The 288358-nt window shown below is 41.5% G+C and overlaps 1 protein-coding gene across 2 annotated transcripts; it reads right to left on the bottom strand.

Moving 5' to 3' along the window:
- Positions 1 to 59925: 59925 nt before the first annotated feature.
- On the bottom strand, positions 59926 to 232086 carry KCTD8 (potassium channel tetramerization domain containing 8). Of its 2 annotated transcripts, XM_048848436.2 has the most exons (3): positions 230910 to 232086; positions 220485 to 220585; positions 60893 to 61229 (listed from the first exon to the last, which is right to left on the bottom strand). In XM_048848436.2, the coding sequence occupies exons 1-3, from the start codon at positions 231778 to 231780 to the stop codon at positions 61029 to 61031; spliced, it is 1173 nt and encodes a 390-aa protein (XP_048704393.2). In that variant the 5' UTR covers positions 231781 to 232086; the 3' UTR covers positions 60893 to 61028. The 2 variants fall into 2 exon arrangements, with proteins under 2 accessions (XP_048704392.2, XP_048704393.2); XM_048848435.2 differs by lacking the exon at positions 220485 to 220585 and having other exon boundaries at positions 59926 to 61229.
- Positions 232087 to 288358: the final 56272 nt, after the last annotated feature.

Raw genomic sequence — 288358 nt, 5'->3', positions numbered from 1 at the left:
CTGTCCAAGACAAAGGTAGACCATGTGTCACAGCTGAGTGCAACTGCATCTGTATCTTCCCCTCTATGGTGCACCAAGGGCACCCACTCTCAGACTTCCAGATCCCTAGCCGTCCCCTCTCTTGGGCAGAGGCACACATCTCTTTCCCTCCTCGCTAGGATTTTCCCAGGCTGCACAGATCCTGCCTACATGATTTGCCCAGCAGGTCAGACAGCCCAAGTGGGCCTGTTTGGTCTTCCCCTCAGAGGCTGTGTCAAATATAAAGGGAAGGGTAACCACCTTTCTGTATACAGTGCTATAAAATCTCTCCTGGCCAGAGGCAAAACCCTTTCACCTGTAAAGGGTTAAGAAGCTAAGGTAACCCTGCTGGCACCTGACCCAAAATGGCCAATGAGGGGACAAGATTCTTTCAAATCTGGAGGGGGCAGGGAACAAAGGGTTTGGTCAGTCTGTGTGATGCTTTTGCCGGGAACAGATCAGGAATGCAAGCTTTACAACTCCTGTAACATTAGGAAGTAATCTAGCTAGAAAATGCATTAGATTTTCTTTTGTTTAATGGCTTGTCAAATAAGCTGTGCTGGAGGAAATGTATATTCCTGTTTTTGTGTCTTTTTGTAATGCAAGGTTTTGCCTAGAGGGATTCTCTAGGTTTTGAATCGGATTACCCTGTAAGGTATTTACCATCCTGATTTTACAGAGGTGATTCTTTTACTTTTTCTTTAATTAAAATTCTTCTTTTAAGAACCTGATTGCTTTTTCATTGTTCTTAAGATCCAAGGGTTTGGGTCTGTGTTCACCTGTACAATTTGATGAGGATTCTTATCAAGCGTTCCCCTGGAAAGGGGGGTGTAGGGCTTGGGGGGATATTTTGGGGGAAAAACATCTCCAAGTGGGCTCTTTCCCTGTTCTTTGTTTATAAAAGACTTGGTGGTGACGGCAGCACAGGGTTCAAGGACAAGGCAGAGTTTGTACGCTGGGGAAGTTTTTAAGCTATGCTGGTAAGAATAAGCTTGGGGGGGGTCTTTCATGCAGGTCCCCACATCTGTACCTTAGAGTTCAGAGTGGGAAAGGAACCTTGACAGGCTATAAACAGCTTAATTGCCCATAAGTACAAATTAATACATAGCTCGTTCTAAGCAAGCACATTTATTCTTCGGGTGAAATCAGTACAGGGAAAAACATTAAGAACAATAAAAAATAACTTTCACCCCAACTCCAACAAGGGCTCTGGCAAGTCAGTCCTTCATTCCCCACCAAGGGCTTTTGCCTGTGGTTACAAATTTGTAACTGCTTTGGCTCAGAAGAAGCACCTTCATGAGTAGGTCACATCCTTCCAGTCTTTCCCAAGGAGGATTGAGGCCTTCCTTGGATAGAAAGTCCTGTCCATTTTCTGGATCAGAAGGAAAGCCTTGAGTTAGTTTAAACTGAGGCTATTTATCCAGAAGTCCTTTCTATGTCTGTTGGTACTTAGAGAATCTAGTATATGCAAGTATCTCCATGGGGTGATACCTCCCGGGAGATATTAAAATCTGAATGAATTTGCCTAGTCACTTCCCTCCTACCTCCCCCATTCTTAGTTCCTGGAAGGCTGTGATCCCCCTCCCCCATGGAATTACATACAATCCTTGGCCCATGAGATACATGGGATACAAAATTAATACAGTGATTAGATACATGAGATTAATACAGTGATTAGATACATGAGATTAATACAGTGATTAGATACATGAGATACAAAATTAATACAGTGAGATCTGCCAAAGATATTGCAGGAAATTGCCATATCTATCACTCCATGATTGGCTGGGAAGTATGTGTCACTCTTTGGACACCCCTAGCTTGCTTTCACTCTTGCCAAGGGAGAGAGCAGAGTGTGACAAGGCAGTGAGAGATTATATTTCATTATCACCATAATGGTTTAATCCCCACTATGTTCTATAATACTTTTCCATAAGGGAAGGGACTAGACATATAAAGTAATTTCTACTCAACATGCATAAGGATTACAGAATCTGAGTAAGGACTTCCAGATCTGATCAATAGAAATTAGACATGGAAAAGACTTTAGGTCATTTTATCCAACCCTGTGCAAATGCAGGTTTGGTCCCTATATTCTTCCCTCCTTCATCAAATCTTGTTTTAAATGGCTCAGCAATAGGGCTCCCACTACTTCACTTGGGAACCTACACTCCTATGTACGGTTAGGGATGTTTTCCTCTTACATTTCTCTTTGCTTGGTTTCAATACCAATGGCAATTACTGAATTATTCCACTACAATATATACGTAGTCATTTGTAACTCATTTCCATTCCCATTAACAAGCTTTTTGATACCCTTAAATACTAGGGAAGAAAAATACTTGCAGCTATTAATAAATGCAGCATTCGGTGACATTATAACCCTGTCTGATCAGAGCCTTTTACTAGATATTGGATTGCTTGTTGGAAGTCAATTTTACAACAAACACACACCGGCATGACATAAATCTCAGTGTTTTAGTTTTCAGATATAATTATTTACCATATTATTCCTCAGGGTGAAAAACAATGTGTGCAAATGAATTTAGATACACAGCCACTGATTTTCCAGTGGTGATATAATTAAGACTATAAAACATTGCCTATAGCAAACAGCTATTATGGGAGTCCCTTACATGTACTTATATGCATAGCAACCACATTTGGTCGGTCTTGATTTGCTGTAACAATTTGTCTGTCTTTCTGTCAAAGTAGGCAAAGTCTTCAGTATCCAAGGAAGTTTATAAGAGATTGAAAAAGCAAAATAATTATACCACTCTGCATTTTTGCATCTGAGGGGAAAAAAATAACTATTGCTGAATCAAAATAAATCAAGCTTTTTACTGAAGATGACGTATACAAGCATTCTTGTTAAGGATATTTCTTGTAGAAAGTACCATCCACCTCATAAGACCAAAGTATGGAATTTTAACATTATGTGTCTCAGTTCTATTTTTCCAAAGTTAATCAGCCATGCACTGACTACAATTGTTCTCAAATAACTATCATTCCAAAAATCCAACAACAATAGGTTTAGGACAGTACTAAGTATGATGAGCAATGCAATAGCTTCCTTGATGCAAAAGAAAGTTCCATTAGATTGCCCATCTTTACTGCTACCAAAAGAATTTGCTAAATGCCCCAGTTATGAGCACCATTCAATTTTATTCTTCTTATTCCCTGAGGAAACAATGGATATATTACTGTGGGTCTAGGTGAGCTTTTCTAGCACTAGGTTGGAAGAAGAGGTTTCCTCAATAATATAAGCACAAGAGAATGGTGTGGGGGTACATTGAAATATAAATTACTTCACTAGAAATAATTTTAGATATTTTAAAATACACCTTAGAATCTACGAGTAGGAATTTAAGATACTTTATAAAATACTACTTTAAACATTGAGCACTGTACAAATATTAATTAAATCTCACCCCCCCTTAAGATGTAGAGAAGTATTTTAATACCTATTTGAGGCCAGATTTTACTCTGTTTATGCATCTAAATCTCCCATTAACTTCACTGCGTGCCTCACTTGAGGCAGAGAAACAGGCTCTGTTTGAAGCAGGGGTGGTGAGCTGATTTGCACATAGTCGCTTAAGGACAAGTCCCTCCTCAACTACACCTGTGAAATGCCTATTCACCAGGGAATTGTAGTTCAAGTCCCGTATGCTCCCACTCATCTATGGGCTGAGTGGCCTGGCTGTGTTATATATCTCATGATGCACCATTGCCAGGAATGGCTATGATGGTCACACTCCCCTCACGAGGGGGTGGGGGTGGGGTGTGCGCTTCATGGGAAATGTAGTCTAGCCACAGAGCTAGCCCATAAAAGAGAATGGGAGACACCTGAACTACAATTCCCATGAGGGACTGTAGAACCATTTTGAATAAAAAAATACTGGGTTTTTTTGGTTGAAAATATTTCAGTTTTTGATATTTCACTCGAAAATTTAAATTTTCTGGAGGGGTGGGGTGGGGGGGAACCATTTTCCAACCATCTCTACCATTGACTTTATATGAGTTATCAGCACATGAATGAGGAAAAAAATAAATACAACCTGTGACACGGCTTCCCATATTTTTCATAGTAATATTGTGATTGCATTATGATTATGACAATCAATGTATTTCGTGCATGATAGGTCATGTGAGGTATCATTGGAAAGGTTGATGGCTTTTCTGAATAGGATTATCCTATTTGTATGCATGTCATTTTGTTATCTAAAGTTGGGAATATTGATTCTACATCTGTACTACAAAAGTGTTTACACCTGGGGAACGCCCACAAGACAAAAATGCAATTAGTCTGGCTGCTAGCTGGGAACAAGTCAATGGACCATTAGGGAGAACAGGTCTTTGAAGAAGCTAATCTCCCACCTTCCTGAGAAGCTTTCCTGGGATGCTACAAAGAGCCTCTGACTCATGGCTGCTTTGATACTGCAGGATAATGTGATAAAGTCACTTCGTAATTGACTCCATGATAGAATACCAGTATTTTTCACTGGGGGGGGGGGTAACCACACTGGGGAAAAAAAATGGATTCCCACCATATGTAAAACCTATTTAAGGCAGGGGGGTGACATAAAGAGAGGTCATTCTTCACTGAATCCCTGCCCAGGATGACTGCTGGAAACATTTAAGAAACAAAGACAGGGGGGGCAAAAGAGCTGAGCCGAGGCTGGAAAGGCGTCCGGCCTGTGAAAGAAATACCGGGAGTTTTAAGCTGCAAGCAAGAGCAGCTTGCCTTCAAGAACCATTGCAATCTGCCTGAAACAATTAGGGTGAGAAATTGCTACTTGTAACCAGTTTCTTTAGTATCTTATGCTTGGTTTGTGTGTTTGTTTCATTTGATAGGTAATCTGCTTTGATCTGTTTCCTAGCCCTTATAATCACTTAAAATCTAAGTTTTTTTTTTGTTCTCTAAAACCAGTTTGTGGAATTCATAACTGGGGGTGGGGGCAAAAGCTATGCATATCTTCCTCCACAGTGAGTGAGGGGGAGAATTTCATGAGCTTACACTGCATAGTTCTCCGTGCTGCACAAGATGATGCAATTGGGGGTTTACACTTCAGAGGAGATATGCACTAGAATGCTGGGCAATTCCCTAGCTGAAGTCTTCCCATGCAGTGCTGATTTCAGTGTCTGTCTTTCTGCAGCTGGGTGTGTCCCTACCTGTGTGTGTGTGCTGGAGGCTTGAGGGCCTGGCTCAGCAGGACAGCGTAAGGGAGCCCAGGCTGGTGGAACAGGCAGGCTCAGTGGTACCCCAATACATCAGGTGGTATCCCAGGGGGAAACCCACCATATAACTATCAGTAAGATCTTTGGGCTTTGGCCTCACAGGAGTTTTGCTTGAGTAAGGGTTTAATAACAAATGTTTAAGGGCTTCTGGGTTTGGGCCTAGGACTGCATTTATTAAATGATCTGGAAGTGTATCCAATAGAAACACCATACTACACATTACAAAAGACAAATATTTTGTTCTTTTACTAGGGATGTCAACAACCTTAAAGCTATTTTTGGTGACCATTTAAAAGCTTACGGCTCAATCCCAAGAAAGAGCAGCTGTCCAAGTTTGCCCCCATTATTATACTGCTTTGTATTTTGCCACCCACTATAACTGTTTGCCATGCTGTATAATGTGACCATTTTATACTCACTAAAATAAGTATGAGAGCACCTATTTGAATTGGAAACATGCAGAATGTTTCTGATAAAATCCGATTTCATTATTTTAATTGGAATGAAACACAGGAACAATCTTTCCTCCATTATAATTTTTTTAAGTATGGATTTTTTAAAGGACAGTTAGAATGTTCAGTTCTCTGGACCAGATCCTTAGCTGCTGAAAATCAGAGTAGCTCCATTGAAGTCAATGGCAATTAGCATTAATGGTTGATGGCTTTTCTATTCTAATGAACGCACCTGAGTTTTTACATTGCGTTTGCTTCACATTATCTCACTGTAGCGGGCAGCACTTTTGAGACAACAGTAGACTGCAGTGTTCCTTGGCTTTAAGTCTCTCTGTTACTAGACTTCTTTGATAAAATTCTACTGCACTCTAGTTCTTGTACACACTAAAGTTCATTATAATCTTTACCACCTTCTTTAAACTGCATCTCTGTTTATGCAGAATGCATGGCCACCACAGTAGGGCTAAGTCTACACTGCATGCTTCTTTTGGTGGCATGCAGAGTAACCCCCCCCCCCCCCCCATCATGAGTTTAAGTAGCAGTGTAGTCAGTGAGGTATGGCTCAGGTGAGTAGACTACAGACACAGCTGAAGTGTGAGAGTATGTACCTTACACTGCTCTCCATTCACCCATCTGCACTGCTATTTTTAGTTGTACAGTGCCCTGCTGCCAGAACCTTTCCCAGTGCAGGGAAAGGCTCTGGCAGGGGAGAGGCAGTGGGGAAAGGCTCCAGCAGGGGAGCGGAGTCATTAACTGACATGAGTGGATGCAGCTTGCTTTTCACTGTGGCATGTAGCTACACATATTGTACACACTGCTGAAAGTGGTGTTCAGGTAGATGTAGTTCTCTGAACAAAATATAGGTTTTTCTCCTCGAGGCTACAAGCCAGTTACCAGCTAAAGCATGTTTGTTGTGCCCTTGTTTTGCATTCGTTTTAGATGCTTGGATTGCTGCTCAAATTAAAACTTGCCAATGTTTTAAATCTTAGATTAGATCCACATCACATCTGCCAAATAATCAGAGCCACTCTCAGAGCCAGTGCCATGACCACCACAAATCTGGAATGTGTCAATAAAAACACAAATTAATTGGAGGCCCTTCGGAGTGTTTTAACTTTAATGCAATCTCATTACCTACATCACTGTTGTTCCCTGCCAAAACAAACTGTTTTTGGAGGCTTTCCTAAAAAGAGAGTCTGTTTTCTTGTGGTCTGACTCCTGATTTTCTTTCCTTAAAAAGCTTCAATTACTCATCCTCAGTTTTCCCTCAAAACCAATTTTAGGACAATCTCAACTAGAACAGTGAAAACACAGATTTTCAAATATATCTGTGAATAAACATCTCATTCATTTTGCAGCTCTTTCTGGGATCACAAAATTAATTACAACATTCCCCTACACATTATGAAACCCTGTCTGTGAATACCCAAATGACCTCCAGGTATTTATGAAAATGTTTCTGAATCCTGAAAGTCTCACAAATCTGAACTGGAAATCCATTGGCTACTGACATTTTTAATTGGAGATAGAAAATGATGAATAATCTGAAACTAAACCATATGATTTGGGTGATCATTTAAATTTGGATACCTGGGAGTAATCCACAGAACACCATTCTTTTGTTTGAGATAGTCATTAAATATTTTCAAATACCAGATATATTTGCAAATATGATAACACATTGTAAATGATTCTCAAAACCAAAAAGTCTTCAGTTTTTCAGAACTGTGTGTTCTTCTATTTAGGGTGACTAGACAGCAAGTGTGGAAAAACTGGGAAGCGGGTAATAGGAGCCTATATAAGAAAAAGACCCAAAAATCAGGACTGTCCCTATAAAAATCGGGACATCTGGTCACCCTAGTTCTATTACTACTATTGGACCACAACTAGTATTATGAGCCAATATCCAAATAGTGGAAATATTTATATGGAGCATATCTAAATGTAAGGACAACCTGACTAAACTAGTCCTCAAATTTACTAGACCCATTTATAACACCCTGTGCCTTTAACATGTCAAAAAACAAACTATTACTCAGTTCATTCTCAATAACCTAACCAGTTAGTACGATGTGTTCTCAAGCTCTTTCTATTCACTTATCAAGTGGCACGCTCTTCATTGTCAGAAAATAGCGGAATGTTTTACAGCTATCAGCAGATAATGTCATCTGGGTAGGGAGGATTATTTAGAACACTGCTCTTTGTTGAATGCTGCAACTCTTTTTCCAGTGTATTGTTCCAACAGCCATAGAGCCTCTAATTGCAAAGACTTGCTTTTATTAAAAACAACCTGGTTAAGAAACCTATTATCTATTGTTTCTATGAGGATTTTAAACAATTCCAAAAAATGCAAAAATCTGATAAAACATAAGAACTAATGCGAAAGGATTTTAGAATTAGCAATGAGCATCAAGGCTTAATAACTTTATCCAAGGGCAATAATACATCTGTCTATGATAGTGTTCAAGATAGAAGTGACTGAACTAGCAAGATGTACAGTTGGCTAAGGATTGCCAACAGGAAATAGTTTTCCACAAGAGGTGCAATCATTGACTTGTATACTTGATGGGTCATATCTCTTTTCAGTATGAATGCTCACAGTGAAGAATCCCTAGTATATCCTGACCAAATCTATCAGGAATTTGGATATGTTGGTATATCCTCAGATGACAACACTTGCCTTTAATATTTTTTTAAATGAAAATAAAGCATTGTTTAATTGTTATTAAGAATACGCATAAGTTAAAAAAGGCAAGTGTATTTTTTGAAACACGTAAAACTAGCCTTATTGATCTTAGGGACCCCCAATGTTTCATAGCAGGGAGTAACTATATTTAACTTGCTGATTATGTATATGTTGAAAATTATTAAAAACAACATTAAGAGGGAAAAAGTCATTAGATTGTATTAATTAGCCAATATGGTATTAAGTTACAAATCCCTTTGTGTAAAAAAGGGGGTTAAGAGAATAGGATTAAAATATATGGCCTCAATTTTGTGGCTGTCCAGACTAGCCTCAGCAAGCAAACTCAAATAAAGGTCAGTGATCAGAACTGAGACAAAAAAAGACTGGAGTCTAACCTAGTCTTGTATGATTTCTAGTGAAAATAAAAAAAACAAACTATGGTGAGTGGAGGTAAATTTTTTATGAGTGCCTATATGATTTAGAAGCCTCATTATCAATCAACAGGAGCCCTTCCACCAACTTTAATGGGGATCAGTCCTTAAGAAAAGGAGGAATAATTATACAAAGTAACTTCTCCCTTCTGAGTCTCCTAGGGCATTCTGATGTTCCTGGTCTGTCTTTTAGATTGGAACCTGTCTGGGGAAAGGACTGTTTTGATAGTCATTTTCTGTACAACACTGAGCCGTGATTGTACTAATACAGAAAGTGACTTGAATGTATTATTTCTAAATTTGATCATAGCTACCTAGGTAGTTACCCTGAGCATTTGGACTGAGACAACATTTCAGAACCATAATTCTGCAACAGCATTTTTCTACCCTGTTAAAATGAGATCCTGTCATGGTGATGAATATAACTTTTAGGAGGAGTCAAAACCAGCAAAGGAGATAAATGTAATCCACAACTCAGGCTGAACTGAAGGACTAATGTAATTTGAATAAGTACTGATTTATTCCCATGAGAACTTTAGACTAACATGTTCTGAATTCTAACAGTGAGAAGAGACTTTCCAAATACAAAAAATTACCAGTAAAATCAAGATATTGGTTTTTATTATGAAACTATGCAAGCTGCAAATCTGTGTAAACAACTTTTAATGATCCATTACTTTTTGTATTTCCTACTGCATTTTTTAAAACCAGGCTTCCAGTTTTTGTTCCCTGCAAATACATCCCACCCAAAGGAAAGCTGCATTTATATAAACGCTAAGAAAACTTAATGGACCCTACATATATAATAATTTAACACTGGGGAACCTCTGGATTTCATTTTTATTCCAATCTTTTTCACTTGTTTAGCAAGACAATTTACTGCTATGTAATGGATTTAAGGCCCTGTGAATCACTCCACATAGTCCACCTGTTACAGTCACATGCCACTCCAATGGAGTCAATGTATATGTGCATGTATGTAGGTGTCCACCCATATAGAGTCACTTTCAGGACTGGGTCTGAGGCTGTATGTTTTCTATGCTCTTCTTCGTGTACAAGCAGTACTCTAATCATAGTTAAAAAACTATAGCTCAATAAGCAGTCAAAATAATTGTAAGGGTATTATGCAAGTCCTTGCCTTCCAATTGCCTACTAATAGCTCTCATCCAATCAGAGCACAGATCTGCATGCTGTACAGTTAAGAGATAAGGGCATAGTAATTATGCAGATCAGATCCTATAAGCCCCCTATAGCTCATGTAAAACCAGAGAGTTGTTGGCCAGAAATCATGTAATGTTCCTGAACTCTGAATAGCTGAGACAATTCCATTCAGTATAAGCTCAAGAAAAGTAACAGACAGCTTTATGGCATTTAACAAGCAAAAACCCCTGAACAAAATGTTTTTATGGGTTATGTTACAGTAAAGCGTTGCTAGTTGTGTAGAAAATGCTACTTTTACATGACAGTTCTAAGCCTAGTTCTAAACTTATGCTAGCTTTGGTTCAACTTGCCAGGGCATGATAGAGTTTTTTGTCTTCCTATTACAACCTCACCCTTATTTTTAGAATCCTCTCTAATTTATTTTATAGCGTTTATCAATGTGTACAATGAAAGCATAAAGTGATCAGTATGTGAAAGTGAGGTTCACAGTGTTAATGAATGAACAAATTACAACAAGGATGAAGAATTCATTTTAGGACCAGCTGCAGATAAATTGCCACTTCATTTCAGGTATGAAATAGAATGGAATGATGCACAGGACTGGACAACATACCAATAACCAAGGCTTTGGAGCTGTACTCCAGCTCCAGGCAAAAACCTGCAGCTCCACTGCTCTAGAGCTGCTCCGCGCTCCAGGCTCCACTTCAAAGCCCTGCCAATATCATAATAAAAAGGTGCTGAATACAATACCACCTTTCTGGTCTAACTAGCATAAAATCAGCCTGTTTAAAAAGGAATCTCAAATTGTAGAAACTCAAAATTATCCAATCAAGAGGTACAGTTTTTAAATTGGTGAATCTACTATAGTACTAACATGATTTATGAAAAAGGTGATGTATTTGGGTGCAAAAGGCTAGTTCAAGCAGTCAGTGGGTCTACTCGCAAGCATTAAAATTAAACATGTGTAGGCATGTCTTTACAAGATTAGACCCTGATTTTGCAAGAGACACTCATAGTAGCAAGGCTGCTTCATATGGAGCACCCAATCATGGCCAGAGGTCACTCTACAGCACCCTGTCTCTCCCCCCACTCTCAGCCCCATAAGAACTGCACACAGGCTTTTTTCTGTGTTAACACCACTCCTACCTGGGGCTGGTTTAACAGAAGAAACAGTTCAAAACTATCTTCAGGGTCTCAAAATACAAGGGCTGAGCATCTTCTATCACAAACAGAGGTAGTCTTCTGTCCTATTCTGTTCTCACAGCCAGTCCTCCCAGCTGGAGCTCAGCCTCCAGACCCAAACCCAGTCAGGATTTCCCACAGGAGCCTCCTCTCACTGGGCTCTGGTCTCCAAACTCCCCTGATAACAGGATCTTCTCTGCAGGCACCTTACTCACTTTCTACAATTTCCTGAGTTTCCCCCTCTCTTTATAGGAAGTCACCTGATCCAAACCAGGTGTTCTTTAATAAACAGGGTTGACTAACCCCAGGACCTCCAGCCTTAAAGAGGCCAGCCACCCCGTTACACATGTATTTTACGAAGAAAGGCAAAGTTTGTATTTCTGCCATTTTAACATGTCCTAGCATTTAAAGTTAATATGACAAATTCTTTAAATGGACAAAATTATTCATGGTATAGCATTGAAGTTGAAATGTGATTCAGATATTATTTCAGATAGAAGAAAAACAAATCATACCATATTTTTACATTTTCAGTAGGGGCACACAGATCTCATGACTTCCTGAATGCCCTTTCCAGCAGCTGCTCATGTAACATGTTTAACATCAATAAAGGTGACAAGCTCAAGACTAAGGTTATGTAAATCTGGATTGTGCAAGGCCTTTGGTGAGGGAAAAACACACTTATATTAATTTTATAAGGATGGAGCTTGGCAAATGGTGAAAAACTTTTGTTTCAAATATTTGTTCACAATTTAACATTTGTTTCTGCCATGTTTGTCCCTCTTTTGCATTCATATTCCATGAATGTTCAAGAAATTGAGCCCAAGCATCTGGAGGAAGAAATTGGAAAGTAAACTGAATTTTAAGTTCAAGTATTTATGCTCGAAGAGCTTTTGCACTAAGGTACTGATCCTGCAATGAGCTCTAGACAGATGGACCCCTGTGTGTGCTAAGAACTCATTGCCAGATGGTGCCTTTCGGTCAGATTCAATGCCTTTTTAAATAGATAGGAATCTTTCTGTTCACGTCAGTGATATTGGATGAGGCCCTTCTGCAGTCAGGGAACAGAAACATGTAAGATATATGGCCACACAGCTTAAATTTCATATATTTGTGATCAATTCATATAGTAAATAATTCCAAAAGTTGTTCACCTAATACATTGAATGAAACCATAATCCATTCATGGTTATTCCACAGGGAGGGGAAAAGGCTACATTTATCAGATAAATCATGTGTTGGGAATTATTCACGTAGCTCCACATAGGTCTGATCCTACATTCCTTGAGCATCTAATATTTCCTTTCTAATATTTCTTTTACTTAACCATCTCCTCATGGATTCTTATACCCATCTCCACCATCCTCCAACTATTCCTTCCCAGCTCAGTATCTCCTTCAATCCCATATTGCCTGCTCCTTTCAGCTGCTTGCACCGACAGGTACCTGGCTTTCCTGCTGTCTCTGCTTTCCTGCTGCTCTCCTTCTGTCAGCGTAGGCTGCGTCTACACAGGGGGGCTATACTGGCATAGCTATGCCAACAGAGGCTCTGTAGCATAGACAGAGTCTCATACTTTCCCACTCCTGCTAATTCCCCCCACCCTCTATTCTTCCTTCTTTGAAGTACATACTAATGCAGATTAAATTAAATAAACCTTAATTTTAAGTTGAAGTAATGCTGTTAAAAGAATTTTACTTCCTAGCTTTTAGTGTAACTAAAGAAAGAAAAGTTTGGTTCCTTGACAATAGAAGACTGCTACTGTGTGCCATATTAGCAGGTCTAGTAAATTTGGAGATTAACTGTTGAGATAAGTAATAGGTAGGTCCAATTTTTTTTTTTTTAATAGCCCTATGATTAGTTCTATCAATGCTGGAAGCACTATATGTATGTTTTTGCTAATAATGTTTGGTCAGTTACATGTTTAGTTATAGTGTAATTATTTAAAAAAACACATTTTAAAGACAAACAAAGGACTGTACATTTATTTAAAAAGCAATCAGTTTTCATTGCCTAAAAATAGTAATGCAGAGAGACTTGTTTACCTATGTTGTACAACACTTTGCATCTTAAAAGAAAGTAATCCTCAATGTACTGTAGTTTCTTGTTTGAAAGTGCAACTAAGTGCACAATTAAATCATACAGAAAATATGTTAAACCCTAATGCTGATTTGTATGGCTTGTGAAATAATGAACATGCTCTGTTCACAGCCTTGGCCATTATAATGTTATTACACAGTCATTAAATTGAAGCTGTTATTCCACTGCTAAAACAACTGATCAATATCCATTACCATTCACTGATGGTTGGAGCCAAAATGAGATTATATACTAAACGAGCCACAGACAAAGTAATGATCCCTCCACTTTGATATATGTAAAGGCATTCCCTAAAGCGGATAATTTCCTTAAGAGAGAGTATAAATTATCTATCATGTACCCTAGCTAGGTGAATAAAAATGTGCTTTCATTATCTAGTATCTTATATAGCATTGTGTATTCTGATGTAAAAGCTAGCATACAACATCTTGAGTAAAAATAAATAAGTTACAGAACCCCTACTTCATTGGTGATATTTCTGGAGTTAACAGACTGGTTTATTTATGTTCCACAGTTATGAGTGCTTTGTTCATACTGGGTCAGCTGCAGGCAAGCTGCAATCTGCTAGAGGCCAATGTGTCTTTTGGTGAGATAGGCTTAGAGATTGGCCCCCAAAAAAGAAGCTCTGAGCAGCTCATGTTCAAGTCTCTTTCACAGGACCAGATCTTTAGAGAGTCATAGAAATGTAGGGTTGGAAGGGAAGTCAGGAGGTCACTTAGTCCATCACCCTCCCTGTGCTGAGGCAGCATTAAGCATACCTAGACCACCCTGACAGGTGTTTCTGAAAAACCTGCAAGCACAACTTCCTTTTGTAACCTGTTCCAGGGCTTACCTATCCCTATAGTTAGAAACTTTTTCCTAATATCTAAACTAAATCTCCCTTTGCTGCAAACTAAGCTGATTACACTTTGTTGTATCCTTGCTGGTCATGGAGAACAATTGATCACTGTCCTCTTTATAAGAATCTTTTACATCTTGATATCATGTCCCTCCCTGAGATTTCTCTTCTCTAGATTAAACATGCCCAATTCTTTCAACCTTTCTTCACAGGTCATACTTTCTAAACCTCTTATTTTGATTGATTTCCTCTGGACTTTCTCCAGTTTTTCAGCATCCTTCCTTAATTTGTGGCACCAAGAACTGAACACAGGACTCTAACGGAGGCCTCACTCAAACCAAGTAGGGCAGAAGAATTGCTTCCTGTGTCCTACATGACAATCTTGTTAATACACCCAAGAACAGCATTTCTCTTTTTCACACAGTGACTCATATTTGATTTGTTACACACTTATAAATGCCAGATACTTTCCTTCAGTATTGCTGTGTAGCCAGTTATTTCCCATTTTGTAGTTGTGCATTTGATTTTTCCTTCCCAAGTATAGCATTTCGCACTTGTCTTTTACTCAGTGTCTTGTTGATTTCACACCAGTTTCAGTTTATCAAGATAATTTGAATTTTAATGCTCCAATGTGCTTGCAACCTGGGCCATTGTGGTGTTCTCCACAAATTTTATAAGCATATTGTATACGCTTTCATCCAATTAATAATTAATGCACTCCAATATATTACAACTGCAACACATTGTTGACTCTCATTCAATTTGTCATCCACTATCATCTCCAGATCCTTTTCAGCAATACCACCACCTAGCTTGTTATTCCCCATTTTGTAGGTGTGCATGTGATTTTTTTTTTCCTTCTTAAGTTTTTAGTATTTTGCACTCGTCTTTTCCCCCTTGTTGATTTCAGACCAGTTCTCCAACTTATCAAGATAGCTTTGAATTCTAATCCTGTCCTCCAAAGTCCTAGCAACCCCTCCAGCTTGGTGTCAGCTGCAAATTTTATAAGCACACTCTCCACTCCATTATCCAAGTCATTAATGAAAATATTGACTAATACCAAGACCAGGACAGACCTATGTGGAACCCCTGACATTGAACCATTGAGAATTACTTTGAGTACTGTCTTTCAACCACTTTTGCATCCACTGGTTTGCTTATGAAAAATCGCATGTGGGACTGTGTCAAAAGACTTACTAAAAATCAAGATACATCACATCTACACCATTGCTCCATCCACTAGGCCAGTAACCTTGTCAATGGAGGAGATTATTTCATTTGGCATATTTTGTTCTTGACAAATCGATGATAGCTATTACTTATCACCCTATTATTCTCTAGGTGATTACAAATTGTCTAATTTGTTCCAGTATCTTTCCAGGTATCAAAATTAGGCTGACTGGTCTAATTCCCTGGGTCCTCTTTGTTCCCCTTTTAACGATAGGGGCTAAGTTTGCCCTTCTCCTATCCTCTGGGACCTTACCTATTTTCTAGGAGTTCTCAAAAGATAATTACTAATGGTTCTGAGATTGCTTCAGCTAACTCCTTAAGTATGCTAGGGTGTATTTCATCAGAATACACCTAAATATTCTTTAACCTGTTTTTCCCTTTTTTCGGCTTGTGTACCTCCCCCGGTTAATATTAATTGAACCTAGCTCCATTACAAGTCAATATGACCACAACAGAAAGTTTGGTTTGAATCCTTGTATGTGGAACACATTAGCTAACTAAGGAATTCAGCAGAAAAAAATATTGACTATAGAATTCAATCTGAGTTAATATTAAAAATAAGAAAATAGCAAATATTATAAACTAAGAACTTCTGTGCAATTTATACAAAGTATACTTCATTTCTTAACCAGGAATTTGACATAGTTTTGACAGCCCAAAGGCATATGTAGGGTAAAAATAAATCCATATAGTTATGAAAAGACCACTAGAGTTTCTTCAGTAACATTATATTCAGCTACTTCTAGTGTAAAGTACATATCCCAGTATGACAGCATTGACAGCAGAACGGTCAGAAGATTTAGTGGGATAGTATGATTTTCTCGCTCTCCCTGATCAAACTGAGAGCCGAGTTGTCTTAGCAAATCTGTAAAGCGGTTTTGAATGTTGACAGAAGAAGGGCATGCGAGGAGGGGCCCGGCTCATGAAAGTTATTTTATCTTTTGGAAATTAAAATGCTTGATGAGGCTAGTTTTGCATTCAGTAACATTGTTGTTTGTAGGGTGTCCTTTGGTCTTAGTTTTGTTTGTTATAAGGCCATATGAATATACTAATTGCATCTTAGCTACAGAGATCTAATACTTGGAGGCAGTAGCAAAACTAGACATTGCTATTTATAGCTACTGCTTTAATCAATAATGCATTACAGATGCATTGCTTATGGTATGTCAATACAAACACACACATTGGATAACTTTCTACTGTACACACACAGTGGTTACTCACTTTCAAGTGCCTAGAACTATCCCCTGGGAAGAGAAGCCATTGAAAAATCTTGCTATTTAATTGAATCCACATTAGAACAACTTATAGCAGCTACTGACATTCAACAAGTAAACAAGTTCTGAATGGTAGAAAGGAAATGAGAGACTTTTTATACAGATCATAAGAATAATTTAACCAAAACATTAAGGAAGTTGAAATATAGGTCTAACTTTTGCCATCATTTAATTTTTTGCATTCCTGTTGACTTTGACTGGGTGTGTGTGTGTGCAACTGAGATCAGATTTTGACCCTTTTAAAAAAAAAGGGGGGGGGGGAGGGGTAAAACTGAGTTTTCTAGAGATACTAGATCTTATTCTCTATTAAGAGTTTTCCCAGGGATAGGGTAGATTCTCCAACACTTGGAGTATTTATATCAACATTAGAAGTCTTTGTAAAAGACATGTTCAACTGTAAATTATTGGACTTGATGTAGGAATCACTTGATGAAATCCTGGGGCTTTTATTATGCTGGAAGACAGACTTGATATCCATATTCTGGCTTTGAAATCTATGAATAGCTCCCTTGTAGTATCATATACACATTAAGCAACAGCATCTTGTAACCTTTTGTACTAGAGCTCTCAGGGGGGGTCGTGGGTAGTGCATCCAGTATCACCTGTCAGTGGGAGGGCCTTTCAGCCCAGTTCCTCATCCAAGGAGGAGTTTAGCTTCACCTCGGGTTTGCACTCGCCAGTCTCACTCCCACTCTGATAAGAAATGTGGCTGATGCCCCTCCTGCAGCAGGGGCAGTTGGTAGGGGAGCACCAGCCCTCCCGCTCTACCAGGCTCCAACTCAAGGTCCTATGAGAGTCAACAGCATCCAGCACCCCAGAGTACCCTGGGAACTTCCCTCCCTGAGTCACTTACTACCATCTGTCTCTCCCCACAGCTCCAAGTCCAATATAAGGTAACAAAGAAGAAAGAAAAGACAAGTAAACCTTCCACCCCAACTGGGCTCAGTGTGCAGTCCTATTCCCCACAGGGAAAGGGCTTCAGCACCCTTGTTAAGGAGCCCTCAGGATCAGAAGCACTGACTTTCCAAAGTGTCAGGGAGTACTCGACCCCCAGCTCAGCCCCAGACCCCATCTCCCCTCCCCACCTTCCCCCAAGGCCCCACCCTACACCACCTCTTCCCACCCCCACCCCAACTCTTCCCACTCAGTTCCACCCACTTTCCCAAGCGCACCTCATCCTTGCTCCTTCCCCCTCTGCCCCAGAGCCTCCTGAATGCTGCAAAACAGCTGATCATAGCAGACAGGAGGCACAAGGAGGTAGTGGGAAGCACTGGTTTTGGGGGCCTGCTGGTGGGCAAGAGGCACTGGGGGTAGAGGTGGTTCTGATAGGGGGGTTGTCGATAGATGCTCAGCATCTATCATTTTTTCCCTGTGGGTGCTACAGCACCAAAGCACCCACAGAGTTGGCATCTATGCTCAGGATAGGTCTGTCTTCCTCCCCAGTTCCCCCTTCTGAGCTGAGTACTCCCTTTTAAGCTTCCTCTCCAGTTGGAGCATGCTCTGAAGGGAAGGAGCTACCTGGGCTGATTGTCCTTTATCCCTTTAAGGCTTGGTACATCCCATCACAACTTTCATTATTTTAATGTAATTTCACTACAGAGATACACAAGGTGGGTGAGAATAGGTTATTGGACCAAATTCTGTTGGCGAGAGACAAGCTTTTGAGTTTACACTGAACTCCTCTTCAGGTCTGTTCCACCTTGTATTAGCATAAGTAGTTACATATTTCAAGGGACCATTCAGGTGAAATTACTGGTTAACACCTCCCTAGTCAGAAGGGAAAAAGATGACATGCATCCCTCAGGCTTGTTGCTGTTTTCCTTTCTTCACCACTTATGACTGTAGAGGTGTTAACTAGCCACTTCACTTTGAATGGTCCCTTGAAATGTGTTTTGCTAAACAATCTGTATTTAGCTGTGACATTCTAAGACATTTTCCAGAGGTGAAGAACTCTGTATATGCTCAAAAGCTGGTCTCTCTCACCAACAGAACTTGGTCCAATGACAGATATTACCTCACCCATCTTGTCTCTAATATCCTGTGATCAACGCCACTACAATAACACTGCATTAAAAACAACAAGTACCTGGGCTATTGTTTTCTTCCATTCAAAGGCTTCCCAAAGCTGCTCCATTACTATATGTTTACATGACAGGTTTCAGAGTAACAGCCGTGTTAGTCTGTATTCACAAAAAGAAAAGGAGTACTTGTGGCACCTTAGAGACTAACCAATTTATTTGAGCATGAGCTTTCGTGAGCTACAGCTCACTTCATCGGATGCATACCGTGGAAACTGCAGCAGACTTTTATATACACACAGAGAATATGAAACAATACCTCCTCCCACCCCACTGTCCTGCTGGTAATAGCTTATCTAAAGTGATCATCAGGTTGGGCCATTTCCAGCACAAATCCAGGTTCTCTCACCCTCCACCCCCCCACACAAATTCACTCTCCTGCTGGTGATAGCACATTGTGTAAAGAGTTGTCACTTTGGATGGGCATGATAATCAAGTTGGGCCATTTCCTGCACAAATCCAGGTTCTCTCACCCCCTCACAAAAACCACACACACAAACTCACTCTCCTGCTGGTAATAGCTCATCCAAACTGACCAATCTCCAAGTTTAAATTGAAGTTAAACCAGAACATCTGGGGGGGGGGGGGGGTTAGGAAAAAACAAGGGGAAATAGGCTACCTTGCATAATGACTTAGCCACTCCCAGTCTCTATTTAAGACTAAATTAATAGTATCCAACTGGTTTATGAATGTTATAATTCTTGACATCTGATTTGTGTCCATTTATTCTTCTACGTAGAGACTGTCCAGTTTGACCAATGTAAATGGCAGAGGGGCATTGCTGGCACATGATGGCATATATCACATTGGTGGATGTGCAGGTGAACAAGCCTCTGATAGTGTGGCTGATGTTATTAGGCCCTGTGATGGTGTCCCCTGAATAGATATGTGGGAATTATAACATTCATAAACCAGTCGGAGAACACTTCAATCTCTCTGGTCACGCAATCACAGACATGAAGGTCGCTATCTTACAACAAAAAAACTTCAAATCCAGACTCCAGCAAGAAACTGCTGAATTGGAATTCATTTGTAAATTGGATACTATTAATTTAGGCTTAAATAGAGACTGGGAGTGGCTAAGTCATTATGCAAGGTAGCCTATTTCCCCTTGTTTTTTCCTAACCCCCCCCCCCCCCAGATGTTCTGGTTTAACTTCAATTTAAACTTGGAGAGTGGTCAGTTTGGATGAGCTATTACCAGCAGGAGAGTGAGTTTGTGTGTGTGGTTTTTGTGAGGGGGTGAGAGAACCTGGATTTGTGCAGGAAATGGCCCAACTTGATTATCATGCACATTGTGTAAAGAGTTGTCACTTTGGATGGGCTATCACCAGCAGGAGAGTGAATTTGTGTGGGGGGGTGGAGGGTGAGAGAACCTGGATTTGTGCTGGAAATGGCCCAACCTGATGATCACTTTAGATAAGCTATTACCAGCAGGACAGTGGGGTGGGAGGAGGTATTGTTTCATATTCTCTGTGTGTATATAAAAGTCTGCTGCAGTTTCCACGGTATGCATCCGATGAAGTGAGCTGTAGCTCACGAAAGCTCATGCTCAAATAAATTGGTTAGTCTCTAAGGTGCCACAAGTACTCCTTTTCGTTTTATATGTTTACATGTTACAGACAATGTTCTGCTCTGATTTTTACTCTCCAAGGTGATTTTTCCTATTTAATTCATATAAGATGCAAAAGCTATACTGTCTATTTTATACTATCCCATTGACTTCCAGCGCCTTAATGTTACTTCCAGCCACCCCGTTCAAGTGTGATATTATCTTTTTTACCCAAACACACACCAATTAAATGACAAATGATTCTGATACCTGAATGGTTTCAGAGGAACAGCCCTGTTAGTCTGTATTCGCAAAAAGAAAAGGAGTACTTGTGGCACCTTAGAGACTAACCAATTTATTTGAGCATAAGCCACTGTATTTTCCACTGAAAAGTGAGCTCACAAAAGCTTATGTTCAAATAAATGTTAGTCTCTAAGGTGCCACAAGTCCTCCTTTTCTTTTTGAGAATACAGACTAACACGGCTGCTACTCTGAAACCTGTCAAGATCTATTGAAATAAAAATTTAGAAGTATTTTTTTCTACACTATTTTGACTAAAAAATTTGATTCTTAATTGCTTTCCACACCTGTTACAAACAATGTAATGTATATTGATTGGCTACTGATTGCAGCTCCATCAGGTCAATATTTTAATGTTAGGGTGGGCTGTAATTCTCTGAACAAATAAGTGCGTTTCTCCTAGTTTTTGGTCCTGCTGTCTTCACAAAATTGTCCATTATTTATACTGTAGTTTCCTGTTATATACATACAGTATGTTGAATCTCTACAGCACTTTAGTTTATAAGGGGAAAAAACAGATGCTATATCATTTCATCTGGGTCTTCTTGCCTTCTGAACACATCATTGATGTGTGTAGTGTTGTCTGTGGGATATCACCAAGTGATTGATGGTATTTTTTCCTATTAAGTACTGTGTTCTAAGTGCTTAGAATGAGATTAGTTCTTCTAATGAGTTTACTGGAGTATGAACATCAACGTGGAGGGTACTTATTTATACAGATTTTAGTTACAAGGATCCAATCCTGCTCCTGTTAAAGTCAATGACAAAACTCCCATTGACGTCAATAGGAGAAAATTTAGACTGAAAAGAAATACTGGACAAAGGAACATATGGCATGAAGATTGAATGGATCAGATACTTATCTCACAGCAGCTTTATACTGGTATAACTGACATTAATGGAGTTACTCCTGATTTAAACTATCACAATAAGATCTGCCATCTTTAGACTAAATTAAAGGTTCACAAGGCACACATGATCCTGATCCTGCAATTCTTATTCATCCAGATAGGCCTACTAACTTCAGGGGGATTACCTCTTTGAGTTAATGGATTGAGGATCAGACCCTTAACAGTACCTTTTTACTGTTATTCTTTGTCATTGGCTTAATTATAGTTGAAGATCATGTTATTTATGAATATAGATACAGATTCTCCACATTTGGGAAACTGGACATTCATTTCTTTGGCCCTAAATAAAAGGGTGTTGTAGAGTGCTGAGTAAATCCTAGAGGCTATAAGTACCCAGAACATCCATTAAAGTCAGCACCTTGAAAGACTAAGCCCTGTATAAATTTTATAGTAATTAATAACCTGAGAAATAAAGTCACTTAATTTAGAAGCCACATTTTCAATTCAATTACTTCTCTGCCACATCTTGTTCCATTTACTTTCCTCAGCATCCTGCATAACAAAGGTACAGCTTCTATACTAAATAGTACAGTATATTGGATTGTTTTGTTATTTGTTTACATGAAACTTGGTAAGAAGAAAGATGAGCACTCCATAATCTATGTTTACTCAGGGAATGTTTAATTACAAAGAGTGAGACTGAATGCAGGTTACATTGAACAAGTGGAATTACGTTAAACCCTATGGACGTCTGTCCATGTGGCTCAGTGGTTCCAACCTAATTCCTTATGTTCCATTCCACTGACGTCCCCTCAGAAACAGTCTCTCCAGGGAACATGGGCCCTCTGACTCCAGTTCCACTGATCATGATGTGCCTCCCTATTTTACAAACACTAACATTAAAAACAAATAATTGGCACTGAGAGCTCCACCTAGTGTCTCTTTGGCCAGAGGTTGCTACCACCATAGCTAAATTGGAGTCTAATATTTACCACAGCCTCAGCTGGTTACATAGTTTAAGACAGTTTGGTCTCCTCAACAGGTGAGCACACCAGGAGGAAGTGACTTCTGTCTCCCTGTTTCTTGTTTCCAAGTCTAGCAAGCTAGCTCTCTGAGGAATCTCCTCCCTCCCTGTGAGATTGCCCCCTGGATGATTCTCTGTCTCTCCATTCTATGTTGATCTCTGTAGGCTCTGTCTGAGTGTTGTCAGCTGGCTCATAAGTGTCTCCTATTCCTTCAGATCACTTGTTCAGTTACCTCATATGATTTAGATGGCACTGCACCCCTCAGGGCTACTTTAATCCACTTCTTCGGGTCTCTGACTGGATTCTCACAGAATTAACTGTCTCCAATGCCAATATGTTCTTGGCTGACTGTTAAACTCTAGTGCCTGCTGTCTCTCTCATTTAGCTATTTCCTCAGTGCAATCCCCACATTCTTCTGGCTGCAACAGGTCTCCCCTCATCGGTGCCAAGGGTTTGGTCTTTTGCCCCATAAGTGCCTGGACTGGCATGCAACCTGTGACAGTGTATTCGTGTGTGCCAAAAATTCTAACAAGGTGGCTAAACCAGAAGAATCAGCCTACTGCAATAGTCCCATTGTCATTAACTACAGTATCCAGAATACCATATCATGAAATGGGTCTTTGGTTTTACCAACCACCAACTTGTTTCATGTATCAAGCAGATTATCAACCTCTCAAAATTTTGAATAGTAGTCTACTGTAATCAAATTTCACTGATGGTAAATAGTTTGCTCCCACTGTTTCACATGGTTGAGTGGGAAGCTCATGTGGTAACAGTTTCTTTCTGCTGGTGGTTACCACATGACTAGCATGAGTCACACCCTTATATCAAGGAGCAGAGTTGTGTGTTCATAACCGGCCAATAAACACTCTTAAACCTGTCTCAAACAGCTGTCAGTGCCCAGGTGTGAGGCATGTATTTTTTGCATGATATCCTTATGTAATGAGGTGGGACAACAACATTGTCCTCAAAATATGATTTCACCCTGCACATTCAACTCATCTTTAATTTGAAAATATAGTTCTGCTCCTAGCAGTATTTGGCTTCTTGTCACCCTGCTATTATCACTCTCTTCACTGCCTGTAATTGGATGTCTTTTTCCATAGCCACTTTGATTTTCCATTAGCTTCACTGTGGAATGTGGGAAGATAGTGCAGCAAATTAAGAGATTCAATGTCCTGATCCCCTTCCCCCAACTTGCTGATGCTGGGTAGATATGCCCTGCTCAGGGTGTCGGCTAGCACCGATAATCGTCATGGACAATATCTGATCTCTACCTGGTAGCTCTGGAGGTGCATCAACACGTGCTGCAAAACGCCTTCATATGAATAGGCCATTCCACAAGCTAGAACACCAGTTCCTCGGACCAGTCCAGATTTGTCAGCAAATCAACCCTGTCACTTTCAGATTGCAGCTCCCTCAATCCCTAGAGAGCATCCTATTTTCCATGCATCTCTCCTGAAGCCTTATACAGAAGACCCCTTTCCTGATGTAATCAATTACTTCATTCCATCATTCATTTATTGAGTGATGTTATGATTTATGACATGAGATGTTAATCAATCTATTCAATATAGAGTGATTATATAAATTGTAGGATTACAGCAGTATAGGATTGATCAGTAGTCAGAAGGGATAAGTAAGTAGGGCTGATAAGGAAAGAGGCTTGACCCTTTCAAGCACATGTAAATATGACTATACCTAATACCCTGTGCATTATAGAAGAGTGTGCTTGGATTGGGAAAAGTAACCAAACTTTAGGGAAATCCCAGCAGGAGCTCTCTCTATTAATGATCGGGGCACGCACAGGGATTTAAGTGTGACTACTTTCTGAGAGGCACTTTAAACATGAGCCTCCCCACTGCCATCCAGTGCCCCTGGGCCCCACTACCGCCTCCATCCACCAGGCCCCTGCTGCCTCCCTGGTCTTCCCATCCATTCCCACAGTGCCCCGAGGCTCCCCAGCCTCTGCTCCCCATTGTCATGAGCTCTTTTCTGTGCACCCCAGGTGGGCTCCAAACACTCAGTGGAGGCTGTGGGTGAGGAAAGGATGGCACTCAGCCAGCTTCCCTGTGCCACCTCTGACAGAGCTGTGCTGCCAGCCTGGCTTCCCTGCTTCTGGTGCCATCTAGTGGGGCTCAAGAGGAGCACTAGCTGCAGTGCCTTTCCCGGACATGTCCCTTCAGCTATGCTCAGCCTGACTCCCACCCTGACAGAAAGTGTATGCCCCAGTCCCCTATGTTATATATAAAAAATAATTGACCATACAACTTCCCTTTTTGCTTTTTTCACTGAAGCTATAGAAATCTGACACCGCACCCTGATGAGATCCCTGGCTTTTAGGACTGAATTCCCCAAAAGGAACCTGGGGTGCTTACTGTCCACCAGCACAAACTTCAGTCAGTACCATCTGTTTTTTGGGTTAGTTACCATGAGGCCACATTTTCCTATGGCCTATTTTACACTTATTGTACATTATTAGACTGTGCCTGCTGTTTGTAATGGATGTGTCTGAGTCCAATTCACCCCAAAGAATCACACTGCAGGAGGCCCTGCTATCCACACGATGTTTCCCTATTGACATTTTGTCAATACCAACCTCTGTGCATGCAACATGTTGTTTTGCCATCCTGACAGCCTGAACTTATGTTCTCAGACTCAACAAGAGAGTAATGATATCACCAGTCTGATGTGCCATCTCCCCTCCTGTACTAATCTGACTGAATATTTTAGAGATTTTTTTCCTCTGCTCTTGTACACCCCGCTACAGTAGTTCAGCTTGCCCCATTCCTCCCAATGCTGTCCTGGTGAGGGGCTCTTTTCCTTTACTTGCTCATGCAGTCTTCTACAGAAAAAAAAAAAAGTATGGAACCCTGGATACCTATTCTCCTTTGCTGTTGTCTCACTGCATGTAATTCTTATAGCATTGTGCATCCTAGAGTTTTCATCCTTTTGCTATAGGCTTCTGCAGCCAGTCTATGTATGAATCTAATGTGAAATTGCCCTCCTCAAGCAACTGCTTCTGCAGGTGGTTCTCTCAAGTGCCACATGAATCATAGAATATCAGGGTTGGAAGGGACCCCAGAAGGTCATCTAGTCCAACCCCCTGCTCAAAGCAGGACCAATTCCCAGTTAAATCATCCCAGCCAGGCCTTTGTCAAGCCTGACCTTAAAAACCTCTAAGGAAGGAGATTCTACCACCTCCCTAGGTAACGCATTCCAGTGTTTCACCACCCTCTTAGTGAAAAAGTTTTTCCTAATATCCAATCTAAACCTCCCCCACTGCAACTTGAGACCATTACTCCTCGTTCTGTCATCTGCTACCATTGAGAACAGTCTAGAGCCATCCTCTTTGGAACCCCCTTTCAGGTAGTTGAAAGCAGCTATCAAATCCCCCCTCATTCTTCTCTTCTGCAGGCTAAACAATCCCAGCTCCCTCAGCCTCTCCTCATAACTCATGTGTTCCAGTCCCCTAATCATTTTTGTTGCCCTTCGCTGGACTCTCTCCAATTTATCCACATCCTTCTTGAAGTGTGGGGCCCAAAACTGGACACAGTACTCCAGATGAGGCCTCACCAATGTCGAATAGAGGGGAACGATCACGTCCCTCGATCTGCTCGCTATGCCCCTACTTATACATCCCAAAATGCCATTGGCCTTCTTGGCAACAAGGGCACACTGCTGACTCATATCCAGCTTCTCGTCCACTGTCACCCCTAGGTCCTTTTCCGCAGAACTGCTGCCTAGCCATTCGGTCCCTAGTCTGTAGCTGTGCATTGGGTTCTTCTGTCCTAAGTGCAGGACCCTGCACTTATCCTTATTGAACCTCATCAGATTTCTTTTGGCCCAATCCTCCAATTTGTCTAGGTCTTTCTGTATCCTATCCCTCCCCTCCAGTGTATCTACCACTCCTCCCAGTTTAGTATCATCCGCAAATTTGCTGAGAGTGCAATCCACACCATCCTCCAGATCATTTATGAAGATATTGAACAAAACCGGCCCCAGGACCAACCCTTGGGGTACTCCACTTGATACCGGCTGCCAACTAGATATGGAGCCATTGATAACTACCCGTTGAGCCCGACAATCTAGCCAGCTTTCTACCCATGCAATTTTGTGGTCTTGACAGGATAGCATGTAGCAACCAGTGTGCATAAATCAGTAACAGGAGTCTATCCTCTGTTCTTTGGATTAGTCTTTAACAAAAAAGAGTGTCATACCACAATTTTGTTCCACTTTGGGGAGCAATAGTTCCCCAGGCCTCCCAGGGTGGCTGTGAGGCAGTGGTGAACTTCAGGCTGTTGTAGACTTCTCTGCCTTTTCCTCCGAGATAAAATAGGAGTTTACTTTCCTGCTGTTGTAATCCTTCTGTGTGGCCACGCATCTATATGCGCTCCCAGACCTGGCACATCTGTAGACTTATAGGTTTTCAGACACTTCTAAAGGTCTATGGGAACATTGCCACCTGATTGGCTGCCCTTTCCCAACAAGCAGGGGAATGGGGAAAAGCAACCAACCAATGTCTGGTCTCAGTCTGTGTAGCACGTAAAACTCCTGACGACCCCCACCCCCCAGTTATAAGTAGCTGCTCCCTGCCCCTTAGCTTAGCAGAGAAGGTAAGGCATCTCTCTTCCCCCTGGAAATCTCTGCGTCTTGTCAGTGAGGTCCAAGTTAGGGGCTGTAGCTCCCAGAATCCCCAACCTTCCTAATGTAGGTGGCTACTGCCCCTTACGTGCCTCTGTTCCATATGCACCCCCTTTTTCTCCATGCCATTCCCTTATATATCCCTACCTAATTTGCTGTCCCCATCCCCCATAAGCTTCCCCATCCCTCATCATACTATAACCCTCTGGTTCCCCCCATGGGCTGGCCCTTCCACCAATGTGCTGCCTCTGTCTTCCATGAGATGATGTTCCCCCTTTCCACAAGTATCTTTTTACTCCTCCAGCTGGTTTCCAGCTCCTTCCACACCTATCTTCCAGTTTCTAGAGCTGAAGCTCCTAAGGGAGACTATGACAAGAAGTGTGCAAAAGAAATAAGTCTATCCATAGACTCTTGGGTCTAAAGAGACCCCATCCTTCTATCTAAGGTACTTATATGGCCCCCATTTCCACAGTAAAGATTGTGAGGTGCTCTGATAATGCATTTATCCTCACCTGTGGGGTATGGAAGTATTATCCCCATTTTACAGATAGAGAACTGAGGCACATAGAAGCTGACTTACCCAAGGTCACACTGGAAGTTCACGGCAGAGAAGTCCCAGGCTAACACCCTAACCATGTAACAGTCTTTTTTCCTTAGGTTTGTGTCTGTTTGGGAGGTATTACAAAACCAAGGACTCAAAGCCAAGTATTCCAACTGAGTCAAATGACTGCATATGATGGGGTATCCACCCCACACAGGACTGGAGGTGGCTAAGGTGGCCAAGTAGGCCTATTAACGCCACAGGCTTCACCTGGAGGAAGAGCCAGGGAGCAGGGAATTGATTGCAAGCAGACTTAGCTGGGAAGGAAGAAGTGGGGCCTATACAGCCAGGAAGCTTGCAACTAAGACGGCAGCAGTCACTCTGGGACTGACAGGGAATTGAAGGACTTTGCTCCAGAAGGGGAAACTGAGTGACCTAGCCGGAAGGCTGAGTCACAAAGAGGATGCCGTGGTTCCTGGGACAAGAGAGGAGTTGCAGACCAGAGTGAGAGATGGGGCTGACAGCATGTGACCCCAGGAAGGGGCATTGACCTCAAAGAGCTAGTCCCCAGAGTGACCAGGAGGAGGCACCACACAAGCAGTGAGTGGAGCACCCTATGACACTGCAGTACTGCAAATTCAACTGTAATAAAATACAAAACATCTTCCCTTCCCTCCTTTTACCCAATTCCTTGTAAAGCCACCACAAGTGCCAGAAATTAAAGTAAAATGAAACCACTAACATTCCCTGTCATATAGTAGCTGCCACCTGCCTTTATTTCCCCTTCAGCAAGACCCCTTTAAAATCTCACCTCATTTCCAGTTCAAAATCCTTTAAGTCACTCTGCCAGCCTGGCAAGAGTTTGTCAAAAACTGACCTCTAACATACCAAAACAAATGAAGTTTTTCCACCAGTTCCGTGTCCACACAAGATATACGTACACAGTGTCTTAAACCCAGAGACTCACTGCCACAGGTTATGTCAACACTGCAATTAAAACACTGCAGCTAAGCAGTGTCAGCTGATGCAGGGCTTGGACTAGAAAGCCATTTAACTGTGGTATAGACATTCAGGCTCAGGCTCTGGCACTCTCAGGGGGGGTCCCCAGAACTTGGGCTCCAGTCCAAACTGGAATGTCTACACAGCAATTAAACAACCCCTCAGCCCCAGCCTCATGAGCCTGAGTCAGCTGACACAGGCCAGCTGCAGGTTTTTCATTGCAGTGCAGACATACCATTAATGCCCCATTGTACGGACTCAGGCTCACAGGGCTTATGCTACAGTGCTCAGAACAGCAGTGTAGACATTCAGGCTTGAGCTGGAGCTTAGGCTCTGAAGCCTGCGAGGAAAGGAGTGGGTTTCAGAGCCCAGGCTACATCATCTAGACTGCTGTTTTAACTCCACATAGCACAAGCCCTTGTCTGTAGACCCAGCCTCTGAGACTCACTGCTGCAGGCTTTAAAACACAGTGTAGACATACTCACAGTCTCCTGTTTCCTGGGCCTCAATAGGTTACCACCAGACCTCCTCTAGCAATCCCAACTACTTTTCTTGAGAACACCCCTCTCTACAGCTTCCTGCTTCCTGTTATAGCAGAATCACCTGATTCCCGTCAGCTAGGGCTCATCTTATAATCAGGGCTGGCTTAACCCCAGCCTGTTCAGTCCAAGCCCAAGGCACCCTATTACAGTCCCAATCCCCATTAAAAAGGGGCAGGGGGAGAAAAAAAATAATCACCATCAGACAATTAAGTAATAGCTATAGAAACCTAAAAGAAGTAGGTTCCAGGCAGCAGCAGCAGGGGTTGGTGTTCTTCGCTGCTGTCACCCAGAAGCAATAGGCAGCCCCGGTAGCAGATGTTTCTTTAAAGTGCCAGTTTCCCCCATGAGTTAATGTTACCTTTTTCTCTCTCTCCCTGGGGTCTAGATGAAAAGACATTAGGTGAGAGTTTGTGATAACCAGTTTGGTAAGTGATATAAAGAAAATGTCCTCCAGATTCCTAGCTGTGAAAACATTAAAACTAAAAGTGTTGAATCTAAAAGCTTATTAGAAGAAAGAAAGAAAGAAAGAAAATGTTTAAACAGCAGCTTCATAAGCTGCACCAACTACATCAGGAATACTGAAAATGCACCATGCCACTTTTGTCCCTTGAATCTTTCTAGAGCCGATGGATTTTTAACCTTCGCTCCTGATCCATTGTGCACAAAACTGATAAAAGTAAATCTACTAGCACAAGCCTGTAAAGGCAGTCTACTTTATTGGCATGGTAATGGCCCCAATTCACATTAGATTACCGCTGCTGTAATGTCAGAGCTATTCAAAAAAATCAGTGGTACTCCCAGTAGCAGTGTATGTCTCTGCTTGCAAACGCACGGCTGCTAGTCTTTAAAGAAAATGTGTTGTAAAACTGCTGATGAAGGCATGTTCTTTTGATGATTCACCTCTTGAGTCCTAGACTCTTTGATTTGTCCACTTCATTAAAAAATGGAAGACTAAAGCTGTCTAGGAGCACACATTGTTATATTCACAAACCTAATTATGAAAAAAGTATTTACTAGGGAGATTTGTCACTCAGGTCACACTGGAGCAGATTTAGACCCTGTAATGTAAAAGGGGCAGATTTGGTCTCTGGTAGCCCTCCACTGACTGTATGAACAAAAGGTTGCATGTAACTCTTTGATCTTTCAAAGCCTGCCTGGGAGCAGCTTGGTCCCAGATGACTCTCACCTCCTCCTCCTCCTCTTCCATCCCCACAGCAGTACCCCCCACAAATGGATCCCCCCCTACTCTTTCACTAATGGCGGGGGGTGTATAAGAACAAGGTTTCTAGGAGCCATCAGGGAGAAGAGTCACTTGCCATCAGGAGGCAGAAGGACAGAAAAGGGTACAACCTTTAGAAGGGGAGGGAGCAGAAGACCCCAATATCAAATAGGGAAACTTTCAGCAAAGTAGAAAATACGAATGACTGATACATTTTGGTCACCATAGAAAATGATTGATACATTTAGAGAATCGGCCACTGTTGAAAATGAAAAAATATATGTACAAAGAAAAATATTGTATATATTTTCTCCTGTCCCCTTTTATTACTTCCTGGCTTCCTTAGATACCTCGATACTACAGGGACTGAGACTTTGGAAATATCTAAGACAGAGATTAGATAGTAATTGGCACAGAAACTTGTTCTCCTGGAACCCCATGTGGCTATCCACACGGAGTCATAGGTACCTCCAGTGGCCCTCAAAACACAATGGCCACCAGACTCTCCATGGGAGTAGTTCCATAGCAACCCTGGAGCTTTAACTGGGCTCTTGCTCTTCGACTTCTTCTCATCATTATTTTGTAGGGGAAACAATGTCATCCTGAGCTGCTGCTGCTGCTGCCACGGTGACATCCCATTTCACTTCCTGACAGAAAGGTTCAAAAGACGCCTTTACTGAGGACCAAAGTGTCTTCTGTTGTTCTCTGGGCACCAGTGTTGGCACCATACTTTGGTGCTATTACCTTTTCAGTTACATCCATAGAATCCTAGGATTAAAAGGAGGAAATTGTATCTGTTCCCTGCTCCTACTTCTATGTGTATATATTTAAAGCAACTTCTCCCTTAGGTTCAGATCAGGATAGTGAGGAGTCCTGCGTGATTTGTCCAGGACCTTATGGCTATACATGAGGATCCGGCCTCCTCTCCCTCATCCTCTGAACTGCTACTTTTGAGACAAAAGGAAAGATCATGCTTTGTCTCTCACTTGGACACGGCACAAAGGCCAGCATTTGGTTCTGCCTCGGACTGTGTGAGCCAGTTTCCAGGGAGTCAGCCCATGCATCATACTTATCATACAGTATCATTTGTATATAGTATCCTATGCCTATGCTGGAGGTGCTTCTGATTCAAATACATGTGCATGTCTGATCTAACAAGGGTGGTGAGTTAATGTCCTCTATGTACATACAAGCGCAAGTATATACAATATATACCAGATAACTGGTCTTTTATGCTGGTTGTGGTTATATGCAGCTGTGACAAATCACTCCCCATCTGGGAGGCTGGTAGTAATAGCTATTCTGGGTTCTTGAGCGTTGAGTGTAGACCTGGTTGGTTGCCCTGCCCTTTGAATATCTTTGGGCCCTAGAAGCTGTTATTTTTTAGTGCATCTCTTCATGTCTCAGCAACATTTCCTCAGGTCAGCTGCTAACCTATTGTTTCCTCCAACTGCATCAATTTTCTTGGCCTTGCTGTTCCAGATGGTCTCTTTTTTGCAAGTGTTTTTTTATATATTTTTGCCTGCTTCTTCAAACACTGTGATTAAACATTTGTTACTAGTATATTGAGTTCTGCACCAGTAAAGCTAGGCTTTCTTTTTCCTGTAGACATATCTGATGGAAATGAGGACCCAACAGTCAGGATATATTCAACACATTGTGCAAGTAGCTTCAGATCCTTATGGTGATGTGACTTAGAAATGTGGGGCAATTGGCCTTGCAGGTATTATTTCCACCTATATCAACTGAAAATATGGCTATGATTTGTACCTGCCTAGGAACTATGGGGAAAATGTTGCCACTTTTATGTATAGTGTTTGTGTACAGGTTGGTCAGAACGAGAAAGTATTCTGCTTATTTGGAATGTAAACACCTTTTTGGCATGCTTTAATGTAAAAGTAAATGCAAAGAACATCCTACCTTTTAAAGGCTCATATACGAAAAGTTTTTCTTCAAGCAAACTTCAAACTCACCACAAATTATATGGTGTAGTTTTGCCATCAGCTACCTCCAAAGCTAAGGTCTAAAGTGTAGCTCACTTCAGCCAGGGCTCCGAAGAGGAAGAAGTAAAGCTCCCTGGGTTCTTCTCTAAAGTGGAAGCATTTTTAGTAGTCTCACAGCCAGACTCAATTTACTTCTCTGATTCTCATTTCCAGACTCAACCCCCCAAATCTTCCCCCTACACTAGTTCTCAGAGTAATGTGCACTGCACTCACATTTTGCCAAGTATGCCTGCATTTTATTACATGTCTTGTGAAACTTTTTCAGAATACTTTTGCCTGCTCTTTTTGCTATGAAAATTGATAGCACTATACCACGTGCACTGTTTCCCTGTAATGCGCCCCTGTTTACACTGTAGTGATGCATGTTTGGAAAAAAACAAAACTCCAGTTTTAACTCAACAAAGACCTTCCATTTGCCTCCACTGTCAAAAACCTGCTCATCATCCTGTTAGGCTTTGAGCTGTCCTTTTCTTCCCATGTCTCCATTGTTTGCCATTCTTCCTATTACCAGCTCTCTTCATCTGACCTATTCTGAAATCCATATTCAGCCCTTCATTTCTTCTCTTCTTAACTATTGCTACTCTCTCAACTATGGCTTCCCAAAATCTCAAAATCTGTTTTTTTTTTGTCTCTCGCATGAACAGAAAGCATATGTGCTTCTTATACACACAATAAAGCATGACCACATCACCTCCTTCTCAGATACCTCTACTGGCTTTCATTCATTTTAAGAAAAAATGCAAAAATTGTGTTCCTCTTTTTAAAAAAAAAAAAAAAATCTCTCCAGAGTCTATTTTACAGACAACGGGGCTCTTCTTGTTGTCTGGATGAACTGTATATAACGCACTTAGGGGGTGCATATGAACACAAGCAAAAGTGGCATAAAGCTCATCTTTGCCTTTCTCTAATCCTGGGGTTTCTGTATGTAAGCCTGGTACCCCAGAGTAATTTAGAGCAGCCTGTGAGCTGCTTTAACCTACCCCAGCAACTAATGGCCCTCCAGGGGCTGAAATTCCAGTGAGGGGTAAGCACAACATAGAAGTATTCCAGCCATACTCCCTTTTCTCCAGCTAGCCCCCCTATCCCAGCAATAGGAGAGACAAGCAACATTTAGAGACCCCTATGCTGGCTACAATAGGATACACCTTTATGACCCAAGTACCTCTTGATGTTAGCTGGAGGAGGGCACAGGGGGCATGTGGGTAGCGTGGTTTGAGAGACTTCTCCAGACAGGAGGTGGAAGTTACTTGTCTCCCTAACTGACCCTTTTATGTCTTACAATACAAGTTTATTAGCATATAGAGTCAAATACTAATGAAGAGCCTGTAGGGAATGAGAAGGAAAATTAACAGGAAGAGGTAAACAGTGGGGAGGGAGAGGGAACCATGTTTTACAGGTGGAGATCAAAGGTCTGAGCTGATGTGTATGGGGGTGCATGAAGACACCCTGGCATCTTTCACCTAAGGGAGAAAAGTTACCAGCAGGCTTGATCTCATGAAAGGAGGATCTCACCCATATGCTGTGAGAAGGACTTTGGGGTAGGCAGCACATTATTAGAGAGGAGGGCATCATGTTAGTTAAGTTTAAGCTCTAGAATGTGTATTATTTTATCTTACGTGTAATTCTTTGTTCCCAGTATTTCTGTTTTCTGTCATTTCAATCTCTGTTCTTTGTTAAATAAACTGACATTTCTTTATAGAGAAAGCAGATACAAGTGCTGCGGGTTAAGGGGAGCTGAGTTCTAGGGTATAACTGGTAAACTGTGGTGGACTGTTTCTTTGGGAACCGTGGGTCTGATAATTCTATGAGTGTCCAGTGGATAAGGGGCTGAGCACTTCAAGGAGATAATTGTGGGTCAGAGTATATCTATCACTTAGCAGAAGGGGGGCAGCCGCGCCTGTGTGGCCGAGACGGGAGTGCTTATGTTGTCTGTGGCACAAGTGTCAGGGAGCTGACTCCTGGCAGGCCCAGACAAGGCTCCCTCACACACAGGTGGAAGTGAGGTGCCTCACAAAACTGGGTACCATAGAATATCAGGGTTGGAAGGAACCTCAGAAGGTCATCTAGTCCAACCCCCTGCTCAAAGCAGGACCAATCCCCAATTAAATCATCCCAGCCAGAGCTTTGTCAACCCTCAGGGAGCATCACACCCTGGCAACGGGTTTATCCTGCCATGGCCAGATATACCAGCTCTATGTCCAGAATATACTGATATATTATAGGCAGAGCTGTAGATCTCAAATCACTATACAAAGGAGGTAAGCATTATTATCTGCCCCCTTCCTCCCTCCCCCCCCCACATACATCCTGTGTATTGAATGAGACAGACATGCTGTGGGAAAATAGTCTGTGATCATGTAATTAAAGACTGTAACATACAAAGGGAATGAATTAAACAGGCAATTTTAATTCAGGCATTTCCTAACTCTTGAGTGCTTGTCTTTGCAACCCTAATAATGTTCTTTTAATGTCGTGTGTGTGTGTGCACGCATTTATGTATGTAATATTATATAGGCTACGCTTTTCTCATGTGTCCTCTTTAACAAGTGGGTTTTTCAGAGGTTTCGGAGTGGAACTTTAAACTGTTATTTTTATTTTACATTATTTATTTACAATATGTTTGCTTTTACTAAAGGTTATACCCTAAGGTGTCAAGTGAATAGATTGCAGTGGGACAACTATATTTAACACACACCACCAGCTTTTAAGGTTTTAGAGTCTTCTTCCAATATTGCATTTGTATCCCTTATTTACCTTCATTCTGCAAGGAAAGTCTTGTTATACTGTATCACAGTACTTTGCTATATTATGTCATATGACTCACAATTACTCTATACTAAGAAAATATATGATCAAAAATTGCAGAGAAAGTTTTTTCCAAGAGAATTCTCTATTATTTTATAACAATAGTGAAAATGTGTACATGGTAGAATAAGTGTGATAAATGAAGGAGATTCAGATTTAAGATTGCCAGTCAATGGTTACTTCACCCTCTGTGGACACTGCAGAGCTGTCAGCTATACATAATGGTAGATAAAATAAAAGCCTCAATATCTAGGTACAATAATGTTACACCTTATTACACGTGATTTAACAGTGGTATTTAAAAAGGGGCAGCCATGAATTTGAGATGGCATTATTTTTGTGGTTCCAAATCTGAATGGATGGACTTTATTTCTGCTAATGACAATCATGGAACTGAAACTTTGTTAATTCTTGCTTGCTCTTATTACACTCACACAGAATTTACTTTGCCAGGATGCACACGATATGTTAGACTCAATCCTTCAAACACTTAAGCATGTGCAGAATTTCATTTAACGGGACTATTCATGTGAGTAAAGTTACACACGAGCCTAAGTGTTTGTAGGATTAAGAGCTGGTCCTATAAATCTACCAGACACTGACATTTTCCTGAATAAACACAGTTGCAATGTGATTTTGTTTCTGCAAGATACAGGGAGTTTGAACAGAAGTTGAAGTCAGTGAAAAAAACCAAAGAAGCAAAACTCAATGAATGGGCTATCATGGCATTGTTGGGACATGTATGGTGGAACAAGAAAGTAGACTGAAAAGAAGTAATAAGTAAGTAAGAAAAGTAATAAGAGCAGAAGATAACCATCTATCGAGCACCTCAATCTAGTTGCTCTAACACCAGGTATTCTTGAGCTTGAGAAGTGGGCAACTGAGAATAGATTGAGGACAGACAACAGTCCAGTCAAGACCAAGAGAAAAACATTGAACGGAAGACAGAAGCAAAAAGAAGAGGAAACAACGCCAATATGTGACTATCTGGGACATATATAGGCCAGGAAAAGAGAGCGTGATAGTATGCTGCCACCCAGTAGTGGCTACGGTATGTCTTGTTTAATCAGTGACTAAGGGAGAGACAGGCAAACAGCCTATAAATATTTTAAGCATACAAGTAACATAGAGGGGAATCATTGCGTGAGGGACACCGGAGTAAATGGAGGAGCAACAGGTTGACAGTAGGGAGGGAGAAATTTAGACTGAATATCAGGAGAAATCTAATAATGAGAAAGAAAGAGCTTGGGAACAGAGAGGAAGGATGGTGTTATGGTTAAGGCCCTGGAGTGGGACTCAGGAGATATGGGTTCAGTTTAAAACTAAATTCCTTGGACTTCTTTATGTATATGAAAGTAGAAAATGATACCAGTCAAAGTTTAGGAGAAAACTGTTAATGTTCAGGACAAAGTGTACAAGATTAGCTATTTGACTCTCATTAACACTAATTAGAGTCTGACAGTTATGGCCCCTTGTTGTACTGAACAGTTCCCCATTTTGCACTGTACAATTTCAGTTTAGTTAAAGGTGAGTGCTGTGCAGGTAAAAAAACTGAAACCAGCTAAAAACCTCTTATGTTAACTGGAAAAATCTAAAGCTTTCTAAATGGACTGTTCTAAATAAAACTAAAAATAAATAATCTTTCTGCCCCCTAAGACTTCTAAGTTTCACCCTAAAACAAAGTTATAAATCCCTCATTTTTCATCCAGTAATGGCCACCAAAGCTCATCTGGAAGTCATGCTGCAGTAATTCAATATTTGTTTGGGGGGAGGAAATTTTTACATAGGACACTTTTTCAGTCTAAAAAAATACTCCTAACGAACTCTCGGCCATGTGTAAACAGGAAGGATCTTATTTTAATGTGTTAGTTTGGCACTTTAGGAAAAAATAAAAAGATCACCCAGGGGCCAAGAAGGTCTGTAAAAGCCCTTGGGTTTTAAATGCTCAGTGATGCAATCAGAACGATTTTCTGACATCCTAAGCAAATGATTTAGTGGGTTTCTAGGGGCTGCTAGGGCCTGCTGCCTTCCTTTGTCTCTTTCTGCTGTTCCCTCTCATTGGCCACGCTGACTTTTATATTATTTCATCTTATTTTGTCTCTGTCTTTTAATAAATGTGATTTTTGCCTTGTGTCACCAATATCTTGTAGTATGTTTTGCTTTGTCTCAGCAATCAAGGAGAAAATTTGTTGTACTTTTTACAAATGATTGCTTCTTGGTGCAGCTACTCCTGGAACACACAAAAGGAGAGGCAATTCTTGATGTAATCCTAAATAGCTCACAGGATCTAATCCAAGAGGTGAATATTGCTGAACCACTCAATAATAGTAACCATAATGTAATTACACTTAACACCCTTGGGCAGTGGGGGGAATACCAAAGAAGCCCATCATAGTAGCATTTAACTTTAAAAAGGGGAAGTACACAAAAATAAGGAAGCCAGTTAAACAGAAATTAAAAGGAACAGTCACAAGAGTGAAATGCCTTCAAGATGCATGAAAACTATTTTTAACAATATACCATAATAGAGGCTCAAATTAAGTGTATACCCCAAATAAAAAAATAAGTAAGAGGACAAAAAAAATGCCACCAGGGATAAGCAACAGAGTAAAAGAGGCAGTTAGAGGCAAAAAGGCATCCTTTAAAAAACTGGAAGTCAAATCCTACTGAGGAAAATAGAAGCATAAACTCTGGCAAGTCAAGTATAAACATATAAGTAGGCAGGCCAAATAAGAATTTGAAGAGCAACTACATAAAGACACAAAAACTAACAGCAAAAACATGTTTAAGTACATCAGAAGCAGGAAGCCTGTCAAACAATCTGTGAGACCACTGGACGATAAAGGTGGTAATGGACCTCACAAGGAAGACAAGACCAGTGTGGAGAAGGTAAATTAATTCTTTGCATCGGTCTTCATTGCAGAGGATGTGAGGGAGATTCCAACACCTGAGCCATTCTATTTGGATGACAAATCTGAAGAATTGTCCCAAATTGAGGTTTCAGTAGAGGAGGTGTTGGAACAAATTGATAAATTAAATACAGAGTGACCTAGCTGGAGGGCTGAGTCATGAAGAGCATCTGGCGGTTCCTGAGGTTGAGAGAGGGGCCGCAGACTGGACGGAGAGTCAGAGCAGTGGTGTGCAAACCACAGACGGGGGCGGGGAGACATTGGCCTCGAGCTAATCCCCAAAGTGAGCAGCAGGAGGCGCCAGCCCAGTGATGAGAGGTGCACTCCGTGACGGTATGGCACAGTTTCCATATAAGGAGATAATAAAAAGACTGGGATCGTTCAGCTTGGAAAAGAGACGACTAAAGGGGGAAATGATAGAAGTCTATAAAATCATGAATGATGTGGAGAAAGGAACACACAAGTGTTATTTACCCCTTCACCTAACACAAGAACCAGGGGTCAATGAAATTAATAGGCAGCAGGTTTAACATAAACCTAAGGAAGTGCTTCTTCACACAATGCACAGTTAACCTGTGGAACTCATTGCCAAGTATAACTGGGTTCAAAAAATAATTAGATAAGTTCATGGAGGATAGGCCCATCAATGGCTATTAGGTGTGCTCTGGGTGTCCCTAAACCTGTGACTCACAGATGTTGGGGCTGGATGACAGGGGATGGATCACTTGATAATTGCCCTGTTCTGTTCATTCCCTCAGAAGCATCTGGCATTGGCCACTATCAGAAGACGGGAGACTGGGCTAAACAGACCATTGGTCTGACCCACATGGCCATTCTTATGTTTTTAAACATTTGTAATTAAGGAAACCACAAGTACTCAAATATAAATAGTTTTAAATCTGGTACACCCTGGAAATAACTATCTACAGGGCAGATATTCTCCAGCTACAGTGTAAGATAGGACATTCAAAGTTCAGACTTTCTTATATCACAGCAGATGAGGTATTATCAATAATATTTGATGGATCCAACTGACAAAATCCATTAATAAATCTTTCTCTGTACACCCAAAGGTAACAATACATTCTGATCAGCTGCATCTTATGAAATAAGTTCTGAAATTGCAAAAACAGAATTGAGAGCCGAATTTGGGGGGAAGGGCAGAGTTTCAGGAACGTTACATCAATCTCATAGTCTCTTTGACTGGGCAGGAACAAACTATTTGAGCTTCAGGTGCTCTAGAGTCTAAGACATTGGTCAGAATGCAATTGGTCAAGACATTGCTCAAGAGCAATTTTTAGTGACCTGTAATTCGAAGAGATTTTGACCGTTTCATCCCCAAATTTTACAAAAAAAATGCACCTTTGTCTTCAGAGAAAACTTAGCAAGTTTCAGTCCAATCCATTCTTTTCTATCCAAAGCTATAGGTGGGTGGGTGGGGAAAAACAGGGCTAATGCAACCGTAGTTGCAGTCTTATTTATGGAGACATACCTTTGTCTCCATAAGTAATCAATGAAGAAATTACACACATTTGTACCAATATTCTCCACAACTGTGTTTTCTGATTCAAATGTAAACCCTGCAGAGAACAGTGGAGCATAGATATTGCCACACCAGACCAGACCACTAGTCCATGTCCTCCAGTACTGTAAAAAAGAAATTAACAGACAAAGGATGTAACTTTAAATTAAGGTTGCTTGTTAACATTAACAGCGATGTCTTTGTATTTTAACTACTCCAGGAATAGTCATCATTGTTTGTCCAATGCTATTGCTGAATAAAAGGAATCAACAAAGTCCCAGCAGAATCCTACAGTACAGAAAACAAATTTGCAAAGAGACTGCCCCATTAATCAGATTGATTCTAAGACATTAATGAGTTTTAATTACAAAACAGGGATGGTATCCCTAGCCTCTGTTTGCAAGAAGCTGGGAATGGGTGACAGGGGATGGATCACTTGATGGTTACCTGTTTTTTTCATTCCCTCTGAAGCATCGGGCATTGGCCACTGTCAGAATACAAGATACTGGGCTAGATGTACCCTTGGTCCAACCCAGTATGGCCGTTTTTATGTTCTAAAAGTAAATAGTGACGTTTAAAATATCCATTCACCAGCTTAATAATAATAAATAATAATAAAAAATCTTGTGTTCCTCTGGAGCACTCTTTGCTGAGTTTTCACACATGGATTTTTTCTAATATGTCCCCATAGCCTATCTGAAATATAATTGTTCCTGTGGAACAATAACTTAGTCTTTACTAAGATAAATGGTTTGTGTTTCTTCAATATTCGTACCATTTTCATTTTGCATTCTGCTGATTTTAACACAGCACAAGCTAGACAATACTTTACTGAAAAGCAAATTGTTATTTCAATCAGAAAGCTTCTTTTCCCTAGACAAAATAGAGTTAATGATTTGATTGAAATAGGCAGTTTTCCTTTCTCAAACAGTTCATCATTGTATGAAATTGCAGGAAATGCTGACTTCACAGTAGTTTTCCATGCTACCTTACGAGGAACCTTTCCAGGAATTAATGACATGTGCCTTAGATTTGTCAATGGCAAAAATTGCTAGTAAGAACATTTTTGCATTTAAACATTTTGGGGAAAATAAAACTCTGAAAAATGTATTTTTCTTAAAAAAAAAAAAATCCTGGGCTTTCTCTACGCGCCATAATTCTTAGTTTAAAGTAAAAGTTACAGTTAAAGCAGTACAACCTCTGTAGTGTGGACACGGTTATTCCAGTTTACCAATATAGTTATTCCTGTACAGGACAGGAAATAAGTTATACCAGTATAAGACACCTTTGTACTAGTATAACTATGTCCACACTACGGCTTTTACCACTATAATGATTTCAATTTTTTTTTTAAATCACCCCCTTCACTGATATAGTTATCCCAATACAAAATCTGTGTGTTGACTAGGTCTTAGAAGCAGTCTTGGATGGAACACCTGGATCAGAGTCTGCAACACTAAACACAATAAAAGATTTGACATTTACTTAAATAATACATACCTAGCTCTTATGGGCACTTTTCATCTGGACTTCTCAAAGCAGGTCTGTATCATTATCCCTTTTCTACATGTAACCCTTCTGCCTGTCAGAGTTGGCAGCAACAAGGGCAGGGTTCAGTATCTAGAGGTTCCATTCCAATAACACAATGCAAAACCGGCTCGAGCCCCCACCCAGTGACCTGGGACAAATATATACCACCCCCGCTGGGTGCCTCCAAGAAGCAATACTTCCCCTCTCGCAAGCACAGAGTCTGAGTGTAGCAAAAAGCCTTTTAATAACAGAGAGAAACAATGTGGCATTATGTTGGGGAAACACCACCAACAGGATTCATAACACAACCCATGAGCAAAAACCCACCCCAAGCAAATTGGGGCATGTCCTTTCCCTTTGGTTCTTGAGTCCAGCAACCCCAAATCATCCAAAGTCCCAAAAGTCCAATGACCCAAAAGTCTCTGTCCCTGGTCAGGGCAGCCCCAGAGTTCGAAAGTTTATCTGCACAGCTTTACCTCCCAACCTGGGTGGAGATGGGGGGGAGTGGGGAGGAGAGAGAGGTAAGGGGCACCTTACATAATCTGAAGCTGACCGCCCTGCAGCTCCATAGGGCTTTGCTCCACTCTGCTCCACCAGCCGCCCCACGAACTGCTTGGCTCAGCTCTGCTCCGCTCCGCGGCCCACAAGCAGCTCCCGCCGTCCCATGAACTGCTCCACCAGCCGGTCCACAAGGCGCAACCAGCCATCCCACAAACTGCTCCACAATATATCTTCAGGCTCCCCCACTACTTAACACAACACTCAGTGATTTCAGCCCTTAATCAGTTCAGCTCTTTTGTGAATTCAGCTTGTAGTAGGGGAGCCTCAGTGCTGGTGCACCATTAGCCCCAAGTGAGCTCAGCACCCTGTAACTAGACTCCTAACAGAATCAAAATTAGCTCTGATATTCCACAGTGGAGAGAGGAGGAAGTGCAATTAGCATGTAAGGCCCTCACCAGGGGGCCCATGCCACCAAGTATTAATACCTGTTCCCAGCCTTTCTCCATTCACAGAGTTTTGGAACCCATGACCCTTGCCGAGCGAGTGCTACTTAGTTGATGGCGAGTCCCTCCATCATAACAAAAGGCCAAGTACAGTTCCAAGCACAGTTCCCATAATCAGGGAATTTATTCTTCCTGCCCCAATAACAGAGACACTGGGGATCCCACAGCAGCCAAAGTGACCATTTGGGCAGCTATGGCCTCATTCTAGGTGGGGTGGGTGTGCCTGTGCAAATGAGATCGGCCCCTGAAGTCCTTTTCCACAACTTGCCACACCTCAGCACCAGGTGTCAGAGTGGAGCACATCCTGACTCTGCTTACATTCAGATGGGGAAACTGAGGCACAGGGCAGTGAAGTGTCTTGCCCAAGGTCACCCAGCAGGCCAGAGGCGGAGATGGGAATAGGACTGAGGTCTTCTGAGGCCTGGTCTACACTAGGGCAGGGATCGATCTAAGTTACGCAACTTCAGCTACGTGAATAACATAGCTGAAGTTGACATACTTAGACCTACTCACCATGGTGTCTTCACTCCTGTGAGTCGACTGCTGCCACTCCCCCGTCGACTCTGCCTGCGCCTCTCGTGGCGGTGGAGTACAAGCGTCGACGGGAGAGCGCTCGGGGGTCGATTTATCCCATCTAGACTAGATGTGATCAATCGACCCCCACTGGATTGATCACCACCCGCCCATCCAGCAGGTAGTACAGACATACCCTGAGTGTTCTATATAGGTTCTTATACCATTTCATCACCATAGTACCTGATCACCATCCAGTAGAGCATTAAACGGTATGACTACACACTGGTCACATTTTGTTCGTTCTTTCACTCACTAGGCCACACTGACTCCACTGGAGTCAGCACTGTAGCCTAGAGCACGGGACTGGGTTCTATTCCCAACTCTGCCACCAGCCTGCTGGGTGACCTTCAGCAAGTCCCTTTGCCACTCTGTGCCTCAGTTTCCCCATTTGTAAAATGGAGATGTTGATACCTACCTCCGCTGTAAACTGTTTTGAGATCTATTGTTAAAAGGTAAGAGATAGGTATCACTATTATTATTAAATGGGGGCTGGTTTGGATATCCGTGGAGCACCTACAAATCATGCTGGGGCTAATAGCAATTATGAGTGTTGAGCAGGAGCCATGTCAGTATATGGCCTTTAGTCTACATAAAGATAATTTTTGGAAGAGAAGGATTTCTTCCACTTCATGGTGGATATGGAATCTTTAAAAACACACTCAGATTAAGAAATAGCTATTAACAAAGAAATTACCCTTTTTCCAGCCCCCTGGTTGTTATAATTAGTTCAGGAATAAAGGGCCAGATCCTGTGAAGCACATTTATATGAGCAGTCCCATCAAGCTAGAGTTTCTACTGGATACAATTGTAAGATTGGGCGCTAAAGCCCAGATCCTCAAAGGTGCCTAACTCCCACTGAAATCAATTGGGAGGCTCTGGACCGAAACTTCTAAGCATAAAGGGTTTAGTCCTGCAATAGCCTTTGATTCTCCACTGCTTTGTGTAATCACTTACATCTGTGCAAAAGAGTGCAAAGCAGGTGTAAAACTCTGCCATTTTCATTTGGTAGCATTGTAGGCCCGCTTTTCACACACACACACACACACACACACACACATATGACTCCAAAAAGTGCAAGACAATGAAGTCTCAGGGCCTAAGCTCCCACTAAGCGACCGCGCAGCAGCCTATGAAGCACCACGTAAGCGCTCAGGGCTGCAGCGGGGAGAGGTGCCCCTCCCCCAGCCCCAACCCGTCCCTGCGCGGCCGGTACCAGGTTTATAATGGTGCCAGGCCCCTGCTCAGCAGAGGCCCCGCTGATCCAGCTCAGGGCTCTACTTCACTTGTGCTGTGGCCCAATGGCCACAGTGCTGGCTCCTTTCCTCTCCTCTATGGCCCCTCCCCCACGCTCCTCTAGACCCACAGGTCCAGGGCTTCTCCTCTCTCTTGCCCTGCCCACTCGCTCCTCACAGCCGGCCGGCTAGGGCTCCTCTCTCCACCACCTTAGAGAAAATGGAGAACATATTGCAGACCTTACAAATAATTGAAAGTTAATGTAATAAAAGGGTTAAGAAGTAGCTTATTGATATTGCCGACTTACAGAAATGTGCAGGCAGAGATCTAGTTTTCTGTAATAATAAATCTGAAGGGATTGCTGCAGGTTTTAATGTCAACAAAAATGCATAAAATTATGCATAGATTGAAAAAAGCGTGGTCTTTTTCATCTAAAATTACAAAGAAGAAAGTTGACAAGGAATGTGATATGGGAGGGGGAAAGTTATTGACTGTGAGATGGCGATCACAGAAGGAGACAGATAAAAGAAAAATTAAATGGAGAATTTTCCCTGATAGATTGAGCAGTCATCTGTATTTTACATATGTATAAATAAATATGTGTGTGAAATGAAGTGGTAATCTGATTTGCACATCTCTATTCAAGTAATACACTATCTTTTGTTTTCAAAATGGATTAGGTCTAGTATATATTTCAAAGATTAAATTAATCACAATTTAGCCAATGAGTAATGGAAATTATAAACAGGTGGGAAAATGGATGCTTAGAATCGCTGAATAAAGTAGTTAGAAAAAATAAAAACATTCAAATAAAAACTTCCTTAAAGGGCTAGAATGTGAAGGACCCATGGTGCGCATTTGGTAGTACAGGTCTGTTGTACCAGTTGATATGAGAATTAAACAGAAGGAAACTTTAAGACATGGCAATCAGTATGAGATGAGATTGTGGAGGACAATGGGTTACCAAGTTTTATTACAGTGCCATGAAGGCAACTGGTAACTGAAATCAGACTGAATAAGAAAGTGTAACAACACAGAGTTTAAGAGCTTTGCAAATGAGGACTCCTCCGGTGTGTTTGCATTGCAAAGGGAGTAACCAACCCTACAAAGTCTCCAGACATTCCAGTGGTGTCTATGCAATCAGTGAAGGAAAAATGAGCAGCGCAATAAGTACCGGGGAGAATATGATAATAACTATAGGTGCCACAAGTGGCATTGACAGATCTGTTTATGGGATCAATAACATATTTGTATCCAGACAATTCCCAAGCCACTACTTTCTGCCCTCCATGAAAGAAAACATCTGCTGCAGGGACTTTGCATTCAGAGTATGTTCAATCTTTTATGCACAATTTGGTCTTCTATGCATATGACGAGACATTTATAGTGGCGCCTCACATAAACCGTGCCTCCCTCGTGAAATCTTGCAGTGGAGTCAGATATTGGAAGCTAGTAGCCATTACAATGGTAATTTGAGCTGGGACACAATAATGGCATCACATTATGAACCAATAATGGGATACTAATGTTTGTAGTACACTCTTGCAGTGCATAGTAATGAGGAGAAATGCACGTTTAAAATTAATCCTTAATTATTTGGATGATTTTCTGATTGCTAAGCTCCGAAACATTTAAACTTGCCAAAAATGTCGGCAGTCATTCAGGGCTTTGGGAGTCTCATTACCAAAGGATAAAAATATTCTCCTAGCAAACAACGTTTTAGGGGGTATTAGCTTTAGTTTGTATTGAATCAAACCACCTAAGCCACTGAGAGTCTTTGGATTTGCATACAGATTTAGTCCTGTAGAGCAAGTGATCTTCTGTCATTCAGCAGTACCCACACAGGAATGAACACATGCCATCTTTTCATCAGAATGAGGAGGCAACATTACAGGGAAAGTGGCATTTTAGGTATAGTCAGCTTCTCTAAACAAAACAAATCAAATGAAACAGCCAGTTAGCTAATGCCAATGATTTCACTATACATCATCAACTGTGTTTACAAAAGGTTTTGTATCTTACTTACCAGGGCTTATCATTTGTTACAAGTTTGCTTGAAAGCAAGTAGACTCAGCAGGGCAGTAATAAAGTCAGCTTGTAATACTGCACTTAGGGAAGCTCCACATATCTGAGAATGGCAGCAACTAAGAATGATGTGAAGGCTGCCTTTTCATCTCTTGGAGGGGCTGAACACCTTGTGTTGCCTATTTGGAGAGTGGGGCATGAACAAACAAGCAGGAATATGGTATGATTATGCCTGCCACAGTACCATACATTGACCCAAATTCTACTTTGTTACAGCAGTGACTTCAGTGGAATTAATCAGAATTTGTACTAGTGTGTCTGAGAGAGAAGAATTTGGCTCAGTGAAAGTTTAAGTTCAGACTTTTTTACTTTTTTTTTTTAGTTTTGATTTAAGAAACGTGTTTGATTTAGCAAAGCTTTTAAGAACAGTGTATAAGAACTCCAAAAATCCTCTGGGTATGGTTATCCCAAGCAAAAGGCCTGTGCAATTTTCTCTCATTTCAGGGATGGGGTAAGATTTAAAGGAAATGTAATAAATACTCAGAAGATGCATTAGAATGTGCAGAGAACATCACAGCTACTGTATATAGATGGTATATTCATCAGCCTATTTGGCAAGTCTCTGCCTACCTGGAAAAGCTGATAGACATTAAGCTGGGGATTCAAGTCAAAGGAATTCTAGAAAGCTGAGTGAGACAGGAAAAGAAAGTAGCAGAAAGGAAACAGTCTATCATGCATTAACCATTAAAGGCTATTTTATGTGCTGTTCATTAGGAGGCCGCCCTTGAACTGAACAGAAACAGGTCCAAGATAGTGATCTTTACAGGCAATGATTTTTAATGTATAAAAGAATGTGTATTTTCTCAGATTAGTAAATTGGCACCCTCCCGGGTGACGTGAATTGTTATTCCCAATGAAATGTTGTTTACAGTGGGTGAGTGTCTGCTCACAGTTTAGGTTAACAAATGAGTTTTTAAAGGTCTGGTGGTGGTTTAGATCATGTAACTGAGGTCAATTAAGTAAATTTCGAGAAATTTGGTCACATTTAGGTAAATAAAAATAGTCCAAAACTTAATTAAAAGTTTACATTTCACACTTTTGTGCAGAATTACAGCTGAAACTAATTGTGTGTATGAAAAGCAATCTTCTTTCTCTACCCCCACCCACCTGTGGCTATATTACTATCATATATTATTTGTAACAGTGTAGACCCTAGGAACTCCAGTGATGCAAATGCAGTGCCACTGATTCTCATTTACAATAAAGCTTCTTTATGCCAATCGGCTGGTAAAAATGATTCAATATAGATTTCAGTTACATTTACACCCCCTTTAAGTCCCTGTTACTCTCCTCATGTGGCGTCAAGTAGCCTTGATGTAAATGAAAATCCAGCCCAATGTCTGATTGGGGGAAGATCTGAGAATAATGAATAAAGAGGGGAACTGGAAATGTTTAACTAATTGTAATAATATGATAACTTAACTTATTTAGGCCTCCAGTGCATTTATATCATGGGTTATTTATAGTGATATTATTTATATTATTACAATAGGAAGAGACGTTTTCTCTGTGTGCTGGTAGGCACATATCCAATAACATCACATAGGCTGGTTATTCGGGTTTACAAAGTTTTCTCCCACCTCATGCTCCCTTTCCTCCCCATCTCCCACCCGCATCAATTGGTTTATAAAGTAGGGTTTAGTCATTGTGTTAAAGCAAATAATCTTTCCCCAGAAAATTGAACATTTGCTGCAGCAGCTTAACAAAGCACCTTCAGCTCGTCTCTGCTGAGTCTGTAACAGGAGCTATTTTTGAGGTGATTGCAGCCATGCTGGAGGATAGCAGTTTCAGGCTTGTCTTTTTATCAGTTCAAGTGCATAACTTGACACATGAATCTTCTGAGGTACAGATCCATCATGGCCTCTGAAGTCTAGCTGGGCCCCACAGCTATTCTTGGGAGGGGTGGGGGCAGGGACACATTCAGCATTCATGTGGCCACCACATCCTGCATCTTACCTTGTAGCACTGCAGGTAGAGTCTATGAAACTGCCTCCACTGCTTTATATGGCATGGTATGGCAGGTGATGCTGCTGGGTGAGGGGCTTTGCCACTGCTGACATACCAAAAGATTGTGTAGGATCTTGCCCACTGAACGTCAGCTAGGCGATATGGAATAAGCTGGGAGCCCACAGCCTGCAGAGATAGCTGCTAGCTCAGAAACAGAACTGTCAGCTGGGGGAGATAGGACCAAAGGGGTTGAGGATCTCTCAATCCCAGGGCAATCAGAGGGTAGAAGTAGCAGAGCTCCATCCCTTAGGACACCTTCAAATCCTCAAAGCCACAGAGCCGTATCTGTCCTCTATTCTTGCTTTTCTTCCCCAGGGAATCTCTACAATGATGACCAAATCTTCAGGCCTGTGATAGCCTCATCAACACCTCTGCAGAGAAGAGAGAGGAGGAGAATATATATAGGGCCAGTGATCCATGTGTGTTTTATGGGCAATGGGCATTTGTGTGAGATCCCCTGCCCATTTTAGCAGCTCCATGGGTCACGACCACAGAATAACTCAGATCTGTCTGCTAGTACTCAGGCTTGATCAGGCCAGCATGGAGTCCTTCAATACATCCTTCACTCCAGCACAGTAAAAGGCCGGAATATGACTCCTATAAAGTAACAGAATCATGAGCAATAAGCACTGTGGTTTATAAAGTACAGATCGTGCTAGACAAACGTGATTGTTTCATTTGGTAGTATTACAAAATTAGAGGATGAAGGGAATGTGAGAACATACCTGTAATTTATTTGTTTTTTAGTAAAGCATTTAGTGCTGTGCTTTAGGAAATTTTTACTTGTAAAACTAATCCAAATCGGCTTGGATTACATGGAGTGGAAAGTGGCGGGAGAGTTAATGGCTAAAGACACATGGCAATGTGTGGAGATGAGGGGAGGAGCTTAATGGGTACTGGAAAGAAGCAAGAGAGTTTCAAAGGGAGAAAGAGAAGTTGGAGACCAACTCTTACTAAAAGTCAATGGAGTTGGGCACCTATCACCCCTTTGTGCCTTTGAAAATCTCTCTTGTGGGTTATATTCACCATCATTACAAATTAGCTGGAAGTTGAAATAAGCAACATGTTAATGAAATTCAATAACAGAAAGAGATCTAGAGATATTAGAAACATGGACAGAATACAACAAAACCTGATTGAACTTGGGATAATGCAATCTGGTGGGAAGTAATCCAAAACATATGCCGTATATTTCCAATGGGAAGGAGAAATTGGGAAGCAATGATACTGAAAAAGACCCATAGGGTCAATTCAGGCAACAAATATGAATTTGTAATACCTGGTGGCAGTAAATGAAAAAGACAACACAACGTTGGATTTCAGATGCAGAGACATCATTTCATAGAGTAGAGAGATAATAGTCTCTCTCTCTATTGCTCTTGTCTGACCTGGAAAGCTGTGTTCATATGTCAGTACCTAATTACTAAAAAGGTATTGATTAACTAGAAGGAGTTCAGAGAAGAGCAACAAAAATTATTAGGAGCTCTGAAAGACTGACTTACCTGTAGGTTCAGCTGCAATACTTGCTATGGAATTCTATGCTTTTACACGCACTTAGGATCTCAGGGCTAGATTCACAGAGGAACTTAGGTGTGGCATGCTGAGCATCCATGTGCCTAATTTTTAGGTGCCTTGAAATTACTGGGATTCATAAAGCTTGAGTTAGGCACTTGGGCTTCCTGTACAATGAATGGGGAGAGAGATGCCTCAGAATGGCATTCACAGAAGCCAGCACATTAAACAATTCCCCCCGGGAGGTGCCAAGGAGAGGGTTGTGTCCTAAACCGCACCTCTCTCAGGGAGTTCAGCACTTGCCTGATGCACATTCTCCTCCTCCTCTTCCTCATCCACAAAATCCTCCTCCCTGTTGCGTGAGGCTGCCACCTTGCAAGTGTTCATGGACAGTGGTGGGGTAGTGGTAGGGTCCCCCCATAGAATGGCATGCAGCTGATTATAGAAGCGGCATGTCTGGGGCTCTGACCTGGAGCGACCATTTGCCTCCTTTGTCTTTTGGTTGGCCTGCCTGAGCGCCTTAATTTTCATGTGGCACTGCTGTGTGTCCCTGGTGTAGCCTCTGTCCACCATGCCCTGTGCAATTTTGGCATATATATCAGCATTTCTTTTGCTGGATTGGAGTTCTGTCTGCACAGCCTCTTCTCCCCATACAGCAATCAGATCCCGTGTCTTTCATGCTGGAGCTGGTTTGCGATTCTGGGGGGCCAGCATGGTCACCTCTTCTGCTGAGCTTGCCACGCTGACCAAACAGGAAATGAAATTCAAAAGTTCCTAGAGCTTTTTCTGTGTACCTGGCTAGTGCATCGGAGTTCAAAGTGCTGTCCAGAGCGGTCACATTGTAGCACTCTGGGATAGCTCCTGGAGGCCAATACCATCAAATTTCACAGTGCTGCGTCTACAGTACCCCAAATTCGACCCAGGAAGGTCAATTTTAGCGCTACTCCCCTTGTTGGGGAGGAGTACAGCAGTCGATTTTAAGAGCCCTTTAGGTCGATGGAACGGGGTTGGTTGTTTAGACGCATTCCTTATAAAATCGACCTAACATGGCTAAATTTGACCTAACCTCATAGTGTAGACCAGGCCTCAGTCTCTCCTCTTAAAATTGTTCCACTGTGGGTAAATAATTTTAAAAGGCCATTGGAAGAGGGGAGCTGGACCACAGAGTCAGTCTCATGCTTGCTTGCTCGCTCTCTGTGGCCCAATAACTCTTTCATTATCTATTTACAGTAGAACAGCTTCAACAGGAGAGACTGAGGGAGGCCCACATCAGAATATCTTATAGCCCTGGGGCTGGGGCGTGCACCTGAAAGGTGGCAAGATCCCTGTTCAGATGCTGTCTTCCCTCAGTTGGAGGGAGATCTGAAGTGGGGGTCTCCCACATCCCAGTTGAGTACCCTAACCACTGGGGCTTTTCCACCCCCTCTGAGCTTGCCTATTCGTTGGGCCACACAGGCAAGTTAGGCAGAGGAATGCCTGTTTTCCCATGATTCGTGTATTGCTTTGGATCAGGGGTAACCTTCGGCACGTGGCCCATCAGGGTAAACCCGCGCCTCTTGTCACAGCTCCCATTGCCGGGAACGGCAAGCCACAGACACTGAGAACGGCGGTGGGCCGTGCCAGCGGACGGTCAACATAAACAAAATGTCTCGCAGCCCGCCAGCGGATTACCCTGATGGGACGCGTGCTGAAGGTTACCGACCCCTGCTCTGGAGCTTAGGCACCTAGAAGCCTAGAGGGGAGTAGCAGTGCATGTGCCCAAAGGCAGAAACATAGGCCTTTGGGAGGTTTTATGGCAGCAATTTAGACGATAAGCAAGTTTTGGTGCCTACAGGATTTGGCGATAGCTCTGCTGAAGTTTTGTGAATCCTATTGGGGACTGATTCTGGGATTTAGGCACCTAAAGTGGCAGTTAGGCACCTAAGTTCTTTTGTGAATCTAGCCCTATGTCTTTAAAGTTAAACTTTCAGCATGGGATTTTCAGAAGAGCCAGTATTGTCCTAACTCTACTGCCATTGGAGTTTTACCATTGAGATCTGTGGTGACAGAGTTAGCCCAATACTGAGGCCCAGATCCTCGAAGGTATTTGTGTGCCTAACTGCCATTGATATCAATGGGAGTTAGGAGCCCAGGTGCCTGTGAGGACCTGGACTTGACTGATTTTGGAAATCCCACTCGCATTTTGTAAAAATAAACTTACATTTCTCCTTACAAAGAACAAATAGACACCAGAGGGCAATTTGTCCCTCTGATTCAAGATGTACTATCAAATCAAAGCTAATCATTGGGGAAGGTGTGCTGGGGTATATTTCTAGACATAGTCAAGTGTAGTAAATGGAGATAGTGTCATAGCAGAGAATATTAAGGGAAGGATTATTGCATAGAAGAGGAAATAGTTAACAATAATAAAACAAAGAAGATAATCTTATGAGAGGTTTCAGAGGAACAGCCGTGTTAGTCTGTATTCGCAAAAAGAAAAGGAGTACTTGTGGCACCTTAGAGACTAACCAATTTATTTGAGCATGAGCTTTCGTGAGCCACAGCTCACTTCATCAGATGTTTACCGTGGAAACTGCAGCAGACTTTATATACACACAGAAATCATGAAACAATACCTCCTCCCACCCCACTGTCCTGCTGGTAATAGCTTATCTATCTTATCAGTGGGGTGGGAGGAGGTATTGTTTCATGATTTCTGTGTGTATATAAAGTCTGCTGCAGTTTCCACGGTAAACATCTGATGAAGTGAGCTGTGGCTCACGAAAGTTCATGCTCAAATAAATTGGTTAGTCTCTAAGGTGCCACAAGTACTCCTTTTCTTTTTGCGAATCTTATGAGAGTATCACAAATATAGGTAGAATAGGGTTAAATAAACCCTCATCTGCTTTTTGAATTTCAAACCATTTCTTAATTTTAACAGCAAGCATTATTCATGTGTGGAAGTGTTTGTCTTGGCTACAGAAAGTCCAGAGTTCTCTCCCCATTTTGAGGTACAGCCTCAATTGGTCCTTGGGAGAGAAGAAAATATTCACTTTCCAGACAATTATTTATGTAAATTCAGAGTGATCAGCATTCACAGAATAGAAGTGATGCTGGCTTTCTTTCTAAGGACTCTTCAAGAGAATGTGGCTTTGGCAGTCCATGTTGATATGCTTCCCTAGTGTTGTAAAGGCCTATGAAGGGGGAAACTCTTTTCCCATGATACTTGGACTTGGTCCTGTAAGATGCTGAGCATTGATGTAGAAACAGAACTATCAGCTGGGGAAGAGGCTCAGATTTTCCCCACTGAGGATAATCAGAGGGCTGAGGGAACAGAGTTCAGCCATGTTAAGACTCCTCCAAATCTTTGATGTCACAAAGGGTCATTTTCCCTCCTATCTTCTTTCTGCTCTTCCCTGCAGCAGCTGCCCAGGGATTACTGTAGCCTCAGGGCTACAATGGCTTCACCAATACAGTAGCCTTAGCTAGAAATTTAAGTGGGACTATTAATGTGCTTTAAATCAAGCTTATACTTCAATGCTTTGCTAAGTCGGGGCTAGATTGCTCAATGCCTACAGTACTGAGCCCATAGGGATGAACTAGGAGTTACTATTTGTGTGAAATGTAATGTTTTTACATCAGACATGAACATGAAATCACATGAGAATGTAGTTTGAGCTTCAAAAGCAGTTCAGATAGAGTTGGAGAAAATGGGAATATTTGGAGGGTCCCAGTTCTGAAGCGATCATACACTGTCATATACAAATCTAGCTAAATACACGAGAAAGGTGAAATGCTCCATTATATGCTGCCTTTAGATAAGGTTCACATAAAGTACATATAGCTTTACATTATACAAGTACAATATAGCTTTACATTGTCTGAGAAGACCCTATGATACATAGCACTGAAGAATTTAGGCAAGACAAACCTATTTAAGGGTCATATGTGCTCACAGCTCCCCCTGACCACACTGCAATTTGAAAACAACACACAGCCCTAAGAGTTTAAACTTTTGACATTTTATGAATTGATTATATAACATTAATGAATTACATGCCTGTTAAACAACTAGTAAATAAAAGCAACACTAGTTTAAGGATTATATGTTGTTTCAGAAGGTAGATAGACCATTTATTTCCTATCAGTGCTGCCACCTCCGTTTATATTAATTTAATATACTCCTTTGACTAGCACTAATCTATTCTGGTGTGACTTCTTGCTAAGTACTAGGTTATTAAATAATTATTTAACTTCATCTAATATTGTACATACAACGTTATACATATAACATTCCCTCCTAGCCTGTTTACATTCCTTTAATTTACAGACAAAACTGCTCTAGAAATGGTTTAAAGACAAATATGAGGAAATACTGTAGTTTAAAAACACCATAGACCACATCCTATAGTACGTATCTAGCCCTTTCTAAGGCAAAATCCTCATTTAATGCAATATGAATGGTTCCTGAGTAAAGACTAGATAAGAACTTCAGGATTTGATCTCCTGTGAATAGCTTGAAGCCTGTAAGAGATCAGGTGAAGCTGTCAAATAATTTGCATGGTGTCATGGAATTATAATAATTAGAAAATATTCTATTTGTAGCTCATATTTTAGTTATTAAATATATTTTCTGTATTTCTCTCTCTCACTCTACATTACTAACCATATGTACATGAATATATTACAATTATTCTCTTAAGAACTCATTGCTCCTTCTCACGCCGAGCTTGGAGCATAATCCTCTCTTTGGGCCATATGCTCCTCTTTGTGCAATGCAGTGGAGGGGAGTCAAACTCCAGTAAGTTGGTGGGGAGGGACCACATGCCCAGGGGGGTAGGTGGCTACAGTGTTGCATTCCCCCACCTCTCATTGCTACCGTTCGTGCCGTCTACCATAGAGCTTAGCTGAAGGGAGGCTTGGCCAGGGACAGGAGGAGTGTCACGGGAATAGCTGGTCAGCAAAATATAATTTCTTTTAATTTAATCTTAAATTACAATGTATTTGTATTTCCCTTCTGCTGCTTGTATATGCTGTGGTGAGTGCAGGGTGGGGATTAGATGTGGTACAAGTCAGTGCAGTTGATGGGAATGGATGCTAGGAGAGTGGCTGAGCAAGGTTCTAGCCAAATGGAAGTCTAGAGAACTACAAGGTGGTCCCCTGTGAATCATCCACAGTTTTTACTGGCAATTCCTCCTCCTGTATCAGTGGGCCTCTCCTGTGGGCCCTGTTTCTGAGAAGGAATGCTGTGATGAAACAGCAGGGAACCAGGGTCAGTAGATCCAGAAATTTGAATACACAAAAGGCGGGATTTCACCCATTGTCACATCAGAATTGATTTCAGTGGAAATAGTTATGATACAACAAATGAAAGATTATGGGCCTGTCATAAATATAAAGGGAAGGGTAAACCCCTTAAAAATCCCTCCTGGCCAGAGGAAAAATCCTCTCACCTGTAAAGGGTTAAGAAGCTAAAGGTAACCTCGCTGGCACCTGACCAAAATGACCAATGAGGAGACAAGATACTTTCAAAAGCTGGGAGGAGGGAGGAAAAACAAAGGGTCTGTGTCTGTCGGTAGGCTGCTTTTGCCGGGGATAGAACAGGAATGGAGTCTTAGAACTTTTAGTAAGTAATCTAGCTAGGTATGTGTTAGATTATGAATTCTTTAAATGGCTGAGAAAAGAACTGTGCTGAATAGAATGACTATTTCTGTCTGTGTGTCTTTTTTGTAACTTAAGGTTTTGCCTAGAGGGATTCTCTATGTTTTGAATCTAATTACCCTGTAAGGTATCTACCATCCTGATTTTACAGAGGTGATTCCTTTACTTCTATTTACTACTATTTCTATTAAAAGTCTTCTTGTAAAAAAACTGAACGCTTTTTCATTGTTCTCAGATCCAAGGGTTTGGGTCTGTGGTCACCTATGGAAATTGGTGAGAATTTTTACCAAACCTTTCCCAGGAAGGGTGCAAGGGTTGGGAGGATTTTGGGGGGAAAGACATGTCCAAACTACGTTTCCCAGTAAACCCAGTTAGAGTTTGTTGGTGTCAGTGGATATTCCAAGGACAAAGGATAAAATTAATTTGTACCTTGGGGAAGTTTTAACCTAAGCTGGTAAAAGTAAGCTTAGGAGGTTTTCATGCAGGTCCCCACATCTGTACCCTAGAGTTCAGAGTGGGGGAGGAACCTTGACAGGGCCCCATTGAGATGTGATGGCAAAGGGTAGTGCAAGTCTAATGAGGTATGTGTAAGTTATACCTCAGAAGTAAATGAAAACTACAATGTTCTATGGTGTACAATTGCGCATATAGGGGGTTTGATTGCAATCTGATATCTGAACAGTAAACTGGCTGTGCATATCCTAGTGATGCCAGCAAAATACCAATAGGAAGATGTGTTGATAGCAGACCTAAGGTTGCTAGAGTAAGTTGCTCATTTGTCTTTGAAAAGTGCCTTTATGGTTCACTGCATTGGCTGATTGGACCATGCTGAATGTACTTGCTGCCTATTATATTCTTGGACTCTCATTATGCTGTCACACCTGACTTTACACTTTGCCTTGTCTCTTTCACCAGCTCTGATTGTGTTCAGTCTGGCAACATCCCAAACATGCCCCCTTTCCTTCTACCCGCCCCCTCGCAGCCTCTCCACCATTATTTATTGCTGCAATACTTTTTACACTCTGAATTTAACCTCAGGTACAGAGCAGAAGCTCTTAAGTAAAAGACTGATCATAAGAATGTCCTTAGTAACTATGAAAAAGAGAGGATAGGTGGGTGGAGAAAATAGTATATAGGAACAAAATTGCTTTTAGATAGAAGTTTACAAAGTTTTTCCAAGTCAGATCTTGAGAGAGTGAAAATATTTGATGGCCTGTACTATATAAGCTGATTTAGTACATAAACACTGTCTTTATAGGGAACCAAACCAGTGCTGTGATCCTGCAAAGTGCTGAGAATCTCTTCAGAATTTCTGAGTGCCTCCTAAGAAGTGAGTTGAATGCACTCAGCATCTCTCAGAATTTACTCAGCATTGTCTCCAGGTTATCAAATATGTTCCAGTTGTGTTTTCCAGCTTTTGTAGGAGATTGTGTGTGTGTGTGTGTGTGTAAAGTGTACAAAATTTCATACATTAAAAGATCAGAAGGGACAGCTGTGATCCTCTAGTTTGGTCCATCAATGGCTATTAGCCCGGATAGGAAGGGATGATGTCCCTAGAGTCTGTTTATCAATTAATGTGGTGTCCCATCTCCAGCATAATATATCTAGCCAATTGTGTACCAAGAGAAAAAAATTCTTCCTGACCCCTGCAGATGATAGTCTGAAACCCTGAAGCATGAGATTTGATTTTAGTCATTGTCTTAATGCAGAGCTACAAGCATTATGAATATGTTGAGGGCAATGCAGGCAATGCCATTGTCCCCATGGCCATTCGTGGAAGGGGATGAACAGGAGGACTCATAAATTCACAGATTCCAAGGCTAGAAGGGACCAACCAGCCCAATTCCCCACCCACGTAGATAGGTCATATAATTTTGCTCAGTAAACTGCACAAAAGCGTATATTTTAGAAAGATTTTGCCTTTAAAACGCCAAGTGATGGTGAGTCCACCACCTCCTCTGGCAAGCCGTTCCAATGTTTGTTTACCCTAACTGCTAGGAAATTGTGACTTATTTCAACGTTGAATTTGTCCCCCTTCCAGCATTGGATCTTGTTATGCTTTTTGTCAGCAAGTCTGAAAAGCCACCCACTATATTTTCCATGTGTAAGTATCTACATACACAGTGATCAAATCACATCTCAACAGTCTCTTCAATAAATTGAGCTCCTTAATCCTCACATTTTAAAGCTTGTTCTCCAGCTCCTGGCCTGAATCATTTTTGTGGCCCATCCTTTGAACTCTCCCCAGTATTACAACACCCCTCTTGAAGTGTAGACAGAAGAACTGGACACAGTGTTCTAGCAGCTGTCTTACCAGTGCTGTTTACAGAGGCAAGATAATGTCCCTACTTCTACTTGATATTTCCCTTTTTATACATCCAAGGATCTCATTAGCCCTTTTAGCCACAGCATTGCACTGAAATCTCATGTTGAGGCGATTATTTATGATGACCCTGAAGTCCTTCTCTGAATTAATGCTTTCCAATAGAGTCTCCCATCCGATAGGAATAACCTGCATTCTTGGTTCCCAGATGTATTAACCCACATTTGGCTCAATTAAAATGTATCTTTCTGGTTTCTGACCATTTAACCAGGTAATTCAGATCACTCTGTAACAGCAGTTTATCCTCCTAATTATTTACTACCCCCACCAATCTTTGTGTCATCAGCAAACTGTACCAGCTAAGATTTTAAATCATTGTCTAGACTGTTGATAAAAATATTAAATAGAATTGGACTGACATCTGCTCCCTGTGGGACTCTGTTAGAATTTAGAATACCATTTAAAATACCCATTATCCATGACAATATCTATTACAATACCAAATAAACTGAATATAAATCACCAATTATTATAATTTAAAATTTATTAAATCCTAATTTTAATATAAAATAAAGCAAAAAGAATACATAAAATCAAAAATAAATAATGAAATAAAAATTAAAAAGTTGAAATCAAAATCAAACATTTTGATTGACCCAAAACAACTTTATTTAATTTGATTTTGTGGAAAATTTGAACATTTTATCTTTCGTTCCAATTCAGTACAATTGTTTTTTAAAATGTCAGTTTCCCGTTGAACAGAAATTCCAAGTTTTGACCCGCTTTATTTGCGGAAGTCAAGGATTCCTCACAATGAATGCCTCACTCATTGAACACCGGGTACTCTAGTTCAAGCACTTCGACTGATCTAACTGTGGCAGTATGGCACAGAAAAAGATGGTCTCTCCGGACAACAGATCTCATAGCATTTGGGGACAGAATTTCGAAAAAGAAATTCAAAGAGTCCATACCTGGGGCCAGACTTTCACAAGAATTCGCTCCTATTTAGGCACCAAAATAAGAAGCCAGATTTTCAGAAGGGCTCAGCACACCGGATGAGTTCTTTTGAAAGTCTGGCCATAAGTTTCACTACTTGAGCTATTCAGAGCTGAAGTACTTTTGAAAATTTGGCTCCAGTTATGTGCACTGAGCACCTGAAAATCAGAATGTGGGGACTTTTTTGAAAACATTGTTCTTATATTTTTTTTGATGGGGTGCTCTTGGTATTTTTGTTGTTTTTTTTAATTTTTTTTATATATATGTTGCTATGTATTAATGTTAGAGAAGGCAGGGTCAAAGAAATGCATCTTGCACTTGGAGCAGAAAGCGAGGAGGCTTGTGATGGGTCTTAGTTCCTGGGGGAGTTCATTTCACAGTCCCGGATCAGACCCCAAGAAATCTCTGTCTCTTGCACAGAGCTTTACCGTATCGGAGAGAGTTCCATTGTGCCAGAGGAGTGTACTTGTTGATCATGATCTTCATCCTGGAGCTCTGGATGGGCTTTTAGACATTCTGGTTCCAGGTCATGGAGCACATTAAAGATCATAACTAAGACCTTTAACTTGATAGTTACTAGGTTTACATAGTGATTATGCCTTCTGAAGGAATGAAATGGCTGAGCTGCTATCAAGAATATGCAATTTTTCATAAAAAATGACCTATATCAGAGGACTTATAGGCTGCAAAGGTGATGGGGATGATCCTGATGTTTACAACCCCTATTTACTAAATCTAGCTGAAATGATAATTAAGAACAGAATTATGTCTTCTTACATTGCTGTAAGAACATCTATATATCTTCATAACTATAACTATATATGTATGATTATAATAATAGTAGTAATAATTTTTAAAGATTATGCACACATTTGCCAATTCTTTAGTAGCTTTCCTCCAAGCTCCAGCAACACTTGTATTGATTCAAAACATGTTTGTTTTAACTAGAGACTTTGTGTTATATTGAAAAAGATATTGATTTTCATATCTGGTTTATGAATTCAGTTTTTGTCTACTCTAGAGCTGAATATTCATACTAACCTCATCATTTGTAAGTGTAGTACACCCTATTATTGACATTTTGCAATCAAATATTTTAAGAGGAGTTGTCCAATAGCTGTCAGAACTGTTTTCTGTTTGGTCAGTTAAAATATTACATTAGTGCACTCCCGGTTGAGATCTTTAGCATAGCTGGTTGTGTGCTTTAAAATCAGTACCGTGGGTCTCTTGATCTTACTGAGTCTCTGTTAAAAACTCCAATTAAACTCTAGCACCCAAACATTTACTCACCGGCTGTTGAAACATATTTTCTTTGTTTTTGTTTTTTTCAATAACAGAGTAGAAGTGTTATGGAAACACTGCACAAATTGTAACAATTAGCCTTAGATCTAGTCAAAGAAGACAACGATAGCCGAGAAAATCTACCAGATGGTTCTTTTTAATAAATACATTAATGTCTTTTTTATTTTTCTCCAATGTTGTTGGCTAACATGATAACAGAAACTTTCAGACCATCAAACCAGTTTTCACAATCTGCTGTTAAGCTTGCATTTCACAGAAATAGTTCTGACAAGCACTAATAGATGAATGTTGGTGCAATAATGAAACAGTATAAGGCATATTTACACCATCCTTACATACAGAACACTGTACACACAAAAAAATCACAGATCTGGAACAAAGCAAATTCAATCCCCAAGACATTTTACGCTTATAGGCTTGGCATTAAACAAATATTTACCCAAGCAACAGACAAACCTCTTGTTCTTGTGTGATTTATTTGTAACATTGTGCTCATGCAAAATAGATATTTGCTTTATTGCATTAACATTGAAAGAGTATTGGGATTCGGTTCTGTAACCAGTTCCATCAAATTTAAAACCCTGTTTCTCTCCATCCATAGCAAGGTTGAGCCATTTTTACTGATGTCATAAAGTGAGCAGTGATCTGATGATTGGGTTTTTTATCTAATGAGTTACAAAATGACAATGAATCCCAGATGATTATAGTGTGAAAACCAACTTTCTTGATCATGCACATTTTGTTTTACTAATATAAAATGGCTTAGACCAGATTCATCTTGTATTTCTTTAATTTTTTTTAAGAAACCATGTACTATCCAACATCCACTGTTCACAGAAAGAAATAAGCAGCGGGAATCACTCTGACTGCAGAGTGGACCATAAAGAGGACAGCAGTAGGATAGTGGCAACTTTAATAAACAGCAAATGCACCAGAGATACTTCATGAGAGAGGCAATTAACTATAACCCATATTTTTGTAAGAGTTCAGACTGCCATGGCCGTTTGCGCTCTGGAAAGTAATCTGGAATATGGATTTTTTTAAAATCTTGAATACATTTTTTCATTTCTTCTTCAACACTCAGCTTCTCACATACCTTCTTTTTAGAAAGATTTGTTTCTCTAGACTTGCTAATGAGAGTTTGAAAGAGTTCACTGTTCCTGCGTTTGTCTGGTGGTGGCATCCACTGCACTGGGGCCTTCTTTGATGGACGATCCAAAGTTAGAGTATTTGGCTGGTGTGCTGTTGGCTGTTGGGTGCTGGCAGCATTTTCTTGAGGAGTGCTAGCCTCTGAATGGCTGTCACAACTAGAAGTGGACAACTCATTGCAGGAAGTCCCACTTTCGCTTCCTTTGTCTGTGACTTTGTCATGCTTCCTTTCTTCGTGTTCTTGTTTGGGAGACACTGTTCTCTGAGGTGGTCCTAAAAAAAGGGGGAAAAAATTGTAAACATTAACTAGACAGCAGCTTAAACAGAATATTGGCCTCTGTTTCTACAGTTTTTAACACTATTTTGTGATGCACTTTTGTAAGCTATAGGTCAAATTCTTAGCTGGCATAAAATGGTGTGGCTTCATTTTATTTGCTTGCACTATATCATGTTATCCCAGCTGAGAGTCTGGACCTAGCTTTCTGTTCAATAGGAAGTTAACACAATAGTCTCCCTACTGAAATATATTTCTATGTCAAGAATAAATTCTTCTCCTGGATTCTTCTGAAGGCAATGAAATGTGCATAAATCCCTCCAGGCATGTTTAAATGAGCTATTTTGCCATTATACTCCAAATAGCTTATTATGGAAAACTAGATGGTTGGAGTATTAGGAGAATAATGCCATACAATTTGCAAAACTTGTCCTTTGCTTAAGTAAAAAAGGTCCTAGGGTTCCGGTTATGTTTTAGGAAACTCTGGGTTATTTTGTTCTAACAAATATCCACTAGTCATGTATTCTGTAGATTGCACCATTGCTCTGAAGCACCAGACTCAAAGTAATACTATTCTATAGGCAGCATCATATGTGCTACTAATGGAGAGTCTCGGGGCCTGATTCTTATCACACACGTGTTTAGTATTAGTGCATGTGAGGTCTACCACATCTACAACATCTCCCTTGGGTTGTTTACCAGAGAGGCAGAAGGGAAGTTTTGTAGGTCACAAGACTTCATAGTAGAGTTGGGTGAACATATTTTTTTGCATGGATATTTGCTCAGATTTAAAAAAAAATTGAATTTGCTTTGCTTGTGTTCTTGCCCCCCTTTTGTGTTTGCTTTCCATGTATATTCTATCAAACAAATGTACTGACAGAAATGATTGATAAAACTATCTGTTTCAAGGCAATATTACAAAATATTCATGGAAAATGAACACTGGATTCCTAAATGCAATTACTTGTCCTGAAAACCTGATTCTAAGAGCTACACTCATCCAAACTGGAAACAGAAACAATCCCTTGGGCCCTATATGTTCAACCATAACTAACCAACACAGCTCAAATATGGAATTTCAGATAATGAATATTTCAATGAATTATCCACAATCTATAGACCAAGAATTATTAGCTGAAAATATTCTCTAAATAATTCTGAAAAAACAGCTGCTCACGGAAAATTCACAAACAGAAAAAACCAAACTATCTGAACAGGTTATGGAAGATTCTCTCAAGCTCTGTTTCCTACAATTAAAAAAAAAAAAAAAGTCAAGTTGGAAACACGAGAAGAATTGTGATATTACCACTTATTCATATTTTACTTTTCAGGACAGACATTTATTTCTTTTAAATATTCATAGATCAGACTCAAAAGTAGGGTGAGCATATTCAAATCCAATATTTGGCTGCTTCCTCTCCAGATGCACTGGAGTTGGCTTGGAGATTCTCTCTGTTTAGTGTATACCCTCTCTGAGCTTCTATAATTTAGCCTATTACATTTATTTCAAATGCTGCTTTTACTGTGTCTACAGTAGTGAAACTGGTAATGATCTTTCTCCTCCACTCACAGTTCTTTTATTCATACAGTATATCTCCGTTTTTTTTCTGTTTGTTTATAAATAGATTTGCTTTTACAGGAGATTGTTATACTGCAGAGTTCTCATAAAAGTTGCAAGCATATGCATAGATCATTAAGACACTCCAGGTTATCTATTTTTATGAGCTATTAAAAGGGTGTTAGGAGCAGAAGAATCTTATTACCTCCACAGTACAGAAGTTACAGCTGAATATGACACACATGGAAAAATATACAGATGGAAATAAATATCATGATAATTTGAAAATAAAAAATATTCAACACATCACATGTGTCCTAGATACAGTAATGGAAAACCTATCAGGAAACAAATAATTCTGTTAAATACACAGATTAGACAAAGTGTTAGCTAGTAGAGCTGGTCGGACAACAATGATTTTTCCAGGTTTCAGAGTAACAGCCGTGTTAGTCTGTATTCGCAAAAAGAAAAGGAGTACTTGTGGCACCTTAGAGACTAACCAATTTATTTGAGCATGAGCTTTCGTGAGCTACAGCTCACTTCAGCTCATGAAAGCTTATGCTCAAATAAATTGGTTAGTCTCTAAGGTGCCACAAGTCCTCCTTTTCTTTTAATGATTTTTCCAGCACTTTTTTTTTTTTGACAAAAAATGAAACACTTCTAATAAATACTTGGCATTTTTGTCAAAAAAAACAAAAACAAAAACAAATATCAAACTCTGATATGTTTTTTAACCAAAAAACATGTTGGTTAAAACTGGAAGAAAGCTGAGTTTTGATTTTTTCAATGATAACCTGAATGTTTTCAATGAAAATGTTTTTGTGGAAAATTGTTTTGTCAAAAAGCCATTTTTCATCAAAAAAAAGTTTTGACAACAGCTGAGGATCTGCTCCCAAAAGTTCATCAATTTTTTAAAGAAATTTATGTGCTGAAAGTGTTAGGGTGAAAACCTAGCCCCATTGAAGTCAATGGCAAAACACCAATTGACTTGAATGGGGCCAGGGTTTCACCCTGGTCTTTCTATAGTGGAAACATTATATGGCTCTAAATCTAATTTATACTAAGACTCCTTTACACTATTCTGAGACAAAAGGGATCTTAAAGTGGGTATGAATGTTATTAGGGCCCTTTCACTCTGTCAGGGCAATGTAAAGGAGCCTTAGCATAAAGGAAAATCGGGACCATAAATCATTACCCTTCTGGTAATTCAAAAATGTGAAACAGATTTTGCATTTTTAAAAATAATCTTTGGGTGAAACCATGTTAAAAACATTCAGCCCAAAAGGAAAATCTCTGAGAAAGTTTGAATATGTGAAAAGAGGGGGTTATAGAAAAAGCCCAACTGTGACCTTCGTGTTTGCTCTGAGTCAAAAGCTGTAATAGTAAAGTGCTTAAGGAATCATTGTAGAGAAACTAAAGGAAATGGTGAGAATCAGAAATATCATGAGGATTATGAAAATGGTCAAAGGCAAAATATGTCCCTTGATTTATTCCATTAGGTTTTATTATATTCAAATGATAAAAGGACAAAATGATTTTTCCATAATAATTATAGTTCTATATTACTGTACTCAGCGCAGGGGAGAGGGATCTCACTTGCCTAACATCAACGAAACCTTTGGTAGTGGTAGTCAGCTCTTCTTATTATGTGCAGAAGTGTTCAGATGTTCAGGAATGTTTATTTGTTGCTTGTACATATGGACAGTTCAAAACGAGGAGTATGTATGTGATTGCATACTTGATGAAGCCTTTTATTTTAATTTCTTTACCTGCCTTGGTATGATAAAAAGACTCACAATGTTGCTGCAGTGGGCACAATTCCTTCAGGTGAAATTACCCTTTAATAGTGTTAAGCTCAATGGTCTGTGAATGGTTATGTGGTATTTGAAGTGAATGAATCAATTTATCTTTAAGATTAGGACCACATGCCTGTGAACGATAAGTGCTTTGTATCAAAAGAAATTTAAAAGAAAAACTTGTGTCATATTTACTCCATCTGGTGTTAACCTGGAATCAAGGCAGTCTTTACAATATCTTTTACCTAAACATCTTTTTTAAAAGGTAAGATGACATGGGTGATAAGGACTCCTTGAGGAAAGTCATCTGGGTGGAGATGTTCATTCATTCATTTCCAATTACCGCCATGTACCTCTTGATTTATACATAGTAATCCTGTCTAGATATATAAAGAGGGGAATTTATTTGGTATGAGATAGGACATATAATGAACACCATTATCCAATCTAATCTTTTCTTCAGGATATCACACATGCATATTTTTTTGGATGTATTGCTTTTCCAAGAGTGTTTTTTATTAGATATAGCATTACCTACAGGGGAAAACACTGAGTGAAACTGTTTTACTGGCAAGTCACCATCTTCCAGGGAAATCAACAAGTAGTCCAAAAACTGTCTAGTTTTTATGTCTTCGTAATATGTCTGTAACTTTTTAAAAAAAATATTATGCCTATTGTGAAAAATGCCATTTCCTGGCAAGTAGGTTACACAAGGCAAGCATAAAAATAAGGGAAAATTGCAGCACTGCACATCCAACCAAAGAGAAAGGAAATACATTGAAGATAATTTACTGGGAAGATGCAGACAGCCAAAACATTGACATGGTATCTCCTCCCAAAGTGGTTTCCTACACACCCCAGAGGGTTGGGAGAATACTATGTTGGAAGATACAAGAAGAAAGGAAATGAGAGTGGGAAAAATGTAAAAATAAACCCACTTAATATAGAAACATTGAAAGACAAGTCAGGAAGAATCAGCATCCACCAATGTCTATCTACTACAAGCACAAGAAGTGCATTGAATTCAGCACACTTGGATCCTAATTGACAACCCTAGTTTAGTGCTGTAGAGCAGTGTTTCCCAATGTGTGCGTCACAACCCCTGGGGGGCTCAAAAAAGGCAAGTCGTGGAGGGTAAGGTTCTGAGACATTAAACATTTTATTACAAACTAAGCAAAGAAAACCTTGCTCCCCTACTCTCTGCATGCCCTTACTCTTGAAGGTTAAGTATTCCCTGTCTAATTCTCAAAACACCTATACAATAAATTAGATACGCTTATTGTCATCATAGACACAAATTTTATTCTTAGTTTTCTAGTAAACAGAAAGCGGTTGCAAAATTTTTGACTTCGAGAAAGAAGTCACCAACCTGAAAAAGACAGAGGACAGCAGCATCTCTCCCCAGACCCTTAGGAGAAATTCTTTTCCCATATCAAATTTGATGATAAGGTTAATCATGTATATGCAAGTAGAGCTGGTTGGGAATTTTCGATTAAATGTGTTTTCATCAGAGAATGCTGGTCTGTCAAAACTGAAACTTTCACAGAAACATTTCTGGTTCCACAAAAATTCCATCCAGAAAGTTTCCCAGGTCCAGGATAGAATAAGGAGACCCACGCCATCATAGCTCTTGCTGAACTGGAGCAGTGACTTGAACCTGGATGTTCCATGTCCAAGTGAGCTTGATAACCACTATGCTATAAAGTCAGTCTCTCTTTCTCTGAACCAATGAATATTTCATTATTTATCCAAAGTGAGATAGCTTCAACGAGAGAGATTGAGAGAAAGATGTGGGAGGCCCAGATTCAAGTCCCTGCTCTGAATCACCACCAAGGTGAATGCCCTAAACACAAGGCTATTGGCTATTCTGGAATGGGTCTCTCTCTTTCTCACTCTCACACATCTGTTTTTTTCCCACAAAAAATGTCAAAAGGTCTTGTTTCCATTCTGCTTCGTAACAAAAACAAATTCCCAAACCTCAACAATGGCTGTGGAACAGAATTCTCATTTTCCAGCCAACCCTACATGGAAACAAGAATCACCACAGTCAAGGATCTAATCACATTTACACCCCAAGTTACTTCTGATTTCAGTGGGAGCTTCCAGTTACTCAGCACATGTGAAAATCAATCCACTTACGAAGATGCTTAAATATGAATTTAAGACATCCATGTCTGAGAATCTTGGTCCTAATATTTTGTTTTAAGAAATCTTTATTCAGAACTTGTATTAATTTTTTTCCTGCTTTATTGTTAAAGGTCCTATTGTAATTTGTTCTGACAGTATAATCACCACTCTACAGTACACAAAAATCAACACCGTCCTTATTGTACCCTTTTCCCTATTTTTTTTAAATATAATTTCAAACAATTTTTATTTGTTAATTTTTTTCAGTTCCCATGCTGTTTTCTCACATTTTTCTTTGTTAGCTATTATTTTACAAGCCCTAGAAAAAATGCCTAATCTTCACCGCCCACTCTTCCATTTTTCATAATTTTCTTTCCTACAAACATGTGTAACAAAATTATGTTAATAAGAATTTGCATCATATGTCAAAACTTGCTAACAGAGACTTGGCAGCACACCAAGCATGGGCTCTGGTATTAGAAAATGGCTCACATTAGAGAAATCATGCCCTAGATAACGCTGATCTTGGCAGTCTGTATATAGTGTTACATTGTACTAATGACAGTATTGTGGGCAATATGGAAAATGCAAAACAATGGGAAATGCACTCTTGAATCAAATTCCTGCAGTACATTCAGTTATTGAGAACTAATATAGAATTAAATCAACTGGAAGAAATAGAGGCCACAGTGAATTATCTTCAGGATTCAAGAACTAGTAAGAGGGCTATAATTCACAAAATACCCATCTTAGATTTGTGTAGTTCTGTACCCGGAATACAGGTCCCCTGGATATTGGCAATTTGTCAATCTGCAAGGATCCTGTCATAGGGTCAGAAATTTCTGCTGAGAGCTTTTAGTGTTTTACTAACTACTGAATGGGGACAGTCAAGTGCTGCGATTCTTTAGAACTTCCATGTCACTAGCTTGAAATACAATTCAAACCAATTATTTCAACACTGGTGGTGCTATCCATTTCTTGTTTTATCATTAAGGTCTTATATATAAAAAATAAAGAAACAGAATATGAAACCAATGGGGCATTACATCCTAAAATACATAAACATGTGCCAATAACAACATGTGCCAATAACTATAGGTCCAAATTGCTAGATCTGTTTTATAGATTGTTCAGCACACATCCACTCTGGGTAAACAATTTCTTTCTCTTGATTAATTTTGTAAAAACAAAACCAAAAAAAACCCACCCAATTTTTATGATGTACATTTTGAATAAAAAAGGATTATGTTAAAATATGTAAAGTTACTGCCTTTAAATGACAGAGAACAATTACTGCAAGCAGAAAGGATGTATTGTACATACAGTCAGTGTGCAAATAGTATTCTATCCTCAGATAAAAAAGCACATGTGTTAAGTTCCAAAATGTGTCAATCTAATGTATACACAACCCCAAAAGACTAAGGCCTGATTCACTATTGTGCTGTTCCAGTTTTACACCTCTATATCTCCTTTGAAATCAGTGGAGTTACACAGGCACTAACCTGCAGTAACACAGTGACAAATCAGGCCTGAAATATTTAACAGAAAGACACACACGTTTGCAGAAGAAGGGAAGAAGCTGAAAGATTTGCAGTAACATAGAATTAACAGAATGTAAGGAAAAGGGATTATGGATCACCATTAAAAGTCAATAGTCATCGAGCTACTCCACAACGATATTTGAGATATCACAATATTTCCTTGTAGTTATATATACTTGTTACATGGTACCTGAAGGTGACCCAGGCACACAGGTCCAGTACAAGGCCTCTGCACCAAATAAATCCCACTTAAGGAATAAAAATAGGGCCTAGATGGGACTTATTATTATTATTTGTATTTCCATAGTGCCTAGGATCCCTAGTCTTTGACCAAGACCCCATTGTGCTAGGTGCTGTACAAACACAGAACAAAAAGATGTTCCCTGCCCCAAAGAGTGTATAAACTAAGTATAAGACAGAAACCATAGATGGATTCAGATCAATAGATGGAAGAGTACAAGGAAACAAGGAGACAATACTGATCAGCATGGTACGCAGTGACATCAGCATACCAGGGGCCGAATCGTTGTCAGTTTTTTTGCAGGCATCACAACAGAAACTGAGAGTTTGAAGGAGGATAATGAGGTAGTTTTGCAGATGTTTACAAGAAACTCTTCCCACCTGTGAAGGGCAGCATGGGAGAAAGTATAAATGCGCTTACTGGAAAATCTAACAAATGAGCGCTGGAGAAAGGTATCATGGGCCAATCAGAGGCAGGAGTTGAGTTGATATATCTATAGCAAATGAGAGATGATATGTAGGGTGGCAATAGGCTATGAAAGGCCTTGAAAGTGAAGACAAGTAGCTTGTGTTTGATGTGATAGAAAAGGGGGAGCCAGAGGAAGGATGCAGGAAGTGAAACCAGATATTATAGGGATAACAGAAACATGGTGGAATAGTAGTCATGACTGGACTACAGGTATTGAAGGGTATGTGCTGTTTAGGAAAGACCGAAATAAAGGCAAAGGTGGTGGAGTAGCACTGTATATCAATGATGAGATAGAATGTAAAGAAATAAGAAGCGATGAAATGGATATGACTGAGTCCGTCTGGGCAAAAATTACATTGGGGAAGAAAACTATTAGAGCCTCCCCTGGGATAGTGCTTGGGGTGTGCTATAGACCGCCAGGATCTAATTTGGATACGGATAGAGCCCTTTTTAATGTTTTTAATAAAGTAAATACTAATGGAAACTGTGTGATCATGGGAGACTTTAACTTCCCAGATATAGCCTGGAAGATGAGTGCTAGTAATAATAATAGGGCTCAGATTTTCCTAGATGCGATAGCTGATGGATTCCTTCAGCAAGTAGTTGCTGAACCGACTAGAGGGTATGACATTTTAGATTTGGTTTTGGTGAGTAGTGAGGACCTCATAGAAGAAATGGTTGTAGGGGATAATCTTGGCTCAAGTGATCATGAGCTAATTCAGTTCAAACTGAACGGAAAGATTAATAAAAATAAATCTACAGCTAGGGTTTTTGATTTCAAAAGGGCTGACTTTCAAAAATTAAGGAAATTAGTTAGGGAAGTGGATTGGACTGAAGAATTTATGGATCTAAAGGTAGAGGAGGCCTGGGATTATTTTAAATCAAAGCTGCAGAAGCTATCGGAAGCCTGCATCCCAAGTAAGGGGAAAAAATTCATAGGCAGGAATTGTAGACCAAGCTGGATGAGAGGTGATTAAGAAAAAGCAGAAAGCATATAGGGAGTGGAAGAAGGGAGGGTTCAGCAAGGAAAGCTACCTTATTGAGGTCAGAACATGTAGGGATAAAGTGAGACAGGCTAAAAGTCAAGTAGAGTTGGACCTTGCAAAGGGAATTAAAACCAATAGTAAAAGGTTCTATAGTCATATAAATAAGAAGAAAACAAAGAAAGAAGAAGTGGGACCGCTAAACACTGAGGATGGAGTGGAGGTCAAGTATAATCTAGGCATGGCCCAATATCTAAACAAATACTTTGCCTCAGTCTTTAATAAGACTAAAGAGGATCTTACGGATAATGGTAGCATGACAAATGGGAATGAGGATATGGAGGTAGACATTACCATATTTGAGGTAGAAGTGAAACTCAAACAGCTTAATGGGACTAAATCGGGGGGCCCAGATAATCTTCATCCAAGAATATTAAAGGAATTGGCACCCGAAATTGCAAGCCTATTAGCAAGAATTTTTAATGAATCTGTAAACTCAGGGGTTGTACCGTATGATTGGAGAATTGCTAACATAATTCCTATTTTTAAGAAAGGGAAAAAAAGTGATCAGGGTAATTATAGGCCTGTTAGTTTGACATCTGTAGTATGCAAGGTCTTGGAAAAAATTTTGAAGGAGAAGGTAGTTAAGGACATTGAAGTCAATGGTAAATGGGACAAAATACAACATGGTTTTACAAAAGGTAGATCGTGCCAAACCAACCTGATCTTCTTCTTTGAGAAAGTAACAGATTTTTTAGACAAAGGAAACACAGTGGATCTAATTTACCTAGATTTTAGTAAGGCATTTGATATCGTGCCACATGGGGAATTAGTAGTTAAATTGTATAAGATGGGGATCAATAGGAAAATTGAAAGGTGGATAAGGAATTGGTTAAAGGTGAGTCTACAACGGGTCCTACTGAAAGGTGAACTGTCAGGCTGGAGGGAGGTTACCAGTGGAGTTCCACAAGGATCGGTTTTGGGACCAATCTTATTTAATCTTTTTATTACTGACCTTGGCACAAAAAGTGGAAATGTGCTAATAAAGTTTGCGGATGATACAAAGCTGGGAGGTATTGCCAATTTAGAGAAGGACAGAGATACCCTACAGGAGGATCTGGATGACCTTGTAAACTGGAGTAATAGTAATAGAATGAAATTTAATAGTGAGAAGTGTAAGGTCATGCATTTAGGGATTAATAACAAGAATTTTAGTTATAAGCTAGGGACGCATCAATTAGAAGTAACGGAGGAGGAAAAGGACCTTGGAGTATTGGTTGATCATAGGATGACTATGAGCCGCCAATGTGATATGGCTGTGAAAAAAGGTAATGCGGTCTTGGGATGCATCAGGAGAGGTATTTCCAGTAGGGATAAGGAGGTTTTAGTACAGTTATACCAGGCACTGGTGAGACCTCACCTGGAATACTGTGTGCAGTTCTGGTCTCCCATGTTTAAGAAGGATGAATGAAAATTGGAACAGGTACAGAGAAGGGCTACTAGGATGATCCGAGGAATGGAAAACTTGTCTTATGAAAGGAGACTCAAGGAGCTTGGCTTGTTTAGCCTAACTAAAAGAAGGTTGAGGGGGGATATGATTGCTCTCTATAAATATATCAGAGGGATAAATACCAGAGAGGGAGAGGAATTATGTAAGCTCAGTACCAATGTGGACACAAGAACAAATGGATATAAACTAGGAAATTTAGACTTGAAATTAGACGAAGGTTTTTAACCATCAGAGGAGTGAAGTTTTGGAATAACCTTCCAAGGGAAGCAGTGGGGGCAAAAGATCTATCTGGCTTTAAGATTAAACTCGATAAGTTTATGGAGGAGATGGTATGATGGGATAACATGGTTTTGGTAATTAAATATTCATAGTAAATAGGCCCAATGGCCTGTGATGGGCTATTAGATGGGGTGAGATCCGAGTTACCCAGGAAAGAATTTTCTGTAGTATCTGGCTGATGAATCTTGCCCATATGCTCAGGGTTTAGCTGATCGCCATATTTGGGATCAGGAAGGAATTTTCCTCCAGGGCAGATTGGAAGAGGCTCTGGAGGTTTTTCGCCTTCCTCTGTAGCATGGGGCACGGGTCACTTGCTGGAGGATTCTCTGCTCCTTGAGGTCTTTAAACTACGATTTGAGGACTTCAATAGCACAGATATAGGTGTGAGGGTTTTTTTTTGTAAGAATGGTGGGTGAGATTCTGTGGCCTGCGTTGTGCAGGAGGTCAGACTAGATGATCATAATGGTCCCTTCTGACCTAAATATCTATGAATCTATGCAAAGAGTTGGGTGACATGGTAAAAATGATGGGCTAGGTTAGAGAATGCAGTAGTATTCTGAATGGACATGAGTGTAGCATGTTACAGTAATCCAGATGTGAGTTGAGAGCCTCAACAAGAGTAGTAGCTATGTGGATGGATAGGAAAGGCTGTATCTTCAATGTTATGCATACAGAATCACCATGATTTAGATTAAAGCCTCAATGTGAGGGCCTAGACAGAGATCCAAGTCAAAGATGATGCCCAGGTAATGGCCCTGAGTGACAGGCAAGATGATGTTATTCTCCACAGTGATCAAGAATGGAAGTAGAATGGAGGGCTTAGAGTGGGAGTGGGGAGAAGAAGAGCTTTGTTGTAGTCATGTTGAATATGAGCTGATAGCTAGACATCCACAAGGAGATGTCAGATAGAGGCTGAGATTTTAGTTTTGACAAAAGGAGACAGGTCTGGAGAAGTGAGGTAGATCTGTGAGTCACCAGCATAGAAGTGGTAAGTTGAATTTGTATTTGGGGATGAGATTACCTGGAGATAAGGTGTCAAGTGAGAAGAGAAAGGGATCAAGAAAATATCCCACAGAGAACTAGTCGGGGATGAGGAGGTTCCTTCAAAGGACACGCTGAAGGAGTGATTAAAGAGGTAGGAGAAGAACCTGGAGAAGACAGAGTCATGGGAGCCAAGGAAGGACAAGATTTTAATACTAACATGGTCAACAGCATCATAGGTGTCTGATAGGTCATGGAGAATGAGGATGGAGCACTTCTTCTGAACTTTAGCGAGGAAGAGGTCATTAGAGACTTTGATGAGAATGGTTTCAGTGCAGTGCAAGGGGCAGAAGCTGGACTGGAGAGGGTCTAGGATGGCACTGGAGGAGAGGACCTCAACAGTGATTAGAAACAATGCGTTCAATGAGCTTAGAAGAGGTGGGGTGACAGTTGGAGAGACAAGTGGCATCAAGGTTGGTTTTCTTTAAGACAGGAGAGACTAAAGTATGCTTGTATTCTAAGGGACTAGCAGGCTTCACTTGGGGCCAGCAGGCCTAGTGGTTACGCTGCATTGAAACAGTCTCTCCAAACCTTGAGATGACTCTGCTGGGCAGTCCAAGGGCGTGGCTGCCAAGCCACAGTTTGTTGCCTCTCCCAGTCCTCCAGGATCTCTCAGGAAGCCAGGGAAGAGGGAAGGATGCAGGACCCAGGCTCTCCCTCTCCACCAGGTCCCAGCCCAGGGCCCAAGAGGAGAGACGTGAGGGGTGGCTCAGTCCCTTCTGGCTGCCACTCCAGATCAGCCTGCCTTGGGCCATTTCCTACTTTCCCTGTTTCCCTTCAATTTGGGGTATGGCCCCAGCCTTCTGTTTCCACAGTCTCGGTAGTTCAGTGCATCAGCTTGGGAGAGGAGGTTTGCTTCCTAGCTCACCCTCTTAGCCAAGGGGGAAGAGGGATCCCTTTCAAGCCTTACTCACAGTCCCAGTCCTTCCCTTCTAGATTGCTCTGCCTCAGTGGCTGCAGCCTGTCTTTCTTCTTGCAGCCAGTGTCTCCTTCATGCTCCCCCCATGTCGCACTACGAGAGCTCCCTTTTAAGCATGTCCTTCGGGGGATCATGCCCCATAGCTTCTTCACCCAATACCATTCTACCACTCTTTTCACCTGAGTGTAGGGTCTGTAAACCCCATCACAGAAGGGAAAGGGGCAGGGGGCAGGAACAAAGAGAGAGAGATTAAAGAGAAGAGTATGGTAGGGGATGAGAATAGTTGCTAGGGCAATCAGGAGATGGGATAGGATGCTGTCATTGGGCAAGTGGAGGGGTTACAAGACAGCAGATGAGAAACTTCTACGTCTGTGACAGAGGAGGAAAAGGAAAGGACTTAAGTGGTGCATTCTGTTTTTTATTTATAATTTTTTATTAATGTTTCCAAATACAACAAATTTACCAAAATACTGGTCCCTTATAATACACAAAGTAAAGAAGGTTAGGATAAGGGAGGGGAGGGGAAGCAACATAGCTATCTTCAGGGTCTGTGTTAATCATAAACCTTTAAAAAGTCATCCCAAATTGACCTGAATTTTCCACCAGTCATTTGTTAGTTGCGAGATCAGCCATATCCCCGAGCCAGGTTTCAATATTTAGTGGGGACTGACTTTTCCATTTTCGCAGGATTAATTTTTTAGTAACCAAACCTGCATGTTGGAACCACACTGCCTTGTTACCAGGAAATACCCAGGTATTGGGAATATACCCAAGAATGAAACTTAAGGGGGAAAGCTCCAGCTTGGCATCCAAATATCAAATTGGTCCTTTGACCCAGTTAAGTGGTGCCTTCTGCACGGGGGTGAGTTTCACCCTCAGATATCACTGTCTAGAAACTATGGGTAAATACTAATCCTTTAATGGTGTACAGTCATGGGGCCAGATGTTCTACTTTGTCAATTTAATTCTCAAAGAGCCAGAATTCATTATTCTCCTATTTTAAAACTTTTAGTAATCCAATTCGGGAGCAGAGGCAATACATGTGATTTAATTGTCCAATGACATACGACAAAAAGTTAAAGTTGAATAATTTGCACACAACTGTGGCTGAAATTATGTTAATCTAAACTATGTGGTGAATACTTGTGACAAAAATAGAAATCACGATCAGCTCTGGTAAAAATTATTATAAACCATGGTATTTTTGTTAAAACAAAACAGATTGTTTTCTAAAGCAAATAGCCATATGTGACAAAGTCAGGCCGGATGGCTGCAAGAGGGTATGGGAAGGCAGATATGTTAGCCCTAGAATGTTAAAGGCCCTCTTCCCTATAAGCTGAGAAGGGGTTACCTCAGGTCAATTAGGAACTGGATCCAGTTAAGGGCTGCCTGAGACCTTTTAAAACCAGGAGTAAGAGAGAGACAAGCTAATGGCAGCAGGGAAGTAAGCTTCTCCAGGAAGGGAGGCTGCTTCCCGCATAGGGGAAGTAGACAAGCCTGAGTGCCTGCTAGGTGGAAGGTCTGACACTCCCAGGCAGGGTACAGGGAGACACCCAGCCCCAGCGAGGAGGCAGGAGAAGGTATCACCCTTTGTTCTTGTCTTTATGGGACTATTGCCCTTTTGTCTGGTGGATAATCACCCTGTAGGCCTACCCAGGAATTATGGCCAAAGGAGAACAGAAGGGAGGAGGACAAATGCTGCCAGAGTGGTGTGGGGCTGATCTACCCAAGGCCCACCATCGCCAGGGGAAGTGCTTGGTCCGGCAAGACGAAAGAGGTGCCTTGCCACACATGGTACAATTTGTATGAATTTATTTTTAATCCTTCCTGAAGAATCATTTTTAAAACCTAAAAGAAAAAGAAAAATTCTGGATGGGATTCTTGCAAACTGAATGTAAAGAACTACCAGATCAGAGTGGTAGTATTTTTAAAGAAAGTTGAATCTTTCACATATTCAAATGACCCCAGGCACTGGGGCTTTAAGAGAAACACCAAATATTGTAAAAGTCACAACAAACTGTTGTGTTGACAATACTGAGATAAAGGCCAATGGTATCTATATAATTTAGCTATACAAAAAGTAGGAATAAAGTAAACAAAAAATTCTACAAGAAAGTAGAATGTGAAAATTGCAGAGAAGTGTTCCATATTTATTTATAAAATTTTGCATTAGTTCTACAAACTGGAGAAACACCTAGTTCTGAGGACTATTTCAATGGGGCAAAGCATGGCATAGAGTAGATATTATTCTTTTCATTATAAGATTCCATTAGTGTTGAACAACAATATTGAAGAATTACGGAGAAGAGGAAACAACCCTGAAAAAAAGATCAGTTTGGAAACAGAAAAGATACTGTTTAAGAAAAACGTTTACATTAAAATCTCATATCTGCTAAATAAACTGCAACAATTTTCTCTCACCATAGTTAACCTCCCTCCCAGTGAAAACAGATTTGCAGGTTATTGCTATAATTCTAATAGTTCCATCTGAATTTGTCCAAAGGCACAGTCAGTAATTGTTTATACTACAGTTTCATTAAGTCAGAACTAATTTACTTTGTCTAATTTTCTTTCCCCACTTGGACCGCCATAAAGGAGGATTGGCCAGCAGGTGAAACAATTACTTGGGAATACTGACACGGAGAAAAACGCAATGCTGCAATAGAACCACTCAATGCATATTCGGAAGTAGCCATTTACATTGTATACAAGCTCATTCACTACTCTACTCACTTCACCAGTTAGGATTTTCATTCCATTTCAACAGTGATAGGTTTCTTAAGCTGTAGTTGTGTAACAGGATAAAAAGAATACAAAATATAAACAAAAACAATAGAGAAGTTTGATTTGGTATTAAAACAGATGTTTCGTCTCTCTTGTAATAGTCATACACTTTGCAACATTTACTATTTTGAAATCTCATCCATAACCCAAGAAGTGGTAGTGTTTTTTTTCTACAGTAACACAAGGAGGGCTAGTTTTAAATACCTTCCATTATTTTTAACCTTCCATCTAACTAGAGCACACAAGCCGAAGCCTGCTCCTAGCTGCAGCAGGCAGTTTTCCGTCAAGCCACACTCAACACCCTTACATAACAAACGCAGCTTCTCCATGCATAGACAGGGCTATATCATGGGTGTAGAAGCTGCATCCCCACCAGCAGATGTGCGTAGGTACAAACAATGATACACAACAGTATTATGCAGAGTGCTGAGGTAGGTAGAAATGGATGGGTGGAATCCCTAGGTAGCGATGTTAGGTGGATGCACTGAGGAATGGCCCCTACACTTCATTTTCGGAGGTCCAGTGTGTGTTCCCTCCAGTGGCTATCCCTGGATCCACTTGCTGATTTGAAAGAATGGGTGAAACCGCAAACCTTAAGAATTTGTCTAGATCCTCAGTCACTTACACAAGCACAGATTTCTGGCTGTACTCTATGCAGTGGTATAGAAAGGAGAGGGGTATCCACATGCCCTCTCTTGCTCTCCTTTGCCCACCCATTCAGAGGAACCCCTGTAGAATCATTGCATCTGACGCTCCTCAAACTTACATTTGATGTAGATCAGGAGTAACTCTACTGAACTTAATGGACTTATTAGAGTTGCCACCTCTGAGGCACAGAAAAACCAGCCAGTCTGTGAATGGGGCCAGGTCCCTGGGCTGGGGAGAACCATTGGGAGGAGCTCAGATCTTTGAAAATTATATAGATTTGGAGGGATTTAGGGATGGGCTAGGGACTCACTTCCCCATTAGCTGGTGTCTGTCCCAGCACACTGCATGCATGCAGAGTGGGACCGGGTGCTGGTCAGAAGGCCACGGCATGCTCCCAGCCATGATGTGCAGCTGGTAGATAAGATTGCTGTATAAAAATGCAGTACATTATTTCTTCTGACCGGCAACTGTCATGGCACTAAAAAAAAAATCAGCCAGGCTGCTCAAAAACTGGTCAGCAGATATCATGTAACAAAACTGTTTGGGTCTGACCAGCTGAGAAAAGTAAGGATAGTCAGAACAGAGACTAAAATTCTGTCAATCAGATGTAACAGAAAGGATTAATGATGATTAATATATCAGAATCCTTGTTTCTAATAGTTCCCTTCCATTTGAGTTGGACTCTGCAGACATTATTTTCACAACTCCTTTCATTTGGTTTTCTTTAGCCTTAAAGTAAGTGTAGTGGCCTCCCCCTGAGCCTTATGGGGAGGGGTGACCCCACTCCCCTTGGTGGACAGAGCCGAACCAGCTATGGCCCCCCCAAACACTGGAAGCAGAGAGGCAAGACAGGAAGTTTAAAAGCCGGGCCCTACAGCTAAGTTGTGTGAGAGCCAGGGAAGGGCGCAGACATCCCTCGCCCACTGCCAAGCTCTGCGCCAGAGACCAAGCTCCACACCGCCAAAGACCCAGAGGAGATGTCAGAACTGCCGTCTGACCAATACTCAGAGGAGCTACTGGGACTGCCGCTGGCCATGTACCCTGGGGAGATGGAGGAACCCCAGGAGACAGAGGTATAGTCAGAAGGGGTAGTAGGAAGTAGCCCAGGGACACCAGACATTAGTCCGGTTGGATCCCCGCTGACCCAGTGATGGAACCTTCTGCCACTGACAGGGCCCTGGGCTGGGACCTGGTGGAGTAGGGTGGGCCCGAGTTCCCCTATCCCCTGCTGTCACCTCTAGTCCCCGGGTTGGCAGCCTACCCACCTTAGGCTGGATGGCTTGCATTTGCTTATTGCTCTGCCCTGCCCAAAGGGCCAGAACCCTTAGGCCTTGTCTACACTACAGAGTTTTGTCAACAAAAGTCAGCTTTAAACCACCTCAACGAGAGGCATACAGCTTTTTGCTGCAAAGTTACATTGACAAAGTGTCCATATAGACACTGCATTTGGTTATGTCACTGTAAATGGCCTCCAGGAGATGCCCCACAGTGACCAGCCTCACCGCTTTGCTTAGCGGTCAGAACTCCACTGCCCTACACCCAGGTACACAGGCTTCTGGCCCTCCCTCTTCAAAGGCCTGGGAGTTTTTAAAATTCCACTTCCTGTTTGCTCAGCATGGACAGCTCACATTTCATCTTCCCAGCTGGTCTTGGCGACTCCACATAGCAAACACTCTCCCACTTGGAGCACACCTGAGCTGTTGGATCTGCTGGCACTGTGGGGAGAGGAGGCTGTGCAGTCCCAGCTCCACTCCAGCCGCAAGAACTTCGATACCTATGGTCAGATTTCTTGTGGCATGTTGGATAAGGGCTATGAATGAAACACATCTCAGTACCATGAGAAGATAAAGGAGCTGAAGCAGGCATATCAGAAGGCAAGGGAGTCAGCTCATCACTTTGATGCTGCGCCGAAGACCTTTTGCTTCCATAAGGAGCTGGATGCCATCCCCGGTGGCGACCCTATCTCCACCATCAAGAGTACCATGGACACTTTGGTGGGGCTGGAGACAGCGGACGGCAGACTCAACCCCGAGGATGAAATCATGGATGAGGAAGTCGAGTCAGAGGACAATGGGATCTTTTTGAGTGGATGCTGCTTGGTTATACAAGGTAGAGCTGTCCTTTGGTTTGTATATTCTAGAAAAGGGTGAAGGGATAGAAATGTACAAGTCTAGCTATGTTTGTGTGTGCTTCACATTCTCCTGTGCAGCTAAGCAGTGTGATGGAACAGTGTGTTAATGCACAATGAGATTTTACGGGAATCTTCTAGAGAGATCTCTATGCAACTTTCCTGGAGGTACTCATCAATCCTGTGCTGAAGGTTCCTTGGCAGAGCTGGTTTGTTCCCTCCCCTGTTGTAGAAACTTTCCAATGCCAATTGACAATCACTTGTGCAGGGACCAAAGCAGCACACAAGGGACTGGGTCTGAAGCCTCACACATGCAGGAGATGCACTTTTGCATCCTTGCTTACCCTCAGGAGTGAGATATTGGCTTCAATGACCCTGTCGTGGAAAATGGTGGCAGAATTTACAATATTGTCCCTACTCGCCTGCAGTCACCCCCTTAAAAAAACACCAAGACCCTTTTCCCCATCTTGAGCACCCTCCCATCCTCCCGGGCCGAACTCACCATGTTTAGGGCATTTGCCGAGCTGTGTGCTTGCCAAGGGACAGTGAGAAACTGATTTGTATTTTAAAAAGAGTGCATTTTATTATAATTATTTGATGCTGTGCATGCACTAATAATCATGCTTCTGTTTATTGTTTCTTTTGCTTCTGCAGATACGGCCTTCAGGGGAACCCCATACACACTGGCCGAGCACCTCCACCAGATAAGGAAGCAACCAAGAAAGAGCCAGGAAGACATGATTCAAGAGGTGCTCCAATGATCAGAGGCCAAAAACCAGAATGCAGGGCATGAGCAAAGACTTTAAAAGAAAATTATAAAATAAACAGGCAGGACAGAAAGGAGAGCCAGGAAGGAATCTTAAGGAGCCTGGAGCAGATGGAGGAGCAAATGGAAATGTTGAAGTTCCTAAGCATGCTGCAGGCAGAATTAACGTGTGCTCAGCCCCCTACCTGCAGCTTATACAGAACTGCTTTCTATGCCCTCCCCAAACTCCTCCCACACATTCCTTGCAATTTCCCAGTCAGTGTTGGTACCCTGTTCACTCCACCTCTCTGGACAGTTTTCAAAAAGATAGCTGGACTTACACACAGATATAAGAGCCTACACTGCCCTTCATTGTTATCCTCCTTTTCCAACAAGCTTTTTGTGTGTTTTCTTAATTGGTATTTAATAAAAACATAATCTCTAAAAGATAACCAATCTTGATTGGTCTCCTACACACAGTGGTTGCTGCTAGAATTAATACACAGTGGCAGTTTGATCATTTGCTGAATACAAATCATGGTCAAGAAGCAATCATCAAAATTTTCATGCAAGACAGCAAGTTAACAAAGCATGACAAAATGCTGTATAAAAAGACACATTAGTGGAACTCATTGCCAAAATGGTACCTTAAAGCCTCCCTGATTCAAATAGTGTCCGCATTGTGCCCCTCCAGTTCCCCTGGTATCTGGTTGCTCAAAATCAGCTGCCAGTCGATTTGCCTCCACGCCAAGAGAAACTTTTCATCGTTAGACTCACAAATATTATGAAGTGCACGGCAGGCTGCTATGACCATGGAAATATTTTCCTCATTTAGGTCTAACCTGTCATAAAGGCAGTGCCAACATGCTTTTAATCTGCCAAAGGCACATTCTATGGTCATTCTGCACCTGCTCAGTCTTTTGGTGAAGCGTTCCTTACTGCTGTCCACATTTCCTGTGTAAGGCTTCATGAGCTGTGGGAGTAAGGGGTACACTGGGCCTCCCAAGATCACTATGGGCAGTTCAACATCCCCCATTGGAATCTTCTGGTCTGGAAAGAAAGTCCCTGCTTGCAGCTTTCTGTACAGGTACGCGTCTTCAGGAGCACTGGCGTCATGCACTTTCTTGGACCACCCCATGCTGATGTCAGTAAAATGGTCACAGTGATCCACAAGCGCCTGCAATACTATTGAGAAGTACCCCTTTCTATTGATGTACTGTGGAGCCAAAATAGGGATATGCGTGCCATCTATCACCCCACCACAGTTAGTGAATCGCATTGCCACAAAGCCATCCACTATTTCATGCACATTGTCAAGAGTCACAGTCCTTCATATCAGGATGCGATTAATGGCCCTTCACACTTGCATTAACATAGCCCCAGTGGTGGACTTCCCGACTCCAAACTGATTTGTGACTGATTGGTAGCAGTCTGGAGTTGCCAGCTTCCACACAGTGATTGCCACATGATTCTCCACCAAGAGGGCAGCTCTCATTTTGGTGTCCTTGCACCACAGTACTGGGGTGAGGTGGGTTTCCCAGGAAGGTGGGTTTCTGCATCTGAAAGTTCAGCAGCACTGCTCATCATCCCAAACCAGCATAATGATGTGATCCCACCACTCAGTGCTTGTTTTCCAAGCCCAAAAGTGACGGTCCACCATTTGCAGTTGCTCCATGAATGCCAAAAGTAATCTGGTGTTTTTTCTTTCCATGGCACGGAGCAGGACAGGTGCCTCTGATTCCTGTTCAGATTGGGTGCTCACGACATACTGCATGACCAGACACAATGTTGTTCATAACACTGACCACAGCAGTAGAGAGCAGTGTAGCATCCATCCATTCAGACAGAGATGGCGGGTGCACAGTAAACAGGGGCCATTGAAAAATGCCCTGAAACACAGCGAGAAGTCCATGGAATAATGCGATGGAAAAAACTCCATCATGGGATGTTGAGCCCGTACCCACGATGCACTGTGATCCATTCCGCTTTCCCACAACTCCTAGTTGCAGAAGATGGGGAATAGCACACTGCTCTCTCTGTCGCTGCTAGAGCACCAACTGCAGATGTGCTCTGCTGACTGAAGGAATGTTGTGTGAACATGCTCAAGCGATGCAATTATATCGTTTTTTTATCATCAGCGTAACTTGAGTCAACAAAACTCTGTAGTATAGACAAGGTGTTTGACTGCTTGTTGCTCTGCCCCACCCAGAGAGTGAGAGCCCCTGACTGTGTGTGCTGTCTGCTCCAGCCTGAAGGCTGCAACCAAAGACTGCTCATTGCTCTGCTTCACCCCGTGGGTCAGGGCCCTTAGACTGGCAGTTGCTATCTACCAAAGCTGGAAGGCTTTGGGCTAAAGACTGTTCTGCCCTGACTTGAGGGTCAGGCCTATAGACTGTGAATAGCTGCCTGCCTCAGTCAGGAGGCCAAGCCAAAGAATGTGTGCTGCTCTGCCCTGACCAGAGGGACAGAGCCCTAGTCTGCTAACTGACACCCCTCCCCCTCCGTTACCGTGTGACACAGTGAGACAAAATGGCCTTGGAGCCTGACAGGGAGGAACACCCACAGAAGCACTATAGTGAGCTTAAACAAAACTGGAAAAAAAGAGAAGAAAAATGTGCGGATATGGAGTCTGACGTTTGTTGCATGAGATGCTATATCTAATGCCCTGTTAAGAGTTAGCTTTCTGTGGTGTTCTTAAATATGCATGCACAGCAGGGCTCCGGAGCTGCTTGTGCTCCAAACAAGGTCAGAGATGAGAGATGAGTTTTTGGCAGGATTTCGATTACAAAATGAAAGCTTTAGGATTTCCCTTCAAAGAGCAGATGCCCATAGGTGAAAATCACATCTGATTTGGAAGATGATGTATTTCTATTCATGCTTTGTCTTTGTTTCTCTAGGGACTTCCTCCTGACTCATGCACACTCTCCCCATTGATTGTGAGCACTATGGATTACAAGATGCATATTGTGATAATAATGCGTGGCAAGGAACCCAATTTACCCTTTGCCCTTCAGTTCCACCTTCACCATGTCACCCAGCTTTTATTTAGAAAACAAGCAAAACTACACGGTGAACAGCAGCCGGGGTGGAATTCTTAGTTATGAAACCATTTAAAAGCCAAACATCATTGGCTTTTCCTCACATGCAAAACTTTTCACAATAATACCAGTAGTGTCTTTGAAATCCTTTTCACCTTCTGTCATTGTTATGCTGATTTTCTAGTTGCTCCTCCAACTGTAGTCAGAAACTGGGAAAAACAGTACAGTGGACATCACTGTTACATCAGTTTGCTATAAATTTATCACTTTGTTTATACAAAAATGTGGTATAGTAAAACTGGTATTTAAAACTCTGGATTATGAAACATTTTAGCACATATTTTATGACATGTGTGAAGGTAATCCTGATTACCATAATCTTAAATGCTCCTTCACTTTATTTCTGATTTGAGCTTGGAGTTCCATTATGATATCCTGCATAGACTTGCCCTATCTTACTGGCACAACAGAACGTATAGCTCCACTGTTCTTTAGGTAGTATCTGAAATACCTGTCTAAAGCTTTTGAATGTTTTTGTGTAAGAATAGGAAAGTGAGAGGGACAAAGTATGAATAATTTTACACATAAAAGGAGAAAAGAACAATCGTGTTCATCGAAAGTGCAAATACAAACCAGTGATTCACATCTGAAAGACTTTTTACATCTCTACTTACTGCATTATGTGATACAATATAGGCTAATGACAGGGAAAATGTTACTTTCCCACAGCAGGTGGAGGTGTAATTATCTGACAATCATCATGTATGTTGCTACTGTTATTGTAGTACTGAGTAATGAGCATCTCAATTCTGGAACATTTTTATGGATAAATTTTAGATATATTGAGTCAGATTCTGACCTGTCTTACATTGACCTGAATCTAGATTAACCCTAGCAAAGATAACGGAGTGATTCATGACCTCAGAGAGCTTGGTTCTGTGCATGTATGTGATTTTTAAAATGAGTTTGTTTTTTTCTTCCCTTCCTTATGATTCTTATGGTGATTATTTTCAAAGCTTTTGCTCTGATCCTTATTCACCCCCTATCTATGGAGCTGCAGTTGCTATCCCTACTGAATCAGGTATTTCTGATATTCAATCTCAGTCCATTACCCAAAATGTCCACTTTAACCTTTCTTAGTAAATTAGGTTCCTACCCACGTCTCCTCTCCCTGCGCTGAATCACCTCACTGTACTCAACTGCCTCCTTTTCCTACATATTACTTTCAACAGCCAAACTCCTTTCCATACAGATCAGCTCAAGTCCAGATGCCACATAGTCTGTTGAAGCATCTACCACTTCTACCTCAAAGGTAAGGAAAGGGTTCTGGGGGAGGTAATGATGCTACCCCACATGATGCTGCTGGGTGGGAACGCAGATGCACCAGATTTATCTAGTCAAGGTTGTTATAACACAATTTTTTTCATTTGTAAGAAATACAGGAGTTTAAGCAGGGTACTGTAAGTCTGAGCACTCTCAATCAGCTCTGCATTGTTACTACCTATGCTATCTGGATGAGTACATTCTTTGTCATTTAATCAAGGATTGATTATAGATTTTAGATGACAATTTCCTAACTCAAAAAGTGTTGCACTCAACCTGGGAGAATTCTTTATTAGACTTTCTACTAACAGATAAAGAGGAACTGATCACAGAACCAAAAAATAGTGGTAGCTTAGGTACAAGTGATCATGACTTGATCACATTTATACTGTGCAAGCAGAATAAAGCTCAGACCAGTAATACATATTTCTGGTGCTTTCATGGGGCCAATTTCACAAAGCTGAAAACAATTATGAGCCAAATCAGGGAGGAAGAATGCAATCAGAAAAATGTGAATGATAAATGGGAATCATTTGAGAACATGTTACTAGATGCCTGAAAAAACATAATCGAGGAAGAAGGCTCTATTGTTAAAAAAGTTGACCTGGTTTAAAGGGGAAGTGAAAGCAGCTATATATATATATAAACATGGAAGAAAGGGGAAGTTGATAGTAATGAATATAAATCAGAATTTAAGATTTGTAGAAAACTATCAGGAAGCAAAGGGACACAAGGATAAATCTATGTCCAACAGAGTTAAGGACAATAAAACCGTATTTAAAAATATTTTAGGAAACTAAAGAATCCTGACAATGGTATTAGTCCATTACTAGATGGAAATGGTAGAATTATAAATAATGAAGAAAAGGCAGATGTGTTCAATAAATGTTTCTGTGCTGTATTTGGGGGAAAAAACAGATGATATAGTCTCATCAGATGGTGGTGGTAAGTCTTTCATTAAACTAGTATCTCTAGAGAATGTTAAACAGAAACCACTAAAATTAAACATTTTTAAATCAGCAGGTCCAGATAACTTGCATTCAAGAGTTTTAGAAGAGCTGGCTGAAAGCTCCCTGGAAAGCTAAAGTTGATTTTCAATACATCTTGGAGCACTGGGAAAGTTCCAGAAGGCGAATGTTGTGCCAATTTTTAAAAAGGGAAAACTGGATGACCTGGGTAATTATATGCCTGTCCGCCTGACATCAATCCCAGGTAAAATAATGGTGTGACTGATATAGGGCTCAATTAATAAAGAATTAAAGGAGCATAACTTAATTAATACAAATCAACATGGCTTTATGGAAAATAGATCCTGTGAAACTAACTTGATATCTTATTTTTGATGAGATTCCAAGTTTGGTTGATAAAGGTAATCTCATTGATATAATATATGTAGATTTTTATAAGGCGTTTGACTTGATACCACACAGCATTTTGACTAAAACACTAGAGCGATATAAAATTAATATGGCACGTATCAAATGGATTAAAAAAATGGCCCAACTGATAGGTGTCAAAATTTCATTATAAATGGGGAATCATCGAGTGGGTGTGTTTCCAGTGGGGCCACAGGGATCAGTTCTTGCCCTTATGTTATTTAGCATTATTAGGAATGACCTGGAAGAAAACATAAAATCATCACAGATAAAGTTTCAGATGACACAAAAATTGAGAGAGCAGTAAATAATGAAGAGCACAGGTTACTGATTCAAAGTGATCTGGATTGCTTGGTAAACTGGGTGCAAGCAAACAATATGTATTTTAATATGGCTAAATGTAAATGTATACATCTAGGAACAAATAATGTAGGCTATACTTACAGAATTGGGGACTCTGTCCTAGGCAGTACTGACTCTGAAAAACATTTGGGGGTCATGGTGGATAATCAACTGAACATGAACTCTCAAAGTGATGCTGTGGCCAAAAGAACTAATGCAATCCCGGGATACATAAACAGGGAAATCTTGAGAAGGAGCAGAGAGGTTATTTTACTTCTGTATTTGGCACTAGTCTGACCCCTTCTAGAATACTATGCCCAGTTCGGGTGCCCACAATTCAAGAAGGAGGTTGATAAATTGGAGAGGGATCAGAGAAGAGCTACGAGAATGAGTTAAGGATTAGAAAACATTCTTTATATTGATAGATTCAAGGAGTTCTATCTATGTAGCTTAACAAAGAGAAGGTGACTTGATTACAGTATAAGTATCTACATGGTGAACAAATATTTGATAATGGGCACATCAATCTAGCAGAGAAAGGTATAACATGGATCATGGCTGGAAATTAAAGCTAAATAAATTCAGACCAGAAATAAGGCATAATTTTTTAATGGTGAGAGTAATTAACTAGTGGAATAAGTTACTGAGGGTCATGGTGGATTCTCCATCACTGACCATTTTAAAATCAAGATTGGATGTTTTTCTAAAAGATCTGCTCTAGGAATTATTTTGGGGAAGTTCTATGGCCTGTGTTTTACAGAAGGTCAGACTAGATGATCACAATGGTCCCTTCTGACCTTGGAAACTATGAATATATACAATCTTTATAGCCACTACTTGTAAAAGAGAGATTCAGAACAGGGAAATGTCACTTATCAGAGACACAGATACCCTTCTATGATGTGAAAGAACAGACTACTTCCAATCTCAGTCCATCAGGCAAATGGTAGTCTTAAAGTGTGTTGCAGAACACATATCCAGGTAATGTCAGTTTCTTTTGTAAGAATTAAAATTCCTAATGGCCTGATTGTCAGAGCACTTGCAGATCCCATCGACTGGGCTGGGCATCAAAGGTGCTCTGCATCAGAATACAGTTACCTTCAAATACTTGGGAATTATTGCCCAATCTCTAACCCTTCTAATTTAGGGAAGGTTGGTGAAAAGGTTGTGGTGGAGCAACTTTGGTCTCAGTTAAACGTCCTCAGTTTTCCTTGATCACATTCAGTCTGGCTTTATATCTGGAAATGCTGTGAATACTGAAATAGTTTACTGGTTGATCTCCTTGCGATAGACAACAGTTAGTTGTATATGCAGTTTCCTTCTGTTCAGTATCAGCAACTTTTCATATGTTGACCACAAGATTTTGTTGAGGTACATATGGACCCAGGCTGGTGAGTGATTCTGATCACCTCTGACTGGAAGATCCCTCAGATGTTTTTCATAATCAGTCACCTGCCTCAAGGGAACTTTCATATGGGGTAATCAACACAAAGTTTCATCTACCCCAGGGGTTCCCAAACTTGCTTCCTGGCTTGTTCAGAGTAAGCCCCTGGTGGGCTGCGAGACGCTTTGTTTACCCGAGCATCCGTAGGTACGGCTGCTCGCAGTTCCCAGTGGCCACGGTTCACCGTTCCCAGCCAATAGGAGCTGCAGGAAGCAGTGGCCCGGCCCACACCACTTCCCGCAGCTCCCATTGGCCGCGAATGGCAAATCATGGCCACTGGGAGCTGCGAGCAGCCGTACCTGTGGAACCTTGGGTAAACAAAGCATCTTGCAGCCTGCAAGGGGCTTACCTTGAACAAGCTGTGAACCAAGTTTGGGAACCCCTGATCTACCCGCACACACACAAACTTGTTAAACATGTATATGTTTGACACAATCATGCCAGACAGCTGTGGGTGGGGTCACCAGACTGCAAACACCACACAACTCTGTCTCCTTTCTCCCAATCCAAACGATGCATTGTTCTTGAGTTCCCAGTGTTTGGCTGAGCCTAGAGACTAGAATAGAACAAAGTGGCTGAAAGTTCTTCCAGATAAAATGAAGGTAAATGTCAATGGGATTCAAGAAGGATTTGGAAGTGGGCACAGCAGACTGGAAGAGTGTCTGACAGGGAGCCAGTAATAACTCCTGAATCCTCTGCACCAGGCCTTGTGAAGGTTACAGTAGCCTACTACAATTTCCACCAGTTGTCTATGGACACTCTATGTAGGTTGGGGATGCCTCTCTGCAAGGAAATACTAAGCAGGGAGTTTCCACTACTTTTATGTGACATGAGAAGTCCAGGGAATGGAACATGGCAGAAAATCTGCCCCAGAAGATACAACAGTTTTGGTTTCTGTCCTATTCTTGAGGGAGTTTGTCCATTGTTCATTCAAGCAGCTCACAATCTGAGGATGATGCTTTATATATGATCTCATCTGATATCAAGCAGGCATGCATCAGTAGCCAAAAGTACCTCTTCTGTTTGCATCTGGCTAGGCATTTGCAGCTGTTATTTCAGATCTGAACCTCATCACAGTTATTTATGCTCTGGCCCATATTGCTGCTGAAGGCCACTCAAGACTTAAGCTAGCACAGCATATGGGTGCCTACCTTCTTAATGTTGTTAGCCACAGAAAGCATGTTATACTTGTGGTTTCCTATTTGCTTCAGGCTGAATTCAAGGAGATCACTTTGTTCTTTAAATCCATATATGGCTTCAGTCTTGGCTATTTGAGAATCTGGATTTCTCCCACTCTGTCCTACCACAACAGCAGAAATCAGATAGAATGTTTGAGTTAGCATTCCCTGAGCTAAATATCAAAAACCCAGTGGTTGGGCCACCTCAGTGGATAGTCTGGGATTCACTCCTTCTACTGGACCAACAGAAAGTTAAAATTGGTGTCCATTAGGACAACCGGAAGACTTCTCTTCCTATAGGTTATTGCCTAGGGGTTTTGTTTTTTTTGAAGCAGAAAAAAATGTTATTTGTGTAACACTTACAAAGAATCACCAAAGAAGATAAAGCAAAACTATGCAACAAAACAAGAGCAAACAGAAGGTATAACACAGCAGCCTTCAGGAGGGAGAAGTGTTCAGGCTAGCCTGGGCCCAGACACTCGTGGTCTTCCACCCTCCTGAGTTACCTGGTGGCCTAGAGCGGGGGGGCTTCCTCGACACTCGTGGTCTTCCACCCCCTCGAGTTACCTAGTGCCATGCCCAGTGTCACCGATTATTCCTCTCCTGAGAGTGCCCGACAAGATGGGCACTGCTACGGGATGGGCGGTTTGGGGGGGGGGGTTACACCCACGTGTTATAGGACCCCTCCTAGGTGACAATGATGATGGTATCCACAGCGGCAACGGCTGGGGCTGGGGTCTCTCGCTCTTCCCCTCAATCAAAGGGTCAGACGGAGGGAACCGGACGGGGTCACCGAGCAGAGAACCTCGGCCAGCGCCCACTGCTCCTCGAAGGTGTCAAGGGAGTCAGTGGACGCCGCCCAGAGGAACTCTGCCTGAATACGTGAATGTACTGAGGATCGGAAAACGGCCCTACAATCGCAGGATGCTTCATTAGCCAACCTCCCCTCTCTGGTTTTATAAATGGCTGTTTTAGCTAGGGCTAGGAGGAGGTTAACCAGGAGATCTCGCGATTTTGTGGGGCCACGGATGGGGAGTGTGTAGATAAAAAGGTGAGGGGAAAAGTGTAGTCAAAAGCATAATAAAATATTCGTGAGAAGCTGGAAAAGGGGCTGCAATCTGGCACACTCTAAATATACATGCGCCAGGGTTTCCCTCACGTTGCAAAAAGGGCAAGTATCCGGGATGGGGGTAAACCGTGTCAAAAACACGCCCGTGCTCAGAGCTCCGTGAAGGAGCCGCCAACTAATGTCCCCGACGGGCCTCGGGACCAAGGTGGAATACAGGCTGGCCCACCGAGGTTGCTCACCCTCCAAAGGTGGCAGGAGGTCCCGCCACTTTGTATTGGGGTGGGACACCAGGGTGTGGGCATGAAGGGTGTGAAGCATGAGTGTGTATAAATATTTCCATGGCGCGATTTGGAAGCTGACCGGCTGCAGTTCATGCAGCTGGCTTGCAGTGAAAGGGTGAGGGTTTTTTTGGGATCTACGGGGTAGGGGCCCAATTGAAAGGTCCGGCGGGCCTGGGGTAGAGGGTGGGCGGGATGCGCCCTCGCGCAGGGCTCGATTAAGATAAACCTGAGCAGCGGGCGTCAAGGCGGCCTTCACCTCCTGAAGTACGCGCCGGGGGGTACGAGGTCTGGAGAGCCCCATGCGCCAGGTGAGCGTCAGGGGATCCAGCCAGTCTCCCCAGTCGTAGTCCAGGAGGTCTCCGATTCTCGTGACTTCCACCAGGACCAAACTCTGGCGCACCGAGCGGGACTCCGCCACCTGCACACGGAGCTGGGGGTTGTGTAGCAGGGGCTCCGTGAGGAGATCTGCTCCCACGGTGGCCGCCACGGACTTGGTCGTTGAGAACAGTTTCCAGGTCCGGAGCAGGTCCTGGTAGAAGACCGGCAGCCCGGAGAGGTCTCGCGGAAAACCTCTCGGACCGAGATAAAAGAGCTGCCGGTCGTATCGGAGCCCTTGGAAGTGGCGCAGGAAGGCGTGCGCCAATATGCTCCACGTCGAACTACCTGCACTATAAAGGAGCCTCTGCAGGGCCTGGAGGCGGAAGACACGGACCTGAGTGTGCAGACACTTCAGGCCCTGCCCTCCTTCCTTCAGGGGTAGATGAAGAACCCCAACAGGGGCCCAGTGCATTCCTGACCAAAAGAACTCTAGAATCGATGTCCGGAGGTTGGTCAGGAAACCCGGGGCCGGGACCAGGATGTTGAGCCGGTACCAGAGCGTGGACAGGACTAGTTGGTTAAGCACCAGTGCTCTCCCTCGGAGGGAGAGACATCGGAGTAGCCTCGTCCATTTCCGGAGCTGCTCTATCACCCCGCCCTCTAAATTTTGCCAGTTCTCTGGCGGGGAAGGGTGCGTGGCAGAAAGGTAAACGCCTAGGTAGAGCAGTGGACCCGCACTCCAACGGATGGTCTGAAGCGCGGGTGGGAGGGAGCTCACCTGCCGCCAGTCCCCCACCGCCAAGCCAGAGCTCTTGACCCAGTTGACTCAGGCGGAGGAGGCTGCCGAATAGATGGCCTGGCAAGCCTCCACCCGCGCCAAGTCGCCCGGATCCTGGACCACGAGGAGCACGTCATCGGCGTATGCCGACAGGACCAGCCGCAGCTCCGGCTTCTGCAGCACCAACCCTGTCAACCTTCTGCGGAAGAGACAGAGGAAAGGCTCGATCACCAGAGCATACAGCTGGCCCGAAAGGGGGCACCCCTGCCGTACTCCTCGCCCGAAGCTGACCGGCTCGGTCAGGGTCCAGTTGAGCCTAACCAAACACTCTGCGGAGGTGTACAGCACTCGGAGAAAACTCACAAACTGAGGTCCGAATCCAAACGCCTGCAGAGTGCTCAGGAGGTACTCATGGGCTACTCTATCGAACGCCTTCTCCTGATCGAGAGACAGGAGGGCGAACGACAGACTGTCTCTACGCCCGAGTTCCAAAAGGTCTCGGACTAGAAATAGGTTGTCGAAAATGCTGCGACCCGGGACAGTATAGGTCTGGTCTGGGTGGATCACGTCTGCCATCACGGACCCTAGCCGCAGCGAGATTGCTTTCGCTACAATTTTGTAGTCCGTGCTAAGGAGTGAGACGGGACGCCAGTTTTGTAAATCGCGGAGGTCCCCCTTTTTCGGCAACAAGGCGAGCACTGCTCGCCTGCACGAAAGAGGGAGGACCCCGCCCTGCAAAGACTCAGCCCAGACAGTGGCTAGGTTTGGCCAAGATTGTCCCAGAACGTGCGGTAGAACTCCACGGTCAGCCCGTCCATGCCCGGAGATTTATTGGTGGGCATGCGACGGAGGGCTTCCGAGAACTCAGCCAGGGTGAGAGGCAGCTCTAGCCGGTCTCGGTCGCCCAAGCTGACCGTGGGGAGTTCCTCCCAGAGCACCCTGCAAGCGCCAGGATCGGTCGGAACCAGGGAGAAAAGGCTTATGTAGAAGTCACGGGCCCTCCCACACATCTCCACCGGATCCGTGAGGGGGGCGCCGTCTTCTGCTAGAAGGCAGGTGACGTGTTTCTTGGCCCCCCTTGTTTTCTCCGGGGTGTAGAAGAAACGGGAGCCGCGATCCATCTCCCGAAGGAGGCGAATGCGGGATCGAACAAAGGCACTTCGGGCCCGATGGTCCTCGAGGACCCGGAGCTCTTCCCGCTTCTCCCGGCATGCTCCGCAGAGGAACGGGTCCTCGGGGCTGGCGGCCAGACGTCTCTCCATCTCTAAGACCTCCCGTTCCAACTGCTCTATTGCTGCATTTCTCCGTTATCTGGTGCCCCGGGTGTAGTCACGGCAGAAGAGCTTGGCGCGCACCTTCCCTAGATCCCACCATCGCCGTGCTGAGGGGAAGGCACGCCGTTGCTCTTGCCAGGCCAGTCAAAACTCCCGGAAGGATGTCACAAAGCCCTCGTCCTCCAACAGGCTGTTGTTAAAGTGCCAATAGGCCGGCCCCGGCCTCTCTGCACGGAGGGAGGCTGTTAGGGTGGCTAGATGATGGTCGGAAAATGGGGCTGGCCGAATGTTGGAGGAGTGGGCCTGTGAAAGATGGAAACGGGATAAATAAATACGGTCCAAACGAGAGTGGTGTGACCGATGGGCCTCCACCCGAACAAAGGTGAACGTGGAAGTGTCATCTGGGTGGTGGTCACACCAGACGTCTACTAGGGAGTGATATTCAACTATTTCTCGGAGAATGTTCGCAGCGGCCGGGCTCAGCTCGGCCCCTGAGCAGTCCCATTCCTCGAGGATGGTGTTAAAGTTCCCTCCCAGGACTAGGCACTCGTGAAAATCTAGGGTGCCGAGGAAGTCGGACACCCGCTGATAGAATTGTGGCCGTTTCGGGCTCGTAGTCGGGGCATAGATATTAACAAAGTTGACCACGAGCCCCTCCATACGGACTCGGAGATGCAGCAGGTGGCCCGGCACGGCCTATTGCCTAGGGTTAGAAGCTAGGGATATGTCTACACTTCAGTAAAACATCCACAGCTGGCCTGGGTCACAGCCCCACAGCCTGAATCCCGCAAGCCCAAGTCAGCTAACCTGGGCCAGCTGCGGCTGTGCCCTGGGCTTTTTATGTTATGCAGACATACCTCAGGAGGTACAGCATCTTGAACTGATCTATTGTTTTTATTTGAGCATTTAGAAAGTTAAATTGCATTCCTGTCCCAAGAGAATTCCTGTCATTGGGCTTATTTTATAGAGAAATAAAGATCAACTGACAAATATTCATGATGTTTGTGATTCTAGATCTAAGAAGTGATAACAGATACTGAATGGTGGTCCACAACAGTAAACTAACCCCCTCAGTGAGAAGTATGCCTTTTCAGGATTAACACTGTATGAATGTAACACAGATCCAGGTATGAAGCTGTCCTTTTCTATTTTTAAAAACCAACAAGAAAATGTCACAAAGTAGAGAAATCTGTTTCTCAGTAGGAACTGTACAAAAAACAATGGCAACATTTGGGGGGAAGGGGCGTAAACTGGTGAGTAGCTGCAGTTAAAAAATAAAAGATATGACCGAATTTCTAAACTCTTATTTATTTCCCCCTGTTATAAATATAAAGGGAAGGGTAAACCCCTTTAAAATCCCTCCTGGCCAGAGGAAAAATCCTCTCACCTGTAAAGGATTAAGAAGTTAAAGGTAACCTCGCTGGCACCTGACCAAAATGACCAATGAGGAGACAAGATACTTTCAAAAGCTGGGAGGAGGGAGAGAAACAAAGGGTCTGGGGCTGTCTGTATGCTGCTTTTGCCGGGGACAGAACAGGAATGGAGTCTTAGAACTTTTAGTAAGTAATCTAGCTAGGTATGTGTTAGATTATGATTTCTTTAAATGGCTGAGAAAAGAACTGTGCTGAATAGAATGACTATCCCTGTCTGTGTGTCTTTTTTGTAACTTAAGGTTTTGCCTAGAGGGATTCTCTATGTTTTGAATCTAATTACCCTGTAAGGTATCTACCATCCTGATTTTACAGAGGTGATTCCTTTACTTCTATTAAAAGTCTTCTTGTAAGAAAACTGAATGCTTTTTCATTGTTCTAAGATCCAAGGGTTTGGGTCTGTGGTCACCTATGGAAATTGGTGAGGATTTTTACCAAACCTTCCCCAGGAAGTGGGGTGCAAGGGTTGGGAGGATTTGGGGGGGGAAAGACATGTCCAAACTACGTTTCCCAGTAAACCCAGTTAAAGTTTGGTGGTGGCAGTGGAAATTCCAAGGGCAAAGTGTAAAATTAATTTGTACCTTGGGGAAGTTTTAACCTAAGCTGGTAAAAGTAAGCTTAGGAGGTTTTCATGCAGGTCCCCACACCTGTACCCTAGAGTTCAGAGTGGGGGAGGAACCTTGACACCCCCTTATCTTTAAAATTATAGTGTTCTTTGGAAGATATTTTTTAAACTTTGATCCTAAAATTAATCTGCTATTAACTTGATATGGCTTGATTCAAACAAGTATTTCATAATGCTACCCCTATATTCCATCATTTTATAAGGCTCTCACAGTACCTGTCTTGCACTGGGAATTAGGATAAATAATAATGCCTTATTTTCATACAGATTTTCATCTAGAGAGATTCTAAAGAGCTTTAAGAATTATATGTGTAGAGGAATAAACTTCACCACTGAAATGCAGCCATCTTTTGAGAGGGGGGTTGTATCATCCTGACTTATTTTTCAAGTCTCACAATAGTGCTCACATATTCTGATGATCATAGAATCATAGAATATTAGGGTTGGAAGAGACCTCAGGAGGTCATCTAGTCCAATCCCCTGCTCAAAGCAGGACCAACACCCACTAAATCATGATGGTGCAGTATAAACACGGAGATAGATTACAATAAGAGGCTGTCAGCCAGGAGGACAACTGGAGCAGAGAATGCTGAACAATATTGGTGAAGCACATGATGGCAAATTCTCAGTCTTATGAACAGTGCTGTGGATCTTTCAGGTAATGACCACACAAGGGAAACAGGAGTTGTACCTCAGCTTTTGCAATATCATCTAAAAGAGATAAAACAATCTAAGACGCATTTATTCACCTAAATTTAACTCAGATAAACTAGGACTTTAAGAGAATTAGTCAGAAAGCAGTTCCAGGTAGTGTAGGCATTCATGCATACTGCTAAGACCACTAAACCATATCCTCAGGCATACCTCTCCCTATTCATAAATCAATGTCACTCTTGACTCAAACACTTTCAAATACTTCTTCTTATCATAGATCACTTGTGTACATGTGTGTTACTGTGAGATGGTACTCTCTTCTCATGGATGGATAGTGCTCCAGATCTATTTGATATCTGGCCCGAACAACTGATCAAGCCCAGTAGTGAAAACAAAATAATTCTGTGGTCCAGTTCCTTTGCTAGTTCCCCAGGAAAGCTCATCAACCATTCTCATCCTGATTTAGAAGAAATTATAGTGCTGTAAAAACAAAGAGCAGATATGTTTGTGTCCAATATTCAACTGCAGGTGTCTGCCCCTCCTCAAAAATACAATGTCTACCAAAATCTGGCCTGTCTACTGTGGTAACAGGAGAAATCAGGAATGAACATTAACTACTCACTTCTATTCTTTCTGTCCATCATGTGCGGATTTTTTTTAACCACTCTATGAAGAGGGAAAGAGGTCAAATTGTGATTTTAGTTTTGCCTCATCTAAGTACTGCAGTACTAAAGAGCTGTGCAAAATAGTGGATGGTTTGCATGTAACAGGCAGATTACCAAAAAGCCATTAAGAAGCAGGCAGCTAAAAAATAAACCATGATAAAATATGAACGAGGAGGGGAAAGGAATGCGTCCTTCTACTGAGCTTATTTGGTACTTCTAATAGGAAAGGAAAAGATGTAGTTAAGCGTACCATATTGCAGGTGAATTTCACTACTTTCATATGATGGAGTCATTTTTTTCTTTGCCTGTTGGGATAACTGAGCTGGAGAGAAGGCAATCCCATACAAAACAATTGCTGGACACTACAAACTTTCCTTGATTCTGTGGATTAGTTATTGAATATTATATGTTATACTCCTGATCACTTTGAAACAGACTTGGCAAAGGCAACCTAGTCCATCTGGTCATAGTGACAGCATATCCAGCTTTCAGTAAAACCTTGTCATAATAATAGATGCATGTGTGCTCTTCCTATCATTGATTTCATATCACTTCAGGTCACTTTTAAAGGCTACCAGTCTCAGCATAGTCCATATTATGGTTCCTCCCCATACAGGCCCCTCAAATTGAGTAACATATATCAGCTAGTGGAGAGTGATGCAGATGTTGCCATCTCTGCTACTGTTGTTCCTATATCTAATATAATTGTGACACAAGCTGTTAATCCATTGTGATAATAACAATGTGTTATGATACTGAGTGACTTTTTCTATCATTTCAGAACCAACTCCTCACCACCATAATCTGTGTATTGCTAGCTAGACAGCAATACGAAATTAAATATCTGTATTTCAGAGTAGTTAGTAAAAACAAGTTATTTAATGTGAATTCATAAATTATTGTGGAGCCATTAGTTTTTTTAGTTTCTGTGTAGTTAGAATTAGTAAGTAACTTGTATGTCTCTCCCTTGCATCTGCATGATATGCCATGTTTCTCCAAGACATCTGTATGGCATGCCATCTACACAATTTGGGGGTCAATTAATTGGAAAGACAGTCTACCATATGTCCTACTCAGGGCAGTGTTTTAAAGCCCTTACCTCCCCACAAAGGCTTCAGAAGCAACAGATGAGTCAGGGGGAAGCCTTAGTACCTACTCGAACCAAAATGCTCTTCTCAGTAACTTGGACCGTAGAGGGTATCCCCCAGTACCACCATGCAAATCCTAACCAACTTATAACACCAGAATTACAGAATGAAGCTCTAAAATTCCCCATGCTCCTCCTTGAATCTCTTTGCTTGTATGTTGAACTCTTTCTCCTACCAATCATATGTCTTGGTCTTTTTAGATTGCAAACTCTCCAGAGCAGGGACAATGCATCCTATGAGTTTGTACAGTGCCAAGCACAATGGAGCTGTGATTCTGAATGGAACCTTTGGACACCAATGCAATAGCAATGAAGTAGAATTGTAATGAAGTAGAAATGTAACGAATAATCTTCCCTCTTACTGGTTCATAAACGTTTGTTTTTGTTCCTTCATCGGAGAATACTGAATCAGAAAGCTGTGACATTTAGCTCAATTATTTAGGCCATTCATTTGTATTCCATAACTTTTGTGGAGAACTGACATTTGCGATAATCCTCTAGCCCATGAATAATGTTCTTGGTTTGCAAATCTACTGACATGTAGGAAATATTTCAATCTCATCCCAGTTTCTCTCTAATGTTCAGGCTTCTGGCTTCCTATAATTTCATCAATAATGTTTACTGAAAATTGATTCAGAGTAACAGAAGAGATAGATGAGCCTCACACTTCACCAGTTAACAGCACCTAGTCATTAACAAAACAATCTATGTACTTGGCAGATACTATATCTTGGGTAAAAGTGACTATGAAGATCACTTATAATGACTTATGGACATTAGGGCTCTACACATTAGTTAGTCCCTGCTATAAGCAAATGCAACTCCATCAATATCAGCAGAGTAGCACTTGCTTACCTTGGGGATGAATTCGGCTCTACATTCCATTTTCAAATTCCTATGCAACATGATCCCAGTTCCCCTACTTGACACCTATCTTCCCCACCTCCATTTCAGTGTTGATTTTTTCACCCCACAATTTACATAAATAGTCCTGTAAAACACCATGCATACTTTTGGCACTGTAGAAATTATGGGCCAGATACTAGCTTGTGGCTAAACTGCACAGAGACCGAGTCAGGGTGTGTGTGCAAAATTGGCTTAAGCTCACTTTTGCTCTACCCTGATCTTGGTGCAGCACTGTGCAGGCCAGACCCTCTGTGTTGTATTTGAACAGGCGGAGAGCTGCTCTCCTACCTCGTGTTGCAATAGTCCTGTCTGAAAGCACAGAAAAGGGCAGGCACAGCACAAAGGGGTCTAGTCACACCCCTTTTCCTCCAGTTTATCCCTTCTGACCAACAGCAGGGAGGGTGATGGATATTAAATATATCTACACCTGCTCTGTGCCTCCTGAGGATCACTGCATTGCGGTGATCTCGCCAGAGTATGCTAACCTGTCTTTAAAGGCAGATTATGTGCACAGCAGCGATACCACCTCGAGAATCTGTCTCATAGACAAAATTACACTTATAATTTGAAGAAACCGTACAAGAGGGCAGGAGTGGTGGAGTGGAACTCACTGCAGCGTGACCAAAGCCAAGCTGCCATGGATTAAAGTAGAGCAAAGCTTTAGAATTCATGTGATTCAGGCTGAAAAGTGGGCTGCAGTATGAAAAACAATTCCCAGGTTTAAAGCAGATGTAGCATACAATAGTTTAGTTCACGAAGAAGGACATATTTTTGGAAAAAGACAGACTAAAAAGGTAGAGCTACAGGATAGAAGACAGAAATATAGGATGATTTTTATTTTCTAGTTACGTAAGTACAGATTTTAATGACTCATAAACTTATCTTTTGACCCATAAAGCTCCTATCTTCCCTTCCCCCCCAAACAAACAAACAACCCTTCCCTTGCCCCCACCCTGCCAAAAAAACCCCAACCTTGATTTAAAAAAAACAGTCAAAAGATAAAGGAAGAAGCATTTCCTAATCCTATAAGGTAAAGTGATAAAAAGCAAGCTAACAGGATAATGAGATAAGGAAAACAGCCTAATTGGTGATAAAATGTCAATATTCCAATAACTGTGTACCAGCAGTCCATTAGATTTAATTAGGCTCTCTCTCAGCAAGCAATAAGTCACATGAAAGACAAATTTCAAGGAAAATCAGCTGACTGCTGTGAAACACTCATGGGTTGGCTTACCAAAGCTAAAGAAAAGTCTTTGGGTAAATTAAGGAATGCCATACACCTGTTCAACAATTTGGGGTTTGGAAAAAGACCAGTGTCTCATATTACAAGACCATTAGGAGATTACATACGAAAATCTACAGGTGGTACTGATTTAGTGGGTTTTTAAAATATTATCATCTCACTTCTTACTGGCATCACTGAAGAGGTATTTTTAAGAGGGACCTGAATCCAGAAGATTGGTGCACTTGATAAGGATGACATCTGTGCTTAGGCCTCAATCTTGCAACTGCTAGCATCTGGGTGGGCTGCTGCATCCATATAGAACTCCACTGATTTCAACAGGGCTCCATGCGAGCACAGTGTTCTGCCCACATGCTATCAGTTGCAGCATTGGAGTAACTAGTTCATTCTCCATGCATTTCCCCCACACTGGAGTATATAAAGATATGAATGGGAAGTCAGAAGATGGGGTGGGGATGATGAGACGAGACACACAACAAAAGAAAATCCAGGGTGGAAATGTGAGCAAAGAATAAAAATGGAGTTTTGAATTAAATCTATGTTGGAAATGTGACTAGAAATTAAATATAGACATGTATGTGGACTAAAGTTTTGCTAGCAGAGTTAAGCAAGATCATGTGATTTTTTTTAACACAGCTGCTTTCAGGCTGATTGAAAAAATGTCAGACAAATATGATGTCAAGTTTAAAGTCTTTAACAGATGAAGCAAATGGACTGAAGCAAAAGGAAAAAGTTTGTCTCAGTGGGAACCACAGCATCATACGAGCCATAGGTGCACAGTATATGTTCTTATCAAGTCTAAATTACAAACAAAAATTGCAATATTTAAGACAGGTTTTATGTAAAATGATTCTCAGTGGTTTTCTATTTATAAAACAATTTTATGAAATTGTGATAAGACATGAGCTGTTTGGGAGGGCCACTTTCCTTCCCTGATATTCACACAAGTATTGATGGCCCTGCTCTGGTCATAAGCAAGCAATAATTCTTCCTCTCTTCCTCATAAAGCATTCATGCACTTGTTTGGATGTGGTTTTTGGTTTCATACTGTATGTTAGACATTTTGCAGAAACAGTACAAAGGGAAAAACCTTCCTTTCTCTTTAACTGCCTTGTACAGCTGCATTTTCTATGGAATCTCTGGAAACTTGAGCATAAATGCAGTCCAATGGACTAAGTCTGCCTTCATGTTAGAGCTTGGAAAATACTGGGGAAACATTTCCACAAATACCTATTGGAAATTTTAAATTAATTCATTCTGTCTTTTTTACCCCTTTGTGTTCTCTTTATATTCATATTCTAGCAAATGGCTTTAATGATAGAAATGTTAGCTGAAACAGTGACTTCACGTGAATTGGAGAATAGTGGCAGAAAGTGAATTTTCCATTTGTAATCTAATCTACCTGACACTTCCAGCACTGTATTTTCATAAGTATTTAAACATTGAAATAATAATCTTTCTCTCCTCCTTTCTTTCAGCCTGTAAGAAAAATACCTTGATTAGTTTAAAGGTTCTTTTTTTTTTTAATGCTGTGTGTAAAACTGATTGAGAAGCTAATAAAAAAGTCTGAGGTTTGTATTTAACTTTATTACTATCAAAACTATCTTCATCTTTTACAGCATTGGGGTCTATAGTCCTGAGAAAGTTCGGTCTCCTCCCTCTTTTGGGCAACAGTGTCATTGTTCCAGTGTAACAGAGCTCTTGGAAAAGGTCAAGGTTACAGAGGAAGAGGGCATCTCTCACGCTGAATCACATGGAGGACTTTGCATATCAGGACAGGTACCTTCAGCAGGACTGTGTCTTCAACAGAGAGACTGTGTTGAGAGCAGAGCACTGTGCTGATATTTTCATGGAGACCTGTGCTGCTAAGCAGACATGGAATACTGGGTTTGGTAACAGCTGGAGGTCTTTCGGGGTATGTGGCTTCATTTCTAAAAAAGATCAGTTGCAATCATCAAAATATTGAGGTCACAAATACCTGGATTACCCTGACCAGGTCTGAGTCCAATAGCATGAGTGACACCTTCTGTCTAGTCACAGATTGAAGTGGGCATTTTTAATTACATGGATATTTGGGGATCCAGCAACAACACTGAGGCGTCCAAGTCTACTCTTATTAGACTTAACTATATGAGAGTAAATACTGTTGCAGTTGTTATAGAAAGGTAGATAGGTAGGTAGAAAAATGGTGGCTGAGGATGGAGAATGGACATTTCTGAGGAGACATGCACGCACATAAGTGTCATCTTCAGCATGGCAATGAAGCATTTTTTTCTTAGATTCAGGACCAGAAGGGACCACTGAGATCATCTCATCTGACCTCCTGTATAAGATAGGCCATAGCATTGCCCCAAAACAATCCCTACAGCAGATCTTTTCGGAAAACATCCAATCTTGATTTAAAAATTGTCACTGATTGTAAACTGTTCCAGTGGTTAATTACCCATACTGTCAAAAATAGATGCCTCATTTCCAGTCTGAATTTTTCTCACTTGAATTTCCAGCCACTGGATCATGTTATACCTTTCTCAACTAGACTGAAGAGCCCATTATTAAATATTCATTCCCCAGGTAGATATAGTGATGCTTCTGGGTTCAACCCAGACCAGTAAGGGATTGTGCAACTCTGGGTGCCTTCGCTGCTATGGCTCATAGCCCCGACACCAACAGCCAGCACACAAGCATGCAGGTCACACCCTGGCTTCCACCGCCCACTTACTTTTTGCAGAGTGACACAAACACCCTCCCAGTCCTGAATTTCCCCAAAACCATCTATGTGACAATCTGCTGGGGTTCCCAGAATTCTGAGTGAATGTGTTACCCATCTCAGCCTCAACAAGTGAGAGTTTTGCTACTGCTAAGCTGTATGGCAACTCCCTGACATATGAGCTTGTCTGCTCTGTCAGTCCAAACACTGCCTGGCAGGTAAACAGTGAACCCCAACTCCTGAGTTCCCTGGAAATGTCTCCCTGAAGTATCCTGCCCCTTCCTGGAACACTCACAACAGTTATTAAATTTGTTGTTCCTTTAAAGAGACAATATACTGCATCTCATTAGTTTAGCTGGGGGTTGACAAACACTTTTATTTCAATTAAAGAACTGAATTGGTTCACAGTAAAACAAGTTTATTAGACAAAAAGTCACAGGTTTAAATGATACCAAGTATAAGGAGTAAAGACAGAAAGGGTTACAAACAAAAATAAAAACGCACTTCCAAGACTAAAAAAAGGAACTTCCACAAGTTACAATTTTTACATAAGCAGGTTTTTCACCTTTGTTCAGTTCCCAGAGCTTTCAACCCCCTTGGTTGATGGACTCAAAGTTCTGTGATTTCAAAAACGCTGGGCCTTAATCCCCCAAGGGATGGGCAATTATGGGGTCATCTCCCCTTTATTTCTATAGTCCAGTAAACCCTTGAAATGTATTATTTGAAAAGTCAGCCAGACAAGATCCTCTCTCCTGCTGGAGTGTAGATGCCATGCTGTCTTCTCAAAGCATGGCCTCTCATTGACCCTGCTTCAAGAGGTAGGAATACTTCCTGAAAGTGAGAAAGTGCAGTCTCCATCCCCATGATGACTACCATGTAAATGGGGCTTCCATTGTTTTGATTCCACACTGCCTAATTTGTATTAGAGACAGGTAGATAGCTGCCTTCCCTCCTGTCTGGGAGAAAGCCTGTTTCTCCCTACATTTGGTCACAGACTTTAAAGCATAACATCAGTGAGAATCCATAATTCCTCATATAGTATTAATGCCTACATTTCTCAGTGCTAGTAATCACCATTGTGTCACAGGTTTTCAGAAAAGACCTTACTCAATACATTTTTATAACATAGTAATATCATATACAGTCAGTTGATTAAATTGTTTATCATTTGAAGGTCAGACCCCCGGTCTTTACAGTTAAGAGGCTATTTTCCGCACCACCACCACTAGTTTCATGGCTTTGTTTACTTTTTTGTAAATGAACCTTAATTGTCTCTGCCTGAACAGCAGGCTGGTCAAAAAAGTCAATACACATGCCTTGTCTAAGGCAGATTGTGATCATGGACTACTTGCCAAACTTTTTAAAAACATAATTCTAGCATATATTTAACTCTTTGTACACATCCCATACATGCATCACTCAAGAATATTAATGAATTAATCAATGATTTATTAGTTTTCCAATGATACATGCCACCTTTTGGGTATATATCATGACAACGGTGTGTTATGTGCAATAAATATCTCAGCCCTCACAAGAGTTGCTGACACAGAGTAGTAAACAACAAATAGGCCTCTGTCACTACTAATAAATTGTAATTAAGTCACCCCTTAACCTTTTGTTTGCTAAGCTAAACTTGGAAGTGTTTTTTTAGTCATCTTTTTAAGGCATGTTTTCTTATCCTTTCATCATTCCCCTGGCTCTTTTCCAAACCCCCCTCAGTTTATCAACATCCTTAAATTGTGGGCACCAGAACTGGACACATTATTGCAGCAGGGATCCATCTAGTGGCCAAAGACAGAAGTAAAATAACCGCTCTACTCCTACTTGAGATTCCCTTGTTTATGCATCCCAGGATTGCATTAGCTCTTTTAGCCACAGGGTCACACGGGGAGCTTATGTTCGGCTGATTATCCACCACAACCCCCAAATCTTTTTCAGAGTTACTACTTCCCAGGACAGAGTCCTCTCTTCTGCAAGTATGGTCTATATTCTTTGTTCCTAGATGCATACATTTACATTTATCTGTATTAAAACACACTATGTGTTTGCACCCAGGTTACCAAACAATTCAGATTGCTCTTAATCAGAGACCTGTCCTCTATTATTTATCACTCCCCCAATTTTTATGTCATCTGCAAACTTTATCAGTGATGACACCAGCATCACTTCAGTCTTTCCTGGGTTCATCTTTTGGACATCTGCTCTTCATTCAAGTGACAAAGAAAAAGTTGCTTATAATGACCCTCTGGCTTCAGTTTGAGAGGAATGATCTAAGTATTTCCAGGATATTTCTGTTAATTCCTGCAGCCTCTTGAAAAAAGGACATGAGTATTTGATGTTTAACATTATCAAATGCTGAAGAGAGGAGTATGGACTTGCATCCCTAGTCTACAGACAGGAAGTCATCAAACAGAGCAACAAATACTGTCTCTGTTCTATCCTCTGGCATGAGATCTGACCGAGAGGAATCCAGGTTACTGGCAGCTGACAGGGAGTGCTGGAGACTAGTTTTTGGTACATTTTCAATTGGCCTGCTTAGGGAAAAAAAAAAAAAGAGGTTATATACTGAGCAGCAATTTGCTGAACCTCTAATGCAGTGTTTCCCAAACTTGGGATGCCACTTCCCACAGCCCCCAGTGGGAGCCACGATCGGCCGAACCTGCGGATGTGGCAGGTAAACAAACCGGCCCGGCCCGCCAGGGGCTTTCCCTGCACAAGCGGAGTCCCAAGTTTGGGAAATACTGCTCGAGTGTAAAGTGATGTTTTGTTTTGTTTTTTAGTACTCAGAGTAATTCCACATTTTAGGATTAGTGGTCGATTCCCCTCTATGACCACCTGTCAATAGGAGGTTCCAGGTGCTCTATATTCTCTTTTTCAATGGAGGAAGGACAGGATCAGAGTTGCAGAAAGTAGCCTTGATTGACATTTTTACTTCCATGATTACTTCCTGTGCGAATGAGCTGAACAATTTTTAGGAGGATGGGTTTCTAGCCTCTCTCTCCGCTTGTTTGTCTTGGTGACCAGGAGACCCTTTCAGATGTGGGTGATCTTTGTGAAATAAGATAATTCTTCACAGTGATAGGTGATGAATTCTGGGGTCAGCTGGTGGCAGTCTGGGTTACAAAGAGCAATTTACATGACTATTACTATTAGAAGCCTGATTGTAAGAATTATGGCCATTTGATGTGGCTGATGTGTCCAATCAATGCAGTTCACATTTTGAATTATAAATATCAACATGTGAAAAGAATAACTTTTATGGAAATACTGACCTATAAAATAATTTAAATTTTGTTGGAGGTAGATTTCATCTTGATAAACTTTAAAGTAACTTTTCTCTCTCAAGATGAAGATTTCAGAAGATAAACAATTTGACCTATACCTTCGCTCCAGAATAGGACGGAAGAAGAGGGAAGAATAAGAAACTGAGGACGTTAAACAGATTATAAATTTGAATGTATTTTAAATATTGCTGAATGATGAATACTGAGTGACTGATTATTATCCAATTAGTTATTTTATAGGATTTTTTAATATTGAACTTTCCATAAACTGGTGAAACTGACATTTTAAGATCTTTCGTCTACATAAAACCATGCTAGCTTCCTCAAAAGTGGTCAAATGGTCCCACAGATTTTTGATTTTTTTATTGGCAGGGAGGAGGAGGTTAGACATGTCAGTCTGAGGCATGCAAAACACTGACTATTTTTTAAATTGCTTATTTAAGTGGACTTTTCCAAGTTGACTCTAGTGAATTATGACCTAACTCAAACCAAACTGAACCAAGTTGTGTGGCACCAAGTTAGGCCTTGCACTCAATTTCTCCAAAGACCATGGAGAGAAGCACTGCAAGGCAGAGTAGGCAGAGTCTGCAAATTATAAAAACCAGAGGTAAGGCCAAGAAGCCTCGCCTTTTGGGTCAATATGCCACCCAAGGGAAGACTAACTTTCCAGAATGTTCAAAACCAGGCATCTTGGGAACAGAAAGTCATAACATCAACAACCAGACCACTCCAACCTCTCCCTAAACCCAAAGGAGGCCATCTAGCAAGAAGTGCTGGCATCTTCTGCTTTCTAGACTCCAGTTCTAGCTCTTACTCTACAAGAGTCCAGAAGACAGAGAGCTGAAATGTTCATGAACTCCCTCTTTTTTATTTTTGGCTTTTGTTTTTATTAACTGGGAGATAGTCCAGCCTTTTTATTTTTAGGGTATATACGAGAAAGTATGGCTATATGCATGCATGAATATTAGCACACCAATAAAGTCCACACAGGGAAGGTGCTGAAAATGTTCCCCAAGTTTAAACAATCCCAAATACTGTCTCAGATTATTCAAAGTGTGTCCTATGTTTTAAAGGCCTGAGAGACATGAGATTGTCATATGTAATCTCTGGTAAATCAGCATTATTAAACTTCCCTGGTAGCAGAGGAAGGGGGAAGGAAAGATTTGGCTAGCACATAAAATTTATACTTGGCTCTGAGGTTGTGGTTTAGACGTTAGATAGTTTGGTTTCAGTTTTAAGATACTTAAACATTCTAATTAGAATTAGAATTTAATTGACTTTGATAAAATTATTTAGTAGTGAATCTATAATCAACTCTTTAGTTTAGACTGCTTCTTAGAATTTATATAAGGACTGATTGTTTTGGGTATTAATTTGAGGATTTAACTAATTTTAGCATTGAACTCCAATCCAACACAAAAACTAACTTGTTGATTTGCCCTTGGTTTGATAGTTGGAGTGCTTTATGCTTAGTTTAGTTTTATATTATATGATATTATTATGATTTTATATTATTAGCTTAGTTTTAGAAATATGTTTTCTTAGCTTTTTTTTGTTTTTTGCTGTTTTGTTTTGTTTGTGGCTTAATAAAATTTATAAGATATTTAGCTCATGTTTCATTCAAGCAACATTGGTCCAGGACCTTTGAGGGCCTGGGATGGATAACAGCCCGTCAACCTAAAAGCCTGACCAGCTTCCCCTAATTTGTCTTTGTTCTGACAAAAATTGTGCAGTGAATTGTTCACAAACAAATTAGAGACCAAGAATTATTGGCAAATAATTTTCATACAATGAATAAATTAGATGAATTGTTGATGTTTGTGGACAATTCTGAAAGAAAAAGCATCATTAAATAAATAAATCTTTACAAATTATTTACCCAACTCTACCTTAGGACTGCAGTCAAGTTCAGTGAGAACTGCACATATATATCTAACAGATTTTGGCATTTAGATTCTGTTTCAAGCAGTTTGTGTAGAACAATAATTGAAAAGTAGCAGCACCATTAAATCTAACCAATATGTGACAGAGTAACCCATCTGAGAAAACACTTTGCTGATAGTTACTGAAAGTTGCTATTTGTATATCTCTGATGTACATTTTAAAAACCACACAAACTACCCAAAATTTAAACAGTTTGCTGAAACAGAGAGCATACTGATTTCAAGCAGTTAATAACATTTACTGCCCAGCTCATCTGCACTGAGCAGAGGTAATTCTCAAGCCCTTTGCCCATCAGCATCTCTAATCTAAACAGTGCATGGTAGAAAAGGGCTGAGTATATATGGGAAATGGTGTGACTGTGCACATGTGCTTAATTGTGATCCAGAGCTGCTTAGCTATGCATGACCCTCTTCACGAAGGTTTACACTCTTGCTTCTAGGTTGCAGTAAGTTAGTGGCCCCACTGAAATGCTCTGATTGGGTTTCCCTGCATTACTCTCTCTGTTATCTAATTTAGGGCATGGGCACTTTAAAAAGGCTTTTTTAATGGGTTACTAAATAATTTATGTACCTCAAAGACTTAGCAAATTTACATATGGTGATTGCATTAATTGAAAACACCACTACTCCCTTGCTAATTCACATCTATCACCTTTCACTTCCTTAACCTTTTCCTTTTATTCCATTTTAGGTAAAGATAATCAAATGCTTTAGTATTTATAAAACTACCAATTATTACAGCAATTAAAAAACCAGGAGAAAAAAATTAATGAAAAATGTAGTCATTTTTAGTCCAAAATTTTAATCATTCTTGATTGGCCCTAATAAATCAGTTTTGATTGGCCCTACCAATTATATACAAAATTAAATTCGTAAGAACAGTGCATACATGCTTATGGCCCCTATCACTTATTATGACCACATTTAGTGTTATTTACTTGAAACCATAAGATGTATGTCTCACTGACTACCCCAACAGCAGAAATTTGGGGCCCAAAACAGTGTCCAGAATACCTCTGTATCTGAGGCATTAATGTAGTTTCCCCTTCTGCTATGTGTGGTATTTACTTACTATATAATTGCGTTACAATTTTTGTACTTTAAGCAAAACAGTATTTTACTTTCTAACAGAAAATGTGGATAATAAACATCTGTTTAGAAAAGGGATAATGGACTGATGCTGAACTTAGTGTCTGCTTCAAGTATTTTGAATTTCAAACATCACTTCATTTTGTTAATTCATCTACAGTTCCTCCATATAACATAAATGAGTATTCTAATAAAAATAAATTCAACATCTATAAATATTCAAAAGGAAAATATAATTCATTCATTTGTTCTACCTAATCAGTATCCACATTAAGATAAATTCTGTGATGAAAAAACAGCTATTACCAATGCAAAGCTTAAAGTTAGTATTCATGACTGAGAATTATGTTTTTCTGTAGATATGTCTGCAACCATTTTATTTTGCTAATCCTTCATGAAAGGAGTTGAAGAATTCTGAAGATTTTCACTTTAAAGGCTTAATGAATTTTGCTTGAATAAAAAATTGTAGGGTCCATGAAGCTGTAACAAGTTTTGTAGGTTGGAGGCAATGAAGCACACCATAGTCTATAGTTATAAAACCACATCTTCTAAATCATTAGTCTGTACAGAGAAATACTGTGAATTCCTAGAAGTTTACTTTTTACACTTTGCTTTGGAAATCCTTTGTATCATAAAACTGTATGTTAACTAGGGAAGGCATATGGCATTACCATCTGATGATCATGTTTACACTGGAGGATATGAAAAATTATGGACTGGTGAAAAACATTAGGTTTAGTACCAATGTGACAATGTATCCAACCGGTGCACTAACAGTACTGCTCTACGGTCTGTGTTAAATGAAACAGGCATCAGAAGGCTTGAGACAGTAGAAATGAGGATTCTTCAGAAGATGGCAGCCATAAAGTGAAATGATTTGAAGATAAATTAAGAAGGGAGGGGGAGAGTAGATTGTGAAATGAGGGTATGGGATTGGCTTCAATCATAAATATACCAATTGTGGGGACACTGCAGTAGACAGACTGATGATAGTATGCCAAAGAAAATAATGAAAACGCAACCAAGGTCATTCAGACCTAGAGGCCAACTGTCCACTAGATGGTGAGACGTCATATGCAGGAACGTGACCAGGCTGGGCTTAATGGAGGAACAAGCTCTGGACAGACATGAATGGCGATGCTGGCTCCCTATGTCTGAAAAGATGCTTGGGATGAGAAGAAGAAATATGATAATTAATTCAACCTTTATATAAAAGCTGTGAAAGAGGATGGATTTGTCACATCCTTTAAATAAATATGAAAACATTTCAGAGCCTTCACGGCCTAAATTCTGCAAAGAATGTTACCGTTGTTACCTCTTATTGCATGGGGAAATAATCAAAGGACACTCTGCAATGGAAAATATTTAGAAAGTCCCCTTCCTAGAAGGTGTAAAGGTGAATACAGGGCATATTCTATCTACAGAACACAGCCATATAGCTTAGCTGTTGGATTCTGGATGACTCATAGAACTAGAATACTGAGCCTTTCACTTCAAGGTTCCAAGTTCAAATTTTATTAGGATCAACTAGAGCAAAGCAAACACACAGTGACAAATTTCTTTTTTCCTGTTAACAAATTAGCTGCAGGCAGACTGAATTATGACTTTTACTCACCAGTAACTCAATTTTTAATTTAGTATAATTCCTTTTTTTTTTTTTTTTGGTGAATAAATTTCAGCCTCTGACTTGCTTCTAAATTGTTGCCTGCTTATTTGATATTTGGGCTACATCGTCTGTTGACTAAGCTAGATTGTATTGTTTGTGTTTCCTATGTGGATATCCTAACTTTTCTAATCTACTTCCTCTATGAAAAATTTGTTTTTTTGTTTCAAAAGAAATATATTTGTAATTACAAATTTGTTACAAGGTGAACATTTGTACAATCAAAATTTGTTTGTACTAATGTACACAAAAATGAGTAGTGAGTGGGTGCTGATTACAAGCTTTTTTCAATGTTAAATCTTAGAGCTAATAGTGTTTTGGGTGAAGAGCAACCAACAGTATTTTTAAAAACACTGTCCTATTCCTGCCCTTCAAAGTTTTGAGCCAAGTCAAAACCTACCTATGTTACAAAATGTCCCCATTTAGTGAACAAGTTTTAAAAGGTACTTACTTTATTCAAAACTTTAGTGAACAAGTATCAGTAATATAACAATGAGAACACTATGGCATTTACAGAAAAATAATTACAACCACTTTCATATAAAATGGATATTGGGACAGATTCTTCCACCATTACTTATGTTCAGTAGTACCATACTCCATATATCACTACCAGCAAAGTAAGGATGGCAGAATCTGGTCCTAAGTGAAATTTGTATATTGGTTTTAATCACACCTATGAGTAAACCTCCTCAAGAGGCACAAGGAAATGACTGATACTGGAAACCTATACAAATAACTAGAGTGGCTTATATTACTGAATTTTATATTAAGTGAGTTAAGGCTTGGTGTTGAAGTTTTACCCTTTATTGCTTGTTATCAGTGAAGTGTGCACATCTATAGTTTCTGTACTTATCCCTGTTATACTGAGAAATAACAAATCAAACAGAAAATATTGGAGTTACATGACAAAATTGTAGAGGCTTAAATGCCACCATTTCCAGCAAGCAGACAATCCCTTTCAAAAGACATTATTTTTAATACTACAGGACACATTTTAAAGAGCCTCTTTTTCAGAAACCCACAAGTTCCTACATACAGCTTTTTTAGAAGTACTTTTAAACACTCTAGTTGAGCTAGGACAAAGCAACCTCCCTGTGATCAGTCAATATAATCAAACATTTTATGAAGGAACTTGATTTGATTGAAGTTGAGACATTTATACGACAGATATATTTATTTTTCTTCTTTACATACAATGTTAACTATAAGAATTACAATTATTATTTATGGTAAAAAATGATCAGACACTTGGTAGATAGCTGTGAAATAATCATGCCAGACTTGATGCCCTCTTCAGTTTCTTCTCCTACTTCCATGCCTCTTCCCAGATTACCCCTACACATGGAGCAAACCTACCAGCCCAAGTTCACCATCCCAACTCTGTCTCTTAATTCTGAGCCCTCCTGAAAATTCAGTTTTGCCATTAACCATGCTTTAGGGAGCAAGTTAATTCACATTAAAATTGTAACTAAATAAATTTATAAGAATCATCAAGATTGATGTTATTTACCAAAATTAAGAAACCATGTTATCCCATTGTCCTTCACCATTATGTTGAAAGAATTGTTAGTGTATTGGTTTGGAGTTCTCACCAGGGCTTTGGAGCGGAGCCAGGAGCTGGAGCCTGGAGAAGTGGAGCTGCAGGTTTTTGCCTGGAGCTGGAGCGGAGCCGGAGCACAGCTCCAAAGCCCTGGTTCTCACAGAACTTTGTGAAATAATGACCAGAGAAAAGCAATGAAAATTCCTAGTAGATGAATTTTATACCATTCTTATAGAGTGACCTATTTTTATAAACCTATTTTTGCAACTGCTTAAGGCTGGTTTTGTGCATAGGTCTGATTATAACCAAAACCACAAGAACGGAGTATTCAGGGGAACATAGTTCATCTTGCAGGTCCAAAGTAAAACTTGATCATAAAGGTGGTATTAACTTCTGATTGTTTAAAACTCTTGTTTTGAACCTATGCTAAGCTCTATAGGTCAAGATGTTTTGATTCTTTGTAAAATTAGGCATAATAGAGATGTGCCACTGAAAACAAGATGTTATGATGTGAGTGCAGGCATAATGGAATACGACATTTAAAAGTATCAGGAAGTTGAGGTTGGTAACACCACATCCCAATGACAATGCCAGTCTCCTGTATGTTTCTTTTCTTGTCAGTGCCTGTGCTTAATCCTTCTGGCCAAGAATTTGATAAATTGGCAGCTGTCCATTCAATAGGTTACCTGGAAGGAAACTTTTATAAAGAAAGCCTGGAGATATTGGAGCTTTTGGTATATCATGATGAATCCAGGGTTTGGAGAGCCCCTCATATGCTCTGCTGCTCCATAAAAAGGGTTTTGTACATATGCCAGTGTTATGTGTGACAGAACAACTCTAGTCTTTAGATATGCTGGACTGGAAAAAGAATCTGAGACCAGTGAGCTAGCTGCTATTGTGTCTTGGCCAGTATAGTTCACCAAGTGGGTAAGCTGACTGTAAGAGTGGCCTATAACATGAAGGGACAGCACTGTGTGGTAACTAACCATAAATACTATCAATATGGCTTTCCAATGTGACTTGTTACTGACGTCTGTTTGGACCCCCTAGAAAAAACCATCATAGGGCACAATGTTATTATTCCTGTCACACTTTGGGGGGAATAAACCACATTGATGGTATTCCAAAAGAAATGGATCTTGACCAATAAATACCCCTGTTCAAGAGCCACATAAATATTTTAACTCTGTCTTAAAAAGTCATTAACTAAAAAAAAATACTTATATCATCCAAATCAGTAACAGCATGGCCTAGTTCAAAGAACAACTGGATGACCTAATTCACAATAATTCTGAAGTATCAATAACTCAAATATGGTTAGAAATTGGATTTAAGGTTTTTCTTGTACTAAAGATATTAGTTATATGAATTTGTTTTGTTGCTTACAATTTGTAACAACTGAAACCCTTGTCCTCCCCAGCCCATTTTGTTAACTTAACTTATTCTGTCATGTGTGTACTTTTAATAAAATATTAGAAACTAAAATTAGATTGTAATCTTTTAAGAGCAGGGACAGCATCTTTAATAGTACTGTAAATAGCTTAGCACGCTTTTGGGTGACATAAAAATGAAGAGCAACAACAACAATATGCACATCCAAGCACACTCTAGTGACTTGTGTACCACTGAAAGTGACTCAGAGGAAGAACGGGATGTAGTATTACTTTAGCAAAGTCTTCTGAGTCTACCAAAAGTCTATCTGAACGCAGATTGCACTTCATGGTGAAGTCAGAACTGAGTCAGAGTCCTCATCTCTCCTATAATGAGAGATGCTAAAAGGGGAATAAATTGCCTCAGGACAAGGGGCTGTGTCCACAGATGTACTGAGCCTAAACTAACGGGACTTCAGAAGAAAAGTGGCATATTTCTGCTCCCCCAATCTTGAGGCCACTGGTGGACAAAATGGAGCATGGAGTAATTTAAAGGAGCCTGTAAATTATGCCAGTTGCAGTGAAGGATTGGATACACTGCTATATTCTGCAGAGGCTAGCATAAAGCCAGCTATGGTGGTTTTACACCAGCTGAGGTTCTCTCCATGCTGAGGGAACCCCCATCAGCCTCTTAGGGCTGATTTATGGTTCCTTTTTTTGTACCACTCTGGCAGTAGAAAGGGATGTTAGTTGGGGATAAGGATTTATCTGTCCCTTTATCTCCAGATTTAAATATAGTCTTTTTTTTTTTAAACACACAAGTCAGATGACATAAGTCAGTGCACAAACAAACAAACAAACAAAAAACACAATAAAAAGCTGAGCCAAATAAGATGATAAAATATGCACCAAGTCCAACCCTCACTGCGGAGGTCTATTCTCCCTTCCAAAATCAAGGCAGCACAACCAGAACATTAGAAAGCGTAACTACTTTTAGAAAGAAACAATTTTCCAGAAAACCCTCAAAGCCTTTGAGCTCCATCTCTGTGATTTGGCTTTTACTTTGGCTCAATGATTTGAACTATATTCCTCTAGATTGCCTTTGTGGGACTTCACTCCCGCTAATCACATGGAAGCTGACTCTTTAAATTTAGCCTAGCAGGGCACCAACCTTGACGAGAACAGAAGCTGCAACTGAAGAAAAATCCCCACAGACACACAAGTCTTCCAAATAGGCAAGAATAATGAAACGCATATAAATAACAAATATTCAATATCATTTAAAGATAGAAGATTTTTTAAAAACATGAATAAATAAAAGGTTTTTACTGAAGAATTTGCCCCATTTCTTCCAAAGTAGCAACCATGTGGTTTTACCTGATGAAAGAAGCAAATTCATGAAAGAGTTGCTGGATTTGTCAGGGAAATAACTTACATTTATGTCATGAATAAGTAACATTCTCACTTCCTTCACAGAGCAACTGAGAGACTCAAGTCCCCCTATTTCACCCTATAAAAATCAGCATTTCTCCTTCCAGGTATCTGTACTGTATTATTTGAGTCTAACAGAGATACAGGAGAATTGCAGAAAACAACCTTGCTGAAAATATTTGAACTCAAAGCTTACCTGGTTACCAAAGTCCCAGAGACTTTGAAATCTCTTCAGTGACATAGGCAATATTTTAATCAACTTCCTCTCAAAATCAGCAAGTCTAACCATGCAAGATTGCAATACTTGAATATAAAAATGCAGTTTCTGCTGGCATGAGAAGAGTGTATTTTTAGCATAGCAGATCAAGAGGAAAAATCAAGTTGGATTATGGAAACAGCTGCCACAGAGAGAACCAAACAGGCTGACTCTACAGTTTAAATATCGGGGGGGGGGGGGGGGAAGATACAGTTTACCAAGAAATCTATAAACACCCTTAAAGAAACAAAATTATTTCTAGATACACTCTGTCTTTCTCCACTGGAACCAGATGACAAATCAGTTTTAGAATCCTAATTACAAGAGGAGAGACACAAGTCTAGATGTCCAATGAAAAATCAGTAGAGCAACAGGGCCAGATGGCCTCAAATAGGAGCTCTATCATGCAGTGCAGGATCTCGTAATCCCCAAAATGAAAAAAATTCCGTTACGGTCTAAAAGGATTTGGCCTTGAGGGTGATATTCTTTAAATCTGATAACTATTTAAGATGTTTCTCATGATACCATCCTTCAGTCCTCTTAAACTTGGGCTTGTAAGGTATTTGTACAGATTTCTGCTCCACAATGGGAGAATATTTTACATTACTGTAAACTACTTCACCCAGGTGAGGATTAATAATACTTCACTGTTTTTTTTTAAAAAAGGATCTGGTAGGCTGGGTTAGAATTACAATTCCTTTTTAGTCAAAATTCACTATAACACTTATTCTCAACCTTTTCCATACAGTGACCCCATATTACAAGAGCAAAATGTTTCAGGACCCACCACCTCCCTGATCTAGGTATAAAGAGGGGGAAGGTTGTTGCCATTCCCTGATGTTTGGTTTGAGAACCTGTGTGCTACCTGGTATAGGTGATGGAAATAGGACAGTGGGTTCAGTCTGTGCAGCACCACCCAAAGATAGGTTAGGACTCGATGCATCATGGGTCCTATCCCACTTAGTGAGAAAAGGATTTTTTTTAATAAAACAAAATCCTGTAGGTCCTGGGACTCAGGGGTGAAAGATAAGGGAAATTACAGAAAAAGTCTCATCTCCTCCACTTCCCTCTGCTGCCATCCCACCCCAGCTCTGCCCTTGTCCTGCCTCCAGCATAACCCTACTGCAGCTCTTCTCCTCTTCCCTCAGCACATTTTGAAGGGAACCGTACCTTTACTAGGAAATAAGGGCTGTCCAGACAGGTGGGATAAAGGGGGAAGCAAAACCACCACCCTCAGTAAATCGCCACTCCCAGCACTAGAAAATGGGGCATGTTTTTCCCAAAAAGCAAATTTCAAAAATATCTGGGTTTTTTTTTCAAAATTTCAGTTTTTTATCAAAATTTTCTCCACTTCAACGCCTACTGTCCCTATCACAACTTCCACCCAAAAGCAGGTATGCATTCTTCCTATGACCACAATAATATGCAGTTGCAAAAGATCTGGACAAACCTAGATGAAAAACTAGGGTGTATTTTTAGTCTTATATGAAAAAAGACTGAAAATCACTGATATAGACTAAGTCTATGACCCAATGGAATTTTGGCATGGGGTGGAATGAGCATTCTGTCTGAAGGCCGATTTCTAGATCGTAAAGATTTGTGTGCTAGTTGGGTGCAATCACTAAAAATCAAACCCTTGGTTATAAATAATAAATAATAATAATAATAATAATAAAAAAGATGGATTCAACTTCGTCCACACAGGTTTTCCAAAAGAGCTCAGGACCAGATTTGCAAGTGCTCAGCACTGGAACTGAGACCAGATTTTCAAGAGAGCTCAGCTCTGATTTAGGCACCTAAATACCAGTCAGATTTTCAGAACTGCTTAGTACCCAGTGTAATAGATTCTTTTGAAAATCAAGTTAAGGACTACACAAGGTTGTCTCTTCTCTCATTTGCCATTCCTTGGCAATTATTACCAGGTTATCACATCATCTTTCTCTTAGGGTACCTCTACACTGCAGCTGGGAGCATGCTTTCCAGCATGGGTAGACAGACACGCACTAGCTCTGCCTGAGCTAGTGCACTAGAAATAACACTGTAGCCAAGAGTAGCACAGGAAGCCGCTTGGACTAGCCTCCTGAGTACAAACCTGCCTGGACCCACTGAGTGCACACTCAGGCAGCTAGCTCGAGCTGTCACCCATGCTCTCCTCCCACCACTTACACTGCTATTTTTAGTACGCTAGTTCAAACACAGCTAGCATGTATCAGTTAGGGTGATGACCTTTTCAAAATGCAAAAATGGAACACATGCAGGATCTCCACACTTTCCATGGCCCCGCCTTCTGCTCCTCCTCTTTCCTTGAGGCCCCACCCCCGGTCAGGCCAGAAGCCAGAACTGGACAGTGGTAAGAGCTGCCCAGGGAGCCCAGGATCCTGTGGGGAGTCCTGGATCATCCATCTGCCTTGGGTGCGGTGCCAGGGTGCCAAAGCTCTGCCCCCAGCCTGTGTCTCCACCCCTCGGGGCATGCCACCCAGGGCAGGTGGAGGGATTGGGGCTCCCCACAGCTCTGGCTTCTGGCCTGGCCAGGGGCACGGCCTCATGGCGGGGGGAGGTGGGGGGGTGTTTAGGCCCACCTCAGCCCTGCCAGGAAGAGGCTGCTGCCGGTCCAGGACAAATGCTGTCTCGGAGTCATTCAGCTCAGGACAGGAACTTGAGAAGTACATTTCAGGACTGTCCTGCCCAATTAGGAATGGGTGACCATGCTATTGTCTGTCTACCTGAGCTTGGAAGTAGGCTCCCAGCAGCAGTGTAGACATACTCTCAGTGACAATAATGCCTTTTGTATATAAGGAATCTCCACTTCATTCTACCAGTAAAAAAGAAAGTCATGTTGGAATTCAAGTCCCTGTCAGGGCATACATTTGATGGTGATTAGGGAATTCTTCTAGCCTTTAATTTAAGAAGTACTGTACCTGACAAATGAAAGGAGTTAAAGCACTACTTAACAGAGTTTCCACCTGGTGGCTCCTAGGCCATGAGTTTCTCTTTAAATTTCTTACAACAAACAGCCTCTGCACAAAGAATAAATGGACACAAATCAGACATCAAGAATTATAACATTCAAAAACCAGTAGGAAAGCACTTCAATCTCCATGGACACTCAATAACAGACTTAAAAGTGGCAATTCTTCAATAAAAAAACTTCAAAAACAGACTCCAATGAGAAACTGCAGGACTGGAATTAATTTGCAAACTGGACACCATCAAATTAGGCCTGAATAAAGACTGGGAGTGGATGGGTCACTACAAAAACTAATTTCCCCCTACTGTTACTCATACTTTCTTGTCAGCTGTTTGAAATGGGCCACCCTGATTGCCACAACAAATGTGATTTTTCCTCCTGTTGATAATAGCCCACTTTCACTTTAATTAAATTGTCTCGGGAGAACTGACCCCCCACTTGGTAAGGCAACTCCCATCTTTTCATGTACTGTGCCTACTGTATTTTCCACTCCATGCATTAGATGAAGTGAGTTTTAGCCCATGAAAGCTTATGCCCAAATAAATTTGTTAGTCTCTAAGGTGCCACAAGTACTCCTTGTTGTTTTTTAATCCAGATAGGAAGATGATCACTTCAGAATATCACCTAAAACCCTGAACTGATTCTATGAACTCAATTATAGAACAATACAAAAGTGCTAGCAGACACTTTCAGGTGGCATGCTGTTCCCTGGAGGGAACCGTTTGGAAGTGACACCTCCTGGGCAATTGTCTGAGAAGACAGAAGGCTGGAGAAGCCACAATAAAGCTGGAGTTTTTAAATTATCCTCGTATCAGATGGCAGATGATCCAGACACAACAAAGGATAAAACACAGTGGCAGCAGTAATCGAATCCTAGGCTGAAGAAGAGACCATGCAGAGCTGCACTGCACAGAGCAGAATACTTCTGGATGTACACAGTTTGTTTTACAAGACAAGGCTGGTAATAGAAAATGGAGGGCCTGACGGCTCCAGGGACATTGAACCTGCAAGCTAAGAATTTAGTTCAGGCATGGGAGAATTGGAAAGAGGAATTTAACCTCTATATAAATATTGCTATGGCAGATGAAGAGGATACTGTGTAAATAAATCTGGTTTTTACCTGACTTGAGAAAGGGGGAGAGAGATAAGTAAGACTCTGGGCATGGAAATCCCAAGCTCAATGCACCTTAGAAGCAATAATGGGCTGTTATGATACTCACTGTAAACCCAGGAAGAATAAACTGTGGAAGATATAATTTCTTTGTTCAGGATCAAGCAGCTGGGGAGGGCACAGATAAGTACAGCACTGAGTTACAAATGCTAGCAGCCAGCTGCAATTTTGGAGATATTAAAGATTCATTAATAAGAGACAGAAGAGTGTGTGGGATACACAACTCACAATATGAGAGTGGTTGCTGAGCGAAGCTAACTTAACTTTGTGGAAAAGCTTGGCGATATCTAGCGCTGCAGAACTATCCGAAGAGAGGATCAGAACCCTGGAAGGGCAGCCAGCATTAACTGTCCATGCAATACATAAAAAAGAGTAATCAAAACCAGATACAACATCAGTAAATTACAACAGTATAGATACATGCAAATACTGTGGGAGAAAACATTTAAGACAAAGAAAAGTGTCTAGCTTATGAGGAAAAAATACTGTATCTGTGATACATGTAATCATTTTGCAGCCAAGTATTTGTCCAGAGAGAAGAAAAACAAATCCAAGGCGCATACAAAGTAACTGAAGAGAAGAACAGTGAGTATAAGGGCAGTATGTAGGTGACTGAACAGTTGGTAAGCATAGTGCAAGAATACCCTCGGAAGCATCAAAAACAGTTGTATGCAGTAGGAAGAAAGTGATATGATTTCAATTAAACCGTGACATAAATTGTAGCATTATCCCAAACAGTCTGGTGAACCAGACGTATGGTTGGAAGAGACTAACCAGCTGTTAATGTACAACCATATATCCTTAAGTCTGTGGGGAAATACAAAATTAAATTAAGAAAACCAATCAGCACAGAGCTATGGCCCATGTGACATCCTCAGGGCTATACAGCTACAACTGGATGTGGCCCACAATGGTAAAGAGGTTAAGAACCACTGAGATGGCAGTACCTCTTCTGGGCAGCAAGACTGCCCAGACAATGAACCTGATAAAAGTATAGTTCCAGAACATAATGAAAGTAGATAGTGCGGTGGCTGAAGATACCTGGGATGGTATCACCTGGGACTAGGAGGTGAAGCAGAGAGAGTACAGAAATGGATTTCAGGAAGATGGACAGCTAGATGGTGTTTATAAAATAGAGATTAACACTGTGTGAAGCCAGTTAAACTGCCAGAAAGAAAAGTACCCATTGCATTACGGCAGCCAGTGCAAAACCCTACAGAATCATGGAATGATACAGCCTGTAGAGAATAGCACAGATTGGATAAGCAGTCTTGTGGTGATAAGAAAGCCATCAGGAAAAATGAGACTATGCAGGGACGCACCAACACCTAGAATGGAGTACCCACAGGGACACTCATCTCAAAGAACATCAGTTACTGCACAGGGTGAGTAACCTCCTCTTCTTCTTCGAGAGCTGTCCCCGTGGGTGCTCCACTCTAGGTTACTTAAAAGCAGTGTATCTCAAGGAGGTAGGGACTTCGGATTGGGTAGAAATGCAGTAGATAAAACAGCTCTGCCTAATCGTGTATCCGAGAGGGGGCCCTGAGTAAGGGCATAGTGCTTAACAAAAGTGTGTTCAGACCAAGTGGCTGATTTACAGATGTCAGTCAGGGGAACTTTGCGTAGAAAACCCACGGAGGTAGCCATCAATCTAGTGGAGTGGGTTCTGATGTCTGCTGGAGCTGTAATTTTCCGTATCTGATAATAGAATCAGATACAGTCAGAAATCCATTTTGAAAGTCTCTGGGTAGAAACAGGTGTCCCTCTGGAACGCTCTGCAATGGAGACAAAGAGTCTAGAAGAATTTCTAAAGGGCTTGGTTCTATCCAAATAGAAGGAGAAAGCCCTGCGTACTTCTAGAGTATGCATTGTGGATTCCAACGAGTTTGCATGTGGTTTAGGAAAGAAGGTCGGCAGGTGTATTGGTTCATTGATGTGGAATGACTAATGGACCTTTGGAAGAAATTTGGGGTGTAATCGAAGGGTAACTTTGTCCTTAAAAAATAGGGTATACAGTGGGTCTGCCATGAGAGCTGCTATTTCTCCTACCCATCTGGCAGAAGTGATTGCCACTAGGAATGCTGTTTTCATAGAAAGGTGGCTAGGGGTTTGAATGGTTGTTGAGGTAAGCAAGATAACACTAAGCGAAGGTCGCATAGAGGGGTAGGAGGTCTAACGTCTGGGTATAGGGATTGAAGTCCTTTGAGAAAACGTTTAGTGATCAGATGAGCAAACACAGAGGTACCATCAATTTTATCGTGGAAGGTTGTAATAGCAGCTAGGTGGACTTTGATGGAGCTAAAAGAAAGGCCAGATGGTTTGAGGTCCAACAGGTAGTCGAGTATAAGAGGAAGAGGTGCAGAATAGGATGAAGTTGTTTAGTTGAGCACCAGTGCGAAAATCGCTTCCACTTCTGGAGATAGGTGGTGTGAGTAGATTGTGTTCTGCTATGTAGGAGCACTCTTTGGACTTCGTTAGAGCATGCTAGTTCGTTTTGGGAGAACCATGTAGAAACCAAGTTTTGAGGTGAAGCATGGACAGGTTGGGATGGAGAAATCAGCCGTGTTGCTGCAATAGGAGGTTCGGAATGAGAGGCAACGAGACTGGTGGTCGAGTTGACATCCTGGTGAGGAATGGAAACCACGGTTGTCTGGGCCATGCTGGGGCAATCAGGATCACTTTGGCACGATCTGTTCATATTTTTGTCAGAACTCTGTGGAGAATCAGGATTGGGGGAAAAGCATAGAGTAAGTTCCGGTGCCACGGAATCATAAATGCATCTCCCAGGGAGTGTTTGCCCAGTCCTGTTTTTTGTGTTTTTCACAGTTACAAAGAGGTCTATGGTTGGGTAGCCCCAAAAGCGGAGTATGTTGGTGATGATCGTTTCATTTATCTCCCATTTGTGGTCCCAAGGAAAGCGTCTGCTTAATTCGTCCGCTGTGGTATTCATAGCCCCAGGAAGGTAGGCAGCTGTTATCCGGATGTTGTTCGCAAGGCACCAGTTCCAGAGTTTCATAGCTTCTGTGCAAAGCGAATGAGAGTGAGCTCCTCCCTGCCTGTTTACATAAAACATGCAGGTGATGTTGTCTGTCATTATCCGTACACATTGGTTCCGGATTAACGGGAGGAAGTGACGGCAGGCATTGCTTATAGCTCGAAGTTCCAGGACATTTATGTGCAGGGGAGGTTTCAGATGGACACCATAGCCCCTGAGTTGTGTGATGTAACACATGAGCACCCCACCCTGTGAGGGATGCATCGGTAGTCATTATGATGGATGGAGCTTCCTGGAGAAAGGGGACTCCAGAGCAGAGGTTGAGTGGAACTGTCCACCATAGGAGACAGTCTTTGACTCAGGGGTCAAAAGTATGGATAGGAGTTTGTTTAGGGCATGCACATTGGGTCTGTAAACCGTGGCCAACCAAGCTTGGAAGCACCTCATGTAGAGTCGTGCATTTTGGACCACAAAAGTGCACGAGGCCATGTGACCTAGTAGTTGTAAACAGTCTCGAGCGGTAACTTGAGGACTGTTGTGAAGTTTTCTTGCCAGCTGCTTTATGGTGTTGAAGAGATCGGACGGGAGAGATGCTATTCCCATCCGGAAATCGAGGTGTGCTCCGATGAACTCCAGGTGCTGGATAGGAATTAATGTGGATTTGTCATTGTTTATTTGTAGTCCAAGGGATAGGAAACAATCGACGGTGAGTTGCGTGAATCGAAGCGCTGCGTTGAGGCTTTGAGGAGGCAGTTGTCTAGGTAAGGAAATATTATGACTCCTTGCTTCCTGAGGTGGGCAGTAACTACAGCCAGGAGCTTGGAAAAAACACGGGGGGCCGTGGATAGGCTGAAGGGTAGTACCCTGTATTGAAAATGTGTCGAGCCGAGGGTGAAACAAAGGAAGCGCCTTTGTTTGTGGGCTGGACGTATTGTCACATGAAAATAGGCGTCCTGTAGGTCGAGGGCGGAAAAACAATCGCCCTGCTCCAGCGCTGGGATTATGGTGGCGAGGGTCACCATTTTGAACTTTTGTTTCTTGATAAAGTTGTTGAGCCACCTGAGGTCGAGGATCGGTCGCCATCCCCTGGTTTTCTGTTAAGAAATAATGGGAGTAAAACCCCTTCCCTCTGTGTCATTCAGGCACAAGCTCCACTGCTCCCAATAGAAGGAGATGTTGTACTTCTTGCAGGAGCAGTTGCTCATGAGAGGGGTCCCTGAAGAGGTACGGGGAGGGTGGGTGGGTAGGAGGCAAGGATAGAAAGGGGATCCAATAGCCAAGTGTGACGACCTCTAAAACCCACTTGTCGGTGGTAATGTTCGGCCATTGGTGGAAGAATGGTCATAGGCGGTGTCCAAAAGTAGGGACAGGGGGTGTAAGCGCTGAAGTGGGAACATTGTTTTCTAAACCCTCGACGAAGGCTTCAAATCTGCTTGTTAGTTGGAGGGGGTTGAGACACTGATGCAGAATTGGGGCGGCGACGCTGGTATCTGGGTCTCTGGCATTGTTGCTGTTGTTGGTCGTGTGATCTGTGGAAGTGCTGGGTATATGTGGGGTAGTGTGGATGGTGGTAGGGTTGGTATCTATATTGTTGCCTTCTGGTCATAGGGGTTTGTATTCCTAAGGACCAGAGAGTTGCCCTTGAATCCTTCATAGAGTGAAGGACGTCGTTCATTGTAGAAGCAAAGAGTTTGTCGCCGTTGAATGGAAGGTCTTCAATAGTAGTCTGGACCTCTTGAGGAAATGAAGAGAGCCATGACCCTTGGCGCATGACTACTGCTGTAGCGGTGGATCTTGCTGCAGTATTGGCCGCATCGAGGGCCGCTTGAAGAGCGATACGTGATATGATTTGTCCCTCAGAGACTAAAGCAGTGAATTGTTGTTTCTTTGCTTCTGGAATGTCCTCAATAAAGTCCATGAATTTGTTGTGATTTTTGTGATCATATTTTGCCAGAACGGCTGTATAATTGGCAATTCGAAATTGTAGGGTGGAAGATGTGTATACTTTACATCCAAGCAGATCTAAATGCTTACTGTCTTTATCGGCTGGGGTGGAGTGGGGATACTGGTGCTTGTTCTTTTGGTTGACTGCGTCAACTACCAGTGAATTAGGTGCTGGATGAGTGAAAAGAAATTCAGAGCCCTTGTAAGGGATGAAGTACTTGCGGTCCACTCGTTTGCAGGTAGGTAACCTTGCAGCAAGAGTCTGCCAGATGGCTTTGGCATGTTCCAGAAGGGCTGGATTGATCGGCAATGCAATCCTGAAAGAAGAAGAAGGTGGCTGCAGGATGTCCGTTAACTCATGCTGCTGTTCAGGAACCTCCTCCAGATTAATTCTTAATTCACTGGCTACTCTTTTGAAAAGGTCTTGAAATTTTGAAAAGTCATCTGAAGATGACGGGGGAGGAGGAAGCAGGGCTTCGTCAGGCGTAACAACTGGGTCTACTGGGATAGAAACAGGTCCGTGCCTGATTCTGCACTTGTAATGGTGCTGTCTGGTGACTGGCATTAGTGGCAGGTTCGTAAGCTTCTGGTGCTGGGCCGGTGTTGGGCCTGGTTGAGGTGGCATAGCGAGTGTGGTCTCGAGGATAGGATGCCCACGGGGCCCAATATTGGCACTGTGGTGGGAAGGGCATAGGTGGTGCCTTCCACGGGTTTACACACCACGGGGCAGGATCCTGAGAGTAGGACGAGCTGATGTTTCTATGACCTCTATTAATTGGGGTCTGAGGATGTGAGATTTCATATGGTGAAAAATCCTCCTGGAGACCAGCTTCCTCCTCACTGGAGGAAGGCTGTTTGGACGCTGGCTGAGCATTTGGCGAGAAGTAGGCATTCAGTAAGGGTGACTGCAGAATGGGTGACACAAGCAGGTCACTTGACTGCGGAAATTGGAGTGCTGAAGCTCCTCTGTGTGGTGAGGGCTGTGCGAGAGGAATCTGCTGCAACGAAAAGTTTCTCTGCACCGGTGTCTTTAAAGTCGTTTGGCTGCCGGCCAGCTCAGCGGGTGTCGGTGCAGGGAGAGTGGTGACAGCCTGTGCGGGGTCAGGCACGTCCGCATGTGTCGGCACCGCTTCCACCATGGTGCTGAGAGGTGCCATCTGAAAGGCAGGCAACTGGAAGCCTGAAGCCTCGGCACCAGAGCTTTGCGCTCCTGCCGCAGCCGAAGGAGCCCAACGCATCAAAACTGCTCAGCCGAGAGCGTGCTGGGAGGGAGGCGGTAGACCTGCCGGGAGAAGCCTTCTCCCACGAAGTTCGCTTTGCGGGTGACAGAAGGTGATTTTTTTTTTGAAGTTTTCTTCATCTTGTTAGAGGCAGGGGGGCTGTGGTGTGGAGCAGAGCCGGATTCAGCACCTGGGTCTGAAGCTGACCCGAAGGATTTCTGCAACAGGAGCAGCTTTAGCCTCAACTCCCTGTCCTTTCATGCCCTAGACTTAAGTATGCTGCAGTGGGCATATTTTTGGGGGATGTGGGATTCCCCCAAACATTTTATGCATTTTGAATGGCCATCAGACAGAGGGATGGCATCCTTACAATTAGAGCAGCGCTTAAAGCCTGGGGAGCCAGGCCTGTCAGAAGTGGCTGCGCTGACAGGAACTAAGAGAATTTTTTTTTAAGCGAAATTAACACACTACTGATAACACTAATAACTAACACTACAAACTAACTATCTAAAAAGGTAAGAGTAATAAGGGAGAAAAAGTATTCTCACGAGTCTGCTGAGCTCCGTCTCAGGCCGGGGACGAGAGAGAAGGAACTGAGGGGACCAGTCGCGCATGCGTACTATTAAGGTACACTCAGAGCATGGGGGGCAAGCTCTGCGCATGCGTGACCGGTACGAGTACTGCCGTAAAAATCTCCAAGCGAAGGCGCAGGGACGCACCAACACCTAGAGTGGAGCACCGCGGGGGACAGCTCTCAAAGAAGAACTAAACATTGATCCAGTTGTAGAACCAAGATTTGACTGAGTGTGTTTCGGAACGATCCCTGCTGAGTCGGTCATGCATACCCATCTCCCACCTCCATCCCCACGGACAGGGCCCTGGTCCCCCTACTCCTTTGGGTGGAAGCCCACTCCCCTCCGGCCATTAGGCCATGCTGCCCTGCCTACAAGGGTAGTCCTACTGACTCTGGCCACACTGCCCTGCAGCAAAGGGTAGTCCTGTTGACTCTGACTTTTGAGCCATGCTGCTCCGGGAAAAAGGGCTGCTGTGGTGGCTCGGGAGATTGGGCCACTAGGGCCGCCTATGCTCTACTCTAATTTCCCCACAACCCAATACCTCCTGATGGGGAGTACCCACCACGAAACAGGTGGAAATGAATGCCTGGTTTTGAGGTAGGTTAGACTGAGCGGACTCAAACCTTTTAGCAAAAAGGATCAGATTTTACATTTGATTACTGGACCTCTAGGCTAAAAAGTCTTTGACCTTATTTTGTAAGGAACATTCAGGATGTTCTGACTTGGGTCCTGTCAGCATTAGAGATTAAGCTGAACTTAGTTCAATTACTGTCTTGTTTTGTGCTTGCTCACACTAAAAAATGTAGAATTTGTTTTACCTGAGAGTCCACCAGGTAGGACTCAATAGGGTAAGTGCTACATGAAGAAGCAACAGAAATATTTATGATTTAAAGAATAACAGATTTTAAGTATAAGAAATACAAGATATGTGCAAATGCCATGAGGGAAGTGTAATGGATTGCTAGAAAACTAACACAGCTGGAGAGAATTTAAATCCTTCTCAGTTAGCTGTAAGAGAAAGGGCAACAGAGGTGAAAGTGATAAAGATGGATGTAAAGACTAGTTCAGTGATTGCCTAGCACTGCCCATGCTATACAAATAATAAATAACTGATAATATTTTAAAGTTTTCTTGTCACTTAAAGCTTATTTGCAGCAGAAATCATTTAAATTGAAATTATTGCATAGAATGTACCCTGTATTCACACCCTACATATTAATGTAATAATCTTTGTACAAAAGTATGCCTTGTAAGGCATCATTTGGAAAAAACTCATAATTGGTCAGGGTCAGTATTATCCTGATAACATATGTATGGCAACATTGTATGCAAAGTTATAAAATTCCCCTGGATGATGTTATTAATACATGTTCCAAACCCCACAAACAGAAGTTGGCAAACAGGTCTGTCCTAAACAAAGGAACGTGTTCTCTGCTTAATTTGCATTTAAGCAGTAAACAGAGTCATCAAGCAGGAAAGGAAACAAAGAAAGCTCAAAATGGTAAGAAAAAAACAGCAGCGGACATCCTTCCACATAGACTCTTTGTCTCCTAGTGCCCAGCTGAAAATATTTTTCGAGAGACTGAAACAATAAAAAGGAGAGACAAAAACCCCAAGGCATCCCTCTCCCTCTCCCTGCCCATCGCATTCACTACACCTGAAGTGACAAAGGAAACATTCATGGGACTCTAGGAGAGGGATCCTGACCTACTGAGTTTGGTCAGGTTTCAGAGTAACAGCCGTGTTAGTCTGTATTCGCAAAAAGAAAAGGAGTACTTGTGGCACCTTAGAGACTAACCAATTTATTTGAGCATGAGCTTTCGTGAGCTACAGCTCACTTCATCGGATGCATACCGTGGAAACTGCAGCAGACTTTATATACACACAGAGAATATGAAACAATACCTCCTCCCACCCCACTGTCCTGCTGGTAATAGCTTATCTAAAGTGATCATCAGGTTGGGCCATTTCCAGCACAAATCCAGGTTTTCTCACCCTCCACCCCCCCACACAAATTCACTCTCCTGCTGGTGATAGCCCATCCAAAGTGACAACTCTTTACACAATGTGCATGATAATCAAGTTGGGCCATTTCCTGCACAAATCCAGGTTCTCTCACCCCCTCAGAGAACCTGGATTTGTTTAAGTTAAAGTTTGTATAGTTTAAGTTAAAGTTTTATCTTTATTTTTCTTATATAAATTTCTGACTTTTATGTATCATTATTTGTACTCATTTAAAGTCTATTTGTAGTTAATAAACTTGTTTTATCTAATCCAGTGTGTTTAAACTGAAATGTCTGGGTAACTCAATTTGGGGTGACAAGTTGTGTGCATAATTATTCTCTTAAAGAAATAATGGATTTAATATAATCCATACTGTCCAGGAGAGGGCTGTGCTGTACACAACATACATTTCTGGGGGGGGGGAGGGGGAATCTAAGACTGGGGATGTGTTTGGGGAACCCTGCAGTATAATCAAGGCAGGTGAGAGCCAGAGTGTAACCCAAGTGTGGCTGGCAGGCTGACAGTTACACAAAGACACTCAGGGTGTGGTTTGCATACTGGAAGGCTGTTTGGGAGCGGCTCAGGTGGGAACTACTTCAGCAAGGCATTATAGGGTACCCAAAGTTGCAGGGCAGGGATGACACAGCTGTTCATTAGTCTGGATTGTACCCTGGTATGTCAAAATTATAGAAATTTCCTTCTCTCTCAATTTATCAGTAGTCTTTGCAACTTTTGGATGGGAGTAAAAATGAAAAATACACAAAAACCCTACTGCCAAACTAAAGTCACCAATCACTTCTCAGCTGATGTCCCAAGCAAGTTGCAGATGCTTTTTCAGTAGTGTACTGCAAGAGCTGGAAGAGAAAAACAGGAGGCCAAAGGTACCCTCCTTTGTTCATTTTTAAATTAGCAAATAGTTTTACGAGAAGAAGTTAGTTGCCTCTTTAAGAATTCATGATGAGTGAAATTTAAGTATTTCTTAAATTGACACTGCAAACTTGTTATTAGATTGGCTTTAACAAACTTTCAATTTGTCAAGGGAAAAACGACGACAGTTAGGAAAAGAACTTACAAGTAGTGGTAGATCAAGCTCTGGTATTGTTCTACTAACAACAGTAGTATCTTAACATGGGAAGGATTTGGGGCGGTAGGTATCATAGGCACAGGAAATTAACATGAGTCAATGCAGGGTCTGTTCAAAGCAGTGGTCCTCTCAGCATTACCTTGAATGCTCAACTGGCTGCCTCCTCCTCCCCTGCCTCCACCCACCACACCTCCTTCTGGTGGGAGGCTGCTATGATCCTTCCATCCTGACCACCACATCTCCCGATTCCCTCTGGCTGTGAGAAGTAGCAGTGGCTAAGGGCTCTCTACACTTCCTCTGTAGCCAATAGTATGCTGTCAGTCAGAGAAAGGGAGATCCAGGCCCCTCTGTTCTCCATGACTGCTGATGGGGGATAAATGAGAGAAGGGATCTGTTCATCTTCTCTTGTCCTCCCCTATTTCTCCACAGCCACCATTCCCGCCTCTTTGTAAGGGGAGGAAGGAGTGAAAATCATAGTACTGCCTCACCCACCCAGATCTGAGGAAAGACAAGCAAAGATCCCAGCCATGCCCACCATCTATTCCACGATCGGCGGGGGGTGGGGGGGGGGGGAAAGGGGGATTGAAGATTACTGATTTAGAGAGACTCCAAAAGGAGTTCACTTGGACCCCTATAAACCAGTGACCCGCCACAAAGTTTGAGGAATTGGAAGCCAGAAGGTTTGGTGTAGTTTCCCATGGAGGCAAGCCAGGCATTTGGAACCTGGGCTGAGCTCTCCCACAGCAGAAAGTCCGGTGTATTGGAATTCATTATGGCTTCTCCTTTCTGCACGACACCATAAATATTAAACTATTATGCAAATTATGGTATTGGGTCATTAGCATAAAATATCCAATTTTCAGGGCCTGTACTCTTAAGTATTATGTAAAGTCTCAACCAGCCTCGGAACTTCTCTGTTGTATTCCTGTCTTGCCCTTTAAGAAAGGCTCTCTCAATTCTCCCTGTAATAGCTGCTGTCACTGCAGCAGATTACAAGATAAAAGATGAGAGAAGTAAAGTGTTGTGTTCCGCATGGAATTTTCCTAAGTTGAATTTTTCTGAATCAGAACCCCCCTCTTTACCAGTCAACAGATTTAAGCTGGCTTTCAAAGCTTGATCTGTTGTCATGAGACCCCTCATTACTTGATATTTAAAGCTTGATTAACACTATTTGAAATGAGAACTAAAAACAAGAGCACTATTTCTAGACTGGCTATTGAACTGTACTCTGTGCAAAGGCTGAATGCACCACATATTTGTAATTTGCAGCATTTTCAAAATCCATTCCTGAAAACTAGTGTGCAGTTGGTATCTCAGAGCGTTTCAGCTGCCCACTGGAAGCACAGAGTACTTTGAAAGTCAAAATGCACAATCTTTTGGCAGTGTTTTTATATTACATTTCATAGGATGTTTGTAGCAAGTATCTGACAACATTAACTTATTTAAATGTATTTTCAAATAAGCTGAAGTCATTTTAAATAATAGCTGAAATGCTGTCATTATGCTGTCAAGCTCCATGTAATTCTTCATTAAAAATAAGCAGTAATCTTTTGGCATTCTCCATTCTATATTCAATACCATCATAGCTCACAGGTCTAGGATCACAGTACTACCCAATGTGCTCCTTACCCTGCTTCTCGATGATGGGTCTGCTAGAGGGACAACTCTTTTAGGAGCTTCAATGCTGCAGCAAGTTAGCCTCACAGCACTTCTGCTAGTAGGCAGGCTGAGAGTTTGATTCCCCTCCTCTGATAAGCCCCATTTTTGTTTCCCTCCACACATCAAACAGTTTGGGTGAGACAGTAAGCCTGTGCTGAGGAAGAGAAATGCCCATTCCTCAAGAGAAGAGAAAAACTGTGGAAGGCAGGGCAGTATCTCTTACCTTCTTTTGCGATGCAGATGCATGCAGGACATGGCGAGGCAGATTGAGGGAGTAGTTCCCCAAACCTAGGCGAAAGTTTGAATGTTACAGAAAGGAGTGTGAAGAACGGGGAAACTTCAGATTTATTTTTATGAAGAATAGATGACTCAGTTTTCCCCCTTGCATTGTATTGTAACCCACTAGGGTGCAGGGTTTAGCCTTGTCCTCTTCTGATGGGGAGATGTGAAAGCTATGAAATTTTGGAAGCATGAAAACTTGAAACTATTATACAGAGATGTGTTAGATTCTGTGAGCACATGGACTACTGCTTCATTACTGTAGCTAGTCCTGTAACCCGTAACGGGAAGGGACAATACTTGATTTAGTCCTAAGTGGTGCACAGGATCTTGTCCAAGTGGTGAAGATAGCTGAACCACTTGGTAACAGCGACCATACTGTAATCACATTTAACATCCTTGTAGGGGGGGGAATATCAAAGAAACCCACCACATTTAACTTCATTTAACGTCAAAAGGGGAATACAAAAATGAGAAAGCTAGTTAAACAGATATTAAAAGGAACAGTCACAAGAGTGAAATGCCTGCAAGCAGCATGAAAACTTTTAAAGAACACCATAAGACAGGCTCAAAAGAAATGTATACACAAATAATAATTAAAAAAAAGCACCACCAGTGAGAGGACCAAGAAATGTCATCATGACTAAACAACTGAGTAAAAGAGGTGGTTTGAAGCAAAAAGGCATCCTTTAAAAACTGGAAGTCAAATCCTTCTGAGGAAAACAGAAAGGAACATAAACTCTGCAAATCAAGTGTAAAAGTATAATTAGGCTAAAAAAGAATTAGAAGAGCAACTAACAAAAGACAAAAACTAACAGCAAAATAATTTTAAAATACATAGGAAGCAGGAAGCCCGCCAAACAAAAGTGGGGCCATAGGATGATGGAGGTACTAAAGGAGCACTAAAAGAAGAGAAAGCCATTGACGAAAAGCTAAATGAATTCTTTGCATTGATCTTCTCGGCTGAGACTGTGAGGGAGATTCCATACCTGAGCCATTTTTTTTAGGTGACAAATCTGAGGAACTATCCCAGATTGAGGTGTCATTAGAGAAGATTTTGGAACAAATGAATAAATTAAACAGTAATAAGTTACCTGGACCAGATGGTATTCACCCAAGAGTTATGAAGGAACTTAAATATGAAACTGCAGAGCTACTAACTGTGGTATGTAACTTAGTACTTAAATCAGTCACTGTATCAGGTGACTGGTGGATAGTTAATGTAATGCTGATTTTTAAAAAGGCTTCTGAGATCCTGGCAATTATAGGCCTATAAGCCTAACTTCAGTACCAGGCAAATTGGTTGAAATAATAGTAAAGAATAGAATTATCAGACACATAGATGAACACAATATGTTGGGGAAGAGTCAAGCTGACTTTTGTAAAGGGAAATCATAGAATATCAGGGTTGGAAGGGACCTCAGGAGGTCATCTAGTCCAACCCCCTGCTCGAAGCAGGACCAATCCCCAATTAAAATCCTGCCTCATTAATCTATTAGAATTCTTTTGGGGGATGACCAAGCATGTGGACAAGGATGATTCAGTTCAAACAGCATATTTGGACTTTCAGAAAGCTTTTGACAAGGTTCCTCACCAAGGGCTCTTCAGCAAAGTACACAGTCATGGAATAGGAAGGAAGGTCCTCTCATGGATCATTAACTGGTTAAAAGATAGGAAACAAAGGATAGGAATAAATGATCAGTGTTCACAATGGAAAGATGTAAATAGTGGAGTCCCCCAAAGATCTGTGCTGGGACAAGTTATGTTCAACATATTGATAAATGGTCTGGAAAAAGGAGTAAACAGTGAAGTGGCAAAGTTTGCAGACAATACTAAATTACTCAAGAGAGCTAACACCAGAGCGGACTGTGAAGAATTACAATGGGATCTCACAAAACTGGGTGACTGGGCAACAAAATGGCAGATGAAATTCAATGTTGATAAGTGCAAAGTAATGCACATTGTAAAAAATAATCCCCACTATGCATACAACTTGATGGAGTTTACATTATTTATTACCACGCAAGAAGGAGATCTTGGAGTCACCATGGCTAGTTCCCTAAAAATATCCACTCAACGTGCAGCTGCAGTCAAAAGAGCTAACAAAATATTAAGAACCATTACAAAAAGGATAGAGCATAAAACAGAAAATAGCATAATGCCATTATATAAATCCATGGTATTCTCATCCCTTGTATACTGCATGCAATTCTGGTCACCTCATTGCAAAAAAGATATATTAGAATTGGAAACAGTACAGAGAAAGGCAACAAAAATAATTAGGGGTATGAAACAGCTTACATATGAGGAGAGATTACAAAGACTGAGACTGTTCAGTTTAGAAAAGAGACAACTAAGGGGATATATGATAGAAGGTTATAAAATCATGGAAGGTATGGATAAAGTGAATACAGAAATGTTTTTTGCTCCTTCACGTAATACAAGAACCCGGGGTCACCCAATGAAATTAACAGGCAACAGGTTTAAAACAAACATAATGAAGTACTTCTTCATACAAAGCACAGTCAACCGTGGAACTTGCTGCCAGCGGATGCTGTGAAATCCAAAAGTATAACTGAGTTAAAAAAAGACTTAAGTAAGTTCATGGAGGATAGGTCCATCAATGGCTGTTAGCCAAGATGGTAAGGGACAAAACCCCTTGCTCTGGGTGTCCCTAACCTCTGACTACCAGAAGCTGTGAGTAGACAACAGGGGATGGATCACTTGAAAAGTGCCCTGTTCTATTCATTTCCTCTGAAGTATGCTGGGAGGGTTTGATGGACTGTCAGAACCTACCAGGGTCTCCATGTGAAAGATGGGTGACACCTTACGTACACTGTTTATTATTTTATTATGTTTTCTTTGTATTGATTCTGTCGTAAATAAATACACTGTGCTTTATGAATGTTGGCTGGTCACTGGCATACCTGGTCATAGTCCCTGGGAAATTACAGAACAGCAGGCACAGGACTAAAGTCAGACCTACTGGGATAAGCACAGTGAACTTCAAGGGGCCTGCAACTCTAAATCTCTGGTCTGAAGGGAGAGAAAGATAGGCTCCTGCCCACAGAGAGGTGATGGCTAGAGGCCTGAGACCTAAAGAGGTGCCCTGGAGGAGACCACGGAGGGAGCAGAGGAATTGAACCTGATTCTTTCACATCCCAGGAAATTTTCTATTCCCATATTGATGTCTCTTTCACAGCTATGCTTGGTATAACAGCTTTGATTAAACATTTTACACAATTGTAAGCTTCCCGAAGGGAATGGAATTGTCAGGTGTTTCAGTCATATTCCAGATGGCAAGAAATTAATAACTACTAGACTAAAAGCTATAAGGTGGATTTAGACTCTGGTCATGTCTATCAGATCAGACCCTGAAGACATGATAGGTGGAGAAACGCCTATCTTCCCCCTGGTTTGTGGGCCACACTGGGGCACAGGTGGGAGATAGGCACACAGAGTGAGGCAGCAGGCAGAAACTTAGGTGTCTAGGGAAATTTTACAGCAAAAATTTATGTACCAAATGACAGTAGGCACCTACAGCATTAGATGGCAGCCAAGCAGGAGGCTTGTGCATCGCAGTGGTTCCTAAAACTGGACCTTCGTCACCTAAATTTGGGTTTTGGTGCCTAAGTACCTTTGTGGTTCTGGGCCAAAAAGCTGCACTAGGACATAGGTCATACGGTAGCTACAATCTCAGAGACAGCAGAGATGACCCCAAAGACAACTGCAACGTAGAGACAGACCATTGGCACACCAGGACATATGGAGCCTCAGCCATCAGTTGGCCTGCCATGGGAGAGTCAGAAGAAGTGAGGTCTTTGAGCAATGCAGAGGAACAACAGGCCTCCATCCAGCAAAATGAAGGCCACAAAAAGGTGGAAGCAAATCCCACACCAATAACGATGACACGAAGAGGGAAATTGGTTTGAAGACCCGAACACTTGATGGACTATGAGGCCTAACAGGCTGCAATGGGCTGGCAATAAAGGCCATGCCCCTACAATGAGCTACCTGCTAATAACCTCTGGCCCCTACAAGTCAGTAAACAATTGCACAAAAGACACAATAACAACATTTGTCAGAAGGAAATATGTTTGCATGGAACATGGAACGAGCAGCCTAGATTGCAGGAGGGAAGAGTTTGGAGAAGACGTGCAAATGGATAAAATGCGAGCTGAGATGCTGCAACTCTGTACATAGTTCTCTTAATAAAAAGCCTGTTAGTTTCACAAGTTTGGAGTCCTGTCATGTTATTACTAAGCATACAGTACATGAAATATGAACCAATATTTATATAAATTAAATGTACACTAGATGATTAATATAAGAATGAAAGGATCTGAATACATATAAAGAAATTAAATTTCCATGCAACCTTCATGGAACAAAGTAATAAATCAGCAGACATAAGGAAATCACTGAATATCAGAACATAACTCTGCTGTGAATATTAGTGGCCATCTGAAGCTATCTGAAGAACATGAATTTGTTGAATAATTATTTTAATGATCTTCTGCTAAAATGAAGTAAACCTTAGAATGTTCCCAAAAGTATCTTTTCTAAACCTGAAAACAGTAAAGTGAATGTAAAGCTATTTTAATTTTCTATTCCTGTATTGATGTCTCTTTCACACCTATGCTTGGTATAACAACTTTTGATTAAACATTTTATGTAATTGTAGGTTTCCTGGAGGGAATGGAATTGTCAGGTGTTTCAGTCATATTCCAGATGGCAAGAAATTTGTTCAATCACACACTACTGTACCCACTGGCCTGCATGCTACTGAGGTACTATGGAATTCATTTGTAATTCCAGGAACCTTATAGTAGCACTTTCAAGAAGTTTAAAAATACACATTTCTACTTTTAATATAAAGCAGTTTAGATATTTTTAAACAGTTCCCGGGCATTTTTTGCATTTCTTTAAAGCTGTGACTGCATGCGTTAACGTCTATAGGCACTATACTAATGCATTTATTCAGCTGGCAAAATGATAATCTTTCAGTATGAACCAGGAAGGAAAAGAGATAAAAGTGAAGCTTGCAGAAAGGTGATTCACGGGGAAAGCATAGAGAGGAGGCAGTCTGTTCTCCTCCTTTCCCTATCAAGATTTAGAGTGTTTGGAAGCTATCCCCCTAGACACCATCTTACTACTAAATAATGTGTCACCTTATACTGTGCTCTTGTCTTCAAACTGTAATGTTCTGAAAACACTGAAGTGAGTGCTATTTGGTTTGCTGCAAAGTTCTTCCACTGATACTACTTTCCTTTCCAGCCTACGAGAGACCAAGAATACATTTTTCAAAAGAGTCTAAGTCCTACTTTTAAAAGTGACAATTGCATTCATTGACTTGCGATGAGACTTAGGCCCCTAAATCACATAGGTGCTTTTGAAAATTTTATCCCAGCACTTCAGTGGAATGCAATTTTTCCTTCAATTGGAATTTCAGGTCTGCTTTTCCATGTGGTTTCAGGATAGAGGATAAGATCCATCTAGCTACAATGACTACGGAAACTGTGTCCTTGCTTAAGTTCCAAAAATTGGATAAACATTGAAACTGAGACCTGTTTTGTTCTGTGGCACTTCGCTTTTAGTGCACAGTTTACACTGAATGGCAGAGTTCTTGGAGGAGGAAGTGATCTAGCATAACTGTTTCTAAAGGAGCAATGAACATTGTCATCATGAGCAAAATGTTCTTGTGATGGAGGCTCAGGTCTTGATTGGACTCCTTTTCAAGTCAATGGAAACACTCCCATGGACTTGAATGGTGCAGGTATAAGTGGTGAATAAGCATTACACTTCAGCCCCCTTCTCGGATTGGCACACACCCATCCATTAATGACTTGGGGAAAATATATAGCTAAAAATGGATTGTGAAGAGGCAGGAAACAACTGAGACCCGCTGGAAGGATAAGGAAGAGACAGAACACCAAAATTACTACTTCCACCTTTAAAGCTTCCACCTTTAAGACTTGACATCAGAGATGATAAACTGTATATAGTGGCAAGTTCACAGAATGATTATTTTGAATTTAAGTGACAACAGACACCCTCCAACACCACCTCTAGTTCTTCTTGCAGAATTCTGTTTATCATCAGGGAAAAAAAACACAGCCCTCATGTTCCACTGCAAGGAAACCATCAGCAGTGGCATCTAGTCAGTTGTGTCTTTGTAACTAGTAAATTGCCTGGTATTCAGCTGATTTAAATCTGTGAATTTCCTTTAACATTAGCTATTTAGATTTTTTGTAAAAACGAAACACTGCAACAAAATAGCATCAGAAATTACTGTTTCCTTCATAAATAAAAGGGCAGATATGTATTTGAATGGTCACCCCTATGGGCATGCTGCAAGGTTCTGTGCTTAGTGTTAGCTCAGAGCGTTAGCCTGTGCTGAGGGGGTTAGTTTTGCCATTGAATCCAATGGGAGCAAGTTGAGTCATGGATCTCACATACAAGGCTGAAACTAGAGGTGGCTGAACTAATCATTACAGAGTATATTTACTACAAATGCCTACTAAGTCAATGGAAAGAAATGTTTGCGAGTTGATTGCACACTATGGAGTTAGGGACATAAAAACACCTAGACTAATGGATGGATAGGATAATACTGTGTGTAGATAGATATGCTATAAGGATGTCATTTAGCTGACATGTACTTCATAGGAGATATGTACCTCATGCTAACCCATTAATATTCACTTGATTATAGTATATGTTTGATTCACAGAGGGAGTATTACTTATGACACTTCAAATATTTCTCTATATTTTAAAAGGTATTTGTGACAGGCTTTTTAAACGTGACACCTTTTCAAATCAGTTCAGAAAAAATGAACTTTCCTGAATTGAATTGAGCTTATCACTATGCTGTTGAAAAAAAAATAGCACAAAGTCTTACTGGCAATAGCAACCTGCAGACAGTATATAACAGCCATCTGATTATGGAAGAGAAACCTTTTATTTAAAGTTTTAAAATATAATTCTTGTTTAATTTTCAATACCCACAGAAGACGCTGGGTAGGTTCTGTGTTCTCAGCCTGCCAGAGTCCTTTCTGTTTAACTTTAAAACACGTTCCCACCTCTGAAGCAGTGAAGGTAACTATTACCTTCAGTGAGGTGAAATGGAAAGTCAGGGGCAGGTTAACCACATGAAGACTTCTGTAGATAAGAATGTTTGGCATGAAGAATTCTTTAAAAACTAGGTACTATGTGGGCTCAAGACTGACTGACTCACTTCGTAGTCAATTTAAGCAATCAGAAAATTTGGGGAGGAGAGGGGGGGAATTATACAGCCAAACCATTGCTTCCAGCTCTTTCACTTTTAAAGCAGCCTGATGTTTGATATTGCTTATTGCTATTAGTTGCTTCAAACCACCTGAAAGAAATAGCTTGCTGTAAATTTGCCTTTTTTATTTTGAACCAGTTATGGGTCACATTGTGGCTGGCTTCTGGCAGGTATACAGGGCTGGGAGAGGTTGCAGCTACTGATCTTTATCCTCTTTTGTTCATCCAAATAGGAAGTATTGCAGTTCCCATGCTCCCTGGAGTGAACATAAGAACGGCCATACTCAGTCGGAGCAAAGGTCCATCTAGCCCAGTATCCTGTCTTCCGACAGTGGCCAGTGCCAGGTGCCCCAGAGGGAATGAACAGAACAGGTAATTATCAAGTGATCCATTCCCTGTTGCTCATTCCCAGCTTCTGGCAAACAGAGGCTAGGGACACCACCCCTGCCCATCCTGGCTAATAGCCCTTGATAGACATATCTTCCATGAATTTATCTAGTTCTTTTTTGAACCCTGTTATAGTCTTGGCCTTCACAACATCTTCACAACATCACAGGTTGACTGTGCGTTGTGTGAAGAAGTACTTCCTTTTGTTTGTTTTACACCTGCTTCTAACTAATTTCATTTGGTGACCCCTAGTTCTTGTGTTATGAGAAGGAATAAATAACCCTTCCTTATTTACTTTCTCCACACCACTCATGATTTTATAGACCTCTATCATATCTCTTCCCCTCCCCCAGTCATCTCTTCTCCAAGCTGAGAAGTCCCAGTCTTATTAATCTCTCCTCATACGGAAGCCATTCCATATCCCTAATAATTTTTGTTGCCCTTTTCTGAACCTTTTCCAATATATCTTTTTTGAGATGTGACGACCACATCTGCATGCAGTATTCAAGATGTGGGCATACCATGGATTTATATAGAGGCAATATGATCTTTTCTGTCTTATTATCTATCCCTTTCCTAATGATTTCCAACATTCTGTTTGCTGTTTTGACTGTTGCTGCACATTGAGTTGATGTTTTCAGAGAACTATCCACAATGACTCCAAGATCTTTCTTGAGTGGTAACAGCTAATTTAGATCCCATCATTTCATATATATATAGTTGGGATTATGTTTTCCAATGTGCATTACTTTGAATTTATCAACATGGAATTTCATCTGCCATTTTGTTGCCTAGTCACCTAGTTTTGAGAGATCCTTTTGTAGCTCTTTGCAGTCTGCCTGGGACGTAACTATCTGGAGGAGTTTTGTATCATCTGCAAATTTTGTTTCCTCACTGTTTACCCCTTTTTCCAGATCATGTATGAATATGTTGAATAGGACTGGTCCCAGTACAGACCCCTGTGGGGACACCACTATTTACCTCTCCCCATTCTGAAAACTGACCATTTATTCCTACCCTTTGTTTCCTATCTTTTAACCAGTTACCAATCCATAAGAGGACCTTCCCAGTTATCCCATGACAGCTTACTTTGCTTAACAGCCTTTGGTGAGGGACCTTGTCAAAGGCTTTCTGAAAATCTAAATACACAATATCCACTGGATCCCCCTTGTCCACATTCTTGTTGACCCCCTCGAAGAATTCTAGTAGATTCGTGATGCATGATTTCCCTTTACAAAAAACATGTTGACTCTTCCCCAACAAATTATGTTCGACTAGGTGTCTGACAATTTTGTTCTTCACTATAGTTTCAACCAGTTTGCCCGATACTGAAGTCGGACTTACCAGGCTGTAATTGCTGGGATCATCTCAGGAGCCCTTTTTAAAAACTGGCGTCACATTAGCAATCCTCCAGTCATTTGGTACAGACGCTGATTTAAATGATAGGTTACAGACTACAGTTAGTAGTTCTGCAGTTTCACATGTGAATTCCTTCAGAACTCGTGGGTGAATACCATCTGGTCCTGGTGACTTATTACTCCTTTAGTTTATCAATTTGTTCGGAAACCTCCTCTACTGACACCTCAATGACAGTTCCTCAGATCTGTCACCTAAAAAGAATGGCTCAGGTTTGGGAATCTCCCTCATATCCTCAACCGTGAAGACCAATGCAAAGAATTCATTTAGTTTCTCCACAATAGCCTTATTGTCCGAGTGCTCCTTTAGCACCTTGATCATCCAGTGGCCCCACTGGTTGTTTAGCAGGCTTCCTGCTTCTGATGTACTTAAAAAAAAATTTGCTATTAATTTTTGAGTCTTTGGCTAGCTGTTCTTCAAATTCTTTTTTGGCCTTCCTAATTGTATTTTTACACTTCATTTGCCAGAGTTTACGCTCCTTTCTATTTTTCTCGCTACGATTTAACTTCCACCTTTTAAAGGATGCTTTTTTGCCTCTCATTGCTTCTTTTACTTTGTTGTTTCGCCACTGTGGCACTTTTTTGGTAGCAGGGACTGCTCCCACTGTGTAAAGAGGCAGAGAGCAGACAGGAGGAGGTGGGACCATGGTCTGACCTCCCACAACTAAAGCTAACCCGCAGATGCTGAGGGAAGTATTCTACACCAGTGTTTCTCTATCTTTTGATACCAGGGACCAGCTTCCTACCTTCCTAAACTGTGTCAAGGAGATCTCAGGGACCCCGGTATATGAGAAACACTGTTCTAGACCCTTTTAAGGAGAGTAGCAGCAGACACAGTATTGGTACAGAGCCCCAAGAAGCAGTGCAGATGACAGATAAGACATGGGTTTTATTAAAGATGTAAAAGAGGAAAGGGATTGGAAAGACAAGGTGGGTGAGGTAATATCTGTGACATTCTATACCTTGGGGGAGCATCCTGGAACCCCCATATTCCTCATGTTTATATAATCACGATCTTACCTATAAAGCATGCCTTGTAAGGTATCGGGGAAAGGTTATGATCTGCTGAAAGTCATTTCTCTATCCACTGTGACAAAGTTCCTCCTCTACCTTGGTGGGTCCTGTGCTTATTGGCGGATTTGCTCACCTGAGAGATTCACGGCAGTCCTCAGTTTGGCCACTTTCTTGGCTTAAATCTGCTGTTTTACTCAGATAACCTCATCACTGGCCAGCATGGGGAAAAGGAAGGAGAACAATCTCCACAGTCTCTGCTGATCCACCATGTGGGTCACGGAACAGCCCAGAGACCTTCCCTTCTGGCGGAATCCATAGTCCAGGTCAACTCCTCCTGTGTCTGATCAGGAGTTGGGACGTTTGGGGGGAACCCGGACCTGCCCTCTACTCCGGGTTCCAGCCCAGGGCCCCGTGGACTGTAGCTGTCTAGAGTGCCTCCTGGAACAGCTGCGCGACAGCTACAACTCCCTGGGCTCCTTCCCCATGGCTTCCTCCGAACACCTTCTTTATCCTCACCACAGGACCTTTCTCCTGGTGTCTGATAATACTTGTACTTCTCAGTCCTCCAGCAGTACACCTTCTCGCTCTCAGCTCCTAGTGCCTCTTGCTCCCAGCTCCTCACATTCACACCACCAACTGAAGTGAGGTCCTTTTTAAACTCAGGTGCCCTGATTAGCCAGCTTGTCCTACTTGATTCTGGCAGTTTCTTCTTAATTGGCTCCAGGTATCCTACTTAGCCTGCCTGCCTGCCTTAACTGATTCCGGCAAGTTCCTGCTTGTTCTGGAACTGGCCCTGTTACCTTACCCAGGGAAAAGGGATCTACTTAATCTGGGACTAATATATCTGCCTTCTAACACTCTCCTGTAGCCATCTGGGCTGACCCTGTCTCAACACATATGTATATCATTAATGCATATGAAATTATGAGAATTGTATTGTATGGTTGTCACTAAACATGCTGTAATTTGGGGAATCAGCCAGATATTAGATCCCCAGAGGCAACAGCAAGGAAAGTAACTAACACCTGAGCGGGGTGTCAAACAACCCATCAACAGCCATTGTCCAGCAAGGGAGGCCACACCAAGGGAATTGCTCAACCTTCCTGGAGACTCAGCAATGACCCCCAGACATGCCTGGACTTGTGCTCCCCAAGCACATGGACTGAAGATACAAAACCAAACACAGGGGGCCCATGCTCAGCCTATCTCCTTCACCCACTTATGCTGCAAGCAACAAGGACCTCTGAAGACTCCAACCAAGGGAACTGGCCCAGATTTCAAGGGTGAAATCTGTATAAGGACTGAAATATCCAGTGGGGCAAGAAAAACTTCTTAATGTTGCCCAGTCTAATAGGGATGAGAGTTTAGACTGCATATATTTTATTTCTGTTGGAACTAACTTTGACTTTGTGCCTATCACTTAAAATCTATCTTTTGTAGTCAATACATTTGTTTTACTGTTTATCTTTACCAGTGAGTTTGTATGAAATGTGTGTGGCAAATCTGCTCAGGTTTTGCAAAGGCTGGTGTACATCCACTTTCCACTGATGAAGTTGTGAACCAATTAATAAATCTGCATTGTTTGTCTTGAGCAGTGCAAGATGGTATATCCCTGAGGTACAGTGCTGGAGCTGGGGGGATTGGGTTGGTGCCTTTCCCTGTGTGATTCATGAGTGGCTCTGGGAGCATTCATGCAATCTAGCTGGGTGTAGGGCTCCAGATGCAGTTGTGCTGAGTGATAACAATGCCTGGAGGGGTTTGCTGCTGGTCACTAGCAAGGCATTACGAGAGAGAGCCCAGGCTGGAGAGAGTTCAGGGGCGCACAGCAGTCCCACAGCCCCAGGCTGCAGCCCAGGGATCTTGTCACAATATATTTTATTGGACCAACTTTCATTGGTGAGAAAGACAAGCTTTCAAGTGTTCACAGAGCTCTTCTTCAAGTCTGTGAATCTAGGCGTTAGTATGGCACTAAAGCATACAACTCCATCCCTGACTTAAGATGACATGAATGGGAAAACATCTAAGAGAGAAAAAAAAACAATGCATTATTGAGGAAGAAGTCCGAGCATCTGATTCAGTGCTGTGTGGTTCCAGGTTTACAACAGTGTAACTCTTGATTTCAATGGAGTAAATTAGTAGTGCATCAGGTCCCAACAATTGACTCATCTTTTATCAACCTGTCAAGAATAGCAGAGTCCTTTTACTTTTGTATTATTTCAACAGGTGGTCTCATTCCTTAATTCAAGTGTACATAATAAACCTGATACACAGGGAAGTATGCTGCCTTAACAGTATCCAAGACATTATTAAGAGTGAGTTTGCCTTCAAATTTTGTTTGTATTGACTTTCCCCTAGAGTGCCTGTTAAGTCTGAGTTGCCCTTAATGGTGTGTGAAGAATGATGATTGTGCTGCTAATGGGCACTTGTTGCTATTAGCGTGCTTCATCGTGACTGAGTCCATTTATAAAAGTACATTTTATATTTCAACTTTTGTCCTTAAATGTCCAGCACTCATACTTGCCTCCCCACGCCCGGTATAGCTTATATGGAGTATTCCTTATTCCATTCCAGTAAGGACCAATCATTAAATGGGCACTATCCAGCTGTTTCCTTGTCTAGGAATAGCCATGTCTGTTCCTCTCCTCCCCTGCCCCACCCCCTCACTATAGCTACTGAGCACCTCCCCAATTAATGGCAATGTCAGAGCAGGTTCTCAAAATCAGTGACTAAGGCTATCAGGTACTAAGTCCCCACAAAGCAGTTCTGGGACTTCAACTGCCCTGGAGTGATATTTTCTATTATTTTTCTTACCTATTCCCTGTTTTCCTTTCTATAGAGTAATCACACACACAATCAATCATCCTGCACCCAGGTTGTTAATAGGCAAATACTAACAAAGCCCAATATGGCATCCCATAGACAGGATCAAGGCCTTCCCCTAATAGGCCAGGAACACTCTTTCCAAAAATGTTCCTAACCTCCACATGCCATAAGGCAGAGCAACAGCCACAAAGCTTCTCACAAACTTGGATATGCAATATTTATTACAGTACACTCCAGGGCTCATGAGCCTGTGACTTTCAAAATGTTAATTTAAGCAATTTTATAGCACTGTTAACTATATGTAATTCCTTCATGCCCCACAACTTCCCCTTCTCCAGAAAACTGATATTGCCAGTAAGCCAAGTAATAAAAGCATATTATTAAATGGTTTAATTATATTTTAGGAAAAAAGAACATTTGCATGATTACATAGGAATAGAATATGACACAAACTTTAAAAATATGAAATTCTCTGTTGGGATATACTCACACATACTGTGTACCAGAGAGCACAGTGCAGTTTAGAAGGGGTATGTGCAAATGCATCCTTTCCTGTCTCTAGATGCTGGGTAACTAGGCTGCTCTAATTTTCACCAGCTAACAGCTATAAAGGGGCTAATACTGCAACTGGAGACTAGTGGTATGTAGGGAAGCCCTGATGCACCTCCTTTGCCAACAGCACAGAGGTGGAAAACGTTAAAGCCAATACTCCAGCTCTCCATCACTAGATAATCCATCCACTCAGAAACAATTCTCCTGTGGCCACTACACCAGCTTTATGTCCAAAATCTGCCATCAACACAGTGAAAAGAAGCTACAGTGAACCTGGGCTCTAGGCCATGTTGTACTGGGCACTGTACAAATACACCAAGAGACTTGGTCCTTGCTCTCATGAGTTTACAATCTAGGGAAAGAATCAATTTATAGATTATTACATTAAATATAACATGCTTTATAAAGGTAAGGCCAGATTCTGATTTCACTTGCAATGGTGTAAATCCAGCATAACTCATTAAATTCCATCAACCCACAGATTTTTCCATTGAAGTACAGATTATTGTTTGGATAACAAAGTCTTTTTATACTGCATTATACAAAAGTCAACAGTACTGACGTTTCAGTCAAGTTTCTTATGCACCCATTTACTTTCCCACTCTACTTCCAGAATGGGTTTTCACAGAGCATAGTCATTCATGCATGTGCACAAGTCATCAATAAATCAACATTACGCCAACTGGTTTGCAGCCTTTGAGACTCCACAACGTTAGTGGATGCCCAAATATCCTCAGTAGCAAAAAATAACCATTTCCATCTGGCTTGGAGATTGTGTTTCATTCTATCAGACAAAGACTTGACTATAGTGATAATATACGTATGTGACCTCCATGACTAGTTATTGCCAAACATATCTAGGAACAGAGCCATACAGTGTTCTAAAATGTAGTGACCCATCTGCTTGGTAATGCACGCCACAGAGAGGACATTACTCTGATGCACTCACTCCCCACTGAATAGAGGCCAGTTCAAGTTTTGTCCTGATATTCAAAGATGTCCATGAGATTGGTCCCACTTAACCAGAAATTCACTTCTGTCTCCCACTATTTCTCCCAACAGCTGTGTGGACCAAAACAAAAGGAACTCACTACCAAAAGGGAGATGCATGCAGAACTCTTTGGCTTGGCTTTGTCTCAATAAACTCTTCTCACACAAACACATACATACAAATAAATCTATCTTTTTCAAACTCTATAAACTAATAAAGCTATTACCATACATTCTGGAGAAGGAGATAGACAAAGGCAGATTTTCATAGTTATTTCTATTTTAAAATAATTTGCAGCTGAATTCTCAGCCGCACTGAGCTCACCTTTCTGTCATCTGAGGAATCCCTGGCCAGAGGAATCTTCAGTTGACTATATAGAGCATTTTGCAAAGTTGTAGGGGCCTAGAATCTCACCCTTTACAAGTGGGGCCTTATGCAAGGGGTACCTACATAGGTAGCCAGATAGCTTGGTTGCTCATGATACTGTTGTTAGTACATCTCTAGATCATGTAATCATAACAAACCTGTACTAGCAAAGATATTCGTTCAAGACTTTAACCAAGAATTTATAGTTTGATGTGTGTGTCATTTCAACTAGATTGACTTTGGCAGGGCTATTCCTGTGCTTGCTATGTTATATACAAGTAGAAAACAAATATTTCAAAGAAAAATTACGGACTTCTGTAAAAGGAGCTATTATTGTTTCCCCTTCTTCCGACACCAGTGTCACCCCTGCAACTGAGCAGTTGCAGGATTCCAGGGCCTTGCTGGGTGACTTCCTGTGGAGGACAAACCCATGATATGGAGTCTGGGTAAGCTGTAACCACAGCTTGTTTTATTTATACATATATGTCAGTCCTGAAATGAGATAGTCAAACGGCATGCAGAGAAATCCCTTCAGGAATTTCAGTCCAGCACTAATACATGGGGCCCACAGAGTAACTTTTCCACAAAAATTAACACTAATCGGAGACCAAGCTGGTGAGCAAACTCTCACCTCACCTTCTACCCAGAACCTGGCATAACCTAAGCAAGCGGCATGTCTTATCAACAGCTAAGTCTTACATGCTGAAAAAAGAAACTTAGAAGACTACGTGTGTCAGCTGGTGATGCCTGATATAACATTATACTGTGTTTCACCATCGGCAATAAGCCTATTGTTGAATTCCTGATATAAGCTGTTTTACTGATTGTCATAAGTCACAACTATCATACTGTATTTATGCTTATTACACTTACTGTTATTAACACTGTTTTGTATGGATGTTACCTTTTGCTACATATTTGCTCGAGAATGAAAAATCTCTCTAAAGTAATAATAATACTAGCACACATCATATTTTTGTTGTCTAATTTGTTAATACTTTAATCTAGAACAGATCTCAAAAAGGACTAGTATATATGGATTCCAAGTAAAATCAGCACATGCCCAGGTATACTTAATCCTGCCTGCCTCAGCATAGGGAGATGTATTAGATGAATTCTTGAATTCCCTCCAGCCCTACATTTCTATTCCTGACTTATGACTGTTTTCATTCTTTTGAATGACTAGAAGACAACTCTTAGGTATTTGCGTACATACCTCCCATTGATTTCAATAGGAGTTAGGAGCATAAATATCTTTACAAATCTGGCCCTAAGTCTCTATTTCATCTGCCTATTGTTCATTTCTGATATGCTCCAGATATCTCTAAAGTTGTTAGAAACAAACTTTCCGAAGAATGACATTTACACCATTTTCAGGGAAGATTTATTCTTCTAATATGCTATAACAGAGATTTGGGGTCATATCCAGTCAGGAGCTCAAGGCTTTTGGTGAGGATCTGAACTCCTTCAATTCCCTGGGAAAACAGTATGAGTTGTAATTACTCAGGACCTTGCAGAATCTGACTCTTGATTCTCAGAGTCAAAACAAAAATATTATTTATTAAATTAAGCAGTAAAAGTTACAGGTCATGAATTTCCTTATCTTAACTGCCAGCTGGTGAAACCAGTCTCTTGTTGCGTAGCTCAACCCTGCACAAGTTATATTTGCTGTTCTCCACAACCAAGAACTTTTAGGAGATTGAAGCTCAAGTGAGGAAGTTCTGATGACAAAAGCAAAATGGACACATTTTACACACTGAGAAGTAAAAGGTATACATAAATCCAATTGATATTTAATTTGATTCAAGATCTTTTTGCAGCCATTATATCAATAAATGCCTCCAATATTTTAAAACAAAAAATAGTTTAATTTGTTTGTTGGTAATGTAAAATACACAAATCTCACCCTCACAAGCCTCTCTATTTCAGGTAAAACATGGGGCTTTCATCACTGTGCCTTCCATCTTTGCCAGTCTCCTATTGCAGTCTTAGCTTCTTCCTAGGTCATTTGATAGCTTTCAATTCTGCTTCTGTTGTGCGTTTCCATGTTATCCTTGGTCTATCTCATTGCCTTTTGTCATGGGGTGCCAATCCAGCGCCTGTCTTATTATATTATTCAGATTTTTCCTCCAGGTATGACCTAGCCATCTCCATTTTCGTTCCATAATTTCCTGTCCTGTTGGTTTCTGTTTCAAACGATCTCCATGCCTACACACAATTAGTAGGATTGAAAATCAACACACAACAACAAACACCAGTAACAATTTCTGGCACTGACATAGAAGAGGTCTGATATTTCACATATCAGCATTGTAAGTGCAGGAGGTGGAACAGACAAAGACATTAAAGCCAGAACAATGAAAGTCAGACAAGCCTTTGTAACTCTACAGTCAATCGGGAGAAACAGAAACCTCACCCTCCAAATTAAACTTTGAATATTTAACATCATTGTAAAGTTAGTCTTACTATATGAGCTGCAACCTTGAGACTTAAGACCTTATTATCTAAATTCTAAGTGTTCATAAACTGCTGCCTTAAACAAATACTCAGTATAAGACAGCCAGAAAAAAAAATCACAAAGGAAGAACTCTTGAGAGGAAAATACACAAGTATATGTAAATCTATGACATATGTACTGTAGTATAAGTTTCCACAATCAATATCCTTACATATTGTTTTTTCATCCCATTACAGAAAGGGGTATTCTTGCATTAATATAAGATCATTATTTTTAAGGATGTATTCACCTGTTAAATACCTGGGGTGAGATCTTGGCCCAAATGAAATCAATAAGGAGTTTTGTCTTTGATGTCAATGGGACCAAAATCCCAAGTATCTTCAAATGTACAGGACCAAATTCAGCTACGGCATGGGTGGGCATAATACCATGAAAGTAAATGGAGATGTGCACATTTAAACCAGGGCTGAGTTTGGCCAACATTATTCCAATATGAAATTGCAAGAATATGGATTTCTTATCACATGAATACACACTATAATGGCTCAGCAATTACTATGCATTACATTTCATTTTACCGTGGTATTTCTGAAATGTCTTATTACAAATATAGGAAACATTATGGGAAAAACATATACCACAACAACAGCAGGAGTGGATCAAGACAGGATTCATAAATGCTTAGATCTGGGAGGGAGGGAGGGGACACTGTATGTGACCTCACTACAAACACTGCCTCCAATATTAAATATTTGTGGGAAACAGGGAGAGGACATCTCTATTGTACAAATCTGAAGGGGAGTGGATGAGCAAAGTTTGATGTTCTTGTCTGTTTTCATGTGTTTTTCTACAGTCACGAGGCTGGGTTCTGACAATGTAGGCACGCACAATGGAATTCTGTGAAAGTGAATTCTTTTATCAAATTCTTTTGCTAATGAAGTTTAGATCTATTTATTACTATATGCAGTGAGATTCCATTTTCGTGGGGTTTTTTTTTGCAACAATGATGCAGTTTTTCTTGCACTTTTTGCAATGGTGTGAAAAAATGTGTTCAATGTCTTCAGTTCTTTAATATTTTGCCCTCCATTTTGAGGCATATTATGCTAGTAGAATTATTGAAAAGCCATTTCTTAAGTTTTAGACTTTCTTTTACAGACTTATCCACCCTATCTCTGCGTGCACCCAGTTCTGCTACAGTATGCACCTAAAACTTCTTGTCCAGTTAAAATCATAGTGTTTCAAAAACCAAATTAATGTGGTTGCTATTGAAAGAAGCTTCAGGTAAGTTATAACTACAAATTTGCACAGTAGGTTTGCTGCTCCTGCTCGGGGCAAGCTGCTTGCAATCTGCTATACCAGTGTTCTATATAAATGAAGTACCAGGATCAAACAAAAAAAAGATAAATAGGGAAACATACCAAAAACAGAAGCCTGTGGCTAAATTCTGCCTTCTGTTACGCCCATGCAAGCCCACTGAAGTCACTCAATGGAGAGTTGGTCCCTTGGAGACAAGATTTCTAGTGGGTGTGTAACGTAATTGATGTTACTCACAGCTCCTCACACCACGAAAAAGCTGAAAGCCACACACTTGAGCATTCAGGGAAGTTAATTACCTGAAATTTCTTTTAGGAAACAATGACCATTCATCTGATTGTTAACCTTTCCTGATTATTTAACTCATAACTTCCCATTTCTGCAGAAAGAGACAGATTTCAGTGCTATGCTGCCACTGTGAGCAGACAGTTTTAATAACATTTGCCTCTATTGTTAGCTCTTATTGTCTTAGGGCTTATCTACACCTCATTCCAAAACAATTAATGCACTTGCAAAGCAGAGTGATTATTCCCAAATGAAGTCCTTTTTATTCTGGAATAGTATATCCATGCAAGGAACTATTCTGGTGAATTTCCCTGGGTAGACAGGCCCTTATTCAATGTATGCTGTTTTAGGCTCTGCCCAGTAACATTTCAGGATCAGGGTCTTAATTACCAGCTCCTGATAATATAAATATTGTTAAACCACTATTGCCAACTCCAAGCTTTCAAAGTAATAAGTTAGGGCTCAAAAAGATCACAAGATTGGCTGATAAATAATGATTTTTTTAAAATGGGGGTTCATTTTATTTGTCCTCTAGTTTCTAATGCTTTCAGGTGCACTTGATACATGATTTCAAGATTTTCTCCACAACCACAAGGTCAAGAAATTTACTTTAAAAAAAATAAAAGCTCACATTCTCAGGTAATCAGATGAATCTGTGAGCTGGGGCTTTAAATCAAATGAACACTCACCTAATAGCATGAGATTCATGACAAAATAGTCAGAGTTGGCAAACTACTCTACTAAATCATCCGACATAATCACCCAACAGCATTTTACACGACAGGTCAGTATCAATATCCTCATTTTACAGATGGGAAACTGAGGCCAATTTGACTAAAGTCACTCAGCAAACCAGTGGTGGAGCCAGGAATTGAACCCAGACTTCCTGAATCCCTTTCCAGTGTCCTAGCCTCTAAGCCAGTGGTTCTCAAAGCCGGTCCACCGCTTGTCCAGGGAAAGCCCCTGGCGCGCCGGACCGGTTTGTTTACCTGCCGCGTCCGCAGGTTCGGTCGATCGCGGCTCTCACTGTCCGCAGTTCACTGCCCCAGGCCAATGGGGGCTGCGGGAAGGGCAGACAGCACATCCCTTGGCCCGTGCCGCTTCCCGCAGCCCCCATTGGCCTGGAGCGGCGAACTGTGGATAGTTGGGGCCGCGATCAGCCAAACCTGCGGATGCGGCAGGTGAACAAACCAGTCCGGCCCGGCAGGGGCTTTACCTGAACAAGCGGTGGACTGGCTTTGCAAACCACTGCTCTAAGCCACACTGTCTCCAAAAAGAAGTCTCTCACAGTCACCGATTTAACAACTTGTCTATAATAACTCCTCCAGCTTTGTACAAAGCTTTTTATTGCATGCAATATCTTGCAATGTTTATTTTAAATTTTATGCACAGAATTAAAAAATTAACATAATTCTGTTACATGAAACCATAGTTTACTAATCACTACTTGCTGTGCACTGAAGTCTTTCGGATCAGCTGCAAGCAGCAAATGCACATGACAGAGGAGTGCTTAGCATGGGGCGGGGAAGGAATGGGGAAAACAAGGGTGGGTAGGGAGCTGTCAGCTTGTGATAGCACCCTGATTCTCTTGGTCCTGCATAGCTCCAGTCCTAATCTCAGCCATGTCATACGTTGAAGTAACCAAAAAGGTCTCCAAGGAACTATCCATTAGCTGAGAATTGGCAGAGCACATCACTGCTCCAGCCATGCCCCCTCTATCCATGATGCTGTCCTTGCACCATGGCCAGGACAAGGAGGTGTATAAGAGCCAGCTGTATCAGCTTTATGCACTGACAGGTCCCTACACTGAGGGAATTTAGGTATTCATTTTACCTTCTACAGCAAAAAATATTATTCCAGATGTTTGCTTTTAAATTTTCAGTTTGTTTCAACCTGGCTTGTCTAGTAAATGCAGAAATAATCTTCCACTGTAGAGAGTTTTAATGAAAAATCCTTTATGAACCTTTGTCATAATTTGCCCCATTCTCTACTAGTGTGGTATCCTACGTTCTTGTATCTATACAAGCAGAATTCAGCTCATCTGATAAATATTTATACTGGTTAAAAAAAAAAAAGTAAGATGCCAAATTTTTAGTAGGTTATCTTTAAAAAAGGGGGGGGGGCATTATACTGCTCTTCCTTTGATGTTTTGACAATTGCCTCAAATTGCCAATATTTTTCCAGGCCAATGATTTTCTAAGCTGCAAGGATATCCATACATAACTGATTCACACACTTGATTTCTTTTTCATAATCCATTTTCTCCAATATTTTTCCTTCTATTTTAAAAGCTAGATTTTTCAAAATGATTTAATTCTCATGTAAATGCAGCCTGAGTCTGTGCTTTTGAGAAAAAGAGAGCTGTCTGCATGTTACTGGTATGTCAAATCACCAGTGACAGAGGGTACTCTGTGTAGCAGAGTGCAGGATCGGTTTTTACTTTCAAACACACTGTAACAGGTCAGGTTCTGACCCACATTTAGGCCCTGACCATGCAAAGCCATCTAGGCACACCTGGTGCCCATGTGTAATCCTACTGAAGTTAGGGACCACTCAGTTCAATCAGATGAAGCAGGAAGCCTTTATCTCCCAGTTTGTCCATGAGTGTGCAGAATTCAAAAGTTGAAGCAAAAACAAACAAAATAAATCCCTTATAGGATAGTTTGTTGAAAGGATAAATGCTGAATATTAGTGTGGAAAGACAGTATCAGAACACTCCTCTCCATTTCTAATGTCTGGATCTAAAAGAAAAATATACATAACATATAAATAATTAAGTGTGCAAGGCTAGAGAGCTTTAAAATACCTTTCTATTCAAAGGCAGAGGACTATCACTTTTCCTTAACACAGCACCATGTTTTTAACCTTTAGATTCTTGATGCTGTTTAAAATGTATAAGCATATAGCAAGATTGTTTATCATCCTCAAGGTCAGATGCTCATCTAGAACCAATCAGACATTAATCAGTGCCACTGCTGTGGATGAGTAAACAGGCCAAACGCTGCATTCTCTTTGATATTATGAAGAAAAGATGGGAACGGGGGGAGAAATGCCTTCTCCCTTGAATTCTAAAAAATGTTCAAAACCCAATTTACTCTCAGTCTCTATGATTTGCTGATCTGTCTTCTTCTTCTGCTATTCAGGGTTCATTTACCTCTACCATAATTTGTCAGGGACTACAGGTCTTGAACCCTGGTGCCCAGGGCTTTTAGGAGCTAGTCAGTTCCAACTTTCCATCCAGTGAGCTGCTAATCAGCTGCCAGAATAGAAGCTGAACTCTGGCAGAAGATGTCAGTCCTGAGATCTGATTGGTGGAATGCTGGGGGCCTGTCTCAAACTCTGATCTCCTGCTCCAACTACTAGGTCAGACAATGCCCAGGTCATGACAGTTTGCATGGGCCACTTAGGCCACAGGAGTGGGCCCATTGCCAGAAGAATGGACTTGACTAACCCTTCAGGAGCACTGGACGCCTGGCAGACAACCAAACCCTGCAGGCCTGGGTCGTCCAGCTGACCTTGGAGAACCATCTATTACAGAAGCAAGTCAAGCAGTTGCGCGCTGAAAACACTACACTCCAGACATGGCTATCATAGCTCTGTTCCCATTGGAGTTGCCGGAATGATTTTATGGTAATTGCCATCAATTTGGGGGTTTTAAAAACCGGTGCTGCCTCCTTTTCATGATGCATCCTCAGTCCTATATTACTGATTGGACAAAGGTGAGCCTGGCCATCCTGCTCCCCAGGATAGTATTACACTGAGCCTCCCCCTTCTTGAAGTGTGACAGCCCAATACTGTTGAACTATGAGGTCTTCCTACAAACCATGTTGGTACTATTGGATGAGATGCACCAAACTCGAACAGCAGAGGCTGCCCAAAGGAAGCTCCAACAGGCACAAGCTCCAACAGCCTATGTCACGCAATTCCGTTGCTTCACAGCCAATACTGATGGGAACAAGGCAGCACAGATGTACCAGTTCTGTTGAAGCTATGTCAAAATACCAAGTCCACACCAGTGTTTTTGAAAAGAAATCCTAAATCTACATCAGGACTATGAAGGCCCAATAGAGCCGCATCCAGGAGCAAAAATGCCATTTGGATGGATTTATGCTATATCAGTATCTGACTTAACAGCACTCCAAGAAAACCTCCAGGACAACCTGGCCCAAGAGTTTATCCACAAGTTGACCTCGCTGGTTGGCACACCAGTGCTATTCATCAAGAAGAAAGATGGCAGCCTCTGACTCTGCATGGACTACTGTTCATTGAATCAGATAACTATCAGGAATCGTTACCCGCTACCCCGATTCCAATTCCTCAGCTGCTGGACCAAATGGAGGCTGCCTGTATATTCACCAACTTGCCTCTGTGGGGCATACGGTGAATCAGGGAAGGGGATGAATGGAAGACCACCTTCCAGACTGGGGGTATAGCCACTATGAATATCTTGTAATGCCTTTTGAATTGACCAAATGCCCTGGCCCACTGTTCAACATTTTATAAATGACGTGTCCTGACACACATTGGACCAGTACAGAGTAGTCTACATAGAGAACATATTGATGCTCTCCGACAACCCTGAACAGAATACCACTCATGTCCAAACAGTCCTGGAATACTTACGGCAGCATAGCCTTTACACCAAACTCAAGATGTGTGCCTTCAATCAGGCCTCCATGGAATTCTTGGGCTTCATCTTATCCCCAGAAGGGATTCAGATGGACCCACATAAGGTACAAGCCATCCAAGATTGGCCAACTCTCCACACTATACGTGACTTGCAATGATTACTGGGGTTTGCTAATTTCTATTGACAATTTATCCTGAATTTTTTCAAAAAACAAATCAAGCCTCTTACCGCTCTCCTCTGGAAAAATGTCCATTTCCATTGGTCTTCCAAGGCCCCACATGCATTCAGTCAGCTGAAACTCACCTTTTCTACAGCACCCATATTGGCTAACCCCAATGTCACACAAGCCTTCACTGCAGAAGCGGACACCTCCAATATGGCAATTGGGGCTGACCTCTCCCAGCAACTTGGTCCGAAACAAGTATTACTCTATACTCTTATTACTCCAGGAAGCTCTCCCCTACAGAGCTAAATTACTAAATACTTGGTAAGGAACTCCTGGCGATAAAAGCCATCTTTACAGAATGGACGGAGCTTGCCACCCAGTACAGGTATTCAATTACCATAAACTGGAATATCTACATAGGGCGACAGCCTTAAAACAACAGTAACCTCAGTGGGACTTATTTTATTCATGATTTGATTTCTTTATCATGTACCACCCTGGATCCAAAAATGGTAAGGTAGATGCCCTGAAGATACAATACCAACCCACCAGGAACCAACCCTCATTCTCAAAACACGTAACTTTCTCAGTGCATCTCATCACCAGAATATATTCAGATTGATACTCTGTGCCTCTGCCTCAGAAATTCCACCTGACAAATGAGCTATTATCAATATTCAGTCTCATGACTTCTGGGAAGGGATCGTGTATGTAAGGGACTGTGTCTATGTGCCCTCAGGACCTGCAAGAGTAGCAGTCCTGCAACTAAGCCATGCTTTTCCCCTAGCAGGACATTTGGAGGGCTTCAAGACCCAAGGACTAATATTCCACTTCTTTTGCTGGCCCTGGATGCGTGTGACAATACAGTTGTTCATTGCCTCCTGCAATGTTTGTGCCCATGCCAAAACCCCGTGGTCTCCTTCAGCCCTTAGACTCCCCATCTCGACCTTGGATGACCATCGCCATAAACTTTACTGTAGAATTACCAGAGTCCAACAGATTTACAACAGTTTTAACAGTAGTGGACCACTTTATCAAAATGGCCCACTTCATCCCTCCACTGAAGAGACACCCCAGCTACAAATCTGTAATGGAGTTTGCCTCCACAGCTTTCTGGAGCACATCACCTCCAACTGAGGGTCTCAGTTCATGATCCAGTTCTGGCATGAGGCCCTGCACTTGCTGGGAGGCCACACACGTCTTTCTTATGCTTACCATCCCCAGTCCAACGGCCAGACAGAAAGGGCCAACCAGATTTTCAAGCAATATCTGCGATGCTACATCATATGCACCAGGATGATTGGTCCTCCCTTCTCCATTATGAAGAGTTTGCCTAGAGCAAAACAGACCATGCTTCTACAGGTCAAAGCATCCTCTGCCCTTTTTTTTTTAAAAAAAAAAAAAAAACCACCTTTGGGTATCATCCCCGATTCCACCTGCAATTACCTGTATTCTCTCTCAACCTGGCTACCTCAGACCTAGTGCACCAGATCTGCCAAGCCCAGGAAGAACTGAAAAAGCTCCTGGAAAAAGCAGGAGCAGACCAGCATCAACAGCAAGGCCCCACCTGCTCAGTGGGAAAAAAGGCCCTCCACAAAGCATCTCCACTCACAATCTGGACTTTCAGTTCCTTGGACCTTTTAAGATCCTGTGACAGGTTAATCAAGCAATTTTTGAACTCCAACTACCCCGCTCTCTGAAGATGCACCTGGTGTTTCATGTATCACTTCTGAAACCCTATAGAGAAAACCCTATTCTTCACCGGACCCAGCCACCTCCTCCACCAGTACAGGTACAGGCCCACAAGTAATACATAGGTCACAAGATCATGGTCTCTAAATGTAAATGTCGCAGGCTCTGGTATCGTATTGGCTAAGCAGGGTATGGTCCTGAGGAGCACACCTGGGAGTCTGATGAAAATGTACACACTCCCACACTTGTGAGAGAGTTCCATAGGAATCACCCAAAAAAAGCTTGGCCCCAGGTTGACCTGAGGGCATCCCTTCGGAAGCAGATAATGTCAAGGACTGCAGATCTTGAACCCTAGTCCACAGAGCTCTGAGGAGCTAGTTACTTCCAACCTGCCACCCAATGACCAACTAATCAGTTGCCAGAATAGAAGCTGAATTCTGACACAGGACTCCTGTACGGGGATCAGTCTGGTGCAACACAGGGGATCCTGATTGGTTCCCAACTCTTATGTAAACTAAGCACAGGAACAGGACATTGTCCATGCAACTGGGTTCTGCCTACTTAGGTCTGCTTCCCCTTCAATACCTGTTCCTCCTGATTTCCTGGTAATTGACCCTGCCTGACACTTGACTCCTGGTTTGTCCTCTGGCTTGCCTCTGACTCTCACTTCCTGGTATATAAGCCAGCCTGACGCCCGACTTCTGCTCTGACCACTAGGTCAGACTGCCCATGCCCCAGTCCTGATACATCTATACGAAAAACTCCTTTTCCACAGTAACAAAAGCTTCACTGTATTTACTCATTTTTAAAAGGAAAAGATATTCAATTGTTAGTGAATACCCGATAACCGAATCCCAATACTACTGATCATATACTGTGACAATTTTATGAAGGAAAGCCATACCAGGAGCCATAGATCTTTAAACGTTCACAGAAAGAATTTCAAAAACATAGTCCCAAATATTTACACTGGAAACAATTCTCAGAGTTACAGACAAGGGAGAAAAAACATCCTGTGTGTTCAAATAAAACAGCTCAGATTTACATACTGAACGACTGCAGTAAACTACTGACAAACAAGCTACAGACCAAGAATTATTAAATGAATATAAATTATTGACTTATTTTGAACAAATACATTTGAGAAAAGCACAGTTTGTGTGTGGACTATTAATGAATAAGGAGAAAAGCAAAATTTTACCAAATTAATTATTAAATCTCAAATATCGAATTTTGAATTATTTTACTAGATTTACTCATGACACAGGTAGATTGCTTTGGTGCTTCAAAACTTTCTAAATACTAAAATAAACAAGTTTTAAAATTTAACGAAGGGGTTTCTAAAAAAATTATAGGGGATATGTAGATGGATTTTAGATAGCTAAAGCTTACCAGTAGAATTTAAACAAAGTACTTCATAATTTTCAAGCATATTGGTTTAAGTTCTACTGATAAAGACATTTCGTATGAGAAAAATTTGCAGTTGTAGTTTTAATGTATTGTTTGCAAAATCTCTTTTCCAAATGCTAGCCAAAAATATCTTTGTAAAGGTTATGCAATGTTGTGCTTGAATCTACAATTTGAATATTAAGAACATAAGAATGGCCATAGTGGGTCAGACTAGTGGTCCATCTAGCCCCGTATCTGGTCTTCTGCAAGTGGCCAATGCCAGATGCTTCAGAAGGAACAGAACAAGGCAATTACTGAGTGATCCATCCAATCATCCACTGCCAGCTCTATGTACAATTTACCCATTATCTTGCCACAACAATCTTTGATTCTCTTGATGCTGCCATATATAATGGTTCTACATCTGCTTTTGGTGTTTTTCGTGGATGGTGGATAGAGGGCCCATATTGGGTTATGATGATTAGTTTATTATTCTTCCTTAAAAATATTAAATAATTTTTCAATAATACATTCTATGGGCTAAATTATACCCTGGAATATATGCATCCCTCCCCTACTGAAATCAATGAAATCTGCATGTGTACATTCCAAGGCATAAATTTGCTCTGAAGTTCCATCACAGGTACCATAGCTGAACATTACCAACAGTTCTAGTACAGTAAAGCTCATACATAATGATAATAAGGGAGACTTTTAAAGGCACAAATGGGAGTTAAGTACTCAACTCTCATTGACTAAATATTTAAATATGAAATTTCTGCTTCTCTTTATTACCATATGCCCTGAAAACAAATACTACCTATGGTCTTACCAGAAACATCAAAGCAGTTGAAAATGTTGTGCAATTCTTACAATTTTCCATTTGCCTTATGGACAAAGGCTAAGGCTTTTAAGAATCTTTGGGAATATACTGAAGGCACAGCGGTCTTATTAAGAAAATGGCCTGACCTCACAATAAAAATACCAGCTTGCACAGTACACCGAAGTCCAGAGGGACATATGCAGGTGGGTTGACTTACAGGTGGGCTAAGGCAAAAATCCTGGTATAACTTTATTTCCATTTCAAGGGTAGCCTTTGCATTACATATTAGATGAAAAAAGTTGGAAGTCTTTCACAGAAAAAAGTGCCTGGTATTTTGAAGGCAATAATCATTTTAGCACATTATGTGGAACGAAAGGCCAGAGGAAAAGATTATTATTCAGAATGCACTGCTTCTTTTCTTACTTAGGTATTCTCTGACAAAGACATGAGAAAAATTTTAACCTTTTAGATATGTACTTCACATGCTTTCTGTCACTGGATGCAACACTATAACTATCACTGATGGTGTTGGCTAAGTGTAAGTCCTGTCATGATTACTGAGGTATTACCATCAATTAAAACCAACAATTTAGTTACAGACATTTTAGGGAGAAAATTCAAAAGATTCCAGGAAATCATGCTACTTGAAACTGACAGCAAATGTTGTAATGAACAGAAACACATGAAAATTCTACAGATATAGCAAAAAATGTAAAGCTTTTCAAACACAATGGAAGTCTGAACAGAGGTCATACCTCACAATGTATTTCAAACATTAATGATTATTCTGACCATTTAAAATGACATTTATTTTAAATGGCACATCATATTAGTACATATATGATCCTAAAACCTAAGAGCAACATGAACATGTCTTGTAAATGGATTCTGCTATTCCCACATAATTATTCACAATACTTTCTACAAATAGATACAGAAAATACTGAACAAGATAAAGGGTGAAATTTGTGATTGAAAAGCAATGTGCAAAGCTTCAGATCTGATAATGGCAATAATGCCTTCTGCTACAGTTAAATATTGTTCCAAAGCCAAAAGGTGTGTGTATTATTTTTTAAATGTTGCCACTAAAATTCATGGGAATATGATATGATATAAGCAGTATCCATTCAAAACAATGGATGAGAATTTTAAAATAATCAATGTAAGTGTACAAATATTAGAGTAGAATTAATATTTACTTGTGGAAGGGATCTGAAAAAAACTGTGAAATTCAAATCTCGCACTACTTCCTATTTATTGCAAAGTGCATCTACTCCAAGTGAATTTCTGAAATAGACTGCCTTATCAATTTTTCACAGCAGAATTACATTGCAACAACAGTTAAAATTCACTTTGCACCAAAAGCCCAAGGCAAGCAAAACTTCCAAGTTAGTAGTAAAAATATCTTTTTGCCACTAGAAGAGAGATTTAATCCCATTATCAAAACACAGCAGGAAGCCTGTTTCTGGAATCACATGCAAGTTATAGCTTTGAAAATTAGCATTTTTTTAAATTTTATTTTAATTTTTAGTATACGGTCTTCTAGCAAACTGGCACAGAAGAAATATGAAGAGGAAAAAGCCAGCTTTTTGGGTGGGTAGCATTCATCTATTAAAAGTGTCACCTGCAGATTAGATCTATAGAGTAGTGGTAAGTACCCTAAATTTGTTCACCTCCAAAACCTTTAGGCAGGTCATTGCAAACATGAACCACCCTGTGGGCAAATTTATGCATCTGAATGTTCTCTTGTCATATCATGTGTATAAAACTGGAAATAGCAAAGCAATTCAAACTCAGTCTTTTAGCTACTTAGCATTTTCTAAACAATTATACTAGTTCATGGCATATTTTTCTCTCTGTTTAAAAGGCTGAAATAGTTTCTTCCAAAGTATTTTTTCCAATATTATGGCTATTGCTTTGTTCTGTTTTTGCTGTTGCTGGTGTTTTGTTAATTTTTGAAAGTTTCAGCCTTGTCAAGCAATTTGTACTGATTTCTATGGGCTTTGGCTCATCTCTCCATTATAATTTCTTTTCCTTCTTTTCTACTGCAAGCACTTCATATCATCCTTCACTTTGAGCACAGTCCTGCAGTGTGCTGAGCACTCTAAACTCCCATTAACTTCAGTGGATCTGGGGACACTCAGCACCTCCCAGGAGTGCTCAGCACCTTTAGGTCTCCTCAGGTCTGAGACAGGAAGCATACTGAAACTATTTTGAGAGATCCCAAAATATTTCTCTCATTCTATGGCACCAGCCATCAAACATATGGATATGACTGAAGGGTGCAGCTGGATTTGAAAACTAGCTGGTTCATTATCATGTTAATATTAGAATTTGACATTGGGTGAAAAAGTATCTCAATTACATTTTCTTTTAGGAGTTAATGCCAACATTTTTGGAATAAGGTCAAAACATTAAAAATCAAGCAATGGCTGATTAGTTGCTTGGACCCTTAATATGACAACATCTGGATAATCTGAGTGATACTGCATTTACAGGATAATCCAATGAATGTAATGACCTGGAAGTAGTGGACTTTAGACAGAGTACAATATAAAATGTTCTTGGGAATTCTTATCTAACCACTAATGTTGCATACATTTAATTTGCAACTGTCTTTGAAAATTAGTGATGAGAGAGAAAAATGTTTTTCTGAGACAATTCATTCCAGTTTTCAAGAATTCTTTGCAGTTATGTGTCCTATGTCCTTATGTTAAAGTTTAAGAATAAAAATGCATTAGGCAATGACTTGCTGTTTTAAGATTTGAAAGTATATTAACAACATGATAATTTGGTGCCAAATGCATAATAAAGTCACATTAACTATAATGTATGCAGCCCCATGGATCCGTGGTATGGTTAAAAAAATAATTAGACCAATACTTTTGTACAAAGAAATATGCCATTATTATCTCAGTGGGACATAACCCTGGCCTTTAACTTGAAGTAAACCAGCAAGTTACCTTCCTAATAAACAATGCAATATTAATATCACAGTTGGGAATAGTTCTCTGAATACTCACAGCAGATACCAAAACCATTGCTCAATTTAGGATGGAAACACGGTATTTCATTTTTAGTGGGTATCTTTGGTTTCAAATAACAGAAGGACAAGTACAGTGCGGATTATAACTTAAGTAATTTTATATGAAGTTAAAGGACAAACCACTCCACATAGCAGCAAATATTAAGTCAGTTGTAAAAAACATGTTTGTTGAAGCTGAGTCAAACCATTGCCCAGTAGTTCTGCCAGACTGTCCTTGCTCATGCTCCAGCCTGTGCCTGTTTTCACACTAGCCAGCCAGCCCTTGGTTCCAACGTGCACCTCAGACAACCACCCAGCAATGAGAAGGCACCAGGAGTTTTTAATATCACCCCTGAGTTGTTGCAGACAGGTAGTATTGTACCCTGGCTGCATAGGTTCTCCCAGACCATCTGGAACACGAATATCCTCCCTGATGCCTTGAAGAAGGGTGTTATTCTGCCTTTGTTCAAAAAAGGCAATAAGGCTGAATATAACACCTACAGAGGTATATATGCTGTTGTCTATTCCAGGGAAAGTATTCACGTCCGTGTTAATGTCTCAAATCAACAATGTAGTCTGTGGCACTGGCAAAGGCCAGGATAGTCAGTGCACCGTCAGACTTGGTCATTCTATTGTAGATCAGATCTTTTTCTTGAGACATTTTTTTGAAAAGATGGGATCTGAGAAGATAGCGTAATTGATAGAAAAGTCATTGATGGAAGAATTCTATAATGGAATGGAAAGCTGTATTCAAGTTAAAGGCAGATGCATGGCATGGTTTACTGTCTCCATGGGAGTCTGGCAAGGCTGTGTTCTAGTCACCATTGTTGGTTAATATTGACATTAATTGGTTGATGGATAAGCTTGAGGAGACAGCTGTTGGTGACACTGAGCTGAACTCCATTCTGCTCCGAGGTCTCAAATATGCTGATTACATTGTCTTTCTGACACAGTTCGGTGAATGGCTGCAGCTGATGGCTAGTCTGGTCAGGTAAGAAACAGCATACATTGGTCTGGTTATTAATCCAGTTAAAATGAAGTTCCTGGTCATTACCATCAAGAAGCCTGCAGCTCCAATTTATAACCAGCTAAGTATTAGCCTGTCCCCAGACAGGACTTTGAGCAGGTGGCAACTGTCAAATACTTGGGCAGTGCCATAGGTAGTGAGGATGCTTGAAAGATGTGGACATTTATATAGCAGAGCTGCTGCCACGTTTCAGCAGCTTCTGTGAGGATGTGGGGACATCAAACTTGCTACAAAGCTATGGATTTATAGAACCACCATTATACCAACTCTGTTGTATGCAAGCGAAACATTGCCACTAATGAAGGCTGCAAAACACAGATTAATGTTTGATTCTTCATCTTTGTCAGCTACTCCATATTAAGTGACAGGACAAGCAACATGGTTTAATAGACTAAGCACAGGTGTGGGAGCTAGAGTGCTAATCCTTGCTCTCTCATTGATTTGGCAAATAGTATAGTAGTGAAATGGGGATACTATTAGTTTCCTATGGCAAGAATGTTATGAAGGTTCATGTTTTATAGTACTTGGAGTAATAGAGCACTCTAGGTGATAAATATTACTAAGGTGGCAATGCAAAACAGGAAAATTGTTTAAGTTACAGCCTTTTCAGCAGTTAATATACATGCCGTAGAAGCATCTATCAGAAAGTTCTGAAAACCTAGCAGTCAGCTGCTCTCCTCCAGACCTCATACTTAATTCTATATACAGTAAAGTGACAATCAGAATGCCAGCTGGCCTGCCTATCAGTGATGTATGCTGACTGTATAAAAATATGCCAGAAACTACAAGCTATGTATTGTAGCAAATTCATATCCTATTTCAGAATAAGAAGTGTTCAGTTTTGCTGGCAGATTTGTTGTACCATTTGTAGACTCCTTCCCCTACAAATTCCTTTCAGAACATCAGCAGCTGTTGATATCACAAATGCCTAAAATCAGTCAAGGAGTTGATGTAAAAGGGCTACTTTCCCAAGGCTTTAAAAGAAAGCAGTGGTGAAGCCTCTGTTAAGGGAAGACACACTTGATGTGACTGCATTTGAAAAATATAACGCAATGTCCAGCCTCGTGTTTTTGACCAAGGCTCTGGAAAAGGGAAAGGTGATTCAATGGAGCCCAGGGCAGAGCTGGAGCTGAAGATAGGTGATGTTGGGAACCCAGTAGCAGGGCTGCCCAGACAGTGGAGCTCCCAGCAGGGGGCAGGAGCTAGGCACATGTAGAGAGGAGGCAGGCAGGGACAGGCTCTGGAGGGATCCACTCCTGTTTCCCCTCAGGCCTCCCCCAGTCCCGACACTGTCCCTGTTTTCCTCTCAGCTCCCCTCACTGCCCCCAAGCTCCTCCCAACTCCTTCCTAAATCTCCCCACTTGCTCCAAAGTTCACCGCACGGCACTGATAGAAAGACAGTAAAGATCCGTTCTAGTTCTCAGGAACCCCTGGCACCTGCTGTGCTCCCTGAGTAGTTAGCTGTAATTTAGAAAAGACTGGTCTGGTTCAAGCTGTGCCAGAACTTGACAAAAATCCCCTTGTGTGACTATTCCTTGCTTTATACAAGGATTACTTGTAGTATCTGTAAGGGCACATATCAGGTTACTAGCATGGGAGTGATGAAGCTAATGCCAGTGTAAACTAGGGACCAGATTCTTAGGTCTGGTTATTCTGTGCCCATTCCAGTTCAGAGGGTACCAAGCTATGCTACCAGTTACTGGGTTCATTCACATGGCTTCTCCCACAGCACAGTGTTCTTTAGCTGAGGGCCATGCCTTCCTTCCCACCCCCCACGCCCTACATCAGATGGGCAAGAGGGCGGGGACACAAGAACATCTATGGAGACCATATACCACATGAGGATTCCCCTATTCCTGGAGAATCCATGTGTCCCTTTAAGTCAGATTTAAGGCTGCTTTGCACTGATGCTCTCTTTTCAAAGACTTGGAAGGGAAGGATTTTGGTTTGTTTTATTTCCTTTACACACTTTATTGACCCTCAAAAGTTTTAGGCAAAGATGGAGATCTTATTTATCAGCACAAATTTCAACCTAAAATTTTAATGAGTTTATGATATATAAATGCCAAGTACTATTAATTAATTATTACCTACTACTTACAGATACCCTTTAAAATATCTAGTAATGCACCAGGCTGCATGCAATTATTTCCTGGTAGTTGTACTCACTAAGGGCCCAGTCCTGTAAACTCTTCCTCAGTGGGATTACTCACATGATTAACTGTTTGTAGAATTGGTCCCTAATGTCGGACTTATCAGAATTAAATCAGCATGACAGAAGCTATTGTTTTTTTAGATGCATCACTTCCTGGAAGTGAAAAGGAAGTAGGCACCTCTCTCCAATGAGTAAGTTGTATTCTTAGGTTTCAGAGGAACAGCCGTGTTAGTCTGTATTCGCAAAAAGAAAAGGAGTACTTGTGGCACCTTAGAGACTAACCAATTTATTTGAGCATGAGCTTTCGTGAGCCACAGCTCACTTCATCAGATGTATACCGTGGAAACTGCAGCAGACTTTATATACACACAGAGAATATGAAACAATACCTCCTCCCACCCCACTGTCCTGCTGGTAATAGCTTATCTAAAGTGATCAACAGGTGGGCCATTTCCAGCACAAATCCAGGTTTTCTCACCCTCCACCCCCCCACACAAATTCACTCTCCTGCTGGTGCTAGCCCATCCAAAGTGACAACTCTTTACATAATCAAGTCGGGCTATTTCCTGCATAGATCCAGGTTTTCTCACATCCCCCCCACCCCCATACACACACAAACTCACTCTCCTGCTGGTAATAGCTCATCTAAACTGACCACTCTCCAAGTTTAAATCCAAGTTAAACCAGAACATCTGGGGGGGGGGGGGGTAGGAAAAAACAAGAGGAAACAGGCTACCTTGCATAATGACTTAGCCACTCCCAGTCTCTATTTAAGCCTAAATTAATAGTATCCAATTTGCAAATGAATTCCAATTCAGCAGTTTCTCGCTGGAGTCTGGATTTGAAGTTTTTTTGTTTTAAGATAGCGACCTTCATGTCTGTGATTGCGTGACCAGAGAGATTGAAGTGTTCTCCGACTGGTTTATGAATGTTCTGGTTTAACTTGGATTTAAACTTGGAGAGTGGTCAGTTTAGATGAGCTATTACCAGCAGGAGAGTGAGTTTGTGTGTGTATGGGGGTGGGGGGGATGTGAGAAAACCTGGATCTATGCAGGAAATAGCCCGACTTGATTATGTAAAGAGTTGTCACTTTGGATGGGCTAGCACCAGCAGGAGAGTGAATTTGTGTGTGGGGGGTGGAGGGTGAGAAAACCTGGATTTGTGCTGGAAATGGCCCACCTGTTGATCACTTTAGATAAGTTATTACCAGCAGGACAGTGGGGTGGGAGGAGGTATTGTTTCATATTCTCTGTGTGTATATAAAGTCTGCTGCAGTTTCCACGGTATACATCTGATGAAGTGAGCTGTGGCTCACGAAAGCTCATGCTCAAATAAATTGGTTAGTCTCTAAGGTGCCACAAGTACTCCTTTTCTTTTTTGTATTCTTAGGTTGCAAAACAAACATTTTATGGCCAGAGATAGCCAAATCTTCAGTAGGTGCCCAAAATATTATTAAACATACGTGAATTCAATGGGACAGCAAATAAAAAATTAAGTTCTGAGACTTTATACACTCTTAAAATGCGTTTTTTAGATTTTATTTTGGAAAAAATGAAGCTCAGGATTGCCAGTTGCTCTATTCACATTTTCTACTTTACAAAACAGTGCAGGCATAAAACTTTCACGACAATAGATTCTGAATAGTGTAGCCTTTGTATGTATGACATATTGATAGGCATTTGCATTCCCATTAATGTCAGAATTCAGAAAAAAGGAAGCATAATTCATAATCCTGAGTTGATCTATGCAGTACAGACTACCGAATTTTGTAATAAAACCAAACTTTTGCAAATGTGGTACAAACATTACTATGGAAAACTATTAGCAGTTCCATTTTTTTCCTTTTTTTAGACAATATGTTGCCTGTCTACAAGGAAAATGGATTTTAAAATCTGTTAGAAACAGCTGAAAACTTCTCTATGAAGAAGCAAGATTTTTCATTTTCCTTTTCAGTTCAGAATCTTCAGTCAGTTCACAAATACTTACAGTCCAAGCAAAGTAGAATCAGGTTGTTGGAGTAATGACAGAACAGGCCCGATAGGGAGCAAGCAGAACCTTATGACTTTTGGAAGATAATGAATGTTTATTTGGGTTAACTAATAAACCACTCATGCAAAAAATGCATTTTAGAAATATAAACAGAAAACAGGAAGATTCAGTGTTATGGAAGAAGAAGAAGAAAAAAAAAAGGCAGGGGGGAGGGATAGCTCAGTGGTTTGAGCATTGGCCTGCTACCAAGGATTGTGAGTTCAATCCTTGAGGGGGCCATTTGGGATCTGGGGTAAAAATTGGGGATTGGTCCTGCTTTGAGCAGGGGGTTGGACTAGATGACCTCCTGAGGTCCCTTCCAACCCTGATATTCTATGATTCTATGTAGATTTCAAAAGAAGACAGCAAATTCAGAATTTTATCCCTTTCTTCACTGTATCACACAGGAACTTTCAGCTGTTTCTAAAGGATTTTAAGATTAGTCTTCCTGGTACAGTAAATAAATTTGAGTAAGAATCTGACTGTATAGCATGGAAGTAAGTTAATGGAATAGAAGCTTTTAGTGTTTGAGCTTCACTTGACAAAATGGAATACATCTGCCACTTGGGATATCAAATAAAGCAAGTGCATTAAGAATTTTAATGATATAGTAGACATATACCATGAAGTTCAAAATTATAGCATGTTTCAACACATTTTGGAAATGTGCTGTTAGTTGGATTTAGAATTGTGCTAGATCTGCCAAATGATTAAAAAATAGTCACAATTAATAATGACATTAAAAAAAATTCACCTCATACAAGTACTGTAGTGCAATCTCTGTCATGACAGTGCAACTTTAAATGTAGAATTATTATTATTTTTACATAACTGCACTCAAAACCAAAACAATGTACAATTTTAAAGCCTACAAGTTAAAGCATGAAGGGTCATACAAATGTTTAGCATATCTGACCTGGTATGTAAGTATCTTGCAACGCCAGCTACAACAGTGCCATGTGAACGAACGCCTGTTCTCACTTTCAAGTGACATTGTAAACAAGAAGCAGGCCGCATTATCTCCCATAAATGTAAACAAACATGTTTGTCTTAGCAATTGGTTGAACAAAAAGTAGGACTGAGCGGACATATAAGGGATGAATTGAAAAATACTATTTCTTTGGTTTATCTTTTTTACAGTGCAAATATTTTAATAAAAATATAAATTGAGCACTATAAACTTTGTATTCTGTGTTGTAATTGAAATCAATATTTGAAAATGTAAAAAAAAAATCCAAAAATATTTATAATAAATTTAAATTAGTATTCTATTATTGTTTAACAGTATGATTAAAACTGAGATTAATCATGACTTTTTTTTAATCTAGTTAATTTGTTTTGTGTTAATTGCATGAATTAACTGTGATTAATTGACAGACTTAAATTGTACTATTAGTTTGATTTGTATAAGGTATATTGCTTCATTAAAAAGCTATATGGCGGGGGTGGGGGGGAGACAGGAAAAAAAAAACAGAGCTGTATCCCTCAATTCCCTATATTCTTGGTCTGAAAGTTTTGTTTCTGACCATTCTCTAGATTGCTTATTTGTCTCTAACACAAGTATCTCACCCATTTTCTGCTGCTGGCATGCTAGCATGCTTTCTTCATGCCAATCACAGCAAGAGCAGCACAGACTCTAGCTACTACTCTGACTTTGATAAGGCAAGAGCAAAGCAATCTGAGCCTACTTGCAAGTCAGGCAGCCATGTGAAATAGTCAGATTCACTCAACATAAACATCTGAAATAGCGGATTCCTAGTAATACATTTTCAGAGCAAGACAGTAATTATTTGTGGTATTTTTGGACTGGCTATTCTGATATTTAAATTAAAATGTCAGATCTGTTTTTAGTTGCTATGTATACAATGCTTTCACTATTCTGATTAAATATGTTGTGTCTTTTGTTGCAGATTGTTTAGGATACCAGATGATTGAGTATGATGCTCCTCGTTCCCCCGCCTCCTCCCCCCATATAAATCCTCTTGAATTCTAATACTTTCTACCGCTCTTGCCATCTTCATACAGATGATTTTAAATGCAAACTTAATTCAATATTAAATTTGCAAAGTCAAAGTGACACTCAGGAAATGCAGATATTAAGCTTCCAGAAGCATTATCTCACGTCCTGTGTGTTTAAGTTTTTTACTGGCTACCCAGTAATATATTAAGCTAAACACTTAACTAGGGGAAAAAAGAATAGAAAATGCAACATGGTAAGAGAAAATAACTCTGAGAACCTTAACTTTTAGCAATTTTAATATTTTGGGAACTTTTACTGGATAATCTTAAAGTTGCATAAATGGGTTAGGGTACTCACCTGGGATGTGGGAAACCCATGTTCAATTCCCACCTCTGCCTCAGAAGGAGAAAAGATTTGAACAGGGGTCTCCCACCTCTATAATTCAGTGGTTAGGGCACCAACCCTGGCTGGGTGACCCAGGGTCCAGTCCCCCTGCTCCAATGCACTCAGAGCTGGCAGATCCCGATTAAGATCCTTCCAATCCTGGTCTCCTAAGTTCTCTAAACACTAGCTAAACCTTATAAAGGTGGGCACCACTTCCGGACAGATTCTGAATGGAACCTGACTGGAGTAGGCAGCCTTTGAGCACACCTATTGGCTCAGGCTTCATGGGTGAGATAGGACTCTCCTGCCTATGCTGCAGAAATGTAGCTGCTTACGGAACTTATACCCTGAAAATTTAGGCACCAAATTGAGTTTAGAAACTTATAGGGTCAAGCAGCAGCTGAGCAGGTGTTCTGCAGATCGTAATTGTACCTAAAACGGGGGCTTACACATCTAAGAACCTTTGTGGATCTGGGTCAAATGGAACAAGTGGGAAGAAAAAAGGCAGATGGTCCAGTAGAGGTAACTTTGCAAGCCAGCACAGAGCAAAGGTAACAGGTTACACTTAGTTAAGGCTGACGGCACTGAAACCAACCAATGTATTAGCAGGAGAGTTGTAAGCAAGACACGAGAAGTAATTCTTCTGCTCTACTCTGCTCTGATTAGGTCTCAACTGGAGTATTGTGTCCAGTTCTGGGCACCACATTTCAGGAAGGATGTGGACAAATTGGAGAAAGTCCAGAGAAGAGCAACAAAAATGATTAAAGTTCTAGAAAACGTGACCTATGAGGGAAGATTGAAAAAAATGGGGTTTGTTTAGTCTGGAAAAGAGAAGACTGAGATGGAACATAAAAACAGTTTTCAAGTACGTAAAAGGTTGTTACAAGGAAGAGGAAGAAAAAAAATGTATTAACCTCTGAGGATAGGACAAGAAGCAATGGGCTTAAATTATAGCAAGGGAAGTATAGGTTGGACATTGGGAAAAACTTCCTAACTGGCATTGGAATAACTTGCCTACGGATGTTGTGGAATCTCCATCATTGGAGTTGTTTAAGAGCAGGTTAGACAAACACGTGTCAGGGATGATCTAGATAATTAGTCCTGCCACAAGTGCAGGGGACTGGACTAGATGACCTCTCGAGGTCTCTTCCAGTTCTATGATTGTTTTTACGCTCCTCTGTGTAGCTAGGTTGGAAGAACTTGAATACTTATATCATGGCCCTGCAAGTCCTGAATTTTGCATCACTGTCAGCTTTCCTTGGGTGGGCAGAGCTTCCTGCTGCCATAGCCACCCCACTTAGAGAGGAAACTCTAATGGGACCTGCCTCTGATGTCACCAACAAGAATTATAACATTCATAAACCAGTCGGAGAACACCTCAATCTCTCTGGTCACTCCATTACAAGCCTACAAGTCACAATATTACAACAACAAGACTTCAAAACAACAAAAAGACTTCAAAGATTCTAACGAGAGACTGCTAAATTGGAATTAATTTGCAAACTGAATACAATTAACTTAGCCTTGAATAGAGACTGGGAGTGGATGGGTCATTACACAAAGTAAAACTATTTCCCCGTGTTTACCCCCCCCCCCCCCACTGTTCCTCAGACGTTCTTGTCAACTGCTGGAAATGGCCCACCTTGATTATCACTAGAAAAGGTTTTCTTCCCCTCCCCCCCCCACTCTCCTGCTGCATTAGCTCATCTTAAGTGATCACTCTCCTTACAGTGTGTATGATAACACCCATTGTTTCATGTTCTCTGTGTATATAAATCTCCCCACTGTATTTTCCACTGAATGCATCCGATGAAGTGAGCTGTAGCTCACGAAAGCTTATGCTCAAATAAATTTGTTAGTCTCTAAGGTGCCACAAGTCCTCCTTTTCTTTTTGCAAATACAGACTAAAACGGCTGCTACTCTGAAACCAACAAAGGAAGGTGTTTTTTCTACACAAGGAAGAGAAGAAAAACTTGAAATCCCTCCTTATCTTACAAACACAAATATGATCTAAAAAACAAAAAAACTCAGATTGGTCTTTCATACATTCTGACATTCACATTCTTTTTAAAGAACAGGTCAAAGTGCTCAGGTACTATGGGTCAGGATAAGGCAATGAGTGAAAGGGAGATTTTCTGAGAGAAAAGTTTGCAAAAACTGACAAAAGGTGGCATATAAAAGCTGGTAAGAAAGATGTAACTAAAATGTTTCAGCCATTTGCACATGCCTACCTCACTATATCAAACTGTCAGGTATAGAGGAAGCTGTGAAAAATTCTACTTCTGAATTTTTAAAAAACAAACAATTTAATAGGAGATGGAAGTTAATATAAATGCCAACTGATATTAAAACAGAGTTTTATTGAGGATTAAAAATGATGTCACAGGTTTTAGCTGTTAACTCCTAATTAACTCACTTTAAACAAGTTAATTTAACATTCAATTGCTGTCTTGAATCCAAATTAGGGAGGGTATGATTTTCATACACACTCAGCACTTGGCCTAACTCTGCCTCCGCTAAAGTCAATGAGAGTTTTACCAAGTTAGGCCAATGCTGAGTGGTTCTGAAAATCTTAAATAATGCTTAGGCTAGACCCTCTGAATGCCAGTTACCAAGGGGGTGCAGAAGAATTGCAGGGATCTCCTGGGTGTGATATGTACATTCACCGAAAAGCATCATGTGAGGTCTCAAATGAAACCAGTGTCACACTGGTCATCAATAGCATTATGAAATGTCTGCATGGATAGTGTAAGAAGTTATGAACATATACACACACTGAAAACATGCTCTTAAAGTTGTCTCACGGGATGGGCGGGGCTTGGTCACCAGCAAAAGTGAACAACGGGTTTCTTGTCAGCCAAGAGATCCATATCCAGCTAGCTGTTTACAGGTAAACGGAGTATGGTCTCATTCACAATGGGTGTCCCATTATTAGTTTGAACTGAATGCAAATGAAAATTTGTGGACACATCAGAAAAACTAGCAGGAAGAAAAAACAGCAGGAGAGCAAGAACCTTATCTGGCATTATACCAAAGATTTGCTGGAGTATACTTAGGTGGACAGAGAAGACACCCAGACACCCTTCACTGAGGAATTAAAGGGACAGCAGCATTGCTTCATGAAAAAGGGAGTCTCAACCAGGGTTGGTTGAAAACACTGATGAGAACTTGGGGTGATATAAACTTCTTTAGACAGGAAATTAACCTGTTAGTTAGGTTTAGTCTCTAGAAAGTGTGTTATTTTTTTTTAGTTGTAACCATTTGTTCCAATATTATTACTCACTACCACTTGAATCTCTTTTTTTTTTTGATAAACTTATTCTTGTTTTCACTACGAATATACCTAAGTGCTGTGTTGTTAAGCAAAGTGCTGATCCTGAGTTGAACCTTATAACCTGGTGTATACTGTTCCTTTCGGAAGGACAGTCTAACGGTTGTTCAGTGGATAAGGAGCTGGGCACTGCAGGGAACATTCCAAGCATTTGGTGGCTAGCGTGTGCCTATCGCTACCTGTACAGAGAGAGTGAGGCCTGTGGAGGCCTGGAAGGCAGTGCTTGTGCTGCCAGAGGCTGGTGGTTTCAGGGAGCTGATCCACAGCAGGCACAGACAGGACCCCTTCACACAAAGGGCAGGTAATGGTGAGGTGCCTCATAACCCTGTATACCCATAGGGAGTGTCTCACCATGATTCGCCTTTTATTTACATCAGTGAAAATCTAGAGTAAACATTCTTGAAGTCAGAATTACACCAGCACCAGTCTTGTGTCAATGAGTGGAGAATCAGGTCCTTTGGTCCTACACCCACTGAAAAAGGGTTACTGCTAAAGCTGGATGCATTTTTCACATAAGATTTTGCAAATATTCATAGACATTTTAAAACAAATTCACTTTGGATCTGTTCATGCCCTCTACATCTTCTTTGCACGATCAAGGCCTGGTAAATCCGTGTACTAAAAGGAATATTATCAAAAAATGGTATTTAATGTGAATACGGCAGAATAATCTGAGAAAGTGAATTTCAAATGTAGAATCATGAATTTTTATACTAGACACATGATTATAGCCCCAGTTCACCAAAGCACTTAAATCCATGCATCACCTGAAGCACATGAGTAGTCCCCTAGACTTCAGTGGAACTACTGATTATTATGATTAACTTGAAGCTTATGCTTAATTGCTTTGCTGAATCAGGGCCACTATGATTTACACTCATCCAATCAGGGAAGAGAAACATCTTATGTGATCTATGTGTCCAATGAAAATAGATCTAATTCTGAGTATGAGATACTCACAATGAACTGCTTGCAAATACTCTACAGACCAAGAATTACTTTGCAGAAATCAATGGATGAAAAATTGAATGAAAAATTGCAAACAAAAAAAAATCGTAATCTGTTCTAGTACACAGAGGGGTAAAAACAGCTGGCAGTGCAATTGCTGTACACAGTAGTGGCAGGGGGGACTCTCAGGCTGCATACCTGGTCCACAGTGTGTAGGAAGAAAAGAAGAAAGGGTCCAGATAAAGTCAAAGCTACAATATATGACACCGCACAGATTACCCAGTGCTCACGCCATGGAAGTTGGCCCGGTGGTATAGAGTGCTATCTTAGCTATTAGGCTGTAGTAACCCTTAATGAGTAGCTCCACGGCTGCTCTGTAGCTATGGGGAGCTTTCATACTCCACCCCTGCACATCTGATTCGCAACCAGTCTAGCTCCTCAGGCTGGGGCTGTTGAGGCTTTGGGCCCATGACAGCAACTAATAGATATAAATAAAGTATCTTGATAAGAGTCTGTTGCTGACCACCATTCATGGACAAAGCAAAAGAGACAGCTTTACTTAGTGGAATAGGGCTTCCAGAACAAAGGGGAACTGTAACGGTAGTTTTTAAATCCAAACAGCAACAGAAACAACCAGAAAGGTGTCAACCCTCAGCTTTGTTTAACAATATAGGTGTCAATTTGATTCTGCTCTCAGAGCTACATCAGTGCAACTGAGAACAGAATTTGACCTTAGGAGGAAATATTAAAGGTAGTGAAAGTAAAGGAATCTTTGGGGAACGGTGAACAAGAAGCCTGTATTTGAGTTTATTCAAGTTAAAGGGGTACAGGATGAGAAGAAATAGGGTAAAAGAAACAACATTTTCCCCCATTTTTTAAAAAAAGTAACATTTTGAAGGAATGAAGGGGGAAAAACCACACTGGATTGTATTTTACAACCGATGTGACAGTGACAAGGTTAGCTACTTTTCAATTGGTGTTATTCAATTCAGAGAACAAATGTATCCATTTAGAAATAATTACACAAGAAAAAAGATTGCTACAGTGAAAAAATATTAAGGTAATGTAGGGTATATTAAAAATGAGGTATGTATAAAAGAGTGATGCAAAAGCAACAACAGACAAGAAAAGTCAGAATATAAAGGAGGAAATGAAAACTGCAGACAGAAGAGTAAAAGGAAAATGACATCACATTGGAAGGAATAATAAAATAGTTTAAGCATATCAAGGGAAAGAAAGCGATAAAAGGAAGAACACTGTAGGTCCAATTAAGAATGAAAAAGGCAGAGGCTGGGAGAATAGCAGAAGAGCTAAATAAAGATGTTGCAGGTGTATGTATGACCGGAGAAACTACTCAAGGACATACTGATGAGGAGGAAGCTTGTAGCAGGCTTGGTGAGTCAGGATATCTTCCAGATTATCGCAGAAAGTAGACTCAAGTGCAATTTGGGAAATTTAACTGATTATTGCCTGGACAGGATGGGAGTCATACCAGAAATCCTCCAAAATTAAAGAAAGAATAATATCTCTCCAAATGGAGATGGTATTTGAGGCTGGAAGAAGGTAAAAGAGAAGGCAATAGTTAAAAACCTGTAAAGCTGACTTCTGTCTCAGGAAGACCGCTAGGAACCTTTTTCCCCAGGAATAAAATGGTATGAATGTTTACATGGCAAGGCACAAGGATGGATTAGATGAACCTCTGGGTTTTCCCATCAGTATTACACTACACTTTAGGGGAATAGTCTTTGAAGATTGTTCAATTTCTGGGAAAATGTAGTATGGATTGTTTTATAAAAATGCTACAGGATGTCAGTTGGATGGTGCTAATTTGGGTGTAAAAATACTAATAAGATGGTCATCTTTTTTCCCCAGTTTTTAACAAGACTTCATTATATTTTTAGAAGGGTGAGTGTTGTGTCCCTTTGACTGACTCAGATTAAAAGACTTCCTTTTAACAGGTTTCAGAGTAGCAACCGTGTTAGTCTGTATTCGCAAAAAGAAAAGGAGTACTTGTGGCACCTGAGAGACTAACCAATTTATTTGAGCATAAGCTTTCGTGAGCTACAGCTCATCACTTGATCTGCATACCATTCGCACTGATTAGTGAAGTCAGTATGAGAATGCTGCTGTGCTACCCATATGGCATTTTTATTACTGTTGTACCTGGTGAGATTAATGTGGAAGAACAATGGCTACCTAGAATCCTTGCCTTTTATTCCTGGGTACCGTGTTTCATTATATTTTTCAATTTGTGTAGCTTTAGTGACATGCCACAAACCACTGTCTTTTGGAAGGAATTCAATTACTTTCTCACTGGTGACCTTCTTCCAGATTTGTCAAAGGCCTCTACCCAGTAGCCATCCCCAATCCGTCATCTGCTCACTCCTGATCAAATATTAAAAAAAAAACCCAAAAAAACAAAAACACAACAAACAAACCCCAAAGGCTCTCCCAATCCTGGTCCATATGAAAGAATATTGTCTTAAGCAATTTATCCTAGAGACCTTACAGTCTCTCCCCCCCACCATGATTTAGCATCTGTATTTCATTTAAAAACAGATTTGGAGCCATCTAATACTTTCACTAATTAATAATAAATTATTTAAGTAGCATCTTTGAGACCTACCATCCAATACAGCTTGTGTTGCATTTCTACTACAAGCCATCTGCATCTTGTACTTTGGCAGAAACATGCAATAAGATACAGGAGGGAATGTGTTTCTGTGGAGTGCAGGAAATAGCTGCAAAAACACCTGCCTATTTTGCAAGGGATTTCAGGGGTTGTGAACCCCACAGTAACAGACAGGCTGAGCAATCCCTTGGCCTCCAAGCAGTAGTGTTGGAATCTCAGTTAGAATAGTTGATCCGGTAGAGACCAGTGAGAGAAAAGGGGGAATTTCTTTACCTGTATTCCTCTTTGTTGCCTTTCCAGCTTCCCTGATGTTGGTATAGTAAAGAAAATAAATCTGAAAAAAAAGGTAGAAGCTACATGCCCTATATACCCAAGAGTACGCCAAGTTCAGTCAAATTTTTTTTAAAAAAAATCTGCTCATGGCAGTATTCTTTCCTAGCGTAAGGCTACAGCATTCCTGTTTTTAAAATGTTTTTGTCAGTGAGTAAGTTGAGGCATCACATAAAATTGAGCTGTTCCATATGAGTTTAAGTGACTGAAACTTGAAACAGTCTGTTTTGAAGGAGGGGGTTTGTAGCCTTGTAGTAACAGAGAACGTCTTGAAAATATGAACCCTAAAGACTCAAAAACCAGAAGACAAAAAAAATCTATTTTTTTTATTATTTTATATCTCATGATCTTCTTGGGGCCTGACTCGTGAATTCTGAATACTGTGTCTGTTTTATTTCAAGTTAACTTTCTGCCATATAACTCCAAGTCTCTTACTTTCTCAGGTCACTTTCAGTTCCAGTTTCCATTTATTTCCAGAGGAACAGCCGTGTTAGTCTGTATTCGCAAAAAGAAAAGGAGTACTTGTGGCACCTTAGAGACTAACCAATTTATTTGAGCATGAGCTTTCGTGAGCTACATCTACATCTGATGAAGTGAGCTGTAGCTCACGAAAGCTCATGCTCAAATAAATTGGTTAGTCTCTAAGGTGCCACAAGTACTCCATTTATTTCCAGTCACTGTCCCCCGGAAACCTCAGCTGATGCGATCACAAGAATGTTTCTTATGAACTCAACAGCACCAGGGGACAAGTTAATTCAATGCAAAGCACACAGACAGTTTGGCGGATAGTCAGCTCACTACCTGCCTCATCCCCTGTAGCCAGGGATAAGATATATTTAGGTTTTATAGACAAGATAAGTATTGATTAAAGCTGTAACACAAGGACCCACAGGCTCTAAGCCTGTAAACTAGCTAGTTTAGCCAAATGGAACAAGTCCTAAGAAGGCCTCGATAGGCTGACACAAGTAACTAACCAGCCAGTGACATAGAGTCACTAGATAAAGTGTTGCAGTAAGTAGATTTGCTATATGCTGATGACTATGGAATAAGAAACCACAAGATCCTAGTTGGTACCAGTTATTGATATTTTGCACAAATCCTAAGAAATAGGTATAAGTGAAATTCTCAGATGTTTAACTGCAGAATGGCTATGACAAATAACTGGTGTAAATGCTAATGAGTGTGAGGTAACTAACTAATGCACCTATAGGAGACAGGAATCCCAATATGAATAAGGTCTGGAAGCACAGATAAGGATAAAAGCCTGAATTCATTATGAATATGAAAACAATAAAGTGGGCATCCGTGCAACCCATTTCCTGACCTGTGTGCCTTGGGGTGCACTGGGACATGCCAGATGGTTGACCACATGCTGATCAACTTATCTACTTCGGGACTCCCCACAGGGAGGTGTAAGTAATGCAAGTGATGGACATTCTGTATTATCAAAAAGAACAGGAGTACTTGTTGCACCTTAGAGACTAAGAAATTTATTAGAGCATAAGCTTTCGTGGGCTACAGACCACTTCATCGGATGCATAGAATGGAACATATAGTAAGAATATACACACACACACACACACACCCTACAGGCGGAAGTTGCCATACAAACCGAAGAGGCTAATTAATTAAGATGAGCTACTATCAGCAGGAGAAAAAAAAACTTTTGTAGTGATAATCAAGATGGCCCATTTAGACAGTTGATAAGAAGGTGTGAGGATACCCTTAAATCTTTTACTGAGTGGCCAGAGAGGTTGAAGTCTTCTCCTACCAGTTTTTGAATGTTATGATTCCTGATGTCAGATTTCACATTTGGGGACAATGTATACCTTCAAGTCAGCAGCACTGCTATGAGTACCAGCATGGCCCACAGTATGCCAACATTTTTATGGCTGACTTAGAACAACGCTTCCTTAACTCTCGTCCCCTAACTCCCCTACTCTACTTGCACTACATTGATGACATCTTCATCATCTGGACCCATGGAAAAGAAGCCCTTGAGGAATTCCACCATGATTTCCACAATTTCCATCCCACCATAACCTCAGCCTAGACCAATTCACACAAGCAGTCCATTTCCTGGACTCTACTGTGCTAATAAGCGATGGTCACATAACCACCACCCTATACCAGAAACCTACTGACCACTACACTTACCTACATGCCTCCAGCTTTCATCCAGATCATACCACACGATCCATTGTCTACAGCCAAGCTCTAAGATACAACCGCATTTGCTCCAATCCCTCAGACAGAGGCAAACACTTACAAGATCTCTATCAAGCATTCTTAAAACTACAATACCTACCTACTGAAGTGAAAAAATAACAGAACGCCACTAGCTGTCACCTTCAGCCCCCAACTAAAACCTCTCCAGTGCATCATCAAAGATCTACAACCTATCCTGAAGAATGATCCCTCACTCTCACAGATCTTGGGAGACAGACCAGCCCTCGCTTAGAGACAGCCCCCCAACCTCAAGCAAATACTCTCCAGCAACACACACACCACACAACAAAAACACTAACCCAGGAACCTATCCTTGCAACAAAGCCAGATGCCAACTCTGTCCACATATTTATTCAAGTGACACCATCATGGCACCTAATCACATTAGCCACGCCATCAAGGGCTCGTTCATCTGCATATCTACCAATGTGATGTATGCCATCATGTGCCAGCAATGCCCCTCTGGCCACTCAGTAAAAGATTTAAGGGTGGCAATTTTGCAACAGAAAAGCTTCAAAAAACAGACTCCAGTGAGAAACTGCTGAGATTGAATTAATATGCAAACTAGATACCATTAATTTGGGATTGAATAGAGACTGGGAGTGGCTGGGTCATTACACATATTGAATCTATTTCCCTACGTTAAGTATCCTCACACCTTCTTGTCAACTGTCTAAATGGGCCATCTTGATTATCACTACAAAAGTTTTTTTTCACCTGCTGATAATAGCTCATCTTAATTAATTAGCCTCTTACAGTTTGTATGGCAACTTCCAACTTCTCTGTAGGTGTGTGTGTGTGTATATATATATATATATATCTTCTTCCTATATGTTCCATTCTATGCATCCGATGAAGTGGGCTGTAGTCCACGAAAGCTTATGCTCTAATAAATTTGTTAGTCTCTAAGGTGCAACAAGTACTCCCGTTCTTTTTGCAGATACAGACTAACACTGCTGCTACTCTGAAACCTGTCGTTCTGTATTATGCTTCTCTCCTGTGTAAGTGTTTGTGGGTTTGGTTCTCTTTGTAATGGAAATCATAATCTGTCTAAGATGTTTCTCATGTGCTCGTTGAGTGTCTCACTCTGATGATAATCCTGATACTTCAGCCAATCTGGAGGCTGAACCCTCTCAGACCACTGCAGTCTAAATTATCAATCCACAATTAACTTCTAAACCTATCAATTAGGCTACAACCCCTTATCATTGCCCTTCACTGTTGAGGAGGTGAACAAGGAGCTCTTACCTCACAAAAACCTCAGGACCTGATGGAGTCTTTTCAGAATTTCTTAAAAACCTCAGCAAAAAAATGGAAATGGCTGGTACCACCGTTCTCTAATATCCATTCCTTAGGGTTCACCACCACTGCCGGGCCTGAGAACTCAACCAGCAATTCCTCATTGTACCAGCCCATATCACTCCTCTGCATGTCATACAAGCTCACAGAGATATTATTACTGGCAAAGATTTTGCCACTTGTAGCAGCAATGTTACCGAATGCACAAGTGAGTTTCTAACCAGACCACAGCTGTACCAACCAAGTATTAGACTTAACAACACACAATGAAGGCAGGATTTCAGTAAAAACTCAAGACTGGGACAGCTTTCTTAGACTTATCTGCCACCTGCAACACCATATGGAAGAGTGGCCTTCTCCTGAAAGCCAGTAATATTATCCCAGGCAATGGAATGATACAATTCTTTCGACAAGTTCTGACCAATCATAGGTTTCACATTTTCCTTTGTGATCAGGTCAGCAGGCCACGTACACCCTCCACAAGGGCCTATTATGGGGTTCAGACCTAGCATCAATCCTGTTTAATATCTAGGCCAGCATCCTTCCCCAGACATCATCACAGAAAATTAATTAATCTTCTAGGGCCAAGCTTCTCTGCCTGTGGTTGCAATACACAGCAATGGCCCTTAAATGTATAATTTTGTATTTAGAGAATCCTTAATTTGAAGATCCTATGATTTAGGATATGTTGTATGAGTGCATCATAGCAACTACTCAGCTATAAAAAAGCATTCTGTGACCGTTTTTCCCATTCTAAGTCTATATGTAAAACTTTGCATGGCATGAGCTCTCTGGGGGCCAAATTCTGAAGACCTGGAATGGGAAAAAGGTCACAGAATGCTATGATGTACTAATACTTGTTTCCCCACTCAGAGAAGCTCCTGTTGACTTCACTGGGAATTTGCCCAATTGAATTCTTAGTAAAACCTAAAGTCCTCAGCATTTGGCCCACTGGAAATATACACCCAGCATTTTAATTCCAAGTTGAAAGACACCAAGTTTTGGCAGAGCAGGGAATTGAAAACAGATCTCCCAAGTGCCAGGCTGGTACCCTAATCACTGTACTGTCCTTCATGTGTTTGTCTCTTCCCCCACACCACTTTGTATCAATCTTTTCCCCTTCTGCCCCGCAAAGGTACAGTTGTTGAAGTTACCATCACTCCAGCCAAGGAGTGTTAAATGTAGCTTTCTCTGGAATTCCTTTGACTGGTGATAGAAGTTCTGCCAGAAAACAAAGCTAGCTATTCTCTGAAAGCACAGTAAACTGTGCTCATGATCATTCCAGCTCCTTTGGAGTCAGAGAGAAAGGGTATGAGTTTGGTCCCAATTATTGATACATTGTCACTGAACTACTCAGCTAGCCCCCTTCTTTTATTCCTTTTCTCTTCCTCCACTGAACTTGTTTGTCATTGGGCCAGGTCTACACTACTGTCTTATATTGGTAGTAGGGCTGGCTCCAGGCACCAGCTTTCCAAGTAAGTGTTTGGGGCGGCAGTCCGTGTCCCACTGCAGCAATTCGGCGGCAGCTCCTTGGGGTGGCAAAAATGCTAGAGCCGTCCGATTGGTATAACTACATTGCTCAGGGATTTAAAAAAATCCATACCCCTGGAGCAATGTAATTATGCCAACCTCCCGCCTGGTGTAGACAGCACTATCTTGGTGGAAGAGCTCCTCCAGTCAACATAGCTACCGCCTCTCGTAGAGATGAAATTCTCCTATCAGCACAGGAGCATCTACACTTAAGCGCTTCAGAACAGGAAAATCAAAATGAATATCCTAATTTGGAGGGCAGGTGTTGAATAAAGATTTTGCGCTAGATTATGTTCTATGTGCATTAGGTGGGGCAAAATCTGCAGCAGCTGGAGTCTTTAAGGTTCTAACTGGTGTCATCGCCTACTCTAATTTCCATGCTCACTCAAGAGTGTTGGGCAGCAGGTTGTGGGGAAGGTATACAGCTATAGCCCCATCCCCATGCACCAGGAATTGCACTCTTCAGTTGGATTTTGGCTTGCACAAAGAAGGGAAAATTATTTGCACCTTTCTTTGCACACCCATACAGGAGTTGAGCAGAATCCAGGCCTGTATCAGCAATTCTTTTAGCTCTCAATGCTAAAAGGAAATGTGAAATAGGATTTCTCCCTCCGCTGGGAAAAGTAAATTAAGCCCCCGTAGTACACAAGTGCTAATGTACTGCCATCTAGTGTGGAAAAATCAATATAACTACAACAAAGAGGCAAAGAAAAAAGGAGGAGGTTGGCAACATGGTAGCTCTAGCCCTGCCAGCTTCTATCAAGAATATTTCTTTTACCTTTAATTTTTATTCAAACTACTTCAGAGTCCTTTCCTTCTCATGGTTCTTTAAAGGAATCCTTTATAGCAAGCTCATTGACATGATAGAATGTAATGGCTTCTGAGTCCTTACGTTAGGGGTGGGCAAACTTTTTGGCCCGAGGGCCACGTTGGGGTTGCAAAACGGTATGGAGGGCCAGATAGGGAAGGCTGTGCCTCCCCAAACAGTCTGGCCCCCACCCCCTATTTGCCCCCTCCCACTTCCCACCCCCTGATTGCCCTCCTCAGAACCCCCAACCCATCCAACCCCCCCTGCTCCTTGTCCCCTAACCGCCCCCTCCTAGGATCCCCTGGCCCTAACCGCCCCCCCCGGGACCCCACTCCCTATCCAACCCCCCCGCTCCCTGTTTCCTGACCCCCCCCCGAACCTCCGCTCCATCCAACTGCCCCTGTGCCCTGACTGCCCCCCCAGGACCTCCTGCCCCTTATCCAACCCCTCTTCCCTCCCGCCTCCTTACCCTTACCATGCCGCTCAGAGCGGCAGGACAGGCTTATTTGAAAGCCTGGGAGGTGGGCGGGCGCAAGCCGCACTGCCTGCAGGGTGGCGTGGCTGCAGGGGAGGAAATCGTCCTTCTGTATTTTCCATGGGTCATTACACAAAGTAAAACTATTTCCCCATGTTTATTTTCCCCCCTTACTGTTCTTGTCAACTGCTGGAAATGGCCCATCTTGATTATCACTACAAAAGGTTTTTTTTTCTCTCCTGCTGGTAATAGTTCACCTTAACTGATCACTCTCATTACAGTGTGTATGGCAACACCCATTGTTTCATGTTCTCTGTGTATATAAAATCGCCCCACTGTATCTTCCACTGAATGCATCCGATGAAGTGGGCTGTAGCCCACGAAAGCTTATGCTCAAATACATTTTTAGTCTCTAAGGTGCCACAAGTCCTCCTTTTCTTTTTGCTAAATATAATTGTGATTTTTGGTGTAAGGGACCATCTGTTACAAAGGCAAGCTTGCCTAGGTAGCAAAATAGACCGGAGTACCCAAAGGGCTGTCTGTGATTCTATGTTAAGGTTGTTAGAGGGCTTGAGGAGTTCACACTTGATAATTTGTTGGTGAAATCTAAGCATAGCACTCACAAGCAGTTGGGGTTTGTGACCTGCTTCTTAACAATCTGCCCTGAGGTTGATATTTATGCTCTTTAGCCACTAAAGGACAGCTTTACTGTCCTATTGAGTACTAATTCTGTTTCTGCCACTAACTTCCTTTAGGTCTGATTCTCCATTGTTTTACATCCTGTATAGTCATTTTGCATTGTGCAAAGGACATACAAAGAATTCCATCTGATCTGATAGTGCATGCACCAACTCTGCACAGGTGTAAGTGACTACACATGGTTTAAGGCAGTAGAGAATCAGGCTCTGTCTCTATAATATTTACATACCTCACAGGGCTGTTGTAAGGATCAATTAATATTTATGAACTGCTTTGCTGATGTTTATAATTCAATGAGCCTTATAACTATATATGTAAATAAAGACCAGAGGCCTGTAGTCACCACTGTATTACACAAGCTTTTTGATCATGTAATTCCACTGAAATCAGTAGGGTTGCACTGGTGTAAAATGGAGTGATTTGGTGGTAAATAAGGGTCCCAGTAAACTATTTAAAAACAAAAATATTGATATGATACAATGCTAATATTACGGGGGGGGAAGGGGATGATATACAGAGACATTGGGGGAACAATGTTTGAGGGCAAGTTTAGAACCATCTCTCCACCTCTCTCCCTAAAATGCACAAATTTCAGTGACATTTCACAATCTTGTAAAACTCTAGTTAACCACGCACTTACCTAGGCTGAAAAGCAAAGTTATTTAATATTACTAATCTACTGGTTCAAATTAATTCCTGGAGTCAATGGAGTAAGACCAGAGATGAATGTAACCTAGAGCGTTTATCCCAAGTGTCAGTCATGCTTCCTATCTCATCTCTGTAAGTCTTTACTTCTTTTCAGAACTCCAGAGACACACTTTTTCAGATTACTTGGCTGATGCAGAGACACAATATCACCCCTTATCACAGCACAACTATATTTAGATTCCCAGCTGTATCAGTGGCTTTGGAAATCCATATGGTAGGATTCTGCTGCTTATTTAAAATATGGTCACTTTCCTCTCCAGTAATGCTGTACACCGCAGTGTTTCTTTGGGGAACAAAGGAATAGAGGGGGAAAGAGGTTTAAATGACACTGAGACCACTTTTCTGTCAAAGGAGGTTTAGTAAAACATGCCACCACAAATGACATACAGGGAGAAAAGATGACTCAATATTTGTAAATAGCAAGAGGACAATAACATATACAAAAAGCAGAAGTATTTTGACATTTTTTTTTATAGATTTAGGTAATGTATTTTGTGTAGGAATACATAACAAAAAGTTTCAGAATCAATATTTGCTTTGAAATACCAGTACATAAGCAGGATCTTTTAAAGAACTTTCTATAGATTAACCTATTGTACCTTTCGAAGTCATGAAATCTTCTGATCCCAAAAACACTGAACTCAAAAAAACCCAAAAACAAAAAACAAAAACAAACTGTTGACCGAAAACAGGCTTTGTACCAGAACCAAATCAGTTTTTATTTTTCTATGCTACTGTAATCATCTAGAAATTTTGTTTTGTTACAAATACTCCAAAATAATTCACTTACTTTCTAAATATTCTATCCATTCTATGGGATCTGAGGATTCTAAGTTATTCTGATAATTTAATATATTAAATAAAAATTATATTATGCAGATAAACAGCAGTGTTCATTCAAAATTCTGCAAGCTCTTTACAAAAGGTGGGTAAAATTATCCCAGCTTTATAAATGGAGAAAAAGAGACAACGAAGTGACTTGCCGCAAAGTATACAGCATGTCAGTGATAGAACCAGGAATGAAACAGAATTTCAATATATACAGGTAATTCTAAAAACCAACAAAAAACCCTCACAGTATCTGGTCTTTGGAATCTGAGAACTGAGTTCCATCTACTAGACTACCACTAACATCTAACAACTAACAGTGAGAGCAATAGGATAAACAGGGCACTGATAGTTTTACCACACAAGTCCAAATTAAGGCACCACAGGCCTATGTCTAGGGCACCAGGTCTTAGATCTGTGCGATAACATTTCAACTTTTATTTTTAAAAATGAAGTTTCTAGCCCTCATGGTTGTGAAGAAAATACATATTATACATATAAAATGATGGGGTCGAAATTAGCTGTTACCACTCAAGAAAGATCTTGGAGTCTTTGTGGATAGTTCTCTGAAAACATCCACTCAGTGTGCAGTGGCAGCCAAAAAAGCAAACAGAATGTTGGGAATCATTAGGAAAGGGATAGATAATAAGACAGAAAATATCATATTGCATCTATATAAATCCATGGCATGCCCGCAACTTGAACACTGCATGCAGATGTGGTTGCCCCATCTCAAAAAAGATATATTGGAATTGGAAGAGATTCAGAAAAGGGCAACAAAAATGATTAAGGGTATAGAACAGCTGCCAAATGAGGCGAGATTAATAAGACTGGGACTTTTCAACTCAGAAAAAAGATGACTAAGGGGGGATATGATTGAGGTCTATAAAAACATGAGTGGTGTGGAGAAAGTAAATAAGGAAGTGTTATTTACTCCTTCTCATAACACAAGATCTAGGGGCCAGCAAATGAAATTAATAGGCAGCAGGTTTAAAACTAACAAAAGGAAGTATTTTTTCACACAATGCACAGTCAACCTGTGGAACTCCTTGCCAGAGGATGTTGTGAAGGCCAAGACTATAACAGGGTTCAAAAAAGAACTAGACAAGTTCATGGAGGATAGGTCCATCCATAGTTATTAGCAAGGATGGGCACGAATGGTGTCCCTAGCCTTTGTTTGCCAGAAGCTGGGAATGAGCGACAGGGGATGGATCACTTGATGATTCCCTCTGGGGCACCTGGCATTGGCCACTGTTGGAAGACAGGATACTGGGCTAGATGGACCTTTGGTCTGACCCAGCATGGCCGTTCTTATGTTCTTAAAATCTTGGAAACATGACCCGAGTGCAACCAATGTAGAAACATCAACCAAAGCCCACAGAGAGCGTGAAATAATAGCCCTAATATAGGCTAATCCATCTAAGATCCAAGATCCATTACATCACCTATAGCAGCTCTACATAGGATTGTGTGGGGCAGTAGGAGAAGGGAGCCGTGGGCTTGGGCTACGCACCCAATCAAATACAATCTGGCCACTAGGACGAGTACTGGGGGCACCCGCTGCCACCCCAAAGGATAAGGTGGGGGGATCCCCTGCTGCCACCATGTTTCTCCCAATGGGAGAGGGGCCAGCTATCACTCCTTGATGGAAAAAGGGTCCCATGCCTCTGCTTTGCTGATAGAGAAGAGAGGCCCCTCTGACCACTAATCCAAATGGGGGCCCAGCCATAGTGAAGAGTTTTGAAGGTGGAACCGCTGAGCCCTGTGTTAGGGGCACCATATTGCCTTCATCCAGCCTTGGTATGACTGTCATCTGGACTCACTTTGAGAAGATGTAGGTGACCCAGTGGTAAAGACATCAACACCCGATCTACCCTGGCACTTGCACTGTTGCTACCACCGAGAGAGCTACACTGGGATATTTCCCCATAAGAACCTAGCATAGCACAGGCTGAAATTCACTCTGCATGTCCAGCTATAGAATACCTCTTAATGGGTCATATTCTCAGATGGCATAACAGCATAGCTCTATTGACTTCAGAGGCATTATAAACAATTTACACCAGCCAATGATCTGTCCCAACGTCCATCTAGTTTATTTCTCTATTACATACACATCATACTTCAGTTGCTGCAAGCTATACCTTCAGTTTTAGTTTATTTTCATAAGCGGGTTTTTAATAGTAAAAATTCCCGATGAATTACTTTAGCAATCATTTTAGCAGTCTGGTAAAGGCAAGAAAAGAGTGCAGTATCTTTTTGATAAGCCACCTAATTTAGAGTCAGTCATCTAAAAAGATAAATTCATTTTATCTAGTCGTCTTGGGTCAAACGTAAATTTAATTCTAAACTGCCCAGTGGAAAGCATGATTTTGAAGTTAATGTCTTTGAAAGGTGCCTTTTAAATATCTGCATCCTTCAGTATTTTATGCTCTACTTTCTGCTTGAACAAACAAGATATGATCACAAGTTCTATAGGTAAACCTAAAACCAAGATGATTCAGATTCAGACTGGCAAAATAAATGAACAGATGAAATATTTGAATCTTCACTCGAAACAGGAGAGATAGCTAGTTGGGACTGGAAAACAGCGAACCTGACTACCTGTATCTTTTAAAAAAGAATATTCCAGAAAATGTAGACCAATCAAAGCTTTCTATATCAGAATATTCTAACTGGCTAGGGACAAACATAAGAAAGTGCACTAGTGGTGGCCAATATTTATAATGGTAAATCAGTTTCTAAGCCCTGGTCTACACTAGGTGGGAGAGTCGAAGTAAGGTACACAACTTCAGCTATGAGAATAGAAGGCGGCTTAGGGGAGATATGATTGCTCTCTATAAATATATCAGAGGGATAAATACCAGGGAGGGAGAGGAATTATTTAAGCTCAGTACCAACGTGGATACAAGAACAAATGGATATAAACTGGCCATCAGGAAGTTTAGACTTGAAATTAGACAAAGGTTTCTTACCATCAGAGGAGTGAAGTTCTGGAACAGCCTTCCAAAGGAAGCAGTAGGGGCAAAAGACTTATCTGGCTTCAAGATTAAGCATGATAAGTTTATGGCGGAGATGGTATGATGGGATAACATGATTCTGGCAATTAATTGATCTTTAGCTATTCATGGTAAATAGGCCCAATAGGATGTTAGATGGGGTGGGATCTGAGTTACTACAGAGAATTCTTTCCTGGGTATCTGGGCTGGTGAATCTTGCCGACATGCTCAGGGTTCAGCTGATTGCCATATTTGGGGTTGGGAAGGAATTTTACTCCAGGGCAGATTGGAAGAGGCCCTGGGGGTTTTTCGCCTTTCTCTGCAGCATGGGGCACAAGTCACTTGCTGGAGGATTCTCTGCACCTTGAAGTCTTTAAACAATGATTTGAGGACTTCAGTAGCTCAGACATAGGGTGAGAGGTTTATTGCAGGAGTGGGTGGGTGAGATTCTGTGGCCTGCATTGTGTAGGAGGTCAGACTAGATGATCATAATGGTCCCTTCTGACCTTAATGTCTACGAGTCTATGAGACTTACCGCACCGTCTTCACGGTGGTGAGTCAACTGCCGCCGCTCCCCAGTCGACTCCGCTAGCTCCTCTCGCAGTGATGTAGTTCCGGAGTTGACGGGAGAGCACTCGGGGATCCATTTATTGCGTCTAGACTAGACCCCCCTGATAGATTGATCGCTACCCGCCAATCTGGCGGGTAGCGTAGACCTGACCTAAGTTAAAAACTTTCAAAGAAGAGATAATAAGGAGGGACAGTGTGGAAGAACTAGATACCGAGTCAATTTTTCGGAGAACTTAAGTGATTTAGCAGCCTAAATCATATCATGCAATGAATATTAATGCAACTTAGGTACTTTTGAAAATGGTACTTAGAAGCCTAAATCACTTATTCATCTTTGAAAATTTTACCCTTAATCTACAAGAAAGTAGAGAAGAGTTAAGGCCAGGTCTACACTAGAGACCTATATCAGTATAACTACATAGCTCAGATGTGTGAAAAATCCACACCCTAGTGATGTAGTTATACTGACCTAACACCCCCCGTGTAGACAGTGCTATGTTGACAGAGAGTTTCTCCCATCGACATACCTACCATCTCTCGGAGTGGTGGATTAACTACGCCGAAGGGAGAAGCTCTCCGACCAGCCTAGTAGTGTCTTCACTAAAACACTACAGCTGCGCGGGTGCACTAGAGATGTAAAAGTTTAAACCAGTTAACTGATAAGCTTGATGCATATCGGTTTCTTTTAACCATCAAACCCTGCCCGGGGTCCCAGCTGCTGCCTAGTGGGTCCCGGAAGCCCAGCCTAAAACGTGGGGCGCTGCAGCCCCTAGTTCCCCGTTTAAATGTTTAACCGGGGAACTGCGAGAATTTTAAGTGGTTACACGGTTATTGTTTTTACACGGTATTTACATCTCTAAGGTGCACCAGTGCCGTTGTAGTGCTGTACATGAAGACATGCCCCAAACTGGAAACGAAGGCTTTGACTTCAAGTGTGGCATATCTGCAACTTGCATTACAAATCCCGCAAAGTGCTGTATACTTTACTATTGTCACCCTTTTAAACTCACTGCCAAAATCACACACTCATAGACAACTTCTGAAGATTTCAAAGCTTCGTTTCCATATTAAAAGTCCTGTATGAACACAGACATTCAAATAGGCAAATAGGCATTCCATAAGTAAAAACAGAGACAAAGCCCTGGTCTACACTACAGGGTTAGGTCGAATTTAGCTGCGTTGGGTCAATTTTAAAATGGATGTGTCCCGGTTCTGTCAATTTAAAGGGCTCTTAAAATTGACTTCTATACTCCTCCCCGGCAAGGGGAGTAGTGCTAAAATCAACCTGCTGGATCAAATTGGGGGTAGTGCGGACGCAAATTGACAGTATTGGCCTCTGGGAGCTATCCCAGAGTGCTCCAATGTGACCACTCTGGACAGCATTTTGAACTCCAATGCACTAGCCAGGTACACAGGAAAAGCCCCAGGAACTTTTGAATTTCATTTCCTGTTTGGTCAGTGTGGCAAGCTCAGCAGCAGAGGTAACCATGCAGTCCCCCCAGAATCACAAACGAGCGCCAGCATGGATCGAAAGGGAGACACTGGATCTGAACGCTGTATGGCGAGAAGCATCTGTGCAGGCAGAACTCCGAGCAAAAAGAAGAAATGCTAATATATTTGCCAAAATCTCACAGGGCATGATGGAGAGAGGCTACAACAGGGACACACACCAGTGCCGCGTGAAAGTTAAGGAGCTGAGGCAAGCCTACCAAAAGACAAAGGAGGCAAATGGGTGCTCCGGGTCAGACCCCCATACATGCCGCTTCTATGAGCGGCTGCATGGCATTCTAGGGGGAGACCCTACCACTACCCCACCACTGTCCATGGACACCTGCAAAGGGGGAGTCTCACGCAACAGGGAGGAGGATTTTGTGGATGAGGAAGAGGAGGAGGAGGATGAAGAGAATGACCAGCAGGCAAGTGGTGAATCCATTCTCCCCAGCAGCCAGGACCTTTTCATCACCCTGGAGCCAATACCCTCCCAAGGCAGGATCCCCAACCCTGAAGCCAGAGAAGGCAGCTCTGGTGAGTGCACATTTGTAACTACAGTACAGGGTTTAAAAGCAATAGTGTTTAATGTTTGATTTGCCCTGAAGAATTGGGATGCATTCGTGGCCAGTACAGCTACTGGAAAAGTCTGTTCACATATCTGGGGATGAAGCGAGAATCCTCCAGGGACATCTCCATGAAGCTCTCCTGGAGGTACTCTGAAAGCCTTTACAGAGGTTTCTGGGAGGGCTGCCTTATTTTGTCCTCCACGGTAGGACATTTTACCGTGCCAAGCCAGTAGCAAGTATTCTGGAATCATTGCAGCACAAAGCATGGCAGTGAATGGTCCTGGGTTTTTCGTCGCATTCAAGCAACATTCAGTCTATATTTTTCTGTGTTAGCCTCAGGAGAGTGATATCATTTGTGGTCACCTGGTTGAAATACAAAAATTCCCCTAAGGGAACAGTAAAAGGACCCCGTTCATGCTGAGCTGTTTGCACTTGGCTAAAAGGGATCGTGCCGGAAAATACCCATGCAGGCGGGAAGGGTTAAAGGGATCATGCCAGAGAATAGTCACACAGTGAGGTGCGGGGAGGTGCGTGCTGCACATCCACCCGAAAACCGCAGCCCCTCCTTTTAAATGTGAAACCCAACCCATTGCTTGCTATGGGAAAGGATGGCGCTGCAGTTTGAAACCATTCCCACATGTTATGCATAAGAAGCCAACCCTGTGTACCCTGTGCTTTATCATGGCTGCCTGGAAACCAAATTCTGTTGCCCAGCTGTGTGTGATGTGTCACCATACTGGCAGGCGCTGAATATAAAAGCCAAAATGCGACCTTGTACCTAAAGCACATGTGCTGTCTGCTGTGAATTTCTTGATTCACTGTGAAAGTGTCTCCCTTTTGTTCTCAGAAATGTATCATCTTAAATTTTACTCTCCCTTTTTATCTCCTCCGAAGTGCAAATGTTTCTATGTTTCCCGTGTCATCTCCATCCCTGAGGTTATCACAGATTAGAAGGCAAAAAAAAAAAAAATGCACTCGTGATGACATGTTTTCCAAGCTCATGCATTGCTCCTGCACTGATAGTGCACAGCTTAATGAATGGAGGCATTCAGTGGCAGAGGCCAGGAAAGCATTAAGTAAGCACAAAGGGCGGAGGCAGGAGTGTGAAGAGTGGAGGCTAATGGGGGAGCAAACAGACAGGATGAAGTGTCGGGTGGAGCTGCAGGAAAGCCAACAGGAGCACAGACCCCGCTGCATACAGTGTATCACCGCCTGCCCTCCTCCCCAAGTTCCATATCCTCCTCACCCAGACGCCCAAGAATGTGGTGGGGCGGGTGGGAGACTCCAGGCACCCAGCGACTGCATTCCAGAGGATGGGCCAAGCAACAGAAGGCTGTCATTCAAACAGTTTGATTTGTAGTGTGGCTACAAAAAGCAATGTAGCCTTGTCCTTCCCTCCTCCCCCACCCCACCCCACCCAGGCTACCTTGTCAGTTATCTCACTTTTTAAAAAAAAATAAAGAATGCATGGCTTCAAATCAATAGTTACTTTATTTCGAAGTGGGGAGGGAGGGTGGTTTGGTTACAGGGAATTAAAATCAACCGAGGGGGTGGGTTTGCATCAAGGAGAAACACACAACAGTCACACCATAGCCTGGCCAGTCATGGAACTGGCTTTCAAAGCCTCTCTGATGTGCAGCACGCCTAGCTGTGCTCTTCTAATTGCCCTGGTGTCTGGCTGCTCAAAATCGGACTCCAGGCGATTTGCCTCAACCTCCGACCCCGCCATAAACATCTCCCCCTTACTCTCACAGATATTATTGAGCAAACAGCAATAACAATGGAAATGTTGGTTGGGCTGAGGTCTGACCTAGTCAGCAAACAGCGCCAGCGAGCTTTTAAATGTCCAAATGCACATTCTACCACCATTCTGCACTTGCTCAGCCTATAGTTGAACTGCTCCTTTCTACTGTCCAGGATGCCTGTGTAAGACTTCATGAGCCATGGGAGCAAGGGGTAGGCTGGGTCCCCAAGGATAATGATTGGTATTTCAACATCCCCAGTGGTAATTTTCTGGTCTGGGAAGTAAGCCCCTTCTTGCAGCTGCTTGAACAGCCTGGAGTTCCTAAATATACAAGTGTCATGCACCTTTCCCGGCCATTCCACGTTGGTGAAACGTCCCTTGTGATCCACCAGTGATCGCAGCACTATTGAGAAGTACCCCTTGCAGTTTATGTACTGGTTGGCAAGGTGGTCCAGTGCCAAGATGGGGATATGTGTTCTGTCTATCGCCCCACCACAGTTAGAGAACCCCATTGCAGCAAAGCCATCCACTATGACCTGCACATTTCCTAGAGTCACTACCCTTGATAACAGAACGTCAGTGATTGCATTGGCTACTTGGATCACAGCAGCCCCCACAGTAGACTTGCCCACTCCAAATTGATTCCCGACTGACCGGCAGCAGTCAGGCGTTGCAAGCTTCCACAGGTCTACCACCACTCGCTTCTAAACTGTCAGGGCAGCTCTCATCTTGGTATTCCTGTGCTGGTGGGGGAAAGCAACTCACAGAGTTCCAGGAAAGTGGCCTTACACATGCGAAAGTTTCGCAGCCACTGTGAATCATCCCATACCTGCAACACTATGCGGTCCCACCAGTCTGTGCTTGTTTGCCGGGCCCAGGATCAGCATTCCACTGTATGCCCAGGACCAGCCCAACTGCTGCCATGATGTCCCAATTGCCACAGCTCGTGCTTTCAGGAACATCTGTGTCCATGTCCTTATCAAAATCCTCCTCATGCTGGCGTCTCTTAGCCCGGTTCTGCATATACTCCAGGATAATGCGTGAGGTGTTTACAGTGCTCACAACAGCAGCGGTGACAGTGAGCTGAGTGGGCTCCATGCTTGCCATGGTATGGCGTCTCCAGGAGAGCAGAGTTGCAGCAGAAGTGGTGGATGACGACAGTTAGCAGATCTACTGCAACATCTGCTGACAGCAGCACCCAGGACACAACAGCTGCAGTGACAGTGAGGTGAGCAGGCTCAATGCTTGCCATGGTATGGCGTCTGCATGGAAAAAAGGCACAAAACGATTGCCTGCCATTGCTTTCATGGAGGGAGGGGTGACTGACAACATGTACCCAAAACCACCCGCGACAATATTTTTGCCCCATCAGGCATTGGGAGCTTAACCCAGAATTCCAATGGGCGACAGAGACTGCAGGAACTGTGGGATAGCTACCCACAGTGAACCGCTCCGTAAGTCAATGCTAGCTATGGTAGTGAGGACGCACTCCACCAACTTAATGTGCTTAGTGTGGACATACGCAATCGACTGTATAAAACTGACTTCTAAAAATAGACTTCTATAAAATCGACCTAATTTCATAGTGTAGACATACCCTAATTAGCTGCAAAAACTCTTATAACATGGGAAAGTACAAAGTCTTAAAGTTCATCCCACTGGTCATCAGCACCTACCAGGACTGCACAGGAATACTGCCGTGTATGAGAAGAGAAAATGGGAATGAAATAGACATGAATGCGAGGTTAGTTCTGAGGGTACAGAGAAGCAGTTATCACAGAATTGTTTCAGAAAGTGACAGGCACAAAGAAGTGGGGGGGAAAGGGGAAATGTTCCTTAGGAAAAGAGTCAAAGACTTTTAGAAACCAAAGTTATAACCAAAGAAACCCTAGAATTTAGTACACTCATCAAACTCCTTTAAATGTTACTCCTTCCCTGTTATAAGTGATTGTGTTTGTCTAACATGAAAAAATATTCATAATTACAGGTTAGGGAACATTCTAGTAAAACTGCAAAGCCTGAAGCTTTCAGAGGATGGAAGTCCATTCTATAGATTAGCCGTCATACCAAATAAAATTAACAAAAAGACGTTAGTTCAGTCCACTAAACCACAGCTAAAGTCCTAGTATTCCAAAGAGAGAATACTCTGACATTGAATGAACTAATTTAGAGAGTTTCAATGTTTATAACTTTGGTTTCTAAGAGTTTTATTGAGAGGACTCCAAATATTTTAAATGCATTTCTTGACACTGGTATTAATAAACTATCAGAGATCAAAACGCAGTCTTTTTTTTTTTAAGTTAATAGCTTCATTATGCATATTTCAAAACAGAATTCTGTTTTTCTACTGCGCGTCTCATGGTAACTGGCTGTAAATCAGTGTAATTTTCTGTGTAATAAAATCATATTGCTGCACTTTGAACAGTCTTCCCTGCTATCTAATGTAGTGTATTTAAAAAGATTCTGGGCAAACTTCAGCATTAGCAGAAGAGGGTGAAAATCTCATTCATGACAATGGGACTGTATCATTCACACTAGCACACAATTAGGTCCTTCATGTTTTAAACAAGTGTGAAAGTTGTTGTACATATCCCATCTTCAGAAACATCTATGTAGCCATTCATGGGCCATATAATTTAAAGCCTGACAAGGTTATTTTATAATGGTAATTATACAACTAATAACCCAAGATGAAGGATTTAGCATAAAAGAAAACATGCTTTTTCTAGGTTAGAGACAGTACGGTAGGTGGGAGGGGAAAATGCTTCATGGAACTGGGGGTACCATCTACTTGACCACAGCTGACAGCATCTGCCCTTTGGCTGCTAAGATAATGTACCAAGTTGGACTCATTACTAAATGTGGGGTTGCCCACCCTCCAGGATTGCCCTGGAGTCTCCAGGATTTAAAAATTAATCTTTCATTAAAGATTATATCATGTGATGAAACCTCTAGGAATATGTCCAACCTAAATTTGCAACCTTAGTCCCCAGATAACCCAAGTATTCAAAAAAAGTGCACTCTTCCATCCCCAGCTGGCAAGAAGACTATCTAGTCCACTTGACGGATGCTTTACTAAGGTAGTTGGTATATGTAGGAATATAGAAAATAGCAAACTGGATCAGACCAGTGGTCCATCTAGTCTGGTGCCGTGTGTGTGATGGTACAACAGAAGATGTGAAAAGTCCTATGGTAGACAATTATGGAATAACCTACACTTAGGTAAAGTTTCCTCTTGACCCCAAAGAATTAGTTTGGTTGACTTTTGTAATGTGGTGATTTCTCTTGCTCCTCAGTCACTATCTTTTAGGATATGCCTAGTTTCCATTACGGAATTTCCATTGCAGTCAAGACTTCCACAAAACCCTATCCTTCAAATAGTTACATGCTTACTGATGCCAAAGGCACTGTTTGTGTGCTTGAAGTTAAACATGTGTGCAAGTCTTTGCAGGACAGTGTCATTAGCTCCTATGTGCACTGTAGACTATACCGGCTGGCAAAAGGAGTTCTATTGACTTGAATCGGACCACAGTCAAGCCCTAAATCTGGGATTTTCAAAGGACCCTAAGGGAGCTTGGTGCTTATGTCCCTTAGATTGAAAATTTCAAAAGGAGTCCAAGCATTTGTAATAGCAATGTTAGTTGTAAGATTTATGTCATGCTACATATGCTAAAGATTTTTTAATTTTTTAATAACTGAATTATTCATACAGGAGAGAAGAATGATCCAAGAATCTAGATTTTAAACAATCTGCAACAAGAAAATAAATAGTTATTCTTCCTCATTATGTCCATTGTTATTCCAGCCATGGGGCTCTATTGAGTAGAGACTGCCAATTATACCAAACTATGAGTGAGTTTTATTCTGTAATCAAGTGAGAACTAGGAAAACAAGACCATTTCCATGTGACTCAGGTCAGGATTTTGACTGTATTTCCCACAAACGTAACGTATAGCTGAATAGAGCAACTCTCTTTGTATCACCTAGTCTCTATTGTTTTTACTGTTTTCAAAGATATCTGTTCCATGTGGACATATGGCTATTTTAAACTGACTCCCACTTTGTTTTAATAGGAATTTCCCTATAAACATTTCCATGTAACATAGGACATCAAACTGTGTAGTATTTCATACCTTTGACTTCACAATTCAACATTTCCTATGCTGCTATAGTAAAACTTTTACAATACATGCTTTTTGTAATCTCAGATGCTAAGTAAAATTCAGTCTTTATGGTCATCTTAATACAGCTCAAGGAAAACCACTGAAGAGAATTTTGCATTGTTCACATTTGATTCATACACAGTTGAAGAAAGGCTTTCTTTTTTACCCAAAAGAAACGTGGATAGCTTTTCAGTCACCAAATGAAAGCAGTGTCAGAGTTGGGTGGAAATAAGTGTCTAAGCTGGAAAGTTTAGGCAGGAATTGAACTGTCACATTAAAGCAACTCAAAATTGATAAAACAAAACACCAAAAGTGAAAAAAAACAGGGCTGCCTGCCACATATTTCTAAAATGTGTAAAGTAGGGCAAGTAGGATGATTCTAGGCTTGAATAATATTAATTTGCTATACTTGCTATTAGGAAAAGATGAAAAAAGTGATTATACACTCATGGGAAAAGACAAGACTGAGACATCCAAAAGGAATTATTCAAAATTATAAAAAGCTTTAATAAAATGAAATTACCAAAAATCTCCATGCTGTGATAAGGAGTACTTAAAAATACAGGTTTCACATCCTAAGAGAAAGGATGTTTAAAGTACAAGAGCAAATTTAAGCAGAACTCTTTTTCCATGAAACAGGTAAAATAGATGAGACGGCCAAAGCATACTGTATTAAATCAGTTAGGACAGAGCTATCCAGGATTATGGAGAGATAATTAAAGTCTACACAATGATGAAGAGGGGAAAGAATGTTGAGGTAAGTGTGGAAGAAATATGTTTCTTGGCCCAAGTATAGGGTTGCCAAATTTGGGTGAACATCTTCCTGGAGATTTCATCACATGGCATAATCTTTATTAAAGATTCATCTTTAATTCCTGGAGTCTTCAGGACAATCCTGGAGGCTTGACAGTCCTACCCAAGTGGCTCTTTTTCCTATCCCACACTTTACTTTTTACCAGATTCAATAAGGATACTATAAAACAAGTAGTAAATAATATGAATTCATCATGTGGGTTCAGAAAGAAGCTGTCCTCTCCCTTTTTCTGAACCCTAGTATGTCATTACTGTTTCTTTTACATTTAGCTGCATTATTGGAGTTTTACAGTTAAGCAGCTGGCAGTGGCTGCTATCACAGAAATGATACTGGATTGGATTGTCTGTTGCAATGTGGCAGTTCCCATGTTTCTGTCTAATGAGTTAATTTCAAAGAGTTTGAAGGCTCCTTTCCAATAAATAGGTGAAGCTTATCCAAAACTCCATGGTTAAGAAATTGGGCCAGAAGCCTTGCAAGAGCTTTCTCTTGAAGTTTCTTTATTTTAATAACATTTTTGTTTCAGTGCTAGCTATAAGTAGGAAAAGCAGCAATGCATAACAATTAAAAGTTAACTTTTTAAACTTTAGGAAATATTCAAGTCACAGTTTTAAATAAAGTTTAGTCCTGTTATTTTTATCTGAGACAGTTTACTCCTTCATTGAGAAGTGTTTTCAAAAGACAAATGCTCAGTAAAACCACTTACACACATAAGTAACTTGTAAATCCATTAGCTAGCTCCAAAACAGTAATTTTTATAGGGTTACAAGGTGAAACATTCAGTACGCTTCACTTCCTGAGTTATACTCAAATACTACATGGCACTTTGCAGTAGCATTATGGCAATTCCATTGGAAAGCTAACTGTGTGGTTGATCACTTCTATCAGCACTATACTTGCACAGTAATTTCACTGTTGTTGACCAATTAAATTAAGTGAATTACAGAATGAGAACTAATCACTGCTAGAAAACAGTGGGAATATCAGTAAAAATGCCATAATTTCTCTGTTGTTAAACCTTCAAAATTAACAGAAGCAGCCAACAGTGAAACAGGTGAAGTTTCTCACCAAGAGTGAAGCTAGTAAGTATTGGCTATTCACTAGAGCCAACCTTTCCAAAAACAGCAGCCTCAACATGGGCTCCTAAATCAACACTTAGTGCCTACTATTCAAAAGTGCTGAGCACCTGAAAGTTCCCACTGAACTCCACTTAGCCTTTTGAAAATTGTCCACTTTTGGGGGTACCCAAGTATAGCTCTAGAAACCTAACTTTACATTCTTATTTATTAAAATATTGGCCTTGGGTCATAAAAAACAGTAAGAACTATTTGTCGTTAGTTTTGTCACTTAAAAAACCCCTAAGGTTTTTTTTTCTTGAAATACATTAATAATAGCAAAATGATGGCAAATCCTGTCAAACCGCAGAAGATTTTAGACTTTTGCAATAAGAGAAACCAAGCAGTTTTACACAGCTCTTGCAAACCACTCTATGCATTTTAACCACAATAAAGATTAGTTTATCCATAGCTGCATATCAGCCACAGTACTAACAATTGCAGTTACTATTTTTCACTCACGTCTGAAAGTGCCCCAATTCATTTAATTTACAAAATGAGTTTTCCAGGTTACCATATGCCAGGAGCAAGACATCTTCAGATTTTCTACTCTACTCCATATCTTGTAGCCAGAAGTTCATTTTAGATCTTTAACAGCAGGATCTGGGATGTAGGAATAGTGTGCCATTCAGTTTATTCAGTTAGGGGTGTTTATACCTCTTTCCTTACCTACAAGCAAGAACTTTTATCTTCCTGCTTTCCAGTTTAAAAAGTGAATAAAGTGAAGTACTGAATTAATTTTTTTAAAAATCCAAGGAACTATTCCTATTTTATATTTTTAAAATGTTCATGAAATTGTACTGCTCATGAAAAATGCCATCTTAACAACCCTTGGGATTTAAGACCCTAATCCTGGAAAGACGTTTGCATATGTTTGAATTTGTCCACTGAAGTCAGTAGCACTCTTCACTGCGCATATGGTTAAGAATGCACGTAAGTCTTTGGAGTATGAGATCTAAGTTATCGGCTTATATTAATAGAAAATGGTTAGATTCAGGAACAATGCAATCTTTCCCATACATTCCGACCAATAACCATCTATCCTGACACAATGGACTAGCTATAAGAGGTCAATCCTTGGCCTCTCTCCTTAAATTAGCAAATGGTACCAAATACAGTTCTGGTGGTGATCAGCAGTTTCACTATTTCTTCTGTAAGATGTTGCATTCACCAAAGCAGGAAAACAAAGCTGACTCTAAAAAAAAAATGGTGCACCAGGAATGTACTCTCACAGATTTGGCAGGTTTTATTTATCATATTTATGGCAATAGCATTTTATTAATATGCTACCTGAATGCTATATGGGTCTGATTTATAATGGATTTATAGCCAGGATTCAGCCTAGCTTCCACTAATTGGAGGGGGGAAATGGCACTCGCACAATTAAATGTGGTCACATTATAATTTGTGTTATCAGAGTGCCTAGGAGCCTTTGTAGTGAGTGAACCAAGGCACCACCACACGAGGTGCTGTACGGACACAGACCACAAACACAGTTTGTTAAGGCCCTTGGGGAAGGGACCGAGGGTAAGACAAGTGGATACAAACCAACTGACAGTGGAGTATAAGGAAACAACACATTATTGGTCAGCATGATAGGCAGTGATCTCAGTGCACCAGCAGCCTAACCATTATCAAAGTTTTGTAGACATCACAGAAAAGAAGATTTTTGCGGAAGATAATGAGTTAGTTTTGAAGATGTGTATGGAGAAGTCCAGCCAACGGTGAGGAGCAGCATGAGAGAAAGCATGAAGGTCCTTGTTTGAAACTTTAAAAAGCAGGTGATGGAGGCTGCTGTGATGGGCTAATTGGAGACCGGAGTCAGCAGCTTGATTGTGAAGATGATAGATAGGGTGTGGACAGGCAATGAAAGGTCTTGAAAGTGAAAACAAGCAGCTTGTGTTTGATGTGATAGAGAAGGGTGACCTCGTGGTTGGTTGCAAAGAGTGGTGACACTTTCAAAGCAACAAGGTAGGAAATTGGTCTTCACAGCAGCAACATGAATGGATACAAGTGGGGGAGGGCAGGACTGCATTTGTCAAGACCACAGAGAAGGATGTTGCTGCAATTGAGACATGCGATGAGAGCCTGGATGAGATTTTTGGCTATGTAGATGACATAAAAAAAAAAAGATACCTTACAGATGTTTTGCAGAGAGAATTGACAAAATGTAGACATGGCCTGGATGTGAGGACCTAGAGAGACATCAGAATCACAGATGACAGCCTGGGGTGAGTAACTGGCAGGATGGTGGTATTGTCTATAGTGATCAAAAAAGTAGCAGCAGGGCGATCTGGGAGTAGGGGAGAAGATTCAGAGGTCGGTATTAGCCATGTCAAGCTTAAGCTGAAAAGTAGAAGGAGTGATTAGGGAGGCAGTAGAAGAACCAAGAGAGAACAGGGTCACAGAAGCAGAGGGAGGACAAGATTTCAAGAAGAGCATGATAGACAGTGGGATAGGCAGCAGACAGGTCACAGTGAATGAAGGAGTAGTGGTTCTGAGCTTTGGCCAGGAAGAGGTCACTGGAGATTTTGGCAAGAGCAGTTTCAGTGGAGTACAAGGGGCAGAAGCCCCACTGTAGAGGGCCTATGATGCAACTGGAGGAGAGGAACTCCAGAAAAGGATTGTAAACAGCACATGCGATAAACTTAGAGATGAAAGGAAAAGGAGATTTGGGGCCAACAGCGGGGTTTTTTTAAGATGGAACAGACTAAAGCATGCTCGTATTGTGAAGAGAAAGAGACAGAGGAGAGTGGGAGGTTATGGAGAAGAGTAAGGGAGAGGATGAGAGTGTGCCCAAGGGAGACCAAGAGATGGGAGGGGGTCACTAGGTGAAATGGAGGGGTTAAAGGATGAAAGCTGATGAGAAATATCTGCATCTTTGGTAGGGGAGAAGAAGATGAGAGTCGCAGGGAAGAGAAGCCAAGTTGAGGTGATGAGAAATTTTCAATGAGAACTTTGTCAATTTTCTCTTGGAAGAGATAAGTAAGATCCTACATGAAGGAAGCAACAGAGGAAGGAGGTGATGATGGATAGAGGAGTGAGTCAAAGGCAGTTGGGATTGCAGGTGTGAGATTCAATGAAGCTGGAGACAGAGTTGTTTGGCAAGGAAGATGGCAGAACTGAAGGAGATGTGAGTGAATATGGAGTAGAGGAAGTTAGACTGGTCACAGAAATTCTACCAGAGATGCTCAATAATATGAGACCTGGTGTGGAGGAAGCAGATGAAGGGGATGATCTTAGGATGGGGTTGGCAGGGCGACTTGCACTTGGAGAGAGGGACAAAAGAGTCAAAGTGAAGTGGAGAGTAAAGAGGAGAGTGAAGTTGTAGATGCTATTATTTATTAGCATAATTCTACCAATTTTGATGCCTAATTATCTCAATTGCAAGTGCTTTAAAGGTAGGTAGGAATGTAACTGGATGTAAACATGGGTACTGCAGGCTGGGTTGAGGCTTCGCTAAAATTGATGTCTAAATAACTAGATTTTCTCAAGGTTATGGGTAAAATGCCTAAGTGATTTAATAGGACAGGCTTCAAAGTCACTTAGGGACTTCTGAAAAATCTTTTCCTGAATTATCAAATATAGGCTAAGTCTTACATAATCACACCACAACCCAAAATTATCTAATTAATAATTATCCCCAAGAAATCTCAGATAAACTCTGAAACATTATCTGACCAAACACACTGCTCTTTTCAACACATTATACCTTTAGTCTATTCATTTTAGCTCTGCCTGCTGAATTTCTGCACAAAATCTGAGCAAACAGCAACCACAAATACTACAGTATTTTCAAACAGACCAAATATAGTAACAGCAAAAATTTTGCATCTTTATGTCTCACTTGCTTCTAAAGATTGTTTTAATGTATAAATAAAAATTTCAATTTTTCTTGCACTCTCACTTTTAAACATACTCAAATTAACTATCTCACTGTGCCATTGGTCACTACTTTAATGTACGAACTCAGTCAGGATTAAGCCCTGCAAGCTGAGTCTGGAATCTGAAAGTGAAGGTGAGTTCTTTCTGATTTACATACCACCCACAACAGAGATTCTACAATCGGATTTAGTTAATAATTCTGTTGACGAAGCATGCCCCAGAAGACACTCCAGTTATTTCTCCCAGGGCAATTGAACTGGGAGAGCACAGCTAAGTATTTGCACTTCTTTCTACCTGATGACTTGAACAAATGCTGAGATGAAAAGAGGTACTCAGGAATGCCCTCTCCAAATCAACTTTATGAGACTTCCCTTGTCAATGTATCAGAAATGTACAGAAAGGTTTCTTGTTAATTAAAAGAAGACTTTCTAAATGCATCTGACTGGCTCAATTTAGAATAATTCTATCTAAGAATGGGCACATACGGGAAAGCTTAAAACTCTAGTTAAAATATGTTTCAACATTCGTACTAGGTTCACAACACTTTTACTCCTGCATTCACAACACTCTGTTTTCTCTTACTGCAAGTTCTCTGACACAATGTCACAGAATTAAGAGGCAGAGAGACACATTGCATGAAAATTTCAGAGGAACAGCCGTGTTAGTCTGTATTTGCAAAAAGAAAAGGAGTACTTGTGGCACCTTAGAGACTAACCAATTTATTTGAGCATGAGCTTTCGTGAGCTACAGCTCACTTCATCAGATGTATACCGTGGAAACTGCACTTTAGATAAGCTATTACCAGCAGGACAGTGGGGTGGGAGGAGGTATTGTTTCATATTCTCTGTGTGTATATAAAGTCTGCTGCAGTTTCCACGGTATACATCTGATGAAGTGAGCTGTAGCTCACGAAAGCTCATGCTCAAATAAATTGGTTAGTCTCTAAGGTGCCACAAGTACTCCTTTTCTTATTGCATGAAAATGAAAGCAGGTAAAAACAACAAAAGAACAGAAACTGCTCAGAATGGGAAAAGAGAAGAGCAGTGGAGCTATGCCAACACCACCTTCCAATTTTTGTTTTCCATATTTACCGAAATAATGTGTTTTTGTTAAAGAAAATTTTGAATTAGAGTTGTTATTAATTGAAAAACAGTCTAGTTACAGATTTGGACCATTTAGATACCAGATGTCTCTACTTTCCATAAACTACAGAAAAATAATCTGTTTTTTCCATACTCCTTTCCCCATTTAATAATCAAAACTACAGCACGAAATTTAGAGACTAGAAAAAAGGAAATAATATTCATTCAAGTTTTCACAGTCTTAATTTGTTACATGTACACAGGATTGAAGCCATGTATAAACATAAATAGTGATCAGATTCAGAAAGACAGAAGTGTTGTAATTTTCTCTTGGTAGTCACTGAAGTCCAGAATTTGAAAACCATAGAAATATATATAAAAAGAAAAGAAAAGGAGTACTTGTGGCATCTTAGAGACTAACCAATTTATTTGAGCATGAGCTTTCGTGAGCATCCGATGAAGTGAGCTGTAGCTCACGAAAGCTCATGCTCAAATAAATTGGTTAGTCTCTAAGGTGCCACAAGTACTCCTTTTCTTTTCTTTTTTTTTGCGAATACAGACTAACACGGCTGTTCCTCTGAAACAAGAAATATATATGTATAACTTACACAAAAAAGTCTGGTGTTTGCAAAATTTACTTTTACAATCTGGCTTTCCAGGCAGCTAGGTTATTGTTTCTACTGCTGTTGACACTACCATTGCTTTTTAGCTCACAAAAACCAATCCTGAGAAGCATGATTAGGCTACTCTTCCCTTTGTGTCCATTCTTGTCTCTTTCTATAGACTTAGAACTAGTGTTGCCAACATTCCAGATTGGCTGGAAGTCCACCGGAATTGGCCTCAAACTCCTGGTGACTATTAAAAGCAATCCAGGTGATTTTAATAGGCCAAACATCCGACCAGCGGCGCAGCAGGGCTAAGTCAGGCTCCCTACCTGCCCTGGCTCAGCGCAGCTCCTGGAACCAGCCAGCATGTCTGGCTCCTAGGTGAAGAGGGAGCCAGGGGGGTCTCCGTGCACTGCCCCTGCGCCCCACCCAGAGCACTGACTGCGCACCTCCCATTGGCCAGGAACCTCAGCCAATAGGAGCTGTGGGGGCAGTGCCTTCAAGCAGGGGCAGTGCCTTCAAACGGGGGCAGTGGATGGAGCCACCTGGCTGTCCCTAAGCTGGACATGTCAGCTGCTTCCAGGAGCCACCAGAGGTAAGCACAGCCCAGCCAGAGCACACACCCCTACCCTCTCCCACATCGCAAACCCCTGCCCCTGAGCCCCTCCCACACGCAAACTCCCTCCTAGAGCCCGCACCCCAAACCTCTACCCTCACCCCAACCCCCTGCCCCAGCCCTGAGCCCCCTCGTGCATTCTGAACCCCTCAGCTCCACCCCAGAGCCTGCACACCCAGCCAAAGCCCTCACCCCCTCCCACAGTCCAACCCCTTCCCAGTGAAAGTGAGTGGGGGTGGGGGAGAGTGAGCAACAGAAGGAGGGAGGATGGAGTGAGCAGGGAGTGGGGCCTCAGAGAAGGGCAGAAAAGGGACATGGCCTCAGGGAAGGGGCAGGGCAGGGGGCGGGGCAAGGATGTTCAGGTTTGTGCGATTACAAAGTTGGCAACGCCACTTAGAACATAGATTTTTATCCATCATCCCCCCCCCCCACTAGAATCACAATTTCTAGCTTGTGATTCAACTTACTTTGCCAGTATCATTGAGATAACTAAAGCTGCTTGTGTTTCAGAAAAAAAATGACAAGTGTCAGAATTCAGCTGTTTACAAGAAACAGAATATGCATAGTAGAACAGTGGTGCAGTAATCAGCATCCCCCCCCCCCCAAATATTGATTAAAAATAGTGACAAAATCGGCACTTTCCCTGCATGCATTTTACTGTCCTACAAGGTACTTTTAAAACAGCAGTTTTTGTTCTCTGACTCTGTTCTCTCTTTTCATTGATGTGGTCTGCAAAAAGTCAATTGGTAGTTGTCATTATAATTGTAGTCTTAGTTTCACTCTTTGAAAATCACTGTTTGAATGTACAGAAATTAGTAGATCCAACAAGAGTAAACTTTATTCAAACTACTTAATTTAAATATTTATTTTTACTCGGAGAGGTGAGCATGCAGAAGCTCAGTTCATGCCCAGCCAATTTTCAGAAAGTTACCAGGAAAGATAACAAGGTTGTGACAACCACAAATGCAAAACAGGGCTTTAATTTCAGTTTTAGGTATTTTTAAATCCCAGCAGAGAACAGAATATAAATTATAAATAAATATAAACCAGGAAAGATTAGGGAAAGTTCTTCTCCCACCTGAAAATGAACCTAAGACCAATGGGAACTATTTAACTCCTTTGGTTGGCCTGTAAAGTGCAATCTTGAAACAGTAATTTAATTATCATAGAGTTCAGTTTATCATCATCACATCTGTGGAGCCATCGCCCACGGGAAGAGATGTCGCTGTACAAGTGTTCATAATTTTGATAGACTGTTACGTAAGTAAGAGCAACTAAAAACATTTCTTTGTAAGTTCAATATTATAATGCCACCCCTGACAACAACAAGGCTGCATTGTGCTTCTCTTCCTAACATCACTGAACCTTAATAACATAGAATCATAGAATATCAGGGTTGGAAGGGACCCCAGAAGGTCATCTAGTCCAACCCCCTGCTCGAAGCAGGACCAATTCCCAGTTAAATCATCCCAGCCAGGGCTTTGTCAAGCCTGACCTTAAAAACCTCTAAGGAAGGAGATTCTACCACCTCCCTAGGTAACGCATTCCAGTGTTTCACCACCCTCCTAGTGAAAAAGTTTTTCCTAATATCCAATCTAAACCTCCCCCACTGCAGCTTGAGACCATTACTCCTCGTTCTGTCATCTGCTACCATTGAGAACAGTCTAGAGCCATCCTCTTTGGAACCCCCTTTCAGGTAGTTGAAAGCAGCTATCAAATCCCCCCTCATTCTTCTCTTCTGCAGGCTAAACAATCCCAGTTCCCTCAGCCTGTCCTCATAACTCATGTGTTCCAGACCCCTAATCATTTTTGTTGCCCTTCGCTGGACTCTCTCCAATTTATCCACATCCTTCTTGAAGTGTGGGACCCAAAACTGGACACAGTACTCCAGATGAGGCCTCACCAATGTCGAATAGAGGGGAACAATCATGTCCCTCGATCTGCTCGCTATGCCCCTACTTATGCATCCCAAAATGCCATTGGCCTTCTTGGCAACAAGGGCACACTGCTGACTCATATCCAGCTTCTCGTCCACTGTCACCCCTAGGTCCTTTTCCGCAGAACTGCTGCCTAGCCATTTGGTCCCTAGTCTGTAGCTGTGCATTGGGTTCTTCCATCCTAAGTGCAGGACCCTGCACTTATCCTTATTGAACCTCATCAGATTTCTTTTGGCCCAATCCTCCAATTTGTCTAGGTCCTTCTGTATCCTATCCCTCCCCTCCAGCGTATCTACCACTCCTCCCAGTTTAGTGTCATCCGCAAATTTGCTGAGAGTGCAATCCACACCATCCTCCAGATCATTTATGAAGATATTGAACAAAACCGGCCCCAGGACCGACCCTTGGGGCACTCCACTTGATACCAGCTGCCAACTAGACATGGAGCCATTGATAACTACCCGTTGAGCCCGACAATCTAGCCAGCTTTCTACCCACTCTCTAACACTCTCTCCACACTTCACTATAATTAACAAAAAACAGTTTGTAGCCTATAGTCTTCTACAGAGGACAAGCTATTACCCCACATATGTTGGAGACTATGCCTAGTTATCTGAATTGGTTTTAAATACCATTTTAAATAAGGAAGTTCAAGTTAACAGGGTTTAAATACAGTTTACCTATACACTGTGGACAATGAGCCAAATTCTGCACTTATTCACACCCTGTACATTCCCATTGACTCGAATGTGGTTGCATGGGGTGAAAGTCAAAGAATTTTAAAAACAACATCCTCCTAGTTTAGACTTTAAAGTTAATATAATAATAGATTGCATTTATTTTACAGTGTCCAGTCCGCAGTGTGCTCGCTGACACTGTAAAAATAAATACAATCCATTCTTATACTAATTTTAAACTCTAAACTAGGAGGACCTATTTTTAATCTGTGTCACTTGAATTTATTTAGAATTATGTTTAAACCATGTTAACTGTATTGGCTTTGTGAGTATAAGGTTTTGATTATTTGTTTTTAAACCCTGATCACTCTCTTTTGTAAAGCAATGTATTCCCAAAATGAAAGTTCCATGTAATGACTGTAGTTACAATGGTGCAAAACTAAGGTAAGTGGGGACTAAGATGTTTCATTGCATGCCAAATCTCTGCATGTGAAAAACAACATTAAAACACAAAAGGCTACATAAATAGAATGTTAGGACTGACACACATGCAAAGCTATTCTGAGATGAAGCTGCCACAATACTTAAAACTAGCCCTTAGTGTGCAAGTCCCTGCAATACACATGGGTCCTGTTGAGGCTCCCCCAACACTAAGCAATATTAAATACTTGGAATATTATTCTACTACTCTAACTCTGTAAAGTGATACCTCAATACAGTAAACATTTTATTTGACCCATATATACTAAATCTGTAAGGGGATAGGAGGGAGGGAATAGTCCAGTTCTTCAATTTCATAATTTTTTATCTTTTAAATTTTACATTGCAGTGTATATGAAAAAAAGGAAGTTTTTTTAAAAGCAGGTAGACCTCAGCACATTCAGAGAAGGGCCACTTTAACTGTAACAAACTTCATTTAAGTGAACATCACTCATTCCAAGAATGGTCAGCACATTGTACGAATGTGCCCTAGATAACTAAAATTTTTCAATGGGTTCACCACTGCAGTATCAGAGCTCCTTATAAGTTCTAAAAGTAAACACATTAAGTATCTTTATGTTTTATTATTTGTACTCCAATAATGCCCAAAGGTCTGAAACATCACTGGCTGTACATTGCACTAAACATTGTGCAAACAAGCAGTTTTTCTAAATGAGCAAAAAAAGATGATGAATTATTCAAGTGAGTTTGCTCAGTCAAGTTAAGCTAACTCAATCAAAAAAAAAAACCCCTTAACACCAGTGTACACAGGTGAACATTATTTCGACCATTTGAACTGGTCATTTTATAGCTTCCTAGGCACATTTGTACTGTCTTGCACACCCTTTCTGTAGGGGAAGGAAGAGCAGGCTCTGTAGGGATACTTCCCCCCGCCCCAGGTGGGCAAGGAGTGGGTGGAGAGGTTGTTGGTTACCGGGCAGAGCTTTGACGGAAGTGTGAGGAGGAGTAATCTGCTCTTGATAATCAGTAGCAGATGACCCCTTTCCCTCTGGAGTAAGGGGAAAATTAGGGAAGAAACTGTGACTATTGGTTGCCTGGGCATCTCCTGGGATGGTACAGGTATCTGCTGCCCCTTATTCAGGGGGATGCAAGTCTCAGTCTTGCCTTTGCATAAGAAGAGAGCTGCACTGGGTTCCTGGTTCCTCAAGGAAGTTCTGAGAAGTATAGGGAGGTCACCCACCAGCCAGTGCACCCCCACATGGATAAGCATGGTATAGCAGTCTCTTCAACTGGCACCACCTGTCAATAGCCTCTCTGAGCCTAGGGTGGCTTACCTCTTCTCACAATTCAGCCCTCCAACGAGGTCATTTACAGTCCCGCCTCTTCCAGGGTAATAATAAATCCAATAAAACAAGTCTAATGATCTTATCCCAGGCTTTCAGTCCCACCCTGGGCTCAAAAGTCTTTGTTTCTCTTTGTATCCAGGGGCTTTTACATCCCTTCCTTGAGGTCAGAAAAGGAACCCAGGCCATTCCTCTACTCTGTGTTCCAATCCAAGGACCCTATATTCAGCAGCTAAGGTCTGCTTCCTCTGATTCACTGCTCAGACTCTGGTCCACTTCCTGCCTCCAGGCCCCTTTCAAAGAGCAATTCTTCACAATGCTTTCTCCCTGAGAGTATCAGCACCTTGTGCCACTTTCTGCCAGTTTGTGGGTGATGCAAAGTCCTCCCTCAGCCCTGCTCTACGCTTCAAACTTTAGGCTGACATAGCTACAGTGGTCAAGAGTGTGAAAAATTCACACCCCCAAGCACCGCAGTTAAATCAACCTAATCCCCAAAGTAGGTGCAGATTGAAAGAATTCTTCCATCCACCTAGCAACCGCTGCTAGGGAAGAGGGGTGCATTACCTATCTTGATAGGAAAACCTCCTTTATCAGTGCAGGAAGCATCTATGTTCTGTAGCTGTACTAGCTGTAGTGTAGACATGGCCTCAGACTCCCTGACAGCAGCCCATTCTGCTTGGTCTGCAGGCTCTTGTGCCAGCTGTTGATAGTCCACCAATTAGCTGTAGCCCCCTTAGTAACTGGCAGGGTGGGGTTTATACACCCCATCACAGGAAAGGATTTATATGCTTACCTAAGACTACGTATACTCTACCGCCTATGTTGGCAAAACGTAAGTCATGCAGGGGTGTGAATATTCCACCCCCCAAGCGACATAAGTTACACCAACATAAGTGCTAGTCTGCACAGCGCTATGTTGGCAGGAAAGCTTATGCTGCTCACAGGCGTAGTTTTCTTATGCCAATTGGAGAGCTCTCTCCCATCGGCACAGAGCATCTTCACCGCACCCGCTAGTCTATGGGAGAATAGCAGCAACACAGCACTGGCCCAGTCCCCCTTTGAAGTGAATGAAGGCTGAGGATACTGAACACAATGCTAGAGGTACTGAGTATTTCACAGTATCAGCTCCAAAGCCATCAACAGAGAGAGAGAGCAAACAAAAGAGTTTTATTCTGACTGGGCACACTCAGATATTATGAGTAGCAAAGGAGGCAATTAATAAGCTATATTTATGTATGATCGATACTTATCTGTGAACTACAGACTTAGCTGAAAGAATGCAATCCACAAGAGAGATGTCACAAATTAAAACCACAGAGCAGATACAAATGGGAAATGAGGAATGATGAGGCAATGTGATATCAAGCAAGATCAGAACCTTTAGAAAGAGCAGAAGTGAAACAAGTACACAGCCAACAGGTACTTCTCACTACGAGGAGACCCAGGAACTCAGCTACCAACTATCGAACTGAGCCAAGCTCTGGACGAAAATTTTTAGAAGACAGAAGCGGAATAATCCTGATCAGCAACTCTATACTTAAGAAGATTTGTGGCCCAGATTTAAAAAAAACAAGGTACCATGCCATCACAAATTATCTTGCAATAAGGATCCTAAAGAAGGTTGAGGTTTATCACCAATTATAACCCATACTGGAACTTGTCACCACTGAAAAATCAATTTTATGATCAATGGGACTACTCGTGATGTAGGGTGCTACTCAACAGGAGGGTAGCAGAATCAAGCTCAAAATGAGATTCAAATTGCAAAAATACAATAAAAATGATTTAAAAGCCCCATATAGCTGAGGAAAATAATATGAAAAGATTAAGGCTGTGAAATGATTAAAAAAAATAAATTGTAATTAATCACAACATTTAAAAAACAGTTGTAATTAATTACAGTTTTAATTGCACTGTTACACAATAATTGAATACCAATTTAAAAATTTATAATAAATTTTAGATGTTTTTCTACATTTTCAAATATATTGATTTCAGTTACAACACAGAATACAAAGTATACAGTGCTTACTTTATATTATTTTAATTACAAATATTCGCACTATTAAAAAGATAAACAAAAGAAATAGCATTTTTTCAGTTCACCTTATACAAGTACTATAGTGCAATCTCTTTATCATGAAAGTACAACTTACCAGTGTGGAATTATTTGGGTTTTTACAGAACTGCACTCAAAAATAAAACTTTAGAACCAACAAGTCCACTCAGTCCTACTTCTTTTTGGGCCGTTCACTCAAACAAACAAGTTTGTTTACATTTACAGGAGATAATGCTGCCCGCATCTTATTTACAATGTCACGTGAAAGTGAAAACACGGCACTGTTGGAGTCGGCATAGCAAGATATTCACATGCCAGATTTGCGGAACATTTGTATGCCCCTTCATGCTTCAGCTTGTAGGCTCTAAAGTTTTACAATGTTTTGTTTTTGAGTGCAGTCATTTAAAAAAATTATTCTACATTTGTAAGATTGCACTACAGTACTTGTATGAGGTGAACTGAAAAATACTATTTCTTTTATCTTTTTTACAGTGCAAATATCTGAAATAAAAAATATAAAGTGAGCACTGTACACTTTGTATTCTGTGTTGTAACTGAAATAAATATATTTGAAAATGTAGAAAGACACCCAAAATATTTATAATAAATTTAAATTGGTATTCTATTATTGTTTAACAGTGCAATTAAAACTGTGATTAATCATGATGATTTTTTTTAGTCTAGTTAATTTGTTTTGAGGTAATCGCAAGCATTAGCTGCAATTAATTGACAGCCCTAGAAAAACTACACACAATAGTAGGAAGGAACCTGGAAAGCAGTAATGCTGAAAGTAAGGTAGGGAAAATAATAGACAGCAGATTAGACAGAAGACGTTTACAATGTGACAGCAGAAAAGCCCAATGCAATTACAGCTGTGTATACAGTGGTGCCATGGGACAGAACAGGGCATAACAGTACCTCTCTCTATAGTCCTGGAGCAGCTGCACGTAGAATATTGCATTTAGTTATTTCCCACAGAGACTCTGGAAAAACTGAAGAAGTTTCAGGAAAGAATGAAAATGGTCAGAGGTTGAGGCTTCTGAAGTACGAGGACATTAAAAGAATTAAATACACGTCTTATCTAACAAATTGTTAATAGGGAGGGAGAGAAATATAAATATTAGAAGGGTGTAAATACCAACTATGATGAGTAATTATTTAAATGAGTACAAAGAATATAACCAGGAGTAGTATTATTTTTTAATATAAGTATAACGATGGTGCCAATGGGCCAGCTGTGACAATGTGACCCCACAGTGCCTTCCCCAAAGAGCTCACACTCTAAATAGACAAGACAGACAAAGAGTAGGGGACGGGATACAACACAGCAGCAGAGTCAACAATGGGTTGGTCTGCAGGTGTCATGTTAGAGAAGGTGATGGTCACCCCTGGAGATGAGGCCTAGGTTGGACCCTATCTCCTCCCGCAGATGATACTTCAGTATCTGCTGAGGCTACTTCTTTTGTTTGCTCCCGCCAGCTTGATTTACTCTGACCACCCAAAGTAGAATAATGAATTTTTTTAAAAAAAGGACAAAATTAAAAAGTAACCTTCAGAAAAAAAAATACCGTCAGTAAGATCTATTAGACTGGATAACAGTCTCCCATAGGAAGTGATGGAATGGTAGATTGGAAAACTAGATCGAACAAAACCCTAGTACAATAGGGCACTAGCTTGTGTTTTCAGAAAGACGTTCTATATGACCCAATACATCTTTCCCATCTTTAACTTCTATGATAGATGATTTATCTATCGTTATCCCATACTGACTCCCCTCATAAGTGAAGTGTCAAATACAGATGGCCAAAAAAATATTCAGATTCCAACATTTTTCAAAGCAAAAAGCTTTTGTTTGTGTGTGTTGGGGGGGGGTGTTGTTTTACAAAAAATTCTCAGTTTTGAACAGCTCCAGTCATAAGAAGTAAGTCATCACATTGGCACAGTATGAATTGTAGCGACACACACACACACAAACTTTTTTCTTCCATCACCAGTTATGCAGCACTCAAACAGTTTTACAGACATCTGAATAATCAGATCATATAATGCTTGGAAGATAGGATAGGAGAAGTTTTGTTTGATAGAAATGATTATTGATAACAAGGCGGGCTTATTCTCCTTTTGTTGTACATGTGAAATTCTCATTGATGTCAGTGTGGGTGTGACACTTTTCTATATATACACATGCTTTATACCTTAAAGTCTTTGTAGAAATGATGACACATGAGAGTTTGCCAACATTCTGCAGTGGGAATCAGTGTATTCGTCTATCCAATATTGCTCTCCCAAAATGGTCTGTCCATATTTATGAAACAGACCTTATTCATTAGTTCCCATATATTAGTTAAAAACAATTAAAAATTATTGACATAATTACTACAAACATAAAAATAACAAATTATCACTGCTTGGCCCCTGACTGGTATGGCTATATATTAAAAACAATTAAGAAACTGAACCTTCCTCTTCTCCAGAATTACTCAAATCCAAGCAAGAATACCAATTAAGTAATAGACATTGGATTCTATCATGCAAACGCTCACTCATGAGCATTAAAATGTCCCCTTGCAGGGAGAACTAACACAGACCAATACACCATTTAAATCTTAATGAAGTCCTATTTTGAGGCCTTAAGTGTTGCATATGCTTTTTGCTGGTCATTTACACAGGACTAGATTTCACCCGTTATTAGATCCTACTTATGGGAGTAGACTCATTTAAGTTAAGGAAAAAATGCATGAGTAAATTAATTCTATAATCCTTAATGATTATATAGGATGCAAAACCTAAAAAGGACAGTGATATTTAGTTGATTAAAATAAAAATAAAAAAAACAATCAAGTACACAGATAATGCAAATAAGAGTTTGACCCTGTGCTAGGTATGACAACTTCAGTTTGGACATATGGGTTTTTTCTGTTCATTCAACCAGCATATGAATTTTAAGAAGAAAGCAAATTACTTTTTCCTCAAAAAGCACACACAATTTTTTTAATCAAAACTACAACAAACACTTTCCCAGAAACACATTGGGATACCTTTGGTTCGTTCAACCTAACAGACTCTCTCATAACTTTTTTAAGGTTGAAATGTAACATACTCTTCCACTGGACCTATGGTTGCCAACCCTCCAGGATTGTTCTGGAGCTTCCAGGAATTAAAGATTAATCTTTAATTAAAGATTATGTTATGTGATGAAACCTCCAGGAATACATCCAACCAAAACTGGCAACCCTGTTTGGGCCTGGCCCAGTTTGCAAACCGAGCATGGTTTTGGAGAGACTTCAGGATTCCTGCTCTCTAAGGAAATAAAGGCTGGGATCATTTTGGAAATTAATCTATCAGTCTGTGTATATGCGTGACTAGGATGTTATCCCGTGTAGTGACTACGAGCATTTTCAACAATTAAACAGGATTACAAGAAGAATGTTCAATTTGGAAAATGGGGAGGTGAACTGGTAACTTTGGTCCAGATCCTGCCCCATACTGTGGCCCCTTTACATAGCTCTGGTGGGGGACTAGCACCTTGGGGACTGCTACAAACTGAAATAATCTAGCTCAGTCCTAAACTGGCTTTGAATGATACAGGGGCCAAACTGGTCTGGAACAGTCCTTGAGATTGGGGGTGTGTAAAAGATGCACACAGCCACTTTTGTTCTCCCTCCTCATCTTAGAGCTCAGACACAGCTGAAGATCTATCCTTTAAACTGATGAAATGGGCAAAAGTTCTTAATATTTATGGTCTCTTTGCCCAAACCGTGTTAGTGTTTGTTAAGGATGGCCAGGGAAGGAGGCTTGGGGAAGCCTGTATTTAGCTGTCTTCCAATGACCTCAAAACAAAAAACTGTTAGCATCTTTGAAAGTGGCATCATAATCAGTCTGGTATGTTGCTTTAAACACATTAGTCTTTCACTTTGGGGGACTCGTGTTTAACCGTGGGATTGTATCACAAGCTGAGTAAATTTATATTTATGGTCTCACTATCTAATCCCTAGTGAATATTTGTTCACCTCACAGATTCTCTTCATAATGTGGTACATTTAGCGTTTGCGGCACAGGGAAGGATCAGTAGTAGAATAGCAGCTATCATGCAGGTACAGAGATAACTAACATATAGTGAAAGTTTGTTATAGTAACCATTTAAAATCATGTCGCTGAATCAACATCTGATATTGTCATGTTTTCAAGAAAAAAAAACTGGTTTGCTTATAGGTTTCAGAGTAGCAGCCGTGTTAGTCTGTATTCGCAAAAAGAAAAGGAGTACTTGTGGCACCTTAGAGACTAACCAATTTATTTGAGCATGAGCTTTCGTGAGCTACAGCTCACTTCATCGGATGCATACCGTGGAAACTGCAGCAGACTTTATATACACACAGAGAATATGAAACAATACCTCCTCCCACCCCACTGTCCTGCTGCTAATAGCTTATCTAAAGTGATCATCAGGTGGGCCATTTCCAGCACAAATCCAGGTTCTCACATCCCCCCGACCCCCATACACACACAAACTCACTCTCCTGCTGGTAATAGCTCATCTAAACTGACCACTCTCCAAGTTTAAATCCAAGTTAAACCAGAACTTCTGGGGGGGGGGGGGGGGGTAGGAAAAAACAAGAGGAAATAGGCTACCTTGCATAATGACTTAGCCACTCCCAGTCTCTATTTAAGCCTAAATTAATAGTATCCAATTTGCAAATGAATTCCAATTCAGCAGTTTCTCGCTGGAGTCTGGATTTGAAGTTTTTTTGTTTTAAGATAGCGACCTTCATGTCTGTGATTGCGTGACCAGAGAGATTGAAGTGTTCTCCGACTGGTTTATGAATGTTATAATTCTTGACATCTGATTTGAGTCCATTTATTCTTTTACGTAGAGACTGTCCAGTTTGACCAACGTACATGGCTGAGGGGCATTGCTGGCACATGATGGCATATATCACATTGGTGGATGTGCAGGTGAACGAGCCTCTGATAGTGTGGCTGATGTTATTAGGCCCTGTGATGGTGTCCCCTGAATAGATATGTGGGCAGAATTGGCAACGGGCTTTGTTGCAAGGATAAGTTCCTGGGTTAGTGGTTCTGTTGTGAGGTATATGGTTGTTGGTGAGTATTTGCTTTACTCTCAGCCCAGCAGAAGCAGCTGTTCTATCTCGGGGCCTCTCCTTCTGCCCCTCCACCCCCACGAACATGATACAGTTCTGTGGTGACCTAGAATCCTATTTTCGACGTCTCCGACTCAAGGAATATTTCCAAAATACCTCTGAACAACATACTAATCCACAGAGGTCTCCCTACCAACACTACAGAAAGAGGATTCTAAATGAACTCCTCCTGAAGGTCGAAACAGCAGACTGGACTTCTACATAGAGTGCTTCCGCCGACGTGCACGGGCTGAAATTGTGGAAAAGCAGCATCACTTGCCCCATAACCTCAGCCATGCGGAACGCAATGCCATCCACAGCCTCAGAAACAACTCTGACATCATAATCAAAAAGGCTGACAAAGGAGGTGCTGTTGTCATCATGAATAGGTCGGAATATGAACAAGAGGCTGCTCGGCAGCTCTCCAACACGAGTTTCTACAAGCCATTACCCTATGATCCCACTGAGAGTTACCAAAAGCAACTACAGCATTTGCTCAAGAAACTTCCTGAAAAAGCACAAGATCAAATCCGCACAGACACACCCCTGGAACCCCGACCTGGGATATTCTATCTACTACCCAAGATCCATAAACCTGGAAATCCTGGGCGCCCCATCATCTCAGGCATTGGCACCCTGACAGCAGGATTGTCTGGCTATGTAGACTCCCTCCTCAGGCCCTACGCTACCAGCACTCCCAGCTACCTTCGAGACACCACTGACTTCCTGAGGAAACTTCAATCCATCAGTGATCTTCCTGATAACACCATCCTGGCTACTATGGATGTAGAAGCCCTCTACACCAACATTCCACACAAAGATGGACTACAAGCTGTCAAGAACACTATCCCCGATAATGTCACGGCTAACCTGGTGGCTGAACTTTGTGACTTTGTCCTTACCCATAACTGTTTCACATTTGGGGACAATGTATACCTTCAGATCAGCGGCACTGCTATGGGTACCCGCATGGCCCCACAGTATGCCAACATTTTTATGGCTGATTTAGAACAACGCTTCCTCAGCTCTCGTCCCCTAAAGCCCCTACTCTACTTGCGCTATATTGATGACATCTTCATCATCTGGACCAATGGAAAAGAAGCCCTTGAGGAATTCCACCATGATTTCAACAATTTCCATCCCACCACCAACCTCAGCCTGGTCCAGTCCACAGAAGAGATCCACTTCCTGGACACTACAGTGCTAATAAACAATGGCCACATAAACACCACCCTATACCGGAAACCTACTGACCGCTATTCCTACCTGCATGCCTCCAGCTTTCACCCTGACCACACCACACGATCCATCGTCTACAGCCAAGCTCTGTGATACAACCGCATTTGCTCCAACCCCTCAGACAGAGACAAACACCTACAAGATCTCTGTCAAGCTTTCTTACAACTACAATACCTGCAGAAGTAAAGAAACAGATTGATAGAGCCAGAAGAGTTCCCAGAAGTTACCTACTACAGGACAGGCCTAACAAAGAAAATAACAGAACGCCACTAGCCGTCACCTTCAGCCCCCAACTAAAACCCCTCCAATGCATTATTAAGGATCTACAACCTATCCTAAAGGATGACCCAACACTCTCACAAGTCTTGGGAGACAGGCCAGTCCTTGCCTACAGACAGCCCCGCAACCTGAAGCAAATACTCACCAACAACCACATACCACACAACAGAACCACTAACCCAGGAACTTATCCTTGCAACAAAGCCCGTTGCCAATTGTGCCCACATATCTATTCAGGGGACACCATCACAGGGCCTAATAACATCAGCCACACTATCAGAGGCTCGTTCACCTGCACATCCACCAATGTGATATATGCCATCATGTGCCAGCAATGCCCCTCTGCCAAGTACATTGGTCAAACTGGACAGTCTCTACGTAAAAGAATAAATGGACACAAATCAGATGTCAAGAATTATAACATTCATAAACCAGTCGGAGAACACTTCAATCTCTCTGGTCACGCAATCACAGACATGAAGGTCGCTATCTTAAAACAAAAAAACTTCAAATCCAGACTCCAGCGAGAAACTGCTGAATTGGAATTCATTTGCAAATTGGATACTATTAATTTTAGGCTTAAATAGAGACTGGGAGTGGCTAAGTCATTATGCAAGGTAGCCTGTTTCCTCTTCTTTTTTCCCACCCCCCCTCCCAGAAGTTCTGGTTTAACTTGAATTTAAACTTGGAGAGTGGTCAGTTTAGATGAGCTATTACCAGCAGGAGAGTGAGTTTGTGTGTGTATGGGGGTGGGGGGGATGTGAGAAAACCTGGATTTGTGCAGGAAATAGCCCAACTTGATTATGTAAAGAGTTGTCACTTTGGATGGGCTATCACCAGCAGGAGAGTGAATTTGTGTGGGGGGGTGGAGGGTGAGAAAACCTGGATTTGTGCTGGAAATGGCCCACCTGATGATCACTTTAGATAAGCTATTAGCAGCAGGACAGTGGGGTGGGAGGAGGTATTGTTTCATATTCTCTGTGTGTATATAAAGTCTGCTGCAGTTTCCACGGTATGCATCCGATGAAGTGAGCTGTAGCTCACGAAAGCTCATGCTCAAATAAATTGGTTAGTCTCTAAGGTGCCACAAGTACTCCTTTTGGTTTGCTTATAGTAATCTCTCAGTGTCTGAGCAGTAGTTTAGTAGAAGTTCATGTTTTCAATAAAAATATCATATGGTTTGCGCACTCCTCTATGGAAAAGTAAATAAGTTTCCCTGAAAGTATCACGATAAATAAATCCTTACAAAAGACACTGAAGTGATCTGACATCAAGAAGCAGTTCTACAAAATGTTACAGATCCAGCAAATGTTACGAATCCAGCAAAGGCAGCTTCTCCGACATTCTAGCTTTATTCCCAGTAGTAGAGTCATCCACAGGCAGTACATTTCTGGAATGGCATCAAAACCAGCGTGCCCATGAGTACCACAGTAAAAATGACTTAACATACATATTGGTCATCTAATACCTTTCTTCGCCTACAGTATGCAAAGAAAAGGTGTTCCCAGTCATTTTAAAAAATAAAATCAGAGATTAGACTCACAACAGCTCCACTCCTCTCCAACCTACGGGGTGACCATACCCTATTTTTAAATATGACTTTATTGTCGAAGGTATCAAAGCTAGACCTTACCAACATGTTTAAAAAAAAAAAAAATCAGCTCAGGGGTCTTGCTTGCTTTTATTAAAGTATAATGGTATTTAAAAGGTTCATGATACTGTTTTAACTGCAACAATGACATACCATTTGTAGAGGAGCTCAGATTGTTTTTACAGTTGATTCATTTATTATAAAAACATACTTTAAAAATACATACTAATATTCTTTATTTTTGCATGGTTTGAAATCAATACATAAACCAAATCTACGTCTTATTTGACTAACAAGTGAAATTAATGTCCCAGAATGCTGGACTGGATAAGATATACTATTTTGGTTTGTTAAAGGTGGCAGAAAAAGAAATAATTTTCCTAGAACAGCAATTTACGGGTGCACAGTTTGATCATCTCTTTGCATTCAGACACTTATGTTTGGGAAGAATGACAAGAAATAGAATAGGCATCATTTATTTATTTTTAGACTGAATCAAGGTGTGAGCTATCACCACTGCAAGGCAGGATATTCAATAAATTGCTTTGCTTTGGTTTTCTAAAAGCTAGGAGACTGATAAAATTGGCTATGGTCCTGCGCAACTGTCTTACAGACCCAACAAGCCTAGATCCTGACATGATCAGAAATTTTGAATCGTTTTCAGGCTGTATGGTCGGTTTTAGATGCAGGCAAACATCGGTGAGGGAGTTAGTACCAATTTATTACCTGAGGGTGGATCCAAAAGATCTACATCTATGTGGATCTACCTGTCTTCTCGCCCAAGATGATGCCACATAAGAGTCCAAAGAGGCTACTTTAGCCTTTTTTCTTGATTAGAGAAATCACCACTGAATGGCTCGGCTACCACTCTGTGGCCTGAAGAGGGCCCTGGAGATCTCTGTTGATCCGCCCACCCCAGGCACTCATGCTAGGTACTGAACTGTAGATTTGGCACTTTAAGAGAAGCTCACATAATATTTTATCAAAGTGACATTTTAAAAGCGGAAAAGTGCACTGTGTTTTTTCTTGTCTCTTTTTTTCCATTATGAAAACAAATGGGACTATCTTTATAAAAACACAGTATTTGTTTCCTAAAAGTTCATCTCTTCTTGCTGGTTATTCCCTGCTGATTAAGAAGTCATTATCACTTGTTTGTGACAATTTCCACAGAAACCACAGTGATCTCACAGAGGGCTATCTTCAGGTGGAAAATAAGCAACATAAATCCATGCAAGTGTCACTAGTAACAAATGAAAACAGGAAAGCAGAAAATGTTATATGTAAAACAAAAATGTCTAAAACAGAAAAAATTTCAAAGTTTTTCACGAGGTATTACTGGATCTTTTTTATAATAAACATGTCAACTCAGAAGAGACAGCTTCCAGCTGAGCACCATGCTCTCAACACCCATAATTCAGACTGAGGAGCAGATGTTAAATGTGAAATCCATTAAGACCAATTAGATTTTCCAGAAGAAGGTACAGTAATAGCATGTGGAGGCAATTCCATATTACACAAAAGCACCAAGAAAAAGAAGTCAGACAGCTCAAAATGTAAGTTGTACGCTTTATCTGAAAAGTGACCAACCAGGATCTCCGTACTGAGCTGCCTGTAATCATTTCAAGTAAAGAACTAACTTTGGACTACTCTTTCAATATGAAAAACACTTTTGTAGGATGTGATGGGGTGTCCACAGCACACAGCATTGTCAGTGTGGGGAGTGGGGTGGGCAGCCCCAACAAAATCTGCTCCCCTGGTAAGGATAGTTTCCCCCTGCTAAGCGTAGCCTCCCCCACGTATGGGTTAGCTTCCCCCTGGTAAGGGTTATATCTTTTAACAATGGAAAAAAAATTTTTATTTACATACCGGATTGGCGCTGGACCGGGTAAACAACGCCCCCGCTGCCAGCTTTGATGCCCCGGCTGGCTGTGTTAAATATATTAGGGGAGTAATTCGGGTCGCTGGACCTATGAACAAGACATTTTTTTAATGAGTGGATTTCTCACGAGTCTGAGAAAAGAGACCTCCCTACTGAAAATGAAATGGGAGTTGAGGAAATTGAATTGATAGATAAGGACTGGGCGGATGATGTTTTATCATTTTTACCTATGGTTTTTACTAATGACACTTCTAATAATTTAGATGTGGACAATTTTAATCCTGGTTTTGAGTATTTAAATGCATTTGAAGATCCGTATTTTAAAGAATCTGGACATTTTAATACTAATTTAACTACTGTTTTTAACAATATAGATACAGATAATTTAATTAATTTAGCAAATTTATTAAGTAGCAGCTCATGGAAAGATGGAGTTTTTTATCTAGAATATCCCATCGATTGTTTTAATTGTCCCATTTGCCCACAGATTTTAGCAACATTTGGAAAATGGGCAAAACATATTAATGTAGTACACAAAAGTAAGGCCATTAGAGTGGTCTAAAAAGTGTGGTAAATCCTTTCAATTCCACAATAGAGCATGCCACTACCCCACGTGCATGCCCAGGGAAGTGGATACCCCAGTGAAGGGCTATATCTGCTCAAGTTGTGTGATGGCTTTCCATACTAAATAGGGCCTAAGCCAGCATTGTAGACACAGGCATCCTGCAATTAGAAATGAACAGAGAAAAGAAAATATAGCGGCTAGGAGTAAGACTAGAGAGTCTACTTGCTCTTGATCTTGAATTTGGACTGATCATGAGATTGAGTTGCTTATTAAATTGGAGACCAAATATGTAGGGAAAAGGAATATAAATAAGTGTACTGAAAGTGAATTAAAAACAAAGACTAATAAACAAATTTCAAATAAAAGGCATGAATTGGCTAAGAGAAAGATTAAGAAAGATAGAGTTATCGATGAAGTGGGAGAGGTAGATAGGAATGAAGAGAATATATTGGAAGTTCTGCCTCATAGAGAGAAAATCTTGCCACTAAAGAAGCATCCATATGTGGACAAGGTGGGGAAGGTATGTAGGCAAGGGAGACAAAGTAGGAAAGCTGGACAAATATTAAATAGCCTAGAGGAAATTGAAATTTTATTAAAGGAAAATCAGACTAAATATGTTGGGTGGGCAATGGTGGGAAAGTTGTGTAACTCATTGATATAGACAGATACAAGTAGATATGAGGAGCAACAGGAGATGAATAATAATAATAGAAAAGGGAATGGAGGGGTGGGTGATAGAAAGAGACAATCTAACAACATTCGGAGATATGCCACTAAGAAGGCTAGATACAAATGTTACCAACAATTATTTGTTAAGGATAAAAGAAGATTAGCACGCATAATTATGGGAGAACCAAATGGGGTAAATGTAATATTCCCCTCAAAGATAATGAGGCATATTACGTAGATACATTGGAAATTGGACATAGAAGTACAATAGGATGGCCCCTGCCAGCGAAAGAGTCGATAATGATTTATTATGAAGTCCTATTTTGGTGGATGAAATTAGGGAGGCCCTGAGAGAGATTTGTAAAGATAGTGCTCCTGGCCCAGATAAAACAACAGTGAATGATTTATGGGATATTTTTAACCTGGACTCCTTAATTCTCATGAAAATTTTTAATATATGTTTTTTAAATAGGCAGGTCCCAGATATTTTTAAAGAAAATAGAACTATTTTAATTCCCAAAGTGCAAATTGAGGAAGAAATAACGAAACTATCCTCCTGGAGGCCATTGATAATAGGATCTGCAGTCAAAATTTGCAATAAGCAAAAAGGTTTTCCAGGATGTGAAGCGAATATCTCAATTTTAGACAATTTGATAAAGGAAGCAAAGTGGAATGGGGAGGAATTAGCCACAGTATTTGTGGATTTGGCCAAGGCATTTGATTCGGTGGGATATGGACATATTATGTCTGGCCTGAGGAGCTTTGGGATAGATGAGTACATTTATAGAAATTATAAGGAAGACCTATACGATAACTGCACTACAAGGGTTTGGGTGAGTCTATTTTAATAAGGAGTGGGGTTAAAAAAGCGACCCTTTGTCTCCTATTTTATTTAATATTGCCATGTATCCTTTGTTAACTAAGCTGGAAACCGAGGGCTCAGGGTTTTATGTTCAAGGGAATAGTGTCACATCGTTGGCATTTGCCAACGATGTGGCAATTTTAAGTGGGTCATATCAAGGGATGGCCAAAAATCTAGGAATTTTAGATTAGTATTTCTGCAAAAAACAATCTTTGGGTTTATATGAAAAAAAATAAGGGATTTCACATACTAGCAAAATAAAAGACTTATGTGATTAACCCCAAGAATAACTGGAGAATGGGTACTGAAATTATCAATAATGTACATCCAGGAGAATACTTGGGGGGCGAGGATAGATCCTTGGGATTGGAGGAATGTCTCTTAAGGACAAATTGATTGAATGGAAAAAGAAAAGGAGTACTTGTAGCACCTTGGAGACTAACCAATTTATCTGAGCATAAGCTTTCGTGAGCTACAGCTCACTTCATAAAAAACACCTATTTTTTCATGGTCTGTGTGTATAAAAATATCCTCACTGCATTTTCCACTTTTATGCATCTGATGAAGTGAGCTGTAGCTCACGAAAGCTTATGCTCAAATAAATTGGTTAGTCTTTAAGGTGCCAAAAGTACTCCTTTTCTTTTTGCGAATACAGACTAACACAGCTGCTACTCTGAGACCTGATTGAATGGAGTGAGTTTAAGTAAGACTCCTCTTAAACCTGCCCAAAACCAGATGATTTTACAAACGTATATTTTATCTAGGCTATTTTATAATTTACTTTTAATTGAGCCCCCTTTTTATCTTTTATATGAGCTGGATGTTTTAGTTAGGAAAATAGCTGAACAGATTTTACATCTCCCAAAAAGTACCATCGATGAATTATTTTATGCAAGGGGAAGAAATGGAGGACTTGCATTAACCAAATTTAGTGTACAATTACCCAACATGCTTATCCGCAAATGACGAAGACATATTGTGTCTAAAGATAATTGGATAGATTTATCCTGTATGTATGCTGGAGAAAATTTAGTTGATAAAATATTGATTCTTAGCGCAGCAACACCAAATTCTAAGAAATGGAGGGAGGAGGAATTTTTTAGATTTTAGACTTTTTAGATTTTGTGGGTTGAGGTGCCAGGGGGTAGGTAAGTATTTTTAAAATGATGTAACTAGTAACTCAATTTTGAAAAGATCTGGTATGGTTGAATCCTCCTCATTGATTGCTGCATTACAACTTAGGGCTAATGTTTACCCTACAATGGAAACATTGGCAAGAGGTAGAGAAGGATTAAATGCCACCTGTAGATGGTGTGGTAAGGCTAGGGAGACAATACCACATATATCTGGACAATGTTTTAAAACTAAAGATGCTAGGATAAGACGACATAATAGGGTAGTTTCTGCGGTAGTAGATAAGGTGTTCAAATTGGGGTGGAAATCAATAGTAGAACCTCAGTTGAGAACTAAAGAAGGAAATTTGAGAAAGCCGGATATTGTTTTTATAAAAGGAGATACTGTGGTGGTGGTGATGGTGGATGTTACAATTCACTGGGAGGATAACGCCGATAGTCTGGAGAAAGCCCACAAAGAGAAGGCTGCCTATTACCTCGAATTGGAGGAAGATATTAAGAAACTAACAGGAGGTACAAATGCCCACTTCTTTGGTCTCGTAGTTCGGGCTCGTGGCAAATGGAGTGAAGGAAATGATGATCTTTTAAAAATTTTAGGAATTGAGAGAGGTAAAAATTTTAAAGAAAATTTTTGTAAACTCATTTTATATGCCACTGCAGATATGATGGCTTATGTTCAGTGACAAGTAGTGATCCCAGAGCTCCATTCCATATATCCTACTATTACTTACATTTTAGCTATTTTTCCATATTTTAAATTTATGGATTATCAGTACCTTTTTTCCCATTTGGTACCTATTTATCTATCCTTTCAGATAGCGGTTTCAAGTCATTAATAAATACTTATAAATTTGGATTGATAGCCTATTTTAAATTATTCTTTTTACTGGAATTGGCTGGCAGACTGGATGCGTATAGTAACCAGGAAAGGGCAGGTAGTCACGCCTATACACAAATGGCCAAGCAGGCCAATTAACTCCACAGGTTGCACAAGGAGGAGGAGCCAGGGAGCATGGAACTAATTGAGAGCAGGCTCAGTTGTGCAAGAACAGGTGGGGCCTGTATAAAGTCAGGTAGCTGGAAACAGATGGGGGTTACTAGGAAAGGCAGCAGGAAGGCAGGCAGCAGCCAGTCGCTGAGAGGAGGGTTAGGAGCTGGTATAACCAGAGAGAGAAGGGGAACCAGGTGTGGCAAGAAGCCGCTCAGAGAAGTATCAGTGAAGACTGGTAGAGGAAAGCCCAGGACTGTTGAGCTGAGGGTCCGTGGGCTGGAACCTAGAGAGGAGGGTGGGCCTGGGCTCCCTTGCCAGCCACCGAGGGAGTGGTACTGTGGGGCAGTGAAAAGGAAAAGTGCCTAGGACTGCTAGGATGAAGGAACTGTATTACCCCAGAAGGGAGGAACACTGAATGACCTAGCCGGAGGCCTGAGTCACGAAGAGGACACTGTGGTTCCTGGGACTGACAGAGGGACTAAAGACCAGAGGGAGAGACAGGATGATGACATACAAACCACAAAGGGGGGATTGACCTCAAGAGCTAATCCCCAGAGCAACCAGAAGGAGGAGCCAGACCACAAGTGAGTGGTGCACCCTGTGAAATGAGGCAACGGGAGGAGTAGGGCAATAGTGATCACATACTATGTAAAACCAGCCAATTAATCAACACTTTTGGATGACAGCTTGGAAGTGTACTGCAGAGAAGAAGCCAAGGAGGTCCCTTCTTTCTCTCCCCCTAATCCCATGTGTATGCATCATTATACATAGTAAGCTTTGTCACTCTGGTGTCATCTGGGACGTGGGGGAGACAGATAACTTCCAAGTTATCTTGGAATGGCTGGGATGATTTAACTGGGAATTGGTCCTGCTTCGAGCAGGGGGTTGGACTAGATGACCTTCTGGGGTCCCTTCCAACCCTGATATTCTATGATTCTATGAAGTATAAAACGGAATTTAACTTTCATGGGGGGATTGTACTCAATGTATCAGAGGGAAAAAAGCAGTCCACTCTCCTGTAGCTGTATGGGCTTTGCAGTGCCAATATGAATTAAAAAGTAATAACTTATTTTGGATTACTAAACAAACAGATATGACTTGTAATACAAGAAGCAGATCTGCTGAGCACTTTTCAGAGCTGAGACACAAGGTACAGACTAAAGGAGAAATTCTGCCTTCAAACTTACATCAGTAGTTCCCTATGTATCCAAGGGCTAGATCTGACCCTAAAGAAGCTGTTTGGAAGTACATTTCTCACTAATCTAATGGATCAGTATATTTTAGTAATCAGTGTATAGCTTGTCATTCCTAGAAAACAGTTAAAGGTCCACAATCGACAAATAAACAGTCAACAAATCCTGAGGTCTGTGTGACTATTATATGATTAGTGTATAATTATTAACACTGAGCCTGGTAAGTCTGAGACTAACATGAATAACAAGATAGCTAAAAGATTTTTTTAAGTTGTTGAAAGATGAAAGCATGAATATGTAACAGGAAATTAGGCTTTTTTCCTACATAACACCAAATTAACATTCAGATGCGAGACGAAAAAAAATTACAAACACAAAACTTTGTAACAGAATAAGATTCAACTATTCTAGTGCTTTAGTTGTGAAAACATGAAGGGCTCTTGTACCTTTAGGGCACCGCTCTATGTTGAGTGCAGTATGACTACTACCAGCCTCCTCAGTGAGAGTTCTGGGGAAATCGCCCTTGTAGCAGGCCCAATTCCTCCTCAGGTTCCAGCATGCATAGCAGAAGTGTGGCTGCTGTGCCATACTTGAAGAGACTGCAATATCCACTCTTTCCTATGCCCAGCCAGCTCGGCTTGTGGGTAAGGAGGGGATGAGACCATGGCACTGTCAGCTTCTCCCGTCCTTTGGGAGAATCTCGTGCCAGCAAATACATTAGCCCTGAGTAGTCCTTCCACTCATGGTGAGTAGCACAAAGGCAGGGGTGCAAGGGACAGCCATTCCCCCACTGCATACTGTGCCTGGGCCAAGCACAAGCTTGCCTTTACATTTCTAAAGCAATGTAACCAATCAAACTATTCTGTTTAATATGCACAGAATTACACCATCAATCTGAAATACAGTTCGTTTCAAAAAAACTATTTAAAAGTAGTTTCAGGTAGGTCACTGTGCCTTTTTCCCTTTGCCAGTTTCTGTGATTTTACAAAACTTTTTCCTCTCCCCTGTTGCTGTGTGAAAGACAACCAGTAGGGAAAACGGTCTAATTATACAAAAGAAACCATAAAATTATTCTGAACAAAGTGCTCTGTCAAATGCATAAACCAAACAAACTGGAAAAAATAGGGAAAGTATTTTTCACTAATTTCTTTCAGCTGTAGGAATCTTAGGTGTTACTTTTAACAATAGTAGGTTAAAAAAAAAAAACCCTCCAACGGGAGGAGAATTTTTAAGTTGAAATGTCATTTTTAAAAAAAAATTAACCACATGTTCTTCTTTTTACAAATAAAAAAGAATGGAAAAATACAAAACAAAATAAAAATTACAATGATGTCTAATTCATCCCTCATATAATTACACTGAAGCCAATGGAGTTACACCAATGATTAATTCGCCCAATGATGTAAAACAGAGCACTGGTCTTTACAGTAACATACAACACACTGCACAATCCAAAACAAAATATTATGAAAATCACCCAACAAAGAACTACAAATAGTTTCAGAGTAGCAGCTGTGTTAGTCTATATCAGTAAAAAGAAAAGGAGTACTTGTGGCACCTTAGAGACTAACAAATTTATTTGAGCATAAGCTTTCATGAGCTACAGCTCACTTCATCGGATGCATGCAGTGGAAAATACAGTGGGGAGATTTATATACACAGAGAACATGAAACAATGGGTGTTACCATACAGACTGTAACAAGAGTGATCAGGAAAGGTGAGCTACTAACAGCAGGAGAGCGGGGAGGGGAAGGGGAACCTTTTGTAGTGATAATCAAGGTGGGCCATTTCCAGCAGTTTACAAGGACAGTAGGAGGGAAAATAAACAAGAGGAAATAGTTTTACTTTGTGTAATGACACATCCACTCCCAGTCTTTATTCAAGTCTAAATTAATTGTATCCAGTTTGCAAATTAATTCCAATTCAGCAGTCTCTCGTTGGAGTCTGTTTTTGAAGTTTTTTTTGAAGAATTGCCACTTTAGGTCTGTAATCGAGTGACCAAAGAGATTGAAGTATTTGAATGTTATAATTCTTGACGTCTGATTTGTGTCCATTTATTCTTTTACGTAGAGACTATCCAGTTTGGCCCATGTACATGACAGAGGGGCATTGCTGGCACATGATGGCATATATCACACTGGTAGATGCGCAGGTGAATGAGCCTCTGATAGCGTGGCTGATGTGATTAGGCCTACTTATTCAAGCCTAATTAATTTAGGCTTGAATAAAGCCTGGGAGTGGATGTGCCATTACACAAAGTAAAACTATTTCCTCTTGTTTATTTTCCCTCCTACTGTCCTTGTAAACTGCTGGAAATGGCCCACCTTGATTATCACTACAAAAGGTTCCCCTTCCCCTCCCCGCTCTCCTGCTGTTAGTAGCTCACCTTTCCTGATCACTCTTGTTACAGTCTGTATGGTAACACCCATTGTTTCATGTTCTCTGTGTATATAAAATCTCCCCACTATATTTTCCACTGTATGCATCCAATGAAGTGAGCTGTAGCTCATGAAAGCTTATGCTCTAATCAATTTGTTAGTCTCTAAGGTGCCACAAGTACTCCTTTTCTTTTTACAAATAGTTTGAGGACAATAAATAATTCTGGATCAGGCACTAAAGGCCAAATCCAGTTCCTACTGATATCAGTGGCAAACTCCTCTTGTCTTCACTGGGACAGGATTGACCTTAAGGGGACATTTAATTTAATGTAGGGTCTGTCCTGTAAGCCCTCCATGTGCAAGATTCTCATGACCCACATGAGGTTTACAGAGTCAAGACCATAATTGATATATTTAAAAGTAAAGTAAAATTCCGAACTAAAAACAAAGATTACTCCTTTGTCATGAATATTTAAAGTTTGCAATGCTTCAGTGGACAAGAACAGATCTTAAAGTTCTAAGAAAAAAATATAGATTAATAAATATAATTAATAGAGCCATAATATTTCTGTTTGTCTTTTCACATTTGAATAAAAATCAGTGTGCTTTATTGAATATTAATCTTTTAAAAAATCACTATTAGATTAATATGCACAGAAATATATAATTACATACTTGGAAAACTATTTCTGGAAAAAACAGAACTTTGGATATTTTCAGTCTCAGTTATAACCATTGGAAATTTATTATATATTTAGGAATATCTATGCATATCTCCCCACCGCACACACAGAGGGGGAAACTAATCATTAAAATAGTTTACAAAGTCGATCCAGAAAAGTGAAATGAAAGCCCTTCTAACAAAACTCGAAGTGTTTGTCGTCTTAGTTAAAAGCAGTGTGATTTTATAGACCTTGGAAACTAATTTTTAAAATATCAGTTTAATACACACTGTTATATATCTTATAGAAAGAATCAGCAGCTGGATGGTGCTGACCATCTACATAACACAGTGTAGTATGCGTTATGGAATTAATTTTCCTCTGATGGCCAAGCTGTTAAACACTCTGCCCAGCTATGGCTTTGAACGCAAAACAGGTTGCTTCATTTAGTTTTACTAGGGGAGAAGTTAGAAGCGGTTCTATCTACCTCCGAATCTCCCCGACAGATGTTTTACTAAAATAGGCCCCCTGTGCTCAGAAAGCATGAAAGCACACAAACCCAGGAGGAGCCACTGAAGGGAAAACGATTATCTCTTCCACAGGCTTCAACTCAACTCTCCAACGCATTAAACAGGTTTAAGGCTTCTTGGGTCTTTGAAAGAAACAAAACTCTGCCACTTGATTTGGTGTTTTCTATTCCGCTGTGTTCTCATTAGTCCAAATCGCTCTCTATCATCGTCCTACACAGTGCACTTGGTGCGATTTAAAGCGTGCAGTCTAACAACAAACGTCCACATGTCATTCTGCCATTTTCGAAAGACATGAAGTCTGTAAGTATACCACGGTAGACTATAAAAGAATTGTTTAAGGCGTGCATGCCATGGAATTTTCTTCTCTGATGCCCTTTCTTCTCTCATCACGGTTCAGTTCTATCCCTCATTGAAAATGTGCCCAGATGGAGTCTGTTTACTTTGCAGTTAATGAGAACGGAAGGAAATGTAGCGATAAAATATTAAAACCCTTCCTTGCTTCCAGCACTGCTGTTTTAATCTTTGCAAAGCCCAACTTGAACAAAAACGTGAAACCCTCAAAGTCAGACATCACTGCTCTCTCCCAAACTCACGTACATCTTTAAAGAGAGAGAGATAAAAGCAAGGCTGGTGGTTGTTACTCTCGACAGCTTTTGACTAGCGATAACTATGGTTTTGACGTATGATAAAAAAAAATCGGAAATATCGTGGATTCACTCAGAACCTCTCTCCAGCTTCCTAACATTAGTCATTACACCTAACAAGCACCAGCCCTGCTCTTAGCCAGTCCCTATGCACTGTATTCAGAATCAATTTCTTACAAATTCCAGATTAAGCTCTTTTTACATATGGTACAAATAAATACTCACACACCTGCATTGTAAAGCTATGAGTTTTCATGAATGACTGCTGCTTCCTACAGGGCGTTTAGTTCAATCCTATGGACATTTTGAAAGGGGAAACAGTGTCTGACTGGAACAAATTAGAAGCAGAGGGACCACAACCTGTTCTTCCAAAGGCGCCTCCGTTAGGATTGCTTTGACTCTGTCCCCCACCCCAAAGTGCAGTAGTTTCCTTGCTTTGTCCCCACAAAGCAAAAGCAGCAGCAAAAGTAAGTAGGATTTGATCTGTCCCCCGGGGGGGGGGGGGGACGGCAACTAGCCCTTTTCTACATCTTTAAATAAATGCTGCCAAGTCTCTTCCTCCAACCTTTTTTTTTTGGGGGGGTGAGATGAATATTTTAAAGTATTTTATAAGGGAGGGTTTTGCATTGAGGCATGCACAAGATCCCACTCAGAACCGGCCCCTGCTCCTGAGCACTGCAATCGGGCTGAGTCCTGGCGGAGGAAACCACCAGCCTGCCCCTCCACACACACACCAAGCCCTGGGCCTGCCTCCTTTGGGACTACTGCCAGGTGGGCAACTTACTGTAGAAGATGTACTCGGTGTAGCTGCTCCAGATCTTGTCCTCCCTGTACTGGTTGATGAAGGCGGCGGTGCCGGTGGAGTTACAAGCCACCATGTGGAAGCCGGCCTCCGAGAGCCGGTCGAACGCCTGCTCCAGGTAGGTGAACTTGAGGTAGAAGCGGGAGGTGTATTTCTCCGGGGGCCGGTCGGGGTCCCGGCTCTCGTTGAGCGTCTCGCCGAACACCTCCTTGGCCAGCGCGATCCTGCCGCACACCATAATCCGGGCCACCCTGCGGAACTTGGCGTCCGCCTGGCTCTCCCGCACCGTGGTGTACGAGCCCCGGTAGCCCACGGTCAGGAAGCCCGAGCGCTTCTCCAGGGCGGCCCCGGCCGCCGCCCGCAGCAGGAGGTCGCCGCTGCCCTGCGAGTTGCTGTCCTCCAGGTCGCTCTGGCAGCCCTCGTCGTTGAGCGAGCCCTGCTTGGTGACCTTGGGGGAGAGCAGCTTGACCAGCTCCCCCAGCTGGAAGTACTCGGCCTCCCGCAGCAGCCGCTCCTTCTCCGGGAAGTGCTCGGGCAGGGCCAGCTGCTTGTCCCGCAGATAATCCAGCACGTACCTGAAGAGGAAGCCGTCGCGGTCGATGAAGAAGCGCGCCCGGCTGTCCCTGGGCAGCTCCCTGGCGGCCGCCTGGCTGCCCCGGCGCGGGGAGAACATGCTGGCCAGGGTGCTGTCCGGGACGCTGAGCAGCGTGGAGTGCTTGGTCACATACACCTGGCCGCCCACGTTCAGCTCCACCACCTCGGGGAAGGGCGAGCAGGACGGCGCCGGGGAGGAGGACCCCATGTCACTGATGGGCAGGATGCCGCTGCCGCCGCCCGTGTCCTTCAAAGCCATGGCTGCAATGGACGGAGGGAGCGTCTCCAAGCCCCCCTCGCCCGGACGGCGCGCGTCTGCTCAGGCGGGCTGGCTCCGCGCGGCTGGAGGGCTCGGCCCACGTGTGCGCCGGGCTCCGTGCCCCAGCTGCAGGGAACTTCCCCGGGGCGCGCCCTCTCCCCCTCACTGCCCCATGCGGAGGGCTCTTCCCGGGCGGGGCTCCGCTCAGTGCCCCCCCCCCCCGCCCTCCTTCCCTTGGAAGCGTCTTCCCAGGCGTGGGCCCCGCTCCCTGCCCCCAAAGAGGGTGCCAGTCCCAGCGCCCCAGCTAGAGGGCTTTCCCAAGGCGCTGCAGCCCCTTTAGCGTGCCGCGGTGTGTGGGACCAGCTCCCTCCCGGTATGAAGAGCCCTGCCTCTGCCCGCCGCTGCCTCCCCGCTGTGCCTGAGCAGCAGCAACTCCCAGCCCCAGGCGGCAGCAGCTCGGGAAAGCCGCGCTGACGTCAAGCCCCGGCAGCAAGAAGTGGCTGGAACTTTGCAAGCAGCTGTCCCTTAAAGGGGCAACCTGAAGGGTGCTACTGGGAGTGGGGGAAAACCGGATCGTGCCAGGTTTTATCCCAGTCCCCTACATTCTACTGCCTAAATTATTCTGGTGCGCCGCTAGGAGAAGCTGCACAGCTATTAAATTCAAAACTGTAAAACTGCAGGTATGCAACCAAATATTAACCAGGTCCAGCAGGCTACAGTAGGCTGTATTGGGAGTGCGGCAGATTTTTTTTTTTTTTTTGGTGGAACTGAAGAATCAATAGGTCTTCTCTATTTCTGGTTTCGTGGCTAAAATTTGCAGGATCCAGCAGCCAGATCTGAGTTTTTGCTGTGCTGTTTCAGTGCGGTTCATCAGGGTCTGGATTTTCAAGGTGCAGTAGGAGCAGCTAAATATGTTCTTTATTTAGGCAGTGGAATTTGGGTGATTTAGACCCCCCAAAATGGCCTGTTCCATGAAGATCCAGGTGCCACATCCTGGTTTTGGTGGCACCATTGAACCCGGATGCATTGCCATCTGGAATTTTTGTTAGTATAGGAGCAGCTAAACTTGTTCTCTGTTTGTTTAAGCAGTGGAATTTGCAAAGTGGGAGCCCAAAACTGGCTGGATTAGTGTTCCCAATGTATATATTTGTAATCTGTCCTGAAAAGATGTAGAGGTCTAGATTTTTTTGCTGTAAAATGAGTTTCTACATATGTTTGTAGATATTTGTATGTTAAAATTAGGGGTTGTATATTAGAATTGGGGGGTTTGAGGCCTAAAATTCGATGCAGGTGCCACATCTTGGTATTTACAGCCTGTTATGCTTGGATATGTTTAGGTCTGGGGGCATTTTTTTAGTACAATAGGAGTAGCTAGACTTGTTCTCTGTTTAGGTAATAGAGTAGCAGCCATATTAGTCTGTATTCGCAAAAAGAAGAGGAGTACTTGTGGCACCTTGTTAGTCTCTAAGGTACCACAAGTACTCTTTTTCTTTTTCCATTTAGGTAATAGAAATTGGGAATTTGAGCCAGCAACTGGCAGGATCCACATGCCACATCTAGGTTTTTTGTGGTGCTGTTGTGTCATGGCTCAAGGTATTTTTGTACAGTAGAAGGAGTTAGAATTGATCTCCATTGAGGTAATGGAATTTGAGGGCTTGGGTACAAAAACCAGTAGGCAGCAGGTAGATTCCATTTTTTTTGGGGGGGGGGGAAAGCATTTCTCACCCAGTTGGTAGGCGGCACTGATCACCAAGTGCCTGCACTGGAAATGTCAAAGAGGACCACAAGAAAACGCAATCTCTCATTTTACAGAAGTAAGGAACAGGTAGGAGTGACTGAGTTTAGATTAAACTACAAATATTTCTGGTACTACTTTTACAAGCCTTGATTTAGTGTGATTTTGACCACTAAGTGTGGGTTTGTAAAACCGATAAGTGGTCCTGAGAATGAATGAACTAGAGGAAAGGGTGTTTCACCAGAAATGGAATTAATTCCCCTGTCCTTTCCAATGTTATGAGATGTTTTGTTTGAAATGCTCATGAAGGTCAGAAAGATCAGTGTTCAAATGGCTGGGTAATTAGGAGACATGGGGGTTGGTTTGTTCATTGGCCTTTTTTAGTCACCAGTGAAAATAATTTCATTGTTTTGCCCTAGCTAAAATCATGGCTCCTCTGAAGTCAGTGAAAGTTGTGCCATTAATTTCAAAGGCTGGGTTTTGCAATTAACAATTGCACCTTCTATTTAAGAGACCTAGGACTGGAACATGATAGCTGGGATGTTGCAGTGTAGGACTGAAGTGTGGTAAGGGCTTTTAAGGAGCTAACCCTTCCCTTTCTTTACCTTCTCTTCTTCCCAAAGGCATTACGCCTATTCCTGCCTGGTGTCATGCCTCCAGCCACCATTAAGGAAGTAATGCATCTCCCCAAACCCCCTACAGCCTCCAGGGTGCTCTGGCTCCAGAAGCATTACATATTTAACAGCCTTCACCGTTAGGCTTCTAAGGATGTTTAACTTGAACAATGTAAATTAGATCATTCACCATGTAGGTTTCCCCAAGTTCAGCAAGTTTCATTTAATACTTACATAAAAGTTATGCAAAGATGTGTGTAAAATAGATGTTAACATATTACTCTGAGAATGAGAATTTTTGCTTTCAGGATTATTAGGAAGGAGGGAGAATCCTTCTGTTTAATGCTCTGCCAGTGCCTCAGTAATTTGAATTATCTTTATACCTAATGCTAGTCACTGATTTATTAAAGATCACACGTGCCTGCCCCTCATCTGCTTGGCTCAATGTTTGGAGTTTTTTGTGTTCCAGGTACTAAAGTCCAATCCTGCTCTCACTGGAGTCAGTGACAAAAGTGCAAAGGAGCAAGAACTGGTATGAATGGTATGAAGACAGCATACTCAGGCCCAATAAGGGAAGCAGCATCATTTTGTTATGTGTTTGTGTAATGCTTAGCATAATGAGGTCCTGGCCTATGAGTGGGGCTTCTAGGCCTAACTCAATACAAATTTATTTTTATTTATTTATTTATAATCTTATGCCTCTATTAAGTGAGGGCCTCTGACTGATGCTTAAACTGAAGAGAGGGCACTAGAGGAAGTTTTGCCATGACCTAGCACCCTTACTCACATGACTACACCTGTGGTTAAAAGTCAGTTTAACTGCACTCAGTTCCACCAGTTTTGAAGTGGAAACAGAATATGGGAAGAATAAAAAGACTTGCTTTTGTCTGATTTACTGCTCAATCAAGTAGAGCTGGTTGACAAATTTCCATTATTTTTCCTCAAGTTTCAGCCAGCTCTGCTTTTAACTACTTTTATAGTTAAGTATCTATTGCAATACTTGGAAGTAAATTCTTTTTAAGAGGAATGACTTTACTGCAGAAGAGTAATCCAGATTAAGGCAAATCGTTGAAAGACACTAATTTTAGTATGCATTCACTGTTATAATCCAAGGTCATTACAACCTTATGGCATGTATATGTTTATTTGAATTTAAATTGATAAATGAAGGCTGTAGAATTAACTAACTTTGTTTCATGTATAATTTCAAAATAAAGCAACAAAAACTTAATAAAGTGCTTTACACATTTCAGGCAAAGAACAAAGTGCAATTGAAATTTGGATCATAATTCTGGACAAAAAGGAACTACAGAAACTCCATACCCTTCATGTCTGAGTGAATTATACATTCTGAATGCCCTGCTAATAAGATGCCTGGTCCTTGGCAGGCTCTTGCTCACGTTAGTGGGAGTTGTGCCTGTGTATAGATTTGCTGGGTCAGGCCTGAAGAGAAGTTTATCATGCAGTAACAGTCCAAAATGATAAATATGCTACAGAGTTTAGCACTACAATAAATTATAGAAATGATAGGTAATTATGTTGTATCCCAACAAATGACAACAAAGTTGTAGATTATAGTGCAACAACATTTACTGCCCAATTCATTTATTGCTAGCACAAGTATGTTTATCACATTATATTATAATAAAACATCTGAAGCCCAATTCTGCAACTCACAGAGTAAAGTAACTTTACTCACAGAAGTAATCCTTGAGTTCAATGGGGCTTCTCATGTGAGTAAAGCCACTTGGGTGGGAGTCTGCAGGATCAGGACCCTAAGCAGTGTTGTAAATTTACATAACACATTATGCATTTCGATTACATTGCACTGCTGGGACTGAAATGAGAATAAACTAGCATGTACGTTTAATTTTGAGAAAAACACTGAGACTTTCCTTGTAGAGTACATAGTTACTGATTGTTCTAAAAGTAAGAATGGTTATACACTTTGCTATAGCTACATTTTATTGTGTTTGGAGTTCCAAAAAGAATGTTCAGCAACAGAGCTGATGTTAACTTTAACTAGACAGGCTAATCAAGAACAGTTTGGGAAGTTTGCTACACAAGGATTGTGGAAGTTTTGATTTTTAATGGTTTGTGTGTTTTCATGTTCCAAAAGCATTTACAAAGGTTTCGATAAAGTAAGCTCTGGTGTATTGTGACTGCATGAGTTTGCCTGAATTATTCCCTTCTTGGACTATGCGAGTTTACATCTGTAAAGCTTGATGTGTTCTCAGGATCCAAAAGCATTTATAAAATGGGAAGGCTGCTAGGTAAGAGATTAAAATCCAGGACCTCCACGGTAGCATTCTCCAAAACACTTCTAGTTCCACGTGCAGGGCCAGTTAGAGAGGCGAAACTGCATGGTCTCAGTGCATGGATGAGAAGACAGTGTAGGGAGGATGGTTTCAGGTTTATTAGGAACTGGGGAACCTTTTGGGAAAGGAGGAGTCAATACAAGAAGGATGGGCTCCACCTAAGACAAAATTGAACTAGATTGCTGTCATGTAAAATTAAATAGGTCATAGAGAAGTTTTTAAAGGGGTGGAGGGAAACCTACAGTTGCAGAGGAGCAGGCAGTTCCAACAGAGACAACCCTTAGGGGAGGATCAATTAAAGAGGAGAGGATAGAAGTTGATAAAGTGCAGGTAGGAACTGAAGAGAGATAGTCAAATGAAAGAGTTCCATTCAATTACCTCACATGAAGGCAGACAACTAAATATTGACAAATTTTGTAAGTGTATATAAATGCTTAGTCTAAATATTAAGCCAGGCTAGATTTAGGGGCAGGCGACCACCTGGGGTGCTGGGCTTGGGGGCACGAAGCTTGGGGTGCTGTTTTTGTTGTTAGTGACAAAAGGGGAAATAGAATGTTTGAAGTAAAATGTTTCAGGTATTCCGTATGTGGCTTCATTTTTTTACTAACCTTTTAGAATGTTCTGGAACTTGGTAGAATCTTGTGGAACCTTCTAGACTTTCTGAGAACTATATTTTCCTTGAACCTCCTAGAATATTGTCAGCAATGCCCTTGTGGGTATATAAGGGGCAGGGTGTTGCTAGTCAGTCACTGAGATAGAAGAATGAAGTGAAGTGAGAGTCCAGCTGCGATATTGTGACAATGGTGCAAACATAAAGAGAAGAAACAGTGGCGTCCGGACAAGGATCCTTGCGCTGAATCAAAGATCTTTCTTCATGCCTGTGGGTGCCATTCCATCAGCCTGGTTGTGTCAGATGCAGCGTCATCTTTTTTAGATTCACTATCTCTCTTTGGAGTACTACACAGGGTATACCTCCTGTTTTCAGCATCAACAATCAGGCGGAAGATCCCCATGGACAATGTTAAAATCTGACTATGAAACCGCTATGTAATACTCACTGGAAAAGCCACACTGACAGTGTAAGGCCAGTGAGGTACCAAATGACTGAGATGTACAACGCCCTGTTGGAACTGGTGCCGTTGGGTAAAGCCGAGGCTGGAATCCGACACAAGGTGCAAAGCCTGGCAAACCAGATCACTGACTTCAAATTTCTGATCTCAATTGTGGTTTGGCATGATATCCTACTCCAAGTAAACATTGTAAGCAAGGCATTACAAACTTAGTTGATGGACATCACAACCACTACTTCTTTGATGAGAGGCTGCCTTGATTTTGTTGTGGCCTACAGAGAAAACAGATTTGGAGATGCCATTGCTGCCGCCAAAGAAATGGTGGAAAACTTAGGAGATGAGCTCCACAAAAAGACCTGGAGTTTTTGTCTGACCTTAGTAAGCTGCTGGCGAACAGCTATCTGGACACTGACACATGGGGAATGTTCGGACGTCAATGATAAAAACCTCTATGTCGAATTGGACAACATGCGTCACATTTGCCACAAAAGAAGCACTCTCAACTCCAAGCTCTCCAATTCATTCATGATGCAGAGCTGAAGGACACCTTTCCTAATGTGTGGATAGCTTCAAGGATTCTGCTTACGCTGCTGGTCACAGAGATGAGTGGTGAGTGCAGCTTTTCGAAGCTCAGGCTCATTAAAACATATCTTTGATTGATGATGGCTGACGAGCGACTGTCATCACTTGTTATTTTATCATCTGAAAATGCCATTGGTCAGTCTTTGGATCTCTCTGACCCGGTGCTTCAGTTCCCGAGGGCAAAGGTGAGAAAAGCGACCTTTTGAACTAAAGGACTAAGATTAACATTCTAAGGCTGTCACCTACTGCAACACAATTTAATACTGGTCCACCCAATGTTGGTGAACAGTTCAGTTTCTTCATATTAGTATATTTTAGTTATACTTAAAATTAAAAAGTTTCTATAAGCTTAGAGGAAATGATTTTTTATTTTTATTTTCTTATATATGGCATGGATAAATACAGATTTACAGATCCTAGCATGCAAATTATTCATCTTTTATGACAGGGATAAATCGTGCATGAAAATTGTGCATCAAAGTTGTGAAATTGACTACAAATGCAATAAAAATAAGGTATTCAAAAGTTTAACAAATGGAGGGAAGGATGCCAAAGACGGTCCTTGTCTGGAACACCAGAACACCATTTGGTCAAGGGCCGGCCCTGATACTAAGATGGGTGAACTTGAGTGCATCGTATTAAATGAGGATATTGATATAATAAGAATCACAGAAGCTTGGTGGAACAATGATAATCAATGAGACACAGTAATAACGGTACAAAATATATATAATGACAGAGTATGTTGTGTGGATGGTAGAGTGGCACTACATGTGAAGGAAAGCAGAGTAAATATAGTAAAAATCTTAAATGAATCAAAACACTGCCATAAAATCTCTATGGATAAAAATTCCATGCTTGAAGAATAAAGAAGGATAGTAGTAGGAATATTCTACCGACCAGTTGATCAGGTTTTAATGGGCCTGACATCTGCTGGGAGAGCAATAAAGCAGTGCACAGACAATCCAAGAAGTTTTTGGAGAGTTTTTGGGACAACAACTTCCTGGTGCAACTACTGGAGGAACCAATCAGGGGCCATTCTCCTCTTGACCTGCTGCTTACATACAGGGAAGAATTGGTAGGGGAAGTAGAAGTGGGTAGCAACCTGGGCAGCAGTGACCATGAGATGGTTGAGTTCAGGATCCTCACAAAAGGAAGAAAGGAGAGTAGCAAAATATGGACCCTGGACTTTAGAAAAGAAGACTTTGACTTCCTTAGGGAACTGATGGGCAGGATACCCTCGGAGGCTAATATGAGGGGGAATGGAGTCCAGGAGAGCAGGCTGTATTTTAAAGAAGCTTTACCGAGGTCGCAGGAACAAACCATCCCAATGTGCAGAAAGAATAGCAAACATGGCAGGTGACCAGTTTGGCTTAACAGTGAAATCTTCTGTGAGCTTAAACACAAAAAGGAAGCTTACAATAAGTGGAAACTTGGACAGATGACTAGGGAGGAGTATAAAAATATTGCTCGAGCATGCAGGGGAGTAATCAGGAAGGCCAAAACACAACTGGAGTTGCAGCTAGCAAGGGATTTGAAGGGTAACAAGGGTTTCTACTGGTATTTTAGCAACAAGGAAAAGGTCAGGGAAAGTGTGGGACACTTAATGAATGGGGGAGGCAACCTAGTGACAGATGATGTGGAAGAAGCTGAAGTACTCAATGCTTTTTTTGCCTCATTCTTCACAGATAAGGTCAGCTCCCACACTGCTGTCCTGAGCAACGCAGTATGGGGAGGAGGTGAGCAGCCCTCAGTGGTGAAAGAACAGGTTAAGGACTATTTAGAAAAGCTGAACATGCACAAGTCCATGGGTCAAGATCTAATGCATCCGAGGGTGCTGAGGAAATTGGCTGATGTGATTGCAGAGCCATTGGCTATTAGTTTTGAAAACTCGTGACGACTGGGGGAGGTCCCGGACAATTGGAAAAAGGCAAATATCGTGCCAATCTTTAAAAAAGGGAAGACAGAGAACCCGGAGAACTACAGACTGGTCAGCCTCACCTCAGTCCCTGGAAAAATCAGGACCAGGTCCTCAAGCAAACCATTTTGAAGCACTTGGAGGTGAGGAAGGTGATCAGGAACAGTAACATGGATTCACCAAGGGCAAGTCATGCCTGACCAACCTGATTGCCTTCTATGATGAGATAACTGGCTCTGTCGATATGGGGAAAGAAGTGGATGTGATATATCTTGACTTTAGCAAAGCTTTTGATACAGTCTCCCACAGTATTCTTGCCAGCAAGTTAAAAAAGTATGGATTGGATGAATGGATTATAAGGTGGATAGAAAGCTGGCTAGATTGTCAAACTCAATGGGCTCGATGTCTTTGGCAGCCGGTATTAAGCAGAGTGCCCCAGCGCTCGGTCCTAGGGCCGGTTTTGTTAAACATCTTTATTAATGATCTGGATGATGGTATGAATTGCACCCTCAACAAGTTCACAGATGACACTAAGCTTGGAGAAGAGGTAGATACACTGAAGGGTAGGGATAGGGTCCAGAGTGACCTAGACAAATTGGAGGATTGGGCCAAAAAAATCTGATGAGGTAAAACAAGAACAAGTGCAGAGTCCTACACTTAGGATGGAAGAATCCCATGCACTGCTACAAGCTGGGGACTGACTGGCTAAGCAGCAGTTCTGCAGAAAAGGACCTGGGGATTACAGTGGATGAGAAGCTGGATATGAATCAGCAGTGTGCCCTTGTTGCCAAGAAGGCTAACGGCATATTGGGCTGCATTAGTAGGAGCATTGCCAGCAGATCGAGGGAAGTGATTATTCCCCTGTATTTAGCACTGGTGAGGCCACATCGGGGGTACTGTGTAGAGTTTTGGGTCCCCCACTACAGAAAGGATGTGGACAAATTGGAGGGAATCCAGAGGAGGGCAATGAAAATGGAAAATGATCAGGGGCCTGGGGCACATGACTTACGAGGAGAGGCTGAGGGAACTGGGCTTGTTTAGTCTGCAGAAGAGAAGAGTGAGGAGGGGATTTGATAGCAGCCTTCAACTACCTCAAGGGGGGTTCCAAAGAGGATGGAGCTTGGCTGTTCTCAAGCAGTGGCAGATGACAGAACAAGGAACAATAGTCTCAAGTTGCAGTATGGGAGGTCTAGGTTGGATATTAGGAAACACTATTTCACTAGGAGGGTGGTGAAGCACTGGAATGGGTTACCTAGGGAGGTGATGGAATCTCCATCCCTAGAAGTTTTTAAGGCCCGGCTTGGCAAAGCCCTGGCTCGGATGATTTAGTTGGTGTTGGTCCTGCTTGAGCAGGGGGTTGGACTAGATGACCTCCTGAGGTCTCTTCCAACCCTAATCTTCAATGATTCTATGATTGTGATGGTGACTGAAATGCTCGGGGAGATTAGAGACGCTACAAAAATAGAAAACTCAGTAATAATGTGGGATTTCAACTATCCCCATATTGATTTGGTACATGTCACCTAAGGATGGGATGCAGAGATAAAATTTCTAGGCACCATTAATGACTGCTTCTTGGAGCAGCGAGTCCTGAAACCCACAAAGGAAGAGGTAATTCTTGATTTAATCCTAAGTGGCTCACAGGATCTGGTCCAAGAGGTGAATGTAGTTGAACCGTTCAGTAGTAGCAACCAAAATGTTGTTACATTTAACATCCTTGTGGGGAGGAGAACACCAAAGACGACCCACTATAGTATCATTTAACTTCAGAAAAGAGCACTACACAAAAATAAGGAAGCTAGTTACATGGAAATTAAAAGGAACAGTTACAAGAGTGAAATGCCTGCAAGCTACATGGAAATGTTTTAAGAACACCATAATAGAAGCTCAGATTAAATGTATATCCCAAATAAAAGCAAACAAACAGTAAGATGATGAAAAAATGCCACTATAGATAAACAGAGTAAGAGAGAGATGGTTAGAGGCATAAAGGCATCCTTTAAAAACTGGAAGTCAAATCCTACTGAGAAAAACAGAAAGGAGCATAAACTCTGTCAACTCAAGTGTAAAAGTATAATTAGGCTAAAAAAAGAATTTGAAGAGCAACTAACAAAAAAAAAACAAAAACCAACAGCAAAAATAAAATGTAAGTACATCAGAAGTAGGAAGCCTGCAAAACCATCAGTTGAACTGCTGCACAATCAAGGTGCTAAAGGAGCACTCAAGGATGACATGGCCATTGCGGCAAAGCTAAATGAATTATTTGCATTGGTCTTCACTGCAGTGGTTCTGAGGGAGATTCCCATACCGAAGCCTTTTTAGGTAAAAAAATGGATGAACAGTTCCAGATTGAGGTGTTGATAGGGAAGGTTTTGGCACAAATTGATAAATTATACAGTAATAAATCACCAGGACCAAATGGTATTCACCCAAGAGCTCTGAAGAAACTCAAATATGAAATTGCAGAACTACCAACTATGGTATATGATCTATTGCTTAAATCAGCCCCTGTGCCAGACGACTGGAGGATAACACTGATTTTTAAAAAAGGTTTCAGAGACAATCCTGGCAATTATAATCCAGTAAGCCTAACACCAATTCTGGGCAAATTGACTGAAACCATAGTAAAGAATAGGATTATGAGACACATAGATGAACACAATTTGTTAGGGAAGAGTCAACAGAGCTTTTGTAAAGAGAAATCATGCCTCACCAATCTATTAGAATTATCTGAGGGGGGCATCAAATGTGGGTGAGGGTGATCCAGTGCACATAGTGTACTTGGACTTTCAGAAAGTCTTTGACAAGTTCCCTCACCAAAGGCTCTTAAGCAAAGTCAGCAGTCATGAGATAAGAGGGAAGGTTCTCTCTTGGATCAGTAACTGGTTAAAAGATAGGAAACAAAGGGAATAAACTGTCAGTTTTCACAGTGGAGAGAGGTAGATAATGGGGGACCCCAAGGATCTGTACTGGGACCAGTCCTATTCAATATATTCATAAATGATCTGGAAAAAGGGGTAAACAGTGAGGTGGCAAAGTCTGCAAATGATACAAAATTCGGGTAGCCGTGTCAGTCTGGATCTGTAAAAGCGGCAAAGAGTCCTGTGGCACCTTATAGACTAACAGATGTATTGGAGCATAAGCTTTCATGAGTGAATACCCACTTTGCTGGATGCATGTAGTGGAAATTTCCAGAGGCAGGTATAAATATGCAAGCAAGAATCAGGCTAGGGATAACAAGGTTAGTTCAATCAGGGAGGATGAGGCCCTCTTCTAGCACTTGAGGCGTGAACACCAAGGGAGTGGAAACTGCTTTTGTAGCTGGCTAGCCATTCACAGTCTTTGTTTAATTCTGAGCTGATGGTGTCAAATTTGCAAATGAACTGAAGCTCAGCAGTTTCTCTTTGAAATCTGGTCCTGAAGTTTTTTTGCTACAGGATGGCTACCTTTAAATCTGCTATTGTGTGTCCAGCGAGATTGAAGTGTTCTCCTACAGGTTTTTGTATATTGCCATTCCTAATATCTGATTTGTGTCCATTTATCCTTTTACGTAGGGACTGTTCAGTTTGGCCGATGTACATAGCAGAGGGGCATTGCTGGCACATGATGGCATATATTACATTGGTGGACGTGCAGGTGAATGAACCGGTGATGGTATGGCTGATCTGGTTAGGTCCTGTGATGGTGTCGCTGGTGTAGATATGTGGGCAGAGTTGGCATCAAGGTTTGTTGCATGGATTGGTTCCTGAGTTAGAGTTACTATGGTGAGGTGTGTAGTTGCTGGTGAGAATATGCTTCAGGTTGGCGGGTTGTCTGTGGGCGAGGACTGGCCTGCCTACCAAGGCCTGTGAAAGTGAGGGATCGTTGCCAGGATGGGTTGTAGATCACTGATGATGCATTGGAGAGGTTTTAGCTGAGGACTGTATGTGATGGCCAGTGGAGTTCTGTTGGTTTCTTTCTTGGGCTTGTCTTGCAGCAGGAGGCTTCTGGGTACACGTCTGGCTCTGTTGATCTGTTTCCTTATTTCCTCGTGCGGATATCGTAGTTCTGAGAATGCTTGGTGAAGATCTTGTAGGTGTTGGTCTCTGTCTGACGGGTTAGAGCAAATGCAGTTGTACCTCAGCGCTTGGCTGTAGACAATGGATCATGTGGTGTGTCCGGGATGGAAGCTGGAGGCATGAAGGCAGGCATAGCGGTTGGTGGGTTTTCGGTATAGGGTGGTGTTAATGTGACCGTCATGTTTGCACCGTGGTGTCTAGGAAGTGGACCTCCCATGTAGCTTGGTCCAGGCTGAGGTTGATGGTGGGGTGGAAGCTGTTGAAATCATGGTGGAATTCTTCCAGGGTTTCCTTCCCATGGGTCCAGATGATGAAGATGTCATCAATGTAGCGTAGGCAGAGAAGGGGCGTGAGTGGACGAGAGCTGAGGAAGCGTTGTTCCAGGTCAGCCATAAAAATATTGACATATTGTGGGGCCATGCCGGTGCCCATAGCGGTGCCACTGGTCTGGAGGTATATATTGTCACCAAATTTGAAAGAATTGTGTGTGAGGATAAAGTCACAGAGCTCAGCAACCAGTTGTGCTGTGGCATCATCAGGGATACTGTTCCTGACCGCTTGTATTCCATCTGTGTGGGGGATGTTTGTGTAGAGAGCCTCTACATCCATGGTGGCTAGGATGGTGTTTTCTGGAAGATCACCAATGCATTGTAGTTTTCTCAGGAAATCAGTTGTGTCACGGAGATAGCTGGGAGTGCTGGTGGCGTAGGGTCTAAGTAGAGAGTCCACAGATCTGGACAGTCCTTCAGTGAGAGTACCAATACCCAAGATGATGGGGCGTCCAGGATTTCCGGGTTTGTGGATCTTGGATAGTAGATAGAATAACCCCGGTCAGGGCTCTAAGGGTATGTTGATTTGTTCCTGTGTTAGTGTAGGGAGTGTCCTGAGTGGATGGTGCAGTTTCTTAGTGTATTCCTCAGTGGGATCTGAGGAAAGTGGCCTGTAGAATTTCATATTGGAGAGTTGTCTGGCAGCCTCCTTTTGGTAGTCAGACCTGTTCATGATGACAACAGCACCTCCCTTATCAGCCTCTTTGATTATAACGTCAGGGTTGTTTCTGAGGCTGTGGATGGCATTGTGTTCTGCACAACTTAGGTTATGAGGCAAGCGATGATGTTTTTCCATAATTTCTGCCTGTGCACGTTGGTGGAAGCATTCTATGTATAGGTCCAGACTGTCATTTCGACCCTCAGGAGGAGTCCATGTGGAATTCTTCTTCTTGTGCTGTTAGTGGGAGGGTATCTGTGTATCAGTGTGCTGTTCAATGTTATCTTGAAAGTATTCTTTGAATCAGAGATGGCAAAAGTAGGCTTCCAGATCACCGCAGAACTGTATCATGTCTGTGGGGATGGCAGGGCAGAAAGAGAGTCCCCGAGATAGGACAGACTCTTCTGCCGGGCTGAGTGTGTAGCTGGATAGATTGGCGATATTGCTGGGTGAGTTAGGGGTACCACTGTTGTGGCCCCATGTGGCAAGTAGGATTTTAGACAGCTTACAGTCCTTTTTAGAGAGGTGACCTGTGTAATGTATATTTCCTGTCTTATTTTAGTAAAGTCTGTTTGTATGGAAAGTTGGTTATTTATGAGAGTCTCCAGGTTGGAGAGCTCTTTTTTGATGTTTTCCTGTTTGCTGTATAGGATGCTGGTCAGGTGGTTCCTCAGTTTCTTTGATAGTGTATGGCATAATCTCTCACTGTGGTCAGTGCAGTATGTAGATAGCAATGGATTTTTCACCTTCAGTCCATTTGGTATGATGTCCATCCGTTTGCATTTGGAAACGAAGATATCGGTCTGTACTTGTGCAGGTTTCTTCATGAGGTTGATGGATTTCCACTCCATATGGCTAAATGCAGTGCCTTGCATGGTGTCAAGTATCAGAGGGGTAGCCGTGTTAGTCTGGATCTGTAAAACCGGCAAAGAGTCCTGTGGCACCTTATAGACTAACAGACATATTGGAGCATAAGCTTTCGTGGGTGAATAACTAACTTGCATCCGACAAAGTGGGTAAGTCCAAAGCTGACTGAAAAGAGTTACAAAGGAATGTCACAAAACTGGGTGACTGGGAAACAAAATGGCAGATGAAATTAAATGTTAACAAATGCAAAGCAAACACACACTGGGAAACAGAATCCCAACTATACGTACAAAATAATGAGTTCTAAATTAGCTGTTACCACTCAAGAAAGAGATCTTGGAGTCACTGTGGATAGTGCTCTGAAAACACCTGCTCATTGTGCAGTTGCAGTCAAAAAAAGCTAACCAAATGTTAGATACCATTAGTAAGGGGATAAATAAGACAGATATTATGATAACGCCACTATATAATTCCATGGTACACACACAGGTTGAATACTGCATGCAGTTCTGGTCTCCCCATCTCAATATATGTATTAGTATTGGAAAAGGTATGGAAGAGCTTCCATATAAGGAGAGATTAAAAAGACCGGGATTGTTTGGCTTGGAAAAGAGATGATTAAGTAGGGATATGATAGAGATCTATAAAATTGTGAAAGTTGTCAAGAAGGTGAATAAGGAAGGGTTATTTACCCCTACACATGACACAAGAACGAGGGATTGCCTGATTAAATTAATGGGCAGCAGATTTAAAACAAATAAAACTCAGTACTTCTTAAGACAATGCACACTCAACCTGTTGAACTCATTGCCAGGGGATGTTGTGAAGGCCAAAAGTAAAACTTGGTTCAAAAAATAATTAGATAGTTCCATCAATGGCTATTAGCTAAGATTTTCAGGGACACAACCCCATGCTGTAGATATCCCGAAGCTTCTGACTGCCAAATGCTGACACTGGACAACCAGGGATGGGTCACTCAGCATTGGCCACTGTCAGAAGAGAGGATACTGAGCTCGATGGACCATTGGTCTGACTCAGTATGACCATTCTTATGTTTTTAAGATGTTGAGCTCTCACAGCTCACTTGGTGTTTTTAGTACTCAACACTTCTGGTAAGCAGGCCCGATATGTCTGAGTGGGCATATATTTGCAGTCAAAGTGTGACAAATTCTGCACACCACATAACTGAGTGCAGATTCTTCCTACCAGATGTGGCTTATATAAAGTTTTTGTTGGATTGGGCAATCATCCTTATTTTTTCCTTATTAAGAAAAAAGGTAGGGAAATTTACTACATTAGCATTGTTAACATAAAATTATAGTTGAGAATTTACATGTATAAAGATCAGGAAATTCAAAGTTATGGCCCCCAGAGCCATCATAACTTGACCACAGTGTACATACATAGGTGTGGACACAGATACACACAAACACACTAGATGCATGCAAGGTGCAAAGCTAAAGTTGCTGTGGGAACCGTAACTCGGAATTTCCTGATCGTTATGCATTTCATCTGTCAGCCACAGCCTTGTATTAACACTGAAAGGTGCAGTGAGTATGTATACATGACTAATAGAATAAGTGACAAAAGAGGAGGAGTTCTAGGTTATGACTCCGATTCTGTAAATACTTTAGGCACACAAGTGAGTATGTATGTATGATAAGCCTCATTAAGTTCGATGAGACTATTCATGTATGCAGAATTACTCATGTGCATCTATATCTGCAGGATCAGAAACTACGTTGAGAAGGCAGATTAGAAATCTTTGTTTCTGTTACCTTGCTGTTTTTGATAGGAGTGGGGCCTGAACAATTTTGATATGCATGGTTTTAACATGTTATCTGGTATGTATGTTATTATGTAACAATAAAATAATAATTTAGAGCTTAATATGTATTTATTTGCCTCTGTACGAGACAGAATGGTATAGTGAACTACACTGGCTTTTGATTTTTTGTTATAAACATCTACATATAAATCTTTTGCTTTTTCCTTATATTCTTTATATTTTTTCTTAATGTTTCAGTGAAACACCAAATCAAAGCATAAGGACAGAATGTCTTCATCTTGCAGGGTGCTGCATTCAAAAAAGAAACCCACAGAATTCATTGTAATGACAAATTAATGATAGCTTTGGAATACAAGAAGGATGCTAGAAGTGACAAGGCTTCATGGAGTAGCAAAATCAGCTATCTACTAGTAACAATGTAAATGTGATTTTACAGCTAAGGGAGCTGTTGACATTGTTTTTATTACAATTATTTTGGCAATCAAAGGAAAAGGAATAAAGTGACATTTGTGGTAGGGGACTGTCTAGTGGGATTTGGAAATTGGTCATTTCCACTACTTAGAAGACAATAAATAAATAAGAATAAAATAATCAAAATCTTTGGAATGCAATGGACTAAACTCTGCTCCCACTTACACTGGTGTAAATCCAGAATAAGTCCATTGACTTCAGTGGAGTTACACTGGGTTAAAATGAGAACAGACTTTGGGCCAAATAGAATGCAAAAAGAAGCCTTGGGGGGAAATAGTATTGAGAATCATGTATTTCAGGAACAATATTGTACATTCCCATTTATTTCCTGTTGTTATACTGACAGATTATAACTTCTGTGTGCTGTGATTAACAGATAAACATAAGAATTTTCATGAAGGCATCATGGATTTTAACAGACCAAGCTGTATGTTATCTATTCCCCATGACAGCAAAGTGTCAGTTGTAAGTAAACTAAATGGAAATAAACACCCACAACAGTCTCAAATTTTCAGTTAAAATATTTTCAGACAACAAGGCTCTCATTTTAAAATGAACTTTACCATTAAGTTATATAATGCTGTGACTAACTTGCAAGTAATTACTAAACTATGAGAAGAATGCTCTCATAGAAAAAGGACAAGTACATCATAAGCATCCAACTCACCTGTCAGTTGTGAGTTAATCTATCAATTCCTGCCAGGTCTTCAAGATCTGACATATTTTATAGGGGGGAAAGGACTTTTAGGAATTACCTCTTTGCACCATCAGCTCATTTTTTGCATGCTGAATGATCACTGTTGGAAGATATGGTCATCTCATGATAAATAAAATAGCATATATGTAGATTAGCAAGGAAGCCCAAATCTTTACTGAGTCATCTCTAGCAAATATGTACATAGAAGAAATGTAAAAGGAAAGGAGTTAATGAAGAAAATGCTAAAAGCGAAATGTACTGTTGCAATGGAAATGTGCTATATAACAAATTAATGTGGAATTTATAGATATTAATATACAGGAACATAAGCTCAATAATAGAAGGCTGTAAAAATGCCTTCAGAAAAATGGAAAGAAGTTGAACAAAGTAAGTAGGAGAATGAGAGGGTTAGTCGTATGAAGAGAAGTGGGATATTATGGCATAACTGAAACCTAGCTGGAAGATTACATTAACTGGGCTATTAACAATACAGAACATAGATTAGATGCAGCAGGCAGGATTGTAAAATGGGAAGTGTGGCCCTTTTTATGAGCAATGGGGGTAGGACTGCATAATCCCCTTTCACTTGTTAGGCAGGGAGGGGATGAAAGCCGCCTTAATATCAGTCAAGTCAGAGACAAAGCGGCAGCATTCTGGCACTTCCACCAAGCTTGTAGACTCCATGCTATATGAGAATCAAGTGGGCAGGGATTCTTCAGGTTCTTAGGGGAGTAATTGGCAAGAGGTTGGAGCAGTGGGACAGACAGGCACTCTGTGGAGCCTCAGCCCATAGCAAACCCAGAGAATTTCCATTGTAAACATTTTGAGATCTATGGATGGAAAGGACTATATAGTATCAGCTAAGTGTTATGAGTAAATTCCTGTGGGAGCTCATGCTGACCATTTCAGCATTCATTCCTGCTCCATCTCAGGGAAGGAGGGAAAGCACAGGTGAGGATGGCAAGCCAATTGCATCATATCTCTTAGGTAAGGGGGACTCTGGAGAGGTAGCACAGAGGCACAAACCATCCGTGCCAACCTTGCAACATCAACAAAGCTGGAGGAACACATCCCCTCCTCTTACTACAGTCCCACAAGCCCTTCTGCCCCCGAAAGGGATGACATGGTAGTGTGTCTATGGGCATCTTGGCTCTACTTTTCCCCTTCTGTATGATTTTCTATGCTAGACAGTGACATAGACCTGGATTTGTTTTTTCATTAATGGAAGGTTGGTGGAGAAATGGATAGTTATTAGTGCTGAAGTGTTATTATGGATTGAATTTGAAGAGGTTTCATAGAATAAACTAGTTACAGGAATATTTTATACTCCACCTTCGCCAAAAAGAACAGCTAGACTGTGAAATGACTGAGTAAATGAAGCAGCACATGAAAGGTCAGGGGAGCCAGAGCAGTAATGGGAGATTTTCTTAACCCAGTCATAGATGCAAGTGAATTAAGTGGCAGAAATGAAGTTAGCAGTATGTATGTGGTGTGGAACAGGATTGCTTTTCAAGTCAATATGTTTCAAAATACTTTGAAGAAGAAGAACATTGAGAATGACAGATCCAACCAAGACTAAAATGTGAAGGAGGACAGAATGTGGAGGGCAGTTCTGGCAGATTTGTTGGATTTAAGAGTGAGCTCAGAAAAACATTAAAGATGAAACCCCAAAGCATGTACTATTAGATGGCAAAATGACATGCTACATGCTCTGAGGATTAAAATCTAATGGACTGAGGGACTGGGGAGCATGGGGGATGTTACAAGAAAATTATTGAATATACTGTGTGCTGCAAAATAAGAGTAATAGAAAGTAAATAAAATACTAATGAATTAATGTAGCAGTTAAAAATAGCCCTGTGTATTTTTGGATCTGCCTTGTGAAATAAGTATTCAATGTTTTCTTAAAATTGATTGTAAATACAGTAGCAGAGAGTTAATTGGCTGCCATCTATTCATTCTTTCTAAATTAAAAGCAAATTATTTAATAGCATTAAATTCACACCCAGTCTGGCTGCAGATGGGTATATTTTACCCAGGAACATGCAAGATGAGATACACTATACTTCCATGATGTCATCTTTCTATTCTACACATTTAAACCTTTCCATCTGTAAAAAGGAAAGACATGTTTTATCCTAGTGAAAGCTTTTTATTAAAAACAATCTGAATATGCTTTATATAACCTCTAGTTTTATTATCATGATGATGATGATTATTTGTTTGGTGATAGCAAGGAACTTACCATTGTACAGGATGTTGAATGGAGCCAAGCATTTCCCAGAAAAACTTGCAGTCCAGAGCCAGTCAGTGTAGCTGCACTGGAATCAATGACAGACATTGGCGCTACACTAAATTGACACCAGTTGAGGATCTATCCGGAGGTGTTGAAGTCAAAAGAGTAAGGGATGCAGGGATTATGAAGACATTGTATAATAAATGTAGGTTGAAACAGATTTTTAAAATGAGTGTGAAGAGTTTAAACTAAATGTGTAATAAATTGCCAGTGGAGAGGTTTGTTGCGGGGACTGACAAGGTCTGTGTGAAGGAAGAGAAATCCGTTTGTGGCAACATTTGGGACAGACTGTTGAGGAGCAAAATTGGACTCAGAGAGGCCCAGGAAGAGGAGGATGGAGCAGTATAGATGAGAAACTACCAGAATATAGGGAGAGTTTTAGCTATAGGCATGGAGAATAAAGAAATGGGGTGAATTCCTGGCCACACTGAAATCAGTTGCAAAACTTCCATTGCCATCAATAGTTTTTTCACTCATGGATTTGAGAGATAGAGCCTTTAAAAACTAATCCAGCACCACTGCACTCCAAAATTATATTCTGAAGTGTGATATAGTACTCACCAATTTGTTCTCTGCTGTAACACAGAATAGTCATCTAAAGAATTTAACCCTGGTACAAAATAACTTCCTTTCCCACTCCTCACCCTTTCTAGACCTGAGGGGACTCTCTACACTTGAATGAAACATTTGAAACCAAAAGATCAATGAATCAGACAAAAAGGCACTGAAAGCACAAGGAGATACACACAGAGAGAGGGCAGAAAGTGAGATATTAGCTGTTAAATTAGAGAAGAGAAAAGGAATCACTTTTTGAACACACTAAAATATCACTGAGAAAAACAAAAAACAATAAAACAATCTTCCAACTGTGTCAGAGTGTACTCTAGAGACTTTAGTGGAAAGTAATTTTAATTCCTGCCCCCTTGATTTTGCAGAAGGCTGATCTCAGATTACTAATAAATGAAATTCTCCCATGTGGAGGGCCAATTCAGAGCCTGTGGATGACATAAATCTCATTTAAACCTTCAATATTGGGTGTAAGTGGGACTATAAAGTTCTGCGCAGCTATTGTGAATTATTCCACATAAGCACATTTTCTTGGTTTTATAATGAGGTTGCAACGCAAGTCGTCATTTTTTTAAATGAACAGCAAAACATTCTCACCACCACAGGTCAACAATGTCCCATTGTTTGCTATCACCTGCATCCCACAGAGAAATATTTCACTCCATTTCCACTCTCTATAGTGCATATGTTCATTATACAGAGATTTGTCTGAGTTAAGTTACATTTACATTCAAATGACAAGTTATGATTCATTTAAAAGATCCTTTGGTAGCATAAATAGCCTGATTAGAAATATATAATTATGGCACATTATATCATCTAAGTCTTTATGATCCAACATTCTCACAGCCTTTAGTGTTTATTTTCAGTGACGTCCAGAAACTGAGTCTGATGCCAAGCTTGGTCATGCAGAGAATGGAAATTTAAGGAGTCATTTTCATTTATAATAAACACACCCAGCTGGGATCACAGCTGCTAACTAAGGATGCAAAGCTCATGCTTCCTGCTACCTGGAAAGGTCTAATTATTAAAACCCCTAGACTGGTCTCAAGAGTATAACTGAAAGAGATTGAGATTCATTTAGGACTATCCCTGAACACCGGAAAAACAAGACAGCTGAAACAACATCATATCACTTAGTAGTGGGGGATATTTTATACAGTGGCATAAACTGAAAGAAGCTGAAGTAATAAACTTCCAGTGGTATGTAACTTGAAAATCCTAATTGACTCGTTTGTCTGATTTGTTTGTACAAAACCATTTAAAACCAATAGTTGAACAAAACAAAGAAAGTACATTTCTGGTACTGTTTACTTAGCACTTTTATTAAGTGAAGACTCAGAAGAGCAGGTGGAAAAAGACAACATTTATGAAAGTGGATCCCCCTTGTCCTGTTTACAAAAGCAAATGATGTGATAAATTAGTGAGGGGAATGTTCTTTATGTCTGATGGCATAAAGAGAATGACCTCTTCAAACACAACAGTTGTTAATGTTTCTGTGTACCCTGGTGGAAGTACAGTGCTAAGGCAATTACATCCACAAGAAGGTAAGGGATTAGAGTACAAACTATCAGAGGAAAATCTGGTATGGTACAACAAAACTGGTCCTATATCCACCCACACTGCATTTTCCAAAGCCTCGTGAGATGCTGGGAACCTTTAAATAACTGGAAGGGAGCTGGTCCCCCTAGGCTTTGAAATCTGCATGCAGGATCCTTGCTGGGCTGGTTCTCCCAACTACAACATGCCTGCTATTTATCTTAAGGCTTCAGTCCTAGAGATGGGAATTGAACTGCCCCAGAGTTATGGTTCTGCTTATGCAAGGATCACAGCTCTTGTGTAATTCATCAGTGGTTAAAGAAGTAGGAAATCAGAATAGAAGGGGACCTTACTAGTTCTGGTGGCTGTCATGATGTCTCAGATGAGGTATTGCACCATGTTGCCATGATGAGATGTGCCATGGGGAAGAGGATCAGGACAAAATAAGTATATCTGAAAGGCATTTTTGTGTAGGATGACTGTATGTCCCGTTTTGCTGGGAACAGTCTCTTTTCTAAGTCAGGACGGATGGGACAGGGCTTTTTTTTTTTTTTTTTCAAAAGGAAGCATTTGTCCCATTTGCTCTTGCCAATTTGATAAGTTGGCAAGAGGCAAATGGGACAAATGCCCACTTTTGTCAAAAAAAGTGGGGTGCTGGGGGGAAGCGAGCAGAGATGCCAGCCCCCTGCTGTGGGGGGGGGAGAAACAGGCAGGCAGGCATGGGGCTGGGAGGCAGCGTTTCAGCATGCGAGGGTGCCAGCGGGGTTCCAGCGACCAGCAACAGCATTGAGAGGGGGAGCCTGGGTCCACTTTTTCTCTCTGTGAAATATGGTCACCCTATTTTTATGTCATGAAGGATGCTAGCCAATTAAACAAGAGCATGTGTCTATGTACAATGTGCAGAGGTGAGACAGAGGAGGCTCCTAGCCTCTTCTCCAAGAAAGGCTGTCATTTAGACTTGATCAGACAGGAGAATCTGTACTGATGTCAAATGAACAAGTAAAATTAAGGGGTCTGGTGTGCCTTATCCCAGGGCATGTTTGATATACTGAGGCAATTTCCTGTATTTTAGGAGATTTTTAAGATAGGTTTTAGATTTTATTCAACAAACATGCACCAGAGACACCAAAACCAGAGGGTCCCACTCTAGAAAGGAGAATTTGCTGTGGATTTCTTCTAGCTGTTAGCATAATGGTCTCCCCATCAAAGGCCAGCTCTCTCAGTCCTCTTCTACATGATCATGTCCACTAACATCTATATCAAAACATTTTAGCGCAATATTTTGGCACCGGACTTTCTATACAGGAATTTAATATATATTTGTATATACTTTGCCTCCCAAGTTTGCTGTTTGTCTTCCTTTCCTTCTCTCTGTCCAGTTTTTTTCAGTGTTTTTTCAGTTCTCTCTGTAGTTATCATCTCACCTTCTTCCATCATAATCTCCTGTGCCCCCCTCTCCTTGGTTCTCCTCCACAGCAGCTCTCTCAGTTTCTCCACTTTGACTCCTGTCATTCTCCTCCTTCCATCCTCCCTCCCTGACTCTCCATCCCCACTCTGCTACAGGAACAGAAATAGTTGACAGGGCTATTTTGTTGCATCTGGGATCTTTTGTCCATGGATTAGACAAGGTGCTGGTGGTGGGTTTCCTCCTTCATCCCAATCTCCTTATAGACCTGGAGGGAAGGCAGAACTGATGAATGGACAGATCTTCATGCAAAACAAAGAGAAGAAATTCCTCTTCTCTCATCATCTACGGCTGCTGCTAGGAGGAAGGCTAGAAGCCGAAGAATCTTCCTACCAGCAAGCATGTCCTGCTGATCTTCCTACTTCATGATTCCCCCATCTGAAATGTCCTCACTTCTAGCCAGTCGGGATGTGTGAGGCATGGGGGAACCTGTGCTCCTTCCAGCCACAAAGAAGGACAGGAGAACAAACTCCTTCCCCCTTTAGCAGATGGAGTGCCGTTCTTCACCAAGTTGAAGTGCCGTTCTTCACCAAGTTGAAGGCTCCACTGGACGTAACTCCATTAATGTGGAGCCTACAAACCCTTCAGGACTAGAACTCTGTGCAGTCCAGTTCTGCAGAGCTCCTAAACTCTGCAGGGGTGATAGTCATCCTATAATATGCTAGATTAGACAATCAAGAGCTCTGCAGGATCTGAGCTCTTGTGCAGTTTAGGACAGGTCAGAACTTCCAGACATCCTTAGGGAACATACTAACCTTTGCATAACAATGGTTTGTTTAGTAGGATTTGGATAATCCCATTTAACTACATACCATATACACACACAGAATCATAGACACATAGGGCCAGAAGGGACCTCAACAGGTCATCTAGTCCTTCTTCGTGCAGTGAGGCAGGACCAAGTATAGCTAGACAATCCTGGACTGGTGTTTAAGAGAGATGAGGTGGGTGAGGTAACATCTTTTATTGGACCAACTTCTGTTACTAAGAGAGACAAGCTTTCGAGTCACACAGAGCTCTTTAATCTGTTCTTAAAAACCTCAGTTGGAAACCTGTTCCAGCGCTTAACTATCCTTATAGTTAGAAAGTTTTTCCTAATATCTAACCTAAATCTTCCTTGCTGCAAATTAAACAGATTTTTTTCTGGTTCTACCTTCAGTGAACATGGAGAACAATTGATCACCAGCCGCTTTATAATATCCCTTAACACATTAGAAGCCTTATCAGGTGGCTCTTCAGTCTTCTTTTCTCAAGACTAAATATACTCTGTTTTTTAACTTTTCCTCATAGGTCAGGTTTTTATCATTTTGTTGCTTTCCTCCAGACTGTCTCCAGTCTGTCTACATCATTCCTAAATTGTGGCTCCCGGAACTGGACAAAGTACTCCAGCTGAGGCCTCACCAGTGCTGAGTAGAGGGGACAATGACCTCCCTTGTCTTACATAAAACACTCCGGTTAATACACCCCAGAATATTAGCCATTTTTGCAACTGCATCAGATTGTGGACTTATTCTATTTGTGAGCCACTACCACCTCTAGATCTCTTTCAGCAGCACTCCCACCTAGCCAGTTATTCCCCATTTTGTAGTTGTGCATTTGATTTTTCTTCTTCCTAGGTGAAGTACTTTAAACTTGTCATTATTTAATTTCATTTTGTTGATTTCAGACCAATTCTCCAAGTTTTCAAGGTTGTTCTAAATTCTAATCATGTCCTCTAAAGCAACCCATCCCAGCTTGATGTCACCTGGCTATTTTATAAGCACACTCTCCATTCCATTATTCAGGTCATTAATAAAAATATGGACTAGTTCCAGATCTGAGACCCTGTAGGACCCCACTAGATACATCCTCACAGTTTGACAGTGAACCCTTGAGAACTACTCTCTGAGTACTGTTTTTCAACCACTATTGCATCCACCTGATTGTAATTTAATCTAGACCACATTTCCCTAGTTTGCTTATGAGAATGTCATGTGCGGCTATGTCAAAAGCCTTTAAAAAATTAAGAGATATCACCTCTACCACTTCCCCCCATCCACTAGGCCAGTAACCCTGTCAAAGAAGGAAATTAGGTTAGTTTGGTATGTTTTGTTCTTGACGAAGTCATGCTGGCTATTATTTATCACCCTATGATCCTCTGGGGCACACAAATTGATTATCTGATAATATCTTTGAAGGTTTCAAAGTTAGGATGACTGGTCTATAATTTCCTGGATCTTCTTTGTTTCCCTTGTTAAAGAAAGAAAGGAACTAGGTTTGCCCTTCTCCAGTCCTCTAGGACCTCAGCCGTACTCCACAAGTTCTCCAAGATAATCACTAACATTTCTGAGATTGCTTCAGCTAGTTCTTTGTGTGCCCTAGAGTGAATTTCATCAGGCCCAGCTGACTTGAATATATCTAAACTTATCTAAATATTCTTTAACCTCTCCTTTCCCTGTTTTGACCTGCATTTTTCCCCCTTTTTGTTAATATTAATTATATTAAGTATGTGGGTATAACAAACCTATTTTTAGTGAAGACTGAAGCAAAATAGGCATTAAACACTTCAGCCTTCTTGATGTTGTCTGTTAGTAGCTCTCCTTCCCCACTAAGTAGAGGACATATACTTTCCTTCATCTTTCTCTTGCTCCTAATGTATTTACAGGACCTTTACTTATTGCCTTTCATGTCCCTTGCTGGGCGTAACTCATTGGGTGCCTTAGCCTTTCTGATTTTGTCCCTACATTCCTGTGCTATTCTTTTGTAGTTATCCTTAGCAATCTGCACCCAGAGGATAGCGTAACAGGGGAAGCTGCCTGCCAAGCACCCCCTCATAGCCAGAGGTCACTCTGTAGCACCCTGCCTCTGTTTCCCCCTCTTCAGGGTCCTTTGGGAACTCACAGTTCAAAGATAGCAGATTGGCTTAGGCCCAGGCTCTTCAGCTCCCAGGGCAAGCCACTTTATTACAGATAGGTTGACTTAAGTTGATGTTTGGTATGGGAAAGTATTGTCAGCATAATTTGAAAAGATGACCAGCAATAACATATGATGCTTAAAGCAGTTTATGTTTTAAGCTCTTTTTGTCCTATTATCCCATGAAGTGTCTTTTCTAATGTAGTTGAAAGTTATATGTCCCTTATAGCAGAGCTTCAGCAATAATTCAGGCAGCTATCTTTAGCAGTAACACTGAAGTGTTCATCACATTTAACATTTTCCATCCCTCACATTCACTTACAATTTCATTTTCATTCAGAATAATGTTGAGTAAAGCTCCACAGACTCATAGGGCTTGTCTACACTACAAAATTAGGTCAGCTTAATTTAGGTCAACCCACAGCCACTGCTGTAATTCAATCAGCTCTTGGTGTCCACATTACCCTCCTTCTGCCAGTGGTGCACGTCCTCACAAGGAGCGCTTGCACTGACTGACGTGGGGCATTATGGAGCAGTGACAGCCCTGCGGGGCTCAGAGCTGGAGCCCCCGGCAGGCCCAAGGGTTACAGTCCAAGGGAGGGAGCCTACCAGCTGTGAAATTGACATTCTTGTCAATTTCACAGCTCCAGCTATGAGCTGCCACTGTGAGTCCAGGCAATAGCAGCCTTGAAATTGACAAGAAGGATGGCCTACAGCCAAAGTAAGTAACACAGACATTGTGTCACCCTAACTACACCGATACATAAGTGCTGCACCTCTCATGGAGATGGAATTATGATGTCAGTGTAGAAGGCCACTGACTTTGGTGGAAGCATCATTCTAGTGTAGACACTGACATAATTAGCTGCCTTACCTCAATCTAATTCTGTAATGTAGACCAAGCTCTACTTTGAATGTATGTGTAGCTACAGCATGTAATACTTTTGCATTGCTTGCTCCCCAATTTGTTTTTTCTTTAGTGCAGTTACCAAGACTGAAAGCACCAGAAGAGCAAATAAATGTATCCCAAATCCTGCATTAATGCTTGCCTTGTTTGAATTCCTGAGTCTTGCAGATACCCTCATTGGTATTGGAACTGTGTTCCCCCTATACCTGCTTTACCACTCTTAGTTCTTGACCCAGCTATATGGTGAAGAACCATCTGAAGCATGAGAGTTTGGCCAGAGCATAAACCTGAGAGGAAGTCTGTAAGGAAAGCATCTGGAAATGCTAGCAGGTGTGGTGAAGATGACTGATAGCATGAGGGAATCAATTAACTGGAGGGACATCTAGTTAGGGTCATAGTATCAAGAGGATTAGAGAGATAGTAAGACTCTTGCTGTGTTGGGGATGGACAGGAAAAGGAACAGATCAGGAGTTTAGGGAGGTCTAGAGCACAGAGTGTGTGTGTTGATCGGGGGCAGGGGCCTGAGCAACTGAAAATAAGTTTACCCATCTTCACCTGTGAATCCCTTATTATTTGTATTACTGTAGTGCCTAGGAGACCTAGTAAGGGACCAGGGTAAGGCCCTAAACTAGGCACTGAACAAAAAGGCCCCAGATATCTTACAATCAATGGGATAAGACTCCCATTGACATTAATGAGTTACACGTGCATAGTTGCAGTTGTATTGATTTATTTGTAGGAAGACATTTCCTTCCTGTAAATATTCTAACGGTAATTTCCCAGTTCCAGAGAATGTATTTTAATCCTTTTTCTTTGCTTTATTTTTGAGGTTTGCATTATTAGTAGCTAAATACAGTACAGTATTATATTTAATCTGGCATGCAATTTTGAGACCACTTTGTGGCTTCTGCTCACCATTAGGCATTTCACAAAGCAGGACCTAATCATTCAAGAATAGATACCCTCCCTTTTATTTTCTAAAGATGACCCTGTCTTGAAGATTTTTTCTGATTAGTCCCAGGGTCATGTTTTACCCAATGGCTGATCCATATCTTCTGGTTTTCAAAGTCTACATTCATTTTAGTTACTTAGAGTTATGTTGCCACTTTACACTCTGCCTTGAGTAAGGGGCAACTCATAAGTGTGCTGCCCCAGGAGCAGACCAAAGAGGAAATTATGACTCTGATAGTCACAATTTGGTCTCTGCTTCTCCCCTTGCTTTGGGCAGGGGGTAAACTGCCAGCCCTTTACCAGGCTCACATTACTTCTCCCTCTGCACTGATCACAGTGTCGGCAGGGAGGAGTCAAGGCTCCATCCTTTCCCCACCCCTGCCCCCCTAATTCCTGCCTACCTATGTGGGAGGACGGATAAACATCCAAGAAGGCTGCTTTTCTCCTGACCCTCAAGTACTGTGCCTGTGATGAAAGTAGTCCACCTAAGGGAATACACTCCCTTGACAAATACATCAGGCAACCCTCCATCTTATCCATAAAGAACAAAAAGCTCAGAGTAAAATGCAAGAATAAACTCTATGCAGAGATTAAAAGGCGAAGAACCAGGCCAATGGCACTTTATTTTTTAAATTCTAGAAAGGCTGGTACTGCAACCAAAAGTCACACACATATAAATTGTCAAGTAGTACAGAACTGCACATCGACACCCAGCAGTGAAGGCCTAATGCTGCCAACTTCTCAGTAAAAAGCCTACTTAAATCACAATAAAAGACTCAAGCCCTAGCATAATATTTATTTAGAACTGTGTCCTGGCAGTTCCTTGCCTCTAGAACTGTGAGGTAGAGGGGATTTCATGCCCTATTTCAGTGCAGACAGAAATGTAACTAGTACCAATTTGGAGAATGTGAGCAGGCTGATGGAGACATAAAAAGACTTGCAAATAAAATGCTTAAGACTGGGACCTTAAGATATGTACTTAAATGGCACAAATTAGCCTTAAATTTGGGGAATCTTTTCTATTTTAATTCGTGATTTTTTTTCTAACCAGGTGGCTAGTCTCAAGTTTTCATAGATATGTAGTTTTAAAATAAAATAAAAATAAAAACAAGTTATCTATGGATTTCATGTTAGGTGGCTGATAAATTGAGGCAATAAAACAACTATTATGCCAATGCATGTAATAGTAATTGTCTCCATAATTTTCCACTTTATCCAGTTTCCATGTTTATAAATGAGCTTGGCATCACTCCAGGCTACTCATAGACTTTAAGACCAGCAGGGACCATTGTGATGATCTAGTCTGACCTCATAGAATATCAGGGTTGGAAGGGACCTCAGGAGGTCATCTAGTCCAACCCCTGCTCAAAGCAGGACCAATCCCCAACTAAATCATCCCAGCCAGGGTTTTGTCAAGCCTGACCGTAAAAACTTCTAAGGAAAGAGATTCCACCACCTCCCTAGGTTACGCATTCCAGTGTTTCACCACCCTCCTAGTGAAACAGTTTTTCCCCAATATCCAACCTAAACCTCTCCCACTGCAACTTGAGACCAATGCTCCTTGTTCTGACATCTGCTACCACTGAGAATAGTCTAGAGCCATCCTCTTTGGAACCCCCTTTCCGGTAGTTGAAAGCAGCTATCAAATCCCCCCTCATTCTTCTCTTCCGCAGAATGAACAATCCTAGTTCCCTCAGCCTCTCCTCATAAGTCATGTGTTCCAGTCCCCTAATCATTTTTGTTGCCCTCCGCTGGACATTTTCCAATTTTTCCACAGCCTTCTTGTAGTGTGGGGCCCAAAACTGGACACAGTACTCAAGATAAGGCCTCACCAATGTCGAATAAAGGAGAACGATCATGTCCCTCGATCTGCTGGCAATGCCCCTACTTATACATCTCAAAATGCCATTGGCCTTCTTGGCAACAAGGGCACACTGTTGACTCATATCCAGCTTCTCATCCACTGTAACCCCTAGGTCCTTTTCTGCAGAACTGCTGCCTAGCCATTCAGTCCCTAGTCTGTAGCGGTGCATGGGATTCTTCCGTCCTACCGCCTGCACATCGCATACAGTATCCCATAATGAAAGAATATACTCAGCGGATACCTTCCTTTCCATAAATTCTGATAGATACCAAGCAAGTCTCTGCTATGTGTTTTGCTTTTTGTTTTGTGCATGTGTGTGTGTGTGTGTGTGTGTGTGTTATATACAATATTGGACTTCAGAAACTATTGGGTTAAGTTTTAACACATAGGCACATGGGCTGAAGTCCACATAAACTACTGACTAGATATACTGAGGTCAAGATGAAAAGTATTTTTAACTCTTGGGTCATTACATTGGGGCTGAGATCTTGAGGCAGTGCCTGACTCATGGAACGGGGTTGGATATCGGGTAGATACACAGGGAATGGGAATGAGACATCCCTAATGGAATGGAGTGGCTGTGGAGCTGCTCCAGGCCAGGAGAAAATAAACTTTGGGGGCCTTATCTTAACCTCTGGCCCTGGCCCTCTAGCGCATCCATGCCCTAATCTATCTGTGTTGCACAACTAGTATCGGTGCTGCAGAGAGGATGTACGTCCAGGAGCCACCAGTTCCTCTCCACAGAAATCTCTAAAGAAAGCTCACACAGATCTCCATCACAGCAGATGAGGGGACTGGATTTGCCCTTGGGCATTCTGAGCACAGACGCTCTTCTCATCCATTTAATAAAAGTGAAGCATTTAGTTAAAGAAATCAAAGGGGATGCTTTATTATTATTATTATTATTCCATATGCAAGATGAAATGCAAAATAAACATTAGTAAGAGAAAGCGAAGCCTTTGTTTCAGATCTGGAGCTCCCAAGAGACCACAAAGTCCTCTACAAATGAGCTGGATATTCATGCCACTGTCGGGTGTTTTGGATCCTGTCCATTTCCCTTACTGTTTCCATAGAATCACAGAAGTTAGATGTAGGGAAATCTGTTTAGGTCATCTAGTCTGCCTCCTGCCAGGGATGGATTATGTTCACTGGTGTTGTGCCAGCTCCCTGACTACCTCCAAAGCAGCACTTATTTTTCCTCTGTGTCAGGGATAGAGCCTTGCTGGCAAAAATATTGTGAACAATATATTGCAGTATTTTCAATGGAGGCCAGCCAGCAGAGAGAATGGAGTGAGGGGAAAAGACAGATGGGGAGGGAGACAAAAAGGAGAAAATAATGTAGTAGAAAACAGGGGGAAAAAATACAGTAACCATATAGAAGAAAAAAATAAGCATAGAAGGTGAACAGAAAATAAATGAGTGTATAGGAAACATTAAAAAAGGACAAAAAATAACCCAAGATTAAAATGAATGACTGAAAGGGGAAAACAATAAAAGACATGTGGAGCAGTCAAACAGTGAGAACTAATCACAGAAAGAAAACAAAGGAAGAGCTTTTACTTTTTGACCTCAATGTTTTTCCCTTGGGTGACAAGTCAGCCAGGACAGCTGTAAAAGAGTGGCTGATGACAGGAATGTCAGCCCTAGAATGGTAAAGACCTTTTTCCCCAGGAGCTGAAAAGAGGTTACATCAGAGTCCAATTAAGGGCTGCTTGTGACCTTTAACACCCCCGCTCCTTTCTGGTGAGCGAGTGGGAGGAGAGATGGGAGATAAGCTGGTGGGGGGGAAGAGGCTTCTCCTCAATGAAAGGCTGCTCTCCTCCCTATAGGGGAAGGACTAATATCCAGAGGGCAGCACACTAAGACAACCTCCCATAGAGGGGGCAGGGAAAAGTATTCCCTTCTTTGTATTATGAATTTATTTCTGTTTGGCTGAAAAGTATTCCTTGGGCCTATCCTGAGGCCCACCTTGTAAATAGGTTTTCCATATGTGAGGAATAAAAACTCTCCAGCGTGGGACTGATTTACTCCAGCCCTTCTCCCACCCCTGGCAGATGACGCTGTGCTTAGCGCTGCAAAGGAGTTGCCCTGCAACTATCAGATCTTGGAGTTAGAAATAAGACTAAAAAATCTGGGGGAAATATCCCTGTTTTTATCATCCAGTTCCTTTTTCTTTGATCAGACACTTTGTTAGCAAACTTATCAGATTATTGAGCATCTTTATATTTCTGTTTTCATGTTGCATACATACGCTGGTGCCTTTCTATCTGTTTTTCACCAGTAGCATTGTGTTTACTCAGTGATGAAATGCTGACTTTAATTTACCTTTTTAGCAGGATCTTTTAGGATTCATTCTCTTCTGAACAGTGGTTTTTCTGTTGCAATTAGATGGGAAATAATAAGGAGCCAAAGAGGGTTATAGAACAAAAATAATGTGATCTGTATCACTAGTAATATTCAATTTCTAAAGCATGAATTAATTGTAGCTTGTTTGCTTTTAGATATTGGAAATAATAGCTGTAGTTAATAGTAGTAATTCATTACTACTAAAATTTATTAAGTTATTAGTAACAGGTCAAGTTCAAGCATTAATTCTGCATCAGCCTGCTGCTAAAAAGCCATTAATTAGTATAGAGGAAATATAGCCCTAGTACAAGTTGTCAATATGTACAGTCAACATCATTAATAAATACAGTAAAAGTATTGACTATGGCTAAGATTTTCTAAATTAACTAGTGATTTTAGGTGCTTCAGTTTTTGATTATCCAACTTGAGACACTTTAATGGATGGACCCCCAAAATCACTAGTCAATTTGAAAATCTTGGCCTATTAGTGTAGCATCAGCCTTCCTCTGTAGAATTATTTTGTGGTGAAACTTTCCATAATCTCACACCAGAAGGTCTTCCTATGAAAGGTTATAGGTGCATTGCAGAAATGATGCAACATAATGTGTCATTTCTGCAATGCACCTAACATAAAACAGATCTGATCGATTCTCATACATCAGTAAAACAAGCAATTGGAGCACGAGCTCCTCAGGGCAGTATCTTTGTGTATGTCTGTATAGTGCATAGCACAGAGGGGTTGATTATGGGCATTGCCCCATATAAATAATAGAACACCAAAGAATGTTATCTGCTGGTGGCTGAAATTTTCAAACTTCTTTTGATCCCTGTTATAGGAGCTATGTGTTATGCTAAGTGAGTGCCAGAACCACCACAAGCAATAAACAGGCATGTACATACACTGACTGACTGGTTCAGAACGTTCCACATCACGGTTATAAAAGCTTTGCTCCTCTGACCAGTCTCGCTTCCTCTTTGCCTTAGGCCTTGGCTACGCTTGTGAGTTACAGCGCAATAAAGGAGCCCCAGGCGCACAAGCTCAATCCCCGTCCACAATGGCAAGGCATGTAGAGCGCTCTGACTCCCCGGCTAGAGCGCTCCTGGTACTCCACCTTGGCGAGTGGAAGAACGTTTGCTGTGCCCCCGCTGGAGCACCGCAGCGCCACTGTGGATGCCCTGGACTATTAATGCGCTCTGATCGGTCTCTGGAAGTGTCCCACAATGCCTGTTCTAGCCACTCTGGTCATCACTTTGAACTCTACTGCCCTGCTCTCAGGTGATCAACAGTCAGACCCGCCCTTTAAATTCTTTGGGAATTTTGAAAAATCCCTTCCTGTTTGTTCAGCCAGGCATGGAGTGCTCTCAGCAAATCTTTCCAGGTGACCATGCCTCCACGCGCCAGGCGAGCCCCAGTATTGAGACATGGCGAGGTGCTGGACCTCATCAGTGTTTGGGTGGGGGGGGGGGGAGGAAGCTGTCTAGTCCCAGCTACACTCCAGCCATAGGAATTACGATACCCGAGGGCGGATATCAAGGGACATGATGGAAAGGGGCCATGACCAGGATGCACTGTAGTGCAGGATTAAAGTGAAGGAGCTGCAGAATTCCTACTGCAAAGCGCAAGACAAACCACAGCTCTGGTGCTGCCCCCGTGACCTGCAGTTTCCACAAAGAGCTGGATGCGATACTTGGGGGCGACCCCACCTCCCCTCCAGGGAGCACAATGCACACTTCAGAGCCCAGTGCAACAAAGCAGGAGGAGGAGGAGGAAAGCAGGAGCGAGGGTGCTGAGGTGGAGGAAGACACCCAGGAATCCCTAGATGCGTGCAGCCAGGAGCTGTTCTCAAGCCAGGAGGAAGGTAGCCAGTCGCAGCGGTCAGTGCTTGGGGGAGGACAAACACCAGAGGAGGTTCCTGGTAAGCAGCTTTTATTTTGGGAAGGAAGTTATTCGGTGCGGGCTCTTGAGGTGAGGAGGGTTAGGGCTGCATGCATGCCTAGAGGCGGAATGGGGTGTTGATGTGCTCTCTCACATCGCAGTAATCGGCCTCAGTGATCTCTTCAAAGGTCTCATCCAGAACTTGGGCAATGCACTTGCGCAGGTTTCTCGGGAGAGCCACTGTGCTCCTTGTCCCAGTCAGGCTAACTTGTCCATGTCACTGTGCTGTGAGGGGTGTGGGGATCATTGCTGCGCACAGGCAAGCTGCATATGGGCAAGGGTGGAAGCCACATTGCAGTAGAAGACCCTCCCTTGCTTCCCAGATCACCATCAGCAGCTAGATATCTTCCAGGATGAACTCCTGTGAAAAATGTGGGGACAGTGTTCAGTATATGGGCCCCCTGCCGCTGTTGGCTCTCCTCAAGGCACAGAAACCCAGAGGACAGTACAGCCATAAAACAATCAGTCACGCTTGACCCTGTGCTTACTCACCATTTAATGCGGGGATTATGTGCGCTCACTTTGGGATAGGCAAATTATGCTATTGTGTAGACTGTGCTTGCCCTTAAGTACAGCAGAATCATTGCTCTGTCTGGTGTGAACAATGCTGCCTCTGTTAAGTGTTGCATTTTGCCTTTACAGATGCAAACTTGAGATATCAGCCATCTGTGTTATCACCGGCCGAAAGACTCCAAAGAATCAGAAAGAGGCCACGTAGAAGCAAGGAAGACATGTTGCATGAAGTAATGCAGCATTCAAGTAATGAAAATCAAAAAGGGCAGGAGTGGTGGGAGAGTGAAAGGAGGGTCCACCAGCAGATGCGGCTCACCAGCACCAAAGCACGGAACAGCTGCTAAGCATCATGGAGCGGCAGGTGGACTCGATATAGGTGCTCGTAGCAATGCATGCAGAGCACTACCGCGCCTGCCCCCCCACCCCGCAGCCCTTGTCCCAAAACTCTTTCCCTTGTGCCCCCATGTCACCTCCAACCCACTTTCCCCAACATCTGGGTTCTTACCACCACCAGTTGCCTCCCACACCTGTAGCTTCACCACCCAGCCCTGAAAACTATGACCCTTACCCACTGCACTCAACCCCCATCACCATGCAGTATAGCCATCCTGGAGTGCAGCACTCATTGCACAGCACTCCAGACAGGATATACACAAATCTGTGATTGTACTGTTCCCCACCCCCTTGTCCTTTCTGTTTCCCAAGCAGTTGTGTCTCTTTTCAACAAATGAATTCACTTTTCAATAAATGATTTTTTTGGCTTTGAAAACATTCTTTATTATTGCATTAAGTAAAAGATACAGTAGCCCAGGAAAGCAACAGGAACTGCAAGTCAGCGTAGCAAACACAGATTCCTACTAACATTGGAACCACTGCACTTCACTCCTGTGCAGGATACCAGACATTGCTGGTGGCTTTCATTCTCAAATTGCTCCCTCAAGGCATCCCTAATCCTTACAGCCCCGCGCTGGGCCCCTTTAATAGCCCTGCTCTCTGGCTGTTGAACCTCTGAGTTCCATGCCTGAGTGAATGTTTCACCCTTCCTTTCACGGGATGCTGTGATTAGCCAGGTCCAGCATTCCATACAGAGAGTGCCAGCGGCCCTTTAAACAGCCAAAAGCACACTCCGCAGTCATTCTGCACCAGCTTAGCCTGTTGTTAAACCACTCCTTGCTGCTGTCACGGCTCCCTGTGTACGGTTTCATGAGCCATGGCATTAAAGGGTAAGCGGGGTCTCCAAAGATCACAATGGGCATTTCGACTTACCCTACGGTGATCTTCTGGTCTGGGAAAAAAGTCCCAGCTTGCAGCTGCGTATGTCATGCACCTTTCTGGGCCAGCCTGTGTTAATGTCAATGAAACGCCCACGGTGATCCACAAGTGCCTGGAGAACCACTGAGAAATACCCCTTCCAATTAACATACTCGGAGGCTAGGTGGGCTGGTGCCAGAATTGGAATATGCATGCCATCTATCGCCCCTCCACAGTTAGGGAAACCCATTTATGCAAAGCCAGCCACGTCATGCACGTTACCCAGAGTCACGGATCTTCTAAGCAGGATGTGATTAATGGCCCTGCAAACTTGCATCAACACGATTCCAACGGTTGCCTTCCCCATTCCAAACTGGTTAGCGACCGATCAGTAGCTGTCTGGAGTTGCCAGTTTCCAGATTGCAATAGTCACCTGCTTCTCTATCATCAATCTCGTGTCCTTGCGCAGCAGGGTGGGGGTGAGCTCCTCACACAGTCCCATGAAAGTGGCTTTTCTCATCCGAAAGTTCTGCAGCCACTGCTCATCATCCCAGACTTACATGATGATGTGATTCCACTACTCAGTGCTTGTTTCCCGAGCCCCAACGTGGTGTTCCACGGTGGTGAGCATGTCCGTGAATGCCACAAGCAAACTCGTGCCATATGCGTTACTTGAGTCAATATCATTATTGGAGTCCTCACCTTCACTTTGGATCATAAGGAATAACTCAACTGCCAAACGTGACGTGCTGGCGAGACTCGTCCGCATACTCCTCAGCCGTTTGGGCTCCATTCCCACAGACTGAAAGGAAAGAGAGCACGCAGTACAAAAAACGTTGAAAGATGGTGCCAAATGTGGATGGTAGCAAAGGGAATCCTGGGATGCGAACAGATGCATCACGGGGCATTCTGCATCCTGTCCCAACGCCCCGCCCCCCCACCAGCCACAGTGCCAGAATGGGAAGAGGTGCTCTGTGGGATAGCTGCCCACAATGCACCGCTCCCAATGCCACTGCAGGTACTGCAAATGTGGCCACACCAGTGCGATTGCAGCTGTCAGTGTGGACAGACTGCAGCGCTTTCCCTACTGCACTCTCCGAAGGGAGGTTTAACTCACAATGCTCTCCATCTGCAAGTGTAGTCATGCCCTTAGTGAAGTCTAGTTAAAGATTCTAAAGCAGGGAGAGGGTCATTCTGATGCTAACAACTTCATTTACTGCTAACTAGCCATTCTTCCTCCCTCGTGAAATTGCCTCTCCGCTCTCTGATTCTAGCAAGCAAAAGCAATTCCCAGGAGGAGGTTTTAGGAGTACTTGTTAAAAAGAGGCTGAAGGACTGTCCCCAACAAACATCAAGTCTGGCTCCAGAGTTGAGGGGAGTAATATTTTTTAAAAAGTATGATTTGAACTCCAAGAGTGCGTCTACACTAGAAAAAACAAAAACTGTGTCAGAGCAACAGCCAGCAAAAGTTACACTGATGCTTACTCAGGTCATTATGGAAAAAAGAGGACTCAGAGCAGATTCTTACAACACAGTAGAGAGAAGACCAAGCCCTGCGTACATTATCCCTTACATTGTGGTTACTACCAGTGCAGCTCAACCATTGTTAACAGTGGCTGTAATAGGGATACTATTTTTCTAATATAGACAAGGCCTTTGTGGCACAGGCATAATAGTAAGATATTGCTTCAGTGCAAAGATTATGACTTTTATTCTCTGCAAAAGCCACAAACAGTTGAGATGACAAACTGGAAGGCTTAGTCCTGTACATATGACAACCCATGTCTCTTTTCACATCCATCCTATACAACCTGGCATCTCTTGGCGAGTCATGCCTGGGGAAGAAGGCAGTTATAGACTGGTGTATATGGCATGGCATCACCACCTTAGGAAAAAAATTTAGAAGGTCTTGCAAAACTACTTGCTCAAGGTGATATATGGTACAAGTTGGGTCAGCCATAAGAACTTTTATCTTGCTCACTAACTGCTTTCTCACAGCAAGAAATCTTTAGCCAGAGATAGTGACATGAACACTATCCAATGGCTTGAAAGAAGAGTCCATCAGCTGGCAGTACACCAGATTTAAATCTCATGCACTTGTGTTTTGAATTGGTGGAAATACATACAACAGCCCTTTAAGAAATCAATTAATTGATGGGTGAAAAAACACGAAAGATCTTTGCAAAGTAAATTAAATAAACTAACCCAATTTCCTCTGAATGCTGGTAAGGCACTCCTACTAAAGTCCCAGAAACATCGGCCATGAGCTGCAGAGACTGCAATCTGGCAGTGGGGATGTCAAGGTTCCTCCTCTACTCTGAACTCTAGGGTACAGATGTGGGGACCTGCATGAAAACCTCCTAAGCTTACTTTTACCAGCTTAGGTTAAAACTTCCCCAAGGTACAAATTAATTTTATCCTTTGTCCTTGGAATATCCACTGACACCAACAAACTCTAACTGGGTTTACTGGGAAATGCAGTTTGGACACGTCTTTCCCCCCAAAATCCTCCCAACCCTTGCACCCCACTTCCTGGGAAAGGTTTGGTAAAAATCCTCACCAATTTGCATAGGTGACCACAGACCCAAACCCTTGGATCTGAGAACAATGAAAAAGCATTCAGTTTTCTTACAAGAAGACTTTTAATAGAAGTAAAGGAATCACCTCTGTAAAATCAGGATGGTAGATACCTTACAGGGTAATTAGATTCAAAACATAGAGAATCCCTCTAGGCAAAACCTTAAGTTACAAAAAAGACACACAGACAGGGATAGTCATTCTATTCAGCACAGTTCTTTTCTCAGCCATTTAAAGAAATCATAATCTAACACATACCTAGCTAGATTACTTACTAAAAGTTCTAAGACTCCACTCCCGTTCTGTCCCTGGCAAAAGCAGCGTACAGACAGCCCCAGACCCTTTGTTTCTCTCCCTCCTCCCAGCTTTTGAAAGTATCTTGTCTCCTCATTGGTCATTTTGGTCAGGTGCCAGCGAGGTTACCTTTAGCTTCTTAACCCTTTACAGGTGAGAGGATTTTTCCTCTGGCCAGGAGGGATTTTAAAGGGGTTTACCCTTCCCTTTATATTTATGACAGGGGTTTTCTTTGTGTCTTACCTCTTTTCCAACTATTGCCACTTTTGGTGCAGCTTAACTTGTGGCAGAACCAGTGGGAGCACTAGTTTAGAGAACTACTAACAGCATTTTAAATATTACCTTGTTTGACCCTGCCTGGAACAAGTCAGGACAAGACAACACAGTGGTTAAACCTTTAGTGCCCATTACAACACTGTCCATGCTAATGTTCCCACTGTAACTAATGGAAAGAAGAATGGAGTCCTGACAAAGGTAAGGTGCTCATAGAATCATAGAATATATCAGGGTTGGAAGGGACCTCAGGAGGTCATCTAATCCAACCCCCTGCTCAGAGTTGGACCAATCCCCAACTAAATCATCCCAGCCAGGGTTTTGTCAAGCCTGATCTTAAAAACCTCAAAGGAAGGAGATTCCACCACCTCCCTAGGTAACGCATTCCAGTGTTTCACCACCCTCCTAGTGAAATAGTTTTTCCTAATATCCAACCTAAACCTCCCCCACTGCAACTTGAGACCATTACTCCTTGTTCTGTCATCTGCTACCCCTGAAAATAGTCTAGAGCCATCTCTTTGGAACCCCCTTTCAGGTAACTGAAAGCAGCTATCAAATCCACCCTCATTCTTCTCTTCTGCAGAAGAAACAATCCCAGTTCCCTCAGCCTCTCCTCATAAGTCATGTGTTCCAGTCCCCTAATCATTTTTGTTGCCCTTCGCTGGACTCTTTCCAATTTATCCACATCCTTCTTGTAGTGTGGGGCCCAAAACTGGACACAGTACTCCAGATGAGGCCTCCACAATGTCGAACAGAGAGGATCGATCACATCCCTTGATCTGCTGGCAATGCCCCTACTTATACAGCCCAAAATGCTGTTAGCCTTCTTGGCAACAAGGGCACACTGCTGACTCATATCCAGCTTCTCATCCACCGTAACCCCTAGATCCTTTTCTGCAGGACTGCTGCCTAGCCATTCGGTCCCTAGTCTGTAGTAGTGCATGGGATTCTTCCGTCCTAAGTGCAGGACTCTGCACTTGTCCTTATTGAACCTCATCAGATTTCTTTCGGCCCAGTCCCCTAATTTGTCTAAGTCCCTCTGTATCCTATCCCTACCCCTCCAGCGTATCTACCACTCCTCCCAGCTTAGTGTCATCTGAAAACTTGCTGAGGGTGCAGTCCACGCCATCCTCCAGATCATTTATGAAGATATTGAACAAAACCGGCCCCAGGACCAACCCTTGGGGCATTCCACTTGATAGCAGCTGCCAACTAGACATGGAGTCATTGATCACTACCCATTAACCCCGATGTTCTAGGCAGCTTTCTATCCACCTTATAGTCCATTCATCCAGCCCATACGTCTTTAACTTGCTGGCAAGAATACTGTGGGAGATCGAATCCAAAGCTTTGCTAAAGTCAAGGAACAACATGTCCACTGCTTTCCCCTCATCCACAGAGCCAGTTATCTCATCATGTTGTTACCTAGCTACATTGACAGACTAGGTGTTAAAAATCTAGGTAAGCAGACAGATATGAGGTAACAGGTTGAGCCCACATCAGAACAGGACTTGAGAGCTTCACTCTGGTCTAATGTATCTTCTGCAATATCTATGGGGGAAGAGGAAACAAATGCAAAGTGTACAGGAGACTTTTCCCACACTGCAGACTGAAAACATCCAATACCCATCCTGTGCCTCTGCTCAGAGGGTCCCCTCTCAGGGGCACAGTCTGTCCCAGTGAAAATAAGATTTATTTAGAAAAATATATGAGAGTTCTGCTAACTGATTTTCATCTTTGTCAATATTTTCTATTTTAGAAAACATACAAATATTATGTATGTGTGGAGATCTTTAATACCTCATGACAGTGAAGTCATAGGTCAAAAATCAAGATCTTATCCCAAAGTTAGAGTAAATTACCTTAGTAGTGACATGTGGCATAATCTTCAATTCCTAACATGGAGGAGTTACATTTCAATAGTTCACATATTCCATTCAGGATGCCCAAATTATATTTAGTGAACACCGCTTTGCTAAAAATAGATGCTGTTCTGCACAAGTATTAGATTGGTTCCTGCTATGCCACTTCCTTAGTGGAAAAAAAAAAGAAAAAGCCATTTCGATTTGTGTTCTGCTTTGCTAACATCCAAAAATTAATTGGTTAAATTTTATATAGTCTCAATAATTTGTAACAGGAAACAACACATACTAAACCAAAAGGTTTTATACAGTAGCTGACCGTTATAACATCAGGACACAAAAGTGGCATCAGTTATGTGGTAATATAGCACAACCTAGAGTTGTATGTGTGTAGATATATATATATATATATATACACACACACACACTTCGTAGGATTTTCTAGTAATTCTATTTTGTTCTATTAAACAAAATTAAATTGCTATACAAATTACTGCCTTGTTATAATTTTTGTTAGCCCTCCGCATGAAAACACAGATTGTGAAAGCTACTGAAGACAGAAGAATTTGATGTGGAGATTCTTTCAAAAGAAAGACAAATAGATACAAAACATAACTGGTTTTTCTGATTCAAAATGAATTTTATGCAAAATATAATTCATGATAAAAAATGTGCCTATTTAAGCTATGTTTTGTCCAGCCTGAAACAGTATCTTTCTGTACCAGCTTTTCATTTCATAGGATTACTGCAATCATTTTAAAAAAAACTGTCTATATTTAGAGTGGTAAACTAAAATCAATCTAATTATCCACAGCGAATCTACCTTCCATCAATTTGCATTATAAAGGCAGAAGAATTGGCTATTATTTACCACTTCTGACTACAGTTTCAAAGAGACATACTTACGTCCACACGCCATTTGTTAGAATTTTGAAAACAATGGTTCCATCTTAGTGTGCATTATGATAGTAAAAAATGGAGAGTGATTACTACTAAGAGATCCATCATAAAAATACCTCTGTAAACTACATAGCCATTATATCAACGGGATTTATTTTCCTTGAGACACACTCACTGAAAAATTAGCCCACAATATGTATCACTTTCTAAATGTGGCGCTTGACCTGAAAGGTATCGAGTGTCAATGACTGACATTAATGACGTTGCAATCACACAGTAACCCTCAGAATCAGGTCTTTTGGGTGAAGAAAGATGTGAAGATGCTGGTTTTCTAATGCACACAGCTTGATGTTGATTTGTAGAGCTCATGTTTTAAAAGTTGGGAAAACGGCAATATGTTTAAGTGGCTACCTCCAGAAAAACACTTATATGCACACATGAGATATTGAACCTCTGACGTGTATATTGTGTCAAAACCCTGATTTTTCTTTGACAAATTGCATGTTTTCCACAAAACTGTCCATCGTCAAAAAAAAAAAAAAGCCATTTTCCTTAAAAAACCCATTTCAATGGAAACTCAGATCCCACCCCATCTAACATCCCATCAGATGCCATTGGGCCTATTTACCATGAATATTTAAAGATCAATTAATTGCCAAAATCATGTTAGCCCATCATACCATCTCCTCCACAAACTTATCGAGTTTAATCTTAAAGCCAGATAGGTCTTTTGCCCCCGCTGCTTCCCTTGGAAAGCTATTCCAGAACTTCACTCCTCTGATGGTTAGAAACCTTTGTCTAATTTCAAGTGTAAACTTCCCGATGACCAGTTTATATCCATTTGTTTCTGTCCAGTACGTAGAAGTTATTGCACACTGTTGGTATATATTAGGCAAGACTATCACCAGAAAGGAATGCAATTATGATGCTTTAGCTTTGTCTTGTAGTCCTGATGGGTTGGTATTACCCATAGTATCTCAGACCACCACAGTGATCAGTGCTAAGCGTTCGAGCTCCCAAATAGAGTAACAGGATTACCAGGGTGACAATCACCAACAGATAGCATTAGGTTTGGAGACTCTAGGAGCACAGGATGAACCATGACCACAAGTAATAAACTCACAAGTTATCAACTGTCCTTTTATTAATAATTTTATGGTACAGATGAACAATGTCACAACTATTAAAACATACGCAGAGAAAGAGATAAACCATAAGGGGTCCAGCATCAGTGCTTTCATACTCACATCCCCTGGGGAAACATCAAGATGAGTAAAATGATTAGCAGGTGGCTGTCCTGTTGGATGTTTCCCAGATATGGTTCCTTGCCTACTTAGGCTAGGCAACAGCTTTAAACTGAGTTTCTTTTACACCCTCTATGCTCATGCATATGCATGAAAGTGTTGATCCCTTTTTCTTATTTGCACTTCCACACCCCATGAATTTTAGAGTGCCGCATTTCTCATAGGCTACCCCCTTCGTTGCCCTTATTCTCATTAACATCTATGAGAATAAGTTCCTATAGCAACTTCAGGTTATTACAGAATTCCCCAAAATGTTACTGTTAGGCATCTTGCAGTATTAACTGGACAGTGCAGCATATTTTCCAGCATATTGCTGCACAGTTTCCAGAACATCAGCGCTTTCATCTTTTCCTGTAATCTTGTAATTTACTGGTACATGGTTATCCCTCGGTCAACTACTCACGTCAACCTGTTTCAGGCCTGAGGTCTTCTACGGCCACGCTAAATTGCTCACAGGCCTAAACCCTGTACCCTTACATTGCAGCCTTACCTTACTTATCTTAACTTAAACCTATTAACCACACATTGATTAACTGCAAGGATGAATGACTATACGAATGCATAATCCAATCACATTATAGAATAACATTAATTGATTAATTACTGTCTTATGATTTATGCAACTTATTTTTATTAATGGTATGGCTACAATATATAACTCAGACTTTGAAAAAATTCATATTCTTTTGTTTACTCTGAGCCCATATCTTAGGCAGCTTCACAAGTGACTTTTGAAGATTCTTAGGTGCTCTTCCTCACTAGCTCAAGTGAGCACTAGATTGTCCAAGTAATAGTGAGCGTGAGGCATATCTTGTAATACCTTGGCCGTGGCTCATTGCCAAATAGCAGGTGTGGATGCTATTCCAAACACTTGCATGTTATTTTGAAATAAGCCCTTCTGTGTGATAATTATGCAGTACTTCCTGTCTGTCATCAACCTCCACGCATATGTAGGTTTAAGCTAGGTTACTCTTGGAGAAATGCCTACACCCAGTAAATGAAGTAAGTATAGCCTATATCTACATCCAAAACTAGGTTAATGGTAACCTTCAAGTCACCACAGCTATGGCCATTCTTTTTCATTACTGACTGTATAGGGATGTTCCCTGTGCTTGAGTTAAACTTGGATAAAATTCCAGAGTCCGGTAAGTGCTGAAATTCTGCCTCTACCTTTGGCCATATCGCAAGAGGCACTGCACAAATTTGCAATATTTAGGAATTTATCCCTCTTCAAGCACATTCTTCGCTTTCACATGCTTTAAGGTTCCAATATCATCCTGAAAGACATTAGCTGCCTTGTCCAAAAGTTCAGCTAATTTTTATTTTGGGTTTTATTCCTAGTTGCTTTTTAAATCTGCAGGTATTTTATGTTTTGCTAATCCCCCTGAATCTCTCTCAGCCACACTCTACCAAACAACGTCCGGACTCCTTGCTTTGCAACACAGAGGTTTAGCATATATCTTTACAGTTATAAGTTACCTTCACTATAATAATGCCCCAGGGAGCAACACTCTCCCCAGTATGCTTTTAGTAATACTGAGATTCTCTGCAACTTCACCCCTTTAAACGGTCTTTGGTAACCCTGCTGTGAAATTACAGAAACTCACGTATCATGCACTCTCATGACTCTGTATCATGCTCCATTTTAAATCTTACTCCTTCTACTTGTAAAGTAACCAACAACAACATTTCATTCGTCTTCTAAATAAAAAACAATTGGAGAATTGCTGTAACATTCTCATATTCCACGTTCCATGTTGTCATCTACAAGCTGATGACTCTGAAATCTTCTAATAACGAGGTTGTGATTGTGCTGATCTGCATGTTTTCTGGGTGGGCCCATTTGTTGTTGTGCCTATAAGCTTTGCCTTGAGCCAACAATCCTTTGCATTAAGAGACCATTTCCCACAAGGAAAGCAGACAGTCACTGAAGTGTTGTCCATGTGTTACTTTAAAACGTTCATTAAAATGCAGAAAGTGCTAAGTCATTCAGCCTGACCCATTCAAACATTGTGCAGTCTTCTGCACAGGCCCTGAAGTTTCTACAAAAAGGTTAAAGTCTCATCTCAGATATTTCAGTAAAGATATTGATGATATGCTTTTACCGCTTCTGCTACAGTACTGTAGAGAACACTCTTACAAGTGCAGAGGGGTAAACAAGAACGCCTAATATGTATTTTCCATTTCTTATTTCTATAATTCTCCATCTCTGTGAAATACAGGCTGAAAACTAATTGCTCTCTGAAAATGCACCAGGAAACTCACTTTAAAATTAGCTTTTGTCGGGTCATTTTCTCCTTTAAGGGAAAAAATAAAACAAAACTGTAAAGGCCAGCAGTTAAATTGGCTGCACAATGCAGTACCTGCAATTCATTCTTCCCTTTTTGGGAGAAGGATGTGGTGATGAGAAGAAGCAGAAGTTGAGAGTTTACACCTACAAGGAGCCTGAGGCGCCAGAGAGGAATCCCAATGCAAACCCCTCAGATCTTGGGACATCTGTGTGGTAGGTCTGTGTCATAAATATAAAGGGAAGGGTAAACCCCTTTAAAATCTTTCCTGGCCAGAGGAAAAATCCTCTCACCTGTAAAGGGTTAAGAAGCTAAAGGTAACCTCGTTTGCACCTGACCAAAATGACCAATGAGGAGACAAGATACTTTCAAAAGCTGGGAGGAGGGAGAGAAACAAAGGGTCTGGGGCTGTCTGTACGCTGCTTTTGCCAGGGACAGAACAGGAATGGAGTCTTAGAACTTTTAGTAAGTAATCTAGCTAGGTACGTGTTAGATTATGATTTCTTTAAATGGCTGAGAAAAGAACTGTGCTGAATAGAATGACTATCCCTGTCTGTGTGTCTTTTTTGTAACTTAAGGTTTTGCCTAGAGGGATTCTCTATGTTTTGAATCTAATTACCCTGTAAGGTATCTACCATCCTGATATTACAGAGGTGATTCCTTTACTTCTATTAAAAGTCTTCTTGTAAGAAAACTGAATGCTTTTTCATTGTTCTCAGATCCAAGGGTTTGGGTCTGTGGTCACCTATGCAAATTGGTGAGGAATTTTACCAAACCTTCCCCAGGAAGTGGGGTGCAAGGGTTGGGAGGATTTTGGGGGGAAAGACGTGTCCAAACTATGTTTCCCAGTAAACCCAGTTAAAGTTTGGTAGTGGCAGTGGAAATTCCAAGGGCAAAGGGTAAAATTAATTTGTACCTTGGGGCAGTTTTAACCTAAGCTGGTAAAAGTAAGCTTAGGAGGTTTTCATGCAGGTCCCCACATCTGTACCCTAGAGTTCAGAGTGGGGGAGGAACCTTGACAGTGTCTTTGACATGAAGTCCTGTTCCCCTCCCTCACATTTCTAGAAGCATGACTGAAATGATAGGCAAGCTGATGCGGGCTCCGTAATCACATCTCTACCGTGCTCTCCTTTCAAAAGAGAAAGCTACTATAAAAGGGGCATTCATGCCGCAGTGAACAGTATTAATTTATGTTACAAACACAAGGATTGTTGCTATGGGAACATGACATCCCCTTTCTGGCTGGCCACTTCCTGCAACAACATAATTTAATATTATATTGCTACCTTGGAGGGGCTGCTTGTGGCTACATGACAGGGGGTAGCATGGCACATAGCTGCTGTTCCTTGGGACTGTATTGCTGGGAACAGTGTGTGTACTTGCCCCCGTGCTGTGAAGAAAAGGTGAGCATATGGTCCATTATTTTTAAGTTTCACATTAAGAAAAATCAAGCTGACAGAAATAATTCAAGGCTCATGCTCACTATGGTTGCAGACACAATGAAAGAATTAGTTTTTCCTAAATACAAATATAGGTACAGTATTTTTAAATGGGCTTTGAGTGGTCTATTCCAAATATAGGTACAGTCTTATTTTAAATGGGCTTCCAGCATGGGGCATAGGGGGAGATATGTGGAACCATAGCTGTTGTGTCTGTAAGTCTTTGCACTGATCATTTGCCCCACAGCGCCTTTAATAGGAAATAAGGGAACACTTAACGATTCCCTTTGCTTAAATGGATCTGGAAGCCTCTGCCACTAAGACCCCTTACACACAGAAGAGTTCTGAACCCATTTATACAAAAGAATATTAGGGAAGGGAAGGGGTACAGACCAAGATGCCAAAATGGGGATAGGGAACAGCAACAGTGATATAGTGAAACAATAGCACAATCCTTTTTTCCACCTCTGGAGAGGCCCCAAACTCACCACTGACAAGGACTCTGATCCTACCAGTGGCTCACAGAGAGGCGAGATGCACTAGCAAGTGAGGTGGCTGCTCCATCTGGGCCCCTGGCCTGCTGAGGTGCTGCTCCTTGGCCACCTGGCCTTCACCTGCCCTCAGGACACCCACGAGTCTGAGTCCAGAGTACTCACAAATCCCCATTTAGCAATAAGAAAAGGAGGACTTGTGGCACCTTAGAGACTAACAAATTTATTTGAGCATAAGCTTTCATGAGCTACAGCATCCGATGAAGTGAGCTGTAGCTCACGAAAGCTTATGCTCGAATAAATTTGTTAGTCTCTAAGGTGCCACAAGTCCTCCTTTTCTTTTTGCGGATACAGACTAGCACGGCTGCTACTTTGAAACCTGTCATTGAGCAATGTCCATCACAGTCCTTTCCCCAGGCTCAGGCACCCCCTCCCCACCCAGAGAGCAACACTGTTCTCCTTCCTTCCACAGAGCCCCACACATCTGTGCACGCTACAGCCAAGATGGCTGGACTCCAACTTCTTGCCCTTCTAAGCTGTTGATCCTCCAGAAATGGACTGCTCACACTTAGGCTCCATCTGCTGGTTTATTACAATATGCTTGTTGCAGAGAAGTAGCTAGGAGGTTTTTCAGATCCCTCTTTAAGGAAGATTTTCAATTCCAAGCAGAGTTCTTTGGTAGGTAAAATTACAGCTGCAGCATTTAGCATGCATCTTGTGTAAACTCTCAGTGATGAGAAAGTTTGGTATTGAATAATGAATTCTGCCCAAGTCACAAGCTCTCAGTCTTTTCCCTTTACATTGCTGATAAATTGGTACTACAGTATACTAAACAAATAGACTTAGAAACTGACAGCTTCTCCTCACAGTGCTGACCTCATTTTGCTAAGAATCACAAACTATCCACATATTCTTACTATTTTCATTAGGGACAAACATTGTTTTACATCTCATTACTATTTATTGGCTTTTCAAGGACCTGCTTGGATTCTAACTCCAAATAAAACCATTTCCCCTAAGGTGCAGTGGTGATTTCTCACCTCAAGAAAGGATAAAAAAGTGGAGGAGAATATGGAATCAGTTAATTTATTTACAAGTCCCTGCCTCTAGTGATTAATATCTGTCTGAACCACAAGGAATCTGCTTTCAAGCTTTTTTCCATTAAAAATGTGGCAAACTCTCTTTAAACACAAACTCTTGATAAAAACAATGAGGTGTCCTTGTGGCATCTTAGAGACTAACAAATTTATTTGGGCATAAGCTTTTGTGGGCAAAAACCCACTTCATCAGATACATGGAGTGGAACATACAATAGGGAGGTATAAATACACAGCATATGAAAAGATGAGAGTTGCCTTACCAAATGGAGGGGTCAGTGCTAACGAGCCAATTCAATTAAGGTGGAAGTGGGCTATTCTCAGCAGTTGACAAGAAGGGGTGGAAACCACTTTTGTAGTGTTAATGAGGCCAATGTAAACAAGGTGACCCATTTCAAACAGTTGACAAGAAGGTGTGTATCAGCAGAGGGAAATTAGTTTTTGTAGTGACCCATCCACTCCCAGTCTTTATTCAGGCCTAATTTGATGGTTTCCAGTTTGCAAATTAATTCCAGTCCTGCAGTTTCTCATTTTCTCTATTGTATATTCTATTTTCTCTACTGTAAGTTCCACTCCATGCATCTGATAAAGTGGGTTTTAGCCCACGAAAGCTTATGCCCAAATAAATTTGTTAGTCTCTAAGATGCAACAAGGACTCCTTGTTGTTTTTGCTGATACAGACTAACACAGCTGCCATTCGGAAACTCTTGACAGACATTCACAGTAATTCTCCAGTCTACAGAAAGTTTGAAAGCCAATTTTTTGCTGTCCATAAAATTATATGGCTCTCTCTCATCCCATTGAAATTGGCTTTGGGCCAAAAACTTCAGTCTTGCAGTTCCAGCCTAAAGATCCAATAGTATGGTTTACTCCCTTAGTTCAAATTTACTCATTTAACAGAGCAAAATCAGGGCCTCATTTCCCTTGTTCAAGCACAAGCAATTGTGTTTAATAGTGTTTACATACATAGGAGGGAAGAATAATTCTCTCCACTTCAGAAATCACTGAGTGATTTCTAGGGCCTGTGTCATGCAGAGTATCAGACTAAAATGATCACAGGAGTTCTTTTTGTCATTAGAATCTATGTGCCAGATCCTCAGCTGGTGTTGAGTGGCATAGCCCTGTTCGAGTCACAGGAATACACCAGTTTACACAAGCTGAGGCTTTAGCCCTATGAATTTATGTATTGCACAGGTTTTATGGTGAGCGGTCAAGGCCTGACTCAAAAGACCACTGAAGCCAGTGGAAGGATTTCTAGTGACTCTGCTAGGTTCTTGATCAGGACCTAAATGAGAGATCTACCCACTGAACAGAGAGCTTAAAATGAATTACTGAAAAGAGTATCCTTATCCCCTTTTGACTCAGTAGCCAAAGTTCAGGGTCCTGAGAGTTGTTTCCATTAGGAGGAGAAATGGATGATCGAGTCAGGTATTTTCTCTGATGTAATCTTGTTTATGTATAAAATATACATAGTTTGTTTCCCTGAACATAGTAGGGATTGATCAGCAGCATACAGTTTTTGTTTGTGTTTCAAGCCTGCATTTCCAGCCAGCACTCTGTGCCCTAAAAAAACCAAAACCAGCACACTTTCTTGCAGAACCACATTACCACTACTCCTGTTACTGTCTGCTTGGCTTTCTCACCTCTTCAGTCTCTGTCCAGCCACCCCTCTTCCCACCCCCACACACCCTGAGCCCCAGCCCACAGTGTTCAAATTCATGAGTGGTCCTGGGTGAGACCTTTGTTTTGACCAGAGTCATGGGCTTGTGTTTGGGATGGAGGCCTCTTAACTATTTCAACCACATTATTACATTTGGAATAAATGTAAAAAGCCATAGTAAGTTGGTGGATACATCTGACACATAAGAAGGTTTAACTGAATCCATAACATATTAAAACTTACATTTATGTTTAAGATATGTTTAAAAATAAGTCTATGATCAAATGAGTTTACACAGACAATTTTTTTTTTATCATTTTGGATAGACAGCAAGTGCTTGTGGTTGGGGAGGGGTTCTTTTTTTGGCAGCCTTCCTATTGATTTCAGTTCCTTATTCTTTATGTCCTGTGCAACCTGCACCCTGAATGGGGTGAAGGTTAATGTGGAAATAGTATGCGATAATATTATTAGAGATAGTGGCCCAAATTCTGTGCTGTGTGCATACAAGAGGTGTGGAAGACTGCATTACACATGCAATCTGGAGACTCTCACTGTGCTGAATTACTTAGAGATTCTGCAGTGATCTGGAAAAAATGAAATTAAGTATGTACCCAGGATTCTAGGCAGGCTGGTACACATGCAGAAACTCACACCATCACCTCTTCACTTCTATTTTTAGGGAGCTAGCTAGATGAAAGCTAGCATGGGTATGCGTACATGAACTGCAAGTCACATCTTCAGCGAAAACACAACTATACCTTCATGCCCTCCTTCTGGTGGCCTTGTCCCTCATACTAATGGTTGCCATAGCAGTGCGTGGTGTGTGCTAATAGCCAGAGGAGCTGTACATTGATGTTGATTTTGTGGTAAAGATGGTCCGCTAGAGACCATAAATGTGTATTAATTACATTTCCATTGTGACAGCAGCATCCAGCCACCAGTAATATGTTAAGGAGAGTGATTTGGAGGATAAATACATAGAATGGCTTTTAGTGTCTGTTATGGTAGTAGCAAATATCAGGCATCTGTAAAACTTTCACACTAGTTCTTAAGCTTTCTGATCTACATATGCATTTGTCAAGGTTCCTTCCCCACTCTGAAGTCTAGGGTACAGATGTGGGGACCTGCATGAAAAACCCCCTAAGCTTATTTTTACCAGCTTAGGTTAAAACTTCCCCAAGGTACAAACTATTTTTCCTTTTGTCCCTATACTTTACTGCTACCACCACCAAGCATCTAACAAATATAACAGGGAAAGAACCCGCTTGGAAACGTCTTTCCCCCTAAAATCCCCCCAAGCCCTACACCCCCTTTCCTGTGGAAGGCTTGATAAAAATGCTCACCAATTGGTACAGGTGAACACAGACCCAAACCCTTGGATCTTAAGAACAAGGAAAATGCAATCAGGTTCTTAAAAGAAGAATTTTAATTTAAGAAAAAGTAAAAGAATCACCTCTGTAAAATCAGGATGGTAAACACCTTACAGGGTAATCAGATTCAAAACAGAGAATCCCACTCGGCAAAACCTTAATATACATTCCATTCAGCACAACTTATTTTATCAGCCATTTAAACAAAACAGAAACTAACTAGATTGCTTATTAATCCTTTACAGGAGTTCTGACCTGCATTCCTGCTCTGGTCCCAGCAAAAGCAACACACAGACAGAGAGAACCCTTTGTTCCCCCTCCCCTTTCAGCTTTGAAAGCATCTTGTCTCCTCATTGGTCATTTTAGTCAGGTGCCGGTGAGGTTCTCTTTAGCTTCTTAATCCTTTACAGGTGAAAGGGTTTTTTCCTCTGGCCAGGAGGGATTTAAAAGGTGGTTAGCCTTCCCTTTATATTTATGACAGCATTTCTCACAGAAACCAAAAAACATGACTGTGTGGATTAAGTAGGATAATATAAAGCACAACAACAACATTTAAAGAAGGACAAAATACGCAGAACTAGAGCAGAAAAATGTAAATGAAAACAAACATTTGTCAGAAAATGTCTTGAAAAGTTTTGGGGGTTTTGTTGAAAACTTGAACAATTAAACCCTGCAAATTTTCATTTCTCAGGTTTTGGATGAAAAATGGTGTCAAAAACGGCAATTCTTGCAGAAAGCCATTTTTGGACAAAAAAGTTCCGAAGAAAAATTTCAACCAGCTCTAGCCCAAAGCGAAAATAAGCTCTTTTTTTGGTAAAGGGAAGCAGACTATAAATAATCAGTAATTGTCAGAATATGAACAGTGTATAGTGGATAAATAGCTGTATCAAATTATTGCTGACTATGGACACTGAAAGATGTTAATTATTGAACCGCAGAGCAAAATTACTAGTAAAAATCTCTTCCTGGTTAAGTCTACAATGCATTGTTACTCAGAGATGTATGCTGATCAGCAATAATCAAATGAAAATAACTGTTCCTAATGACAATGCAAACAGTACTAAATATAAAAAGAAAAGGAGTACTTGTGGCACCTTAGAGACTAACCAATTTATTTGAGCATAAGCTTTCGTGAGCTACAGCTCACTTCATCGGATGCATACCGTGGAAACTGCAGCAGACTTTATATATACACAGAGAATATGAAACAATACCTCCTCCCACCCCACTGTCCTGCTGCTAATAGCTTATCTAAAGTGATCATCAGGTGGGCCATTTCCAGCACAAATCCAGGTTTTCTCACCCTCCACCCCCCCACACAAATTCACTCTCCTGCTGGTGATAGCCCATCCAAAGTGACAACTCTTTACACAATGTGCATGACAATCAAGTTGGGCTATCCCCCCCACCCCCATACACACACAAACTCACTCTCCTGCTGGTAATAGCTCATCCAAACTGACCACTCTCCAAGTTTAAATCCAAGTTAAACCAGAACATCTGGGGCGGGGGGGTAGGAAAAAACAAGGGGAAATAGGCTACCTTGCATAATGACTTAGCCACTCCCAGTCTCTATTTAAGCCTAAATTAATAGTATCCAATTTGCAAATGAATTCCAATTCAGCAGTTTCTCGCTGGAGTCTGGATTTGAAGTTTTTTTGTTGTAAGATAGCGACCTTCATGTCTGTGATTGCGTGACCAGAGAGATTGAAGTGTTCTCCGACTGGTTTATGAATGTTATAATTCTTGACATCTGATTTGTGTCCATTTATTCTTTTACGTAGAGACTGTCCAGTTTGACCAATGTACATGGCAGAGGGGCATTGCTGGCACATGATGGCATATATCACATTGGTGGATGTGCAGGTGAACGAGCCTCTGATAGTGTGGCTGATGTTATTAGGCCCTGTGATGGTGTCCCCTGAATAGATATGTGGACACAGTTGGCAACGGGCTTTGTTGCAAGGATAAGTTCCTGGGTTAGTGGTTCTGTTGTGTGGTATGTGGTTGTTGGTGAGTATTTGCTTCAGGTTGTGGGGCTGTCTGTAGGCAAGGACTGGCCTGTCTCCCAAGATTTGTGAGAGTGCTGGGTCATCCTTTAGGATAGGTTGTAGATCCTTAATAATGCGTTGGAGGGGTTTTAGTTGGGGGCTGAAGGTGACGGCTAGTGGCGTTCTGTTATTTTCTTTGTTAGGCCTGTCCTGTAGTAGGTAACTTCTGGGAACTCTTCTGGCTCTATCAATCTGTTTCTTTACTTCTGCAGGTGGGTATTGTAGTTGTAAGAAAGCTTGACAGAGATCTTGTAGGTGTTTGTCTCTGTCTGAGGGGTTGGAGCAAATGCGGTTGTATCGCAGAGCTTGGCTGTAGACGATGGATCGTGTGGTGTGGTCAGGGTGAAAGCTGGAGGCATGCAGGTAGGAATAGCGGTCAGTAGGTTTATAGTACTCACATTGCCTACATCACAATAATATTTAAGTGTCTTTAATACATTTTCCCTTACAACACCTTTCTGAGGTAAGAAAGTACTATTATCTCTATTTTTATTGGGGGACAGAGGCACAGAGAAAGGAAGCAACTTACCAAAGTCACACAGGAAGTGTGTTGTCCCAGGAAGTCCCAGTTTCAGGCTAGCATGCTAACCACCATACTTTTCCCTTAATAATAAAACCACCTCACTTAATCTATTAATAGTTCCTTAAATGTGACAGTATCTTAATGTTTTGTGAAGTACTGATAAACACCTGTATATAGAATTTTATGTGTGAGCTGATGTCAGTGGCTTCATATCATTCATACCTATATTAAACCATTGTGCATGCCCCTAGAACATTGTCAGCGACACACTTTGACCTGCATATGCAGAGGTGATAAAGCATATGTGTCGCTTCCATTAAATTTGTAGAACTGTTTTGTCAAAGTACCACTATCACAGGTATTGCCGGAAAACAATGAAGTAACAACCACAACCAATTCCTTTACCTTAGCTAGTGACATAGCACCATATCCCAAAGATTATTGCCATGTATAACATTTTCCAAGAGCAGAATCCATGCAAGATGCTTTCCCTGGTGCTTAACCCATGGTACATACAAGAACATATTTGTCATTATTTCATTTACATGGCACTATAATAGGTTGTGCTTTGCTACAGTAGTTACATCTTGCAAGTGTAAATATCCAGTGTATAAAACAGGCTTTGTAGCTGTCCTCTAGCTTTTGTGTTGTACGATCCTCAATGTCAAATGACTAACCTAACAGCTCAAGAAAAAGACAGCAGGCCAATGCTATATATGTAACATCTACACTGCCTTTTCCCCTCCCCCCCTCACTTGTCCTTTAAAGGTGAGGAGCATGTCTGCAAGAATGCGTTCCATTGACATATGGGCTAAAGTTCCAAAAGAAATCCTTGCTGTGATATCATCCAGCAACATTCAGAGAGAGAGACATCAGGTTTAGTTATCCAGAGGTAGGGGACAGTCTTTGAATCTCCTCATCCATTGTCAGGAACTCAGCTGGCTCTGGATGTGGTTGCCTAGCAACCCAATGAGCTTCACTTGGCCCAATAAGCCCTCACTAAGTGACTGTGTTCCCTGATTGGACAAAAGGACTGACTGATTTCTATTTAAGCCTGGTAGCAACAGCAGCCCAGTGGTTGCTCTATGTGGTCCATGCCCCAGGTCTGAAGCAGCTGTGGTCTTGTCCAGCCATTGCTCCACTCCAGCCCTAGTCCCTGCCTACTTTTGAATCCTCAATTCCTAACTCCTGGTGTTGACCACTGGCTTGTTTCCTGTCTCCACAAGTCCAGCTCTGCCATTTGGTCAGACTCAGGAGCCAGAACAGTACCATTGGCTTGTCTCTTGACTGCACCCCAGTTCTGCCCTCTGATTCTACTCTGACCATTAGGCAAGACTCCTGCTCCAACCACTAGGTCACATCACCTTCATCTCAGTGTGTGACAGTCTGAGCAGCCCAGTAGAAGGTAAGAAGGGACTCTACCCCGTGGCATGGAGCTCCCCTCTGGAAGGACCCCAAGCAAGAGCCCAACCCACCTTCACATACATTGGGAGTCTATAGGAACTGCAAGCTCATGTTGCCATGCTACGTGACCAGAATGCAGCCCTCCAGGCCCAGGTGCAAGCAGCATCTTCTGTCTGCTCAACTCTTGCATCCACTCTCTGCAAGTCTAAGCTGTCCCTACCTGATAAGTTTGATGGGGATCATGCCAAGTTAACCAATGTTGCCTTCAGTTCCTGTTGTGGCCACAGTCAGGACTCATCCACAGGGTATGAGTGGGGTTAGTACTTATTCTGCTCAATGGAGAGACCTTGAACATGAGTGTTCCCCATCCCAGATGGGTCTGGTCCTGTCCATGAATAATTTAAGAACCGTGTACAGGCAATGGCAGGCATCTTCAATGTCACTAACTGAACATACTGCAGAAGCTGCTCTCCTCACCCGTAGGCAGGGAGCCAGGTCCATTGCCAAATAAGTGGTGGAATTTCATTGTCTGGCTGCAGACGCTGTACAGCTTCAGTCCAGTGGATGACATCACTTCAGGCAGAGACTCAGTGACCGTATCAAAGATTAAATTAGCACAGGTGGAACCTCTGCCTAGCCTGGGAGCCTTAGCCAATCATCAATCCTACTACAAAATCAACTAATGGAGAAAGCCAAATTAAAAATGACACCACCCAATCCCTGCTGGCCAGAATTCTTCCATCTCCTGAGGCCCCAATTGCCTTACCAGGCCCCAAAGCAATGTAAGTTGACCAAGCCAAGCCAGGCCCCACCTCTCCACTGACAAAGAGAAAACTCTCATTGGGCATTGGGGCTGTGCCTGTACAGTAACATGCTCAGGCACATTGCAGCAGGGTACCCAGCCAAAGACTGGACCAACTCCAAGTCAAGATATGCCAGAGCCCAGTAAGTGGGCTAAGGTTGGTTAACACTCTATTCCTCCTCACAGCGTACCATGCTGCTTGCTATTTGCCAGAATCTTGGCAATCCCTGTCCAGCACACTACCCAGCTCTGTCTCCCTCTTCCACTTAAAAGCACTGGAAGATTTGGGTGCCTCCAGCAAGTTCATCAACCAGGAGTTCATTGAAGGGCAGAGATTTCCCATCCTTTGCAAAGACTCCCCTGAACTTGTCAAGTCTATTGATGGGTCACTTCTGTCTTCAAACCCCATCACACAACAGACAGTCCCCCTGGAGGTTGTTACTCTTGGTGGCCACCAAGAGATCTAGCAGTTTGGAGTATCCACACTCGCTGGTTATCATTGGTGTCCCCTGGCTCATCATTCAGGACCCCCAAAGCATCTGGCACTCACTATCTATACTTGTTTCCCACCGTGCCAACAAGCATGCCTCCCCAGTCCCTGACGAATCCA

This window comes from Caretta caretta, chromosome 4 (genome assembly GCF_965140235.1).
Source record: "Caretta caretta isolate rCarCar2 chromosome 4, rCarCar1.hap1, whole genome shotgun sequence".
Taxonomy (NCBI): domain Eukaryota; kingdom Metazoa; phylum Chordata; order Testudines; family Cheloniidae; genus Caretta; species Caretta caretta.
Note: the sequence above shows the minus strand (reverse complement) of the source record. Positions and strands in the feature narration are given on the sequence as shown.

What these genes read in the sequence shown, in the direction of transcription:
- KCTD8 (XM_048848435.2), bottom strand. Translation starts at nt 231,780, where the DNA reads ATGGCTTTGAAGGACACGGGCGGCGGCAGCGGCATCCTGCCCATCAGT. An exon ending in CACCGAGTACATCTTCTACA is followed by an intron (nt 61,230 to 230,909) that starts GTAAGTTGCCCA and finishes CCCTTTTTTTAG; the next exon opens with GACCACCTCAGAGAACAGTG.